This window comes from Meles meles, chromosome 2, assembly GCF_922984935.1.
Source record: "Meles meles chromosome 2, mMelMel3.1 paternal haplotype, whole genome shotgun sequence".
Lineage (NCBI taxonomy): Eukaryota > Metazoa > Chordata > Mammalia > Carnivora > Mustelidae > Meles > Meles meles.
The window spans coordinates 90,602,887-90,822,914 of NC_060067.1; the positions used below are offsets into that span (position 1 = coordinate 90,602,887).

At 38.0% G+C, this 220,028-nt stretch overlaps 1 protein-coding gene and 1 non-coding gene across 2 annotated transcripts; one reads left to right on the top strand and one right to left on the bottom strand.

Moving 5' to 3' along the window:
• The first annotated feature begins 20,235 nt into the window (after positions 1–20,235).
• Positions 20,236–177,308, top strand: TNIP3 (TNFAIP3 interacting protein 3). The gene is made up of 20 exons (XM_045997403.1): positions 20,236–20,286; positions 22,834–22,938; positions 91,470–91,555; positions 108,816–109,011; positions 123,006–123,098; positions 126,937–127,004; positions 127,834–127,954; positions 137,123–137,248; positions 140,791–140,878; positions 142,718–142,842; positions 146,302–146,382; positions 148,295–148,360; positions 149,752–149,883; positions 152,224–152,352; positions 157,265–157,384; positions 160,218–160,343; positions 164,528–164,578; positions 165,467–165,565; positions 168,470–168,530; positions 176,408–177,308. Exons 1-20 carry the CDS (start codon positions 20,236–20,238, stop codon positions 176,437–176,439), a joined length of 1,956 nt encoding a protein of 651 aa, XP_045853359.1. The 3' UTR covers positions 176,440–177,308.
• Positions 177,309–178,907: 1,599 nt separating this feature from the next.
• Positions 178,908–179,014, bottom strand: LOC123937781. The gene has a single exon (XR_006817576.1). It is a non-coding gene; the product is annotated as a U6 spliceosomal RNA (small nuclear RNA).
• Between the last annotated feature and the right edge of the window lie 41,014 nt (positions 179,015–220,028).

The following is a 220,028-nucleotide window of genomic DNA, read 5'->3' on the forward strand; positions in this document are numbered from 1 at the left end:
ATGTCAGTTTTTATGCCAGTACCACACTGTCTTGATTAATGTAACTTTATAATAAATTTTAACATCTGGAAGCATGAGTACTCTTACTGTGTACTTTCTTTTCAAGATTGTTTTGGGTATTCTGGTTCCCTTGCATTTGGATATGAATTTTGAGATTTTTAAAAAGCATTGCAAATTTTGATGGGGATTGCACTGAATCCACACATCAGTTTGGGGAGTATTGCAACCTCAACAATATTAAATCTTCTAGTCCATGAAGATGGGATGTCTTTCTACTTATGTGACTTCCTTAATTTATTTCAACAATGTTTTATAGTTTTTGTGTACAAGTCTTATACTTTTACTAATTTTATTCCCAAGTGTTTTATTATTTTTGATGTAATTACAAATGAAATTTTAAAAAGTTTCCTTTTCTCATTGCTCATTGCTGCTTTGTACAAATACAACAGATTTTTGCATATTGAACACAAACCAAGCAATCTTGTTCAACTAATTTATTCACTCCAATTATTTTTATTGTGAATTCCTAAGTTTTTCTATATATAATATCATGTCTTCTGTAGATAGAAGTAATTTTACTTTTTCCTTTCCAGTGTGGATGCCTTTTTTTTTTCCCCTCATGCCCTGACAAGAGCCTCTAGAATCTAGAATGTTGTATAGAAATAGTGAGAATGGATATCCTGCATTGTTCCTGATTTGGGGGACAGTTATCAGTATTTCTCTATAAAGTATGATATTAGTTGTGGGATTTTCATGAATGCCCTTTATCACGCAGGATAAGTTCTTTTCTATTATCTAATGTCTATTGAGATGTTCATGTGGTTTTTGTCCTCTATTCCGTTAGCATGAGATATTGCATTTATTAATTTTCATAAAACAAATAAATAACAAATAAAAAAACAAATTTAAAAAAAATAAAACAATTTAAAAAATAGAAACATAGAAACATGATTCTTATACGTCACTAAATTTGGTTTGCTAGGAAGATTTTTGCATCTATGTTCACAATGGATATTGGTGTACGATTTTTTTTTCTTGTGATTATTTTATCTGGTTTTGGTATCAGGGTCATACTGGCCTCATATAATACATTGGCAACTTGTTCCCATTTTTTGTTTTGTTTTGTTTTTGGAAGAGTTTGTGAATATATTACTCTCTCTTTAAACATTTAGTAGAACTCACCCATAAAGCCATCTGGGCCTGGGGTTCTTGTGGGATTTTTTTTTTAATCACGATTTAATCTCTTCATTTATTATTGGTTTATTCAGATTTTAAATTTCTTCTTGAATCAGTTTCAGTAGTTTGTGTCTTTCTAGGTTTTTTGTTTTTGTTTTTGTTTTTGAGGGAGAGAGAGAAAGAGCACAAGTAAGGGGTGGAGGGGCATAGAGAGAAGGAAAGAGAGAATCTTAAGTAGGTTCTATGCTCAGTGCAGAGCCCGACATGGGGCTCAATCTTGCAACCCTGAGATCGTGACCTTAGCCAAAATCAAGAGTCAGATTCTTTTTTTTTTTTTAAGATTTTATCTATTTATTTGACAGAGAGAGAGATCACAAGTAGGCAGAGAGGCAGGCAGAGAGAGAGGGGGAAGCAGGCTCCCCGCTGAGCAGAGAGCCTGATGCGGGGCTCGATCCCAGGACCCTGAGATCATGACCCGAGCCGAAGGCAGCGGCTTAATCCACTGAGCCATCCAGGCGCCCCTCAAGAGTCAGATTCTTGGGGCGCCTGGATGGCTCAGTGGGCTATAAGCCTCTGCCTTCCACTCAGTACATGATCCCAGGGTCCTGGGATCAAGTCCCACATCTGGCTCTCTGCTCAGCGGGGAGCCTGCTTCCACTTCTCTCTCTGCCTGCCTCTCTGCCTAGTTGTGATTTCTCTCTGTCAAATAAATAAAATATTAAAAAAAAAAAAAAGAGTCAGATTCTTAACTGACTGAGCCACCAAGGTGCCCCAGGTCTTAGAATTTTTAAGTTTCATCTAAGTTATTGAATTTTTTGGTGTATAATTTCTATAGTATTCTCTGTGATCCTTTCTATTTCCATAAAGTCACAGTAATATCCCACCTTCCATTCTATGACATAGACACATAGAACTAAATACAGTAATATTTTCTTCAGTTTCCCAGAATTAGGCAATAGTTCACTAAAATCAGAAAACATATTGTTCTTGATTTTATTCTAAATTTTCTGAAAATGGGCCATAATTCTTCCTCCAAACTTTAAAATCATTCATATTTTCTATTATTAATATTTTATTGTTCTGTCATCCTGCATCTCTTAAGATTCAATTACCGACAGCAAAACACACATAGACTCTAGCCTCGTGTATTTAAATAAATCAAGACTTTTTTTTTTTTTAGGTTATCCAACATTGACAAGTGGGGAACTGGGAAGCCAGGTCCTGCTGCTGGCTCCAAGACCACACAGTTTCTGCCACTACACATTCCATGAGAATGGACATCCTGTTTAACACTGGAGAATGAGGAACTGAGCCCTGGCACCTCTGCATTCACCGTCACAGAAAAGCCAAACGTTTCTATGACTATCTTTACAGCAGGATCCAGAGTTTTGCCCATACTAGTTTTATCATTTTTCATATTATTATTATTATATATATATTATATATTATATATATCATATTATTTCAAGGTGATACTGTTGGGGACACACATAGGCTTCCTACTGCTTTTATTATAATTTATTTATAACTTAAGCCACTTAGAAATATTAACAAAGCTTAAGAGTAATTTTCTCCCATTAGTTACAATATCCATCTCCAGTAGTATCTTTTTAAATGTGTTCTTTGCTCCTTTCAGATTTTACAATACTTTTAGAAACATCGTATTGTACTTTTCTTCACAAAACTCATGTTTGCATAGCTCCTAGCATTGACATTTTTGTTCTCTGAGTCAAAGTTTCCTCTCTACAGCATCATTACATATTTTTGAGATAAAAAGTACTTACGGGGGCACCTGGGTGGCTCAATGGATTAAGCCTTTGCCTTCAGCTCAGGTCATGATCTCTAGGGTCCTGGGATTGAGCCCAACATCGGGCTCTCTGCTCAGCAGGGAGCCTGCTTCCCCCTCTCTCTGCCTGCCTCTCGGCCTACTTGTGATCTCTCTCTTGGTCAGATCAATAAATAAAACCTTTAAAAAAAAAGTACTTATGTTTTCCAAGTATTTGAAAGAACACATACACTTAAAATGTCTGAAACTATAATGGTATATAGCAACAAATACTTACTTGAAGTCATAAAGAGAAGAAACAAATTACATGATATGAGAGGGTCATAATTAAAACAACAACAACAACAACATAATCTTCACTCAAATCAGTGGGAAAAACAGCTAAGTGAGAATCCTGAATGAAGAGTAATTTGCAATAAATGTTTTCACTTTTGACTTAAATCCATTTGTATTACGGTGCAAAATAGGAGACTCTTGGATATGAAAATCAATACTCCGTATTGAGATTCCCAGAACAGAGCTGTATGCCTTTTTCTTGCTGTCTTCATACTACCAGAATATCTAATCTGCATTCACTAGACATTCTTTCCATATCTTATTTAACTTCATCCACCTATGCCAAGTTTAGTTCAGTGAAATCTCTTTGGCACTTCTCTCTTTCTACTATATATATACATATATATATAGAGAGAGAGAGGACATAAATCATAAGCACTGAGTTCAGAAAACGAAAGTAATTTTAGAATTTTTTTCTACCAACACCAATGTTGGCTTTATTCTAAACTGTGCTCCATGTTTTCTTACTGAGTGACATCTCAGCTTACTCTATTGACAATAATTGTCAGATGGCATATATTTAAATACTTCAGACTTCCAGAGAGAGATCGGTTATCACATTAGAAACTTTGAAAAATAGAAAAAATCTAAAAGTTAATCATTTTTGGAGCCACTGGGTGATTGATCTGGTAACCATTTACACGTGTTATGACTGAATCCTCCTGAGAAAGTGGAGGCCCAAGTGAAGTGAGGGTAATAGAGATAGAGCAGGACCAGATCTAAATCTAAAACCTGCACTTCTTCATGCACCAGGGTGCTCAGCAGTGGCACATAAGACGAATTTTTGGTGGCATTCAGTTGAACATTTTGAAACTTAAATGTCATGTATTTATTTTAATATGCCCTGGAAAAAAATAATGATTATATCAAGCTTATAATTTCTCAAAGAAGAGTTTGGTGAGTCACAGAAAAATCTTTGAGGCCAAAATCCTGTGAGGCTGGTACTGAAGACGGGCTCACTGCCTCCATTCCCACCTGCATGAAGTGGAGATTCTGCACGCTGCAATCTGGGAGATGAGGATTACATTTCCCAGGTGTCTTTAGAGGTCAGGCTCCCCTGGGATCTACCATCAGCCTGGGATCTAGGAGACACACCCATTACATTTATGTATCTACCTTCATAATTGTCACTCCTAATTATTTAAGAGCATAAATCGAACTTAGAAGGCCCCACTTCTACTCCTCATGCTGCCTCTGTGGAAAAAATCCAGCCATGGGAGCAGCTGGCTTTCTGTGACCGCTGCAGCAGGGGCCCCTGAACTCTCCTCTATCACTACCCTATTCCACTCCCATGTGTCATATAGAGTTAGGGTTTGGTTGAAGACTACAGAACACTCTTTACTCAATTTATGTCAAAAATGTTACATAGGAGTTTTGTGGTGACTCCTAGTATTTTTGGAAGGGCTGGGAGAGCAAGCTCTAGACTGAGGTTACAGGAATTACTCTCATAAAGTGTAACTGACTTGACTAAAAGCCTTTTTCTCTGATACAGTCTGGAAGATGAGGAATCAAGAGACAACCCCTGCAGTTGTTAACGTCAAGACCCCATCTTGTTTGTCATGATTCACGCACTGCGTGATTTGTTCATTTCAAATTAACTATTTTTCTCTTTTATTTTTTTATCTCTTTCCTTTTCACTTTTTTTTTTAAGATTTTATTTTATTTATTTGTCAGAGAGAGAGAGAGAGAGCACAAGCAGGGGGAGCAGCGGGCAGAGGTAGAATCAGACTCCCCACTGAGCAAGAAGCCCGATGGGAGTCTCCATCCCAGGACCGTGAGATCATGACCTGAGCCTAAGGCAGACTCTTAACTGACTGAGCCACCCAAGTGTCCCCCCATTTTCACATGTTTAAATAAAACAGTCTGTTGATAACGAAGACATGCAGAGATATCCTTTAAAAGTAAAGATAGCCTAAACTTACCAAGTGCATATCGTAAATACACTGTAAAATGCTATAGTTTACAAAAATTATATTTTTCCATTCTTTGCACCAAATCTGACCTCCGTCTCTGAGGCAACTGTCTTTTTTCCCACATTGTTCTGTAGGTGGCGCCATTGCTACACAGTAGCAGGTCAGCTGCGTAAAAATTGGCCTTCAGGAGGACTCAGAACAGGTTAATTTTAAGGATCATCTGCAACTGCAGCACAATGTTGGGTCAGAGCTAAGTTTTTTCAGGTTTGGTCTGTGGTTAAATGTTGGCAAATTGCCTTTACTGCCTGGAAAACAAAGATAAAAAAGAGTTGGCAGTATTAATTCACAAGTGGGTTTCTCAGCAAGACAGAGGGTGCAAAGCCTGTTGTTTCTTCCCCTTTAGTGGGAAGCCCTTGACAGTCCAGCTCTTCTTGCCTTGTTTTTGCTTCTTTCAGAGCTCACCTAGGCTGTTATGCAAATATGCCATTCTGCTCAAGAGACCGTCTTCACCTGTGGGAAGGTGGTGAAGAGAATGTTTACATGCTCAGGAAAGATTCACCCAACCATGACTCTGCCTCAGCTCTCTTGGGTGTAGTCCACTGTACTCTCCGCAATGTGGTCTGCTGTGTATTTCGCAGAGTATAGCTTGTACTTTACATGTACATTGTTGGGAGGTAGAGATTTTGGTTGGCTGATTTGTTTCTACTTTAAAAAAAGAAAAGAAAAAAACATAGCCTGGAAGAATGATTTCCATATCTTAAAACAAAAATTTCCTGAGCCCCACCCACACAGATTACAATGCAATTAGGTTTGAGGCAAAACTTGAGGATCTCTGTTTCTAAATGCTCTGTGAAACGCTCCAAGAATTTGGTGAGTCTTGGAAGCCTGGCCTGTAAAGAATGAATAAGAAAACTGGTGTTAGAAACCAAAAAAAAAAAAAAAAAAAAAGATGGCTACACTCCCAGAGCTCGTGCTTTGATGTGAAAATCAATACACTTACAAAGCTGGAAATGAATAAAAAGATGGCTGAGGGTGAGAAGTGGAAATTTGGATTTCTGGAATCTAAATCCCTTTACTGCCTTCCGATGACACTTTGATCAAAATTGCTTTTTCTCTCAAGTCCACTTTAATACTTTGTAGGAGTAGAATCATACTCACCTTCCAATGATATCTAATAATGGGATAGAACATATGTGTGGTTAAAAACATTAATAATCTTTGTGCTGGTCTGGTTCTTTATGAGCTGGTCTCTGGTTATTGGGCATGCTGCACACTTACATGTCTTGTTGTTGCAAACTTTCTACTACATAAAGTGACAGGTGAATGGAGATGGTGGGGGAATCTAATATACTCCACTGTGCAATTTAAATTGACTAAGGGGGGGGCATCTGGGTGGCTCAGTCAGTTGAGCATCCAACTCTATTTTGGCTCAGGTCATGATCTCAGGTTGTGATTCAAGCCCAACATCAGGTTCTATGCTCAGTGGGGAGTCTGCTTGTCTCCTTCTCCCTCTTCTTTTGCTCTACCCCCTGCTTGCCCTCTCTCTCTCAAGTAAGTAAATAAATCTTCTTAAAAAATAAAAAATAAATGCATAAATATATAAGTACATAAGTAAATAAACTAATAGAGAAATGTAGCCCCAAGCTTCAGGCATACTGATATGGAGTGGGAAAGAAAACAGGGACTATAATAATGTACATGTTGTTTCTAAGAGCATATTAAAATAACATGAGAAGCCCAAGGTAGAAACTCAGTTCAAATAGTTCAACCTTGTGTTTAAAAAAAAAAAAGTCAGAGTCATATCCTTCTATTCTTTACTGACTATGGATATTATTTCTTTTTGCATTAGTAGATTACATTTTATTATTATGTTTTATTATTAACTATTTTTGTTATACATTTTTGCATCACTATTTTAGAGATTACCTTAGAAATTCAAAATACAATCATGACTACATAAAAGTAGTAGAAGTAGTAGAAGTCCTAGGTACTACAAGGAGATTGTAATAGCTTAACTCCATTTATCCTCTTACCATTATTTTTGCTATTGTCTCATTTTTTTCCTTCTGCATATGTTATAAACTCTTGAATTTCTATTCCTGGGCTTCTGTTTTTTCATCTGGGCCGTTATCTTTGACATGAAAAGCAATCTTTAGTATTTCTTCTATTACAGGTCTACTAACAACAATTCTTTTAGCTTTGGTTATATGAAAAGTCTTTATTTCTTCATTTTTGGAAGGATATTTTCACTCTGTATAGAGTTCTAGGTTAGAGGGTTTTGTTGTTTTTTTCTCATTCAGTTCTTTAACAGTACCTTCTAGCAAATAGTTTTTAAGGATAATGTGTTTTTTTTCCTCTGTTTTAAGGATTTTCTCTTATTAGTTTTAGAGTAAGAGTTGAAGTTTCTTGGTATTTATCTTGCTTAGAATCCATGAACTTCTTGAATCTGTGGGTTATTTTTCACCAGATTTGAGAAGGTTTTGGCCATTACTTCCTCAGATAGTTCTTTTGTCCCAATGCCTCTCCTCTCCTTTTGGGACTCCACCTGTGTGCCTGTTAGGTATCTTAATGATATATCATATCTCTTATACGTTGCATTTGGTTTCTTCCACTCTTGTTGGCTGCCTGTGCCTCCTAAATACTTTCTATTGACCCATTTTGAGTCTACAAACATTGTCTTGTGTGTTCAACCTGTTCTTAAGCGCATCAAAAATTTCTTAATTTCAAATTCCGTACTTTGCATTTCTAGAATGTTTGATTCTTTCTTACAGACTCTAATTCTCTATTCCAATCCACTATCCTTTCATCTGTTTTCTCCATATTTACTTCAACTTTCTTTAACTGATTAATCCTGGATACTTAAAGTCCTAATTCTTTACCACAACTTCTGGATTTTCTCTAAGTTTGTACTTAACTGACTACTTTATCTCATGTTCCCTTTGGAACCACTGTTTTATGTTTTTATAGTCTTTTAGATTCTCGTTTCTTGTATCATTTATTTCTTCTGAGGTCTGTGCATCCACCAGTTCATCTGGGATTTTTAATAGTACTTCTTACTCTATCCTGTTTTTTATAATATTTACCCCTTATGAGGCCTGTATTGAAAGATATCTTTCAATTGTAGAGAATTCAGAGTTCTTTCTATTTGTAAGTTGTTGAAAAGTAACCTCTTGAGAATAGTATTTGGAGAAACTGTTTCGAGAAAATTTCTGTGTTCCAGCCACTGCACAGCATGAAATACTAGAATTTAAAGGTTGTTCATGCTTAATATATTCTGTAAATGCTATCTGCAGCTTGTTAGTCCAGATTAACTTTATTTTTCTATGACCATATTTCTCTCTGTGCTTTATTATTCGTGGCAAGAAGAGCATTTATTTTAATGTTTGCTTTCAAAAAGGGAAAGTGAAGCTTCTGATTTGCCCCGTTATGAAAAGGGTTCTCTCTTTTGGAAATTATGGCTCACATAGAATTCTTTTCCTTTCCCAATTCATCAATTCTACTTCTCATGTCCCAAATATTATTCTTTTATTTAACCGCTTCATAACCATATGAGCTACACAAATATTATTTATGTATAGACTAATGCCAGAATGGTTTATTTAGCTATAAACTGATATTCCTCTAAAAAGTGAACATGTTACATGTGCTTTGTACTCAAAGGAGCCTCAAACATTTGAGACCCATTTAACTGTAGGGAAGGAAGGGAAATTAATCTAGGGGATTCAGTCCCTGAGCCCATTTTAGAACAGCATCATACATTTTAAAGTAAAGTAGGCTCATTTTCTTTGTTTTTCAACATATGTTATTAAACCTTTACTATCAGGAATGATTAATAAAAGAATATGCCGGGGCGCCTGGGTGGCTCAGTGGGTTGGGCCGCTGCCTTCGGCTCGGGTCGTGGTCTCAGGGTCCTGGGATCGAGCCCCGCTTCCGGCTCTCTGCTCGGCAGGGGGCCTGCTTCCCTCTCTCTCTCTCTGCCTGCCTCTCTGCCTACTTATGATCTCTTTCTGTCAAGTAAATAAATAAAATCTTTAAAAAAAAAAAAACAACTTTAAAAGAATATGCCTTCACTATCAGACATCCTTTCTTCTATTAGGGTCACCATGACCTAGAAACATTCTTTTGAACTTCAAGAGAAATGGCCCCAGATTATTTGCCCTTTATAGCCCTTTAGGGTACATATAATAATATAAGTTTGCTTTGATTATGAGTCCATTACTATATATATGTGTGTGTGTATATATATATATATATATATATATATATATATATGTAAAATTTCAGTCAAACAAGATTTATAAACAGATTTTAAATAGATTTGCAGAAATTATTTGTTCATCTCCCTCAGGTAATAATAATTGGTTTTGTTTTGCTTTGCTTTGCTCTTGAGAAAATATGGCATACCTTGTTTAACAATAGATAAAAGAGACAGCGTGTTGAACCACATTTGTTTCTTTAGAAGGAAAAATCAGAGACAGCAGTGTCAAGACAGTACCCATGTAGGGGATTTTTCTGAGGGTTTCCAGTAATATCCACCCACCTCCTTAAACTCTAGCTCTCTGTCTTGACATATAATTCTCACTTAATACTACACACAGTTTTCCTCTGATTAATATTTCAGTCCTTACATTCAGATTCAAGCATTTTAAACTAGCAACCTGTCAGCTATCATCTAATGGTGTGTATGGGGAAAACCTTTACTCCGTCCTACCTATTATCACTCCATTTACCTACCTTCTGATACTACAAATAATTTATAACCTCCACACACAGTAATCTACACTCATGAGAATACTTTCCAGCACTGAAGCAAAGAATCATAAGGATGTATCACTGCAAAATCCATGAACAAATTATTACTACTTTACATTGATAGGTCAGTTGAGACTTCCCACACGTATGATCCCACAATGTCTCTCTAGCATATCAGATGCAGGGTTGCTGTGGATTGAATTAAGTACTGCCCATTAAGTGTTTAGTGTGATGTCCTACATTCAGGAAACTCAAGCAATTTTAGCTATTATTAATATTATTATTAATAGTAAATGGCCGTGCTTTTTCCAGTTCAGTATACACAGCCATATCTCTCCTGACATTGGTGTGTTCCAGAATTCTTGTAAATGTAACATAGGCCATTACCAGAAAGCTGTCTTTTTCCCAAAAGATAGGACTAAGTTGCACAGAATCACTTACTTATATCATAGTTAAGCAAAGTCTGCACTCTCTCAAATATTTGATTTACCCTTGTTGAATCAAAGTTTTAAATTTGTCTTTTCAACTGAATGGCTTACTTTTCTGACAAAGGTGGAACTAGCTCCTAATTTCATCATCATATAGAAGCATGCTATGAGTGGATCATACATGTAGCTCCTTGATGAACATGGTTCAGGAAGAGCTATCTACCAGTCTCTATAAACATCCATAGACAACCTGCTCAGGTTTGTGTGTGAGTGTGTGTAAGGTTTCAAGGGGAGGTGAGAAAGATAGCAAGTCATGCTTGTGTTATATCAGAAAAATTCCTATCTAATCTTCTCATGAACAGATTCAACTGAATGATTTATTATTTTTAACCAATTCTCTACTGTTAGAAGTTTCAGCTTTTTTTTCCCACTACGATTTAGCAAGGCCCATCTCACTAGTTTTCTTTTTATCACAAGTCAAATATGCTTTAGAAATAGGAGTGAATATGTCATTTGTTTAATTCAACATTAATTAAGTGGGTCACTTTAGCAACATGCAGAGATGAGAAGGTAGGATTTTAGCCACACATCGGCAGCACACCTACACAATGCCAAAACTAGGTGGGTTGTATAATTTATTATCTAGATTGGGACACTTCAGAAAATGAGAAGAGGCTCTGTTCATAAAGACAGTAGGAGAACAAACAGGAACTGAGACTATCCCCAGTTAACTAGAATGTATGGTCACTCTGACTGCAACCGTACTCAGATCTTGGAAAAATACTAGAAGATATGAGATGTCTTTTGCCTCCTTGTAAACTATCCCATATATCTTTATGAGGCCTGGGCAAACTGTAGCTTAATAACTGATGAGCGTTAGTTGGACAAGTAGAATCTATTACATAGATAATAAATCTTACAGAGGAAGACAATGAATCTAACTGCAGATTGGGAACAAGGGAATGATGCCTGAGCATGTTCTTCAGGAACTGTATCAGAATGTCTGAGCCTGCCTGGGACTCAGCTTCTGCCAGGTGTCTCCACATCAGGGTCCAGCTCACATTTCCTAGATATTCTGGGGTTGGGGCTCCATTACGGGCCTATCTATGCATCCATCAAGATTAATGTTGGGATTAGGTCTGTTAGGGTCGTGCAGAAAAATTAAGGCTTTGAGAACCGTGGCCTGAATGTGAAATAGAAGGGCTTATAGAAGTTGTGGAAGAGAAATCAGTCCGTGGAAAAGACCTCAGGAGAACTTGGATTTAAAAAATCAACAATGATGAAGGTCCCCCATAATGTTCACTGGGGGAAATGGGAAAAAGTTTTCAAACTGAAGGAGAGATTCTGCCTCAGATTACTATGTATATCCAAGAGACTAGTTTGAGCCTCAGAGGAGCCCAGCTCTAGGGGATGCTTTGGTTTAATGAGACCTGAGAGGCAGGATGAAGCAGAGATGGAAAGTTAAACATCTCGGCTAGATTGAAAGGAACACAGGCAGTCTGAGGTCTAAATCTTCCATTCAAAGCTCCTGTGGCAGAGGTGGCTGTATCAGGAAATGGTTCCTGGTATGTATTAGAGCCTTTATTTCTGGACAGATAAAAAAACCAGAGAGAATAGCATTAAGTAGGCAGTGAAAAAACCATGGGTTTTAGCACTGAATATTTTCATGTGTCTTCAAGTCTCTAGGAAGGCCCTCCTTTCTCTTTTTCAGCCCTGGGGAGCAAACAGCCCCAAGACTGAGGACCACAGAGATCTTGAGAGCACTGTGTTTGTAAGTCTCACCCCAAGAATGAGAGGAAGATGCATTTAGGAAATGTCAAAGAATGACTGTAAAAACATTAACAAAGTATCAGGGACTTTACTCTTCCCGGAAAATTCATAGAACCATGAGATCAGAAAACCAGAAAGGGGCCTGGAGACCAGTGATTCAGATTCCTTCCCCATGACCAATCAGGCTAATGAGACCCCACATTGTTAGGAAGTTGTCCAGAGCTGTCACACAACCAGACAGCGGGAGAACTGGGGTTAAATCTTGGTGCCCCTCACTCTCTGCTCAAGTCAGTGGAGGGAGGGTTAGAAGGGTTTAGGGGGGAAAAGACTCTGAAACCTAAAAGGTGGGAGATAGATGAATTTTTTTTTTTTTTTTGGGAGGGAGACAAACCATAAATGACTCTTAATCTCACAAAACAAACTGGGGGTTGCTGGGGGGAGGTGGGATTGGGAGAGGGGGAACGGGCTATGGACATTGGGGAGGGGAGGCGAACCATAAGAGACTATGGACTCTGAAAAACAACCTGAGGGTTTTGAAGGGTCAGGGGTGGGAGGTTGGGGCAACCTGAGGGTTTTGAAGGGTCAGGGGTGGGAGGTTGGGGGAACAGGTGGTGGGTAATGGGGAGGGCACGTTTTGCATGGAGCACTGGGTGTTGTGCAAAAAGAATGAATACTGTTACACTGAGATAGATGAATTTTAAAAATGGATTTTCAACTACAGAACGTGGAGTTAGAAGAAAGCATAGGAGTGCAAGAAGCAAACATGTAATTAAAAAGTAAGGGAGGCATTGTGGCTAGAAGGGACAGGCATTAGAGAGAATTAGGGGGACAAAATTAAGGAAAATCTCTAAAGGCAACAAACAAAAACACCACTTTGGATCATTCTCGTTATACATCATGGTCACCTGGATTGTTTTTTGGACAATGATATTTTGGAGGAACTGCCCCAACACTCTTTGTTCCCTAACACCAACAAAATTTTCTTTTGTGTTCTCTAAAAATATCTTGTAAATTAGTTGAAATGGTTTGTCATGGCATCCATAAACTGGGGGTTGGGGTTATGGCATGGATTCAGATCTAACCTCTGAACTTTATGTACAAGTTGTTCAGAACCAAAATCTTTGGTTCGTGGACACAGATGGCATTTCATCCAAGCTGGTATATTACTTACATATCTCACCAGTTGGCTATAATGACATATCTACAATGTTCATGATCATTCCTGGAATACTCTTCTCCTTACTTACACTCTTCAAAGCCTGGGATTAGCTTTTGTTAACCTCTGAGGGTCCATTACCTACCATGTGTCTGGAACATAGTGGGTGCTCAGCAGATATTTTTTGAGTCCACAAAGGATAGATGAGTGAATAGTCATCACTAATTACATGATCTAGTAAGGTTGAATTGCCTGGAACATCTCATTCAAAGAGAACTAGCTACTTATTATTGGGATAAAGAAAAGAAGGAAAACACATACTTAATTTTATACATATAACTTTACACATAAAAGAAGCCCTGATAAAATGTGATAACCATGTAATTACTGGAGCATGTCATCCCCCCCCAAATAATTTTCCAAACATGTGACTTTTTTTCATGACTCAACTCTTAAACACTTTGTGATAACCAGATACAGAAGTGAACACCGTGTAGGTCTGTACTGAATCTATTCCTTTGACCTTGTTTCAAATGAAAACTGCCTGAAGGAACTAAATTTTTTTAAATGATTTTATTTATTTATTTATTTATTTGACAGAGATCACAAGTAGGCAGAGAGGCAGGCAGAGAGAGAGAGGACAGAAAGCAGGCTTCCTGCTGAGCAGAGAGCCGGATGTGGGGCTCGATCCCAAGACCCTGGGATCATGACCTGAGCCAAAGGCAGAGACTTTAACCCACTTAGCCACCCAGGTGCCCCAGGAACTAAATTTTAATAAAACAAAATTTTTGAGAAAAATCTAAAAGAGAAGCACGCTGACAATATAACTAAGGGATCAGGGTTTCTGTTTTCATACGTGGAAGTTTAAAGTCACAGCAATCGGGCAGCCCGTATCACTAAGGAGCAACCAACCACAGCCCGGAAGTTCCCCAAGTAACAGAGCTGTGGTTGGCCTGGAACCAGCACAGACCGCCCTAGGCCGGCTCTGCCTTGAGGATCAGCCCCACAAATGAGAGTTGTCATGTCAGTTTCCACCAGAAAAGTAGCTGAAGACTGCTTTTTTTTTTTTTTTTTTTTTTTTTTGTTAAAGACACATGTTGTTTTTCCTTGCATTGTTTTGACTGATGAAAGAGTGGAACTAGGAGATACATCCTTCTCTTCCTGGTACAGCTAGTTCCTTTGCAAACAGGATGCATCTGAGAGGGAAGAAAATTTAGAGCATATGAAATAAATGGTAGTCAATGATGAAGGTCTCCCATAATGTTCACTGGGGGAAATGGGCATATCAGTTAACCACCGAGGACGTTTTTTGCCTATGAAGAGTTAGTCACTTTAAGAGAGCATAGAAACTGCCTTCTGGGTATTTTCAAACAAGTGTAGCAGAGCTGCAGAATAACTCAGGTTTGGTGGGGTTTTTTTGTTGTTTTGGTTTTTTTGTTTGTTTTTAAAGATTTTTAATTATTTATATATTTGAGAGAGAGAGATGAGAGAGAGACAACATGAGAGGGGGGAGGGTCAAAGGGAGAAGCAGACTTCCCCACTGAGCAGGGAGCCTGATGTGGGACTCAATCCTGGGACCCCTCCCCACTGAGCAGGGAGCCTGATGTGGGACTCAATCCTGGGACCCCAGGTTCATGACCTGAGCTGAAGGCAGTCGCTTATCCAACTGAGCCACCTAGGTGCCCTAACTCAGGTGTTCAAGCGGAATATAATTTCTTCCTTTTCAGAATTTGCTTGATCTTTCTCATGAGATGGTACATACCTGAGCTGTGGAGAAAAGCGTTTGGTCCAACTTGGAAAACCATGTTTGATCTAACAATATAAATACTCTCTTGAATAACACTCAGTTTTTCGGTAATTGCCTCCTTCCTCACCCCAGTGCTCTAGACAGGGAGACCCCAACAGATAGACAGATAGATTCCCCAACAGTGTGTGGTGGGGAGCCTGCATAGCCTCATAGCAACAGAGAAGAGGGAATGTCGGGGATCCCCACATCAGTCCCTGCAACCCTCTCACCTTTTCTGTCGCCATCCAGTGTTCCTTCCACCTGATTACTGTACAACCTCTGGCGCAGAAAGCTGAATTTTTTGGCAAATGAACTCAGCTCTCTCAGGGCTCCTCTTTCCTCACTAGGCCCTACTTTGGCCCTGACTGGCTCAATTTCTGTTCCTGAGGTTGGGCTCCAAATCAGCTTGTGGCCTTGGATCCAGGGTCATTTGCCTATGTGGCTGTGACACTCCTTCACCTGTGCTGATTGGCCTGGACTACTGGCTACGGTCCGCGTCCCTCCTGAGAGAACGCAAGACGAGTTTAACACACTCGTGCCACAAAGAGTTTAATGGGGCCTCTAGAACCTTGACTCTGGCCATGTGGCAATCGGTTGGGGATCCCAAGTCTCTGTTGGTGGTAGTGGCAGCAGCAAGAGCAGCAACGGCGTGTGTGTGCGCGGGCGCGCATGTGCTGTGCATTGCCTTAAAATTATTTAGCATGCCTTCTACACTCAGAACTCCTGCTCAAAGATAGGACTTCTGGAAATGGCGTTACTCTACCTGTTTTGGCTCCGATGCCCATTTTCCTCCCACAAGCCAGCAAAACAGTAAGAGGCAGACCCTCCCATTCTTCTTTCTCTCAGGTAAGGAATTTCCTTATGAAAAAACTTAAGGATTAGATCTACCAGGCCAGGTTTTTGATATATGTAATAAATAAGTTATAATAAGTTTGGATTTTTTAAAAATATTTTGATAGACTGTGCATCACTACTCTTGTCTTGCTGTAGCCTAGAGAAGGCTACCTCTAAGAGGCAAGATTAATGGTAGACCTACTCTTGAAGGGCTCTGCCCTCTCCTACAGGGACCTCAGGACATAGCCTAGGGACTTCGAGGGAGCAGGTTTCATAGGAGGAAATGAAACACAGCAGTCTCTTTTCCTCAAAACACTATCCCTGCTTTGGGAGTGGGAGATGGCCGCTGGGTCTGTTCTGTTCCTCCCTTCATTCTCCAGGCTCAGCTGTGCCCTCTAACAGCCCACATACCATCCTCTCTTCTTTCTCTGGCTTTCTCAGGGGTCCTGGCAGCCCCCCTTAATCCTGACCTCAACATTAATGTGAAGAGTGAGGAGAAAAGCATGTCAGTGGGAAATATAAATGATCACGCAGTTTTCCAGAGATAAACCTCAGAATCTTAACTGTGGTTAACAAGGAGAAAAGGTATACACACAGCACTGTTTTTGAGAGCCCTTCTTTCTATAGTAAGGCATATTCATGCTTTTTCTTGCCTATCATGAAAACAGAAAACAGTCTTTCCATACTTCTCTTACCTCTGTCATCAAACCAGGAACATGATATTGTAAACTCATTTCTTATTTATGTTCAGAAGTGCCAGTGTTTTGTTTTGTTTTGTTTTTTTATATTTTATTTATTTGACAGAGAGAAATCACAACTAGGCAGAGAGGCAGGCAGAGAGAGAGGAGGAAGCAGGCTCCCCGCGGTGCAGAGAGCCCGATGTGGAGCTCGATCCCAGGACCCTGAGATCATGACCTGAGCTGAAGGCAGAGGCTTTAACCCACTGAGCCACCCAGGCGCCCCAGAAGTGCCAGTGTTTTTGACAGAGATGTGTGGTATATGACGAATAACAACTATTACACTTCTCCCAAGTGAATGGGTCAGGACATCATGACTCTGGCAGAGGAGATATTATTTGAGGCAAAGTCCTCATTTATATACATTGTGACTAGTTGGAAATTCAGAATTGAGGCAAAAATTACATTTTAATTTCACACTGCTAAAACCCAAATAGTCCCTGCCAGGTCCAGCTCATACCAATAGAGGATTTTATTTTTTGTTTTATAGAATTTTATAGTCTTCTAGTTTGCAGGCTCCTATGATGCATTAAAAACTAAGTGAGAAGCAGTTCCAAAGAATCAGAACCATCTTGCATTTTAAAAGGTGGTTGTGAAAAATAACTTTTAGGATTCCTATGTGGCTCAGATCATGATCTCAGAGTCCTGGGATAGAGTCCCATGTCAGGCTCCTTGCTCAGTGGGGAGCCTGCTTCTCTCCCTCTGCCTGATGTGCCCCCTGCTTATCTGCTCTCTCTAACAAATAAATAAGTAAAATCTTAAAAAAAAAAAAAAAACCTTTAAAGAATGTCTAGCAAGGAGGAGGAAGAGGAGGGGAAGGAGGGGGAGGAGGAAAGTTTTTTCCTTTCTTTCTTTTTTTTAAGTAGGCTCCATGCCGAAATTGGGACTTGAACTCATGACCCCAAGATCGAGAGTTTCATGCTCTACCGACTGAGCTATGCAGGAGCCCCTGCTTTTTTTGTTTTTTGGGTTTTTTTTTTTTTGTTTGTTTGTTTTTTAATATGGACTTGTCCTTTGGTGTATAGAACTTAGGAAAGGGGTGGACAAATTTGCAGAAGAAGCCCAAAAACCTTCTGGGAAGGAAGGAAAGAAACACCTCCCCCAACCTACACTCCTTACAATTTAAGGTTAAGAAAACAGGGAATGGTGGAATGAGGTGGCCCTGACTTGAACCTGAAGGCACGAAAGAACATCTTTAAGTCCTTAAGGAATGATCCAAGCTGATGACCCAAAGCTCTTGACCTGGGGCTGATTCTTGCACAAGGGTTGTTCAAGATAGGAAGACCCTCCACTAGATTATAGTGCTTGAGGACAGTGACTGAGCTTTAGGTCAAATCTTGGAGCCTAGCTGGGCACCATCAAGGCTTGGCTAGGGACCAGGGCCAGCAAGGAAATCTTGCACAAATGCAATCACAGACACCAGTGCATACAGGATCCAAGTAGCCATGCAGCAGGCACTGCCTGGTGTTTGGACATGAAGCTCCTTCTAGAAGGCATAAGTCCTGAGAGCAAAGGAAAGGAGCCTTGATGAACTGTGCACAACCAAGAGGTGTGAACATATTTGTATCCTGAGTTGGTGAATGAGTACACCCAGGTTACAAATTAAATCACAATCAAGATTCAGTGAACTACTATGCTCCTCCTCCTAGTCTAGGTGCTTAGGAGGAGAAAGCAGTTTAGACCACAGTACTTGTCCACAAGGAGTTACTAACGAATGTTAGTAAGAGAGGCAGTTGCAGTCTGAAAATAAGGAGTGTTGAAAGCATTAACCGTGCACAAATAACAATACATACCTCGTATTTACTAGTTACTGGATCCTGCTCTTAGTGCTTCACATCCAGTAACTGGTTTAAACGTTTCAATAACCCCATTATTTCCATTTCACAGGTGAAGACACTAAACACAGAATTTGAATAATTTGCCACAGGTCACACAGCAGGATGTGGAGAAGCCAAGCCTGAAACCCATAGTCCCATTTCAGAGTCCGTGCTCCTAAGTAACTACACCACACAGCCACTGTGCGTAAGTCCCTAGAGTTCAGTGTACACAATAACAAAACTTAGGTAGTGTGGATAAATGCACAAGATTCCTTTTACATTGAGAATCAAAGTGGAAGTTACATTTTACTGGGAAGCAGACAAAATAAAGGAATGCATTGGGGCGCCTGGGTGGCTCAGTGGATTAAAGCCTCTGCCTTCGGCCCAGGTCATGATCACAGGTCCTGGGATCGAGCCACACATCGGGCTCTCTGCTCGGGAGGGAGCCTGCTTCCCCTCCTCTCTCTCTCTCTCTCTCTCTCTCTCTGCCTACTTGAGATCTCTCTCTGTCAAATAAATAAATAAAATCTTAAAAAAAAAAAAAGATTCTCTCATTCCCTCTCCCTATCCTCTCTCTAAAACAAATAAATAAATCCTTTAAAAAAAAATAAAGGAATGCATTAAGTGTATGTGTGTTGGTTAAGAAAGGTAGGTTGATTTCTTTGAACTACCCTTTGTGAGTTGTAAGATAAAGAACTTTTATAGATGCCTTCAAGATATTGAGCACTGTGTTCTTCTTAGAGGATAACCAAAGGACTTTAATTTCATTTTCATATATCTAGCTTCTTATCAATCTTTTCATTTTATCTTCACGTCTATATTCATTTAGCAAATATTTAATGAGCACTGAAGATTTAACAAGGAATAAGATATATTCCTTGCCTTCAAGGAACTTACAGAGAAGTAGGGATGATAAATAATCAAGCAAAATAATCAGAATAGCGTGAGAAGTGCTGTGCTACTAGGAAAAACGCAGACAGCTATGAGCATCAAGATGGGGAATGGCTACCTCTTGGTGTGAGTCGGGAAGGGGAGCATAAGGAGGGGTTATTTGAGCTGATGTGAGGAAGGGTAGTGTGTGGAGGACAAAGGAAGCAGCACATTTAAAGTCCTGGCAAGAGAAAGCATTTTAGAAAATGAAGACCATTCAGTATGTGGAAAAATTAATTTTGTGTGAGAAATGGCTTGGCAGGCATGGTATTTGATGAGACCAGAGACAAATTTGAGTTGGATCATGAGGTCCCTTACAGCAATATAAGACTTACTGATTCTATTGTGAGGACAATGGGAAACTGTGGAAAGGCTTAAAGCAGGGATGTAACAAAATCAAGTCTGTATTGAAGAAAAAAAATCCTATTTTCAGCATAGACAAGGTTTGGGGTTCACTGAGGCTGGGGGTGAGCTGGTCAGTAACCGAGGCAGTAAGTCAGGTGAGAGATAATAATAGTCTGACCCTTTCAAATAGTGGTTAAGACAAAGATACAGACTGATTCAAGAGATGTTAAGGAAGGAAAACCAATTGATAACTGATTGGAAGTAATGGGCAAAGAAGGAAAAAGGAGCCAGGAAGGATTTCCACATTTCTGGTTTGGTCAGCTGGGTGGACAGTAATGTCACCGTATGCCCTAAGGAATAAAATGAACTTGAGCTTTTTGGGAAACCACTATGTACTTATGTCTGGTAGGCCGTGACGCCCTTTCCTTCAGGGCTGGGGGCCAGGGTGGGCAGTGTCTCACTTGCCACGATGAATATGGGTATTGTCAGCCAAGAGATAGCAACCAAGCCAGGGCCAGAGGTAGGAGACAGGAAAGAGGGATGATAAGTCAGAGAGAAAATATTCTGTAGAGGAGAAAAGATGCAGAGTCGGACGGGTGAGGAAAACTGACTTTTAAGCCCTGATCCCCGAGAATGCCTAAGGAGATTTTGGCAATTATGATGAAAGCAGATTCGGTGAAGTGAAGGTAGTGGAAATCGCATCCAGGTGGGTTGAGACGTGAATGGAGACATGAATTGGTGAGGAAGTGGACGCTAAAAGCAAGAAACTGTTGCTGGAAATTTGGGAATTTAGGGGAGACTAAGTTGTTTTGTTCCCCCCCCCCCCATAGGAAAGATTAAAGACTTAAACCCAAAGGAAATTGGGACTTTGTTAAGCAATCCAAACTCTTACTTTGAGGTCTTTCTTGGCTTCTAATTCCACAGCAAAAATTTTGCTGATTTAAGGACAGTGGTGAAAAAAGTACGGAAGCCTTGACTGAGAGGATTACAGTAAGTTAATTCTCTCCCACTCTAATCTCTTCCTTCTTGGACTTGGGATACAGGGAAAATAAGTCTTGTGAAGAAAAGAAGAATTCAGAAGAATTTGATATTTTAATCATTAGTTTCTTACTGATTCAAAAATCTTTCCCCTATCTTGCACAATCCACTTTAGTTTAATGAAATATAATAAGTGATGACTTGGTAAAAAGCAGAAGTCATGATTAATATTGACAAGAAAGAGTTTGAGTAAACATGGATAATTGCATTCATGTGCAGATATGTTATGGACTGTTAAAAGTATAAAAAATATTTTTTTTAGGATTTTATTTATTTGTCAGAGAGAGAGAGCACAAGCAGTCAGAGTGGCAGGCGGAAGCAGAGAGAGAGGAGGAAGCAGACTCCCTACTGAGCAAGGAGTCCAGTGCGGGACAGGATCACAACACCTTGGGATCATGACCTGAGCCAAAGGCAGCTGTTCAACCAACTGAGCCACCCAGGTGTCCCTAAAAAATAATTTTAAATAAAACAAAGTTTTACAAATTTATTTAATCCTAGCTTATAAACACTATGCAATCTTTCAGAGATACTTTTGTTGCGTTATCTACAAAGACATATAATCGATGCCCCTTTTTCTTTTTCTCCAGCAGACTGATTTCTTATTTAAGTAACTACTTCCTCTTTTAAAGGGCTGCACAGAATAGTCTCATAAATCTGGTCTGAGGACTATTTTTTTTCATTTAAGAATTCCTCCTCCTAACAGACCCTCACCACATTTTCTCTGTAAGGAAGCTTCCTTCTCTCCCGCAGCAAATCCACTCATGTCTGGATTAAGCCAGCCTTGAGTAACTGCCCCATATGCTCACAATAAACCAAGCCCCCTGTCCCAGCTGTCTTTGGCTTTGGATATCTTTATTTTATCCTCTCAAAGACAGATGTATAGTAAAAGGCCTTCCTTTCTTTATGAACTTGATTTAATGATCTACAACTTGTTTTTCTTCTTGTGATCAAGAGTTTGCACAACCCATTTAGACTCTTTATACTCGTTTATGCTCTTTTGCTCAATGTATATAATGACAAAATTAAGTAATTAATTCAATAACTATTTTTTAAATGTGTGCCAGGGTCTGTGATAAACCTCAAGAACACAAAGGTGAATAAACGTGGTTTTACCATCATATGGAAGAAGGAAGGCATTTCAAGAAGGAAATTTACTAAATATGTTAAAGGTGCTATCATGAACTTATGTCTATGGTGACGTGGATCCACAAGAAAAAAGCAATCTTTCTGTTGAGGGTCTGGGGGAAATTGAAGAAGATAATCAGTACCAACTGAATTATAGCTCCCAGGTCCTCACTGTCTCTCTAAAACAAAATTATGTATCCACGTCACTTTCCATGAGACATTACAGTTGACCCTTGAACAACGTGGGGGTTAGGGGCACGCCTCCCACCATGTAGTCAAAAATCCATGACAGCTTTTGATGTCCCCAAAGCTTAACCACTCCTAACCTACCGTTGACCAATAACATAAACAATCAGTTAACACATATTTTGTATGTTATATGTACTGTATTCTTATAGTAAAGTAAATTAGAGAAAAGAAAGTGTTATTAAGAAAATCATAAGAAGAGTGTGCCCGGGTGGCTCTGTGGGTTAAGCCTCTGTCTTTGGCTCAGGTCATGATCTCAGGGTCCTGGGATTAAGTCCTGCATTGGGCTCTCTCCTGGACAGGGAGTCTGCTTCCTCCTCTCTCTCTCTCTGCCTGCCTCTCTGCCTACTTGTGATCTCTCTCTGTCCAATAAATAAAATCTTTTAAAAAATATTTCTAAGAAAATCATAAGGAAGAGAAAATACACTTATAATACTGTGCTATAAGAAATCCACACATAAATGGACCCATGGGGTTCAAACTCGTGTTGTTCAAGAGCCAATGGTGCTGTGACTCTGGCTGTTGAATGGGGAGAGTATACTTTTCCACTCCATTGATTTTGTGCTTTGCCACGTACCTTGCACCAAGCAGTGGAATGTTAAAAATCTTTAAACTTATTTTAGTGATTGACTGCTTTTCCGAACCTGTCATTCACCAGGAGAAAAATGGGCCCGGAGTAGTCACAGTTCCCATAATCAGAGACACAAGAAGCAGCTGTACACCTGACCCACAGTCTGACACAGGGCTCTTCTCCAGTTCATCTGTAAGACAGCATGAGATAAATGGTTATGGTTGTGATCCACCAAAATTTGGAGATTATTAATTACCTAGCATAGGGCAACTGAAACTTCAGTAATACCATGATCCCTGATCAAAGCAAGGAAGGCATATGTGTCAGGAGGATGGACTATAAAGGGTCTTCCAAGCAGGAGGAACAGCATGGGAAGGTTCCTCCTGGTCCACAAAAGTCTTGCTATGCACTGCAAGTTGTTCAATAGATGGTAATACAGGGCACAAGTAGGGCATAGAATTAGATTGAGATAATCAGGAACAGAGTGTCAGAGAAGAGTTTGTTATAGTGCTATAAGGATTTAGCCTTTAGCCTATAGATATTAAGAAACCACTAGAGGGGCACCTGGGTGGCTCAGTCAGTTAAGCATCTGCCTTCAGCTCAGGGCATGATTCCAGGGTCCTGGGATCAAGCCCCATATCGGGCTTCCTGCTCTGTGGGGAGTCCGCTTCTCCCTCTCCCTGCTATTCCCCCTGCTTGTACTCTCTCTCTCTGTGTCAAATAAATAAACAAAAATCTTTTAAAAATTAAAAAACAAAAGAAACCGCTGGAATAAGGACACCTGGATGGCTCAGTTGGTTAAACGTCTGCCTTTGGCTTGGGTTATGATCCCAGGGTTCAGGAATCGAGTCACCTCAGGCTCCTTGTTCAGTGGAGAGCCTGCTTCTCCCTCTGCTTGCTGCTCCCTCTGCTTGTGCTCTCCCTCTCTCTCTCTCTCTGACAGAGAAAAAAAGAAAGAAATCACTAAAATCATTTAAGCAAATAAGAGATGTAGTTAGCTCTGCATTTTAAAAAGAATTTAACAGCAATGTGGGAACAGTGTGGAGCCAGGCCAGAGCCAAGGAGATTCAGGATACCAGTGAGCACTACTGAGGACAGAGACGAGAATGCAGGCTCTAGAGAGCTTATGGAATTGAGAGCATCATCATTTTTTCCACAACATCAATTTCTACAATTCTTTTCAAAGTGAGCTCTGGGGAAGTTCTCAAAAAATCAAATCTACTGACAGCCAATAGATAAAAAAAAAAAGCAGTGCTCTAAACAATCAATTCATTGAAAATCAAATAGCCAAAGCACATTCATTTAAAGCCAACTGGCTAAATAATTCTTTCCTCCCTAAATGATAACATAAAGTGAGAACAGGATGGCATGAAGATACAGAAGAGGGAGAGACAAGGCCAGATGTTGGGGCAGACATAGAGGTTGGAGCGGGGGAAAGTGAGCGGCAAAGTCCAAGGCATGGAAAGAGTCAGGGACAGGAGTAGGGAAGGCACAACAAAGAGAAATTCTTGAGGAAAACCATCCTTAATGGTTCAGCAAATGAGCTTTTGGCAACAGGTTTTCATTGATTTTTGGTGACTTGCTATTCATCAGTTGGAGAATCCCTTAGGGGGCAAATAGCACATTCATGGGGTAGAACTGGAAAGACTTCAGTGGGAGAACAACTTAGAGAGGAGTGGGCAGAGTGAAAGCCAGCGAGGTCTGATGAAGCACCAAGGGGCAAGCGGCAGTGAAAATGCTTTCCACCTTGCCCTGCAGAGCCGAGCTGCTGATCATCCTTCCAAGACTGCACTGCCTGTGCTCCCTCCTTAAAGTGTGCTCTATGGGGTTTGATGTGCCTGCAACGGGGTGTGGCAGGGAAGGGGCCCATGTGTGCCCCATATGTGTGTGTGTGTGTGTGTGTGTGTGTGGACACAGGGAAATGAAGGAAGGAGCTTTGGACTGCTACCTCTGCATCAGTTAGGACAGCTCCATTATTATGTTACATATGAGAGTTTCTTACAATAACAACAAAATAAAAAAAAAAAAAGACTTACTGGATATAGACCTTCCATTATGTCCGTACTAGAAAATGGAAAGCAAAAAGAGTCTCTGCTCCAAGTAGCACACAGTGAAGGCAAGGAGAGAAAACATGCATCAAGGTAAATAAGTGTATGAACTAATATATACTGAATGCTAAATGAGGCCAATAGATAATTAAAGCCACAGAATTCAGAAAGGCAGGATTGAAGTTAGGGAGAGTGACTCTCTTTAGTTTACCTTTTAGATTTTGTGAATCATGTGGATGAGAATATTTCCCTCTTTTTATTTCAGAGCAAAATTTGTGATCTATCCTCAGGTGCTACATTGAACCTTATGGCAGACGTTTTATGAATATAAACTTAATCCCTGGTTTCATTTTATAATGTGGTCTTTGTTTTCTCTTGCTCTGGTTTTTCTTACATAAGGTTAGTTTAGTTATTTTCATGTTTTGGAATCAGAAAAGTATGATTCAAGTTCCGATGCTACCATTTATTAATTGAATGACCTCAGATAAATATTCGGATTTTGGTCACTTATAAAAGTTTAACCTAATCCAATTTTGTGAGAATGTATATTCTTAGCACATAGCACCATAGGTGTAGGTTAATCTGAAACCCCTAGTGGTGGTTTTCTCAGTCATGACTTTTGTCTTTGAGATTCAGCTAAAGGCACAGATTGAGGACAGAGGGTAATAATTGTCCCCACATTCAAAGATTAACCACTGGAGGTCTCGATGAAGGCAGTACAACTCCTCACCGGGGAATTTCCAGAAATTTGAGGGGGTAATTTTGTCTGTCAAGGGGGGTAGGACTGCTGCTTCTGCCAGTTAGTGGGAGGAGGTGGGTATGCTTGACATCTCGCAGTGCACAGGGCAGCCCCACACAGTGAAGAATTGTCCCACTCCTCCCACAACCTTCCAGTATTTCACTGGATATTCTCTAAACCCAGAACTTAACTCCATTGCACATGTAAACACTTGGAAATTCTGACACCATTTTAACAAAGCCTGATTTTGCAGGAATGTAACTTCTGAGCAAAGAAAGGGAAGATTGCATGTTGCCTTGTTTGGAAATTAACCAAAAGTCCTTCTGGTTTTTGGAAAGCTACACAGGAAACCCCCAATGAAAATCGCAAATGTGCCCAAAGTGCATTTGGCTCTGCCTGTCTTACAGGGCACTCCTATCCATCAGTTATAGGAACCTCTGGCACTTTGTGCCTTTCCCCTCCCTGTATCTTCTGGCGATGATCTGCAAGAGAAGGAAGCAAGACATGAATGTCGCAGAGTTGGAAAGGCAGTAGGAAGAATAACTCTTCCCTTTTCCTCACTGAAGTTTCCAAGTCACAGGGCAAAACTGACACTGTGAAATTATTGTATTGACTCTAAGAGTCTAAAATTGAACTTCTGCATTGGATTGGACTAGGAAGCTTTAAAGCCTGAAAACAAGTTGTAATTACTAGAAAGAGGCAAAACTGAAAACTCTGGGGCCTGTCTAAGATGATTTCAAGGGCTACGTCCCACAGTGAAGATGCCGAAAGGCTGGGGTGAGAGAAAAAGCGCAGTCAATTCCTGACTGTTCTCCCTTTGAGATAAACCCATTCAATTCATCAGTTGATAAGGGATCTAAACCTTAGCACTACCCCTATCAGGGTGGTGTTCTAAACAGGTGAGCTGGCAGATGCTGTAAGCTAGACTCCTCCAGCAACATTGTGTGAGAGACACTTTAGCCTTCAGGCGCTGGGCCATGCCAGTCTTCTCCTTCCAGTCTCTTTTCCACACCATGCAGGGGAAGTTCTCTAAAATCGAGTCAAAGAAAAATTGAACTTTTATGGACTCTCACATAGATAACCAATAAGGAGATAGAATGGGGGGGGGGTGTTGAGTAAAACTGGACAAAGGCAAATGCTATTCCTTTAGAAATCCCTTTCTCTCCCCAAAACTTCTGCTCCTTCAGATAGCTACACTATGTTGCTAGAAGACCAAGAAGGGCCTGAGATAGGATCAGGGAAATGGAGCCACAGAATGAGTAACCAGGAGCTATCTCCATGCTTACAAGTCATGGAGGCTACGTCATTAGGATTGGCATGAAAATAATGATTTTGGATCTACTCCAGCTGGTAATCAAGCAAGGTTGTTTGTTTAGTGTATACTCTAACCATGTACTTTCCAAGAAGCTGATGTATTTGTAAGCAGCAGAATAAAGATTTGAAAGTTAAGACCCTGCCAAATCCTTTCTTTAGATCATGACAACCAAATAACCCCAGAGCAGCCCATTCTAATAGCTTTGTTCTGTATCCTATGAGAACTTCAAACATTTTCTCCTCAAAAGAAAATTGGTTTCTAGCATTATTCAATTATGATTTTTAATAATTTGGGTGAGTAATTTGACATTTCAACTATGGAACTGAGTTTAAGAAATACTCATAACAGGAGATAAAACAATCTCATTTTCTGCTACCTAGAGAATGCTACATGTTTGCATACTTATTAAGTAGCAAGTTTTTTGTTCTTATACAAATTATAGTAAATATGTTTTGGGGACATTTTAATTCTTATAAATTTTGCTAAGTTTAAGAGAAGCAAAGGTGTTTACATATTAAAATTCTGTGAGTAATTGTTAGATTATTGACAATTAGATTATAAATTATAGTTAGATTATAATTGTTACCTGAAGAACTAATTCCTAAGAAAGATTATTTACACTTGAAAATTCCCTAGCACAAGATCTATGTTGATTTTTAAGGTGTTCAAATGACATTCTACCTGATTTTCCTAAAGCTTCAATACCATTTTTTTTTCCTTTCTATACTCGAGCCTGGGGAGTATCATAGAACAAAACAGGAAGAAAGGAAAAACATTAATTAATCACCCTTAGTCAACCATGGAGCTAAGAGTTTACTTGTTGAGAAATTGTGTATTACATTTTAGAGTCTCTTCCTAATGAGAATCCTGAGGACAACGTTCTCGGCCTTTTTGCTAAGCATTGATCTTTTAGATAACTGATGGAGCTGATCATGCTTCTCTTTCAAGGTTTTTTTTTTTCCCTCCACAACAAAAATTAAAGCCAAAATTGAGTTCTCTGTTTTACAAATAGTAAGAATTTCATGGAGTACATTTGCAGATTAGCCTTATTTCTGGCTTCAATCCATGTTACTGCCTTCTTTTCTCTTTACATCAGTTCTAATTTATGTTATCTTTTTGCTTTGTATATCTCTTGGTAAGATGACTTAAATCCTTATATTCAGGCATTTGTACATGTAAAGCTCATAAATTACTGCCTAGCAATATGTATCATTTACAGCTACTTACTCATCAGTAGTAGGCATTATTCAGGGAGAGAAAGCCCAGAAGGAAAGACAATTATTCTGTTGTCCTGGAATACTTCTAGGGTTCTAAAGCTATGGAGAATGGGTTATAGGTATCCTCGCTTTCCAAATAAAGCTGCAAGACGTATTTCTATGGATCCACTCAGAGGTGGTTAACCGGTCCTTTGTATGTTCACCCTGACATCTAGTTCTTTGGGAGAATTCAAGGAAGAGATTACACAGGGATGGAGAACATACAGATTTTTCTTCCCATCCTTGCCTTAAGCCTATGGGACTTGCCAAAGAAGAATCCTCTAAATTCTCAAAATCTGACAACCATCGCTATTCAGGCAAAGAAGGAGTGCAGTGGAAGAGCTTTTACGAGAAAGTGATGGGTGTTCCATAGGGTTAGGAAATGTGAACATAGAACTTCTTCTATCTCAAGAGCTCTGAAGTCAGGAGGCTGGAGGGAATAGCTTATAATGTCAAGGCAAGGAGACAGGGAAGTAAGGAAGGCAACCCCACTTAGAGAAAATGTTCTGGCAAGAATGTGGAGGAGTTTCCCATTGGCTAAGTAGGTACCATCAAAGATACCATTCAAGCTTCTTGAAACTGTTACTCTCAGTGGTGATCTCCTGCAAAGGCAGGATTACTCCAGGGGTAAACCACTAGAGATGAGAGCTGAGGAGGTGTCATCTGGGTCATTCAGGGAGTTTACTTCCTGACTACAGTTCAGAGGTTGCCAGGGAACCCACACATATGCCTAGGAAATGCCGGTATTTGATTACCTGTATCATTGGAGGACATGAAATCCAGTCTATACAGATCAGCACCAGTAAAATTTAAAAGCCTTGGTCCTTTTTTCCATTTTTTAAATAGAAAAATAAGTGATACACAACATTATTAGTACAGCATAATGATTTGATTTTTGTATATATTGCAAAAGGATCACCACAATAAGTCTAGTTAAACTCCCTTCACGATTTGTATTTATAGAATTTATTTTTTCTTATGATGAGAACTTTTAAGATTTATTCTCTCAGGAACTTTCAAATATGAAATGCAGTATTACTAACTACAGTCTCCATACTGTACATTATCATAACTTATTTAAATTAGAACTGGAAGTTTATACCTTTTGACTCCCCTCATGTATTTTTCCTCCACACAATCCCTGCCTCTGGTAACTATCAATCTGTTCTCTGTATCTATAAAGTTGGTTTTTTTTTCCAAACATTTTATTTATTTATTTGATAGACAGAGATTACAAGTAGACAGAGAGGCAGGCAGAGAGAGAGAAGGAAGCAGGTTCTCCACTGAGCAGAAAGCCCCTTGTGGGGCTCGATCCCAGGACCCTGAGATCATGACCTGAGCCAAAGGCAGAGGCTTTAACCCACTGAGCTACCCAGGCGCCCCTATAAACTTGGTTTTATTCCTTGTGTTTGATTTTAGATTCCCCATACAAGTGAGATCGTACAGTATTTGTCTTACTCTGTCTGACTTACTTCACTTGAGGCATAATGCCCTCAAGTTTCATCCATGTCATCACAAATGGCAATATTTCATTTTTAATGGTTGAATAATATTCCACTGTATGCATGTAATATTTATAATCTTTATCTACTCATCCATTGGCTGTTTCCATATCATGGCAATTGTGAATAATGCTACAATGAACATCAGGGTGCATATATCTTTTCAAGTTAGTATTTTCCTTTTCTTCAGATAAATACTCGGAAGTAGAACTGCTAGGTCATACGGTAATTCTATTTTTATTTTTATTTTTTTAAAGATTTTATTTATTTATTTGACAGACAGAGATCACAGGTAGGCAGAGAGGCAGGCAGAAAGAGAGGAAGGGAAGCAGGTGTCGTGTTGAGCAGAAGGCCTGATGCGGGGCTCAATCCCAGGACCCCGGGATCACAACCTGAACTGAAGGCAGAGGCTTTAACCCACTGAGCCACCCTGTGCCCCTGTAATTCTATTTTTAAATTTTTGAGCAACATCTATACTGTTTTCCTTAATGACTACACCAATTTACATTCACACCAGTAGTGCATAAGTGTTCCCTTTTCTCCACATTGTGGGTGTTGAATCATCCTTGAATCTTTGAAATAAATCTCACTTGATCATGGAGAATGAGGGTTGCTGGAGGGGAGGAGAATGGGAGGGATGGAGTGGCTGAGTGATGGAGATTGGGGAGGGTATGTGCTATGGTGAGTGCTGCGAATTGTGTAAGACTGATGAATCAAAGATCTGTACCCCTGAAACAAATAATACATTATATGTTAATAAAAAATGTATCATTCAATTTGGTTTGCTAATATTTGTTGAGAATTTCTGCATCTTTTTTCATCAGAGATACTGACCTATAGCTTTGTGATATCTTTGTCTTTAATTTTCTGTAATTTGAATATGATATGCCTTTGTATAGTTTGTTTTTGTTTGGTATTTATTCTGTTTGATGTTCTCAGAGCTTCCCGGATCTATGGCTATGTGTCTGTCATTAATTTTGGAAAATTTCTGGCCATTATTGCTTTAAATAATCTCTTCTGCTTTTTTCTGACGGGCATTTATACATATTTTACACCTTTAGAAATTGTTCCACAGTTCTTGAATGGCCTGGTTTTTGTTTTCATTCTTTTTTCTCTGTATTTCAGTTTGGAAGTTTCAACTGACATATCTTAAACCTCACTGATTCTTCCTTTGGCCATGTGCCCATCTGCTGATAAGCCCATCAAATGCATTCTTTATTTCAATTATAGTTTTTTTTTCTCCAGCACTTCTTTAAGTCTTTCTTAGAATTTCCATCTCTCTGCTTACATTAACCATATGTTCTTTGATGTTGTCTATGTTTTCCATTAGAGCTCTTAACATATTAATAATTAATTATTTTAAATCTCCTGTCTTATGTCTGTGTCTGGTTCTAAAGATTGCTTTGTCCCTTGAAACTGTGTTTCTTTTTGCCATTTAGCATACCTTGCCATTTTTTGTTGAAAGCCAGACATAATGTGTAGGGTAATAACTGATCTAAAGAACTTTTTTGTGGGAGCGCCTGGGTGGCTCAGTGGGTTAAGCCTCTGTCTTCGGCTCAGGTCATGATCTCGGGGTCCTGGGATCGAGCCCCGCATCGAGCCCCGCATTGGGCTCTCTGCTCAGCAGAGAGCCTGCTTCTCCCTCTCTTTCTCTGCCTGCCTCTCTGCGTACTTGGGATCTCTCTCTCTCTTTCTGTCAAATAAATTTTTAAAAAGATCTTAAAAAAAAAACCTTTCTTGTGTGGTTTCATGTTAATATGGCTAGAAATTGAATTATGTTTATTGTTTGTTTGGAGCTATGGATATGAGAAACTTTAAATTCTTCTAGCATTCTTGTTTTTGTCCCCCTGTTGTGTCTTTGGGTATTCCTAGAAATTCTTTGTTAAATAGTCTGAGGCTTGAAGCTCTTTTAGCTGTAATCCACTTGTTATTATTCGGAAGTCTTATTGCTTTGATGGTAAGATATTAAAAGGGAAAGCAATCTATAATCTTATGATTAAATCTCAGTCTGTTAGTGGGCCAGTGCCCCAGGCTATGACCTTTACAAGCAGTCCTTAGATTTTTTTTTCTTTTTTTCCCTTTTTTAGGTGAGACAAGATGGCTGGAGGGAACTGAAGTTAGTTACTGCTCTTTGAGCCAGTTGGATGAGGCTTTGGTAAAGCATTTTCACCTGGATAGTAGCTCTTTCTTATGCTCTGAGCATCTTTCTTTTTTTTTTTTTTTTTTTTTTTTTTTTAATATATATTTTTTTTTTTTAATTTTTTTTTATTTATTTGACAGAGAGAGATCACAAGTAGGCAGAGAGGCAGGCAGAGAGAGAGAAGGAAGCAGGCTCCCTGCGGAGCAGAGAGCCCGATGTGGGGCTCGATCCCAGGACCCTGAGATCATGACCTGAGCCGAAGGCAGCGGCTTAATCCACTGAGCCACCCAGGCGCCCCTATATATTTTTTTTTTTAATTTTTTTTTATTGCTCTGAGCATCTTTCAAAAATGGTTACTTTTCCTTTCCCTCTGTCAGATACATAATGAGATCTTTCCTAACTCTTCACTGTGAAGACTTGGTGGGATTTCTGGAAGAAAAACCCACAATAATCGATAATCGAGTGCTTATCTCATCACTTTCACAGGGTCCACCCATACTGAAAGGGAGGGAAACTGAACAAGGGCAAGACTTACTGAGGATAATATTATCCTATCATGGTGACATTTTGGCAAGCTAAATTAATAGCAAGAATTCTACCTTAATTGAAGTGCACAATGAATCGTTCATCTTTCTATCTCTCCACTGTAGTATTAGCCAGAACTCCTTGAGTTATAAGTAAATTGTCTTTCGGAGTATCAATTTTTGCTTCAGTAACATTCTTAACCTAACACAATTGTTGCAAGCATTTGTATCTCTAGTTTTTATTACAGTAACAACTACATATTACTTGCAAATAGTAGTTGTATCTAAATTATCACAGTAGTTTTGAATTTCTCTGTGTCAGGATGACCTCAAACCCTGTCAGCAGGAGAGAAAATTGGGGGTTCTTTAAAGCACAAGGAGTTATGGATGAGTTCACACTGTAAATGGAAAAACCTGTACCTACATATTAACGGTTTCAAAGCAGAATATAATATTGAGGCAATGAAATTGAACTTCACCTTCCTCCTAACAAAACCAATGTCGTCTTTCAGGTCCCAAGTACATTGAATGGGTCAAGGGATCAAAGCTATTATTAGAAAAGAGAAAATTATTTTGGGGCTGATAGAAAGTTATATATAGAAACAGATTATCTGAAAGATATTCAGGAAATGGTAGCAGGAAGTTTTTTAATAAATCATGTAGTTAGTAGTAGGAGTGGGCGAGAGAATCTAGTTTTACAGGCTACTAAAACACATAAAGGTTAAAAACTATAGTATTAGCAACACAATTGGATATAGAGTTACAAATTGATCTAAGCCTTAAAACATAATTTTTTTTTGAAGGGAGTTAAAAGATACATATCTGGAAAAAAAAAAAGATACATGTCTGGAAAAAAGTAACTTGTGAATTGGTATAGTTGACCAGCTATTTGGAAGTAAAAGCTATTATATCCTCTCCTTATGCAATGTACTAATATAAATTCTAACTTTATTTAGCTTATTACTACTATGTGATAACAGAGGCAATAATCATTACCATTCAGGAAACAGTTCTCAAATGTCTGAGAATGTTCCCTCCTTGATTTGTTAATAGCCATCGGTTCATGTTTCTCATATAGATGGTGGTAACCTATCAAAAGCCCTATGTTTTGTTCCTTTCTTCCTTCCTGCAGGCCAGTCTAAGCCTGGACAAGCTCTTCTCCTTTGGAGGCTATTTCTTTCAGTGGTGGTGGAAAGTATATATTCCAAGGTGAGTTTTGCAGAGAGAACAGAAGTGTCATTTGCCTCCCACCCCAAGCCATATCTATCAACAAAGCTTTTTCAGTAGTAAAGCTTTTTCAGGTTTTATTTCATCTGCCTGACTTCTACAATTTTCTTCTAGCTGCTACTAAACTTGGGCTGGGTAAAGCACTATTATTTTACACTTCTCAAAGACCAACAATTGTTTGCTGAAAAAAATTATGTTTGAGTTATTTATATTATTTTATTCATTCCTTTCTATTAACTTTAGTGACCAATGTTAATAGCCCCATTTTATAGAAGAAAATGTTGAAGTTGAAGGGGTTTAAATAATTCTAAAGATCACATAAGTAGTGTAAAAGTAAAGTAGAAACAAAATTAGGTGAACATAGAAACCATTATTATCAAATCTCTGAAGGGACAAAGTTGTCTGAGTTTAAAAGCAGTAGAAATAGGTACACTTTCACCATTCTTCTTCAACATTGTCCTGGATGTTCTAGCAACTACAATTAGGTCAGAGAAAGAAATAAAAAGCATATAATGTGAAAAGGGAAAAAATAAAATTTTCCCTATTTACAGAGACATTATTGCATTATTGCCTACAAACACAATCTCAGGGAATCCACCAAAAAAAAAAAAAAATCCTAGAACTAATATATAAATTCAGCAAGGTCGCAGATTACAAGATCAACACACAAAAATCAATCATAGATCTGTACACAATTACACATGTTGAAGTCAAAATTAGGAATGCAATGCCATTTAAAATCACTCCAAAAAAAAATGAAATGCTTAGGTGTACTCTTTTTTTTTTTTTAAAGATTATTTATTTATTTATTTGACAGAGAGAGATCACAAGTAGGCAGAGAAGCAGGCAGAGGGAGGGAGGGAAGCAGGCTCCCCGCTGAGCAGAGAGCCCGATGTGGGGCTCGATCTCAGGACTCTGAGATCGTGACCTGAGCTGAAGGCAGAGGCTTAACCCACTGAGCCACCCAGGTGCCCCAATGCTTAGGTGTACTCTTAAAAGGACATTTCAGGGGACACCTGGGTGACTCAGTTACTGTCTACTTTCAGCTCAGATCATGATTTTAGGGGTCTTGGGATCGAGTCCTGCATTGGTATCTTTGCTCAATGGGGACTGTTTGTCCCTCTCCCTCTGTGCTCTCTCTCTCTCACTCACTCTTTTCTCTCTCAAGTAAATAAATGAAATCTTTTAAAAAATGTATTAAAAAAGGAAATTTTAAGATCCATATGATGAAAATTATAAATGACTTATGAAAAAAATTAAAAGCAAACCTAGATAAGATTGACCTATTCTGTTCATGGACAGGGAAAGTCAACATAGTAAAGGTATAAATTCCTCCAAGTTGATATATAGGTTCAATACAATTACTATTCAAATCCTAGCAAGCCTTTTTTTTTTTGTAAACATAGACAAGCTTATTCCAAAATTTATATTAATAGGTATAAGCCTTAGAATAGCTAAGACAACCTTGAAAAAAAAAAGAATAAAGTGGGACAGGCTTGTTATTAGTATGTGGCTATAGTAATCAAGGCAATGTGGTATTAGCAGAGGAATAGATACTTAAGTAACAGTGGAGCAGGGTAGGGAACCTAGAAGGAGACTCTTTATAAAAATGCTCAAATAATTTTTGACAGAGATACAAAAATAATCCACTGGAGGAAGGATAACTTTTCAATAAATGCCGGTAGATCAACTGAAAATTCATAAGCAGAAATTTGCACTTCAACTCAAACCTCACATCTTATACCAAAAATAACTCAAAATGACTTGTCGACTTAAATGTAAACATAAAACCATAAAATGTTCATAATATGTATTATGTTTTACAATGTTTATTAAAAATTTTATAAAAAACAGTGAGAATCTTTTTCAAGATCTAGGGCTAGGCAAAGAGTTCTTATGACTGACACCAATGCACAATGCATAAGAGGAAAAAATTGATAAACTGAACTTCATCAAAATTAAAAATTTCTTCTTTGGAAAACACCAAGTGACGGAGATTGGAAAAAAGCTACAGACTGGAGAAAAAATTTGCAAACCATGTATCTGATAAAGGATTAGTATTTAGAAATACAAAGCACTCTCAAAGTTCAACATTAAAAAAATTTCAATTAGAAAATAGACAAAAGACATAAAAAGAAATTTTATCAAAGAGAATATACAGATGGCAAATGAAAAGATGTTCAATAATTAGCCATTGGATAAATTCAAATTAAAAATACAATAAGATCTCATTACCCGTCTGTCACAATTTCTGAAATACAAAAAATAGTGACCACACCAAATGCAGAAGACAATGCAGAGAGCATGAATGAGTCCTACATTGCTGCTAGGAATGTAAATGGCACGGTCACTCTGGAAAACAAGTTGGCAGTTTGAACTAGAACCAAATATGCTTGACTCTTAGGATGGCTACTATTAAAGAAGAAAAAAGCAGAAAACAACAAGTGCTGGTGAGGATATGGAGAAATTGGAACCCATATGGGAATGTGAAATGGTGGCGAACAATACGGTGGTTCCTCAAAAAATTAAACACTGAGTTATCCTATGATCCAGAAATTTCATTTCCGGGTATATACCCAAAAGAATTCAAATCAAGAACTTAAAGAGGTATTTGTATACCCACATTCAGAGCAATGGTATCCACAAGAGTCAAAGTGTGGAGGCAATGCAAACATCCATCTATGGACGAATGGATAAACAAAACAATATGTATGTGTAATGATATACTATTCAGCCTTGAGTGGAATGCTGACACATGTTACAACGTGGATAAACCTTGAAAAGATGCTAAATTAAATACACTAGATACAAAAGAACAAATATTTTATTATTCCACTTATAAGAGGTATCTAGAATGGTCATTTTATAGACAGAAAATGGAATAGTGGTCATACAGTGTGGGCTGGGGAGGAGGGATCATGGGGAGTTATTGGTTAATGGGTAATGAGTTTTAGTTTTGGATGAGAAAAATGCTCTGGAGATTGTTAATGGGACAAAACATGTGAACATACTTAATGCCACTGAACTGTACATTTAAAAATGGTCTAAAATGCAAATTTCATGTTATGTATCTTTCATCACACACATACATACAAACGAAATTAAATGTGCCACTCCCATATGCTTCAATAACTACACTCTTGGATATTTATCTTAAAGAAACAAGAACTTGTATTTAAACAAAATGCCGTATACACATGTTCATAGCCACTTTATTTGTAATAGTCAAAACCTGTAATCTGTCCAGATACCCCTACAGGGTGACTGGCCATGGCGCATACTAACTGTGGCACAAACTAACCATGGACTTCCACTCAGCAATAAAAAGGAATTGACCCCTGAAACAGAACCATTTTGAAGGATCTTTAGGGAAGTATGTTGAGCAAAAGAAAGCCACTTCCAAAAGGTTACATGTTCTATGCTTCAATTTATATAGCATTTTTAAAGAAGATTTTATTTGTTTATTTGAGAGAGAGCACAAGTAGAGGGGAGGGGCAGAAGGAGACAGGTAAGCAGAATCCCCGCTGAGCACGAAGTCACACGCAGAGCTCTATCCCAGGACCCTGGGGTCATGACCTAAGCTGAAGGTACCTAAGCCACCAGGTGCCCCCATTCATATAGTATTTTTGAGAAAATTTTAGAAATGAAAAAGAGATTCGTGGTTTTCAGAGATTAGAAGTAGGGAAAGAGGGGAGGCAGAAAGAAAGAGAAGGAGAGAACAAGCAGGGCGAGGGCAGAGAGAGTGGGGGGAGAGGCAGACTTCCCACTGAGCAGGGAGCCCAATGAGGGACCCTGGGATCATGACCTGAGCCAAAGGCTGAACTATCCAGATGCCCCTACAATATCTCTTCTTTACCAACTACACTTGACCCCTGAGCAAGTGAGAGTTAGGGACTCTGACCCCCAGTGAAGTCCTAAATCTACCTATAACTTTGGACTCCCCCCAAATGTAACTAATAATCGCCTACTACTGAGTGAAAGCTTTACTGGTAACGTAAAGTCGATTAACACATATTTTTTATCATATGTTCATTATATGCTATGTTCTTACAATAAATGAAGCTAGGAAAAAGAAAATAATATAAAGAGCATCACAAAAAAAATAGATTTAGAGTTCTGTACTGTAGAAAATGTGTGTATAAGTAGACCCACACAGTTCAAGCCTGTAATGTTCAAATGTCAACTGTGGTTGGTAAAGAAGGGATACATATTGGTGAGAGACTGGATTTTCTACATATAATTCAACCAAAGCAGCATATTGTGACTGCTGACATACCTAAGCAAGTATGAGAATTCAGTTGTCTTCTAATCAGTCTGACATTAAAAATATTTGTAAAAATGTAAAATAATGCCATTCTTCTCAAAAACTTTTTGTTTTGGAAATTACTATTTTTCATTAAAATGTTATATGTGATAATATGTAATATATTTATTTTTACAGTGAATTAATAAGTACATGATTAAAAACTTCTCAGTTTTAATTTCCAATATGGTGAAATGTCAAAGGATATGACCCACATAAACAAAAACTCTAAGATCCTTAATATTTTTAAGAGGTCAAAGTGTCCTGGAACTAACAAGTTGAGCTTTGTTGTATTATAGGAAATATAACTGTTTAGAATAACGATGGAAAAGTGTTTGATCTCATTTGCAATCAAAGAAATGCAAGCTAAGACAATAATAATTTTTCCTTTAGAAAGAGCAAAGTTTTAAATGCTAATGCTCAAGGTAGATAAATTATGCAAGGTAGAATAGATGTATTCAGAGATCACCGGCCAGAATGTTCAACACTTTTTTGGAGGGCGGGGATAAATTAAAAGCATCAAAAGCCTTCAAAATTTTAACTTGGTGTTTAACTTTTAAAGATTAAAGAAGGTTCCCTATTGTAAGGGGAAAAGAGTACTATGCATGGAGATGCTCGTTGACATTGACTTGTACATTCATAAGGGTCATGAAAATTTTAAAACAATCTAAATATTGAGAAAAAAGACAGTGGCTTAGGAAACAAGAATATTGCCACTAAGTAAAGTTTTATGCAGCTCTTTGAATCATATCTCAACTAATTTGAGCCAATATAGAAATATTTGCGTTACAACCTAAATTTTAAAAATGAGGTATATGAGTTTGAATACAGTAGGATTAAAAATACACATGTAACTATGAGTTTTCAAAGACCAGATACACATACACTGTGATATTTGTTGTTTTTCTATTTCTATCTTCCTGTATTTCCCCTTACATTTTATAATAGCTGTATTTTTGTTTATAATTGATTTAAAGATAAACTTTATGTAAAAATATACGGTGTTTCCCTGCAGCTCCCTGTCAGTCCATCTTTCCGTTATCTCTCCTTCGGTACTCAGCAATCTTCCTTTGGAGATAGTTCAGCGTGGGCAAAAGTCCACAAAAAATGTCCTTTGATTTCCAGGTAGGGTGTCTAGATTCCAATTTGCCCCCAAAGTCCCAGTTTTATATATATATATATACACATTTAAGACAATTATTAGTGGTATCCCCTTTCGCTTTTTGAAAAGGTTTTCTGGTTTTGACAATAAATTATGGTCTTCAATAGGTATCATGCAGATCCAAATCTAATCTCATCATTTTCTTGCTTTGAATCCTCTAAGGTAACTTATCCTAGGTCCTTTTTCAACTGCTCATAGCTCCCTAACGTTGAAGACCATATTTCCTTATGGTTCCCTTGGGTTCTGTTCTTTCAAACTCAGAGTCTCGGGATGATCATCTTTCTTTAGCTTCTCAATCTCTGCACACCTCAAGAGGACAGAGTCTCTGGGCTGTTTTTTGGGACAGTTGGCAGAAGCTTCTAACTAAAGCTCCTGGCAGTCAGAGAACATCTTAAGTTGAGGTTAATTTGAATCCATTCCAGGAACAGCCCATTTGTGTGTGTGTATTTCTTGAACTATCTATTCAGTAACTCGATCTCCTAACTTCTCACTAAACTGGCAGCTAAGGTCATTTTTATAAACTTGTTCTTGTTTGTTAAAAGAAGAGTGGGGAGACAGTCCTAAGTGTTAAATGCAAAATGTTATGTTTCCATCTTTATTAGGGTTCTCCAAAGAAATAGAGCCAATAGGAGAGTGTATATATAGATACACACATGCGCACGCATATATATATATATATATATATATATATATATATATATACTTTTACACTGGCATCTCCTCATAGAAGGCAGATGTGATTTAAAAAAAAGACTTTATGTTCATTGTTTTTATGCAAAGTACAAGATCTGTGAGGCACAGAGCCATTGCGTATCTGCCTCAGGACAGATCTGTAGTATCTAAAATTCTCTATGAAGAGTACCTCTTTATTTTTAATTTGTTTTAATTAAAAAAAAACAAACTTCCCTTCAATGTTTGAAGTGAAAAAGAAGCAAAATGGGTTAGGACATTCCCTTCCCATGTCAACTCTTTGAAAAGCTATTTGATGAGTCCTGTAGGGGGGAAAAAAAAGCCACCTTTCTGATCTGCTCCAATCCTGGAGGAGAATCATTTGCTCTGGGGGCCAGATCTACTGGGACAGAGGAATGGAGCAAGTACTGGAATTACCTAAATATCATTTGGAATATCATATTTTACAGGAATATCATATCATATTTTACAGGAAATAAAAGAGCTATAAAACCCTTTAGGTTTGTCTTTGTCTCTTGATGTCTGAAATGAATTAAAATATGCTTTGGTCTAAAATATGCTTTGGGAGGCATCCAAAATTTCAGTAGGCGTGCTAAATATCATTGAATGGTGATGAAATAAATGTTGCTTCATATCCCTGGCAAAATAATCTTCAAGTAAGGTCATAAGTAATGATCTCAATAATGGACTTGATGCCCCTTTATATATATAAATATATATAAAATATATAAATACACACATATATGATAAGGAGCAAACTGAGACATACTTTCTTATGACCCAAAAATATTAATAATAGGAAATTGTACCTTGTATTGAAACATATCAAACCACATAGAAGCATAAAATTTAAGATAAAGAAGGAATTATTAGCAAATTCATTAGATGCAGATTTGCATATTACATATTCAAAAAATTATTTTGAAGTGACACTGTGAGACTTCCAAGGTAACACTTTTCAGAAAATGGTAATATCTCCGGCCTCTGTCTGCTTCTGGCCCTGGCTCTGGCATTCTTTCCCTCTCTGTTTGGATGCTTGTCCTTGGAACACATCTGTCATTCTGTGAGGAAGCCAAGCTGCCACAGACAGAGGCCATGTGTAGCTGTACCCACCCACCCCATAACTGCCAGATGTGTGGGTAAGCAGGTCTTCAGATGCCTTGAGCCCCCAGCCCAGCTTCAAAGCTGTAATAAGTAGATCAGATACAAGTTGTGCCCACTGAGCCTTGTCCAAATACAAGTGAGCAAATACGTGTTGTTATTGTTTTAAGCCAATGTGTTTTGGGGTTTTTCACCACACAGAAAAAATGAAAAGTGGGGGTAAGATACTACCTAACTCTAAACTCAAGCTAACAGCTTTTTTCTTATTTTTATAATAGAAGGCATATATTTTTTGTTATTTTTTCCTTTTTGTATGTTCTTTGTCTCTGTCACACACACTCTCTTTTCCTCTTACACACACACACAAACACACATACACACACAGGTTCTAATATCTTAATTAATTATAGCCTGAATGTAAACAAAATCCTGAAATCAACCAATAAGAATTACCTGAATATAATCTGTTCTGGTAACGGGTGGTCCAACAGTATGAATGAGTTTCCCAGCACAAGCTATATATTGATGACTTATAGCAAAAGAACCCATCTGGAGATGACACAGATGATTGTGAATGATGGTGGACTTAACAGAAGAGAGAGATGATGTTTCCAGCAAACATTAGCATCCTGTTATGACTCACTGCGTCCTCAAGCATGAGAAAGGCGCAATGTCTGTTCCCTTATCTTTAGAACATTGGAGGCATTTTGTCCCCGCTTTGCAACACTGAAAGAACGGATGACTAAGCAAGAAGAGTTGAAGGTCGTGCTGCCTCTTCTGAATACATTCAGAAAATCTCTGGCGATGATACATAACTATTCAATCATCACTGTTTTTCTTCGATGGTTCTCAATTTAAACACAAGTATTTGTCCTTCTGTGTCAGGCAGTGTGCCAAGCGCTTGGGCTACCATCCTAAACAGGGTGCAATCCCTGACCACAGGACTCTTGCATCTAGAGGAGAAAGACACATTATGGACAATTTCAGAACAGAAAGATAAATACTATAATGGAGTTGAATATAGATGTCTGTGAGTTCCTAGAGAGCAGGCACTAAGCCAGTTAGAAGAGGGCTCCTTTCCATGAGGGCTTTCTGGAGAAAGCTGGATCGAATCCAACCCTGAAGGAAGAATAGAAAGGGAAGGAGAGAAGGTTGTGTGTGTCATGTTGGGTGCAGGGCAGGATTGGGACAGGCTAGAGGCGACATTTTTTATGCAGAGAGTGTATGCAGAGAGTATCTCTACAATCAAAAGCAAGACACTGCAGTACTGTCAGGGAAGGGAAAGCCCTTTTTATTTCTTGTTTGGTTGGTCATCTGTGTTTTTAACAATAATGAGGAGTGCTAAGAGATGAAACTAGATATGAGAGCCACTGTTTAATCATGGTGTATACAGGTGTTTCAACTTGGAGGCCAGTGTAGGAAGCTAAGTCAGGGAGTAATATAATCATATTTGTGCTTTAAAAAACAACAACAATACTGGTTGCACCAGGAGACCAGGATAGGAAGGGCTGGATTCAAATGGAGAGAGTTATTGGAATTACTGGTTACATGCTGAGAAGGAGGAGAGCCACCTCTGGTTATTCCCTTGGTGCAGCTGCTCCTCAGTAAGGATCCCTACTCTTGGAGTAAGGATGATGGTGGCTTATATGTTCAGTGTCCTCCCGCTTCCCCTTTGCCTGTGTCCTGTGATATCATGCCACCCTGGGGTGCTTGTGAAGCCCAGAACTTTTCCAAACACTCCAGCAACTGACATAGCAACTCAACTATTCATTTCTCCCTTCCACCTTTTATTTAAGTCTGCTTTCTGCTATTATGGTATTATTATGATAAGGAATGAAAAATAATTACCACAGTGGTACTAACAACTAATTATGAAATAAAGTTCAGATAATAATATTGTGGTAATATCTGAACATCCCTCAAACTCCTCTATACATACATTGTCTCTTCAGTTAAAAGGTACGACTGTAAATAATATAAAACAGAATAGACACTTTGATGGTAAATAAAGGGCAAGAATGGGATAATTTGTGTAATGTTTGATGTTTTAAAGTTAATGTATATTATTTCTTTTTTTTTTAAGATTTTATTTATTTATTTGACAGAGAGAGAGAGAGATCACAAACAGGAAGAGAGGCCAGCAGAGAGAGAGGAGGAAGCAGGCTCCCCACTGAGCAAAGAGCCCAATGCGGGGCTCGATCCCAGGACCCTGGGACCATGACATGAGCTGAAGGCAGAGGCTTTAACCCACTGAGCCACCCAGGCGCCCCTAATGTATATTATTTCTAAATCCTAATTTTAAAATATCATACACAGAATCATTTTCCTCTGTGATCCTATCTACTTAGTATTTTGCCAAACAAATCCGAGGATGTCAAAAGTGATCATACCATACCTTTGAAGCAAATTTATAATACTTTTATTTAAATAACTCATTAAATTTCAGAAATGGCCACCATTTTCACCTCTGCCTCACATTTGTTGCTTAATTTTGTAGCACCCTACCATTTTGACTTTGGGTTTAACCATGTAACTTGATTTGGCCAGTGGGGGCAAACTGGAGGCAAATAAAGACTTGAAAAGCCACTGGCACAATTGAGCTTCCTCTGTCTTGCACCTCTGCCTTTGCAATGAGAACATACTTAGACAAGTCTGCTGGAGGATGAAAGACCTGTGGAGGGAAGCCTAGTCACTGTGGTTGTCACAGCTGAAGCCAGTGTAGACCAGTAGACAGCCAGCTGGCCCTGAAACATCTGAGGAAACCAAACCATGATCAAGACAGCCATCCAGTCAACCCCCATCTTCTTCCAGTCTCTTGAACAATTATGTTTATTATAGAATGCCACTGAGATTTTGCAGTTGATACATTGCATTATCAAGGTAATAGATAACTGACACAGAAAAAATAAAAAAATTTCCTCTAGCACGGTTCTCAAAATTTGTTGTTTCTTTTAAAATTATTGCTGATTTAAAAAAAGTCTTTTTCAACTTCATACTTCATTATTGATAATGTCATTATTTGTTAGATTGACAACTGACCTTGGTAATATAACTTCTTAAAATTGTTGTCAAGTTTGGGGAAAGTTCTACCAAATTGCATTAATATTTGTCACAGATATAATTGCTGTTTGTATTAATACTGCTATATTGGTTTGTGTCCTAAAAACATAGGAATTCCAGAAAGATCTATTTTGCATGATTTTTATCAAAATCGGGCAAAAAGCATACGGCACAGTGGCATTTGTATTTACTGCATTGCTTAATATATATCTGACAGAGGTACCTTCTATTTTGAATAGTGCACTATGGGATTTGAATTCTCTAATTAGAAGTTTACACAGCTGATTGGAAGAGTTTTATGCAAATTATCTTCTAGCTTTGTACACTTCAGATCTTGATTTCCCCCCTGTTTCCATGTATTTCTGATGTCAGTCTCTGCGGGACATATTCACATTTTCCCATGACCTTTGGCTGGGCTCTGCATTTTGTAACACCTGGTGAGTTGCCACATGGGGCAGTAGGAATATTCCTGACAGCCATTTCTAGGTGAGGATAGCAAGCAAAATTTAATCATATGTGGCAAAATGATTCTGAAATACATACGTATATCTTTCTATACTCAAATTAATTGTATCACCAACTAAATATCCCTGTAGCTGGATCCCAAAAATGTCTATGGCCACTCCAAATACCATACAATAAGGGGAATTACAAGAGAGGAAAACAGACAGGCAAAAATATCTTACATTTGCAAAATTTTTGAGAAGATATGACTAAGGAAACATATTTCTAAAGCTCCTCCTCCCAGAGCTTTGAAAGGAGATCATTCAAGTGAAGAGGTCTAAAGCTTAAGCTTTATTAGCTTTGTGTTAAATCAAATTCTGTAGGTTGAATCTGTTAAGGTATCCCTCCTTTATAATTAAGGGAGATTTAAGAAGTTTAAGTCATTTGTTCCAGGACACAAATGTAGCAAGGGGAAACGGAGACTCAGACCCAAACTACCTAAATTCAGGGTGCAAATATTTTAATCACCCTGTCACTTTGACTCCTGCTATAGGAAAATGTTTAACATGATCTGAGCTATAGTTAATGATAGTGAGGAAAAAAAACAAGAGGTATTTGGAAGAAAGCTTTGACTAAGTTGTTACTAACTGGCTTAATTAGTGTGGAAGACCTGAAGTTCAGCTAGGAGGGTCTACAGGTAGGGATTAACCACCCACTATGGGGGGAGAAGAAATTCAGATATCAGAAGGCCAGTTGGGCCTAGAAGTCAGGTGGGAAGATAATTGACCCTGGAGTGGGAGTCTTGTTAAATAGCTGAGAAGGAAAGACAGAAATGTGAACTGGAGGAAACAGGGCCTGAGGGGTGGGTTGAGTGGATAAAGAGATTTCAGACTTTGGTGATCCAGTAGTAAGGCCCTAAGTACTTCATAGTGGTGAGTTAAATCCGTTCTAAATTTGAAATCAAAGTCTACGGAGTTAAGAAGGAACTGGTTTTGAGGTTGTGAAGAAGAGAGAATCAGGGAGAAGATGAAATGAAAAATTCAAGCAAAATAATGAAGAACTACCCAGAAGATAAGAAAGAAATTGATTGCCTCCTGTTTAAAACTTCCTATCATTTGAAGGTTATTATTAAATCCCTCACAATTCTCCAGTAACCCAAAATAGACCTTCAGGCCTTCATCAAAGGGTCTTTCTAACCTTATAATTACTTTTGACTTCTGAATACTTGGGTTTCTTATTTTCAGTTATAGTATCTCCAAATGAGTCTATTGCACAACCTTCTAATAATGTTCTGGCTAAGGTCAGAATCAGAGAGAACTTCATGTCTACTGGTTAACCACAGCAGTGTGTTTATTTACATCTATATACTGTGGTGTTTCATGGCCCCTCTTGAATCAATGCCATTTCACAATACACAAGAATGTAGGGGTAAGTTGGTTAGGATCTTCAAAATCAATACTGCCATGATTTCCCTTCCAGAGTTCATGGTTGTACGTCATATTTTTGACACGAGTTCTAAACCACATAAACTTGTTCCAAGCAGACAAGGGCCAAACGTACTCTAGCTCTGCTGTGACAAATGGACTGTGGACTTTAATCTTTTGAAATACTTTGCAATGAAGAGCTCTAAACAGATTCCTGTCTTTTCTCCACTCAACTTTCTATTTAGACCACAGTACTGCATCTTCGTCTTCTCCTTGGTCAAAGAGACTCCAAGCTAAAAGGGAATTGAATACCAGAGGCAGTATAAATTACCTGCTCCATCCCTTGGCTCACTTACTGATCTAATGAGTTCCATCTTTTGAAGTCATAGAGAGTGGAGGCCAAAGCTTTCACTTCTGAAATGTCAAGAAATAATTAAAATCATAACACAAGTGACACCAAAGGAAACTCATGATGTTCTTGGTATCCTGAGGGAGAATTTCATTGCATATCTCAGCCTTAAGTGTATAGTTTTGATGAAAACACAGCAGTGAAATTGTCAGTGATTTGGAAAACTCAAATCAAATAGCCTTTTAATAATTTCAATGCAATTTGATTGGTTCCATTATATACAGAAGCCTAATTAATGCTGCTTTGAACCACTGAAAAGAAAAGGTGACCTTGAAGAGACTATTTTCACTATCTAATAAGAATAGAATAAACCAAATGTGATTGTTATTGAACTGCTTTGAAGGCAGAAAAAAAAATTAAAACTTTTCTGTTTTTATACAAAACTTGTTATTACAAAATACCTATTAAAATCACAGTTTACAGTTTGTTCATAAACACAAATTTCTTTTATCAGTACAATAAACCTATTTAACAAGTTGGGTATGATTATCATATTATAGCTACAGTTTATATATGCAGAAACAGGATTTGTGATATCAAGTTCACTTACAGAAACACACACAGCTAATAAGAAGTGAAGTCCACACTTGAACTCAGGTTTCTATCTTTTAAGCCAGTGATCTCCTCATTGGCTTCACCATCACACTCCCTCTACAGTCAGCCTTAACCTTGTCGTGTTTCTGGACATAAGAGAGGAAGCTACTGACAGGATCTTTCAGAGCTCCTTCTAGGTGTGCAGGCCCCAGGAAAATAATTTTTGTGGAAATCCTGTTTATATTAACATTTCAATAAAAAATGAATTATCAGATAAATGGCTACATGGGAGTATAGTATTGTATTTTATTGATGAAGATTTAGAATAACGGGTAGAGACAAAGGACTTACGTATTTGTTTATTGTGTACTCAGTTCAGTAAAGATTCTTTGAAAGGATAACGAAGAGGTGGTATATACATATGTGTGTGTCTGTGTGTGTCTCTACCTATATATATAGTGGAATATTACTCAGCCATCAAAAGAAGGAAATATTATCATTTGCAACAATGTGATGGAACTAGAGGGTATTATGCTAAGCAAAGTAAGACAGTCAGAGAAAGACAAATATCATATGATTTCACTCATTTGTGGAAGTTAAGAAACAAAACAGATGAACATAGGGAAAGGGAAGGAAAAATAAGAGAAAAAGAGAGAGAGAGACAAACCATGAGACTCTAACTACAGGAAAGGAACTGAGAGTTGCTGTACGGGAGGTGGGTAGGAGAATGGGAAAACTAGGTGATGGGCATTAAGGAGGGCACTTGACTGAATGAGAACTTGGGTGTTGCATACAGCTGATGAATCACTAAATTCTACCCCAAAACTAATAATAAACTATATGTTAACTAAATTGAATTAAAATTTTTAAAAAATAAAGATTCTTTGTAGTGTCCAAACACCACCTCTTCCTGTTCAGATCCAGAAATCATCTTCTCATTTCTTTATTGACACATTCAGCTTCTGGGTAATTTCATATCTCTCACCACAAGCAAATGGAAGCAATGCTGTTATAACTCAAAATGCTACGGGTTTAGAATCTGCTCATGTGGAAACAAATATAGCTCTTCTTGTCTCTTCAATTGTCTGATAACATTTATTAAAAGTTGGTTACATCATTATGTTTGACACTGTGTGATCCATCATGCTGCCCACAAAATGCTTGTTTCCAATGACTGCACAGAAAGTCTGTTTGTGCTTAATTGAAGGAGCCCACAAAAGCCAGTTTTCCTCCAGGTATTTAGGAAAATGAGGACAATAATTCATTTTATGGTGACATTAAATTTGCCACCTAGAACTTTATGCCTGAAGTATAGAACAACTCATCTTCTAAGTATATCTTCTCTTGAACTCATTGGTCTATAATCATTGTATTCTTAGAATGTTCTCTCTTTCTATGTCACCAGCACCATTGCCTTCCACATACTGTTGTCAATGAGAAGAATAGGCAAGAGGCCAGTGAATGAAATGAGAAGGGTGGTCCCATTGTTCAAGGACTGTCTACCTTTATCTGGCATGGTCTGGGACACACCTGAGAACATAATCACAGTATCAGAGATGAGAGAGAACATGGAATAAAAAGCCTATTGGTATCATGGTGCATTTGTCTTGAATACTTTCAGCCAGATATGTGTGGCCTGGTGTGGGACACTGACCAATATATGGCAAGGAGCCTGCAGAAGGGGTGGGCTTGGGCACCAGCAAGGGTACACAGGCTAAAGTATATCTTCTGCCATGCCCACCACCTTTGAGTTTTACATAACAGAGGTGACACCCTGGTTGAAAGATGGACAAATAAGTGCCATGCCACAGTCCATACCTGCACTTTGAGACCAAGGGTCAGCAGCAGAACAGAGTCTTGAACTTGTCATGTGTCTGACCTGAATGAGAGTCCCATCAATTCACTGTGTTACCACAAAGCTGATGGCCTATGACATATGATCCCATTAAAAAAATATACTAGGCAGCAGAACAAAACATTTGTCTGTCCACCCTCCTGGAACTAGGGCCTGGTCAGGATGACTAGGGACAACACCACAGCAGAAGTCCCAGAGCTCCAGAGGACATGATACACTCTTATGTGTGGGACAGAGTATCAGACAGTGTTCTGGTGGGGAGAAAAAGAAACCAGGGTCACACAAGTCCTGATATTTTAGAGCACCCTGCCCAGGTAGTTCTGCTGGCTTCAGCTGGTCTCAGGCACCAGAAGGGTCTTAGAAATTGAGGAAGAAGGAAAACATTCCAAAGCTCAGTGGACTGAGTTCAAAACTAAGACCTGAACAGGGCTCTTTCTTGCCCAGGTCTCGGAGTGTACTGGTCCCTCCATTCACTGCTTCTTGGTTAGCAAGATAATCAAAAGATCTAAAATAAACTGTATGAATTATCATCCATTTACCCTACAAAGAATCTATTTCTACCAGTTTTTACAGACCCCTCTGCCCCAGAGGCTGACTGGAAAGGAATACATGTTCAGGGTTCCTGTACCCTCTGACTTCCAGCTAGGTTCGATGAATGGGGAGCCCTTGCCAGAGATGAGCAGAAAGCAGACAAAAGAAGTTAGAGAACTTCTTTCTCAGATCCTTCCTTGTGAGGCCATTTTGGCTGTGTCCATCCACCAGAGGCCACTGCTCCTCTTAGGCAGATATCTCCACACTAGCCTCTCTCCAGGTTCTGATCACTATCTTTCCATGGGACCAATTTGGCTGTTTCTAGACTCAGGATTTCGCACTATCCCTGGGGTGGCTTCAATCCTCCTTATAATTAACCTTTTTAGAATTAGCCTTTACTGTGCACATACAAATGCAAAGCTTCGTTAAAAGATACACAGATTAGAGAGAAAGTTGACAACTGAGAGGCTCTTATTCAGGGGCCCACTGCCAATGTGAACTGCCTGCCAGCCTCATGAATGAGCTAACCTCATTCAGTTGGCTACAGGGGCCCACACTTTAAGTTTCAAATGAATGGAGTCCTCCAGCTATGAGCAAGGAACATGCCACTCTGCCTGTTTGTGAAGGAAGGAGGAGTCATTTCCTGGTCCTCTGCAGACATTGTTATGGTTTGGCGTAGGGTTGCAGCCAGTCATCATGGTTGGTTCCTCCAACTTTAAACTAAAGAAGTCAGACTAGAGCATCTCTGAATCAATCTAACACTAGAGTTTGGAATTTGGAGAATGTTACAGAAGTGGTAGTGCCTCTCCCCAGGTCTACCTCTAAAATTTGCAGGTCTCAGAGCAAGAGCACAAACGTGAGGTCAATTTACTATAACTCTAAATATTTAGAAGTTACAAATAATAGTTACAGCCAAATATAGTGAATTCTATATTTCTACCCTAACAAATATGTCTTCATCACAACAAAATGAAAAATATGCATAAAGGTATTGTTTTTTGACAAAATATCAAAGATATTTGAATTTATGCATAATTGCTCATATATGAGTCTGACTTTGACAATATTGAGTAATAAAATACATATGTTATTTATAAATAATTTTTATTAATTCAAAAATTTTTGCCTTTGTTTCAATAAAGCTACTAATAATGTTATAATTGTCAAAATTTCTCCATAATATGTAGAACACAAATTAATTTTAGATTAAAAAATAAGTATAATTCTACTCAATGTATACATTTTAATGCCATTTATATAAATATAAATTAGAGTAAATGTAAAAAATTTAAACATTAAAATTATTTTTCATAAATGTTTTAATTTTCTTTTAAATATTCATAGCCATGAAAATTAAAATGCAAAGTAAAATTAATGACTATCACATATTCATATCAAAATTATTTAAACCAGGATTAACTTTTTATTTGGTTTATAGATATACTGAAATTATATTGTACTAATAGACCAAATATATATATATATGTAGACCAATTTATATATATTTATATATAAATTTATATGTATAAACTTATATTTATATATAAACCATATATATCTTATATATAATAGACCAAATATTATATATATATAATATAAAATATATTTTATACTAATAAACCAAGTCTTGAAACTACTAAAAGTCATCTAACTTCTACACATAGGAGCACCTTTTAGAATTAAGATGATGCTTAGTGTCTAATATGACATTTAGAGCATCTTTAGAATTAAGATGACTTTCGTTAAGTGCAATGACTATAAGATTGTTAGGATGCTATCTTGCCTTTCCTAGCTGTTTGCTATACCCTCTATTCTTCCAAACATGGAAGGAATGAGCCAGAGGCCCCAAATCCTTCTCTGTTCTCATAAGAGGAATAGTTTTATCTAGCAGAATTCCCTAAAATTCTCCCAAGACATTCCGGCGTGATGACAAAGGAAGGTCCACAGCCAGATAAAGAGAACCGAAACTGATCCCATAGAAGAGAACAGATTATCTGAGGCCTCTCTGCTTCAGGAAAATATTTCTAAACATCCAAACAAATGAAAAAGTCTCTGAAAAATGGTGCAGTAACCAATGTTTGAATAGGAGCAGATCTACTAGTCCCAAACATAGCTTATGGATATTATTCAGCATTTGTGTTGTCAGTGGCCAGGCTCTGAGAGCTCTTGATGTAAAATAAAATGAAGTTGAGTGATGGAGTTAAACTGGCTTTCAGAGTTCTTTAATTTCAAAATTAAAAGTAAAACAGAGATGTAGTGACCTGGCCAATGTCCCAACATTGGATTCTGCCATAGACAAAGATTGCAAAGCCTCAGAGGAAGTATGGTGTGGTGGGAAGATCATGTATCATGTGATTGGGCAAACCTTGGCTCCAAGTCTAGACTGCCACGTCCAAGATTATATTGGAAAATCTCTCTTTTTTTATTAATATTTTATTTAGTTATTAAATAAATAAAATTTATTTATTATTAAGTTTTATTTATTAAATAAATAAATAAAATTTATTTATTTATTACTAAGATTTATTTATTTATTTGATTTTATTATTTATTTATTTTTTAAAGATTTTACTTATTTATTTATTTATAGATCACAAGTAGGCAGAGAGGCAGGCAGAGAGAGAGAAGGAAGCAGGCTCCTCGCTGAGCAGAGAGCCCAATGTAGGGCTCGATCCCAGGACCCTGAGATCATGACCTGAGCCGAAGGCAGAGGCTTTAACCACTGAGCCACCCAGGCGCCCCTATATTGGAAAACCTCTTAACATAATTAAGTCCCGGTTAGCAATTTTCATATCTTTCAGAGTGAAGTATAATACCTGTTTGTGGATTGAGTAAAATAGTGTGTAAAGAGCACATAACACAGACACTTCTCCAATGAAGACATACAAATGGCACACAGACACATGAAAAAATGTTCATCATCATTAGCCATCAGGGAAATTCAAATCAAAACTATATTACACCATTTAGAATGGCAAAAATTAACAAGGCAAGAAACAACAAACGTTGGAGAGGATGTGGAGAAAGCGGAACCCTCTCACACTGTTGGTGGGAATGTAAGTTGGTGCAGACACTTTGGAAAACAGTGTGGAAATTCCTTAAAAAATTAAAAATAGAACTACCTTGTGACCCAGCAATTGAACTACTGGGTACTGGCCATCTGTACCCCCAATGTTCATAGTAGCAATGTCCATAGTAGTCAAACTGTGGAAAGAGCTGAGGTGCTCTTCAAAAGACAAATGGATAAAGAAAATGTAGGGTCCATATATACAATGTATATTACTCAGCTGTCAGAAAGGATGAATACCCAACATTTGCATCAACATGAATGGGACTGGAGGAGATTATGCTGAGTGAAATAGGTCAAGCAGAGAAAGTCAATTATCATATGGTTTCACTTACTTGTGGAACATAGGGAATAGCATGGAAGGCATTAGGACAAGGAAGGAAAAAGCAAAGGGGGATGGAAATCAGAGGGGGAGATGAATCATGAAGGACTGTGGACTCCAAGAAACAAACTGAGAGTTTTAGAGGGGAGAAGGGTGGGGAGATAGGTGAGCTTGGTGGTGGGTATAAAGGAGGGCACTAATTGCAAGGAGCAATGGGTGTTATATGTAAACAATGAATCTTGGAACACTGTATCAAAAACTAATAATGTACTGTATGGTGACTAACATGACATAATAAAAAAAATAGTGCATAGCAGATTATAGCAGATACGGTGAACATACATTTTCTTTTTCTGTCTCCAGTCCAGCATTCTCTTAACTACATACACTTATATAGGATCCCATTAAGGGTAGTGAATAAAGGAGAATGTATAGTGTTAAATATATTCTTTAAATCTCTGACCTAGAAAGTCCTTACTTTCAAAGCAATAGGCAGCAGTGACTCATTACTACAGCACTCAAAAATGAAGGAAGGATGGGGGTGGGGGGTTCCTATCAAAGCAAAACATAGAATACAGATGAATAAAAATACACATATACAAGTTTTATACACACATATTAAAGTATCTGCTTATAGGTGTAACTAGATAAGAGAGTTCAATCATAACTGATTCTACTCTCTTCTGACTCATAAGTAGCATTAAGTAACTTCCTGTACTCTACTGAAATGAGTTCTCTTTCTGCCCACCCCAGCAACCTGCAGCCTGAGAACCTGGCTCTACTTCAGAAGTTGAGTCACTGCCTTTATTTTAAAGGCTGTTTCTGCCAACAGATTCTCCATCCAATTTCAGAAAAGATTCACAAAGTGTGATTGTCTTTTGATACTTTAAGCAGTAGCTTGATTTCCTTGGTGCAGGTATACTGCCATTAGACATTTAAGGTTGATCTCAAAAAGGTAGAAAGGCAAGTTTGAGATGTTATATAATCAAAAAACTAAGTACAATATCCAAACTTAAAGAAAAATGCCAACATTTAAACAACTCTCACAGCTGAATTCAACTGCAATTTCTAATGTGCAGAAGGAAGTGATGATTCATCTCACTTCATAATGGGTCCCCAAAGTGCTAAATTTTTCTTGCTTTACTTAATTAAGAGACGCCAAAGGGACCTGAGCAATGTGGTTTAACAGTGTGGAGACTCAATTTTTTTTTATTTAATCCTATCAGTCAAACTATATGACCCTTTATTAATTTAATGGATTAAAAACTGAAAGGAAAGATCATTTTTAATTAAAAAATTTATAGTTTTATATGGGATTAACTGATAGGTGGATACATTAACAATAAAGCTTTGACTTATCACATGGGGCGCCTGGGTGGCTCAGTAGGTTAAGCCTCTGCCTTCGGCTCAGGTCATGATCTCAGGATCCTGGGATGGAGTCTCACATCCAGCTCTCTGCTCCGCAGGGAGCCTGCTTCCCCCTCTTTTTCTGTCTGCTTGTGATATTTCTCTCTGTGTGTCAAATAAATAAATAAATAAAATCTTTTTAAAAAAAACAAAAACAAAAACTTTGACTTATCACACAAAGAAAAGGTAATTGTGGTGAATGCATTCAGTTTCAATATTTTATAGAACACCAAAAAAGAACTTCTATGTTAAAAATGGGACATGTAACATAGATTTATGGAAAGAAAGAACATAAGAAATACCTTGTGATGTGTATGGTTGTATTGAATGCTCCTTGTCTACTCCTACAGCTGTGAAGACTGTGGTTTGGAGCATGTTTCAACCATGTTCACACAAGTCCAACCTGCCAGTCTTGCTTTGAGCCATGTCATGTGCCTCACAGTGTGACATGGGAAGTCCATGGGAACCCACTTGGCACTCACACATGTATTCTGGAAGTCTGGAGAATTAATACCCAGGGAGCATGCTTGAACAGTGAAGAATGGAGCTGAAAGAAATGCTTTACCTTGACACACAGTTCATAAGGCTCCTCAGAAGTTCCTACCAAGTAGAGCATCAGTTCACCATAATAACACATCTTTATATTAATTTTCTTTCCTTCCCTGATTGAGTTCCTATATTAGTTACCTATTTCTATGTGACAAATTGCCTCAAATCTTAGTGATTTAAAACACCAGTATTTATTCTCACAATTTCCATGGTCAATAAATCAGAAGCAGCTACAATGGGGTGATTATAGCTCAGTATCTCATGAGCATGTAACTCAAATGTCAGGTAGGGTCACATTCATCAGAAGGCTTGATTGGGGCTGGAGGATCCACCTCTGAAATTACTCCTATGGTTGTGAGCAGTAGCACTGAGTTACTCACCATGTGGACTGCTGCTCACCTCATGAGAGCTGGCTTTCCACAGAATGAGTGATCCAAGACAGAAGCCAAGGGAGAGTACATACAGGAAGCTACACATCTTCTGTGACCTAGTTTTGGAAGGGCCATACTACCACTTTTGCTGTGTGCTCTGTGACATAGACTAACTCTAGTGCAGTGTGGGAGGAGACTACACAAGAGTATGAACACCAACAGGTAGGAACAATGGGCTTTTATGGAGATTGGCTATTATACTTCCTCTACCCTTCATTTATAATCCCTGGAATAACTTCCAATAAAGTACTTGAAAAAAACCTTTATTTCAGGCTTTGCTTTGGGGCAGAAGCTAGGCTAAGACAATGAATGACTTCCTCTATTTAATTTTTTTTTCATGAGTAGATCAGTATGTGCATACAGAAAGATTTCTAAAACATTATTAAGTGCAAAAAAGAAAAATGTAGAACACTTCTGGCACATGTCTATGACTGAGAGAATATTTTTAGAAACTAAGTAATAGTTAATAGTGACAGAGAAGTTTGGGGGAAGAAAGGTTTATTAATTTTAATTTTATTATTCTCAAAAATTCATTTGAATTTTTGATAATTTGACTTTTTTTGGTGATGAAATTGTGGCTGATTTTCAATTTCTCTATAATTTTATGTATTAAAATCATAATAGTACTTTCAAAACTAATAACAGTCAGAGAAAATCTTTTCTGTCAGAAACTACAGAAAATGTTTAGGAGAAGTCTCAATTCACACAGTACTTTAAATAGTACTGTATTTAGTCTCTCCAGGCAGTGAGCTACAGTGTTAGCCTAATTATTTCACCCCAAAAGAAAAATGGAGAGGCATTCCACTTCTATTATAAATCCATGCCCAAGGTCATAGCACATTTCTTATTGTGCTAGCTGTACATTATCTTAACATCATATTAAACTGGGAATACATGGAAGAATCATCTAGAACCATGTCCCAGAATTTTGCTCTTGTCCACTATTACTTTTCATATGTTTCAAACTAAAGTCAAACCCACTAACAATACAGTGCCAAGATAATGAGAATTCCAGTATAAAGCAATTGACAATAGGTTTCTATTATTATCTCAAAGAACTGTTCAAAATCATTACCTTGGAAACAACAGGAAACATTGGCTGGTAAAACAAGTGATAAAGGAGAGTGGCTCCCTACATCCTGAGTATCTTCCTAGTCAACCTTCCCCAGTGAGAGCAGGAGAAACAGAGGCCAAGTAACTAGAAGATTCCAGGAATCAGTAGGCCTCTCCTCATTTAACTGTCCTGGTGGCTACCCCAGATGATGCTCAGTTGCAGCTGAGACCAGGATGGATTTGGATTAAGCTTCTACATCTCTCTTGTCAACTAGATACATAGCTCCAGCAGGCAAATTCACAAATTTTGCATAATGTGATCTCACATTTTAATCTTTTTAAAAATTTCACCTAATTATAGCAAGATTTGATATCATAAGCAAAGATACCTTTTATAGGCCAGATGATCTCTTAGTAGCGGTAACTTTTGTTACCAGATAAGAATTTAAATTACTATACTAAAGAATTTGAATCATCTACCTCATTTGACTATAGTTGTAAGGAATGGAGGAGACAGACCAAAACACCTAAACTTACCAAAACCTTTTTTTTTCCTAAAGATGAAAAAAGTGAACTTTAGACAATAAACATTTTTCCTGAAGATAGGCACATTTCTCAGTAATCAGGTTAATCTCCTACAATTTTAATTGTGAATTCAAGTGTCCTTGCCAAGTCTTCCGTGTTGTCAATGAGAAACACAGGTGGTTAAGACATTGTGTCCTTTGGGTGCTCTGGGCCATGACCACAATGCTGTTCCCATTTTGACACATATGGACACTGGCAAGGCTTATCTGCTAATATCTGGAGTGCTAAGTGGCATCACTTTCCACTCCTCTGGTGTGAATCTCATTAATGTGACAAATTTCAAAGTCTGATGCGAATACATAAAAAAAAAGTTGAAAGTTTTTTATTTTTTATATTTTTCATAAACGGCTTAACTTCCCTACAAGTTTTGTCCCCTCAAAAACATCTTGATGGTAGAGGGGAATTGGATGGTGATCAAAAGGAACTTCCGGTTATGAGATAACAGAGTTCTGTATAATATACAGCATGGCGTCTATAGTTAATAGTACTGTACTGTATATTTGTAAGTTGCTAAGAAAGTAGATCTTAAAAGTTCTCATCATAAGAAAAAAAAATTGTAATTATGTGAAGTGATGAATGGTAACTAAATTTATTGTTGCAATCATTTCCGTGTGTGTGTGTGTGTGTGTGTGTGTGTGTGTGTAGATAGATAGATATGTATATATATATTATGTTGTATCCCTTAAATCTCGCAATGTTGTATGTCAACTATGTCTCAATAAAACCAGAAAAAAATGAGTTCACCATGTTCCTCTGAATGACCCTCTAAGAGAAGCTATGTCTATTTAGAGTGCTGTAAATTGCTTGAATTTGCATTTTTGCCTTCGTATGGCAAGCTTGAATATATAGTGATTGGATTTAGGAAAGCATAGAACACAGTGGATGGCATGACGAAGGTTAAGTAAGTGTGGCTAAAAATATCCTTGCCAGAAACAGAAAGATCAGTAACTATGAAGTCTATGCAAGCACAATTTCTTTTACTCATATACTCCTAACTCCTTTTAATCAAATAAGACCAAGAAGTAAATATTAATATAATATGCAAATTTATATAACAAGTTTTCTCAATTTTATAAAGTCTTGAACCACAGAGAGAGGGAATCTTCCTCTTTTGCCGTCCCCTCTCATTCTTTTGGCGGGGAGAAACACTGCAGTTTTCCTGTCAAACTGCATGTATTCTAGTCTTGACTTAGTTAACTATTTTCACGATCACCATAAAATATAACCTTAAAATTTCCTCCATAATTTCAAGCTTCTTGTTCCGGAATTAAAACTGGAAATAAATTGTTGTGTGAATTCTCTACATTTTTCATGATTTAGAGTTCTCTTCAGAAAAGTTTCCAAGACACTCTTGTATCTCCAAGAATGTGGTAACTCACAAACTGTACATACCAGCTTTAATTGAATGTTCTTTTTTGGACATGGAAAGTAACTGAAGTATTTACACCCTGGTTTTATCTAGGGAAATAAAGAAAACCTAATATCTGGAAGCTGACTTGAGAATATCAATATAAATGTAAATAATAAATAAAACATGATTTTCTTTGCCATATTCCAAAAGTTTCACCTTGAAGGAGTTTGAGCTTTGAAGTTAACTAATGCTTTGACAAGCCTATTTGGAGTTTCCAGGGCTGTAGTTTGGTTGGCATCAAGATGGATTGGGAAAGATGGCAGAAAACTCTACTGTTCTTCTTAGAAGAGGAGGAGATCTGACACTTCACAGGGAATGGATGGCTACAGAGAGACCCAAAGGCTGGTAATGGGAAATGGGAAAATTTAATGTTATTCTGAGTAAAATATCATGTGTTGTGTAATGCAAGTTTTCCCTTAGTCTTCTGTACACAATCATTAGTTAATTTATACTGGTCACTCATGCTTTATAGAGAAGAATTCCTAGTAGGGGAAACTGAAGAAGTACTGAATCCAGCTTCAAGGCTGGTATGAGGTGAAAAGAGGTGTCCACTGAAGATATTACATATGAGATGAGAAAAGATTTCAATGATATGATTTTCAAGCTAGAGAATCACTTCCTTTTCTAAGACCGCACATCTCTCATATTTTGTATAGATAGAACAGAATCTTAGATTTTTCTAAGAGAAAATATTTATAATATTATAAAGATAATGGTTATACTTGTGTGTGCCACCACTAGATTGTCAGGGAACAAGGAATTAAAGACAGGAATATATAAGCATGGTGCTTGGAGTGCCTTAAACACCTGGAATTGTAAGTGACATAAACCAGTGATCTTCATTTAGGTTGGTTTGTTTTGGATTTTCATCCCTTACAATGGGAAATCTCTTGCCTTTGATACAGAGAACAATTCTGGTTATCCTCAGAAGGTCAGTGAGGACAAAGAAGGGTCATAGGGATGACAGATGAAGAACAGGTACAGTTAAAAGAAAATAATCTGATAGCTGAAAGTATTTGCCATTCTACTTGCCTTGAACGAATCAATATCTAAGCTCCAGTTTGAACACTAGCGTTGGCCTCAGAGAAAGAAATCCAAGGGCTTCTCAATGAGAGAAGCATTTTATCAAACTTTAGCTGTACCTTGAGTATTGAGGAGTTAGCCGGCTGCCAATGTGGATATGGAAGATGAGTAAGTTCTCTGTGGCCGGGTCAACTTGGATGGGGAGGAAAGAAGAAAGGATTCCACAGAGGGGTACATAATAAACTATAAAAGTTACTCACGGCTAAAGATCTGGCCCTTAGTCCTGAACTAGCATGACCTCTCTTCCTTGGCCATGCTTCAGTAAATTTTTCCCACTTAACTGCACATACTTATTTATGACCCTGGTTAAAGCCTCCTCTTCTATTCTTGATCCTACTAGCTCATTCTTCTTTCATATCTTCCTTGGGATTGCCTGAATCTGTCCCCCATTGGGCTAATTATGCCTCAATCTCTTAGCTGTGTTTGTGGTTATACATCTAGACTCCTGCCACCTGCTCTCTTCTTATATGGTATTTTATCCTTTGAGTTTTATTAGGGCACCAGCTGTGCCCATTTGGGGCTTTTGATCCCATTCACTAAACTGTGAGAGTCATATGGAGGCTTATGTGGCAGTAACTGAATGGTCCAGTCCAGGGCAAAATATAAGGACAGAAAGAAGACACAGCTTGGAAGAGAGTGGGGAAACAGAATGAAAAATTATTAATAATGTTGACTTTCACTTTTTTAACCTTAAAAAAATCTTTGTTGCACTTTATTTTATCTCCCAAAATTAGTGGAAGATTTCCAGTCATGATTCACCAGTAGTTCAAGATGAGCTGCCATGCTGATTTATACACTTCCATCTGGCCCATCAGGAAGTCCCTTCTCATATTTTGGTTTGAATATCATTTTGTCACTGGAACTCTCTCTGACTACAGTAGTCCGTCCCTCTTTTCACAGAAGATAGGTCTCAAGACCCTCAGTGGATTCCTGAAGCTTCAGATAGTACCAAACCTTATACATGTTTTTTCCTATACATACATCTTTATGATAAAGTTTAATTTATTAATTTGGCAAAGTAAGAAATTAATAATAAAAACTAAAATAAAATTTAATAATTATAACAATATAACTGTAATAAAAGTTATGTGAATGTGGTTTCTCTGTCTTGATATTTTATAGCACCATCTTCTTCTAATAATGTGAGATGAAAAAATCCCTGCATGAGATGAAGTGAGGCGAATGACATAGGCATCGTGACATAATGTTAAGCTACTACTGACCATCTGACCATACATCAGAAGGGGGATCATCTGCTTCTGGCCCATGGTTAATCGGAGTTTGGAGGACGTAAATGAAACCTTGGAAGGTGAAACCATGGATAAGGGGGAACTACTGTGCCAAATTCCACATCTCCATCACTTCTAGGCTTTATGTTTCTGCATATCATTTATCACCATCTGACAGTCTATGTCTTACTTGCCTGTTAATGTTTCATCCCTCTCCGGTTAATCTTCCGTCCCACCAGGGCATAACATTAGGTATTCAATAGATATTGGCTGAGTGATTCAATGAATGAATGACAAAAATAAATCAATATTTCTATTATATAACCTTCCCCCTTCTCTCAAAAAGAGAAGTTTCGTTAATAACACTATTCTCTGTAGGCAGTTTCAAAGACAGCCATTCCCCCACTCATTTGTGTGTATCGTGGTTTTATCTTACATGTTTCAAGACATTTAAGTATTAAAAATAAACAAAGCTGATGAAAAAAGAACTGGAGAGGGGCGGCTGGGTGGTGCAGTGAGTTAAACACCCTATTCTTGGCTTGGGCTCAGGATTGAGCCCTGCATCAGGCTCTGCGCTCAGCACAGAGTCTGCTCGAGACTGTCTCTCCCTCTGCCCTTCTCCCCCGCTCAAATTAATAAATAAATCTAAAAAAAACCCAAAACTGATGAGATCTAAGGTTTTCAAAAACTTAAATGTAAGCAAAAAATTTAAAAATATATAATGATTATAAAAGATCTGGGGAAATCACATTTGGGGAATATATTAGTCAAAACAAACAATTTTAAACATGTTATTAAAAACTGAAACTGTATGACAAATTTTCATTACTGTTATTAATCTGCTACAAAATCTTTAGATTATAGATAATATAATTCAAGGCCAAGAGCAGCTTTCTTTTAGCCAAGAAATGCTTTAACATATCCACATAATGCCAATTGGAAAAGTTCTAAGACAATCACAGTGACATTCAGCAGCCTCTGACTGTGCACAAAGTGTGAGATATGTCAGAGATATTCACCATTTTTCTGATAAAATATTAATGATATATAAGCCAAGGCATCGAGCAAAGGGAAAGTTCAGTATTAAAAGGGGACAAATTGGACCACCCTGCCCTAAGCGTGTGGGATGTGGGTCATGTGGGGTGGGTGTCTTCATGATAATCACCTGTGACCAACAAAGAATAACCAGACACTAAAAAGGAAGTAAGCCACTGAAGATGTTATCAATAGAGATGCTTAAAGAATTTAAGTTCCCTGGTTAGCTTTCTATAAAAGATCAACCCTAAAGGCCCTTGCTGGCAACCCTGTCGGGATCCCTCTCACTACTGAGAGCTTTTTTTTTTTTTTCTGTATCCTTGCTTAGTAAACGTATATTGCCTTACTTGCTAAATAAATAAATAAATAAATGGGAAATTTCATTAAAATATCATTTTTTAAAAGATTTATTTATTTATTTTAGAAAGAGAGAGCAAGAGCACATGGGGAGTTCCAGGGGGAGAGGGAGAGAAAATCTTAAGCAGACTTCATGCTAAGCACAGAGCAAAGGGGCTCCATCCCACCAACCTGAGATCATGACCTGAGCCAAAACCATGAGTTAGGTGCTTGACCAACTGCGCAACCCAGGATCCTTCATTAAAGTATCATTTTAATCAATGGACACATGAAACTTTATTTTGTTGTATTAAAATTAGTTTAGGGAATATGTTTTGTCAACAATTTACCTGTGAATGAATAAAATCAATTTGAGATTTTGAAATATGATTTTCTAAAATACATCCAAGAGATTTTTTCTTTCACAAAAGGAATATTTACCATCATCCACAAAAGACTAGTTTTAAACAATTTGAAACTGATACTGAGAATTCCAGAAGTTGAAATGGTAGACTTCAGGTTTAGTTCTGGTAATGATGAGGGGAAGATGTCAGATAAACCAGAGGCAACGTCCACATTATCCTGCTTCCTTTTTACTGCCGAATAGCATTGCATGCTATTCTGGTCTACCTACCTCGGAGGCTTCCAAGAATTCAAAATACCCTGGCAAAATGTGCGGCAGTGCCCTGCTTCCCTCTATTTACTGCCTTTGTCTCAATCTTGCTTTACTCTCCCATCACCTCTCCTTCCTGTCTCACTGGAATCATATACTTCCAAAAGCACTCCATAATTAAATAGACACAAGCCTTTTATGTATACGCAACCCTTCACACATACACACACTTACACATCTTACATTATGCTTATGTATATACATTTTATGTTGTATCTATATATGGTGCTTCTATAAACATCAGTACCAATAAACTAATTTATAGACCCTAATACTAACATTGGCAGAAGCTAAAAAATGAAATCTAAAATCAACACATGTTACCATTTTACTTGCCAACTATACCTTTAAAAAGCTGGAAAAAATAAAACACATATTTCCAAACTGAAAAACAAGTAAAAGATGATAGGTAGGTAGATAGAGATACGAAAGGTAGGTGTAGGATTTTTAAATTATGTACAATTTATCAACTCCAAAGCATTGAAGAAATGTTACTAATATGCTAGGACATAAAAGTATGTGATACATTATAATCTGCTTGAGAATATTATTTTTTGAAAATTTTGCTAGAGGGTTTAAGTTTCCTTTATCTTACTAGTTTGGTTAATGGGATTTTTTTCTTCATTTCCTCTGAATGTTTCCCTGTCTCCTGGAAATTGTAGAAATTGATGTTTTACTCAATCTACTTGTAAGGAGGTTTTAGCATATGGTTTGTGAAAGGGAAAATCACAGAAGGGCAGTTCATATAGAGAGTGTTTGTTTTTCTGAGGCAACATTCAAGGTGAATTTAAGCTCAGCATAGGTTGAACACAATTTCCCATGTCATTGGCACTGTGTGATGAAATTGTACATCGAATAATATCCTCACCCTTCAAAGGGAGTAGATATATTCTCCTATTTAACCATCAGGCTCATTTCTCATGTCAGGTTTTTATACAATTGCCTGCATGTTAATTGCCCAAATTAGAGGGCAAGAAAAGAGCAGTCATAATAAAAGATTTCCCACAAAATCATCATCTAGTCTTAATTTTTTCATACATCAGAATAGGGGCTTGGCAGTTTTGTCCAAGTCTCCAGATTTCTAGAACTGTCAGTGATACATCAGCTAGTTTAAGTATAGCTGAGGTGGTTTGTGTATGTTCATTTCTTGTCATCAAAATGTCTTCTGTTACTTTGAAAATCCTTGTAAACTTTTTTGAGTGTTCTGCACTGTGGCCAATTTTGAAAGACCTTTTCTTTTTAAATGCCTTTATTTAGAGGAAACATAAATAGAATAACCATCAAAACCTGTCTCTGCAAACGGTTGAATTCAGAGTTAGTGAAGTATTTCATCCAGAAAGTGATGCTATGATGTGGATGAAATGAAATGTAATGAAAGCAATCTTTATGCAATGAGAACAATCTAGCCCCAAAGACATGGTATAAATGCTTACTAGTTAAGTCTTTAAACTATGAGTCATGAGCCATGATTAGTGAAGTATTCCTTCTCAGCTTTCAGTAACCATGAAGGTAATTTTTATAAAAGTAGTTTTTCACCCTACCCATAGTGATAGCTAGAAAAGATAAACTCCCACACAAGGCAGTGGTGGGGGCAGCGAGGGAGGAGGTTACGATCTGCGTGGGAAGCTGTAGGTTGTCAGGGACGCTTTATAGTCCAAGACGAGGCTCCTACTCCTCTAGCCTGAGCAGTTAGCAGCCACTTTTTAGTTGTTTAGTTGGCCCTGCTCTCTCTCTTCCAATCTCCCCACCATCAAATCCAACACATATGTTCAAAAAACAGCTTGCAGTTCTTCTTAGAACACTTGAGCTTGTATCAACTTGCACCGGCCAATGGAATCAATTATTAAGATCTTATTAACACATATTTCATCATTCAAGCCATATGTTTCTGTAAATATCTCATTGAGTTGTTCCACTTAAAAGTAAAGATGGTGTATCCCTCAAGATATTGTGTGTGTGTGTGTGTGTCCTTCAATATATTAAATTCAGCATTTCATTCCAAGTTATCCAAAACCTTGGGTCATACAGTTCCTAGTTTTCACCAAAAAAATAATTCCTAATTTCTCTCTTGGCGTTGCTCAGTCTGATACTGTGGCTCAAAATTATCTTAGAAAAGAATACAGTCCCCTGCACGAGAACTTACCAACGAGAAATTTATATTCTGAATTTATTTTTCTCTTAAAACTGAAGTCTTCACAAAACTTTTTATATTAGCTTTTCTTTTTATCACAGACCAATCACAAATGTCCACATTATATATTTTGTGTAAATGTATATGTGTGTCTATGTCTCTATACTCATGTGCGTACACTCATAGAGACAAAGGTATATGTGATGAAAAATAAAACAGAAGTCACAGCAGCACATTTTCACAAGTTGTTTGTCAATTTCATAATCCTACCACCACCTGAAAAGGTGTTCAGTGGTATTCAGATTAGCAATCCTAATCTGAAAATCTACAGATCCACGGAGGCCATGAAGAGCTTGAAATGTTGATGAAGCCAAGCCTCCTTGTCACTTTAGAGGCCCTTGTATGTCTCATTAACAAGGGGCAAGGAAACTTACTTCCCCAGCCTCTATTGCCTGTTGCCACACCCTGAGGAAGCACTTCCTCTTTATCCACAATTTTAACAGGAGCTTTTGTGGTCTATTTTCCAGAAATTAACTCCCCTTCCAGTTATCACTCTGATTATTTCTGAAAGCCCAAGGGAACCATATCCCATATTCTCCAAGGCAAAGGCCTCAGGTTTTCAGATTTCAGTAGACATGCCTATAGTCACTCAGCAGCTGTGGCAGAAATTGACTCTCACAAGTTTGTGGTCTTCTGAGAAGAACAGTCCTCCAGTGGAACTCCTCTGGTGTTCCCTTGATGGCCTTGAGGAGTATCGCTACCCCACCTAATCCCCATACCACAACTAGGACAGGGATGTAATTTTTCTTAAGAATTTCCCAAAGAGTTGAAGGTAATGGATACGTAACTCAGAAAGTACCTTACAACTGTGATTAGAGACCTGAAGATGGCTTCTTATGACTCTGTGTAGCCAGCAGTAAGGGATAATATAACTCCCAACTCATAGGAAGCCTCAGATATCCATACCTCAGGAGTCACTGGGGAGAAATGTTCTTTCTGTCCAAGCTGATTAGCAGAATGTCTGAGATGATCTAGCAACTTTATAGGTAGCCTCTTCAATCCTCACAACAACCCTATCATAAGGATAATTACTACCACCACCATAATAATCCTTTTTACAGATGAGGAAAATAAGATCCAGAGAGGTTAAAAGTCATCTTGCTCAAGATCACAAAGCCAAGATTTGAAAAGTGTCTGACTCCCTCACTTCAGGGATCTAGAGGCAACTAAAACTCTGGTGGTGATCAGAGTGCTAACTTCAAACATTTGACTTAATGAAATTCTGACAGCTTCTTGAGTAAAGAAGACAGGAGGGAACCTTGCCATGAGGAAGAAGTCAGGTAAGAGAAAGCAGCAACCATATTCTGAAGGTTAGGAGGAACAGCTGACTCTGAAATGGCATCTCCTATTGCAGACCTCCAAGTTACAGCAATGTTAAGGTTGATGCTCTCAGAGTCAAGAGGAAAAGACATTCTTCCAGCCACACAACTGCCCAAGCTCCCCCACCTTGAGGCAGGAATCCCAGCAGATCCTAATACTGCACCCCCAGTATCATGTGTGGTGGGAAGGAAGAGAAAGAGACATATTATTTCCACTGTCCTTTAAAAAGCTTCCTTCCAAAAAATTAATTAATTAATTAATTAATTAATTTTTTTTTTTTTAAGTTTCCTTCCAGGTGCCTGGGTGGCTTTGTGGGTAAGTCTCTGCCTTCAGCTCAGGTCATGATCTCAGGGTCCTGAGATCAAGTCCCACATCGGGCTCTTTGCTTGGCAGGGAGCCTGCTTCCTCCTGTCTCTCTCTCTCTGCCTGCCTCTCTGCCTACTTGTGATCTCTCTCTCAAATAAATAAATAAAATCTTAAAAATAAAAAAATAAATAAAAAGCTTCCTTCCCATTCTAAAGAAAGCCCAGTCTTACAGGTAAGCATACCATATTTGTAAGCCATGATTAAGCCATGATTCATCTGATGGCTTCGTGGTTTGGTCTACGAAGGTAAGTACATATATGACCCTTGAATAGTATGGGTTTGAACTGTGCAGGTTCACCTATATGTGGATCTTTCTCAATAAATACAATACAGCACTGTCAATGTATTTACTCTTCCTTACAATTTTCTTAATGTTTTCTTCTCCCTATTTTATTTTATAGTAAGAATACAGTATATAATACACATAACATACAAAATATGTGATAATTGACTGTTATTCGTAAGGCTTCTGGTCAACAGTAGGTTATTAGTAACTAAATTTTGGGCAGGGGTCAAAAGTTGTATGTGGATTTTAAACTGCAGGGGGACTTGGTGCCCCTAACCCACACTGTGCTCAAGGGTCAACATGCATACATATGCATGGGTGTGTGAGTGTGTGTGTGTGCGTGTATGTGTGTGTGTATACACACACACACACAGATACCTACATACATGTGTAAAATTAGAACTTACAGTGCTGTTTAACAGATATAGGGAATGATGTGGACACTATAGAACCAAAAGTCAAAACCTGGGGACACAAAGGCCAAGGCTAACAATATGGTAAACTCCATAAGAGGATGTTCACCACTGGAAAGAACAGAGGTCAGAGGTGAAGGAAAAATAGTGGGTTTATACCTAGTGGAGAGTCAGGAACAAAGCAATAAGGTCAAGGTAAATTACTTGTCATTGAGACAAGCAAGAATGTAAGTCTTACTCTTAAAAATACAGATGGCAATTTGCAGTTGCATTTCTTCTACATAATTAAATTCATGGAAGATGGCACAATACTTTACATTATCATGTAGATTTTACAACTACTCTAAAAAATAACAATTTTAATGGCATATTACTTCATTTTATCTGTTATCCCAAATTATTTGATGCAATTGCTTCAAGCTTCTACAAGCCCAACGACAATTATAGTGACACTTCCTGTAAAATTTATGAAGTATATGCTCAAGTTGAAGTCTAAACTGAGAAAATGGAATGGCTTTAAGAGACTTTATTGCAGAAATCTCTATCCTAGCAATATGACACTCTCTTTAAAGAGATGGATACAGGCCTAAGATAGCACACTTCTTCCGGAGTCAGGGTGTAAACATGATTCTTAAAGATGTATAAATATAGCTAAACCAAGAATCTTAGCTCTGCCCTCTAGGCATAACTAAACTTGACTTCATAATCCTAAATGCTCAGACTGATTGCCAGGGAGCACCTTTTCGATACAAAACTTCCAGACTTGCAGAACCATCACCAGCCAAGCAGCCCTCCTGTCTAAAGAACATAGTCCGTATGATAATAGAATCTTCTCTACCTAAACAACCTCTCCCAGGAAGTTAAACTTTCCTGAACTTTCCATATTCTGACCCAATCCAAGTTAGTGCTTTTGTTCATACATGATCTCGAGTCATCCTTTCATTGTTCAAGCTTATTAACAAACGGCAAATGGACAAAATCATATTTGTTGAGGGATTCTTAATCCATTCCCTGTACCTCTCCTTAAAAATAAATCACTTCCAATAAGTACACAATTATTTCATTGATCCCTTCTAAATATTTTCAAGTCTACTTTATTATAACTACCACAATCATGTTTACCTTGATTCATCTTCTTTTTGGCTATCCTGATTCTGTTGTTTACCTATAACCATCACAGCAAGGTGTCAGAAAGAATTTTTAGCCTAAGCCAAGACCTTCTATCTCCAACATATCTATTCCAAAGCTGTGGTTCTGAGGCCCAAAGAAAGGCCCTGGGAATTTGATGATTATATTCAGAGTTTTTGACTTTTTCCACCTTCTGCTGTCATAACCAACAAGCCCAAGTCTCACCCTACTCCCCCTGCACCAGGATTCTCCTAACAGTGAGTACATACTGTGCAGATTTGTACAACTTTCCATTCACATAGACACAGACCACTTTTAAGAAGAAAAGAATTAAGTAAAATACTTCAGTTTCTCCTCCCAAAGGACTGTGGGTGTAATAGTTTGACTTACTCCTGACCCTCATGGCTGATTCTAAGATTTGATAACTGACTCTGACTCCCCAACTGTGTGAAGATGTTGGCCTGTTTTCTCCCTGGTTCTCATCCTGAATTTCTCTTGTAACCTAACATCCTGACTCACTGTTTTGGCTGAGTTTTCCATGCTAACTGGCAAGTCAGATCCCCTGGCCTCCCACAGAAAACATCTTGATACCCACAGTTTACCCACATAGCTCTCTAGCCATAGCATCAGCTGAAGCTGAACCTAAGCTGACACATTTCTCATTAAGTTTCCAGCAACGACTGGAACACTTGCTTTCTGATTTCTGCTTGCTTGGGAACTGAACTGCTTCCCAACTTGAAGAAGTTGTGTTTATTTTTTCAAAAGTTATCTTCTAATTGCAAATTTGTTTGCATGAAGCCTCATCTCACTCTGTTTTTCCCCATTTAAACTCTTCATCTGGATCCATTCCTCAGGTATGGTGTTGGCGATATGTCCAGAAGAGAGTGTAGACAGCATCCCATGTGAAAGTGTGAGTGAGTTTCACACTCCGAGGCTCCTTTATTTCCACATATCATCCTGAGAAGGATTTGCTTGAGTAACAAGGTGGAGATGCTTTTCTCTGGAAGACTTTTCAGAGGTTTTTCTTGTAAGAAAAGCAATGTGTGTGAGGAAAGAGCCCAACTTTCCGAGGAGCACAGGCCACAGGTGTCCAGTGAGCAAGCAATGAAAAGGGAAGAGGCAGCTGCTAGATGTTCTGGTTCCCAGAGGGGGCAGGGACAGACCATTGGCCTCATTCCCTTAGGGGGCCAGTGAAGCATGGCTTTTTGAGAGATGGAAAATGAGGAGCCTGGGTGGGCAGGGTGTGTGTTAGTATTTAGAGGAATGATTTCAGAATGAGGCAAGAAGTGTTCCAGACCTGCTTGAGGGATTACAGAGCAAATGATAGAGGATTCATTGTGCTGTTTTGTTTGTTTCGCTCAGAAGTGAGACTGTGAGCCTGTGCATTGGATACCCTTTAATGTTTTTCAGAGGACAAAAATAAAGCCAGAACTACATAGAATTACAGAATTACAATGTTTAATAGTAATGTACATTTTTGAGTATGTGACAGGGCAGTCTATCAGTTTTTGCTGTGTAGCAAATGACTCTAAAACTTAGTGATGTTATAAAACGAGCAATTATTTAACTCACAGTTCCATGGATTGTCAGTTTGGGGTGGGCTCAGAGAGGAAGTTTTGGCACAACGGGACTCACATACACATTTATAGTAAGCAGCTGGCCAGGCCAGGCAATCGTGTTGGCTGGCCATTAAAACAGGTGGAAGGAGAGGGAGGGAGCACCAGGGACACATGTCTCTCCTCTTGATGAGAAAAACTGAAAAGTCATATTGTTTCTCCCATCAAGAGAATAAAGTCTATTTCTCTATTCCCTGCCTCTGGGCTGGCCTTATAGCTTATTTTTGCTGGTATAATATACAGGAAGCAAAGTCATTTCTGAGCCTAGGCCTCAAGAGGCAGTTCGTTTCTGTTCCTCCTTTTCAGCACTCTATCAGTTACCAATGAAACATTGATGAAATATAACTGAAATGTGAATTGCTTTCTGGATGGGAATGTGTGGTTCAATTTCTGGATGGGAATGTGTGGGAATGTTTTGGGTACAGCATCAAACTTACAAAATATTGTGCTGCTGCAATAACTTAGCCAAAGTCAATATCACACTTTTTGCCCGACATCCATGAAGATTATATATTTCTTGAGAAATGACAAGTATTTAGGTTGGTATCCTTCTTGCTTTGACTATCACAGGCTTATTGTTCTCCTTTACTAAAACAGTACAGATTCCTTATGGAGGTGGCTATTACTGTGTGACTTGTAATCAAACAGGCTTTGAACTATGGGCATATGGAATTTCTACCCTAACTGAAGAAATTCACGGACAGTACTCCTCTAAGATCCTAAGGAAAAGTTTGAGTCTTATTACCAGGGACACAAGACAGGATGGAAACCTCAGAACCTGGCAAAAATCAAGAGCCAAAGGAGAGATTTCTGGGGTTGTTCGTGACCTCAGAGACAGACAAACAATGGAGAATGTCCAGAATAGATAGTGACTAAGAGAATTCCCATGGCTTTCCATCCCAAATGGAAGGCAACCACACAGATCAATTGGGAGAAGTGGCAGCAAGATGCTTGACAACGGAGAAACAAGTCAGGTCCAAGTGGAATATATTTATAGCCAAGGATGTCTGAACCATTTTGATATAGATGAAGTAGGAAAAGATGAGTCTCCAGAAGTCTACCAGGAGCAAGACAAAGGAGAGAATTCCAATTGTAGAAGATGCAGTGGACTTTGAGAGCTAGCCATAATGAATGCCATAGCTTCTGAAGTCAGACCCAACAAACAAGAACCTAATGGTGGAAATAATCAGGTTCTCCAATTACAATCAGCAAACATCCCACCCACAAATGACTTTCAAACTCTACACTTTCCTGTCCACTGGAACCTCATTTTATAGACTACATTAACTAATTTGGCTTTAGTAGGATGGGATGGGTCACAAACTGGAGAGCTGGTTACCTCTGGCAATTCACAGAACTTCCATGGACAAGCAATTAAAGGGCTACTTCCTTGGTCGTGTCCTGCTTCTTGAAATGGGTGTTGTTTATACAGGTATATAGTTTTTGAAAATTCATCAAGCTATATTTAGATATGTACACTATTTGTATGTATTATGCATCAATTAACAATTTAAAATTTAAAAATAAAAGTAAATAAAAATAAAAGCCTCCTAAATTCTTCTAACATTGACATTTGGGCTTTGCTTTGGCTATGTTGAGAAGAAACATGTAGTCAGAGGTTGTAACCATGAGATGTTTTCCAGAGAAATGAATTCTCCTTTTCACATTACCATTACCTGTAGTCACAACCTTTGGAATGAGAGAAGGAATCACACAGACACTCATGGAGGAGCCTGGTGAGGCCACTGGGTGCAGCGACACTGACCGGAGAAGAAGATATGGGTTCCTGTTAGATTGTGAGTAGGAAGACTGTGGGATCAAAATGTATACGGACTTCCACATTACAGAGGGTGACACAGATTTTACTAGGGTGGGACCAGAAATATTCCACACCATTTATTGTGAGAAGAGCAGTCACAGAGACAGGATCATTACATTTTTGGAAGGTGTATTAGAAACACCCTATTCTGTTGTGCCTCTTTACTTTTATATTATTTCCACACTCTTCACTTCTGGCACATCTGGTCACCAAATGCGTGGAAGTTTTCCCCCACAACAAGTAATTCTCTGTGACACCAGCTGTGTGTCCTACAATTCAACTCATATCCGACACTATCTACCCAGAAATACTGTCAGATCCCAGAGGCTAAGGGCTCAGTCTCACAAGTCCGCCCACCTCCAACTTCCGAGGCCAGTTGAAAATCTAGATTGCCACATGTGCTTTTGACAAATTAGGTATAAATTGGGAGCTCCAAATACTCCCTGCTTGGACTTCAGACACCAGTCACAAGTCCAGGCTTTTACCTGTCTTTCTGACTGACACATTATTGGTGGAAGTTCCCTCCACCTCAACCTTGGTTAATTTGCTAGAGTAGTTCACAGAACTCAGAGACACATTTCACTAGATTCTTGGTTTATTATAAAAGGATATAACTCAGGAACAGCCAGATGGAAGGTATGCATAAGCAAGGTATGGGGAAAGGGTGTGGCGCTCCCATGATCTCTCACAACATGCCACTTTCCCCAAATCACCATGCATTTACTAACACAGAAGTTCTCCAAACCCCATCCTTTTTAATGGAGTTTAATGGAATTTTAAGGGACTTTTAATGGAGGCTTTTTTATAGAGTCATCATTGGCCATTATTGATTGGTTCAACCTCCAGACCCACTCCCCTCCCTAGAGGTCAAGGATAGAAAGAAAAATTCCAACCCTTTAATCTTAGGGTTGGTTAATAGGCAACCTTAGTCCAAAAGGTTACTCATTAACATAACAAAAGGTAACTTTATCACTTATGAAATTCCAAGGGTTTACAGAGCTCTGTGCCAGAAAGGAGGACAAAGTCCAAATATATATTTCTTAAATTAATCGCAGTATCCAGACAGTATCCACACAGTATCCTGTGTGGCTCAGTTGGTTAAGCATCTGCCTTGGGCTCAGGGGCTCAGGTATGATTCCAGGTTCCTGGGACCTAGTCCCCCATATGGCTCCCTGCTCAGCGGGGAGTCTGCTCCTCTCTCCCCCTTTGCCTGCTGCTCCCACTACTTGTGCTCTCTCTCTCACACATAAATAAACAGAATCTTTAAAAAAAAAATCAATCAATCAATCAATCAATCACAATATCGCAAAAGGTCTTTGCAGGTAAATGTCATGTTCTATCCATCCTCAAGAGAACTGGACTTTGCTTCTTTGACTGAGACAGCACACCATTTTGGCTGGCTTGGATATATTCAAGCAGAGTGGTAGGACAGAAGAGATTGAAATGAAGAAATGAATGGGCAGAGGGAAATTGGAAATGATGAAGTCTTTTAAGTTTAGTTTTGATCTACCTCTTAACCCAGCTGACCTTAGAAATTCTTGGTTGATATGTGAAACAATCATAATAATCTGTGTGGGACAGTAAGAAAAGTATGTTCTGAGACACACAAGCCAGGGTCTGAAACCTAGCTATGCTAATTACTGGCTGAGATAAGATAGCTTAGACGTTACTTCAGTTCTTGCTTGTCAGAGCTGATGTTGGATATTTACACCTACTCTTGTTCAGGTCTCCCCTCTCATTGGCTAATGCCTGTATTGACCCAGTTGTCAAATATTTTGAATATCACTTCAGCATCTCTGAGTTTCATTTTCCCCATGGGAGCTAGTGATACCTTGTTTACTAGTCACTATAAAGAATACATGATATAATTCAATGCTTCTCAAACTTCAGTGTTTATTAATGAGATCCCTTCTCACACCTGGAGATCTTATTAAAATGAAGATTTTGATTCAGTAAGTCTGGGGTGGGATCTGAGATTCTGCCTTTCTAACAAGTTTCCTGCGGATCCAAAGACTTCACTTTAAGTAGCCAGGAGACATTGAGGAAGATATGTGTTGTGAGCTCTGGCTGTTGCGTACTTGTACTCTTGAAACAAATAACACATTATATGCCAATTAAAAATAAATCAATTAATTAATAAAAATAAATTGGGGGAAAATAAAGGCACTGTTTGATAAGCAATAAATAAATAAATAATAAGTAGCCAGGAGATAATGTTTGTAAAGCATCTGATATGTAATAGATAATCAGAAATTATTGCTAGTCATTATTCCCAGTGAACATCATCATCAAACTCATACATCTAAATGGCTTCTACTTATAGTTAATTGCCATACAACACAACAATGATAATATAAGTTACTTAAATTTATCCAAGCTAATGTTTATAATGAATTTGGCTCAATTTCAGCAATGGGCTTTGTCCATATGTGTTTATTCTTTATTTTACACGAATCATTTATTCACAGTTTTAGAAACCAGAGAGAATGACCATAAAAACCTCTTGAATTTATGATATTATTTTTTATTTTTCCCCCATTTTAGTAGATAAAGGAGAGACTATAATTTATTAAATGATAAGAAGTGTTCTTAGCATTACACAATCAGAAATACTATTGCCAATAGTAATACTTGTTAGCTTCATTCAGTAACAAAATACTACACCTAATAATGATACCAATTATTATATGGATAGAAAAGAAAAAACAGGAGGGATATGCAGCAAATTACCTGAAAATGGTGTTTTCTTAAGAAATCACAGTCTAATATCAGGAATTATTTCCTCCATTTTTTTCTCTTTCCAAGTGATATAGTTTTATACCCTTAAACTTGCCATAATTCCATGTTTGACATTTGTAATTAAAAAAAATTAAAGGAAAAGCAATTATTATTTTTAGTCCTTGGATATGCTTGACTTTCTGGAGCCCTAACATTTTTTTGTAAAATAGACAAAATTTTCTTGAGAATAAAGTACTTCTTCTCACTGCCAGCCGTTTTAACAGAGCTGTGAAGAACATGATGAGATCAGCTTTTCTTACTCACTTCTTGGGAGTAAATTAGGCATTCGAGTATATACTTTTCAGTTATGCTGAGAGTCCATCTCCTCTAGGTCATTAATACTTGGGTTTAAGAGTTGAATGAGTTAATACACTTCCATGAGTAGAACTTACTCAGAATAGACACACTTGTAGACAATGCAAGGATTGTGTTTTTGATTTTTTTTCTCCTCAAGGGATGTTAATAAAACCATAAAACCAATCAAAATGGAAATGTGCTGTTTGCTATTTGGGATGACACCAAATTATAGACTCTTTAGCCTGGGATAGGATTTTTAGGCATCATCTTGTCCAAATCTCATTTTTAGGTAAAGGAATAGAAGCCTTTGGAGGTTAAATGAATCTGATCTGTAGTAATGCTATTAGAATGAAAGTCACTGGAGAATAATGAATTGGTTTAAACTAAACTTCTGTGAGCAGATCTCAGCATTTTTTTCCTTAGTGTATAAAAAGATTTCCAATACAAATTTTAAAATTATTTTGAGTTTCAAAGTGCTAGAGGTAAATAAAGTTTTACATTTGTTATGTAATCTTCTGAGTCCCGGGATAAAACAGTGAGGACTCTGCCCAAACGTCAGAATAGTAAATGACTTTTCCTTAAAATAACCATAAAACTAATGATTTTAGTAACTGTTTTTACAGTTTTAAAATTCCTGTCTATTCCCGAGTGCACAAACCCCACAATGTGCCAATGTGCAGTTAAGATCTGAAAAGCTTAAGAAGACATTTGGCTGTAAAGAAAGGTTACAGAAGGTAGAAATCACAGCTTAGGATCAAAAGTTATTTCTGCATTTTAGATTTTCAATTAAAAACTGCTAGAATTAGAACCTTCTAGAAGAAAAATTCCATTCAGATCAGATGTGTAGGGCTTCCTGTACCCAAACTCCATGTTCACACAGATAGGGAATGTGGAAATTATTCAATGTTGATCCTGTAGAATTTGATCCAGAATGCCTGACTTCTAAGTTAATGCTCTCTGGGTGGTAATTCCTACAAGATAGAAATGATCAAAAGCAAATTTAATGTTGAAAACAGATATGGTTCCTGAATTTGGATGAGAAAATAGATTCATGTGTATTGAAAACAGCAAGGGATGCTGTTGTGGTGCAGGTAAAAGTCAAAGGAGTTGTGTGTCAGAGTTCTCCTGGGGCGTCTCCACTTGTCAACACCTGGGGTTGTCTTTTAAAGATCACCATGTCTTTGGGCCTGATGTATAGTGATAACCATACATCACTGTTTGGTCCCCAACAGCTGCATTTCTGATTTATCTACATCCGTGATTCTCATCCATCCTTTCATCCTCTTTAGAAAGGAGATTTTTGCCCCTTCTCCCCCCAATTGTTTGCCTGATATATCCTCTGGCAGAATTTTTCAGAGAAAAGTTTGTTCCAGTCCTTAGGAAAATTCAGAGCTATGATAATTTAATGGGTCTAAATCATTTGTTGTTTAGCCCCTTGTTACCCATAACTGGAATTTTTTAAAAGTATACACACACATACACACACAGAGACACACAGTAATGACAGAAAACTCAGGAAAAATGTATAGAGTTACCTAAGTTCTTAAAACAACAGTTCTATTAAAAAAAAACAAAAAGAATGGAGAAAAAAATCAAATTTAACCATTATATCATGAGTATAACTGTTTCCAAAATTTTATGAATAGGTATTCAGTTTTGCAAAATGATGACAAATTGTTCTCTATGTCAGTTTTCATCCAGATGAGATTTCATCAAATAGCAAAGTCAGCTACACTCCTGGTTGTTGTGATAATTTGAATCCGGGCTGGGGCGGGGGGGGGAACACAACTTTTTTTTATGAAATAGAAGGCCCAAATTAAACACTAAGCTTTATTACCAATAAACCAGGATAGGAGACAGTAAAGCCATATTCCCCTTCTAGTTTGATATCCACTCAGCTGAAGCTCTTGGCACAATCATCTCTGTCCTTTAAGTAGTATTACAGGTGATGTCCTTCAGTTATAATAAAAATACACTCTTTGACTCTCTCATGGAAACAGTAAGGACCAAAGTTTGGCAAGAGGCTGTGGCCTCCTCCTTGAAGGACTCTAAACGGCCATCAAATGTCCCTAATCCGAAGAAAGCTCTCACTGAAGAGACAGAAACTAGTTTGAAGAACTCCCAAAGAAACTCTACTTTCGTGAGACTAACATTGTCATTGGCTTTATCATATTTCTTAGAAGCTTTGAAAGTAAGTTCCTCAACTGTAGTATTTGCATTATGGTCTTCATTCAATGACGACACCCACGATGTGGAATCTGAGATGTTGGGAAATGGAGTTGGTGGCAGAGAGGGAGAGGGGGCAGGCCTGGCATGGGGCCAGAAAACAAGGACGTGGAAGCACTTTGCTGGGCTTCCCCGGGACACTTGTGGCTGGCCCACAAGGTGCACCTGAGGTCCAGGCAGCCTTCTTACTAGGAGACACAGTAGGCTCATCCTTCGAAGCAGATTGGATTTGCCCTTTCCCAAGCCCAAAGCTTGGAAGCCTCAATCCATTAGACTCTTATATACACTTGATATTACCTCTGGATAAAAGAAGAAACACTGTGTGTGACTTTTTTTTCCAAACTCAACTCACAAGGACCTTGTCTTACTTCTCTAGTCTCATTTTCTCCTTTCCCCCTTTCCCTCAGACACTTGTACCTGCAAGCCATGTGAAATTAATTTTAGATCAATCACTTTAGACACTAGTCTTCAAGTTTTATTAACATATTTTTTAACTCATTTCCTTGTTTTTCCTTAAAGGTAAAACACTGAACAAAATCCTCTTTTGTGAATAGTAAAAATAGTTTGGTCGGCAAATAGCAACTTTTCCTTCCAGTTGATACTGAGTGGCTTAAATATACACGAGAAGCAATGCAGCGCCTTATGGACCAGCCACATCTTTGTTTCATGGTAGTGTTCTATAGAGTCTGGCTTCCCTTTCACAGTTCGAGTGGTGGGAAGTGGAGGTAACAAGATCTGCCTTTGTGTTTATGGACTCTCTCTTCTCCAGCATTTCATGAGGTAAATGAAAATCATATCTTATTTCATTTTCCATTGACTAGCATTGTCATCCCCACTGTCCACTTCATAGTTTTTAATGGAAATAACCTTCCTGCATAACCTTCGGTAGACTCTGAAACAAACTTCTGTGCTTTCTCTACATTCTTTAATTTACGTGGTTGTCAAATGAAGAGGTGCATGACTTGAGACAAGATTGGACACACTTTGGGAACACTGGAAAACTTTAATGACAGCAATTACACTGTGCATTTGTGTAGCACTCTGTAATTGTAAAAGAAGTTACAGAAATGGAAGAGCTTAATTAGATGTAGAGATTCTAGCCTGTAAGAATGACTTTATCACCTTATTGCTGTTTGCTGATATGTCTTCTTGCTCTTTTGGTATCACATTAAAATGGCATAGTCTTGTGAAACATTAAGTAATTATTTCTCTCAAATGGAAAGAAACTAAGAGGGTAAATGTCATCTTGTGTTATTTAAAAATACTTTTTAAAAGAAATGTTCAAAAGACTTTAGGAGACCTTGCAATAGTGGTATTTTCATATCAAATGTTTAATAACTCAGATTAAGGACAGATTGTTTGCTTCCTAGTTTTGTTTATATTTTTAATTTTTTTTCTTTTTTTAGGTTAAGGGTCTATGCAATCTACATGGCATTATGGAATATTTTTTCTTTTGAAAAAAATTTTTTTAATTTAATTTTCTCTTTTTCAGTGTTCAAGATTCATTGTTTACATATAACATCCAGTGCTCCATGCAATATGTGCCCTCCCTAATACCCACCACCAGTCTCACCCAATCCCCCACCCCCATCCCCTCCAAAACATTCAGTTTGTTTCTCAGAGTACAGAAGGGCATAAAGAAAAATATAATGAACGTTCATGACTTCACCACCCAGGATTAATACTTGCTAACATTTTGTTGTAAAAAAGATAATGCTGAAGTTTCCACTGTAAATCACTGACTTCGCAAAGTCTGTGTGTCAGAAGTGGAATCACAGAGGTGGGATCCTCCTGAACTCACGTTGTGGAGTCTGCTTTCCTGTGGTGCAATGCCTTGTGAGGAGAGCTAGAGTCAGTCACCCAGGCAAACTCTGATCCACTCCCGCCTCTCCAGCGTATTGCTAACCTGCTATTTGCTGTTTACTCAAGCTTGCCATGACTACCTAAAGAATGAATGCTTCGACATAAACAAATGGTGCAAATAACCATTAGTGATTACTACTGGGTACTTCATCAGACATGATTTCATTCCTGGACTGGCACAAATTTCCTTATCATTTTGGAGATGTTTGCCACTGCTGATAATTAAATAGACTTTTTTCTCATATGATGAGAAAAATATACATAATTCCTATTCTGTTGTGCCAGTGAAACAAAGATAGGGACTATAAATATAATTTCCCCTCTAAGTTAAGAAAAAACAAAAAACAAAAAATAAAAAAAATACTCAGCAACTTTTTTTTTTTTTTCTTTAAGGTACTGGGCTTATTTCTTAATTTCTTTGAAGGATGAGTATTTAAATGTTAACCTGGGTGCTAGCTCTCTCAGGGAAAGAAATAGGAAGATGAAACAGAGGAACATTCCTAGAAATGAGTGTGTGACCTACGTGGTCCTTACAGTAAATTATACTAATTCTACATTTATGTTTATGTGTTGTGGTCCTATTAAGCTGAGATAACTTTTCCATTAAGTGGGCAGGTTGATTTCCTGTAGTACCCCCAACTGCTTGAAGAGGTGTACTGTTTTCTTGTGTTTCCATTACAACATGTAGACTAAGAGGGAATCCTCTGTGGTATTTTCACATAGGTTATGAATCTTTTATCTGGCAGTTGTATTTGTATCTGAGGGGTGAATATTAATAGCCTCTTGGCAGCAGAGTGACTTTCTTAAAAAAGGGGTTTCCCTATGTATGGGTGGATTAACCTTTCAAAATATATGTTTCTACTTAAACCACTTAGTTACTGTTTGATTCAAAGAGTCATAAAGACAACCTCGCCACATCTCTGTTAGACCTTGTAGTATGCTTACCTAGATCTGAGAGGGACTTTCAGTAGGAACCATGGTGAGTAACATAACGCGATGTGCCTTTACTTTCATTTCGCTCGCTTACCAGGGTTTGCTGTATCTTCATTTCTTTTTTAAATGCTTAAAGTTTTCATATTAAAATGGCATGTGTGATTGATGATAAGTTTTGCAATGGCAGTTAAGATATGGTTTCTTGTATTCCAGGTGGCAAGTTAGGTGGAACTTCTGAAATGTAATAATGTCGGATGTTCTCCTTTAAAATTTTCATAGCTTTTACCACTTAGCCCCTTTGTCCACATCACAGAACCAAGCTTTTGAAATGACACATGAACTCCATGAATGTTATCCTATTTTCTTTATTATTTCTAGCAATTCTGTAGCGAGTAACTAAATGTAAGTACTTATATGAATAATTTAACTATGCCTTGTCCTTTTTGTCTGCTATAGGGGCTAACAATCTTGACTGAGGAATAATCAGTGTAGGGAGTCAGGCAGCGTGTGTCACTGTAATCTTCGTGGTACGATGTAATCATGTTGATGGGAGGCATAAAAAGATCTCAAAATGTGTACTTCCAAATATGAAGTCACTGGACTGTTTTATTCAAATGGTCAAATATTGCAAAGGAAATAGAAAAATAAACCTCCTTGGGCATACTTTAAGTGTAAGCAATCAAACTGACATCCAAGCGAAGATCATTTTAAAAGTCAGGGGTGGACAAAGGTAGGCTGAATGCCTATGATCATAGGGACAATGTTTCATTAACCTAGCAGCATTAAACTTCTGGCTTGACCACGACATTTCTTGCTGTGAAATGCTAAGGGACTTCATTTTTAGGAATCACAGGTCATGCCCTGTTGCAGAAACTCCAAAAGCCCTCTTTAAAACAGTACAGCGTCCACAAGCCTATCCCTGGTAACATAAGGCTTGCACAGGACCTTAACAATACGTGTGAGAAGCGGGTATTTGTAGGATGGGTTGATGTGAACTCACTATTTTCAGATATGCTCCCCTCACCTTTTTGAGGCAATTTTTTAAAGTCAGAATTGTAATGTATTTTTAAAGACCAGGAAACATATCTTCTCATTTTTCATTTCCTCTTCATTCCCTGTCTGTCTCTCTCTCTCTCTCTCTGTCACCCTCTCCGCTTGCTTCTCTTCTCTCTCTCCACTAAGTCTTCATTTTAATTAGTATATTATCGGCTTCCAGTACAACTTTTCCAATGAAATTCGTGGCCACTGTACCATTTTCCAATTTAAATGAGGTAGATGACGCGTGAATGAGGAAGAAATCATAGTTTTTGAACATGGGAAATTTAATATGAAGCTCAGTTCCTCCTGTTAATGGAATGTGAAGCACATAGGCACTAAAGGAATAATACAGGAATTACATAAGAGAGATAGGCATCCCTATGCCTAGTCAGTCAAGGTCCCTGGCCCCGGACCGTCAGACTCTACTGGGTTTAGGTCTCTTTATTAGGTCAGTGGGGGTCAGGGTGGGGAGGAAAGCAAAGATGCTTACTAAGTTCTCTGTCAGCCGAATACTTCCTGCTGAGGATAAAACCTTAGGCCTCGTTTTAATTAACTTTTAAAAAGTGCTCTTTTATGGTTTATTTTAACGCTTTAAAAACTATCATTTTTAAAACTTAGTATTCTCATTCAGATTAGATAATGAGGATACCTCAGAGGAAAACCTGTGAGTCACAGTTGTTCTTCCATCTATTTGGAGTTGGGACTGTTTGGAACTTTCAAATATTGTTTTCATGAAGGATGAAAGACTTGGAATAAAAGAAACGTACTTTATACACATATGTCCTCAAGTCTTTAAGAAAGATGCAAAAATTAAAAATGTCTTTCTACTGAAATTGCACAGAGCAAGAGTAAAAAACTGCTTTTATTTGAAAACACAGCCAAGATTAAATATCCCCACGGTTTTAAAATTAAAACAGCGTATGGGTGAAAATTATTGTAGTGGCCACAAAGCACAGTTTCAACAAATGGATCCTTGGATTGATCTAAGAAATAGTCACAGTGGGGCAGTTAGTACACAGTTAATAGATCATCATGGTAAGTAATCAAAGTTAATTATTCTATGCTTTTGTATAAATTCTGTAAGAAGAAACATATTAAGCAGCATAATTCATAAAATACATTTGAAGGCAAATTATCCCTTTAACAGTTTTGAATTATATCTTAAATTACAAATATGGTGAAATATTTCCTTTTGATGTGAATGAATATTGTTAAACAGAACATGTTATGTTTTGGTGACTCTAAAATAGATTGGTGACTCTAAAATAGATTGTATGCTTACAGGTTATATCAGTATCTACTTTAATAGATTGCCATATTCACTTTTTCTCCTTCAACTTTAGAGAATACATCATCAATTTTCACAAATTCTTTCCTAGAAGAAGGTATTCAAAAGTCTTCTGGGAAGATAACTTACATTTTTTTTGAATTACAAAAGGCAAAACAGCTGGGGATACTAAATTAAGCCAAAAAAAAAAAAGGTGTTCCACCTAAACAAAAGAAAAATACGTGTGCTTCCCTTTTGAATTTTTCTTGTAGAGAGGAACATAAAATATTGACACAGTATGAGAACTGTTAGATTTGAATTATCATTGAAAAAATGAGCAGGAAGAACTTCAACTTTAAGGTGTTTAATGTAGACAGATTTCATCCTACCTAAATATGTCAAAAAATAAGATGACTTTCTAATTAAAGATTGTCCTGTTGCTCGTCTAAAAACAAGAAAGAGGGCACCTGGGTGGCTCAGTTGGTTGAGCGACTGCCTTCGGCTCAGGTCATGATCCTGGAGTCCCAGGATCAAGTCCCACATAGGGCTCCCTGCTCGGCAGGGAGTCTGCTCCTCCCGCTGACCTCTCTCCTCTCATGCTCTCTCTCATTCTCTCTCTCTCAAATAAATAAATAAATAAAATCTTTTAAAAAAATAAAAAATAAAAACAAGAAGGAAATATCAAAAAACATAAACATTAACAGTAAGATAAGACTAAGGTGAAGACTATATAACTAGTCTGAGAGGATCTTAAATTTCACAGGTAAAAACCTAAGCACAGATTCTGTAGCTGAATTCCAGGGTTCAGGGGTCAAGTCTCATCTCAACTTTTGATTACCAACAGAATTTCTTTATTAAAATTCCAGAGCTGAGCTCAACAATTATTAATTAATTCTTATTATAATTAAAGTCTTTCACTCATTTTTGTTATGGTCATCTTGAGACAATATAGTTATTTAAGTATGCTTGTTAATCTGGAATAATCACCTGTTAAAATTCCAAGGTTATTTCTTTGTGGTCACTGATATTCAGACTTACTGCAATTGTTTGATTTTTTAATATATTTTTAACTGAAGTAAAATTAACAGTGTTATATAGATTCAGATGTACAATATAATGATTCATCGTTTCTATACATACTCAGTGCTCATCACTGTAAGTATACTCTTAATCCCTTTTATCTTACAATTGCTTGCTTTTAATAATAATAACAATATTTTGAAATAGAGTCTCTGATATGGCTTCTATTGTTTAAAAATTTGGTGTCAGTCAGAATACATTCACTTAAAGCATATTTTCTTAAAACAAACAACACATCCTTATTCTCACATTTTCATGATTCTCAGCAGAACAGTCAACATCCACAAATAATAACATACATACTAGCATTCATGTTCCATAAAAAATCACTTTCTCTGTAGGCTTTCAGCGAGTTTTAGACATTAAACAAGACTTAAATTCCACCATTTTTATTTAGGGTATACTAAATAGTGCATCTGATCATTGCTATAGTACCGAATAGGCAACTCTAGGCAAATGTGCTTGTAGTGCCGATGAATTAGAAAGGCTTTCAAATCCAATCTCTTATTTAATCCTTATGTTCTTCCCTTTGAAGATGGGAAGTATTATCCTACTTCACAGATGAGGATATATTGGGGCTCAGAGAGCTTAAATAATTTGCCAGGAGTCCCAAAGCTTGTTTGACACTTAATCCAATCCTCTTTACAATATACATGTTAAGAAAGGTGAATTCATCATTTAGGGAACTTCAGTGAAGTTCTTCAGTAGAAATCCACATTCCAAGAATAGTTCCCAAAGCTAAGTGGGATAGAGACCCAGAGTAAGCATATGCTTATCTTGCTGCAGAATGAGGGACTATTATATGGACAACAAAATCCTCGCTGCAGGGTAAGAATTGGCCTTTGGTTGTATTTTGGTGAATCTCTCAGATACATGCAGCATGAGTGATATTGCAAAGTATATAACCCTAGGATGACCAATTCCATAGCACCTGTGTATTGGAAGGGCTCTTTAGCCATTATAATGTCCAGTCTTGGCTCACTTCAGAAATGGTGATAAACACCTTATTCAGGAACAAGCATGTTTAGTGACAGCCCTAGTGACAGAATCTTGGTCTCCAGACTCCTGGTTCGGGGACTTCTCCAGTGTCAGTTTCCAGATGTCAGTCTTCCATACAGAAGTAGTGCAGGTGGCCTGATAGAATTGAGTAATAGAGAATCTGTGATGGCAAAGAATTTTACTTTATTGCTATAAGACAAAAAGGCTTCTTAGAAGGAAATAGATGATAAAAGTCCCCTGATTTGACACCTTTCTCAGAAACATGAAATGGAAAAAAAAAAAAAAAAAACACAACTGCAGTTCTTTTGGGTATTTCTTTCTTTTGGTTTAGCCAAACGATGTGTAGCCAAAAATCTTTCTTATTCTTAATTTCCCTCAAGCCATTACTGTAAATGAGACTGGTATGTATTTTCGTCTCCTCCAATTTCTTCCACACTGCAATCAAAGGGCCTTAAGATATAAGATATAAGAATCTGACTGTTAGATATAAGAATCTTACTTGCTAGAAGATATAAATGAATGAAAACCTAGAACATAGGCTTATTTTTATGACATTATCATGCTCTTAAAAACCTTAAGTATTTGCCTAATTTTGAATAGAAATTATCTGAAGTATTTTAAATTGAATCTTAGCTTTCTGCTTATAAATTTAGGTTGGTTTTATAATCACCTGAATATTTTATAGTTCCTGTTTCTAGGCTAAGTGAATTCCTTCTTTTTTTTTCCTTTTTAAAATTTTTTGGGGATATGATGACTTTGATAGGGATCTGTGGGACTAAAGTTTCTTGAACATAGAAACTGCTTTAAAGAATAATTTAGACAAAGCTGAGGTATTATTAGGAAACCATATTCAAGATTTTGTGTGAAAAATGTTACAGTTCTTGGGGCTCCTGGTTAGCTCAGTTAACCTGACTCTTGGTTTCGGCTCAGGTCATGATCTCAGGGCTGTGAGATTAAGGCCCAAATCGGGCTCTGTCCTCACTGAGTGTGGAGACGGCTTGGGATTTTTTCTCTCCCTCTCCCCCTCCTCCCTCCTCTCTCTTTCTCTCTCTCTTTCTAAAACAAATAAATCTTTTACAAAAATGTTACAGTTCTATGTACTACTAACTGCTGACATAATTAATTTTCTTCAGTTCATTAACTGAATGTTTGTGGAACATTTAACACATATATTACAGGTAGTGTACTTGGTACTAGAGATTCAGTTGTGAACAGAACAGGCATAAAATCACAGAATTTACAGTCTAGTGGAAAAAAATGGTCTTTAGCAAGTAATCACTCACACATCAAAATAGGGAAATTACGATTATGATAATTGCTACATGAGGAAGGTTCATATAGTTCTAAGAGTACATATTCAAGGAATTTGTATAATATGGGAAGTCAGGAAAGATTTACTTTAAAGAGAAGAACAATCTAAGAAAGAACAACTGTTTCAAAGTTTACAGCAGGAGGGAACATGGCGCGTTAAGAAACTGACAAAATTTTCTTATGGGTGATAGAGAAGAGGCTGAAAAATGCTTCTGGGTCAATGGGGGGGGGGAGGGAGCATTTTTGGTTTTCATAATAATTGGGGGACCATGATGTTAAGCATCTTGCAATACCAGAAGTGTTCTCACACAACCAACAACCATCACCTCCTATATCCAATAATTAACCCATCTAAGACATGCAGAACTCTTTAGCTGTTACAAGGACTTTGGTCATTATCCTGGAAAACCATTAAGGTGCTTTTATTGTGGGCATGGAGAATGGGGAGATGACGAGGTCAGATACATGTTTTCAAAAACAGACAAACAACAAACAAACAAACAACCTGTGCTTACACAGTAAAGAGCAGATTGAAGGGAGCCAAGGGAAGGAGGCCCAGCAATTAGGAGGCTACTCCAGGGATCCAGGTAAGAAGGAACACATTGCCAATGGCTTGCAAGCTTTGGGAAAAAATCTATATGCTTGAAGTTATTTCTTACTAGTCAATATAGTAGAGCATTAAGCATAAAGAAAACTTTCTTTGGCCCTTTTGCTCCCCAGTTCACTGCTTGAAGGAGAGCCACACATGGAGGCAGTAGCACCGTGCTGCGCTTCTGCCCTGAGCATTAATCCGGTAGTGATCATGTTCATGATCCCATGCTGCCAGTAACTCTGTGCCAGTGATAGTCATACAATTTCAGAATTCAAGGAATATCAGAGATAATCCCATCAGGCCTTGATCCTGCAGAAGAGGACTGAAACCTGGAGAGAATAATTATTATCCTTAAGATTTCATATCTAGGTAATTTAGGAACTGGGACCAGAGGAAAAAAGTGTCTAATGTGATGTGCTTTTTTTTTCTCACATTTCTTTCTTACTAAGAATAACAAGGAACCAAAACTTTTAGCATTATTCTCTTCATGTTGGCATCAAATAAGCTCATGCTTTAGAAGGGACAAAAGGTTATGAAAAATACACTCAATAATTGCGGAAAGTAAGGAAGGAATTTTTTTTATAGAGAATCGTGTTTTGTTTGTTCACTTTGTTGTTTTTGAAAAAATGGAATTTTAAAACCTTTAGGCAGGGCATTCATTAACTGGTTCTTCACAGGTCCTGCTGCCAAGCGCCACCAATGTATGTTAGCTTCCTGACCCTGCAGGGTTTTCCCACTCCTGACTGAAACTATTGCTCTTTTTTTATCCTCCACTTAACCAACTCAGTACGGATTAACCATGCTGACCATTCTCTTTGTAAAACATACAGACTGGCACTCAAAGCACACTGAATGCTTACAACTGAGGGCATTCACTTATTTCTGTTTCCAAAGTTGAGTGGGACGTTACACTAAGAGTCAGCCTTTATTGTTCCCCCGAGTATTTATGACAATCTTATTTTTCCTCCAATTACACACTTTAGATAGAATTTATATAAGCTGATGACACATGAGTACAAAAAAGGTAAAAGAATTGCTGTTTCTAAACAAGCTCATTTGAGTACCTTGGAAACATCCAATAACAGTGAGTTGCCAAATTTAAACTGGATGTGGGTGAGGCAAATATAAAAGATTGGGCAAATATTATAAAGATCTAAAAGCATTATTTTAAGATAGTATTGTAAATGTCTTAAAATTCTAGTACCCTTGTAAAAAAACCACAACCAGAACTCACAGAGGATTCATTGTGGGCCAGAAAGCCCGTGCGGATTACCGTCAGTAGACTCAAGAGAGATTGCAATTGATGTGCACCTGGGTATTTTAAAATAGGATAAATTAATATGATACTAATATATTATTCTTCATGATTCCCAGCCTTAAATAGATTTTTGATCAACTCACTATCTATAGGTCTCTTATATGAATAATATGAAAGCTTTTTTATGTATTAGACACTAAAACATCACTTCTAAAAAAAATCAATAAAATTGCATTTAGATGTAAGTATAAATAAGTAGTTTGCCTTTATATGTAAGGCATGTCTTATAACATATGTATTTTTATCATATATATATAGATATAAGAATAGTAATTTTCATGATGTGTTTAGTACTTACCTAGAACATTCCATACGCTCACATTCGATTTTGATTTTAGTACAGGTGGATACTGGAATGAAACAGACTTTCTAGGTGAGAATTATAGGTTCTAAATTTTATGTCCCAGAGGAAAGAGCACTGTATACAGATAAAAACTCCTTGTCGGCTTCAAGGTTTTTCTCTCTTAAGTGGAGCTCTCAGGCCTTTGATTCCACATATGTTTTGATACATTCCAATGCTATAGCATAGGCTCGACCAACACAAAAACTTATACGATGGTGGAAGAATTCTTTGGTAATTTTTAACATGGCATTTTCAAGGTCTATAAAACAGATTCTTGTGGAGTTGACTATGACCTCTAATACTCACATCCTAGTCCTTGAATCTAACTTTAGAAATCCAAGTGTATTAAAAGCTGTCACCACAAATGGCAAAAAGCTCATAAAACTTGGCTTACTTCCCAAAGTAAGTTTATCCTCTAAAGTTGGGTTATTTTGGAACTGTGGATTGTGTAAACTTCTGCTTAAACAATCAAACAGCTTATGATCTTCACTGATTGACTGAAATCCATCCAAGAATCCAGGACATCTTTTGGTTAAGTTAAACAGAAAGCAACAGCTTCTTCTTGAGCAAGGGGAAAAAAAAATCCCTCCTTAAAAAGAGGAGTAAGGGAGGGGGGAGAAGAAGAGGAAAAATAAAGTAACCAAATGACGGAAACAGAAATGTGTTTGCTTTTACCTTAGAGGGTGCTGTCAGCCAGTCTAATATCTATGGTTTTAATTGCAAATCTTTTGGTTAAGATTTAAATCCTAAATCTTAAAATTAAGAGGGGTGAGGTACCTTATCTTTCCTTTATCTTTCTGTTTGGTATTCAAATACAATTTGCCATAATGAAAATCTGCCATGTTCTGTGTTAACTTGGTTGTCCCATTTAGAATCTGTTTCAAATACTTAAAATTGTTAGCAAGATAAAAGCTTTGAATTACATATTTTATAACACATTAATGAACCATAATCCAAGGTAAGTACAATGTACTGCTGGAATTGGCAGTTCTGACTCAATGTCTGCTGGTTTGTTGTAGCGGCTTTGCTCCTACACGTTTTCATGTCTCCACACCAGCCAATAAAAATTTTGGAAATCCATTCCCTCCCTTTTAGACTGATTTTGTGCTTTTGCTCAGTGAAGAACTATTGAAGAGAGAACTTGAGGAGAATTCCTTATGTTACAGTTTCATGTCACCCTGAATTGTAATTAGTAAGATAAAGTTCAGAGGCACATGAATATTTGCTAAGCCTTTTTTTTTTTTAAAGATTTTTTTATTCATTTATTTGACAGAGAGAGAAAGATCACAAGTAGGCAGAGAGGCAGGCAGAGAGAGAGGAGGAAGCAGGCTCCCTGCGGAGCAGAGAGCCCGATGCGGGGCTCGATCCCAGGATCCTGAAATCATGACCTGAGCCGAAGGCAGCGGCTTAATCCACTGAGCCACCCAGGCGCCCCTAAGCCTTTTTTTTTTTAAAAGATTTTATTTATTTATTTGACAGAAAGAGATCACAAGTAGGCAGAGAGGCAGAGAGCGAGAGGGGGAAGCAGGCTCCCTGCTGAGCAGAGAGCCCGATGTAGGGCTCGATCCCAAGACCCTGAGATCATGACCTGAGCCACCCAAGTGCCCCTATTTGCTAAGTCTTAAGAGACTTCTGAAGTTGTTCATTTTCCCTATGATTAAAACAAATGAGGCACTGGTATTAAGAAGGGCCTTGGGTCCTTAGGGTTGGTTTGTTTTATTTGTTTCCACTTGAAAGAAAAGTCTTTTAACTGCTAAGTGTCCTTTACTAATTGTCTTCTTTGTCGCCATTCCGTTGGAAAAATATCTCTATCAATGGAAAAGGATAAACTATTAGAAGTTTTAATATTGGCTTTCGGCTCTTGGCTTTTCTGATTATCACTACTTGATATTTTGACTTCTATATAGAATAATAACAAGTATAAAATCTCAGCATATGAAAAGGCTATTTAGAAAGGAAATACAATGTTCAGTAAAATAATACCTTTGAGATGATACCAGTCTTGTGTGTTTCCACTGCCTCAGAGGTTTTATCTGTGAATCTTAAACTGTAAAATTCTAAGTCTGGAAATTTCCCTCTCCACATGCTGTTTTAGGGTTGTTTACTTGGTTCAATTGACACAATGTCCTTACCTAAGAAATATATTTTTATGAGTTTTGGGAGGCACTTGGCTCAGTCAGTTAAGTGCTCAGCTCTTGATTTCAGCTCAGGTCATGATCTCGGGGTCCTGAGATCAAGCCCTGACTCAGGCTCTGTGATGAGCATGGAGCCTGCTTAAGAGTCTCTCTTTCCTTCTCTCTTTACCTATCCCTCTGCTCAAGCACATGTGCTCTGTCTCTGTCTCTGAAAAAAAAAAAAAGAACAACATATACTTTTATGAGTTTCATTCATGATGTAAAGTTTTTGTATGTTACTTTTAAAATATTTTAGTATTAAAATGATATCTTCCCTTATTTCAAACTTGAAATTTTGTCTGTATCATGTTTGAATATAAAAAAAACAGTAGAAAATCACGGACTATGAGTTCAATTGGCTTGACATCTAATCCTAGATCAGTCATTACTTAGCCAAATCATTTGTCCTCTTCTAGCTTCTGGTTTTTAATCTTGTAATGATGGTGCCAAAACACTCAGAGTATTCTCCGAGGTCTCAATCCCATGATTCTCTGACACTCCAGGACACTCTCTGACACTCCAGGACTCCATGTGTCATTTCAGATCTTTTGTGATATTGTCACTTTTTAAAAAGTAGCTTTAAGGATAATGAAGGCATTGAAGACATTTTTAAAAACTTTTCTACAAATTTATGTGACTGAATTAATTAAATACATTTTTAAAAAAGTCTTTCAGAAATTATAGCATAGGCACTTACTGCAAGTTAGTCTGTCAGGTAGCACCTCATTTGCTGCCTTTTCAAGGCATTTGCAGCACTATGTAATATTTCCAGAGTGCCCTATAAAGAAACTGGGCACTTTTGCAATACTGCATAGTTAAAAGATAACTGTACTAGTCGGTGGTCCAATTCCTACAACAGTCCTGAAAGGCATTTGCTTTCATCTACTAACTGGCTACCATGGTGGTAACAGATGACTTTTAAACAGCTGTCACAAGCTGAAAACAAAACAAAATAAAAAAACCACCCTCCCACACTATGTACAGACAGCTTGTCAATAGCTGAAACAAATCCTTCTAAGATCATTTTAACAAACAACCCCCCCCTTTTTTTGGGTATTGTTACAATTAAATAGAAACTCATAAAACTCAGACAAGCTGGTTTCATGTTTTTTGCAGACCCGAACTGCCTACATTTTCTAATAGGATCACAGCAATTAGTGGTTTCCAGATGCATTTAAAATGTGTTAAGTGCCTGCAGGAATTGGCTTTTAACACACACAAATCTTCAAATGCTTCAGTCTCAAGAATCTACTATAAGCCCCACGAGGTACTATGAAGTCTATATAATGTTTGAACAAAGTTGGGTGCTTACATTGCAATTAATAGAAAAAAACATGGGAAATTTTAAAAATCTTGTGTCTTACATACTGTCTTCTTTTTACTTCCTTTTTCTCTTTTAATGGTCACATCACTAGTTCCCTTATTATCCAAAAATCATAGAAATAATTATCCACTTTCATTGGAGAAAAAGCTAGAATGAATGGTGTTCTGAGAAGAAAGTTCTTGGTGTCCTTGGGTCGAAAGGATTCCTGGAAAAGTCATTCTTGGACTGTGGCTAATTCAACTACAAACATGTCAGTCTGACAGCGTTAACAGTTTATGACTCGTCCGTTGAAATGTCCAGCTTGCTTTTACTTGCTCCTGGACAATTTCTCCCTGTCATGAGACTTTTCTACAACTGAAAGACTGAATCTTTATGTTTATACCTAGTGTTTTACCTTTGGTTGAAACTAGGCAGAAGGCAACTTTGTGGTCTGTTTTCTCATAACTGGCAGTGCTGAAAACAAGACACGAGAATAAAAACATGGTTTTTGATGAAAAATGTATTTAACAGGTGGTTTTCTCCTCCAGTCACCGACATGGTTACCTTCCCTTGAGACCCATCCGAGCCTCACGTCCTTCATATTTTTTTTCTTTTAGATTCCATGTGGACGACGCATAAACAAAAACGAGAAACACGAAGAGAAACTGGTAATGTTGACCAATCAGCTGGAGGATTCTGAAAGGTAATAATGACATTTGATTTAGAGGATATATGCCTGTAATAATAATGTTCTAACTGGAGCACTTCTGCCATCAGACACAGATGATGAGTCCACTAACAGTGGATGAGACCCTAACTGATCAAACCATACAGGGTAGATAAGAAAAAGAGGGGGGATAACAATGTGGATTACGTGAATATATTTTCTTTCATTCCTCTCTCGGGGGCAAGAATCTATGGTAGGTCGTGGAGGTTTTTGTTTATTTTTTTAAGTATTTGGTAAATTTCCCTTGGCAAGTTTGGACCTTAAGATAATTTCTCTTGAATAGCAGAAATTAGCTCCTAGAAAACAACTCCAGTTCATTAATAACGTGAAGTGATCGCGATATCGTCTATTCTGAGGGATAGGGTGAGAAATCTACTACATCAAAAAATTCCATCCTCAGTCACTTTCCATATCCTGTCAACCCTTTATAGATTTTCTCGAGCTTTCTATTCATTGACCCACATAGCTTTTTCTTTGACTTTTTATATGGCACCTTTTAGGTGCAAGCTATTTTGCTTGCTACCTGCAGAAGATGAGTCAGATACAGGCACTATCCTCTAGCTTGCTTGCTGTTCAGAAGTGAAAAACCAGACACATACCTCAGTATATTATACCTTCAGCATTTGCCTCATAAGTAAGGCCTATATACACTTCCTGAGAAATCAGAGGAAGGGGAGAATCCTAGTTGTGGCCATAAAAAGATGCCAGAAGAAGGAGTTGTTTGGCCTGACTTCTAGCAAAAGAAGATGGGAGAAAAGATGAAAAAGAGAAGGAAGGTGTTTCAGGCTCAAGGCAGAATGTGTACAAAAATGTCCTCACAGGAAAATGAGGACTTGTGTAGGGACCGGAAAGCGGTTCAAACTGGCTTCCACATCTGGCATGTAATACAAAACACATCTTGAGTGAGAGACTAAGTAGCCAGCAACTTATTCTGTAGAGCCGTGTTTCTCTGTCTATAAAGACAAAACTTCTTTCAAATAAAAGTTAAAGAAATAATGAAACTCGGGTTCATAAGCCGGTGTTTCTCAAACTAGTGTTCTTATAACCTGTAGGTCTGGAGACACGTGTTCAGGGTTCTTGGTCTGTGAAAAGCTGCTCAAGAAAAGAGGTCCATATGTACTTCCAGCATGGGAATCATGACCCCATATGAGGGGAGGGAATTTTGAACAGGGCATTGACAATAGGGTAACAGTGCTTACGATTGGCAAGGAGGAAGATTAGAAGCTTGAATAAATATAGAAATGTCAATTCCTCCCATTCCTCTCAACCAGAGTCTATAGCAAGCATGTTAGTCTTTAACTGTATAAGTGTAGCATCTTAATTTGTACTACTCTTTGTTATTCTATAACTGTGCTGTGTGTATAAGTCTTATCTCCCTGATAAGATTTAATCTAGCTCAAGAGAGAAAACTCAACATATACCAGTATAACCCACTTTAACAGTAGGTCCACAATAAGCATTGATCTATTTCATATAGAATTTTATCAAACGTAAGTAAAATACAAAATGTATGTCACAGAAGTACTCTGGGGATTAACCAATTATACTGACAACTCTAAGATACTATAAATAATACAGAAGCATAGAATACAACCTACAATGTTGCGTGATTTCTAGGAAAGCTGATACCTTACTCTCCTTTGATAGAAGAGGTCCATGTTTGCCAGATTTTACCAATTTAAAAGAGAAAGAAGAAAAGTGAGGAAAAGAAAGAAAGAAGGAGGGAAAAGAGACAGAAAGAAGGCAGTCAAATCCATTGTTTCTGTGTTTTGAAGATATGTATATCCTTAGCATTTTCTGTATATCCACTCTGAAGAGGTAGGGATTAACCTCCTCCCCCCACACCATTGTCCTCATGTGGAGAATTATAAGGACTCCATGGGTTCCTGGGTCTTACTCTGTTGCCTCCTCCTGCAATGCACAGGCATGTTGAGATTCTCTCCATTTACTAATGATGAAAGTTACGCAGAATTTAGTAGTTTACGTATTTTTTTCTACAGTAGTAAAAAAAAAAAGTGTATTTCTAAGAGTAAGAGGGAGAGAGGGGGTAGGTCTTTTACAGTAATTTGAAATGCTCAAGAGATAGTTTTCAGGTTAACCTTTCAAGGTGTGTATGACTCAGGGTCCAGAAGAAGCGTGAATGGATGAGGCAGATACTGCAGGCTGTGTCTCTGTTTCAGGGGAGGTGAGAAGGAAAAAAGGAAAAAGGGAGATGAGAAGCAACAGGGCAGCAACAGCACTCAACAGTGCGAGTGCTGAGTCATCTTTCCCTCCTGCTTTCCTAACCGGACTCCTTTCTAATTGAGCCATTTTAGGTTCTCCAGGGGTCAAATTTGCCATCTCTTCAAGTACTACTGGTGATACTATGGATGTCATACCAAGCTTCTCTGCAAAGTATAAGTAAAGAGTAGAGATTTTATGGACCCCAGGGAAGGATTATCAAAGTAAATACAATATTTTATAGTTTTTATATCTCCCTTTAATAGGATCTCAAAGCACCTTTGTTTTGGAGTACTCTTATAATGCTAGCTCTTCATCTTAATTTTTCTAAGGTAGATGTTTGTCTGTCTTAAAGTTTATTTTAAGAAATGTGAGTATTTTTAAAATGAATTATGTGTTCAGAAAATTATAACTTAGCAAGGAAAACTACGATGATTCATCATAGCCTCATGTAGAGGTAATCTCAGAAGGATAAAATGAATGTTAAATTCTCCTGAATTGCCTCTCTTACCTGGCATTAAACTTATTCATGATGGCACTCTTTCAGCCTATTATTAAACACGATTGAATACAATCTCAGTCATTCATTGCCTTCCCGGCACAATGTCCTGGTTTTAGATACACTTAAGGAGCTTCTGTGTCTTTCCCCATATTCAGAGAACTCAAATGCCATTATGCAAAACATTGGTGTATTTTAAGAAAATAAAGCAATAATTGCAGGGTTTTTGGTTGTTTCTTTTTTTTTTAATTTTTTTTTTTTTTTACCATATGAATAGTATGCTCCCCTCCAGATGCAGTATTTGGCAGCCAAACAGCTGCTGGCTATTAAATGTCCCTTAAAACTCCATTTTTTGCTCATAAAGGGAAGAGAAGTGCAGGGATGTTTATGGGGTGACAGGCAGATGTTTTTGTTAGAGCAAGACTATGTATTTGGTAAGAGAAAGCTAAAGTGATCTCTTTCATGATATCATCAGCATTTTTACAATTCTTTTGGCTTCTTTGTTTTTAACTTCCTTCTTACCTGACCCTAAATTAAACTATTTTGGAAAGGCAGAACAAAAGACCGCTTGCACGGTTGCTGTCCACATTGCAGAGAGGTTAGTGGTACCATCCACTTTCTCAGAGAGACATAAATTATTTTCTGTCCCCTCAGATTGTTTCATCAGGTAGAAGAGAAATGATTTTGAAGTGTTGAATATTTTTAATGACTCACAGAACATCACAGGTCATCATAATTTTTTTTCTCATAAATTTTGCTAATTCTTAGTCATGCTTTAAGTAGTTTCAATATTAAAGTTCATGAAACAAATTTGTCAGTTTTTCATAAATTATAGATATTCAAACTAGTAAACATCAAAGTCATATTGGATTTCTGGACAGTAGTCTAAGTCTTTTCTCCTTCTGAAAGAAGAACATGCCATCTCAATTATGTGTTTATGTGTAACATTAAATAAAACTAATTTTTTATTAGAGGTATAAATTCACAGAGATTTAAGACAGGGGGCTTTTGGAAAACTTGTGTTTTCAGCCAGACTCTATAAAGCACATTTAGTAAAAGGTTCTTCCATGTAAACAACACCCACCGGATGAAAACGGACTTCTTATTTTCTGAGGCCTCTCTTACACAGAATGCCTAAACAGATATCCATAGTATGTCTTTTGTTCTGTCTGTTTTTGATACCTGCATACACTCTTTGATTCAATGCAACAAGCACTTGAGAAATTCCTACTATGTGCTAAGAAGTGCTGGGGAGATGTTGGTGGAAAGAATACCAAATTAGAATTCCCCAAAGAATCTACTCAGTGAAATAAGTCAAGCAGAGAGAGTCAATTATCACATGGTTTCATTTACTTGTGGAGCATAAGGAGTAACACAGAGAACATTGGGAAATGAACAGGAGAAGGGAGTTGGGGGAAATCGGAGGGGGAGACAAACCATGAGAGACTGTGGATTCTGAGAAACTGAGGGTTTTGGAGGGGAGGGTGTGGGGTGTGGGTGAGCCTGGTGGGTATTAAGAAGGGCACGTATTGCATGGAGCACTGGGTGTGGTGCATAAACAATGAATTTTGGAACACTGAAAAAAAAATTAAATTAGATAAAAAAATAAAAGAATCTACTTATCAGTTATCTGGAAAGGACAGCTTCTGCCTCTCAGCATGAAATTTGTGTATTCAGAGGCTGTCTCTGACAGCTTTTACCTCAACAGAAATGTCTTTGATATTAACTGTGGAGGGACAGAGCTTGCTAGGCAGGTCACAAACAACATGCAGTTAGCTGAATGAGCTGTATATTACTCTTCTTTTTCTGCATGTGCCTTTTTTGCTAAAGGCTTCAGAATTTAAGCTCAAGGCATCTCCTCCAATGTGCTAATTAAATCCACGGATCCTTCTAAGGCGGTACAGTCAGTTTCCACGGATCAAACTTGAAACAGTTTGAGCTGAATAACATGATGGAAGATACTGCATTAGTAAAACTGGTTTTCAGGGCAATTTGGAAATAACAAATTCACGACTCTCTTTGTGCTGTTTGGACAGGAAGTCATGTAAATATACTATGTGATGAAATAATGAAAAAAATAAAGGAATTTGAATCTGGAAAATTCAGTTTATGTTGGTCTACATCTTTCTCTTTTATTCTTTAATATAAATTGAAAACTTAAATACCCTCAGCAAACTGGGTTTTTTCAACCTCTGGTAGGTTTCTACTTCGAAAACGCTCTCTGTCTATTCAAACATAGGCTTACTTTAGAGAGTAGACAAGTTATGTGCAGAATTTGATATAAATTTTTATTCCCCACTTTTAGTCATTTATATCATTTACTAATTTTTATTTTGATACAGTACTCTGGCTGTCGCTTTATATTCGGAATATACTGCTCTGTTAGGATTGTAATTACTTACTTCACACATCACCTCATTGTCCAAGGCAACTAGACTAGGGATTTCACATCCAGAAAATATTTCTAAGATAGGGACATCCGCTTTCCAAAACAATTACTTCCATTGTTTTAACCATGTAAGTTCCATTATTTTCTTTATATTACCAGATCAGAGTTTTCCGTTGTTGTAGAAAATACCAGCACATTAAAAAACAAAATAAAACATATTTTTTAAAGATTTATTTATTTATTTATTTGAGGTGGGGAGGGGCAGAGGGAGAGAGAAAGAGAGAAAGAATCCTCAAACGCACCCCCCTACTGAGTGTGGAGCCCTACTCAGGGCTGGATCCCAGGTCCCTGAGATCTGAGCCAAAATCAAGAGCCGGCTGCTTAACCCACTGAGCCACCCAGGTGCCCCAGAATAAAACTTATTTTAAGATTGAAACCATTTGGCTGCTTTGCCTTTAAAAATTTTTTTTCATTTTACTCTTTACCATATCACCCTTTATATTAGAACACAAGCAAGAAAGGAAATATAAATATTAGCAGCAAAACTTAAGTTTCACAGCCTATACTGTCATTATTAATACTTGAAATACTGGAATACGACACTGTTGGGCTGCTATTATTCATAATCAGACTTAAATTTGTTTACTATTTTACACAGTTTGGAAAGTCTTTTCACGTTTATATCTAAATTTGGAGTAGGTTAAAAAGGTATGTGGAAAAGTAAGCTTTGGTGTGTGATTCTTCATTTCTTCCAGTTGTTTCCATATCTTATCTGCTGAATGGTTAGTTGCTTTGTATAGGAAAAAAGCTGATCACAATGTGTAGCACATGGTAAGTGCCCTGAAAACATTTGCAGAATGAGGAGATACAGTGGAGATTAATTTAGCCTGCAAGGTTGCTCTACCCTTATGCTAACACAACCATTTTCTGGTCATTACAAATTAACCTGCCACCATGCCATCTTCTTATCCTCCTTGTCTTTCTCTTTCTTTTTGAAATCAGGTTTTGTTTTCTAATTGCAATATTAAAACATTAGCTCTAAGTCAGTTCTTTCCGTGTATGGCAATCTCAGAGTTCCTGTATTTATGCAAAACGTCTTCATGTTTAAAATACAGACGGAAAAAGAAAAAAAGAAAAGAAAAATGAGGTTTAAACCCACTATCCCAAATAACTACTGATAGAATTTTACAGATGTCTCTCTGTCTCTCCATTTTTTTTTTCTTTAAAAATAGGACCATAGGGTGTCCGGGTGGTTCAGTGGATTAAGCCTCTGTCTTCGGCCCAGGTCATGATCTCAGGGTCCTGGGATTGAGACCCAGATCAGGCTCTCTGCTCAGCAGGGAGCCTGCTTCCCCTTCTCTCTTTGCCTGATACTCTGCCTACTTGTGATCTCTTTCTCTCTCTCTGCCAAACAAATAAATAAAATTAAAAAAAAAAAATAGGACCATAGCCAAAGGTTGTTTTGAAACTCTTTTTTAGTAGGTGTATTATAAATATTTTCCCCAGTAAATATTTATCTCAATATATCTAGTTATATAACTGTTTCAATATTTATTTATTTATTTATTTATTTATTTATTTATTCCCTGTTTGAGACATTAGGTTGAATTCAATCTTTTACTATCAGGAAAAAATGCTACAACAAGTACAGTTGTATTTAAAATTTTTGTGCACATTCACTTTTGTTTTTTTGAGTAAATTCCTTTTTTTTTTTTTTTTCTTTTTTTTTTGGAGAGAGAGAGAGAGGACAGAGGGAGGGACAGAGGGAGAGAGAATCTCAAGCAGACCTCCTGCTGAGCATGGAGCCCAAACACAGGGCTTGATCTTAAGGACCTTAGGATCATATCTGAGCCAAATATATCGAGAGTCTGACGCTTAATTGACTGAGCCACCCATGCACTCCTTTGGGTAAATTCCTAAAAGTGGATTATTGTCTGAAAATTTAGAAAAACTTAAGGCTTTTGATATGTACTGCACAATTCTCTCAAAAAAAATCACACACACCAGTTTACTTTCTCTGCAGGAACAAAGAGAGTGATTTCTTCTACAGTATTGTTATTGCTCCAAATATTATTCACTGCTGAACCAAGTACCTCACTCTGGTCAAAATTTCTTCCCTAAGAATATTATCCCTTTCTTTAGTTAGAAGTTGCCCTGCTACTTGACTTGGTTGGCTTTCTAGATGTCCTCACTAATAACCTCACAAATAACCTACCTATGATATTTTCTCTACAGTAAATCCCAGAAGACCCTGTTCTTTCTAACACCCTCACTTCTTGAACGCCATTCAGCTCTCCAACCTGGAATTTTCCTTATCACCTCAGAACTTCCAGTCATTGCTTCTTCTATGGCCATTCAGTTTTTCTAGTGAGGATGTTCCCAAATGTGTAGACTTGGGAACACATGACTGGTTAATAGGTATTTAGAGCAGAAGTGAGGGAAATTATCTCAGGCTACTACAGTTGACTTCGTAGATTTCGTGCAACCTCTCACCCCCACCCCTCCGTGTCCTCCTCTGTGCTTTCTGTCCCTGAATCCAGAGGCTTTGGTTTTATCTTCCCAAAAGAATCAGCCTCTGGCCACACAAGGGGTGTTAAAGACAGTTGCCAGACTGCGAACATCCACGTGGGAAGAGATCTCAGGGATTCAAATGCTCCAAAATCAGACACCAAATCAATCCCCTTGTTTTCAGCTTTTTCCTCACTCCTTTCAAGAGCTCAGCCTCTCAAGGACTCTTTGGAGCAAATTGTCCTCACTTCCTGGTGGCTTTCTCTCTTTAAAGAGACGGGTTTTAACTTCCTGTGTCCCAGTAATGCAATTTCAACTTCTGCTTTTCTTCTTCGAGAAACTGATTGAGAATAATCTCAACTACTGGTGTCTCCTCTCCCAATTCTCTTTGTCCTTGGGGGTTAATACAGTTTAAAGAATTAATTTGTTGGGATCTCAGCAGAACTCCAAGAAAAGAGTTTAATTGATATGTATAATCTACCTTTTTTTTTTTAAGATTTTATTTATTTATTTGAGAGAAAGAGAGAGAACATGAATGGGGGAAGGGGCAGAGGGGGAAAGAGACCCCCACTGAGCATGGAGCCCCACTCAGGGCAACATCCCAGGACCCTGAGATCATGATCTGAGCTGAAACCAAGAATCTGCTGCTTAACCAACTGAGCCACCTAGGCACATCTATACTATCTACCTTATTGATATAATGCTTATCTGATTGTTACTGAAATAGAGTATGTTCAAGACCAATTTTAAGAATTAGTTTATAGGGACACCTGGATAGCTGAGTCAGTTAAGCATTTAACACTTGGTTTCAGCTCAGGTCATGACCTCAAGGTTATTATCTCAGGGTCTGGAGTTCGAGCCCTGCATGGGGCTCTAGGTTCAGTGTGGAGTGGACTTCAGAGTCTTTCCTCCTCCCTTTTGTTCCACATCTGCATTTCCCCCTGCTCATATTCTCTCTATAATATATACATATATATGTGTGTGTGTATATATATATATATTTTTTTTTAAGATTTTATTTATTTGACAGAGAGAGATCACAAGTAGGCAGAGAGGCAGGCAGAAAGAGAGGAGGAAGCAGGCTCCCTGCTGAGCAGAGAGCCCGATGCGATGCGGGGCTTGATCCCAGGACCCTGAGATCATGACCCGAGCCAAAGGCAGAGGATTAACCCACTGAGCCACGCAGGCACCCTATATATATGTATATATTTATAAGTGAACCCAGTGTTTAGGTACTATCTGAGGCTTAATGTTTTTTGACATTTTCAAATTAATGGCCAGAGATAGGTGAACTATCAAGTGTACTCACTTCCAATTAATTTCATAGAGTGTTAACTTGTCTCATTTAATGCTTCGAGTCTGAATTTTGCCTCACTGATCTCAAACCCAGCATTCTCCTTGCCTTCATTCTTCTGCTATGTCTTAGCCCAGTCCTTTTCTTCTAGCCTTTCGGAATCACTTGTTTTTGGAGTGTCTGTTCTTCAGCAAAGATTTGTTTTGCTTTTTAAGCCACATTGAAAATCCTGTTCCCTTACTCTAAATCTCTTATTAGACTTGCACATGTCTATTTTCCCTAGGATACTTTATAATTTGGGCTTTATGGGTGAAATTATTTTTATCTTTTTCTTCAACTTCTTCCTTGAATTTTATCATATCTTATTTTTTTTAAGATTTTTTATTTATTTATTTGACAGAGATCACAAGTAGGCAGAGACGCAGACAGAAAGAGAGAGGAGGAGGAGGCAGGCTCCCTGCCTAGCAGAGAGCCCGATGTGGGGCTCGATCCCAGGACCATGACCCGAGCCAAAGGCAGAGGCTTTAATCCACTGAGCCACCTAGGAGCCCCGATCTTATCTCATTTTAAATTGTGCTTTTTGTCCACTTCTGTCCTGAGTTTTCTGAATTTATGATTTAAGGTTGTCTTTTACATCTAAGAATACTCATTTAGAGATGTTTAACTTGTTGAGGCATGTGTTTTATTGCAGTTTTCCTCTGTTTCCTGTTTGTTTTTATTAAAGAATATTTCCATCAGCTAAACTCCTTTAATTCTCATTTTCTGTTTTCTTCTTTCAATTTTTAATGGGCATTGCCCATCATCCTATAATCATTTTCCTGAACTGAGGATAGGAGTTGTTTCTTTGTAGATATCATGAGTGTATATTACTAGGTTCCTTAGTTCAAGAGAACCCTCTTCTGCTGATAAAGATAAATGCTTTTCCTTTGGTAGTTGATGTATTCCTGGTTGATGTATATTCTGATTTTATTTCCATGGGGTTCAATTCCACAGCTTGTTTATATCCTTTCACCACCAAATTCCACAGGGCATTCCTTCTTTCCAAGTCTCATCCTCCCCTCCTCAGTCATGCCTTCCCAAGGTTGCCACTGTTAAAGAGACCTTGGGCTTCCAGACTCCAGAATGGTGAGAAAGACATTTCTCCTGTTTAAGTAACCCAATCTGCAATATTTTGTTATGGAAGCCCAAGCAGCCCAAGATACTTATTTATGCTGCAGGTGCTTGTTATGGATTTTATTTGCTATTTGGCTGATCTGTAAGGATTTGGGAGTGTGTGCGGAGCAGTTTGGATTAGCAGCTGCTAATATATAATAGGTATTTATAAGTCCAGGTAATTTGTATTCCTTAGAGAACCATAATAACTTTTAGTAGCAACCATATGATTACCAAACCTAGCTCAATTCAAGACTATTAGAAATTAGAACATATCTAAGGAATTATTTCATCTCTATATAGTGGTAATCTTTGATTGATTATTATATGGTGTAACTTATTAGGAGATGGTGAAACCCCTTATCATCAATGGCCCAGGGTCATTCACACCTATCTTTTTGTGCAAACCTGAGAGCAGAAGTTCTTATTTACTGACAAGGAAAGGGCATCCACTATTTCAATCTCACCATTTAAAAACTGTATTGTGGTTAAGAATGTGGTTTCTTAAGTCAGACTGCCTGAGTTAGAATCTCACATTTTAAGTAAATTACTTGATCTCTCTAAAATTTTCATTTTCTCATCTTCCCAATGGGGATAATCATAGTTCTGAGGATTAAATAAGATAATACATATAGAGCTTCTGACACATAGTAAGCATTCAATTGCCATTCAGATCCATTTAAAACAACCAATTAGCAACCAAATTAGACTATGGTATAGAAAATTGTTTGCTTAGAAATATTTTCAAATTTCAGTAATTTTCTTAGAAGCAGTCATGTAAGATTAGGTATAGTTATATGTATTACCAGAAAATTTGTTACTGGTTTATCTCTTACAATAACAAATATATTATAAGAAACATCTAAGACAGTTCTTGACCCGTAATAAACTTTAATACATATTTGTTGAGGGAGTAAATAAAAACCACATAACAAAATGATTAATTGTTGTTTATCTCACCCCACTTGGGATCAAAGAATAGAGGATCTTGATTCTTCTGCAGTTATTTTATGGAGATTCAGAGGTAGAAATAAGCATGTGTGAGATTTGTCATAATTTTATTGATCTGAATTTACAAGGCTAATCTGGAGACTTATCTCCTCTGGGCTCACTAATCTTTCTATCATTATAAAGAATTTTGGGTTATTATAAACATTATTTATACCCATTGTGACATCTTTCTTTCCAATAGCAAATGAGTGCTTTTGCACACCAGATTTTCCAAAGCCAACTGGGTATTTGGCAATTCAATTCAATTCTGACACAAGCTCCCTTGAGTTAGCACAGATGCCACAAGTTAATGATTTAGTATTGCAAAACTGACCCCACTTTGAACTCCAGTCACAAGCTCCAGGTGTCACCTCTGCTTCTGACTGACCAGCTATAAATTTGGGGGTTCTATAATTCCCTCCTCAGGTTCAATAATTCATTAGAATGGCTCACAGGACTCAAGCAAATATTTTAATTACATTTACCAGGTTATTATAAAGCATAAAACTCAGGAACAGCCAAAAGGAAGAGACACATAGGTAAGGTATGTGGAGGTATGCCCTCTCTGGGACACCAGACTGAAGCTCTCTAAGAGTCCCACCCTGAGTCACCTCATTAACATAAATTAAGTGTGGCCAGAAGGAGCTCCCATGGATTAATAAGACACTCTCATCACTCAGGAAATTCCAAGGGTGTTAGGGGTTCTGCTAAGAACAAGGGACAAAAACCAAATATATATACATATATATATTTATATATATATAAATATATATATCTTTTTGTTTGTTTGTTTTTGGTATATATAGATATATATATCTATATATATAGATATATATATATCAAGACTTTATTTATTTGAGAAAGAAAGAGAGAGAGAGAGAGAGCAAAGCCGGGGGTCGGGGCATAGGGAGAGGGAAAAACAGACTCCCCACTGAGCAGGGACCCTGATGTGGGGTTCCCTCCCAGAACCCTAGGATCATGACCTGAGCTGTTTATGGAGTTAATGGACTGCTGCTTAACTGACTGAACCACACAGGCACCCCAAGACCAAGTATATTTTTTGTTAAATGACACCCACTTTTTTGCTCCTTTATTCTGGGTGAAACTATGCCCCAAATCTGCATGTTTGGGGCACCTGGGTGGCTCCGTCTCTAAGCTTCTGCCTTCAGTTCAGGTCATGATCCCAGCGTCCTGGGATCAAGCCCCACATCAGGCTCCCTGCTCAGCGGGAAGCCTGCGTCTCCCTCTCCCACTCTCCCTGCTTGTGTTCCCTCTCTCACTGTCTCTCTTTGTCAAATAAATAAATAAAATCTTAAAAAAAGAAAGAAACTACATGTTTGTTATTGTTTTCATTGACTAATATCTTAACTCAGTATTAGAGCAGTTAAATAAAACACTTAAGAATCACCGGACTTATGAAATAGTGTAGAGAGGAAGATTTAAAGGAATATAGCACCTACATAGAATTAGTTGCTTAAGTCATGGACATTTAACTATCATAAATCATGTATTGGTGTATCCTGGTTTCTACCAAACTTCAGTAGATTTGACTTTAATTAAATTTTCTGATTTTTCTGAGACTTATAAATTGCTCTTTGTGATTTTAGAAGTTCTTGCTTTGTAATGATCAGACTCTAATATCTTCTTTATATTCTAGATTAAAATACATCATTGACCATTGTTTTTTATTCATCTTGTGCTTGTTTTTCTTTGTACTTTTGAACACATCTCTGAACATTCAGGGTCATTTTTCAATTGCCAGTAGTTAGCAATGCTAAAAAGAAAAAAAAACAAACAAACAGAAAACCAAAAAAACCCAGACCACATACACAAAGATATTCTCACTAATATTACCCTCCATGACTGTTCTTTTCCAACAAGATTTTCCTCTACCTGACCACCTTGTTTTGTTCTTAGCTCTTTGCCCTTTGGAGTCAATACTTAAATCTATTTCTACTGTGAGTCAAAATGTCAAGAGGCAACCCCAAAAATACAAAATTAAACAGTTCTGTAGCTCAGGGGCTTCGTATAAGATAAAACCTAGAGTAGGTCCAAGCCTCATGTTTCAACACCTTTAAATAAATTTGTATTTAAAAGATCAAAATACTCAGTCATGTGTCTATGATCAAATGCCTCTGACAATAACGCATAATTTGTAGATTATCTTTAGGAAAAAAGTCGATCATGATTACACTTAACTTACCTGCAAATCAGGCAATAACCACAACTTCCTTACTGTGTTAAGGTGAGGATTAAATTTGGTCAAGTCTTATTCATTTGCTTACTCAACATATCTACAGAGATGTCTTTGTAGAGATGTCTAAAAGACATCTGAAATAAGAGGTTCAAAAAAAAAAACAAAACCGTCCTTCTGTAAGTATCCCAAATTTTCTCCTCCCTCAGTCTTCTATCTCTCAATAAAGGGCAACTCCATTTTATTTGGTTGCTTATTCTCTGTCTCTCTTCCACTTCTCCATTCCTGTCCTACTGGTTAAATTCAAATTACACCCAGAATCCAACCTTTTCTCTCCACTTCCCCACTAACACGCTGTCCAAACCATTAGCGCCTCTATCTGGATCACCGCAATTATTTTCTAAATGGGTTTGTGCCTTTTCCCTTACCTCCTTAAACCCAGCAACCAAGGGATCTTTTCAAAATAAATCAAATCATTTCACCCGTTTGCTCAAAAACCTCATCTCCTCAGAATGAAAGCCAAGATTCTTTTCTTTAGTTGAAGTGTAGTTGACGCACAATGTTACATTAGTTTCAGGTGTACAACATAGAGATTCGACATTGTTATGCTCATCAGGAAAAAGCTATGTTTTTTTAATGCTCACCACACAAGCCCTCCTTGAGCTGACTCCCTTTTATTTCTAGTATTATGAGCTACAGCGCCCCCCCCCCCCCCCCCCCCCGCCCAGCTCCTTCTACTCCAGTCATATCTTCCTCCTTGCTATTTGTAGGACGTATCAGGCAAGCTCTAGCCTTAGAATCTTGACACTGGCTACCTTGACAGGAAATGACTGTTCGCCCAGTAAGTTACATGGCTCACTCCTACACTCCTGCAAGGCTTGCCCAAATGTCCTCTTCTCAATGAACCCTGCCTTTGATCACCTATATAAAAGTGCAATTCTTATCTCCTCAAGCTAACACTCAGTCCTAATCCCATTTATCTTGCTTTGTGTTTTTTCTAGAACTCCTATACCTGTAAAAATGCCCACTAACCAAGGAAATACTGCAGATGGAAATGGAGAAACACACATAAGGAAAGTCAGTCAAGAACGAGAAAAAACAATTATAGAATAGAACAAGCAAATAAATAATAACCATATTGAAATATGATCAACATCATTGATAATTAGGAAAATACAAATTAAAATAACACCGAGATATCCATTTTGGCAAAGATATTAATACATGTAGAGCTGACTTCTTGTACGAAAATAAGAAGTCTTACACATAGATGATATAAATGAAAATTACTATAACCAATTTGGAAATAACCTAGAAGCATTATTAAAAGTTTGAACATTCAGGGATTGTCAGGCTTCAGCTCAGGTCATTATCTCGAGGTTCTGGGTTATCCTGTGTCTGGCTCCCTGCTCAGTGAGGAGTCTGCTTCTCTCTCTCCCTCTGATTACATCCCCCTGCTTGTGCTCTCTCTCTTTCAAATAAATAATGAAAATGTTAAAAAAAAAAAGTGTGAATATTCATACTCTTTGACCCAAGAATCTAACTTTGGTAGATCTATATAAATAAAGTATCAGTATATAAGAGTATACCTAGACAAACATTTCTTTTTTAAAAAAATATTTTATTTATTTCTTCAAGAGAAAGCACAAGAAGGTGGTGGGGCAGAGGGTGAGAGAAAAACAGGCTCCCCACTGAACAGGAAGCCTTTGGGGCTTCATCCCAGGATCCCCAGGATTATGACCTGAGCCCAAGACAGAAGCTTAACTGACTGAACCCACCCAGGCACCCCTGGACAAATATTTATATTATAGATTGATTCTAGTGAAATTAAAAAAAAATAATAGAAACAACTCGCTTTTCCATTATAGGGGAATGAATAAATAAATTTGGTCCATTTATAATTTTCAAGTAATATTTGGCCATTAAAAATCATTGGTTAACACTATATGTATGAACCTGAAAAAATTTTCAAAGTGGTACAAAATAACCAAATAATTAGCACAGTGATGTGTAATATGGGTATATTATTATTTTTAAAAAGAAAGAAAGAAAATAAATAAATAAATATCATATATACTTACATTTGTTATGAGCCTAGGGAAAAAACATGGAATACTTGTGTTAATATTAATTATTACAGTAAGGTATAACTCAGGGAAGGATACAAAAATTATTAACTTTTTCTTTTTGTCTTCACTAATGTCTGCTTATTAAAATGCATGCACTTTTATAGTGTAAAAATATCCAATAAAGAAAAAACGTTTATTACTTGAAAATGCGTAGCCCAATACTTTAATCAATATGTAATAAATCTACGTATCATACCACATTCTCAAAAAGAAAAAAGGTGACATTTTTAAATCAACCATGTGCTTTCAACATTGAGTTGATCTAGGATATTTCCTTTGATTTCCATATGAAGAAAATGAGATCCTCGTGCACATAGCAGTTTCTTGGTATCTGGCCATTGAATAAATGAATAGATGCCTTAATTACTAGGCAAAGAAAAAGCTAAGTTCTTGTCCAAATCACAGGTAGGTAGGGGCAGAGGTACCTCTGGAATCCAGACCTTCCAATTCTGGGTCCAGAGCTCTTTCCATGACCACATAGGCTTGGAAGAGCAGCAGGGATAAAGCTGTATTGTCTGAAGCAATGATAGACTTATCCGAAGACTTATAAATATTCTACCTCTAAATTCGCCTAAGGCAAAAATCATAGCAAGGAACCATTAACTATGTTTTCCTCTTAGAAAGCTGGTGATACTTTGTTTTGGGTTTTTGCTTTGGTGTTTTGTTTTCTGAAGCATGCAAAATAGTGCTTGGAAATTAATTTTAAACACATGAGACAGAAAACAATACCTAATAACCAGATGTTCTACTCTGGAGCCTGCTGTCTGTCAGAAGCAAGCCGGTGACCACACGCCATCTTGCATGGTTTCTATTGTGGGTCCTCCTGTGGTCCTTTCCAAGCACTAAATAAAGCATTAATATGGCTACCCCGTCGTTCTCTTTTGTGGAACATTTGATTAGCACCTTTTCTGGACTTTCCTCACACCCCAAAACTTCCTCTCTTGCCCCCTACTCATTCAGGCTCTCTGAAGCATCCACTGACGTAGCTTAGAGTCCATTCATAAATTAACCATAGTTACTGCAGCCACCAAATTTCCCCCTTGACCTTCAACTCCTACTCTTTTCCCCAACACACAGTTCCACTTTTACTAATATTCAGAGTCTGTTACCAAAAAATGACCTTTACTTTCACTCTCACCTAGCAGATCTAAAGAACAGTTTCACTTTGTGACAATCTCCACTGGGTTCGTTCTACCTAAGATACACGATTTTCCAGTACAGTTCTGCTTTCTCTTTTGAGTCTGAGCAGAGGACTTGGAATGGCCAACGAGACTGGAGTTCCAGAAATCCAATGGATGAAAAGAAACAAAAAGCTCTCTGAGGGAATAAAAACAAACAAACAAACACACACTCACACACACAAAATCTGTTTAAGAAAGGCTAGCCAGTGTGCCTGTTTGTTGGCAGTAATTCCCTGGTCATTAAATCAATCATGCCCTGAGCATCAGCCAGAGCTCTTTTTTGAATTAGAGTTCTGTCATAGGCAAAGGAATTTTCGGATGGGCAGTTCACTGGTGGTTACCAAAAGCACTGTGGGAGCTGGAAGCCTGCTGGTCAGGACGTGTGTGCTCAGGGATCCCTTTATGCATCCAGAGACTGCCAGTGGCTCTGCAGCTGCCAACTGTCAAAACTGTGTGTAAAGATGAAAAACGTTGCTCAGAAGCGTGGAAAATCCCCTCAGCCTGACAAGTTCTAACTAGGTACAGTTTTGAGAAATTGGGTCTAAATAAAGCCTGCTGAGGGCCCTACTGTAACGTTTTTGAGAAATCTTGGACTGTAAAGTGTCCTATTCTTAATTTAAGATTATGCAAAGGGAATTTGTAATTTTCATAATGTCGTCGTCGTAAAAATTCTTCTGCAGTCATCCTAGTCACCCTTCGCCAGTGTTTGGTACTCTCAGGTGTGATCGGTGTTACCTGTTGGGTGAGAACTGGCACGAGGAAGTTCTTCCCCTCGTCTGTACCCATGTGGGGCCAGTAAAGGAGCTGAGGCAAAGTGGTCGCAACGCCTCAACATACAAACAGAAGAGATGCCAAATGTCACCCCAGCGTTGCCAGGTAAGGGCTCTGCCTCTGACTGTGGTTTCTGAGAGTGGACACGGTTGCCTGGGCACCACTAGCCCATGGAGTGCCTTCGTGTAATTGAGAAACAGGTGCTCCTCCTTCTGGGAATAGGCAGCCCAGTGCAGAGCTCTTAGAGAGGCAAGTGGAGAACCAGGGAGATCCCAGCCTTCCCTGCCCCCTCAGTCGGGGCTCTGACGCAGCAACCAGAACCATGCACCCTGTCAGTGACCCTGACAAGTTCCCTGCCCCAAAGTCACCTCAGAAGGATTGAGTTCCCTTAGCTTCCTTTCCTACTGAGGCTTTCTTGAAACATTCTTCGCAAGGCGTCTCAACCTGGCACACACCATCCGTTCCAGCCGAGTGTGGGAGAATTGGGGAGATAAAAATCAGTTCAGTTATAAATTTAATCTCACATCTCTCAACTTGTCGTGGGTTGAAACATTTAATCGATGGTTGCCGGTGACATTTTCTAATCCATTTGACGACTAGCCTAGCTCCTGGCCAGGACATGTGGAGTTCTGTGGGTTCCCTGGCCAGCACAGGGGAGCAACATTCTTTCCTCACGGGCTTCCCGCCCACCTTCTTTTACTCTTAAATAAAAACTGCTGTCAATAGCTATCACAAATATTTTACTCAGCTCCTCCTAGCTCTTGCCCTGGCTGTTCCCTGAGGTTGTGCAGGGAGAGGGGAGAGGGGGCCATCCCCATGAGCACTTCCCAGATTTCTTGTCCTCCACAGGGTCTCTAGATTTTCTTTCTTTGTTTTGCTTTTGGCTGGAAATGTCTATCTCCTTGCTCTCGTCCTTGCCATTGCTTTCGCCTGGGGCTGCTGTGGTGTGTCCCAGTGATCTCAGGGTATTTTTTTTTTTTTTTTTTTTTGGAGTGTTTCGCCAAACCACCTCTCAGGTTTTCTACAACTTTGTGTCTCTAGCTGTCATAGAGGATCTGTACCCTTTTCAAAAGAATTTTTGGAAAGTTTTATAGATTAAAGATATTATCTTTCTTAGGAACCTCCCTAATTCTTCATTTTTATTTAAAAAACTTAAATACTTAAGAGTTATGTTTGTATTTTATGACGTAAACTCTAGGGTCTTAGTGCAGGCCTTAGTCGCTTTTGAGAGGGGTTGTTCTCATAGCATATTCCACGATTTTGTTAACATTCTCCTTGAAACTACTTGTGTTTTTCCAACAGGTATACTAAAATTTTAATTATTTGAAAGCAATTAATCTTCTCGATCGGTATTCCTGGTCCTCACTTGATTTTCTGAGCCATGTTTATTAAGCAAATTCACTATAAGTTTGTTTGGAGGTCAGGTAATTATTGTTATTTTTATGAAATTCTGGAATGTAATCTCCACAACAGCAGAGATTTTCTTTTTCTTTTTTTTTTTTTAAAGATTTTTATTTATTTATTTGACAGAGAGAGATCACAAGTAGGCAGAGAGGCAGGCAGAGAGAGTGAGAGGGAAGCAGGCTCCCTGCCGAGCAGAGAGCCCGATGCGGGACTGGATCCCAGGACCCTGAGATCATGACCTGAGCGGAAGGCAGCGGCCTAAACCACTGAGCCACCCAGGCGCCCCACTTTTTCTTTTTTTTTAAGATTATTTATTTATTTGACAGAGAGAGAGAGATCACAAGTAGACAGAGAGGCAGGCAGAGAGGGAGATGGGGAAGCAGGCCCCCTGCTGAGCAGAGAGTCTGATGCAGGACTCCATCCCCGGACCCTGAGCCAAAGGCAGAGGCTTAAACCACTGAGTCACCCAGGTGCCACTTCTTTTTCTTTTTTGTTCCTTGATATAATGTGCCAGCCAGCAAGAAGAGCATCTGGCACATAGTAGGTGTTCAATAATTATTTGCGTAATGGATGAATGATAAAATCTAATCATTCTCTTTTTATTTTGCTTTTTTACCTCTGTAAAGCTGTGAGGATGATTTCATAAGCAAACAATACGTTTTGGGTTATGTTTTCTTTGAATGCAATTCCTTACAATGAAAGTCATATACAACTTTTCATAGCTACCCATAAACTTATTATCTTTCCTGTAGTTTATTGTTTTTCCTTTAGCATTTTGGTTTGAAAAGGTTTTAAAAATGTCATTGTCATTGCTTCCTTTTTCTTTACTATAATTTACAAAAAAATACCAAAAAACAAACAAAAAAATGAAATCTTTCCTAGTACCTAAATCCTTAAGAGAAACCAAATATTTATGCTGAACCAGAAATATATCTATTACCTACACCCTTCAGTTCTTTTCTAGAACCTTTTTTTAAAAACACAACAAAATATTTTTATTGCTACTCAATTTTTAAAATTGCTTTTGCCTACTTGCAGTTTTAGTGAAGTTTTCCCATGTGTGTTTATTCAGTGAAGCAAGATCTGTCCTTAGGGCAAGATTTCTTTCTATGACTTAAATTTATTTTCATACTAGTGGATCTGTATCATGAAATTCTACTCCTTGCAGATAAGGCCTTTGACATTCTAATATGGCTCTTCTTATTAATTAAATTATTACTAGCAATCCTCACGTCTCTTTCTTGATAGCGACCATATTTTGAGGAAGACTCCTAAATTTGCCCTCAAATTCCTTCAGAATCTTTGGGTGAATCCCAATTTTTTTTTTTTTTTTAACATGTAGCTGTGTCACAAGACTTAGAATAGATCCTACATGTGCTTGAGCTTGGACTTCGGTGTTAAGAAACACCCAGAGTCTTTCACAGGAAAGTAAAAAACCAAGTTTCTTAACTCTGAACAGCCACCTGCTTGTTCTTTTATTTTTTTAAGTTTTTATTTTAATTCCAGATAGTTAACATACAGTGTTTTTTTAGTTCCAGATGTACGATATAGTGATTCAACACTCCATACATCAGCTTTTACATTGCCCTGATAATCTCACTCTCTTCCGTTTTTTTTCTTGTCTTTGGGGTTTAAATACACTGTATTTTATTAACGTTTATTAAGCTCCATAATTTAAGCCAAGTTGGCTCATGTTTATTCTTGAATATTTTAAATTGAATTCCTATCCTGCCCATGGATGTCTTTACTCAAGGAAAGGCCTTTAGTACTCTAATGACACATTAATCAGAAAAAGCAAAATATAAAAGTTAATATACCCTTAGCCCCAATTTAAAAAATATGTATGTGTATCTAAAGAAAATAGTTACTCAAATTATCTGCATTAAAGTTGTATTCTTATAATAATTATAGTAAAAATATTTATTACAAAAGATTAAAATACTTGTTATTCCTATTTATTCAGCATATTTGAGACTTGACATTGTTAGATATTCATACTTACATTTAGCATGAATGTATATCTTTAAGCAATTAATTTTTTATCTACAAAACTAAATTTTTTTCTCTGCATATTTATGATTTCATTTTTCTGAAAACAGTCTGACCAATGTCGTGGTTTTCCAAATCTCACTGGAATTCTGAATCTAATTTTTTTGTGTTATGATCTCCCTGACATAGTTAACCACACAAAGCTATTTCCTGTACCAGTTCCTGATTTTTCAGTTCTTCAGGACCTAATCTTGCGTCTGAACCTTTCTTTTCTAAGTGTCTTCTTCTTTCAAATGATACTTGCTATGCGTGGGGGGAGAACAAATTTTAAAAAGATCTACCTTTACCAGTGTCTATGATCTTTCTAATGCTTTACCTTTGGCAGTGAACACATAATCCTTGCTCAGTGGAATGCAAGAGTTAAGAGGGCAAATGATCTCATCTCTGGGAACCCCAGTTTCCTCAACTGTAAGACAGGGGAGGCAGCTCTGACCTCAAGAGGGACTTTGGATTGAATGAGATAAAGCACATACAGTGTTCAGTGCAGTGCTGGGCTCAGTATATGCGGCCATCCCCACGACTAGCCTGGATGGGCAGGCTATGTTTGTCCTACTTCAACAAGTGTCCCTGAGTGAGGGTGAATGTCCTGTCTTTAGTAGAAGGCTACTGTTTCCCATCCATCCTGTCATCACTTGTCAAAACAATGTCACCTTACCCACCTGTTGGTCCGTGTTTTCACTACAGAATGCTACCAGGCCTTTGAAGATGCTCCTTTATCCACTGGATCTCTGAAATACCAGTTATATGGGAGGTTCACTAGGTTGCCATGTATTCTGACCTACCCAATTTTAGTAATTCTTGTTCTAGTCTTGTGTGTGTGTGTGTGTGTGTGTGTGTGTGGTTGCACTTACACAAATACTGCATTGCTTTAATGTCAATCTTATAAAGATGTATTAAGAACAAAAACTAATTTTATACCGAATAATAAAATTATTTTACTTGCTGGTTTCTTTCATAATCATGACCCTTGAAAATTCACTCTCGATTCAGTGATTTGATATTTTGTAAAAACAAAGAGAAGCTAGTGTTTTTTTTCCATTTCACCTACAAATAAATAATCCATTCTCTACACTCAGAAATGACTAGATAAGGTTTGTATAGTTTTAGAGCTTTTGCATCTAAAAATAATATGGTGATAGGGGCGCCTGGGTGGCTCAGTGGGTTAAGCCTCTGCCTTTGGCTCAGGTCATGATTTCAAGGTCCTGGGATCGAGCCCCACAACGGGCTCTCTGCTCAACAGGGAGCCTGCCTCTCCCCCTCTCTCTGCCTGCCTCTCTGCCTACTTGTGATCTCTATCAAATAAATAAAATCTTTAAAAAAATAAAAAATAAAAATAATACAGTGATAAAAACTCATTATAAACATCTGTGATGTTCTCTGATGTCAAAGGTCACATCTTTGTGTAAAAAAAAAAATGTAATTATTGAAAGGAAAAAAAAATCCCCTTTTATGCACATTCCTTTCTTTTTGAAACGCATCCAAAATGATGAGGACAGTCTTGGTTGATTTTGAAGGTTAATGGACCTTACACAAAGAAGTGTTACGGAAATATTTGTGGAATCAAATGAGAAAAAAATGTCTTTCTAAGACTTTTGTTTTTTCTAGTGTGTATAGATTTTAACAGTAACCCACATTTCCAAAAGTAGGCTTCTACAATATGAGTTCAACAGAGCCTGTATATTTATTGTAAATCCACAGGGAAGTGAAATGCCAGCTATTACAGAGCAAAGGTGAACACATTCAAAGTTTGGGGTTTTGTTTGGTATTTTGTGTGTTTTTTTCCTAACTGGGTTTTAAATACTATGGTGAAAATAGCTCATTTGTTTTTCGGGAATGGGTAGAAAAGACCATCAAACTAACATGATTCATACAAATGTTCTTCCTCTGTATTCTTTTACAAAACACTTAATCATTTTTGCTTTGTTTTGGTTTGCACTAATTTCACAAATCTCAAAGAAGATTTATTGGCCTGTGTCTTAGTGTCCGCTGCATAATGAAATGCTAATTTCATTTTATAAAATGATTTCAACATTGAGCATAAGATAATTTATGTGTCAAATCAGATTTTATTTTGTAGGTTTAATATTTAAGTACTTTTTTACTTTGAAATAATTTCAAACTAAAATTTCTAAGTGTACAAAGATCTTTTTACTCCTGTGCCATTCAGAAATAAATTACCCCTGGATGATTTAGTGTGGATTTCCTACAACCAAGGACACTCTTCTGTGTGATCACAAGATAATCCCCTATCCAGGAGGAAAACCTGTACCTCTACCCTCTGAGGTTCAGTATCAGGGGACTGCTAATTTACCTGACAAAGGCTCCTTAACAAAAGAAAAGTAATATACATGTACTAATGTTGTTATTTGCACAGGAGTTCACAGAAACGAGTGAAACTTAAAGAAGCAGTTAGATTCGGGAGCCTGTAGATACTTCTTAACAAAGGAAAGAGGTGTGAGCATCAAGGGAAGATAAATTGTAGGGAAATGAATAGGAAATATATGGGGGGACCGGTGGATGATAAAGATCATTTTGGTCAGGTTTGTTTATGCAGATTAATTTCCATGCTGGCTTTCTATTTCTGTGGATAAAAGTCTCTTCCCATCCTGGTAGAGGAGAGGGGTAGAATTTATGCCACCGTCACAAAGGAAAATGCATGCTTTGCTTTTAGAGAGATCAGGGAGGACCGAGAAGTCTTCTGTATTTATCTACTCGTAATTGCCCTCAGCTTCAAATCATCCTATGTCAAAGTGAAATAAAAAGCTACACATCAAAATCAGAAAGTGAACCAAACTGATACAATACTACCTAACCCTCAAACCCATTCAATTTTTTGCCAATTTTCTAGTTCATACCCTTCATAGGAAAAAAAAAAAAAAAAAAAAAAAAGGATGCAATCCAGGATCACACACTGTATTTATTTATTTTTCATGAGTTTAAGCCTCTTTCAGTCTGAGATAGTTCCCCAGTCTTTGCTTGACATTCATGATGTGACAATTTATAGGCCTGATATTCAGTAGAATGTCTCTCAGTTGGCTTTTGTCCAATGTCCCTCATAGTTAGATTCAGATTATGCATTTGGGGCAAAAATATCACAGATGTGAAGCTGTGTGTTTTTAATGCATCCCATCAGATGGTCACAGTTTGGATTTTTCTCATTACAGGTAATTTTAACCTTTATCATTTGGACTAAGGTGATGCCTATCAAGATTCTCCAATGCAAAGTTCTTTAGTATTTCCTCCAGTATTCACTAAGTATTGGGGTGGGAGATTCCATGAAATTATGTAAATGTTCCATTCATCAAAATTTGAGTCACTACTGTTAGCATCCTTGATATTTCTTAATTTGAATTGTTACTGTGATGGCTGTCAAATATTGATTTTCTAATACCATAGTTTTACATTTATTAGTAGGCATTCCAATGTAAAGAAAATATTTCTTTTGTTCCCATTTGTTTATTTGAGAATTTGTGTATGTATAAATTAGTGAGTTCCTATTTTATTTAATGAGATATAATGCATTCTTATCATTATTTATTTTAATGCTGAATTTGTCCCCTTTTTTTTAAGATTTTATTTATTTATTTATTTATTTATTTATTTGAGACTGAATGAGAGAGAGAGAGAGTGCTGGGGAGAAGCAGAGGGAAATTGATAAGCAGACTCCGCGCTGAGTGCAAGAGCTAGATGCTGGGCTTGATCCGTTGACCCTGAGATCATGACTTGAGCCAAAATCGGTTCAACCAACTGAGCCACTGGGCGTCCCTAAAATTGTCCTTTTTTTTTTTTTTTTAAGATTTTATGTATTTGTCTGAGAATAAGAGCACAAGCAGGGGGAGGGGAAGGCTAAGGGAGAAACAGACTTCCCACCACTGAGCAAGGAGCTTCATGTCGGACTCGATCCCAGGATCTGGGATCATGACCTGATGATTAAGTGCCAAAGACACTTAACCCACTGAGCCACCAGGTGTCTTAAAATTATTTCATTTTAACCAGTCTTCTGAATACTTCCTAATTTTTGGCACAAGAAGAAACTCTAGGTTCATCAATTTCACATTCATATGAACATTGCAAAAAAAAAAAAAAGGTAAATAGGGACTATTGCTCTCTTTAATAAACCAACTTAAAATTATAGGAGAAAATCTATTTGGTGTAAGTCTATGACATGAATGTTAAACAATGATTGCAACATAAAAAACAAAACAAAACTTTACTAAAAATTGAATACAATTTTTATTATAAGACTTTAAAAAGAAAATAAACAGAAGTAAGCTACAATTATCACACATGTGTACACTACACATCTCTCCTCTCTCTCTCCCTCTTTCGTAAAATTCAAAATGAAAATGTAAGCAACCTCAGAAACTAGTTTCTACCTGAACTGAATGCAGAGTGCCCTCTAGAGGCTTTATTCAATCAATACAGTCTTTCCAACAGAGAAGGAACCTACTTAAATTTCTGTACATTTTCAGACACAGTTCTCAGAAAATCAATAGGATTACCTCACACATGATAATAGCTGACCATGTTATAATTCAGCCTATTAGGTACCACCTTAAGAAAATATGCAAGGGAGCTAACAAAAAGTGGGCAGGTACCTGATGAGTTAGACAAAAGAATTGGAAACATGCCGTCAGAAGATACCTGAAGACGTTAAATCCTCATACGTCAGTTTGCGACATTTGGAAAAGCTGTTATGAAATCTCCCCCAAATTTCTGACACAAGGAATGTCTTCATAACTTAGTCCATCATTTCCTCAACGTCCGTAGACAGACCAGTGTGGATTCCGATGAGCAAGCTGCCTCACTTGCCAGTCTTCACTTGGCTCTGCACCTCCATATGCTGTATGCCACTCCAAATCCACAGACAGCTCATAAATTAAAACCAAGAATGGCAACCATGCTTTAATGAAACTCCAAAACGGATGTGGAAAAAAAAATCACATTTAAGCAGATATAGTTTACATAAGTATTATTTAATGATCATTTAGAAAGGTCAACTATTCCAAAATTTTTATAAAGCTCTCGAGTTTAGTGTCTAAATTACTTAATACCTCAGGTATCGACATTAAAAGCATCTCTCGCCATCTTTGATATGTTTTAAAAGAATTTGAATGAAATCATTTTGCTAATAGCTGCTCCTTTAAAATAGAAAGTCCTTTCAAATATTTGTCCCAATGAAATTCAACTTTAGCAATAGTGATTTAAGAGAATAGTTTTAAGGTGATATTGTTTTGTTGTTTGATGGTAACACTTACCTGAATACATGCTCAAGTAACATCATTTGAGGTACAAGTGGAAGTATTATAATTAATTAGATATGACTCAAAATATAGTCTTTCAGTCTTCCTAGTCACAAGTTGATGTTGTGTAGACATTTGAGAGATACTTTTTTAGAAGTTAAAGGAAAACCACAGTCAACACAAGAATGTGGTTACATCGGATGAAAATCCCAGGCCTAACTTACCTCTTTTGTTTTTTGATATGGACTCAATTGCAAAATATACCAAAATATTCCTGTTGAAATTCTTATTATAGGGGAGGCAAATTCTTTCCTCTGCCCATTTTAGGGCTTGGCTGGGGCTCTGTAATGAAAGTTTACAAGAGAAAAACATACAAATGTTTCTGTGATATGGGAGCCCTTCTGTGGAAATGAAGATCCAAAGAAATTGTGAAACCTAAATGTTTTTCTACTAGGTTGAACAAAGAGAAGCTTTCGTGGAAATGTAAAATATATAGCGAAGCTTAAGGAAAATCAGAATTATTTTTTTTTAAGATTTTATTTATTTATTTGACAGACAGAGATCACAAGTAGGCAGAGAGGCAGGCAGAGAGAGTGAGAGAGAAGCAGGCTCCCTGCCAAGCAGAGAGCCCGATGCGGGACTCGATCCCAGGACCCCGAGATCATGACCTGAGCGGAAGGCAGCGGCTTAAACCACTGAGCCACCCAGGCGCCCAAATCAGAATTATTTTAACAAGGTCTGTTTGTGGAGAATTCGCTCAGTCTTCCTGGCCTGGGTAATAGGAATGTTTCTTTTCTCCTAGTAGAGGGAGGGCGTCTTTCAAAACGAGTCTTATCTCAGTTTTCGGGAAGAAAAGGGGAGATCCAGATCCGAATGCTTTCCTTCCATCTGCCGTATTCCAAGTGACTTTAGTTCAAAAACAATCCTCATGCTGGAGTGCCATGTTTTGGAACAGTATATTCTGCCACCGTTCAACATGAACAAAAAAATATGTAATTTTTCTGTGCGTGAATAGCTAGTTTAATTTGTTCTCTTCCAGATGTTCATCAATAAGTCAATATGAGAATATTCATACTCCAGAACAATGGTTCAAAAGCACTGACTAGGTGCTGCAAACGGTAGAGTAAGTGCCAAGGTTTTCTTGACTTGAAAAGCAAGGCTTAACTTGCTTTTCACAATGGTGCTTAGGGACAAAGTTTCCTATCACCTCAGTCTTTAAGATTATTCACTTTTTATAGTCTGCTTCTTGAAGAGAATGAAACTTTAAACAAACAAACAAACCCTAATGATAGTATCCCATATTAAAATAAAAATAACAACAAAAATACCAAGGACTCTGCCTGCCTCCCCTCCACCCGCCATTGATCCACAAACCTGTGAAGCTGTGTTCTTCCTGCAGCCTTATCCGAGAGGGCATTTTGTGTTATTTGTCACTCTGTGATAACTGATAGGCAGAATAGCAATGTTTGTTTGACTTCTTCCTCTTTTTCCTTTTCCACTTCTTGGACCCTTGCTCGCTAGGGAAGAAAAACTCACATCTCAACACAGAGCACTCTTCTGGGCTCATCTTGCTCATGAGATCTAGTGTGGTATCATTGAGTAATCATTTTCTCTTCTACTACCTTCTTAAGCCACAACTGTTGAAGTTCTCAACTACTAAAATAATTAAGACACTGTGACTTATTCATTTAGAACACATATACATATTACAAAGTAATGTATTACATATCACGTATTACATATTATAAAACACATATTACAGAGTAATTTGTTTCTCTCCACATTGGCCAGGACCATACTCAGAGTACTAATATAATAACAAAAAGTAAAACCTAAAAAATTACTCTGTGATTATACTCTTTTAGACAACACTTCTCATTCCCGGGTCACCAAAGATTACAACTCCCAGGCTTTGAACATCTGGAAGCATTTCCATTAGAGAAGACCCACTATCGACTTTTCTTTGTCTTATATTTGCAAATGTGCTTTGTTCTCCAAATTCTTCCCTAAAAGGTCTTGGCCTAGGAGGTAAGATCAAAGCACAAAACGTGACCTTGGCAGCAGGCTGGGAGGAAATGTGGACATTTGAAGTGGGCGAGTATGTGGAGAAAGGAAGAACATTAGTGTCCATAATTCTTGCCCTGGCTTTGCAATCTGTTGTTTAACCCCTGTGTGCCTCATTTGTGTGTGTTCTAATGCAGGAGATGAATTAAAAGAATTTCAGGTTATTTCCAAGGTTGTAGTTATTTGTTTTGTCTATTGAATAAAATAATGTTCTTCAGGAATTTACACTACTGGCCAATACCGATGATGCGACCGTAGCACGTAACCATCAAAACCACGTCTGGTGGATCTGGATTGCACGCTCACCATGAGTCATTATCAACAACTAGAAACTTGATGACTTTGAAGTATAGATATCCAGTGATGTGAACATCAATGCACAAAAGTTAAAAACAGGATCATCATATAGCATAAAATGAACTTCTGCTCATGGTTTTAATTTAACTCATTAATTAATAATACCCCAGAAGATAAGAAGACACATTCAAAGAGCATTTGAGGAGCTGGGTAGTTATAGGCAATTTGATAAAGGAATGTTAGAAAAAGATGCTTAGATATTGGTTAATGCCCTATAAAGCAGGAACCCATAACCTTCGGGATTATCTTTTCTAGCAGAGAGGTTTCTACAAATGAAAAATGTCTAAGCTCTAATCAAATAGTAAAACTTAAATAATGGAATAATCCTTGGATAAGCTTATTAAACCATGGCATTCAAAGACATGCTCTATACTTTAACTGGATAACTTTTTTAAGGCTTCTGTACTGGAGACTTTCAAATGTGTAAAAGAATTCTGAGAACTCCAAATATACCTATTTGGTATATCAATCACCTCTTTCCCTATTTTCTGTGGTGGCTCACTGGATGAATCATTTTTTCCTGGTGGTAGTCTAGGGAAAATAAGCTCACACATCATACATAATTTAGGGAAACTTTATTTTATTTATTTATTTTTTTTTAGATTTTATTTATTTATTTGACAGAGAGAGATCACAAGTAGGCAAAGAGGCAGACAGAGAGAAAGGAGGAAGCAGGCTCTCTGCTGAGCAGAGAGCCAGATGCGGGGCTTGATCCCAGGACGCTGGGATCATGACCTAAACTGAAAGCAGAGGCTTTAACCCACTGAGCCACCTAGTTGCCCCGGGAAGCTTTTTTTTTAAAGCTTCATTGTCATACTGGATTAACTTACTATCCTACTGGTAAAATCTGATTCATATTAATACCATTTCTATTTACTTTCCTATGTTGGTTTATTTTTGCATATGAAAGGTAGGAATGAGGGATAATAATTCAGGAGATTTATATTCATGTGATTTTAAAATAAACTACGAATAAGTCAGGGTCCAATGGGGATTTACTAGACTTCATTGAATTCAGTCATGCTTACCACAGAGAACTCTGAGCTTAACAATATTATCACTGTAATTCTCTGTTCACTTATGATTTAGCAGGGAAGCCAAGTCAAATAAAAATTTTAGTAAGAGTGTTTGAGTCAAAGAGACATTTATGAATTTCTTCATGGTACTTTCTTCATGGTAAAAAAGAAATTAAAGTGTACTCTTAGAGAAAGCCATGCTGAGATTTGATTTCTTACAATGTTCACTCATGACAATAACTTAAGTCGGGTCAGTAACTTTCAGCTTTTTGGGGGAAGTCCAGAACTTGATAAAAACTATAGACCTTTCCTTTAGAGGGAGACAATGAGCATATAATGCATCTATTATTTCATATTCAATTTTATTTGGGATGATTCGTGGACCACCTGCATCTCATCTATGCACCCTGGTCAAGAACTCACAACTTAGAAAAAAGGAGTCACACTGAAGATAGGTCGTAGGTGAGACACCTGGTCCTCATAGCTTGTCTCCTAAAGCTCTTCTAACATCTGACTTTGTAAATCAGCTACATTTCAGTTTAGACCCCAGTAGGTTGTTTTCTTTGAAGCTGAAGCAGACACACTCAGCAAAATGGAAAACCTCAACTCAATTATTTGGGGATAACATAGCACTCTTAAGGTCTTGCTGTGTTGACAATTCACACCATAGAGTGAAATGTCCCAGGCTTCAGAGTGCATCCTTATCCTGCCCTTTATAATGAGAGACCTTAAGAAAGGTTTTTTATTGTTATTGTTTTTAAGATTTTATTTATTTGAAAGGGAGAGAGCGTGCCGGCACATGAATGTGAGGGAGGGGGAGAGGCAGAGAAGCTCAAGCAGAGTCTGCTCTGAGTATAGAACCAGAAGTGGGACTCAATCTCAAGACCCTGAAATCATGACCTGAAATGAAACCAGGAGTCAGACACTCAACTGACTACCACCCAACCACTCCAGTATTTCTTTCCTAAAGCTCAATTTTCCCATCTGAAAAATAATGGTGATTAAGAAGTAGGGACCAGAGTGTAGGTCATTGGAACCATAAACCTCAATCTGATCAGTGGCGTAGAAGTAGAAGCAGGAAACAGATCCGAAAGTGAGGATAATATGTACCCAGTAAAACTCATGCAGGATCATGTAGGCTTTGTTCTATTTGTATATAAAAATTTGGTAGAGTGTTATTCTTTTTAATGCAACTCTGGACCTAGAGTTGAAATGTTATATTAAAGCTATAACTATGGTGCATACAATTATTTAATGATCTAAGGAGAAAAGCAGAGTTTATCAACTTTAATTCAGTCTTCCTCTCAGTCACATGGTTGAGCCTAACAGAAAGAAATAAACCTTGTTAAGTACTGTTTTGTTTTGGTTTTTTTTGTTGTTGTTGTAGAATAAATCTAAGGCCAGTTGAAATTCATGAACTAGAACAAATTTCACTAATAAAAAAATATATAAAATATTTTATCTAACAAATTCTTATATTAAAGAATAATCTAAGAATGTTGTTAAGAAAAGAATGAATGTTGCGAAGAATGTTGTAAAACCCAAATAGCAACATGGCTATCTTTTTTTATCCAAGGTGTGACTAAACTTTTTGCTTATCTTGTGAATCAAATTGGATTTTTGTGTGTGTTTTCTAAATTATTTTTCTTTTCAGCAATATGCTAAATGTATTTTTCTTACTTTCCAAGCTCATTTGTTAGAGTGTTTGGTAGCTGGCCAGGGCCCCCAGAATGAAGAGAGTGCTCTCAATTATAGAGCACCTACAGCAGGCCTGGCCCTGGACTAACCCTTGTACATGTTATCACTAATCCTACCGACAGTCTCACAATGTAACTGTATTTCTCTCTTCTTATAAACCACACCAAGAATGTTCAGAGAAGTTAAGGGACTTACTCTAGGTAACATCATTAGGTTCAACTCTTAAGGCTTATATTCTACTTTCCACTGCATCTAATGCTTCTTTCAGAGGCTTCAACTGTACATTCTGAGGTATACTCATTATAGTGACAACAATGGCCATAACAACGCCAGTGAGAAATCAGCTCAAGTCCTCACAGCAGTAAGATCTCTGGAGCCCCACCCCCTCCTGTGTTCTTTCAGTTCCCAGCTGGGGTCCTGAGCACTCAAGCCCTGTCCCTGCCACAGTGGTCAACACTGAGACCCACCAGTTCCATATATATGACCAGGACCTCCTTGCCTCTGGTCACCACCACGTGGTTCTCTTCCTCTTTGCTATCATTTCTCCTCTTCCTGTAGCACTCAAAGTCACCACACGGAGGCTCATTCTTCACCAAGTCCAGGGACCACCACCCTCGTAAGACCCTCTATCTGTGACTATTATTCTGAGCCCCACACTCAAGAGAGGGAACAGGGTCCTTGCTCAGAAGCAAAACGTTTACTCACTTGTCCAAATGAAAAAGGGAATGGTGGCTGTTGGCATCTAACCATGTTCACCATTAAAGTTGAGACAGTGTGAGAATCAACACCATGTGATTGTTTCTGTGAAAAGTGAGTACCCTGCAATAGTGAATACTCAATGAATTATCGTTGAAGATTGAAGAATGCACATAATGCAAGTATAGAAGAACAAGGCAGGGGCACCTGGGTGGCTTGGTCAGTGAACCATCCAACTCTTGATCTCAGCTTAGGTCTTGATCTCAAGGTTGTGAGTTCAAGTCCTAGCATGGAGCCTATTTAAAAAACAAACAAACAAATGAACAAAATACAAGGCAGCCATGAAGACAGTAATAACTGAGCTCGTGTCCATTAGAAAGCAACTGTCAGTGTTTCCTTGATTCATGATTTATGTCTTAACTTTATCAGTCTTATGAGTTTGAGGTTATTCACATACATTTTAAATAAGCACCATAATTTAGTGGCTAGATTTGAGTTAAGGTTAGGTGTTGTGAGTTAAGTTTTATCACAGAGTCACATTTATTTAATGACAAATATTTATTGAGCTTGTATTATGTGCCAATGAGCAGAGAAGCTGAATAAAATCAAAGGCTCTTCTTTTCTGGGGCATATATGGGAACTCTGTGGGTGTCAGAGGGAACAGCAAACAAATAAGAAGTCAAAATAATGGAAAATTCTAAGAAGAAAATGAAACAGAATTAAGAGATAATAGTGATGGGTATGAAAAAGCTATTTCAGATGCATTAGTCAGAAGAGGTTTTCTTGTTAAAGTGATTTTTGAGGCAGGACCTGAGTGGCGGTGGGGAGCAGGCTTTGTGGAAGTAATAGCAAATACCAACTCCCCAGAGTGGGCATTGCACTTAGCATGTTCTGTACCCTGTGATGGGGTAAGAGTGCATGGAAGACCAAAAAAAAAAAAAAAAAAAAAGGAGGTAGGAGAGGAAGAGAAGATGAGCTCGGAAACATAGCAAGGAAGCTAGATCATCTTGGGGCTGGGAGGTTGTTAACGGGTCATACCAAAGTGGTGATCATGTCTGGGGTTTGAAAGGGCTTAGTAGCATGTTTGCCACAGAGGGATGTTGTGACAGAAAGTATTGTGAGCTGATGATAGGCAAGTCTGGTTCAGATTAGGTCCGAAAACTGCCTCAGGGGCTTAACCTTTGGTTTAGTTCAATCCCAGGGCTGTTTGGGACTCTAATCTGAAGGATTTGAGGAAAGTTTTCAAAGGAATTTTGCAATTCTTCTCAGAGGGTTGTAGGAAACAATTGCAGACTCAATGTCATGCATATGTAACAGTTTGGGCCATGAAGAATTTTACCCTAGACGCTCTAGCTTGTAACATACAGTGACATCATATGTGGGGCATGAGGTACAAGTTCACAGGCTGAAAGAAAGAATACATATAAATATGAAGGTCAGCGTGCCTGGGTAGCTCAGTCATTAAGCGTCTGCCTCCAGCTCAGGTCACTATTCCAGGGTCCTGGGATTGAGCCCCACATCAGGCTCTCTGCTCCTCAGGAAGCCTGCTTCTCCCTCTCCCAATCCCCCTGCTTGTGTTTCCTCCCTTGCCGGGTCTCTCTCTGTCAAATAAATAAAATCTTTTAAAAGAAAAAATAAATACGGAGGTCAAGATATATTATTTAGGGATTTTATATCACAGATAACAGAAACCAAGCAAAGCTAGATTATATATAAAAACAAAAAGACAGAGATAATTCACTATAAGGACATGGAATGGTTCCCAGAATATAAGGGTGGGAAGGCAATTATGCCTTAGAAAGGGATTATTCAGAAATAGAAAATTGTCAAGACTCCACCTCCCGGCCCTGAATTTTCCTACCCATAGCTCTCTCTGCACACAGAGGAGAATCTCTTGGCTGGGATCAGTTGTTTTCTCTTGGTTCAATCAGTTACAACCAAAGAAGTGAGGTAAAGAAGTGAGGTCAAGAAGTCAGCAAGCATGATTGTCAGAGTCTGCTCCTAGGAGTCACTCCCAAAGAAGGTAGCAGGTTGGGCAGGCAATCCAAGTAACCTCTTCCACATAGGTCTACACCTAGGTCATCAACTGATGCATTTATTTTATGTGCAGAGAATTTGGAAAAGTACTCCTAAAAGGTTTCCTACCCCAATCTAAGGGTAATTTTTACTGGTTAAGAAATTATAGGGCAGGCAAAAATAAATAAATAAATAATAATAATAATATATATTTATAAAAGAATCAATGTATGCATTTTTCTTGTGAATTGTGTTTTTAGTGAGAAATTTTATCTATCACATCAACATGGGACAGATGGGACAGAAAAATGGACTTAAGTCAGAAATTTTGGTTTAGGTGCACCTGGGTGGCTCAGTCAGTTAAGCATCTGCCTTCAGCTCAGGTCATGAACCCAGGGTCCTGAGATGAAATCCCACATTGGGCTCCCTTCTCAATGGGGACCCTGCCTCTCTCTCTGCCTGCCACTCCCCCTGCTTGTGCTCTTTCTGTCAAATAAATAAAATTTTTAAAAAAAGAAAATCTAGTTTAAATCTTGGTGTTTAACTAATGGTCATGGGAAGGTGAGCAATTTGTTCTAGTTCTCATAAATGATAACCACTGGACTAGATTCTCCTTAAGGTAATTAATCTTTGACTTTAATATAATATTTCCTTTTGGTAGCAAATAAATGCTTAGGCATTTGTTCTCAGGTTAATTGCAAACATATAGCAAGAATGGTTAAGAAACAGGCTTTACATCATCATTGATAATAACCAAGATATGGAAACTACCTAATTGTCCATCAGTCATGAATAGATAAAGTCGTGGTGGGGAGATACACACACACACTCACACACACACACACACACACACACACATACATATATAATTTATATATATAAATTATATATATATAATTATTTTAAGATTTCATTTATTTGTTTGAGAGAGAGAGAGAGAGGAAAAGAGAGAGCACTAACAAGGGAGAGTGGGAGAGGCAGAGAGACTGGCGTGGGGCTCAATCCCAGGACCCTAAGATCATGAACTGAGCTAAAGGCAGACGCTTAACCAACTGAGCCATTCAGCTGCCCCTACACAAAAGAATATCATTCAGTCAGAAAAGGAAATATAACTATTTGTGACATGGATGGACCTTAAAAGCATTATGCTAGGGGTGCCTGGGTGGCTCAGTGGGTTAAAGCCTTTGCCTTCGGCTCGGGTCATGATCTCAGGGTCCTGGGATCAAGACACATCGGGCTCTCTGCTCAGCGGGGAGCCTACTTCCCTCTCTCTCTCTGCTTGCTCTCTGTCTACTTGTGATCTCTGTCAAATAAATAAAATTTTTAAAAAAGCATTATGCTAAGTGAAAGAAGAAATAAAAAAGAAAGACAAATACTGTATGTACTATGTGATCTCACTTATATGTGGAATCTAACAACAAAACGAAACAAAATAAAACAAACAAACAAAAAAAAATAAGATGAGAAAATCCCCATTGAACTCTCAGAAAAAGAGATCAGATTTGTGGTTACCAGAGCAGGTCGGGGAGTGCCAACTGGAGGAAGGTGGTCAAAGGTACGAATATGCAGTTATAAGATAAATAAGGACTAGAGATGCCATGTACAGTATGATGACTAGAGCTAACACTGCTGTAGGATGTATGGGAAAGTTGTTAAGAGAGTAGATTATAAGAGTTCTCACCACAAGGAGAAAAGTTTCTTTCTTTTCTTTTTATTTTATCTATATGAGAAGATGGATGTTAGCTGACCCTATCGTGGTAATCATTTCACAATATATGTAAATCAAACCATCATACTTTAACTTATGTAGTAATCTATGACAATTATTGCTCAACATAACTGGAAGGAAAACATAAAAAATAAAATAGTAGAAAAGTAAAAAAAATAAAATAAAATAAAACACATGCACAGGCACATGCACACACAGAGGCTATAGAATCCTATAGATTTTTCTCTTGGCCCTGCCAGTGTTTGACTTTGCATAAATTCGTAAATTGGTTAATTTCCTAAATCTAAGTTTGCTTAACTGTAAAATGGGGATGTGGGTGATACTTCAATGGACTCTCGTGCCACTGAGTAAGAAACTGTATGTCACCCGGTTCACTGTGAGTGCTCAGTTCTGGTCATTGTTATCAGACTGTGAAAATTCCTAAACTTGCCTGCATCTTACTTTACCATTTTGTTTAAATGTGCAAGAAGGTGAAAATTAAACTCCCGTGTTCCTTGAAGTGTTCTAATGGCATGGACTAATACAAAATGAGATCGGAGATTGGGAGATTCTAGAAAGGTGCTGTATACCTCCATGCCATTGAAAACTCATTGTACCCTAAAATAATTTTTAATTGGCTTTATAAAATGTGCCTTTCCCATTCCCCCCTGTGCAGATGTGAAAGCATGGAATTAGACAATAAAATCCGAGATCTTATCGAGAGGAATGCTTCTCCCGATCTTAAAGGGGTGACCCTGGGAGCCACACCAAGTCACAGAAATTCATATTCCCTAAAGGTAAGAAACCACCCTTTTTTCCTACGTTTTCTCAAAACACCCTTCAACAGTGTGTTCACCCAGAAGAATTTATGGGGACAGTCCCCAAATCATTTACAGTAATGTACTTCCTTGATGACTGAGAGGATAAAGTCAACCACTATAAAACCTCTCTTACACAGTCACTTCCTGTTACTGAGGAAACCCTTCAGCAGAAACACTTTCCCATTTAAAGTGTGATGCCAGGCAGGCAAGTGTTGCTACAGGGAAGTGAGGACAAGCTCAGGCTATGAAAAAGAATGTCAAATACAGCAACATCTCTTTTTTGGGGAGTAAGTCAACCAATTTGTGTAAACATTCTTACATTGGATTACTAAAATCAGTACAATTCATTGTCTTTTTTTTTATATTTAAAAAAATTTAAAGATTTTATTTATTTGAGGGGTGCCTGGGTGGCTCAGTGGGTTAAAAGCCTCTGCCTTCGGCTCAGGTCATGATCCCAGGGTCCTGGGATTGAGCCCCGCATCAGGCTCTCTGCTCTGCAGGTATCCTGCTTCTCTCTCTCTCTCTCTCTCTCTCTCTGCCTGCCTCTCTGCCTACTTGTGATCTCTATCTGTTAAATAAATAAAAAAAATCTTTTAAAAAAATTTTATTTATTTGAGAGAGAGAGAGCGCACAAGCAGGCAGAGTGAAAGAGGGAGAAGAAGAAGCAGACTCTCCACTGAGCAGGGAGCCCAATGCAGGGCTCCATCCGAGGACCCTGGGATCATAACCTGAGCTGAAGGCAGACGCTTAACTGACTGAGCCACCCAGACACTCTACATTGTCCGTTTTTTAAAAGAAAAAACAGGCTTTCCAGATAAAAGGAGCTGTCCAACTATGAGTTTCATCTTGTTTCAGGATACTTGTCTCTGGTGCTTCATAGAAGCAAATAAAAATCAAGGGTAAGGTCAGGCTAGGAATCTTGAGGATGACTTTCTTGAAATGCATCATAAATGACGGCACGAACTCAAGCTCTATAGCCCTCCTAATTAGAAACCATCTCTAATGATCTTTTCAACTATAAAAATCATACAGAGATTTTTTTTAGCTTGGATCTCATAAACAAATATTTAATTATGCACCTAAGTTGCTTTCATACACTTATATCTTTTTCTCTTAAAGGATACCCTGGAATTAAATAAGGTTTAAACTCGGGACCTCAGTGAAATCTCTTGGCCCACCACTCCCAGAGAACATCTCTTAGCGTTTGGGATCTCTCTGTGTCTCTCTTTTTCACACACACACTCACACACACACACACACACACACAGGCACCCACCCAGCTCGTTGAACCTACCTGTTTTCACTTTAAAAATATGCTGCAGATACCCCTCTACCTCTTTTTTCACTCATTTAATAAACATAGAATTGTGTGTGTTTGGTATCTACATACTTTTTCCTGTCTAGAAACTCATTTGTTCCTGACAAAACAGTATCTATTTTTTTTCAAGATTTACTTATTTATTTTAGAGAGAGAAAGAGAGAGTGCGCAAGTTGGGGGGAGGGGCAGAGGGAAAGAGAAAATCTCAAGCAGACTCCTCACTAAGCACGAAACTCAGCTGTGAGGCTCGATTTCACAATCCTGAGATCATGCCCTGAGCCGAAATCAAGAGCTGGATGCTTAACCCACTGAACCACCGAGGCGCCCCAAGTAGTACCTATTTTTAAAGTAAGAAATGAATGTCTGTGGATGGTTAGAGCCATGGAAGGTTCTATTTCTCCCCTTCTCATCTCAACCCTTCCTCTGAACCCTCATACATACCATCTCTAACTCCCAGTTAGGATTTTCCTCCTTCATGGAAATGTATGCTTTTCTCAAGTAGCTTTCTTGTCTACTTTACGATGAGAGTTTGAATCCCCTCCAGTACCCTGATCCTCATACGTTTTGATGATCAGATCCATTTGCTCATGACCGACTTCCTCCCAACTCTGTTCATTTTGTCCTCTGGATTTCTCCTCATATGGTAAAGACCTCTTCCACATACTCATCGTCATCCTCTTGGTAATTAGTTCCCTCTATTTGGGGGATTTACCCAAAACTTGATATCTTTCTTTAACATACTACTTCTCCCATCACTTCCCTGATGAAATTTGCTCATTTTCCTACACACCACACATCCAGGCAAAGGGCTGCAGATTCCAAGCTGATGGTTTGCTTTGCTGTGTTTTTTTGTTTTTGTTTGTTTTTTTTTCCTTGAGAAGTATGAGATCTGGAGAAAAACATCTAGAGAAAGTGAGAAGGTGAGAGGTGAGATCCAGTATTTAAGGAATTTGCAGAAGGTATGGCATGAACCGTGGGAGATGAAAGAGAGGAATAAAATTGCAATGAGTTGCTGAATAGCTGAGGACAGAGCTGAACTTGAGAGCCACCACTCGGTGATAGGACAAATCCCTCCATGGCATTTGGGCTCTTGTATCTTCAGTAACCCCATCACCTCTCACCAGCTTAAAATATGCTTAGCACTCCTCCACTTTTAAACATGTGTGAGATCTCATATTATTTTATGGATAATGTTCTAACTTATTCTTGCGCATCATATCTAAGCTTATTGATCAGGACATTCAAAGCTTTTCAGCCCCTTATCACATCACTAATAAGCTCTGCCTTGAAAAACCCGATGATCATTTTGCATCTGATTTTTCACTTGTCCTCTCATCCATTTGATGCTATTTACTAATTCAACCTTTTAAAAATGTCTTTCTCCATCAACAGCTATAAAATCAATCTCTCATTATCCCTCCCTCCCCCATACACAGAACTTTTTTTCTCCAATCTTTCCTCTTCGTTCACCTTCACTGGCTTCACTTACATAATGTTACATAGTGTTACCCAGGGATCTATACGTAGTCCTTGGCTCATTAAACTACAAAATATATGCCAGTGACTCCACACAGATGTGGCTTCCTAAACTTGGAGTTCTTTTCTTCATGCACATCAATTTCACTCAGTAGTTGCAAAATGAATTCAACATCTTTCCTGTTAAAACTGCTTGCTTCTTCCTCTCTACATTTCCTGCATTAATGAATGGATCATTTTTTTTATCCAATTATCCAAACTCAGGTACAATCTAGGGCTACTGAGCTGTCCAAACCCAGAAGGCATTCATAGAATAATGCCAGTCTTCACCCTGGACCCTCAAGTTCTTACTCTTTTACCTTGGTAAAATCTTTGGACCTCATTTTTTTCCATCACCCTTCCTACTGTGCCATGGTTTGGATATTCATTATCTCTTTCCTAGACTATCCCCAGGAGATGCCTAGTCGCCCTTCTTAAGTTTTATTCCACATTAATTCATATTTACCAATATGGATCTTGCTAATGTGCAAGTCCTTAGAACTTAAAAGTAGACTATCTTACCTACATCATAAAGTCCAACTGCCTTGGCTTAATACATAAAATCCTCCAGGGTCTAGTCCCTACTTACATTTAGAATAAAACAATAGGGAGAGAATCTAGTATTTGTAGGTCAACTACCATGATAGGTATGGAGGTATTTTATATTATGTTTGAGATCTATAACAACACTTAAATATGGCTTTCTTTATCCTCATTTTCCAGATTCCATTTCTGTGGCTCCATGGTGTGAGGTAGGAGCTTCAGAGTAGGTTCTGGGAGTGGGGAAACTCTTTCTTGTGGCTTTTCCCCTACTTTTATCTTCTCAAACAGTGTTTCAGACCCAGAAGGGAACATACGTCTCCCATTTCATAAAGGGCAAACTGAGGCATTGAGGAACAGACTTTTGGACATGGTTCTTGCTGCTTCCATCTAAGCCATTTCAGGGTCCCAGTGCTCCTGTCACCTTCTTGTCATCCTCTGGCCTAAGACAGGGTCAGAATATGTGAACCTCCCCCAATAAAATATTTGACAAAGAAACAAAAAAACAAACAAACAAAAACAAACAAAAAAAAAACACCTGTGTTTTCATTCTCTCTTTGAGAAAAGTTTCCCAGGAACAACCCCTGGGAGTCTCTCTGCATCCCAGTACACTTCAAACATATCTTCCTCACTTGTCGTATGAAGGTATCTTCAAAAATTTCATTGCTTGAGCAAACACAGTTAAGTTTCCAGTTGGAATCTCAGCTGAATTACTGTTTACCCAATAGCACTCTACAGGAGGGAACCCTACATGCAAAACAAAACAAAAACTTTTGCATTCTCACTGAGATATCTATAGGACTGAAAGAAGTATATGAAAATTTATTTTTGGTATAAGACAAGGGTGAGCCAATGACAGTGAGACTGTGGAGGATGTCTGTCATTTTCCACTGAATGAAGTAACCATAATATCAGTACAGTAGGCTCCCTTTCCAGGAGCAGAAAATAAATTTCTTTATAACTTAAGAGATAGGAAAAAGTGTAGCTGAATGAAAGAAATATGATTTAATGAAAGGTCCTGAGACATATGTCAAGTTCCCTTTTTCGTTCAAGAAAATGAACAGACTGACTCACTGCTGTGAGGAAACAGAGAAACATTATTGATGAACATGAGGAACATAAGTATAAGAGCATTCTAATTTAATATTCGGGAGAGTGGAAATACACAGTTGGCGAGCAAAGAGCATTGAATGTCTTGTAGGCAAAAGAAAAATAATTGCCTAAGTGATGGGTGTCTGAGTGGCTTAGCCTCTTGGTTTCAGCTCAGATCATGATCTCATGGGTCATCATCTCATGGGTCATGATTTCCTGGGTCATGAGATCAAGCCCCAAGTGGGGCTCCGTGCTCAGCAGAGAGTCTGCTTAAGATTCTGTCCCTCTCCCAACTAACATGCATGCATGCACTCTCTCTCTCTCTCTCCCTCTCTCTCAAATAAATAAATAAATAAATAAATCCTTAAAACAAAATGGTCTAAGTGAGAATAATATTCAAATTCCAAAATGAATGTTAAAAATAGAAGTGACACTAAACCAAGACGTGGTCCTAATACTGTAAGAAAATTAATGTATGAACATTCTTTTGTGACCCTGTAATTGTAGGTCTTAAAATAAAACAGAAAGTGAGAGGAGAATTGAAATCCATTTGTCCAAAAAATATAGAAATAAATTCTTGGAATTTATTGTAACTCTTGGAAATAAAGGTGCAATTTGGGAGTAAGAAGAAAAGCTATCCAAATTTTTAAAAGATTCACTAGAATTGAATTTGTTTAAGAAGTTTGTCTTGTCTTTGGATTCTGATTCTTCTTGTTCTTGTTCTTCTTCTTGTTCTTGTTGTTGTTATTGTTCTTCTTCTTCTTCTTTTTCTGATTTTAAATAAGAGGCAGCACCTGAAATTGGCTTTCAGTAACTTTGGCACAAGTTGAGGAAGGATTTCCCAGTAACTAAGAACAAATTCTAGATCTGGACATTTTTCCCAAAATAAAAGGCCCTGGGAAAATTCTTTTGATGATTCAGAGAGTAATATAAACTTATGACTCTTGGAAAGATTATAAAAGAAAAACTTCCTACAAACTACAGTAAGTTGACACACGTTTTCTGTAACCACATTGTTGAAAAAAAAATAGTTTCCCTTTCCTTATTTCCCTTTTTTTAAAGCTAAGCTAGTATTCTTTATCAAAATGTAATTTTGAAGATTAAAATATTGTTTTCTCATTTGTAAAATGGATAGTGATAAAAATATAAAGTAAGTGAAGATGTGAAAGCAGTTTTTAAGTATAAAGGGCTAAATGAGCATAGCATTATTGCCGTCATCACGATCATCATCATCTTCTTCTTCTTTATTATAGTCATGCTAGTAAGATGATCTTGAGCCCTGCCAACCTTTTTTTTATATTTTTCTCATATAATAACTCGCTTCTTCTTTGAATCCCATTATCTAATTTCAGCAGTGATTCTTGTGTAATTTTTTTTAATGTATTATTTATTTGGGGGGGAGAGTCACAGGGAGATGGAGACAGAGAATCTCAAGCAGGCTCCTCACTAAATGTGGCACCTGATGTGGGGCTGGATCTTAGAACCCTGAGATAACAACCTGAACCCAAACCAAGAGTCAGACACTTAATGGACTGAGCTATCCAGGCACCCCTCCAAGCATCATCTTTATATACATATGCTTTTCCAAATTATACATACTTATAATTTTTTATTAAAAATAGTATCACATTTATGCATATGATATTGGTATGTATTGTCTCAGGAAGGAAGTAATCTCTTTTACCTGAAATGGCCAAGCTCATTACTTATTGATTATGAAATGACACAGAAGCATTTCCATCCTCAATGGAGTGGTCCCTCAGATCTTCAGATTTATATTCTAAAACCAGAAAATATGTGAAAGACCTGTCTGTTTTGTTCATCTTTGTATCTATAGTTAGCACAGTACCCAATCCATAACCCATAATCAATAAATAGTTGTTATAAGAATGCGTACATGAATGAAGATGAGGAAGCACATGAACAAAGTATGAGAAAAATAAAGTGATCTGCACTGATATAGCATGATAAGGAATTAATGTTCTTACTGAGAAGAGAAAAAAGTATTTAATTCAAGTAGGATTATAGGATTTGGAAGCTAAATTTCTCTTTGCAGATGACTAGTTATGCATAGTAGAAGTTAATCTCTAGGCAAGTGGTGGTGGAAACTGATAAGATTTTGTTTGGATATAATCTCCAAGGTCAAGCCAATTCATATCTAGCCCTCAAGAAAGCTCAATGACCTTGAAACTTTCCTGAATTCTATTCCTTAATGGCTCAGGCTCATGAATGATGTTTTGTCCAATAATTTTCAGCTGTGTTATTCATATCTTGCCCATATAGATAAAAGGTTCTTCATGGGGAATAAACATGGGGGGTTAAGTGAACTCTCGTAAGGGTTCAGCTACCCACATGTCATACAATGACCATGGCCATGTCACTTAACATCTCTGAATTTCAACTTAATCCTTGTTATCATCAAAGATAACTCTCCCGACAACCTCATAGAGTTGTTATAAAGTTCAAATTAAAGCAAATATAATGTTCCAAACCACAGAACTCATGTATGCAAAATATATATATTTTTGCTTTCTGAACTGAATTTAGTTTCACTCTAGGACCCTATCCTGTCTCTTACAAGATAAAGTAATCTGCTTGGCTACAGGGAATGTCAGCCACTTCATTGTTTTCTCTGGCAATTGACATTGCAGGCCTTCTCTCGTCTCCCTCCTTCTCCCCATAATGGCACATAAGGTCTGTGCAGCCAATTTTGCGAAGTAATCAAGGTGGAGGAGGATTGTCAGAAATAGCAAATAAAAATACAGGATGCCCCAGTTAACTTTGAATTTCAGACAAACAAGAAAATATTGCATGGGGCATACTTATAGAAAAATAAAGTGTATCTGGAATCCGAATTTATCTGGATGTCTTGTATTTTCTGGCAACTTTAGGGTGAAAGCATTTAGGCTACAATAATCCACCATCCTACAATGCCATTGGCACTAATGTAAGCTCCTCCTTATGGTCTTTTCATTGGCCCATATCCTTGGTGGCAGTCATTGAAGCTTCCGTGGCACTCATTTCACCTCTTATCCTCGGGGCCATATATATGGTAAATACTGCAAGCTTCTCAGTTAACCATTTTTTCATTCTTCTCAGAAATGTAGGAAATATCTGGTTCTGCTTCCACAGCACTTTGGTGTTGAGCTGTCTCAGGACCTAGACATGCCACAAGGTCTCAGCTGGGTACCATGGTGGTATGGAGAAATTCTCTTCAGGACTGGCCCCTTCTCCAGGCCCTCATCCCAGGGGATGAGGCTGAAGCTGTCTCTACTCTTTGCTGCCATCTGGGCACTTGGATAGATGATGGATGAGTCCGTAGAAGTAGGGGAGTGGCGCTCGATTCCTTCTGGAGCCCTCACAACCATCCAGATACTCTTATTCCCTGATCTCTTCTCATTTTCCCTCAGGCCATGAAACTTTGAAATCTATTCTTCAGTGAGGGGGTGGGAGTGGAAGAGATAAGGAAAAGCTTATATTGACTTTTCAACTACCATCTTTTCTGTCCGTTCTTAATGGCAAAAGGTTTATGCCTGGATTCTGTCTTTTTCTCAAGCATTTTATTCTGAAAGTTTCAAATATATAGCCAAGTTGAAAGGATTTTATGATATACACTGATATATCCACCACCTAAATGTTGCCACCAATCTTTCACTATACTTATTTACCACACGTCTACCTACCTACTCACCCCTCTTTGTATGCATTAATCTGTGTTGGTTTTTGAGGCATTTCAAAATAAACTGCTCAAGAGGAATTCATCTTTAAAAAGGTTTTAAAGATAATTTTCAGGGAAAAAAAATAGCTTTTGCAATTCAAAGTTTTGGTCTTCAATATGGTCCCTAGAGTTTGGAGAGTCTATTTTGAAAACCAAACGTTAGGTACATCTTGGTGTCTCAGTCAGTTAAGTGTATACCTTTGGCTGAAGCCATGCTCCTGGGGTCTGGGAGCTGAGTCCTGGCATAGAGCTTTTTGCTCAGTGGGGAGCCTGCTTCTCCCTCTGGGTGCTGCTTCCCCTCCTTGTGCTCTCGCGGGCTCTCTCTCTCTCTCTGACAAGTAAATAAATAAAATCTTAAAAAACAACAACAACAAAAGAAAATCAAAGGTGAACAGGGACCATTTTTCTCTTTGCATTCAATGGCAAACTTAATCAGCCCTGGAGGCAGAAGATATCATTAACCAAGCAAAGAAAGGATTAGTTACAGAAAACAAAGAGCAGCGCCTATTTGGAGAGATCATGAGTTAATCAAGATATTAACTTATCTGGTAAGATGCAATAAAGCACTGTGCAAATGTAAGAAATGTTATTGAAGACCACATTTATGCCTTTTAAAAATTCCCACATAGCATGTACAATTATTTATATTGTTTATTTATTAAATAGTAACAAAGATTAAGAGAAAAAAACTTAAATCAGGATTTATATGGAGGCAAATATATAGAGAGATCATATAATCAAAATAAAGAAGGATAAAATATTTACCTGTAAAATGAATAAAAAGAAAATACACAGAAATAGAACAGTTTTTTTAAAAAAATGGTTGATACTCCTACTCGATCTTTTTTGATTTGGAGGCAGAATATATAGCTTTGTGTGACTGTGGTCATTCTCCTCCGGGCTGTATTCTTAGAAGCGGAGGTGTGCTATAATTTCCTACTGAAGACTCATGCATAAACAGATACATTCAATAAAAATGGATGGTTTCACTACTCTGGAGTCTGAAGGTACTATGTTAGTTCCCAACGTTCAAATGATAAATATTGACCCCAACTTCAAGAAGCTTCCAGCCTCTCAGAAGGGAAAGGTACGTAAAAATAATGACTATTTTACTGTAAATGCTGGAGTTGATGCCTCACAATGCACCCTGGCATCACCAAGGAGGAAATAACTAATGGCTGTGAAGAACCAGGGCTGCCTTCACAGGGAGGGTGGATGGTCCAGCTGCCTCAGATTGCTGGCTGCTCTGTGCTGTGCTGAGATGTGGAAGTCGCATAGAACCTGCAGTTGCATAAAGAGTACAGACTAATCAGCAGAAACCACTTTGCCCTAGGATGTATCTAATATGCACCAAACACTAAAAGTATACAGAGAGAACAGACTTCAAGCAGCAGTCTAAACTGCCTGAAAGAACTTGCTTCAGTTAGAAGCTGAAAGGACAAAACCGAACCCCCTCCCCCATGATGTTATGGAATTTGGGACACCTCCCTCACCTGACTCTCCTAATCCAAGCCCAAATTTGGGGTCTGAAGGAGAGGTGATTTCCTAGTTTAGAGGCTAAGAAGTTGAAGGTTTTGATCCTTAGATCTTTTATAATCTCTTCCGAAGATAGCTGATTCAGGAACATTCTTGATTTAAGGAGACTTTATGTGTGTCTGAGCCTTATGTGTCCTTGAGTAGGCACTAAAATAGTTGGCGTGATCTTATATTTGAAAAATATGGAATGAACACAACAGACAAAAATTATTATCATGAAGTTTACATTCTAATGGTGGGAAGCCACAAAGAAGAAAAATCTATATTGTATTATACATAGCGGTATGGAAAAATACAGCAGGGACGGTAGATAGATAGAAAGTGCTGGGAGGGAGGGCAACTTTAAATCAGGAGGTCAAGTAGGAACTCAAGAAACAGGGGACATCTAAGCAATCACCTGTTAAAGGTGAGGGGGTGAACCGTGCGGATATCTAGGGGAAAGGTAGTTCTTGGCAGGGAGAACAAGGAATGTGCCTGCCAGGTTCATGGAGCAGCAGTGAGGACGGGACACAGGGCAGAGTGGGCAGAGGGAAGAGCAGTGAGAAAGAAGTCAGAGAAGTGCAGGTGAGGGCCTTGTGGGCCCCTCTGTGGAGTTCTACTTTCACTCTGCGTGTTCTGTGCAGAGAGGTGTCATGAAATGACATATTTTTAAAGATTCACAATACCTCCTATATTGATGATAGACGGGGGGAGGCGCAAGAGCAGAAGCACAGAGGGTGTTGGGTTATTGCACCTACGGAATGTGTTGGGTTATTGCACCTACGGGATGAGCATGGATTGATCACTTAAAAGAGCTGCTAAGCACCTCGCCCAAGTTCACATAACTAGTAAACGTGGAAGCAGGATATGACACAGAGACAGATTTCAGCCACGACAGGACATTCTCTGAAATTGTGTACATGAATAAAGTCAGGACACAAACACTAAAGTTCCCGTTTTGAAACAGTTATCAAAAGGTACGTTTACTTCACCTTTGCTGCTCTCTCATTCAACTGGGAAGCCTCTAGGCTCTTGGGCCCATGCGGGGCTCTCCTTTCTGGTATACTTTCAAAGTACCTACAGAATGTTCTGATAAATTGGATACAGGTTGGGAGGGAAAGAGGAATCAAATATATCAACTCTAAGATTTGTAACATGGAGCATGAAAGGTGCCACTGAATGTGATGGGGAAGACAAGTTTTATGTGGAAGATCAGGAAATGGGTTTTATACCCAGTGGAGAAAGAGATGCATCCAAATAGAGATGACAAGTGCATGATTAATATCGGAGTGAGACTACTTCATTCTGTGTGCCCTAGACGAAGTGATGGTTAAATTGTTAAATATTTCAAATATTATTTTTCATTATATCTATTAGGTGGTATTGCAGTTGTCAACTTCACTCATGTGGTACGTAATGCGTATATCCAGGTTCCTTTTTATGAAAAAGATACTTTGAAAATGTAAAATTCCTTTTCTCAAGGGTCTTCAGTGGCCCTTATGGCCTATGCAATAAAGTCAAAATTTTGGCTGTGAAATGTAAAGCCTTTAACAATTTTATCCAAATCAACGTTAGATGAGCTCTACTTTGGTTACATTGGGCTTCTTAGAATCCTTCATACTTGGGTCTGTCCACCTCTGTTCTGTTTATGTTGCTCACATTACAGCAGTGTACCTCAGCTTTCACCACCTACCAAAATCCTACCCACCCTTCAAGGCCCAGCAGAAACTGAAGCTCCTTCCATAACAATTAAAGCTGAGAATGAGCTCTCTCTCCTCTGAATTCTCACAGGCAGGTGTGTGCGTGTACACACATATGAGTGTATACATTAATTTCATTAGAAGCAGGGACCTTTGCTTATTTCCTTTTGGCATCCACTCAGAGCCAAGTGAAATCTAAATGATTGATGGCCCTTCTTTTTCTCGTATTATTTGTTGCACAAATAATCTGATCGATATCCCTATCTTTAAGATCATATTATTATTAATCTAAGCTTTTGTATGAATTACCAAAGATAGCAAGGAGGACACAATTGTGCCCCAAGGAGGAGGACACTATTACAATCGTCATTTTACAGATGAGGAAGTTGAGGGATGCCTGGATGGCTCAGTCTATTAAACATTTGCCTTTGGCTCAGGTCATGATCCTGGGGTCCTGAGATCGAGTCCCACATTAGGCTCCTTGCTCAGTGGGGAGCCTAATTGTGCCCTTTGTCTCTTTCTCCCTCTCTGACAAATAAATAAAATCTTTTAAAAAATAAAATAAAATAAAAAACAACAAGTGTGGAAGTTGAATCTCAGAGGCCTTAAGGATCATGCCCAAAGTCATAAGTGGTGAATGGTAAAGCCAAGTTATGAGTCCAAATGAGCTGACTCCAGTCAGACCTTTGTATTCCCCGTTGATGCTCTCAGTCCTTCCTGGATAGCACACTCACTTAAAAATTTGTGCAAACAGGTTCAGGAAGCAAAATAGCGTTTCAACCTTCATTCTAAAAGGATAGTAAAAAAAAGAAAGGAAAAAAGAAAAAAAAACACGTTTATTTTACCTGACAAGGAATGCCTCCAAGCATTTACAGAAATGTGATGAACTCTCTTCGACTAGTTTTGAGAGAATTATCATCAACTCACATGAGAGTTACAAACCAGGGACTGGTAGTTCCTTGGTTCTTGTTCTTCACCATATCCCTCTTTGTTCATTACTTTCCTCTGTGTAGTATTTTAGTCACTTGAGCAGTGAGGACTCTTCAGATTCCACGTGGAAACAGGGAATGACATGTCTTTTCCTCTGAGGGTTATTGCAGCTAGTAAGACTTGTCAGGAAACAAAGCCTGACTACAAGCCAGACTCTGACACGGTGCATGTGAGAAGGCTGGAGGTGAGGTAAGGAGGGCATGTTTAACAGACTATATCTGGCTTATTTCTCAGGCTGGCCTAGTGCAAGTTCCTTTTTTCTCAAACCAAACTGGGGGCTCTCCGGAAGAGCCGTTGTTAATTCATAGGTTACCACACTGTTCTCTGGAGCTAATTGAAAATCCGTTTGCTCTTAAACTGCATAGCAGAAGAGGCAAAGGAATTGTGATGAAAAATGCAAAGGTAGAGGATTTCCACTCCATAGAGCCATCATGACATGCTGTGCTGTAACGAAGAGTGTGCATTGGGAGAACAATACAAAGGAGACCCAAAAGTCACCAAGGCCAAGGACGGTACTTTCTGGCAAGAAATGTCCTTTTCGAGCACCCCTCTAGGTTAATGTTACCATATCCACTGGGTTTATTATTACCAAGTACACAGATAAGGCTGAAGGGAACCTTGAACAATATACGTGTAACTATTGTAGGGGAGGAGGATTGGGAAAAAATATTTTCATATTATAGTTTGTTTTCCTCATTTTTGATGAGCAGGTTTTAGTGTTAATGAAGTGTCAGTCTCCAGGGAATCTCTGCTTATATCCCCTAAAATCAGATCATATGTGAAATTTGAACAATTTGATTCCCACCTGCATTTTTGGATATTGCTTAAGGAAACATCACTCTATTTCATTAGAGTGCACCCCTAGGACAGACCAAAAACCAGGAGAAAACAAAACCATGTACATATACATATAGACAGCAAAAATCTATAAATTTGGCATGTAGATATACATCAATTTTTTCATTCAGCAGAATGCGTTGAACATGTGCTGTGTGTTACGGTGCTGTAGGCACAGAAGCAACCATGCAAACATGCAAATAAACTATTATAAATACTAAGTAAGGGCTCTGCTTGGTTGGTAAAAGGAGGTCAAATAAGGTCATGGGCAAGAGAAGCATTAGCCAGGTTTCCAGGTCAATTAATTGGCGCGGGCCCAGAGGAGGGAATGTTCTGGGCAGAGAAAGCAACGTGTATTAGACATATGGCTTATTTCAGGAAATGAGGGGGATTCAGGATGGCTGGAGCACAGGAAGAGCTGGGAAGTGATGGAAGATATGAAAGAGAAAAAGGACAGTCAAATTTGGGGCACCCACTATTCTCTTTTAAAGAGTCTGAATTTCAGGAGTTTTAGGATTTACCCCACATATAAGAGGCCATCTCATAGGAAAGTGTAAAGGAAAATGTAAATTAAGTGATTGACTATAAATTCTTTCTTTTGCTTCCCATATTCTTGGCTGTTTTTTTGCTCCCTCTCTTGCAAGCCCAGAATGAGGTCTTCTGCTCTACCATGACACATTTGTGTAGCTCCAAGCATCCATCTTTTCACGCTTTTATCTCCACGACCCAGTATTCCATTACCTCAATGTCCAGTAAAAGGATGCGTCAACTAGTTAACACTAAAATATTAGTGATAAAATGACAACAACAACAAAAACAAAACAAAACATTGAACTGCAAATGAATCATGGAGAAAATCTGGACTTGATCTATGGAAAAGACAGTCTTAAACTTGAGAACCGAGGTTAAGCTTTCTGCCAATATAAAAGATTAGCTTTGCAAACAATAGCCAGTTTTTGTTGCAATGGATTTTCTCTTTTAGTTCCATAGGAATTAGTAGCACTTACAGAATTGCAAATGACTCATTAAGTTCAACACAGCTCAGCACACAGTTAGAAGGCATTGCCAGAAAATCTGGCCTTAAGGGAAGAAAGTAACAGAGTTGTCAAAAAGTCAACAGTTACCTAATTCTCTGGGAAATACAATGAAGTTATAGCAGTTTGGCTACTGAGGCAAGACTTGGTTTGCCCAGGCTTTCTGTGGTAACTTCCTCCTCCAGTGGGAGAAACTGCCGGTAAAGGAAGAATGACAATTTACTTACCATAGGCAAGGCTAATAGTCCTGTCTTAGTCACAGCCTGCCTCCTTGAGACATCCTGGGAAATCCCTATCTGGAAGAGAAGAAAAGTTAAAATCACAGATGCTGTGCCGATGACTTTATTCTGTGTAAATCGTATACGGGCTCACTTCTCTTCATTTTTAATGAAAACTATTGCTGTTGTTTTCTGTCATGAGTTAACTGTGTGGTCTTTTTAAAATTGTACATATTTGATCTCACTTCAAAAAACACTGCAGAAAACATTTTCTTTCTCTTTATCTCTCTGTCTTCCAAGACCCCAGGAAAAACAGCTTCCACGGCACATCTTGCACAGGGAACAACTAGAACGAGTGCTGCTGAAGGTTCTATGGAGCATGCAGAGGTAAGAACACATTTCTAGGGGATGAGTTGTCCATCTCTAGCATCAACTGCATTTCTTATGGTTCATTAGCCAATGATGAATAAAAATAGAAATGGCTAGTTTGTTTTCTTTAGGTACTCTCTGCTACATATTTTTAATCAATGTTATTTAACAAAGGAAAAGTATCTGGGTGACCCTAGCATTTCCTTTGGTCCCTCTGAGCTACATTTCTTCTTGTACTGGTTTACCAAGTCCTTTCAGTGGGCTCCTATGAGCTCCATATATCGCCCTTGCGTTAGAGAAATTTGGCTCAATGTAAAATTAAAAAAAAAACAATATTCATGTAGTTGGAAATGAAAGAGTATATATGTACAATTAATACCATAATTTTGTTGGGTTACTGGTTACTGCAACAGAAACTTACTACATGAATGAATGAGTGAAAGTGCTTTCTTAAAGTTCTTTTTAGAACTTTTTTGAACTTTGGTTCTTTTTAGTTCTTTAGAACTTTTTAGAACTAGTTTTTGTTTTGTTTTTGTTTTTTTTTTTTTAATTTATTTGACAAACAGAGAGAGAGAGACCACAAGTAGGCAGAGAGGCAGGCAGAGAGGGGGGGAAGCAGGCTCCCCGCTGAGCAGAAAGCCCGATGCAGGGCTTGATCCAGGACCCTGAGATCATGACCTGAGCTGAAGGCAGAGGCTTAAACCATTGAGACACCCAGGTGCTCCTAGAACTAGTTTTTTAGAAGAACTTTTAGAACTTTAGAACTTTACTACTAGTGTAGAATCAAACCAAGTGATTTAGATATTTAGATACTTAATTTAGCAATGGCAGAATTTGAGTATCTTTGAAGCTGTTTTGGGTATTATAAATGAGAGAGAAATGCCCAGATACTTTAAGCACAGGTTACACTATACAAGGAATAATTGTTCTGTAAGTGGGCCCTTAGTAGAACCAATGACTTAAAAATCTTTGTATTTATTGAAACATCAGATACCTTCATAAGTAACTGGAAAGCAAAGCAAATACAAATGAAAATTTCTCCCCAAATTTTGTGTTTGATTGACTTTGCTTTGTTTTAATACATACCTGAGACATATGAACCATGGTAACATGTTGATTAATCTCCAGAGAAACCCCTGGTGATATATTTATGGCTTGTAAGAAATTCTTATTACTGTGTTTTCTCTCTCTCTCTTACAGATTTAGGATCTAGTTTTTCAGTCACTCTTATTTATAAAATGAAAACTAAAGTCCAAAATGTTTTATAATTTCTTTGCAGAGAAAATTATATATGACAAAAAAAATACACACTATATAATTACTTTTAATCTGGATTCCCAGAAGCCTGGGTCATACAAATGTTTGCTGGTGACAGAGGTTTGTTTTTTTGTCTATATCACAAATAGAAAGGAGACTTTTTGAGGACCCCAAATCTATGCCTCCAGGCATGGTCTGGAACGGGAAAAACTTGAACTTTAGTTTGAGTCACTATAACCTCTGAAATTTATTAAAAATAGAAATGGGATAAATAGGCTGAGCACAGAGGATTTTTAGGGCAGTGAAACTATTCTGTATGATACTGTAACATCATTATACATTTGTTCACATTGATAGAATGTACAACACCAAGAATGAACCCTGATGTAAACTATGAATTTTGGTGATGTGTCAGTAGAGGTTTGTCAATTGTACGAAAAACACTGCTCTGGTGGGAGTTGTTGATAACGTGTACATAGGTATGGGACAGCAGGCATATAGGAAATCTCTGTACCTTCCACTAGATTTTGCTGTGAACCTGAAACTGCTCTAAAAATTAGTTTATTAAGAAGAAAATGGAGGTGCTATACTCCCTTTTCAGAAATTCTGTTTCAGCGTTCATGATGCCCTATGTTTAGCAAGCTTCCAACAGTGACTTTTATGTGTTCTTGGACTAAGAACCACTGGTTTGGAATCTGGTCTCACTGAATTTCTGCTTTGCTGAGTTCAGGATACCCTAAATACAGTTTACTCACAGCACTTTCCAAATCAAATGTACCTAATAGTCTGTTCTGAGTCAGAAAGAATCTAGACTTCTAAAAAAGGGAAAGCCCAGTTATAAGACCAATGCGTTGTCACCTGGATTTTGATGTTCCTTTTGGAACTCGGCCAAATCAGCTTCTTGAGGTCAGATGCAAGTATAATAATTCTAAACTTATTGACCCGCAGAAGAATATCTCTTTTTAAATGTGGCCCTAATTGTTCATGGGTCTGAATAAGAAGAAGCTAAGGAAGCTAAGAACAGGGTCTATAGAGATATAAAGTATCATCTAGCCCTAAAACATCGAGTGAGATACAGGTAAGTAGAGAAAAGATAGAAAAAGAATTTTATAAATCATTTCTAATGAAAAAAATCCTGGAAATCCCATGAAGATTGTAAAAGAACACTTCCTATAAATATTTTTGGCAAAGGCTGAAACATGTTGAAAATATTTAATTGTTCATGAATATCTGTAATCAATTTCCAAAACTACTGAGCCTAAAACTGAATAGCAGACTTCAGACTGTCCTCATCACCAGATTCGTTGTATTGTTTATATGACTTGGAGATGAGATGGTAACAAGACTATTGAGTTAGTATAGAGAAAACAGCACTTAAGTGAACTTTGTTGGTGGTCCATTTAGACAGATGGCCCACAGTTTCCAGAGCTTTTGTTCTTTCTTTAAATAAATACCCCCAGTGCTGGGCGGGTGGGGAAGAGCTGAAAAGAAAGCTGGTTAAATTTTTTGCTGTGCCAATGATTTATTTTCTATCTCAACTTATAACCTATTGGCTTTATTCAAAAGGCTGGTGAAAATTGCACAATATCAGATCATCTATGCCAACCTCTCTATAACATAATTGTATGATGGACACTGAGGTAGCTAATTTATTATAGTCTCAGAATCAGTTTGCTGCCTTTTAGTTATATGTATTGGTCTTTTTTTCTTGATGACTCTATCATTCCTCTGACTTTTGCCAGGGTTACTCTTCAGATACGGACACATCTACAGAAATGACTTTTTAGAAATATTTATAACTTAATATAAAAATCCAGTGCTCACTTCGGCAGCACATATGCTCAATATATATATCCAAAATGTGTCCATGAAACCTACCTGATTTCTATAAGAATTATTATTATTTTTTTTTGGAAAGGGGTTGAAATCAAAACTCATGAAATCCTAAGTTCTTATTTCCCTATTGTATAGATACATTTGCAATTTATTAGAGAATTATTTTGTCAATTATTTCATATAAAGGAATCTGAAGCATAATATAAACAGGTCTAGAGACCTGATGGACTATGGTGTGAGGGTTGGTACCTCTAGAATAAGATATTTTTATGAATCACCACAGGAGAGCTGGGCAAATGCATGGAGTTTGTGAAGGATAACATTTCCCCAACTTATGTTGTAGACTATTTTGTTTCATTCTTTTTTCTTTTTTTTTTTTTTTAGTGTGGTCAATCATCAAGCAGAAAGAACTTGACAAATTCTCTTGAACAAAAGATAAGATGTTTGGAAAAACAGAGAAAAGAGGTAATTTAGGAATATTAGTTGAAGCAACATGTAACATGATTTAATGCTAAGAATAAAAGAGAATGTATATCTAGAGTCTTTTATTTTTGTTATTGGGTCACAGTATTTAGTTCTAGGATATTGAAAAGTGTTATTTTGAGTGCGAGTGCTTTTTTCTTATTCACTTTTATTTCTCTTACTCAGTCTCTCAGTTTTTGTGTAGAAGAGTGAAAAATGACAGTCATAAATCCCATAATTATAATCTTAATTTTCTCAAAACTTAAGATGTTTCATCCACATGGACTATGTGAGCTTATCAACTATGCCATTATGCCTTGCAACCTGACACTCCTTGAGACTCAAACTGTCACAGGCTTTAAGTGTAATTGACTTAAGTTCTATGACTTTATGAGCTGGGCATCCTACCACATAGAGGTTAAGGAGCATTATCATTAAAAAAAATGTTTCTTTCTAAAATGCCATTAGGGATGTAATGGATGTTATTTTGAGTTCTGTTTTTCTCAGTTTAATGAATGTTAGAAACTCTTTATTCTTCTTGACAGATGAAGAAGCGAAAGTATAACAATTTTAGCCCGGTGTATGTTGTCCATTTTTAAATTACTTTTCTAAACAATTATACATGTTATATCCTTCATGTCTTCTCTGTGGTGCCTTCTACTCCTTGTTGATACTACATAAAATATTGAACCCTTCTGGAAAATTACTGAACGATAGCAGAGAATGTTACCATAGCATAGAAATGTTAATCCTTAAAATGCCAACAGATCAGATATCCTTATAGAGTAATATTATATAGCCCATACTAAATACCCATATCTACTTCCAGCATAAGATTTACCTAGTGATTGCCTGTCAGGATTAGGTATTTTGTTTTATAATTAAGAGAATATCCTTCTTTTTAGTCATTGTGACTATTCTCTTGATCTCTGTCCCATATTGACAGTGTTGGATTTCTCTTAATGTAGGAAGTTACAGACTTCCCTTACAAGAAAACTAAAACACAGGTCATAGTGTTTTTTCTTCCTTCTATCTAGCATATAATTTTAAAGCTTCCAAACTGCAGCCTAAATTATTTCTAAATGTTGTCTTAAGGTAAAACTATTATTCCTTGAAAATCTGTACTTTGAAAAAGGTGAGGAGCGCCTGGGTGGCTCAGTGGATTAAAGCCTCTGCTTTGGGCTCAGGTTATGGTCCCAAGGTCCTGGGATCGAGTCCCGCTTGCATCTGGCTCTCTGCTCAGCAGGGAGCCTGCTTCTCCCTCTCTCTCTCTGCCTGCCTCTCTGCCTACTTGTGATCTCTGTCTGTCAAATAAATAAAATCTTTTAAAAAAAAGAAAAGAAAAAGGTGATATTATCCATTCACTGACTATATTTTACAAATCATGTGTTGATTTTAAAAAGCACAATATTGCAAGCACATGGTGATTGGTTAATATAAATTTGAATTTATTAATATAAATTCTGCTTTTAAAAAGCTAGAAGAAATATTTCATTGTAATAATCAATGTAAACACATAGAAAACTATGGAAAGGTTTGAAAAAAGACCCTTCGTATATTAATAAATTTTACAGAAAACCATCAATACTCACATATTTTTCCTGGATTTTGATTGGGCTAAACAAAGATGAAAATTCAAATAACAAAGCAAAGTGGAAAGTTGCTAGTAAGTGGTTCAGCTGACAAGTCAAGATATACAGAAGACTTAATAGTTTTCCATACATGAGCCACTTGTGAAAACAGGAAAAGTGTGCTCATTTAAATCATCGCAGCCCTACCAGTACTTGGTGAAAGGAATACTGTCTTCACCCATGGCTTGCAAGATCTTAGTACCCCCAAAAAAGTGATTTCATTTTGGCCAAATTTCCGAATGGGCAAAAATCCATATTGATTTACCAAATTTTAATAATTTCAGCTCCTGGAAGTCAACCAGCAATGGGATCAGCAATTTAGAAGTATGAAAGAGCTATATGAAAGAAAGGTAAACACCTCCCTGTTTAGTATTTGTTTAAATCAATAAACAGTGGGACCAAATCTGTGAAGATTCTCACTGATTTCAGCTGAAGGAGATTCGTGACTAGCCAACTGTTGAAAAATGATGGGGGTGGGGGGAAGGTGCTGAGTGTATTATTGGCCTCTTGGTACTGAAGATTAATGAAGGATATCAGTGAATTATCTTGAGCATGGCAATACAGAAAACAAAGTACCAAAAATAGCCTCTCGAGGTGTCTCTAGAGTTCTTATGTACACATTTATCATAGCTCACAGAATATCCTAGCAGGAATGAACACACAAGGTTATAGGTGAGGTGACAGATGGTTTAAGGTTCATACTGCTTTTTGCAAGGCCAGGTCTCTACTTCTTTAATTAGACAGCATAAGCTCTTTACACAGATAAAGAAATAAACAAGGTAACAGTGAAAGTGTGAGGGGAAGTGGTGCATTCCCTTTCCCCCCTAAATTGTGTTCTCTGTCAAAGAATCTTTAGTTTTGGTGAGAAATTTTTGGAAGGATCAACTTATCATTTTAAATTATTTCACGTTCAAAAAGAGGGAAAAGGAGAAAGTAAATTCCCCTGAATAATTCAGATTTAAGAAACCGGACCACAATGAGTAACATAACAGTATTGCTCTTCTCCATTTTGATAGTATTAAATTTAGTTAGTGCACGATAATGTTCCACTACACGAGGCCATGGTCAGGTAACCTTGTTATAGTCATTCTGGGACAGCTTTTGTGTCCCCAGATTTTAAAGAGCACGATCCCAGAGAAAATGTCTAAGCTGCTAGGAAGAATGGCTCGCGGGTTTATAAGACGGGGGTTAACAACGGGCATCTTTGATGAAGAACCCTTTCCTAAAGCTTCTCAACCGAACCGGTGTCATTCTGAGGGCTGATTCAGCCTTTCGTAGGGGGTCCAATATTGCACATTACCGATGAGTTAAAAGCCATTGTTTTTCTCTGGTGTAGACATATTCACCTACCCACTATCCCTCGATGCCGCCCTTTTCAAGTCAGGAAAAGGCCCATTTTGAGAGTTAGGAATAGGATGACAGGCCCAGAAGTGTCCCCTCACCCCGTCCAAGGTCCAAATCTTTATTCCCTCGGACGTGGTGTGGTTTGGAGAAAAGAGGGAAGGGGCTGAAGTCTGTTTCAGCGGTTTTTCCCTTCCGTAGAGGAAGCCCTTTTTTAGATGCAGTTGTCCAGACATCTGCGATGGGGGGGTGGGAAGTAGAGCCTCTCCCCTTAGGGGCCCGCCCAGGAGTGGGGCGTGTCTGTCCCCAAGTGCACTCGGTGGGAATAAATCCGGGAGGGGGGAGGAGAGTGTGAGTTTCAGAAGCGGTTTCTGCAACGCTCTGTGAACGACTTCCCCAGGTCGCGGAGCTGAAAACGAAACTGGACGCCGCAGAAAGATTTCTCAGCGCGCAGGAGGAGGAGCGGCAGCAGAGTCAGAGAGAGAGCGACAGGCTGTGCGAGCTGACCCGCGAGCGGCTGCAGCTCCAGGAGGTGGGCGGGGTTCGCGGAGCGGACCTCCCCCGCGCGGCGGCCGGGAGTAGCCGGACCCCACACCTGTATGCGAGGGCGGAGGGCTTGCGCGAGTCCGTAGAGGCGCAGAACGGCGCAGTGCTCGGCAATCCGAACGAGGGACATGCCCCGCTCGCTTCCTCCTTTGTTGACCAAATGGGCTTGCGGTCCTGTGTCGGTAGAGAACTGATCTACCGGCAGAGAGAACGGATCTGAGATTTGGAGCTGTCTTTCTAGTGCATTTCTGCCTAGAAGATGAATTTTGCTCTTTCGATTTTACTCATATATATTATTTTATTATTGGTGTTAATAATAATAGGACAGTACCTTGTATTTGTACAGCTGCTTTTCAGCTTACAGAGTTTTACAAATAAGCATGGCTTTTATCATCATAAAATTAGGACGTTTTAAAAAGGGGCCTCACCTTCATTATCTCATTTAACAAGCTCTTCTCATCCCTGAGGAAAATATTATCTTTGCATTTTAAAGACAAAAAAGCTGAGATGTGAAGAGGATGCATGACTTGCCACCCTTGCCAGCCCAGTACTTGGGAAAATGGAGTTGAACCCCGTCTCCAGATTCTAAGTCTCCATTAATTCCCGCTGGAGCAAGGTGGTGGTCATGAAGGCGAAAGGCCTCTCCTAAAATACCCTTGGTTTTGAGGCTAGTGAATATTGTAGAAAATGGGAGAAAAACCTTAAGTTCTAATGGACTCTCATTTTTTAATGTATGTTAACAAAACACAAGAATTGTAAATATTCTAAGGTGAAGTCTTGTGACTGATTCTGTGAGGCATTGGCTGTATTTTAACAAATGCACCAATCTTAACGCAGTGCCTAAAATCAGTGCAGACAGTCCTCGGTGTAGGTTTCCTATTTTGGGAAGGGTGTCTCTGTCTCAGTGAGAAGAAAACAAGGTTTAGCAACTCCTTCTGGTCCTGGAGCAGGACCTTCCTTTTCCATTTAGACCCTGACCAACCAGGAATCATGGCAATTGTTCCTTCATGCAGTTGGAACCATATTCTAGTGAAGTCCTTTTCTTCCAAATTATGCCAAGTTAGAAAATGATTAGAAAATACATACATTCTCTTTAAAAAAAAAAAAAAAAAAAAAAAAAAAAGGGGCGCCTGGGTGGCTCAGTGGATTAAGCCGCTGCCTTCGGCTCGGGTCATGATCTCAGGGTCCTGGGATCGAGCCCCGCATCGGGTTCTCTGCTCTGCAGGGAGCCTGCTTCTTCCTCTCTCTCTGCCTGCCACTCTGCCTACTTGTGATCTCTCTCTCTGTCAAATAAATAAATAAAATCTTTAAAAAAAAAAAAAAAAAAAAAGAAAATACATACATTCTATGTATACTCATACATAGAATGAGTATATGAGCTCATTCTAATTAAAGCAAATAGAAGGGTTTTCACTAAAAAACAAAAACAAACGGAAAAGAATAACCTAAAGTAGATATCTTAAATCTCATTATTATATTGGGAGATATTAATCACTAAAAGAGCATACTTTAACCTACATATTAGCTATCTTCTCATCTTGATTTACCTAAATTCTGAAATATTTATTTTATTAGGTTAAAATCTGAATGCCATTAAGAATCTAATTCACTCCAGAAAAAGTTTACTATCTAAAATACAAATTAAGAATTAGAAGACAGATGTTGTCTGAATCCAGAGCCCACTAGTGTCAAAGCAACAAGCCTTGCTTCAATTATTTAAACCACAGGACATCTTGAAGGTTATCTGGAACATGGAGGAGTGATGGCAGTTGGACTAATTGATCTCTACCTTTTTTTGTCTTTTTTTTAAAATCTCTACCTTTTAAAAGTAATAATAACAATAATACAGTGCTCTGAATAATTATCTGTGGTAAAGGCTCTTATTTGCCTGAGGTTGTATCCTCTTCTCCTTCTCTTCAGTTCAGAATGATGCAGGCAGGATTGGGTTTTGAGATATTTTGTATTTTTGTTGCAATGATGCTTTTTTTTTCTTTTTAGAAGTTTAATTACTTTCACTAAGTCACTTAACTATCACTTTGTAATAGTACATGGGAACTAGCTTATTCTGTGGACCTATTTGACCCTTGAAAGTGAGGATTGGGCGTTTTAAGCTTTTTTTGGCATCATAAAACTTAGTAGCACTGAGTAATAAAGAAAGATTTTCTCAATCCGAACCCTGTCCTCCACCCAAAGAATATTGCTTAAATGGATCAATTAAATGAAAATCTAGCAGGTCTTGTTTTTGTTGTATTTCAGAAGTATTCCTACAAATTATCTCCTCTGAATTTTATTGATTTGGATTTTGTTTTCTTGCTGTTTACTTCAGAAGGAAAAGGAGAGCCTACACGAAGAATTACATGAATTGAAGAAAGAAAATAAGTTCTTGAAGGAAAAAAATGCTCTTGTGAGCAAGAAGAAGGAACATTATGAGTGTGAAATAAAACGCCTCAATAAGGTATTAGCCGGGACAAGCTGGGGAGATGGAAGGGGAGGTCCCTGTATAAAGAGCACATTCTTACCTGAGAGTCACAACAAAATTCATGCTGCAGTGCTCCTCCCAGTCCTGGGAGCTTGCACAGAACTTCTCTGTAATTTTCTCAGTCACTCCTGTCTGCATCTTTCAGCCATACTTGACTAAGGAGGCTTTAAGGAATTAGTGTCCCTGCAAAGAATCATCATGAAAAAGAGAAACAAGGAGAAATTTTAGAAGACAGAAAGAACTTTTTTTTTTTTTTTAGTTCAAAGAACCATATAAAGCAAATATGTTTTGTGAACAATAGCATACCTCTTGGTCAACCGCAAAAGTTTCCTGAGGAAACAGGCTGCTCTTTAAAATCATCACTATGGAACTGGCTGTGATGCAGACTCTGTGGAATCATGCAAAATGCCAAACCCAAGGCTGAGATGGTGGCCTTCCCGAGAAGAAACCTAAAACTCACTTTTAATTGGGGTGTGGGGTCCCAGTGGGGGACAGGGGGTTGGAGGGGCAAGTCTGTTAGAAAAACACAAGTGGTTAAATGCCTTTGCTTCAACTTAGCTATTCTAAAGGGGCTACCTGTGAATTGCTTACCAAAGGATGACTAGGGAGAGTTTGTGCATTTGTGTGTCTGTGTGTCTTCGGAGAGCTAACAGCTTCATTTTCCTGGGGAAGGAATTGCTGACTTGTTCAAGAAAACAAATCCTTTGCCGTTGATTTTTCAGAGAGCCACATCAGATGTGGACCATAGGAATACTTTAGTACATGTTTGAGTCAAGATATTCATGTCTGAAGTTAGCGATTTCATTTTTTTAAAGATTTTATTTATTTATTTGACAGAGAGAGAGAAAGAGAGCACAAACAGGGAGCGGCAGGCAGAAGGAAAGGAAGACTCAGGCTCCCTGCTGAGCAGAGAGCCCCATGCACCCCGGGATCATTACCTGAGCTAAAAAGGCAGATATTTAACCGACTCAGCCACCCAGGCACCCCTCAAGTTAGAGATTTCTTACCCAAAGTAACAGAAATTATCTTCTAAAACAAGAGTAGGAGATTGGCCTTGAAAATGTACCCAGTACCTGTATTTTGGATTGTGCATCTTGTGGTTAACTAGTGTTGAGAGGATCATTTAAAGATCCCCCAAGTGTTAAGTTTGTGCCTGTACAGTTGACAGGATGTTTTACAAATGTGCTGCTAAACTCCGTCTGCTTGTGAGATAAGTTACTGATCAGAAGATGGGAAAGTAGTGACTAACTTCCTGAACAATCTCTAAGAGAGGAAAACCATGGTCAGAGATACAAATTTAGGGCAAATGAATTTTCCCTTTTATTCTCTGTTGGAAATCCTCCACAGATGAATTAGAGGAACAAACACTGAGATTATATTTGAAATCTTTCCCATTTGTGATATATCGTTTGATAGGTTTTCTTCTGTTCTCTAATTCATTTCTGTGTCGGCACAAGAATATAAATGCTGTAGAAATTAGAACAGCCAAGAACTCTGTTTTTTGCTCATGTCTACATGTACCCTTCATTTTTGTGTATCTGTATCTATAGTCAACAGAAATGTTTTAAAAGTCAGTAAAGAATTTTAACCCTTAGGATTATAATAAAATTGAGAAAGTAAGAACCATTACTTTGAGTAAAATTCAGGCCTTTATACAAATGTCATCTCACTGAGAAGAAGATTTTTCTGGCCATCCTAATTAAAACTACATACCCCACATCTGATATTTCCTATTTTAATGTTTCTTTGTAATTTATTGCTATCTCATGTATGTTCAGTGTCTCCTATTATCAAATTTGTTTCCTGTCTCCTGATCTCAACTGTAATCTCCATGAAGGAGGAGTTTTGCGGAACTGACTTCTCGATCAGGCTAGTAGGCACAGTACTAAGGGCTCATGATACTTGTAGTGGCCTATTAATATGTTTAATTTCCCTGAAAATCAGGAGAAAAAATGGACCTTCAGGTTGAAAAAAGTTTTCATATTAATATTATTATATTCATCTTTATAAGAATGCAGTTATAAAACACAATTTGAATATGTATTATTTGGAGACAAGGACTCACAAATACAACAGTCATAGTATGGCCTAAGTTTTTCTGTTTTTTGTTTTGTTTTGTTTTGTTTTGTTATAGCTGTAGTCTGAATGCCAACAACAGGGCCTTGCTCACAGTGTGTTCTTAGATATATATTGAATGGATGAGTTAATTAAATAATTTAGCTAGTACCTAATATGTTCAATAGCCAAATCTGGCCCTGAGTTTCCTGCTTTAGCAGGCATAATGCATTACTTATGAGTAGTGGAAAAAAAAAAAAAATAAACGTTTTGTCTGCCACATCTATACCTTAAAGTGTCATTTAAAAAACATAGATATACAATGATAAGCTAAATGAGGTTTTTTTCTCATTTAATCATGTATTAGTGTCTAATGAAATGTGTAAGATATTACTATTCATTTTTACACTGTAGATTTGACTTGACTTTTCTTTTCTTCCCTCTCCTTTCCTTTCCTTTTCTTTTCTTTCCTTATCACTGTACTAAATAGAAGTTACTCAAAATGTTGATTTGGGTAGCTGATTGTGCATACCATCCAACACAGCATGGAATTTGGGGCCCAACTTCCTTGCACAAGCAGACTGCCTACTGACCCATTCACTCAGCAGAAATTTGTAGCACGTCAGTTTAGTAATTAACATATGGTTTTCAGAAGTTCACACAACTGTGTGTATTCAATTCAACTTACTTGCTTTGAAGGAAATACCCAAGGGCATTGTTTTCTTTGAGTTCTTAAAGAGAAGCCAGATGTTTAACCAAAGTGAGAGAAATTACCTGAGGCCAGTCAGCCAGTGCCACCCATGGGCAAAATTGATTTGTCCAGCATCTCACCGTCATGAGATGGGTAGATCTGTTTAGTTTGCCTGTGCTGATAGTAAATTACTGTTCTAGAGAAGGTTACAAGTGTTTGTTCAAGGAAGTTGGAAAACCCCAAGATGGAATAAATGTTGATTAAACTCACCTTTCATTTATGACTCATTTGTAAAATTTCTAGAAGCCTGAATAGCATGAAAGGTAGACCAGGAAATTCAAATATAACAAGACCCACAAAAATAATCTCTTCATAGGGGTAGGATATGAAATCAGCATTTTTGATTTAAGTCTTATTTGGCTCACTCCATCCTAGATTCTCACCATTACTACTAACACATTTTTAAAAATTATAATTAATATGATACTTCCTAAAACTCTGTAGCTTAGCAACAAATTCTAACAAAACATAAATTATTAAACAACATTTGTTGTTTTTTTAAGTTCTTCTTAGAGGAAGAAAGAAGTTCTCGTTTCTCTTACGATTTCCTGAAAAATGATACTTACATCCTGAAAAATGATACTTAGAATCAGGCTAGAAGTATCCATAGGGTTAAAAGATATTCTATTAGGAAATTCTTAGGCTGTCTACACATATTTAAGATAGTAACTTTGCTTTGCTTTTCCTATCTTTATAACCATATTGTACAGCAACGCAGGAAAGTAGTTACTAATAGTATCACCAAACGCACATCATTGAAGCTACCAAAGCAGGAATTGAATTTCTGAGGAATTGAATTTAGAGGAATTGAAATCTTGGAACTCTGAAAGTGAAACTTTATTGTTTGTATGAAGGACTCATTTGATAATGAGCAAGTAGTCATATTGTATGTGGACTCCTAGACCACACCAGGATGAGGCATGTTGTGTCTCAGTTTTCACGGCTATTTATTGAACTCGTCATGAACCAAGGTCTTCAGAATAGAGGCGATGTCTTTTATATGATTTGACGAAGTATAGTAAATGTAAGAGATCATGGGCTAGTGAATAATGATGGTAATCTTGTTGGCAACTCTAAGTGTCTCTTGTTGCTTTCACCTCCTCACCAGTGAAACCACTAGGTTGGGCTGAGTGTCAAGAAAGCATGGAGCACTTGGGTGGTTCAGTCTGTTAAGCGTCCAACTCTTGATTTTGGCTCAGGTCATGATCTCAGGGTTATGACATAAAGCCTTGTGTTGGGCTCCACACTGAGCATGGAACCTGTTTGAGAGTCTCTCTTTCTTCTCTCTCTGCCCTCCCTGCCCCATATCTTGCACACTTTTGTGCTCTCTCTTGAAAAAAAAAAAAGGAAGAAGAAGAAAGGAAGGAAGGAAGCAGAGTACTCTCTGTACCCTGTAGTGAGTTAATGAATGTTTTATTAGAGAATAAATATGACTGTGGCTAGGGCCGACAGGGCAGAAGAGCAGCAAAAAAATAGATCTAAGGAATATTGATCTGCATGGGTTCACGCTTCCGTGGGTCTCGCTATCTCCTATCAGGGGCAGGTCTGGATAGCACAATATCATTCATAATGTCATCTGGGACCAGCAGCATCAGATTTTGAGGAATGCAGATTCTCAGACTCTTTCCCCACATCTACTGATTCAAGAACTCTGGGGTCAGTGCCCAGGGATGGGCATGTTTGCTACCTCTCCAGGTGATTCTGATGCTCTCTAAACTTTGAGCATTATTGATAAAGTATGTGTTTGACTGAAACAGAGAATCTGAAGGAAGGTTATAGATGTTTTCTTTTCATGGTTGGCTTGGTGAGGGAGATCCCCAACAACATCAATATCAAAAGCCCTTCTAAATAACAATGGCAGTTGAATAACATAAGCATTGTCATGGAGAAAACACAGAGATTCTGAAAAAAAAAATTGTATGCTAAGAAAGGAGAAAGAAGACAAGTTATTCAGTCAGAAAGGTAGCATCAAAAATGGAGTTCTGTCTTGCAGGGGTCATTTGAGATCATTGTAACAATTACAGAGGAATTCATAAGATGTGGTAACTCTTAGCTCAACCGTGTGCTTATCATATAACATAGGCTCTTCAAGATGCCTTGAAAATTGAGTGTTCTTCATTTCCGGAGGACTGTTTGGGAAAGTCTGAAATGGAGTGCAGGCATGAGGACATGCGAACAGAAATGGAAGTTCTCAAACAGCAGGTGAGAAGTTGAAAGTGGCGCGATCATGTAGAAAACACAGCGCCCATTGTTCATGCTCCTTTGGACATTTTTGGAAATCTTTTATTCAAAACGTGTCCAAAGCCTTTCCCATTTATTTTCATTAGAATTATCTAATTTTAAAGCTTGATAAGAGAATATATATCAGCTAGCCCAACTCACACTTTATAAGAGGGGAATTGAGTTTCAAATGGGTGAAATGGTTTATCCAAGATCATACAGTTAAAAGAAGATATTCCTAATTAACCTTTTGCTGAGATTTTATTAGCACTGGTCTAGAGAGTTTCAAGTGGACACAATTTATTTTGAAAACACTACCACCCCAACTTGAAACACTACCCTTGAATCTTTTCAGAAAATGCTTGCAGCCAGGCTGTTATTCTGAGCTGCTGGCCTCCAGGCCTTTGAACAATGCGGGCAGTGTTAAATACTCTGCACTGATCGTAAGCACTGAAGAGCCAGCTCTGCTCACCGACAGCTGCATGTGGATGGCACCACCTAGCAATTTATTGATACGCAAGGCCCTCCTCCTCCCCACTCACCCAGCCTCAACCCCACGTCACCAAGTGGACAGAAGAGTAAAGGTGTTAGCTTCTCCAGGTATCAGCAACAAAGGGCTGTAGGCACAGAGCACTGCCTGACTGATTTGGATCTAAATTTAGTTCAGCCAGCTGGAGCTGGCTTAGCTGAGGGGCCACCCATGCATATCATATCTCTTTTCCTGTAAGAGGTTAAATAAACTAATGAAGATAAAGTTCATGGAACAGTTCATGGCGATGTCAAAAAATATAGGATACATATAGGAATCCTATCTCTGAAGCACACATTGTCAGTAATATATTAGTGGTGGGGGAGAGGATGTGATAGAACAAAGAGCTGGGAAGTGTGTCCCTGGAACTGATTTGTTGGCTGTTTTGTTCTGAGCAAGGCCAACTCCAAGGATTCTTGATGCAATACGCCAAAGAATGAAGCAACTGCGTTCTTGTTGTTTATCGTTATCACTTCCTAAGAAGTAGCCTATCTGTAAATCTAGAAAATTCTAGATCTTGCACTTGATCGTAAAGTTGCATTTTCTCCTCTTTTAAACCATTTGAATATTCGGCTCCATTACATTCAGGATCAAATACATGGTTTAAAAATAAACCTAGAAAGAGAATAAGGATAGTATTCGGAGTGTTAAAGCTCTGCCAAATTCTCAACCCCTAAAGTACCATTGTCACTAGCCAGGATTCCTCTGAAAAAACCTACTTCTTATGTTCAGACACTTGAATCATCTTTGATGCTCTCATATAATGTATCCCACATGCGAGAGAGTCACTTACACATGCATAGAATTTGCAGCAATGGTTTAGCTCATATTGGATGCAGACAATGACAGGTATCCTTTTTTTTCATTATCCCCAAGAGGTCCAGAATCCATCTCCTTAGTTTTCGAGTGGCTCTTTTGCTAACTTTATGCATATACATTTTAACTGTGCACAGTTTTAATTGGACACCCACAATCACTATATCGCCAGGTGTCATGTGATACACTAAAGGATTTCAATTCACAAAGAAACTGAGCTAGAATCTTGGCCACCTGGCTGCTGTGATGACATCGCTATCAGTGTTGTGTTTGATAAAGAGTGTTCAGTTCTGATTAGACGAGCTTCTCCCATTTCAAATGCCTCTGGTAATTGTTTACAGAACATTAGTTTGACTCTGTCTGGAACTGAGCCTCAGATCTTAACCCAAACCCAAACCAAAACAAAATGTCTGCTTAGCTGGGTGTAGTTCCCTTGCAGTGCTTCTGGTGGATGAAACCTTAAAAATTAAATGTGTATATCTGAATCTAGATCTGTATAACATGTTTAATTTTTTTCCTTTCTTGCGTATTACATGTTGTTCTATTGTTAGCAACTTTAATAAGCCTCTAGTTAAAACGTGGTGCATTATTCGTGGTGAAGGTGCAGAGTGCATTGGTATTAATAGACAAAAATCTAGCTACTAGGTTCCCTTGGAAGTTGTAATTTAACTCATTGTCTTAAAGAAATTCCTTTGCCTTATTCCCTAAGCTTCATTTATTTTTATAGTTCCACATACTAGTCTTCAAACCATCAGTTAACACTATGCCAGTTAAAAACAGTAATGATCAAATCTGTTTTTCTTTTGGTTTGATTTTCTGGAATATGTGGAATATTTCTTGCAAAGCATTCCACTAAAATATTACTACTTTTTAAAAAATGACATATCCCCAAAATTACTGGGGCCAATTGTGAATACCTTTTAACAATCATACTTGGCTCTTTCACATACATGAGCCTTTAATTTCTATTGCATATTCAATTTACTATTTATATTTGGAAACTGGCATGCCAATATTTAGTGGCTTCACTTAACAGCTATTGCCAGTAAACTGTCTTTTAGAACTTCAAACACTATTCCTACATCAAAGCCTTGTGTTGGGGATGGATGGCTTGCTCCAAAGTAGAGATACTTAACACTAGGCAAGGGGAATGCTTATCACAATAAGGAAATATGCAGCGAATGATAGGTAAGGGGAATATTTTTTTCAAAATATCCATGTTGTTACTTTACTTCTGAATTCCTGGCACATACTCAAGGAGGAAAAAGTTGAGAACTGCCATTCTAAATAAAGCGAGAGATAAAATTATGGCCAGATCCATTAGGATGGAGTCTCACCATAAAGAAATAGTGATGAAAAGAGGATAGGGATTACTCATATTGGACAAGCCCAGATAGCACCTCTTCTGAAATCATTTTAATAGTTTAGAGAAAAGGATGCCAACAGTAACAACGAGCCAATATTTCCTAGGTGCAAATATATGAAGAAGACTTCAAAAAGGAGCGATCAGACCGAGAAAGACTTAATCAAGAGAAAGAGGAGCTACAGCAAATTAATCGAACTACTCAATCCCAGTTGAACAGACTGAATTCTCAGGTATAAGTCAAAACAAAATAATCTTTGCCAGCACATGTGTGTGTTTTTTTTTAATTAAAAAAATTCAAGACTTTGGCTTTTGTTAATTGACATTGATTTTCTTTGAGAGGTAAGCACCTGGGATGAAATCATTCTTAAACAATCCTGTAAAGAGATGAAAATGACTGGCGATTTCTTTTAACTTAAATCTATTAAGGAGTTACCTAAGAAATTGGATTCCAAAGTCTTTTATAAAATTCAATTCTTTTGATCTTTTTCTCATAATATTTATCTTGGTAGAAAGAGAGTTGAACTACTTAATACTCAAAATTCAAATCCAAAGCACTCCAGCATCGTGAATTTGTTTCTACACTCTTGTCATTTTCTTTGATGGGCCATATTGGAATGTTCCTGTCTTCCAGAAACATACATATTTCTAAATGTTATTTATATATATAAAATACAGTGAAACCGAGAATTTTATTCAGTGGGTTCCCCGATTAAATGTAACTGGATCACTCTCAAGGAAGCCACATAACGCTAGTTTATTGGAATAGAATACATTAAATGTAAACATATTATAATTAAATGTAATAGGATATATTAGAAGTAGACTCGGGAAGTGGCATGATGAGTAAATATTGATGTTAATGAGGAAAATGTAGCTAACACAACTTTGGCTTAAGAAAATGAACCACAGAATTTTTGATTTGCAGAATCATCCAGTGCTTTTCAGTAAATAGGAAATTGTTGCGGGACATACTGTGATAGCTTCAGAGCTGCAGGATTCTTAGTCTCAAAAGAAATGTTTAACTATTTGTCATCCTCTTCTTCCGAATACAAAGTGTACTGTGAGTTAAGCTCAATTTCTTCTGTGACATATTTTCAAGGATTCACTTGGAATTCTTAATTTTACATGCAAAAATTATTTGGCCATACCATTTTCTGAGAAATTAAAAAGAATAAAATAGTCGTTAAAGTATAATAAAATGCTTTTCTGAAAATGATTCATGCACCTTACTTTATACAAACGAAGAGCGAGGAAATGTTCCGATGACTCTCGGTGAGGAAATCACTCTTGATTTGTATGTCTTATGTGCAGAGCTCCCTTAATTTTTTCTAAGTTGTCACTGCACTAATTATTTTACTTCCAGGCAGATTTTAATTTGCTCATTCTACTATATTAAATTCAGATTGATAATAAATCTGTGTCTAAGATTGGCAATGTCTTTGCCATTGTAGACGTTCTAGTGCCTCCAGGAACACATAACAATCTAAACAGAGACTATAATCCACAAGTAATTTTTATTTCTCTGTCATCTGTAAACTAACTTTTAATTGATATCAACAAAATAATGCATCGTGTACATAGAGTATGGTGTAATTGTATTGATAAACTAAGGGATAATCTTTATGATACCTTAAAATCACCAAAATTTGTCTTTAAATGATGATAGTCCAAGCATTTATTTTTCATTTTTTTTAAGATTTATTTATTTAGGGCCCTTGGTGGTTCATTCGGTTAAGCTACTGCCTTCAGCTTGGGTCGTGATCCCATGGTCCTGGGATTAAGACCCACATCAGTCTCCCTGTTCAGTGGGGGTCCTGCTTCTCCCTCACCCTCTGCTGCTCCCCCTGTCTGTGTTCTCCTGCTCACTCTCTGTCAAATAAATAAATAAAATCATTTAAAAAATAAATAAGGATATATTTCAGAGGGAGAGAGAGCTCTCGTGCATGCATGAGTTGGGGGAGGGGCAGAGGTAGAGGAAGAGGCAGAGAATCTCAAGCAGACTATCTGCTGGGCACGAGCCTGACACAGGGCTCCATCCCATGACCCTGAGATCATGACCTAAGCCGAAATCAAGGGTCAGCCACTTAACCAATGAAGCCACTCAGGCACCCCAACCATTTATTTTTCAAAAGTCTCATTCACTGTAGTCAGAGATACAGTAGATGGTTTAACAAACTGTGTTTAATGTATTAACAGCAGATTGAATGCCATGATATAATAGAATTGGCATGATGTTATTTGAATAGCATATTATCTGTGGTCCAAAAAAGAAATTCTTAGGTCAGATTATTCTGGCACTAGTTTCCTGTGTACCAGAGTTTATTCATTCTATCGCTAACGATGTTTTAAGCCAATGACTAGTAAAATAGGAGTGTGGTAAAGAGCAAGATACTTAGGAGTAGGATTAGGGTTAGAAGCTTCATGTCTGCCCCTGCTTTGACAATCAGGGATGACACTGAGCAAGTTCTCCAACTTTTCTGTGCTTCCTTTTCTTCATCTGTAAAATGACATAGTTGAATCAGATGGTGTCTAAAATATTTCTTATAATTCTAAAACCTCTGTCTCTAAAAGTAAGTTTCTAAATCTCTTAGTATACTCACCTGTGAAATATGGATGATGGTTTCCACCTCCTGACTTCACAAAGTTGTTCTCAAGGTGAAAAAAAAAAAAAATCTATACAAAAACATCTAGTTCAGGTCATGCCTCACAGGTTTTTCACAAAATGATTTTAGTCTGTTGGCAGGGGGAGTTTTTAAACAGAGTCAGTTAGCTACATAATTGACGTGCCACATTTAGTCCCTTATAATTTAATTTTGATGCTTTCTTTCTCCAAGGCATTTGTTATATATCGTGAGGAACTAAAAGAATGATCCTTGCTATTAAAGACTCACAGTATAATGAGGGGGACATATATAGTCTATCCGTATGGATTCCTTATAGTCTATCCTTGTGGATTCCTGATAGTCCTTAAGGACTCCATATTGGTATGTCTGCCTGCTCACTGAAATGTATCTGTCACCCCAAAAATCAATACTGGTGCCACCTAAGTCCATTTGTGAATATGTACAGAGCAGAAAAAAACTTGAGTCACCTTGCACACTTGTTCCCAGTTGAGGTCCAACAAGGCCTAGCCTCCTTGTTTCGGCTCTCAGACTGTAACAATTGTCTTTTCTGTGGTTGATTTAGTCCCACATGTTCTCATTTTTGCCCTTTTTGTTGGTAATTGCTTTGCTTAAAATGCCCCCCACAGAGTGCTGAGGTGCTACCTCATTTCCTTTAGCACACAAAGACCATGCTGTGCCTACAGAGAAAAGACGCGTTAGACAAGCTTCGTTCAGGGAATAACATGGTGCTATAGGCCAAGAATTCAAGAATGGACCAATAATCTATATTTAATAAGATGCCTTTAACAGAAACACACATAAAACAAGATTCTGTACCAATCAGTCAACAAAAATGGTCTGACCAGAAGCTCATAGGAAACTAACCCTGCATTTCCCGAGGAGCAGTGGTTGCATTCGCCACTTCATGTTCATGCTGACTTTACAGAACATAACTCCTGTGGGTTATGAAAACTGTACACAGTACACATTGGACTATAAAAAGTCACATGGAAAATGTATAATGCTAAATGGGAGGACAAAGGAAGGAGAGAGGCGGGACTTGGAACAGTATCAGTCAGTGGGGATATATGCCGTACATGGATGAGGAACAGGGTGTGTGGGGATGACAATAGCATGACTAACGAGTCAAACAAAAACGGCTTTCTCTAGTTGTGTCAGATGTTGAAAAACTCCCGGCGGGTAACTCTGCGGGGCCTTAAATAGGGAGAAGCCATAAAGTACAGCAGTGCGACATTGGACAAGTTCCTCAGTATCTCAGAGCTCCGTGTCCTCATCTGTAGAACAGGGATAATAACACTGAGTATCACATAGACCCTTTGGGAGGAATCAGTGAGTCATTACATGTAAAGCCATAGATCAGTGTCCGGCACAGAGGAAGTGTGTGGACAACTTCTAGCATTGACGGTGGTAGCTCTTGAGTGTACAGCGGACCGATTCCAACTCTGCAATAAGCCGTGGAAGCTGTTTCTGTGTCTCTATCTCTTCCTAGGTCTCTACATTTATATCTGTATAGCAGAATATCAACCCAAAACTGAGAACTACAGTTGTTTCAACAAATGGAAATAACAATTTAAAATGATTCCACTTTCGAGACTTTACTCGGGTGTTTCAAGATAGAATCAACGTGGGTCTGGAAAATCCAAAACGTGACTGTTTTCAATGGCATGACTGCTGTATCAGTGCTTCACTCCTGGGGCTTCTGAGCAGATCGTGACAGCAGGGTCAAGAGTAACTTTAGAATGAGCCATGTGGACTCTTTCGATAAACAAATGCCTTTGTTTTGTCTGTAGATAAAGGCTTGTCAGATGGAGAAAGAAAAACTGGAAAAGCAATTAAAACAGGTACGTCGCTCCTTAACCTGAATTCACTAATTTTCTGGTTGTAGTTGAAATGGCAACATTAAGTTCTGCCCCCACATTTATTCCTGGGCATAGCAGTTCCTCATGGTTGCATTAAAGATGTATTCAGGCTCTGCTACAGATGTTCCAGAACAACCCAGGCTTTTCATTAGGGACTAAAATGCCTGTGGATAGATAATGCTTACATACCACCAAAGCCTCTCGGCCCTAACGCTCATGAAAAACACATGCTTTTGAGAACATGTTACCAGTAGCACATGCCTTAGCGCATGGAAATCTATGGAGACTTTTTCATAGACCCATGAACACCTGGGAAGTATATTTCCTAGGTGTTTCTTGCAGTTGCGTACACAATGTACAGTGGAAAATTACATCAAAGGTTTGTGCCTCTTCGAAAAAATACAGTATCTTCTTGGCATGGAAGTGTTCTGTCCCATTGATTCTCTAGTAGGCTTCAGGAATGAATATTATTTCTCTTAATTCTTAATTTCCTCTCTGGACTTCCATTATGCTGTAGGAGTCTTGTTAAAACTTCTTTTATGACTTCAATGGCTGCTGCTTCTTAAGTGAGGACCCTCTGTGAAGATAACTCAGACACATAAAGTTCACTCTATACCATTTAAGTGTTTCTGATGTCTTCAACATGAGAAGCTAATTAGAGGTTCACCTAAAGTGACATCTTCCCTGGGAGCCTCATTGCTGTCAGCCCAGAGCTCACATCCATGTGCCCACTATGTTGAGTTGGGATTATGTGAGAGTTAGATGGAACCTTAAGATTTCAGCCAAACCTGGGGTTGTATAAAGCAAGTGTCAGGGTGACTCCCCAGTTTCACCCACTTCCAGTGAACCAACGACATTATCCTCCCCCAGATGTTGTTCCCGATGTGTAACCGCGGCTTGAATTCCCACGGGCAGGATCCATGCACACCAGCAGGCCCTGGAGCTGCACGGGATCGACAGAAGCCCCGAGTAAGTAAGAGCTTGCATCTCAACACATGAGTGCTTATATTATCTAGTAGGTGCCAGTATTTTTTCTTTCTTTTTGGTGGAAATGCTGTCTGTCTCTGTAATTTGGGCACACACTCTTGTCCACAGAAAGAGCCTCTTTTTATCTTGGCCTCTAAGTTAGAGAGTTACAGTGGTCACTGTACACTGTACACTTTCTGGGACACAGAATCCACAGGACACACATGGATATGAATAAATTCACTGAATGGCATCAAATTGAGCTGTAATTCCTTGAACGAACACACAACATTTGATAAAGGCCATTTTAAATGACATACCTGACTCTTCCAAAAGAGCGTTTCTGTGCATAAAGAGAACCAAAATGAATATAGCAAGTCTGAGAGATGCCTTTTTCAGTTGTAAACTTACATTGAACTACTGTGGATACACATCTGTGCAATATAGTCTTTGACATTTTCCAATTAAAAGGATATTCTTAAAGGATCCCGGAAAAAGTGACCCACTTAAGTTCCTCTCTGTGGCTGTGTCTAGCCAGGCAAAATGAAATAAACTGTGGAGCAATTATTTGTGAGTTGAATTGATTTGGACAGTCAACCTGAATAAGCCAGACCCAAAGCATCCTTCCTTCCCTTCTCCATAGCACTATTCCCCCTACCCTCCCCCACCATCTGGATGCTGGTCTCTACTCTGTGTTTTGGCTACATAGACAGTGTCTTTATGCCGGGGGGGAAAAAAATGCATTTTCTGCATTTTGGAAATGCTCAGACAACTCCTCTCCCCCTTACTTTGTGTTAACTGTGTTTTTAATTATGCAAAGAATCTTGAGATTTTAACTGGGATTTTCCTGGCAGAGCACTTACGAAGAGCATGATTCTCTTGGTTGTCATACTTTTGTATTTGAGTGTGACTCAAAGCCCTTTTCCCTAGGGAGGAGGTAATGACTCTTTGGGTGGCAGAGGCATGTCAGAATTTAATGAGCATCCTTCTTTGACCCTGGTGTGACACACAGCACACTGCTGAGAATTGGGTTCTTTTTGTGTTGTTGCCCATTGTCACTTCTGTCTGCTCACCCTGTCCGGTTTCCTTTTTTCTTTACCTGTCTGCTTACTTTTCAAGCTTTACCAGAAATACTTCTGGGAATCCCCAAACACAGCTATCATTCCTTAAATTTTTGTCTTTCAGAATGTAAGAAGTAAATTAATATTGTGGGAAACATAAAGAGATAGGAGTTCACTTTGGAGTGAGCTCCTACAGGTTCGGGAGTTGGAGAAATATTCTTGTGAAAGGTTAACAATAAAACCAATGAGTCATGAAAGTTTATCTAGAAGTAAAAATGACTATTTTCTTCAAATACTCATTTATGAAAAGATGGCAGAAATTCACCTATTATAAAATCTCATCAGACTTGCCCAATCAATTATAAGGGGCAAGGTAGTCCAGACCATGTAAAATTATCACCAAATAAAGTCTTGTATTTGAAAAAGATTCCAAGCCATGTATAATGGCCTACATTTTCAAGCAGCGTTCAGTCAAACAGAATCTTGGTATAACAGTAGAATTTCACTCCCGGAGTTCATTTTAAAAGAACAGTTCATGTTTTATGCTTATTTCTAAGCCTGAATTAAAGGACAAGCAGTAGTGTTTGTAAAATTACAGTATATTTGCCTTCTTTTGGCAACTCTCCTGGAATCTAAAACTGAGGCTCACGTCACTTATCCTATGTGTTCTTTGAGACATCTAAAAATAAACGAGGAGATAAAAAACAGAGGTGATCTCATTTCCTCTTTTAGCTTTTTCATGAACCAAAAGGAGCCAAGAGCCTAGGTGTCTGAGTGGGGGTAAAGTGGGGTCAGACTGTACTAAACGCAGCGTTTCTTAGTGTCTTGTCAGATAATTGAGCTTTAAGGCTACTTTCAGTGGTCTGGCAGCCCTGCAAATTCTGCCTGTTGGCTTATCGGTAGAGACGTTTTCAGGAGTTATTTTCAGGAAGTAACTGATTAATAGAACAAAAGACCTGTTCTCTGTGTCTTGGGAGGTGGGGAGTAGGAGGCAGGGGTGAGCACTGGGAGCGGGAAGACAGACCATCCTCACGGGCAGGTGAGGCTGGGTTGCTCTGTTCCGAGTGATTAACTACAGAGGTACTCTATCTTGGATTTCTCTATCTCTGGCTTGGAACTCTATCTTGACTTTCGGGTCAGTAGTTTATGATTTACTCAAAGCAGTTTGTTTGACATGTTCCCCGATGTCCAATATCTAGGTGTTCTTAACTGGTGAAGCCTAGAAGAAAATCCCACAAGAAAAATCCAAGTCTACCCTCACCTCTTACCCCCTCTCTTGTCTAAACTCTCTGAACGATCTAGAGAGTACTTTCCATGGAGGAACAGTACGAAGAGAAAGATCAGCCTTGCTTCATTGTCCTGAGCCTCTGTAAGCGCTCTCCTCACTGAATGGCTTAGATTTCTTTCTTGTACCCCAAAACACTAAACTTGTCATTGTTCTCTTGGTCTCTCTGTTGTCTCCTGTGTGAGTGCTTTAAATGCAGTATTTATTTATGGTAAACTGCTTTGTTTTATTTATGGGCTGTAGTAAGTTTTACAGAAGTATTTATACTTCTGCAGATATCCCAAACACATCTGCTTTAAAAAAAAAAAAAAATGCCACAACCCCAAAGTAGAAGGAACTCTGGCCAACACAGACTGGATTTGGGGGGGGGTGGGGTTGGGAGATGGGGATAGTGATGAAGGAGGTAAGAGAAATGAGCAAGATTGGCAACAGGTTTGGATAGAAAGGACTTTTGTGCTGCCTACGTAATAAAAGCCACATAGTATAATTATATTTTTAATACGCCACTATGTTTTGTTTGAAGTCCATATTGCTATAATAATGTTATATTGTTCCACACAGACAGACTATCAGTGGTATGCTCCTGACCAGTTTCCGCCAGATGTGCAGCACAAGGCAAATGGTAAGACCACAGCTGTATTGAGCCTTCTTTCATGTTTACATTTTAATGGGATCTTTTTGGGATGTTTACTCAGCATACATTCGTTCGTACTCGAGGAGGGCCTTCTATAAAGTCGTGTTGAATACACAACTCTAATTTGATGCACCTGGGGTTAGCTTGAACTCCTTCAGAAACAGAAAATGTTCAAATGCAGAAATGTAGGAATCTCAGTTCTGGCTTCTGCTCCTATTCCAGGCTCAGAGTCAGTATTCCATCTGGAGCTAGAAATGAAAACTTCAAGTGGAGCTATACTGTAACAACAACAACAAAGCTCTGGGATTCCACTACAAAGGGCAGATGCACGTCCACTATTCCAGGTTGAGTTTGCTAGACAGATGTTTTAAATGTCACTGGCAGACAGACAGAGGAAACCAAAGGCTCAGAACTGTGTTCCCTAATGACTAAATGTCAGACTCCAAGTTTAGGCCAAGGTAGCCCACAACACCCACCTCTAAGTGTGCTAGGGGAAAACAAAAAACACTAAAAAGTCACCTATCTAGTACTCACAATGGAGAACTCTTTTATCTTATTTTTCTTTGGTTGACCGTTTTCCTCTTCTTTCCAGAATCTGCCACACTTTCTCCTGCTTGTTTCTGTGCTCTCATGAGGCCACTCAGGAACGGGCTGTATATACTGGGCTATAACCATAATCCCACCTCTATTCTCATCACAAGTCAGCCATGCCTGCTACGTGGTTAAAAAATCTCAAATGACACACACCTGTGACCCTACATTCTTAATTACCAGAGATTTTAATCTATCTAGAAAAGCTGAATATGAGCTATATTCCAATTTCAGGCCATACTTGAAGCTTGATCTCATTTAGTTCATATTTGAGATCGTAGAATTCTAGATTTTACTACAAGGAGCCCATTATGGAGTAGAAATAGAATGCCAGGGATAACACATGTGGTTTTGTAGATTGTGTACTTCACAAGTCCAAGTTCTGTAAATGGAGCTTCCTAGAGTTGCACAATACACAGCCTGGACAGGTGTACGCAGCAGCACTAGGAGTGGCAAGGACTATAGCTTATAGCAGCATTATAGAGAAGAAAGTTAAAAAGTGAGAACTCTATAAACGAATGTCTAGGTGTTTATCAGAAAACTGTAGGACTCTTTTTTTCTTTTCTTTCTACTATGAATACAATCATTGGTTTTAATGAAGTTCTTGGGTTCCAGCCATAATAGAGAGCTTTTATTAGAAAGGCATACTATTAACCATAATGGTTGTTGCATAATGTCTGTGTTCTTGAAATCCATTGTTGTATAATAGCTGAGCTGCCACCCAATTATAATTTTCCACTTCATATTATATTGGTCTGAAATGAATATTAAAGATATTTTCTCCCTGAATTGGAGTTTAACCACTAGAAAATACAATTATGCAGTAGAGAATTCAGTAATATCATAAAGCCACTTATTTATCACTAATAGATTCTTCTTGGACCAGTGTAATAGAAGCTAATAATTATATAAGGTAGAAGTGAATTGTGATGACCTTCAGAAACTAAATTAAATATGCAAAAATAGAATCTTATAAGCAATATATAAGACCTAATGATTTTTGTCTGTTGGGAAGAAACATAATGAAGTTTGTGTTATGTAAACATGCTGTGTAAGAGTCTACAGATGTAAAATTACAGTAAAATATAAACCTTTATTACGTAGCAACCTGAGTATTTTTAAGGACATTGTTTTAATCTTCACAGCGATGCTATAAAATAGGTTTACCATTTTACAGATGGGGAAACTGAGGCTTGGAGAATTAAAGTAACATGCTTAAATCACACAGTTGGTGAAATTTAGTCCTGGATTAGATTCCAGACATATAGGACTTCAAAAAACCTGTGCTTTGAATCATATCCTATAGTGCCCTCAAAAACCTACCTCTCTCACTATATTAGAGTTTTCTACAATGACAGATACAAAATGAGAATGGGGATTTAACTTGCATAATTATAGAACTTAAATCTAACCCTCAATAATCTTTTCTTCCTATGAAGCCATAACATGTGTTATTTGTACTACTCATTTGGTATTTTGAATATCACAGGTAAAAGACAAGGTATTATGTAAGATTAAGTAGGTAATAAATATGTTATAAACCAATTCATGCTTGATCAGTCCTGGTTGAAACTGATAGGATATGTTGCCATTTGAACCCTTTCCTTCTCCATACCAACCCAGCTCTGCAGCCGACTGTGGCTTGTCTGCAGCAGGGAAGAGGGCTGATCAGGGATAGGGAACCACTGGAGAAATAAATTCCTTACTCAGGAATCTACCTGTTTTTGATTTCTATTTCTCCTCTTCTAGCTTTCAAAGCTGATGCTATCTCAAGGTTCAAGCCAGTTCAAAAAATTGGTAAAAACTCTGAAATCACCCTTGTCAAAAAAAATCCCTCGCGTGCCATTATTTTAACTTCAGGGGTGGTTCTTATTATTTTTTATGTCATTTAATTGGAAAACTCCTTTTGATTCGTAGATCGAACTCAATTGCTCAGAATTCTTAAAAGTAACTTTGTGGTATCGTTAAATAGGAGTTTGGAAAAGTTTTTGTTAAGCAGACATTTTTGTTATGCTATTACTCATTGTCTTATTACTTGGCTAATATGTTTATCTTTCACTATTCACAAATACACTGCTAGTCAGCACACCCTGTGTTTTGGGCTATAAATACCCAAACTCAAACAATGGAAGAAAAAAATGAGTGGAAAAATTAGGCTCTGTTTCTGGTAAATTATAAACAGAAAGTATTTTTAAAACTCTTCTAAATTTTATTCATTTAATAAGTACGGAAGTATTCTACTTTTATTTCAGTGAAAATAACCCTTTCAGAAATATGGATATTCAAATGAATATCAATCTGTGTGCGTGCTTTATACATTGTCCTAGTTCTCAGTTTTTATTAATTTCCTATGACTCCCAACAAATTATACTTTTCTGACCCTAATAGATATAGCACATTATACAAAGTATAATGTGCTATATATATCTATCCTTATAATTCCTTATAATAGATAATATAAGTATCTATCCTTATAATAGATAATATAAGTATCTATCCTTATAATTCCTCTTACGGGAATCTAACCTGAAATAGTGGCTCTGACATCTACATGTGAAGTGTTTGCAGAACAGTAGCCTTTTGGGTAATGAATGATTAAATTGCTATGATCACTAGATCCTTCTTTAACATTCCCTGAGGCATGAATACATGGAGAGCTTCGTACTTCAGGCTCAATATTTAAAAGTCATGAATCAAGCATAGAAACTATTATCATCTATCCTCCTATTGACAAATGTAGCTGGAAGGGTAGAGTGAAATTTAAAATGCTCACATTCCAACAAGGACTCAGTGGCCCAGGAGGACCTGAGCTGTGGCCCATCCTCTTTTCTTCCCACCTTTCCACTGGGAAGGATCTTGAGTGTGAACTTGAGTACAGCCCAGTTGCCATATCCATATGTCCCTCATTACGCTACAAACAGCACCTCTGGACTTCCGGCCTGGGAGAGAGGACCACATGAGGCTGAGAAGCAGAAGCAGGGTCACTTAAGCAGGAATTTTGAGGTTCCTCATGTGGGTACCAAGAGCTTGTTTTAGAAGGAGGCAGATTTACAATGGGGAGGAAGGTGGCTGGAGGAGGGCCAGAGCAGGGTCTTCTAAAAGTGGGAACCTAATGAAGGGCTTCCTGGCCAAAGATGAAAGTCAATAGGTACTGAGCACTATCATACAGTCTTTGGGTCACCGTATTTCCAGCTTTGCTCTCAGTTACATTCTCTGTTTATTTATTTATTTTTTTAACGATTTTATTTATTTATTTGACAGAGACAGCGAGAGAGAGAACACAAGAAAGGGAGTGGGAGAGGGAGAGGCAGGCTTCCTGTTGAGCAGGGAGCCTGATGTGGGACTCGATCCCAAGAGCCTGGGATCGTGACCTGAACCGAGGCAGATGTTAAACGACTGAGCCACCCAGGCACCCCATTTTCTGGTCATTTTAGAATACTTTGCAGACACATTGGAAATTAACTCTTCTTTCAAAAACTCAAGATTTAAATAAAGGTTTTTAAGGCGTTTAAGACTTACTTGGCTTTCTCTCTGCACATTACTAAATAATTGCATTTTTATATATCGAAGTCTATAGATGTTAAGGGGTTACTGTTTCTGTTAAGAAACATATGATTTTATGCAAAACATTTTAATCTCATTTCATCTGTTATCAGAATGGGATGCAAAATGACTTCCATGTTTCTAGAACAATTATGGCATTTTAGAGTTAGTATAACCTTGAAAACATGTTTTTTGTTTCTTTCTTTGTGAAATGTCGAAAGACTGTGTTTTCTAACTACATCACACGCCAGTCTCTTCTGTACCTTCCAAATTTTTCATATGGTGCAGAGTTGAACTTTGTCTAATGAGCTAGAACTCAATTCTTACATGTTTGGAAAGACATGAAGTGTAGGCATGTGAGATTGTGTTGTGAGCAAACATAATTATTTCTCTATGATATAAAAGATCAAAGCCAAACTATTATAATTGGCCTTTACTAATGTATAGTAATAACTAACTAACCGAATACTGACTGAATTCCTTTCCTAGGGCTACCATAACAAAGAACCAAATACTAGATGGCTTAAAACAGCAGAAATTTTATCCTCTCATACTCTGGAGGCTAGAAGTCTGAGATCCAGGTGTTGGCAGGGTCATGCTCCCTCCAGAACCCCTAGGGAAGATTCCTTCCTTGCCTCTTCCTGCTTCTCGTAGCTCTAGAAGTTCCTTGGCTTTGGCAGCATAACTCCAATCTCAGCCTCACTCTTCACATGACCCTCTTGTCTGAGTCTGTGTCCAAATTTTCATCTACTTATAAAGACTCCAGTCATATTGGATGAGGCTAATCCAGTATAATCTCATATTAACCTGATTATGTGTACAAAGTCCTATTTCCAAATAAGGTCACATGCACAGTTACCAGGGGTTAAGACATACACATTTTGGGGGGGGGTGGGGGGTATTAAATTAAACCCATAACATTGACCACGTGCCAGAAACTATTTCAGGTACTGTATATATATTTATATATTATTTCATCAAAACTTTAGAGCAACCCTATGAAATGAGTACTACTGTTGTTCCTATTTTAAAATTGTGGAAACCAAGAAACAGATAATGTCACTCGTCCAAGACCACGTAGCTGGTTATTGGCTAGGACATAAACAAGCCGGGAAGTCTGCCTCCAAAGCCCACACTGTAACCACCAAGCAATATGAACAACTCCATGCTACACATTAAAATATAATAGTGTCATCATTTAGATCTATTCTATTTAAATAAATTCTAATGGATCTATCCTGAAAGCCAGAATCTGCATTTCTCAGTTTGTGTCTTTTTATAACTGTCTTTATAACTGAAAATTACAGATAATTTTACATCAGCAAAATGGCTGGATTAGTTGGATTTTTTCCAGTGGTATGAAGAGATATAGAAATCAGCATAAATAGTAGAAGGTACTTAAGAGATGTAAGAAAGAGCAGAAACTTAGACACCATACTTGTGTGATTTTCAATACAGATGGATAAAATATTAAGAATATTTTTCTTTTATAAAATATACTCAATTATCTTACCTGCAGTTAATAAAAATAATCAAAATTTAGAGACAAATAGTTTTATGTCTATTTCTGGATTTTTAGAAAGAATTTCAGGAGAAATGCATCCTCACCTTATAATGCCATAAAGGTTGGCTTAATGGTAAACTAAGTGGTTTTGCGAAGAGATATTAAATAAAGTGTAAATGTATAATTATATGTACAGAAACATATTAAAACACAGGTGGTAAATATATTCCTATGCAGACATTGATTTAAATAATTTTTTTAAAGATTTTATTTATTTATTTATTTGACAGAGAGAAATCACAACTAGGCAGAGAGGCAGGCAGAGAGAGAGGAGGAAGCAGGCTCCCCGCGGAGCAGAGAGCCTGATGCGGGGCTCGATCCCAGGACCCTGAGATCATTACCTGAGCCGAAGGCAGCGGCTTAATCCACTGAGCCACCCAAGCGCCCCCAGACATTGATTTATAAGCAAAGACTAAACATTCTGATTAACATCTTATATAGATAGGCATAGGTAGGTAGATAGAACCTAGATGAGAAAAATGTCCACAATAAGCTTAGACTAGTCACAATTCCACTAGGTGAATAAAATTGCAATATTTGTCTTAAATGGAAGATTAAAATCTGTAGAGAAATGAGGTTTCTATTACATGTCGCATCCCAGCTGCAAAGAATGTTTACTTACCCACGTTTCCGTACTGTTGATGTGTGAGCACGCACGTTCTGAGGTGAGTGGGCATGTAGAGAGCAGAGTCCCCCTTTAACCTCTCTGCTGCCCCGGGGGACCTCCCCTCGTAAGGGACTTTAGATTCAGCCGATCCTTGATGTAGAGTCAGACATGGCCTCTGCCACCAAGATCTCTGGGTCCTGTTCAGATCACTTCAGCATCATGGGAATTAACCTGCACTCTTGTGAACATAAAAGCATAGAGTGTAACAATACCATTAATAAATAATAAGGCACACAATCAGTTACTGGAACTCTTTATCAACCAGTAAGTCAAAGTGGACTGTGTCTGCACTATGAGAACCCATGTTTCCCTGGTGGCGTTTCTCTTGCCCTGCCATTCGAACCGTGGAGCCAAGTCTGATGACAGAAGTCTCTTCTCACATTCACTGCATAGGGATATTTTGTCTTCCATTCAAGAAACTGAAGACCTGTTTTTTTTCTTTTGTTCACATTTCCATTCTGCCATGGATCCTCTCGGGGGTCACAACCTCTCTCTGTCTAAAACGTGGGAATAATGATCTTCACCTCTGTATCTATTTCACAGGAGTGCTATAAAAACTATAGAGAAATTAATTTTTCTTAATGTCTTAAGATATCTAGGGGTAGGTATCATAAATGGATTAAATCTAAACTTTATACTGGTCAGACCAGTGGATTATACTTCTGGGTCCAAATTCATGCTCTCACCATATTAGAAACCTTTTTAGTAAAATGGGCACCATTCTTAGAGGAGTATTTTATTTAAGCCTGGGAAGGAAACAGTTGGTTAGTTTAAAAGTTTGTTTATTTGAAATACCAAATACAGGGCAACAAGTGTAGAACATTTAACATGTTCTCAGTTGTTATCATGAATAAGATATTTCTTGAAATATCTTATTTCTTGAAATTAAATACCTTATTTCTTGAAATTTATATGTATTTTTTTGTCACTATGAGTAGATCTCTTTGATTTTGTCTTCCCTATAGTGCTCATTTGTGGTATTCTATCCTAGTCTTACTGAAATATACCACGTTTTTCATATTGGTCTTCATGGTACATTAACACATCTTAAGTACAGTGATCTTTTCTATCGCTCTGACAATAATGTACCCTTCACCATACTTAATGTAGTTTATGTGGTAGTTATCTTCCCTGGGCTAAGTACTAAACCTAATAGTAACAAATATGACTTACTTTCCTAAGCAAATGTTTGAGCTACCAAAATGCCAACATAGATGAGAAGTAGTACAGAATATTCCTCTTCAGGCATGAGTAGAACTAGGCCACAGCTGATTTCACAAAGTGGTAAGCATATGTCAATGCTTAAAATAATAACCCTCCATTTCCCGCCTCTTGATTTTTCAGTGTAAACTTGTGGGAGCTCATGAATAAAATATTTCTCTCTCTCTCTCTCTTTTTTTTTTTTTTGCCAGCCTCAAAGTTTATATTAGCCCTGAGACAGAAGAAGAGAAGTGAATTTTTAATTTTTAATCTGAAATATTTCTCTGCTCTTTTTCATAGGTTTCTCCTCAGAAAAGAAAGTCAATCAGTAGAAGCACACACAAGTAGAGGAACATTCGGGCCAGAGCGAGAGCTTGGCTGAGGACCCTCATTTTTCTTTTTACTGGTGGCTTATGTCGACACAACTGCACATCATCTACTCCATGATTCGTGCGTGGTAGTGTTTCCCTTTGGCACGGAGAGAGGAAAAGACTTGGGACAGCTAAGATCCTGATCAAGTCTGAGAAGCCAGCATTACACGACCAAATGCAATGTCCAGTTTCCTCGAAATGAGATTTGGCAGATGGATTATGTGCCATTCGTTCAAACTCTCTTCAGCATATTGCTGTTGGACTTACAGAGGCTGATTTCGTGATTTCAGCAACTCCACTTTTGGTACAGTGATGTTCTATCTTGATTGAAATATATATTCCCTGGGGGAAGAGTTACTGCAGTTATAAATTTGTAACATTGCTCCCATGATTTCTGTCGGGGCTTAGTTCTTAGCCAGTGTGACTAGGTACTGTGCTTGTCATTGTTGGTCTTGGTGAACCTATGAATAGGACTGAAGATATGTATAGACCTCCTTAAACTAAATTAATGGGTCAGTCTGAATAAAATGATAACCTTGAAACTATGCTTTGAATAGTTCATTCCTATAAGGCAGATAGAGAAATTGTGAGCCTCCTTCATTCTTTGGTGGGATAGGTTATGAAAGAAAAAAACCCACTGTGATGTTGCTGGCTTTGCTATGTTCATATGTACTACATGGATTTAGGGTGGAATCTGTTTTTATTTCCCATGGATTTGAGTAATTATTGATGAACAACACGTCTGACTTCTCAAACCTATAGAATTGAAAAATGAATGTATCCAGATTCTATTGCAATTAAATTTTACCGTGGCATGACAGATGTCTGAAGACTAAGCAGATTTAAAAGTATTACACGTTCATCCATTTAATAAGGTTTCTGCTAGGACCAACTGGAGGTCCTCTTTGTGAGGAGATGTAGAACAGAAGTGTGAGACCCACGGATATCTGTAATCCTAGAAGCACCTAAAGAATACTAGGAGCATCTGCTGAAGCCGCAGTCAAATGAAACCATCCGACATACTGCTGAAACTCTCTGGCTCTCGCTTCCAGAAGTTAAACTACTTAATTCCAGCTCAGACTCTTTTCTTTTTTTCAACTTCTGAATATACTTGCAGCTTTGTGTAATGGGAAGGTGAACCAGCCTTAGAAAGTTAAATACTTTCAGCCAGAGTCTGGCTACTAGGAAGATAATTCCTGAGAAAGAATTATCCTTCTCTTACATTAATTCTCCTAAGCTTTGTTTTTGCTGCTACTTATTAAAGAGACAAATCATCCTTGAGCAATTCTTCAGCATAAGTGAATCAGAAAAACAATGGGTTTACAAGTCAGTTTCATCAAAGCTTTTTTTTTTTTTTTAATTTCCATTTCCTCAGATTTGTGGAATAGTCATTTCAATAACAACTTTTAGTGGTGGATTAAGTTTGCCAACTGAGATGTGCCTATAGGAATAAAAACTGAACATACACGCAAAACGTACCCTTTGATAGCCTCATTCTAGGTTAATCCAACAGCAATAAAACATGATTTAACCATCCTGTTGCTATTACTGAAGTCATCCTATTATTAATTAGCAAGTTGGCAAACATTGGCAAGATTATGCAAATGTTAATGTAATGGGGAAAACTCCAATTTAAGTGAGACCTAATTTAATTTGAATTCCCAGTGGGTGACTGCAAATGTGGGAAGAGGACCCCTTGCCCAGAGTGCAACAAAAGAGAATTTCTACAAGAAGACAGATATCTACAGCCCCGGCCCAAGAGCCAGTCAGTCCCTCCTGTGTCCCTCTTTCCAAATCATTTGTTTGGGGACTTTTGTCTCAGCCCATGCTTCATCCTCAGCTGTGGCCCTTGCTTCATTATCACACACAATTTCTGGAAATTAGGTGAGGAATAGCTGTGTCCCTTTGTAGGAGAGGAAGTCATACCACACAGTCTCTTTTATCGAGGAAATGGAAGACAAGGGCACATTTTAAGGTTTTTGACGATCATGGAGAATTTAACCTTGAAGGTATCACGTGAAGAAAAAGGTGTATTTACCTTGTCCTGGTTGTGACATGAAGTAAAAAAAAAAAACAAAACCTTCCTTCAGGCCTTCGGGTCTGGTTAGGTCTAAGAGTTAGGCCAGCCTCTGTTGCTACTAGCATAGTTTTTTTTTTTTTTACTCCATTTTTCTGACAGGATATTTTGGACTAAATTGCTAATATGAAGCATGAACATACTTCCAGGTGATTTTCTTTGCTTTATTTACTGAGCTCTATCCCTTAATGTTCAAGTGCATTACATGGTAGAAGTATGGGTCTGAATGGTCACTTTCATGTATTAATACTTTTAATGTAGCTCGGTCATAAGTGAAATCATATCTAAAAGACATAGCACCTCCCAACTCAATAATTCAATTTTACAAAAAATTTTTTAAATTAAAAAAAAAACAACCATGAAGTGCTTCACCAATTCATGTGTCAACTTTGCTCAGGGGCCATGCCAGTCTTCTCTGTATCATTCTAATTTTAGTATATGTACTGCCTGAGTCAGCACAACAATTATTAGATGAATACCCACTTGTTTTCCAAAATGTCTAGGCAACACCAAACATCAGCCCATTCCTTTCTTGGTTTCCAAATATCTATTCCTTCCCCTCCCCACCCCAGAATAGCACCTGGGTATGCTTTAGGAAAGTTACCCTTTCCTCATTGGACCCAGTTTGATCTAAAGTGCCCTGGCCTGTTCTAGGCAACAGGCAACCATGTGATCCAAACCAGCCTAACTGGACACCCCACTGCTGAAATTTGAACTTCAAGCCCGCATAGTCCTGGGGAGGCCATGGTGCTTACATTTGATCATGTTCTGCAAGTTCCATATATTTGATGTGAGTAAACCCAGTGTCTCTCCAATCAATTCTTGAAGTCAGAGTTTCTCTAGTTTGAAACAAAAGAACCTTAAATTACACATATGAGAGTTAAAGCTCAGAGACTGTCAAGGATATTGTGAGGAACACATACGTGTGTTACACACACACATTTTTAATGATATATTTTAAAGTGGAAAATAAGCCTTGTGATAATATAATCAGATAAGTTAATTCAAATGTTATGCTTGCCAGTCTTACAAAATATGACCTTGGATCATTGTGCAGTATATTTAAATATCTTTAAAGTGGAAAACACCATAATAAAAAAATACAATTCTGCACTTGAATTTTCTCCTATATCCGAAAAGCCCCTTAGGAAAATATTTTAACTAGGCAAACTTGGGAAAAGTTCCAATGAAATAAAACCACCAAAGCCCATGTCTAACTTCCTTATTTCTTTTTCTGAAGTACTAACTTGCATGTAACTGATAATTTACATTTTCATAGGTTGTTAATAAATAAATTATAGGAAATAGGATTCTTTTGTGTAAGAACAATATCAGATGAATTCTCCTTTAACATCTCAGTGGGATGATGGTTTTTTTCTCAGCAAACTTAAACTCACATTATAAACTTCCCATTATTCTGTAGCAGAATGTTAATTCAAATGCAGAGTAGTTCCTTAATGAGAAGTTAAGATAAAATTCCTGACTGCTTCAAAATCGGCAGTACAGTTTTATTTATATTTGATCAATTCTGCACATATCCTAATTCCCATCTTGATCAAATATCTATTTTGGGTGCTATCATTTGTCAATGTCATTTTCTAGAAATTAGTTTTGTTTTTATAAAAATGTGTGTGCAGTGATGGGACTTGCAAAAGCAACAGAGACACTTTCTCTTCTTTCTATTGTCTAAAGAAAATTATTCTAGCAGCTGTAGGGGGAGGCTCTGAAGCCAGGGAGAGTGAAGCTCTTTTTAATTTCCAACATATTTTTTGGCCTTTCAGTGTCTTCAGAAGTATCATATTTTTACCTAAAGCAAAGAAGAGAGTCAGAATTTGGCAATTTATACTGAGCAAGATATTAACATATTCAAGTGCTCTAGCAAAATTTTATAAGTTTTCCTTTTTACAAAAATGTATTCTTTCAATAATCAGAATCTAGAATCATTTCCTCTGAAAGGACAAATAGCCTTTAATTTACTTTTATATCATTTCTAGTTCGATAAGGTTCTAGCAGTTTGACAAAAATCCGTCTTTCTCATAAGTCATTAAAGGTTAGTCTCAGGGGCACCTGGGTGGGTAAGTGGTAAAGCCTCTGTCTTCCGCTCAGGTCATGATCCCAGGGTCCTGGGATTGAGCCCCGCATTGTGCTCTCTCTCTGCTTGGGAAGGTGACTGCTTCCCTTCCTGTCTCTCTGCCTGCTTGTGATCTCTGCTTGTCAAATAAATAAATAAAATCTTTAAAAAAAAAAAAAGGTTAGTCTCAGAATATAGATTCATTATTAAGAAAATTTACAAAATTAAAATATATTTTTTTTTAAATACAGGAAGTGGAGAGCCAATGTTCTGACTTAAATTAATTTCCTTTTTTCCCAGTTTCATCATGTTTTCCTAAAGAAAATTATCATTAACACTGTTGGGTCCCCAGTGTTGGGTCCTCAATAATGGGTCCATGGTCAAAGGAGCGAGACTGATTCAAAGCAACAAAGCGAAGGTCAAGCAAAGCTTTATTTCATGCCAAGCATCAAGAATCAAACCCACCCGCCCGGGCCACGCCTCTTACAGAGAGCGCGACCTCTCCCTGCCTCACAGACTAACTTTTATAGAGCAAAGGCCATGTGGATGGGCCTGGCCACACACAGATGGTGAATGAGATTGTAACACACAGAGAAAGCTGCACAGTCACGCTAGGTCACACACAGGTGGCCAATTGAATTACAATTCACCCCATAGTAGCTATTTGAACCAGCTTACCACCTTAGAATTGGCGCCCGAAAGGCGGGGCCCACACTCCTTGGTAGCTAGGGAGACAGTATGCGCACTTTACTGATTGGATGTCTCCTCCTGACCCGACTCATCCCTGCATTCCGCGGTTATCTCCACCTGACCTGACCCACCCTTGTATTTGGCCTTTGTTACCTGGGGCTGGTGTCCCGGACTTGCTTTTAAGTAAGTTCCCTTGGGCAGGGCGGGCGGGGGATAGGGTCAGTTTATGATTTACAGCATAAACAACAAAATGGCTGTTCAACCGAGGTGGGGCCACTCTGGCTAAATAGGCCCTTACAAACATTATTCTGCAAACTTTTAACTTTCCTTTGGACATTCTTTCTTGCTTCAGCACCAGATAATTTAACATCTATCTCCTTCATCTCCTCCACCAACTGGGGAGACAGGATGTGTGAAATTGCTTTCCAGTCAAATGAAAAAAAAAAAATCAGGTAAAAATAAGTTTTTGTGGATTTTTTATTTGTTTTTGTTGTTGTTGTTTTCCAACAGAAGGAGTCAAAGTAGCTTAAGGCCTTTTATCCTAAATCCTTCAAGAGATCCACTTTTATCAGAAAGAATGTAATGAGTGGGTAGAGCAACATTTTGTAGAAAGAGTGTGGTATTTGGAGTCAGGCACAGATTCTGCACCTGGTTGTACCAGCTGTGAACATGAACAAGGGTGCCTAAACTAGTGAACCTCGTTTCCATAACTGAAAAAGGACAACAAGAAAACAGTCTCAGAAGATTTTTGTAAAAACCAATTCATATCACACACGTCACGTTTCTCCCTAGGTGGTGGTTTGGATTTGTTAGCTTCCTTCTGCTTATTGTGATAGTGGAAGAAATTTCTCTCAGGTAACATTTCCCAAAGTGTGCTCGGTAGGCGGGAAAGTGATTTTAACGCAGCGGTGCAGGAGAGGATTCCCCATCCCCATGAATGTAAGATGTGTTTTGTCCAGCTCAGCTTTTACTGTGGGACACTTCTCTTACCTCTTCATGTCACATTACAAATTGCAAAACGTATATCATGGATTGTTCTCACGGTGTTAAGATGTTATGTTGATAAAGAGAACATACATAGAATTAACACAAAAATCCGATGCCTTTCAAGATTAATCTCTGCAAGACAGAGGCATAAAATTCCAAATTCTCTAATAATCTATATATATTTGGCTTATTAAAAGTTAGACCAAAGACGGAAAAGGTATGATGTCACATATCATTAAGATTAGCTTCTTGTGGGGTGGGACGGTGTAGAAGGACGAAAAAAGGAGGTAAATAAAAAAAGAGGTATATACCTTGATGGGATGGACAAGTGAAGATGATGGGAGGAAGCCCAGCCCTATGAATGGGTGTGATATGCCAAATAAAAGGTGACCCATACAAGGGAAGATCAATCTGGATGGAAGCCCCAGGAAAATCCAACAAGGAGTAACAATGGTGTTCACAGTGAACATGACTGAAAATGGATCAAAGCATACAGATTGAAGGGCTTATCCTGATCCAGAAAGAGTGAAACAAAATAGAATATCTGGACACATTCTGAAAAAGTTGTACTATAAAGATAAGGTAATAATCATAAATTTAAAAATAATCCTCATACAAGTTTCCAAGCTAAAAAAAATCAATAATCCTCATACAAGTTTCCAAGCTAAAAAAAATCTATGAAGGAACAATAGAGGGACACCAGCCAGTCCTGGACAATGCAACATACAGGAAGATAATGGAGTAGCACTTGTCTTTTTTTCTTACATTATACTCTTATTTTTCATTTACCTTTTCACTCATCTTTCAGGTATCAAAGTAAATAACATACTGAATGTATATAAATAATACACTGAAATTATATTAAATTTTATATAAGTTGCTCTACAGTGCCCTAGCAACTTATCATAAGGCAATTATAAATGCCTCATTTCTGGGTCTTCTGGGTGGCTCAGTCAGTTGAGCATTGGACTCTCGATTTCAGCTCATCATGATCACGGAGTTGTGAGATCCCAGCCCCATGTCAGGCTCTTTGCTTGGCTGGGGTCTGCTTGAGATTCTCTCTCCCTCCCCCTCTGCCCCTCCCTGCCTGCACTCTCTCTGTCAAATAAATAAATCTTTAAAAAATTAAAAAATAAATACATTATTTCTTAGTAATAAATATCTTCACTTTTAAAAATATATTTAAGTTTTACCATATCTATGGCTAGTTAGAATGCAGCAATGATACTGCAAGGAACCTCTCTCTCCTAGAGTTTATCTTCCAGTTTTGCAAATGTGAATGGTTCATTACTTTTATAATATACAGGTCACAGTTCAAAGCCAAAGACTAACTGAGTAAGAAGTGTTTATCTTTTAAAACTGAGAACGTTTTACATTTTGGCCATTGCACAAAATCCTTTTTCTAATTTTTATTCTATCTTACAATTCAGAAGAACTTCAGGTAAAACTCAGATTTCATGTTTATCTCCCTTAAAAAAACAAATCATATCATAGAAGGAGAAACTAAATCACACTGTGGATATAGAGTTACCAACCTAGCAGAATTACAGCTTTTTATATAATTTTCTAGTTTGTAGGGTCCTGATGAAGCCAAACTTACATATGCCACTTTATGTAGGGGAATTGGACATTTTAGTCAATATTCCAGAGTCAACCATCTTCAAGCACATTCTTGAGGTTTATGTCTGCAAGGCCTCTCCAGTTTCCAAAAGAAAATTAAATTGTTGATTTGTTTCATCAAGTTCCTAATTAGGTTATTTCAAAAGTAGAAGTATGGGGTGCCTGGGTGTCTCAGTCGTTAAACTTCTGCCTTTGGCACAGGTCATGATCCCAGGGTCCTGGGATTGAGCCTTGCATCAGGCTCCCTGCTCAGTGGGAACCATGCTTCTACCTCTCCCACTCCCCCTCTTGTGTTCCTCTCTTGCTGTCTCTCTCTGTGTCAAATAAATAAATAAAATCTTTTTTAAAAAATTCAAAGTATAAATATTCCATATATACACCTGAAGCTATTAAAGTAATAGGAAATTAGTGGTAAAAAGCATAAAATCTAAATGTTTTTCCTTTATAATCAATCTGTGAAGACAGCATATATGTATTAAGTATTACATATGATTCTTAAGTAGAGCACTAAATATATGATGAAAATATTCTAACAAATGTAAAAATGAAAGAAGAACTGAGCTTTAGATAAAACTATTTTTTTCTTCTGGTAAATTTCTGAAAGTCCTTTTGTACCAATAAACGTGCCCCTGGATCTTTCAGATTCTTTTTTATTTTTTTAAGATTTATTTATTTTAGGGAGAGAGAGAGAGAGAGAGCGAGCAGGGGGAGGAGCAGAGGTAAAGAGAAAGGGAGAGAATCTCAAGCAGACTCCTAGCTGTGCAAGGCTCTATCCCAGGACCCTGAATTCATGACCTGAGTGGAAATCAATAGTCAACAGTCTAACCAAATGAGCCACCCAGGAATCCCATTTCAGATTCTTTAAAAGAGATATCCAAATTGATTGCTAAGGATGTTAAATGTAGCTTGTAAAAGTTAGAAATAATCATGCCAGTGTGGCTTTTGCATGTTCTTGGACAGAGGATTGCTAGAATCAGAAGAACTCATGTAGGGAGCTTAAAAAAAATTCTTGCATTCTCATCTAAACTCCCCTTCACAGTCTTCTGATTTCACTGGGCTCTAGGAGTAAGGGGAAAGGAGCTGGCAGACCAAGAGAAGATGAAGGGTTAATAGGTGAGTTTGAGGAAGGGTGACATCAACGAACACCCATCATCTGACACATCCATGACCAAAACCGATCAGCTTCACTTAGTTGAGAACCCCAGGAACATTACAGCGAGAAGCCAACTTAAGTGCCAATGTCTTTGAAACCTTGAGGTCCTCTGATAAATTAGCACCTAGGACCAGCTACATGGTAACCATCAACAAGGCCAGCCACAGATAGCAAAATGCTATCTGAATGGCTCATGGAATGAGTCATCATGTTCTTAGCACAGAGTTCACAGCCTAAGAAGTTTCTCTGTTCTTTACTAGCATAAGGTCAGCTTCGAGAACTCATAAGAAAAAAAATGGCTAACTTTGTTCTGCTATACTGGCATTCACCAAAATCATTGGATTTTCTTCTTTTACTCTTTACAAGCTTTCTTAAGAAAAATAGTTGCCTTTTTTCTTCACTTTTTCATCTACTAACAGTTACTGTCTTTGATTTTTTGAAGATGATACTTGACTGAGGACCTTCTCATATTGACCCAGCACCAGCCATGCTGAGCCATGTGGCCCTTTGCTCAGAGGGTCAGGACTATATTCCTAAGCTAAGATGGCTAAGAGCACCTCTCTGAGCCAGACCAGCTGTCAAAAGTCAGAGAGGATCCTTATAAAATATTGAAAAGAAAATTGTGACCCTATGTATACTTGCCAAAATCTTGTACCATGAGCTCCCATATACAGGAGCTCAGAAAATATATCACCCATGTGAAAGTCTGAAAAAAATGTTTTAAAGATACTTTGCAGCTAAAGAATGTATTCTAGATGGATTAAATAGTAAAAAGAAAAATATGAAACCCTAAAAGCGATATTTACCAAAATGGAAGAAACAACTAAAACCAATTTATTCAATCTATAAAATGCAACTATAAATATGTAAATATACATGAGGAAACATGTATGTAAACATAAACCATAAAAATCATAAATACCATATGTGGTATTTACATATAACATATAGGTGACTATTTTAAAAATAATATAAATATATAAACATTTACAAGAAATACATATGTATATCAAATATGATGGACAATTATCTGAAATGTCTAATGTATAAATAGTTTTAATAAATCTTTAAAAACACATTTATTTAATAAATATTTGTTAAGCAATTACATTCTATGCTATCTAAAATGAGCCTGGAATTTTCATATATTACTTGTGAGAATGTAAATTAGTTCAGCTTTTCTGGAAAGCAGTTGATGCCATGTATCATGTCTTTTAATAACCCTCCAGTCTTTGATCCCGTAAAGTCCTCTTCTAAGACTCTAAAGAGTCGGTAATGTAATCAAAGGTCTACATGAGAGTTGTTGAATAAATTAAGAAACATGTAACAATTTGTCATTAATAAAATTATTTACAAAACTTTAACATATTTGAATGTTTATTTAGCTCTAAATAAAGAAAAATCACCATTTTAAAAAATGTACTTAGGTTCACAATTCATTATCTGCAATTCTGAAATTTAGAAACTCCAAGTAGTAAAAATTATTTTGTAACTCATTTAATAGCAAAATATGACCTGAATTCATATAAGGTTATTTATAGTCCTTATTTATCTTATTTATTGTAAACTTCAAAATTTAATATTAATGTATTTGATTGAAGCATCCTACCCTAGCCCACACTGGAGATATTATATAATATATAGTTTATACCATATTATCTTTTCATAGCTAATCAATTCTCAATTCCTAAGCATATTTTGGTTCCAAAATTTCAAGTAAGGGATTGAAGACCTATATACAGTCTCAGCTAAATATATCTATATATCTATGTAGATATATAGATATCCATCTGTGTATTTATTTTTCATTCTATCTAGATGGATAGATGGAAGGAAGGGAGGAAGGGAGAGAGGGAGGAAGGAAAGAAAGAAAGAAGGAAGGAAAGGAGGGAGGAAGTAAGGAAGGAGGGAAGGGTGAGGAAGAGTGCAGGTATGAAAAAGAAGGATTTTTCTAAAATAGTAGTTATCTATGAACAGTGGGACTATGGGTGATTTTATTTTCTTTTTAATATTCTGAATTTTATAAAATAAGCAAGATTTTAGAACAAAGGAAAATTTTAAAAATACAGAAAATTATTTTGGGAGTATTTTATATTATAAGCTCTTCATGGAAAACACAAAGATTTTTTTTTAACCAATTTGTGTTTGAATTATCACAAATTTAAAAATTGTGAGGGATATAGTAATAGATACTCAGTATAAAAATATACGTATCTATATATAGTTAATATTTTATTTTAATTTAGGTTGTGTTTCTGTAGTCATGTAAATATATTATACACACACATGCATACATTGTATATGTACAGTTTTCTCTCATGAGATCTACCTTGTCCATTTAAAAAGGCAAAAGGCAACATCTCTCATGCTCTAGATTTTCTCTCATGCTCTCTTTCTCCCCAATTGCACTTACTACCTTCTATCATAGTATATTTATTAAATTATCATGTTTATCACTCCTGCTAGAACATTAACTCACAAGGGCTTGGATCTTTCCTCTGTTTTGTTCACAAATGTATCTCCAGCACCCAGAACAGTGCTGGAACATATTAGGCATTCAGTGCATATTTGCTGAATTAATTAAGATACATATAATTCCAAAATACCCAGTAACAATGAGAACAACACACATTTTAGTAATTCATAGAATGTCAGACTTCTCAGAATCATATTATCTGAAAGGAGCTTGAGTGCTCTTCTGTATAGGTAAATATGGCTTAGCTGAATATGGTTTTAGGACATTACTCACTTTCTAAAGGTTTTCCACTGAAGAACCTCTAATGGCAAAGCAAAAATGAAAATGTTTGCAACACAGACACTTTCTGGAAGATTTCCATCATAGGTAAGAAAAATTTAGGACAATGTTGCCGTTGTGATATCTATTTGTTTTCATATATAAATATTGACTAAGATTGAGATGTCAGAAGGATGTGCCATGCATATTCTGTGACTCCACTCTATTTATATTCCAGACATACCATATTTCTTAAGGAATATGCATTCTGTAGTTTTAAGACTTGAGAAAATAGTTTCTTCGACTATTTTAAAATCTTAAGAACCTATTTCTAATGATGTTAGACTGCAATATCATACATTGTCAATAGGTGCCACCACTTCACAGAATTTACCAGAATGAGCAAATTCTTTAGTTCAATGTCCATAAGTTAATTAGTATATTTAAAAAGGAGTATCATAACTGTAGAAGATGCATTGAATAGCTTTATTTAAAATAAGGATATTTTCCAATGGGAATCTAAGAGAAGTAAAGTTGCATAGATAAATACGACCAAAAAAAGCTTTGTGAAATTTCATAAACTCCTTGGAGGATAATGGATGCATCTTAGAAAAGCACCCATTATTTTCCTGGAGTTTAGGATACTAAATTTGCTATTACGACAGGTTATGCCACATTCAAACTTGAATTTTTTTTAAATAAAAAGATATGATTGTTTCCAAACATATTAAAATCACTCTTTTTCATTTCAAAATTTTATTTAAATTCTAGTTAGTTGTCATGTATGGTAAAATTGGTTTCAGGTATAGAATTTAGTGATCCATCACTTACATATAACACTCAGCGCTCATCTAACAAGTGCCCACCTTAATACCCATCACCCATCTAGCAACCCCCTACCCACCTCCCTCCATCAACCCTCAGTTTGTTCTCTATAGTTAAAAGTCTCTTATGGCTTGCTTTCCGCTCTTTTTTTTTCCCTTCCCTTGTGTTCACCTGTTTTGTTTTTTAAATTCCACATATGAGTGAAATCATGATATTTGTCTTTCTCTGACTTATTTTGCTTAGCATAATACATCTTAGTTCCATCCATGTCATTGCAAATGGCAGGATTTCATTCTTTTGATGGCTGAGTAGTATTCCATTGTGTGAGTATATATACTTTATATATATATATATATATATATATATATGTATATATGTATATAAACAGCTACATATATATGCATTTCCATCATTTGGCTATTGTTGATAATGCTGTTATAAACATTGGGATGCTTGTGCCCTTCCGAATCAGTATTTTTGTATCCTTTGGTTAAATACCTAGTAGTGTAATTACTGGGTCATAGGGTGGTTCTACTTTTAACTCTTTGAGGAATCTCCATACTGTTTGCAGAGTGGCTAACACATACATGGAAAGATGCTCACCATCACTCATCATCTGGGAAATATAAATCAAAACCATGATGAGATACTACCTTGCACCTGTCAGAGTGGCTAAAATTAACAACACAGAAAACTAACAGATGTTGGCAAGGATTGGAGAAAGGTGAACCCCCTTACATTGTGGAAATCATTTTCTCTTTTTAAAGAAAAATTAATAATGGCAAAATGTTGTGGCGGAAAACACAAGGGATTTGGAGTTAGAAAGACGTCGTTTCGATCCCAGCCCTTCCACTTACTACTTGGACAATCTTAAACAATTAACTTGGCCTTTTCTTTTTTTTTTTTTTTAACTCAGGTTCGTATATCTTAATCGCAAGGCTTACACATCTGACAGAGTTTTTGGAAGATTAATAATGCATATAAATCACCTGATACATAGGAGGCATTCAAAAGTTAGCAGTTATTAGCTGCAGTCATGTTTCAGCAAAGCCTCAGAAAATACATTATTACCATGGCATAAATATGGAGGTGTTGAATGTTATTACTAATAGTTGTAATATTAAGTTATAATATTGATTTTAATTGGTTCTAATCCACTATGAATCTAACATTTAAGAGGTAAATATATTTCCATATCAGATCAACTTCCATTTAGCTTTTCTATTCTCTCATTGGAAACTGCATATGTACTTAGATTTAACTAATCTGGTGACCAAACGAGGTAGGAAAAAAGACTCATTCTAAACATCGGACGCAAAGGCACTTAAAGCAATGGACTTCCACGGCCCTGTGCATGTATTTCTGCTCCTGCTCTCAGGACACCCCAAGTTAGGCCATACCATCATTGTAGGTCAAAGTTCAAGGGTTGAAGGAATGAAGTAAAAGAACATCTCCTTCCCCAATCCCACCCTTGTCATGATAAACCACTTCAGCCTAGAGTCCCTTATGGAATTTTTCCCAGGCCCAGAGAACCAGAAAACAAAAGACTGCAGAGGTGACATCCTCACATAAAACGACCTCAGAACTTCTAGGCAGTCTTGGACCTGACCAAGGAGAATAGGAAGGACCCTCTGCTACTGAGGGTATCATTCCCGACATGCTCTACGCCACCGCCGCCACCTGCAGAGCACATCCTGACAAGTGGCTGATCATGGACTGTATACAGCGTGAGCATGGGTGAAGCACTGCCCAACAGTGATGTCTGCATGAGTTTGCCAGGGCTGTTGCAAAGTGCCACACACTGGGTGGCTTCAGTGACAGAAGCTTCTCGTTCCACAGGTCTGGAGGCTGGTGATCTGAGATCAAGGTGCCAGCAAGGATGTCTGTTCTGAGGAATAGAATAGAATAGTCTATGCCTATCCCCTAGTTCATAGTGGTTAATTGACCATTTTGGGGTGTTCTTTGGCTTGTAGAAACATCAGTTCATTTTTGTCTTTATCTTCACATGGTCTTCTCCCTGTGTGCATCTTTGTGTTCAAATTCCTCTTTTTTTATAAGGACGTTAGTCATACTGGATCAGTGGTTCACCCAACTCCAGTGTGAGTTCATCCTAAGTTTAATTATATCTGCAATGATCCCATTTCTGAATAAAATTGTATCGTGGGGTACTAGGGTTAAGACTTTAACATATAAATTTTGAGAGGGCACAATTCAACGCATAACAGTGTCCCTTTAGAAATGGCTCCAAGATACCCTGACTCTATGGTTTGAATGTTTGTGTCCCTCTCCAAATTCCTATGTTGAAAACCTGAAGTCAAAAGTGATGGTATTAGGGCCTTTGGGAGGCCTAAAGTCATGAGAGCAGAGTCCTCATGAATGGGATTTGTGCCTTCACAAGAGGCTCCAGAGAGCTAGCTAGCCTTTCTATCATGTGAGAACCCAGAGAGAAACCGGTAGAAGTTATACAACTCAGAAGAAGGGTCTCACCAGAACACAACTCTGCTGGCGCACAAATCCTGGATTTCAGCCTCCAAACTATGAAAAATAAATTCCATGTGCACTGACTTAAGATAAGGAGGAAATCTACCTTAAAGATGCCAAAGTTAAGGCTAGAACTCTTATTTGGCAAGTTGGAGAGCTAGCATTGAGTAATGCCAATAGATATTCTGAAAGAGTCAGCCATCTTGCTTTAATGAAAGAAACAACTTCTGTAGGGAATCCTTTCACAGCAACAAAAACGAAGCCAGAAAAATGGCAGTCACCATCGCTGTGTCATTTCTGGCCTCCAGGAGCCTCATCTTGCAGTTTTTTTCTTCAGGTTCTCTCGCATTTGTTTCACAGTACTTTTTAACACATTATTTGGTTGAAAAGAGAAAAACAAATTCATGCATGATATCCTCAGGCTTTCCTAATGAAACCGGTCTTGCAATAATGACCATCCGGTGTTGAATCAGGTCTTTTTCTTGGACTTACTTAAGATGAACACATTTTCTGAAAGAGAAGCGGAGGGAATGGCTGTAGGGACCAGGTCTTCCTCCATGGTGGAGAAGCCCGAATACTCACAAAAGCAGAGAGCATAAGGGTGCTGAGCACATGGTGAGTGCTTAAAAGAACACCAGCTGCTTGACTGAAGTGGGCTCGGAATAGGTCTTTCCGGATCAGTCCATCTGGGATTTGTGCTTACCTGGCTCTAGCCCACATGCAGAGTGAAGAATGGCGACCATGCAAATACTTCCATCGTGGGAAGAGGGCTAATGGAGGTGCCTTTGTGTGTACAGTGAAATAGCACTCTACATTGGTCTTAGTGTTTTGCATTTATATGGGCACATTCAAGACATCACTCCACACTAGCCTAGCATGTAACTAGAAGGGGAACAAACACATTTTTTCCAGTATGACAGAGCCATAACTAAAGGGTGCCATGGAGGCTATGTCACATTGATCTCAGCTAGTCTTTATTTTACCATCTGGCTCCTTTTCTAGGGCTCCCTCAAAAGGGATACCCCTAACTAGCCCATCAGGGCCTTCTCTCCCATACATCAGTCCATGTAGAAACAACAAAGGAAGTCAATTGTGCTGATTTTCTGTGTAAGGCCCCATACCAGGCTTGTTAGCAGAAGCCTCCTCCTTCACCCAGCCTGACTGGCCTCCCCTGCGCAGTCAGGAGTCTTCATTTAAAGTCCCTTTTAATGAGAGGAGCGGCTGGAACTCAATAGGCCCAACCTTCCTCTTAAAGGGACTGAGCCCCACCCTCCCACCACAGCTACTTCCAACAGCATTCCTAATAAGACTCTGTAATGTTTCCTATGATACTTATTCAGCGCCTCCACAGCTTTATTTTCGGAACCAACAGTGCTATTTTTCAGAATAAGTGTTACGTTAAACTTGTCTATTTGAAATAGGACCCTATCACCTACCGCTTTCCCAAATTAGCTTATAGAATGAAGGCCACACATTAATAGGCCAGTTTCTATATGCAATATATGGTAGTGAAGGCTTGGTAGCTCACGGATGAATATTGGAAACCCCTTCACCAGTTCGAGCTTATTCCATAGGAGATCTAATCTACTTATCATTTTGTTGGGTTAAACCTGTTCACTGAGGAGATGTGTTCAGCACTCAAACAAAGAAGAATAGTGTCTAACAGCTACTTCGGTTTCCAATTATTTCGGTGATTTATTTGGAGCCGAAGAAGCCACTTAATCTAAGAATGCTTAAGTAATGCACGGGTAAGCTGTAGCTTGCTGAATCTCAGTGGTAGTTCTTTTGATTTAGGATCTGTGCGGGTTCCCAGACCTGCTTGTGGACATCACCAGGAAGTCTATTCTGTGCTGATCTCTTTGTGCTTGTCTCCAGCCGACAGTGTTCTTCAAACACAGGGGTGTGTTCAAACATATATATAGCGCAGAGTGTGCTCTGATTGGTGACTGGAGCAAATACATGCCTCAGATTGACCTGTAAGAAGTCTTTTAAATCATCTAATAGAAAATTCAAAACAAACGTTTGTATTTTTCACGTCCTCCATTTACTTGGCATTACCCAATCAGCCTTGCCTAAAATGATAATCAACTCTCTCCCACGGAGGTGAAATTTATCAAACACTCCCATATTGCACATGTCGTCTTGTGTGTGAAATCTTTGGGAAGCAGGCTGGGCAGAATTGGCTCGATCTCTTCACGGCAGCATGAGAGGGGCTCCCATTTCCTCAAGTGTTGTCTTAACCCAGTGGCTTGACCACAATACTTCAGGAGCCCTCCAAGAGCTGTGACTTTTGCCATTTACACACTGATTTCCTCGTTGTAAGAAATGACATTATTGATGTTTACAAACAGTGGTTCTCAAAGTGTGGTCCCCAGACCAGCTGCATCAGCATCTGCTGGGCACTTGTTTGTTAGAAACACAAATTCTTGGGTCATACCCCAGAGGTTGAATCAGAAATTCCAGGAGTGGGAGTCTACCAATTTGTCTGAACAATCCCTCCAGGGTTCTGATGCATGCTGAGCTCTCACGGGTGAGATACTTAGCAGATGGCAGATTTTACCTGCACATGAAGTAGATAACATAAGGAGTCTCTTGATGCTGAAAGTCTTAATAAAGCAATGCATAGAAGATGTTATATCAGTTTTTCTCAGCCTTTTGCCTTTATTCCAGAAATGGTGACATTTCAATATTTCGTTTTTACCCAAATCCATTTTTAGCTCATGAATCATATTCTCTGACACCATAAGCCCTGTTGAAAAGATGGGGGTGAAAAATTCTAGGCCATGGGAACACCAGAGATAGTGACAGCAGGCCTGGTTCCCCCAAAAGGACCCGCAGGCTATGGGCCTCTTTTAATATTTTAAAATTACAAATCTCCATGTGCAGGATTTTCTCTCTCTTCATTCCTGAAGCTAAATCTCTCATTCAGAATGGGTTTTGCCCAAGGACTTTGGTCTCCTAATAGGCTTTCCTCCCTAAGCAAAGTTTCTTTAATCCTCTCAGGTCATCTCTAAATACAGCCACTCTAATCATCTTTTCTGTTGTTGTTTATGGACTTGAAATGCCAGTCATTCCCTTTGATCTTTTCACAGGAGTCCCCAAGTTCAGGTCTGGAGCCTGCATGTCCTGCAGTCATCTTCAGGCAATTTGGTCCTGTGTGGTCTTCTCTGTTCATTGACTATCTTCACCTAAGCTATTATTTTATAAGTGTCCTTCGACTGGTCCTTTGGGTTCCTTATCTTTGCCTTTTTCTGGCATCTATTTAATATCTGGCAGCATCGCCTGTAAGTAGGTAAGCTAAAGAGCTGTCCACAATGACAGGGTGGATCCAAGACAGGGTGAGATGAGGACAGTCCCCTTGTGGATCAGGCATTTTAACACAGCATCTGTGTGTGAAAGAAGATTGCGGTTGCTGAGGAGAACAGACCATTGGTAGACGTCGGCTTGGCCAAGATGGTGCCAGGCTTCACCATTGTTCCTGTGTTCTGAGTGTTCCGACTCCAATTCCAATTCCACCTCCAATTCCACCTCCAATTCCACCTCCCACTCCCTGCTTTGCACATCACTTCCACCCTTGGCACACCCCATGCCTCTGTGCAAGCTACAAAAGAAAGTGATCCCTTTGAGCAGACCAATGACGAAAAGATACACAGGACAGACATTCTGCAAAGGGGCCCTACCAAATGGACAAAATAGACAGATGACTCTTCCTTCAGGTGAAGGTAGTCCTCAGGACTCAGGAAGTGAAGTAGGGGCTGGATTTCAAGCCCCCTCACCACCACCACCTGTACTCAAACTTTGTTTCATGCTAACACTGCACAACCCAACCCATGGTGCTCTTGTCTTTTTCCCCATTACTTTGTCTAAAGCCGTGGTTCCCAAAGTATAATTCTTGGGCCAGGGCACTATCACCTAGAAATAGGTTAGAAACACTAATTCTCGAACTGAGTTATAGACCTTCTGCCTCAGCAAACAGCAATCTGTGTTTCCATAAGCTCTCCAGATGATTCTGATGCACTCCTGACTTTGGACACACTAGAAGATGCCTGGTATTTTCTATCACTGCTGCATGACAGGTACTCAGTAAATGTTTATTGTGTTTATCGGTTTAGTGAATAAATGAATTTTCCATCAAAATTAAACTCAAGCACCCCCCAACACACACACCGCCCTTGAGAATAGCCTCCTTCAGCCTCCATCTTATCTGGCCGTGCCCCTTCACAGGGTTCTGTATCACTGTGTGATGAGATGTAAAGCACTGTAGAAAATCACTGGCTTACTTGGCTCTTTCCATGGCTTCAAATGGCACTACTTGAGGTAGGAACTGTGTTTCTGGACTTCATTTCTGTACCCTCAGCCCAGTGCTTGCTCCACAATAGTAACTCAATTCTCATGAGAAGAAGCAAAGGAGGAAGACACAAAGAAACAACCAGGCAGAGAGTAAAGTAGTCACCAGCCCGGAATTGGTGCCTCCCCAAAGGGTCCTGGGCTAGCTGTTTTCTTTGTAAAAAATTCCAATTACTTAAAACACTCATGCTTGAAAAGGTCTTTTCTTATTGTGCCTGAAATAATGTGCCTTTTCCCTCTTGTTCAGTGGTTTTGCTTACTCTTAGTTAAATAATAAAATTTGTTTATTAAAATATTCAAGCCCCCTGTGATTTGTCAAGGGCAGCATTTGCTTCCGTTTCTAGATCTACTTGGGAACAGGATAAAGGAATGAAGATGGCTGAACGTTTGAGATGCTAATCCAGTCAGCAGCAGGAGTCTAAGGATACTGGGAAGTTGGCCTTACATGGGTGAAACTCCAGAGCAAGAATGTGTGACACTTGCAGAAAATGGTCCCAGCACTCTCCTGTCCAGACAACTGCCTCTCAAGTCACCCAGAGGCCATTTTTATTAGAGGTATGGCCCTTCGTTTCCCCTTCCGTGGCCCTCTTCAGCACAGCATGTGAAGGATTAGCTCCTACATCTCTAATAGTATTCGACCATAGACCAACAATACCCCAAGAAACTAGGTTTTTTTACTTGTTTTAGTCCACTAGGGCCATCATAGCAAAACACATCAGAAATGCATTTTCTCAGAGTTCTGAAGATGAATGTGTCCATATGTTTGATTTCTTCTTGGTTTGCAGATGGCCACCTTCTCCTTGTGGCCTCACATTGTCCTTCCTCTGGTATGTGAGCATCCCTGGTATCTCTTTGTGTGTCCAAATTTTCTCTGCTTATAAGGATACCAGATTGGATTAGGGTCCACTATAGTGACCTCAATTTAAATTAATCACCTCTTTAAAAATCTTATCTCCACATACATTCATATTCTGAGGTACTTACTGGAGGTCAGGGTTTCACCTTATGAATTCAGGGGGAAGGGGAACATAATTCAGCCCATAACGCAGCCAAAAGCAATATACCATGTCTCCTGTTCCTGGATTGAGTTGGAAGCAGGTTCAGCTATTAATTAGGATCTTAACAGGCAAATCAATGCACTTTCTTAGGTAGGTTGATGCCCTATTTGTCTACTCTTTTCCCTTTGATTATCTGCACTCAGACTTGGCTGAATCCTTGGATCCTGGCTCAGTCCCCCAAATTTTCAAGCTCTGTCCTCTGACTTTTCTGGATATGTTACAAGTGCATAGTTTGCTCTAGTCCACTGCTCCTAATTTTATTTGAAATCTTTGACCTTTCCTCAAAACTCTTTCATCCTCAATAAAGTCTTTTTTGTTGTTTGTTTGTTTGTTCTTTTCTTTTCTTTTCTTTTCTTTTCTTTTTTTCCCTAGAGAGAGAGTGGGCAAACAGGGGTGGAGGATGCAGTGGAGCTAAGGGAGAGGGAGAGAGAGAATCTTAAGCAGGCTCCACACTCAGCATGGCACCCTACACAGGGCTGCATCTCACAACCATAAGATCATGACCTGAGACAAAATCAAGCTTAACCAACAGAGCCACCCAGGTGCTCTTCTCTCTCATCTTAACTATAGTAAAATACACATAACATAAAATTTACCATTTTAACATTTTTAAGTATTCAGTGTCATTAAGGACATCCACAATGCTGTATAACCATCACTACTATCTATTTCCAGAATTGTTTCTATTAACCCAAACTGTACCATTAAACAATAATTTCCTCTGTCTCCCCATTCCCCAGGCTCTGGTAACCTCGATTCTGCTTTCAGTATTTGTGAATCTGCCTATTCTAGGTTCCTCAATAAGTAGAATCATATAGTATTTGTCCTTTTGTATCTGGCTTAATTCACATCATGTTTTCAAAGTCCATACCTATTGTAGCATAAGCCAGAACTTCAGTCCTTTAAAAAAAAAAAAAAGAAAGAAAGAAAGAAAGAAAATACTTCACTCGTTTTAAAGACTAAATAACATTCCATTGTATGTACATTCGACATTTGTTTATCCATTCATCTGCTGATGGACACTTAGATCGGTTCCACCTTTTGGCTATTGTGAATAATGCTGCTGTGAATAGTAAAACTTTTTCTGAATAGAGTACTGCAGTGGTTTCAACCGCTTTCCATGAAATTCCATTAGTTTTATGTATCAGCATTTCTAATCGTTTCATTGGTAAAGCAGAGCAAACTAAGGATTTGGAGTGAGACAGGAAATGCCATTCTGCCTCCTATTTTCTGTGTGAACTTGGGAGAGTAATGTAATTCCTATAGACCTCAAGGTTTTTTATCTGTTAAATGGATCAATGTAATAATTTCTGTTGCCCAGAGTGTCGTGAGAATGAAGAAGACAACATATTGGAGTACCTACTAGAATGTTTGGTGCCAAGTAAGATAAGAATGACTGGTAGTCATTGGGTTTCTTTCCAAATGGCCCCATACTCCAGTCCTTACATTTCTACACTAACCTAGCTGCTTCCTTTATCCCATTGCCACAGGTTGGAGCTTTGTTCCCACTTTTTCCTCTCAACATTCTTAAGAGTTTGATTTCAGTCTCTTGCATAGATCACAATAACACTCCTTAATTTTCTAACCTGTTTACTATTTCATTAAAAAGTCTAGCCAGCACATTTACCTTCAAGTCTAGTTTATAAATTCTACTATAGAGAAAGATCATTAGAAAATACATTATAGAGATTCAAGACCATTCATGTCTGTCTGAGTTATTTTGAAGCTCATATACTGAAAAGTACTTCTGTGGTATCAAAGACAGTTGGTAAGTCTCCTTCCATCCTGGTGAAAGGGCAACGATAGTTAACTTCTGAGACCCAGAGGGAAGGCTTCCAAGAATCAAATCCCTGAACCACTGTTCTACAATTGCAAAGTGGCGTTTTGTCACCACACAAATATATGGGAATCCCAGAAGGGCTACAAGCTCACATGCTTAAATTGAGAAAAACATCAGAAGGCCCTGGGATTGGTTCCAATGTGAATAAAAGAGGTACAGAAACGCTACTTAACCTAAGACTACCTTAGTGCTCAGTTTGTCTACTCTGGATTGAGCCAGTCATAGTCAAGTCATAGAAGGGATAAAAGGGAGCCAGAAATGCCCTGCCTTAATGCAAAGAGACTTGCACCTGAAAATACAATCTGCACATTTTAAAAGATTTACTCAGACCTTAATCATTTTAATTTTTAAACCAAGCTAAAAGTAAATAATGATTCAATCAACAGTTTTGGTCTTTTGAAATGAAATTCATGATAGGTCTATTCACAGCCATTCCCAGAAGAGTCAGGTTTTAAGTTCAGCAGGAAAACAATGACAAGAACTGTGACTTCAGGCTCACTTTATTCCAAGTGCTTCAAAGTTTACTCTGTAGGCCTTCAGTCAGCTTTTGGAGATCATGGAACTAACTAGAAGTGACACTGCCAGATCAATTAAAAAAAAAAAAAAACGATATTAATACTTAGGAATACGTCCAGATGATTAATATTCGAATGAATCATCTACATGGATTGGATATTTTGCTATTGTGTTGCAAATTAAGGCATTCTCAGAGGTCAAGTTTTTATATGCCCAGTGGTTTGTAGTGCCAGTGATATTGGTAGGTAGACTCTCTCATGCCCTAGGACTAAAGCAGGGGTCTGTATCCCAGGTGCTAGAAAGGGACCAGCACCTACCTGAAGCAGAAGCCAATAAATGCTGTTGCTGAAATGAATAAATTAATGGATGATCTCCATTGTTTTACGTTTGAAAGCTCTCATACCAAACTCATCTCAGTCACTCCAGCGCTATTGAGCTCAGTCCTCTTCATTGTTTAAATGAGCCCAGTCTTTGCTGGATTTCTCTTGTGTTCTTAAACACAGGAGAGTGTTTTCTTTACAAGTAGACATTTTTGTTTTCCAATGTAATATTTGGTTTCTAGTTCATTGTTTGTGGATTTAAGGTTTGAAAACAAAGTATCTCTGCAATTATTCCAGTTACTTTCTTCTAATGCTGATCTTGTTGAAAGGGAAAACAAAAACAAAACCGAACATTTGGAATCAAAGGTTTGTTGCTAAGCAAAATGTCCACTAGATGGAACTATTGTTTCAAAAGAATGAGAGCAATGCCTAGAATAGAGTCCATTTCTAAAAACTTTCTCACTGAAAGTTACATCATAAAAACTGATAATGCCCGTTCTTTTAGGTTTTTTTAAACTATTTTTTAATAAAAATGACATTAGCACACTTAAAATGAATGCCGTTTGACTGCTTAGCTCTGAAACCTTTGCATCTGTAAGACTTTTTTAGTTAAGTTGTCTCAATACTGAGTTCTATTTTTTAAAAAAATTTTTCCTATATATTTCACAGGTTTAATGAAAATATCTTGGTTGTAAAATCTGTCTTAAAATAAGAAGCCTGGGAAGTTGCTTAATGAGTCAGAAATAATTCACAGAGCTTAAATAAAAACCCTAAAGCTAGAGGGCTTGCAAAAAATATATATATATCTATATAAAAACCCCTCAAGTGTGGGAACACACACACACACACACACACACATACACACAGATTAAATGCGAGTGTCTATTAGGTATTTCTGTCAAGTGCTCAAAAACACAGTATTGTTGTGCATTCACATACTCTTGTCCAGATCACACAACTATATTTAAAGGGCCTATTTTACTATTTGCTAATGCAAATGTCATAGTAAAGTTGCAAATTATTTTCCACTCCTGTTTGCAGTTGCTGACATGAATATAAAAATTCTCTTTATTAACTGAAATTTGTCATGATTTGCCCTTAGTTTAGCATACTTAGGGCAGCTTCCAAAGCATTTTTGTTGTTTTACTATAATTTTTATGACTAATATTTTTAAAGCATTTGCTTAATGTCTTATGGCATATTATGTATTATAATTAAACATAGCTTTTTGGGTTAATTATTAACTTCTCTTTAAGAAGCGTAATTCGGAGGAAGCCAAGTTATGATGCCATAGGAAAGCATTTTAGTTTGAGGCTTCAAACCTCCAACTTAATGACGAGCTTCCTCTACATATCACCCCATAAGTGTAATACTTTCAACAAGTGATAAAGAGAAATCAATCAGTCCCTCCACAAACTCTTTATAATCAGAAATATCAAAGACTGGTTATTTCATACAGCAAGTCTGAGTTACCATGATGTCATTGAAAATACTTTGGTTCTTTTTTTCTCTAGGAAGGCAGAAGGAAGTTTTTTAAAAAATTAAACTCAAATAGTTATAATACTTTCTTAAAGGGTTTTTCAAGATCCTCACCACTGAAAAATATTTTTAACGTTTTAAGAGTAAATATTCTTCCTTGGATAATTTACTTGACTGTAAAATTTAGCAAAGAAATGAAGGTTCTCAAAAACTAATATAGTAATTTTATACTCTTCATTTAAATCATTCATCAAAATGAAGTTTCAAATATTGGGTTTTGATTATTATATGCACAAATACAAAAGCAGTTCACACTTTGTTAAATTTACTTTTGAAACATCTAGAAGCTTATTTTTCAGCCCTAAGACTAGCCAACTAAATTCACTTATGAGGGGATTGTGGGCTGGTTTGTTATAGAAATGACTGCACGCGGTTGATGTTTGGTTTAAATAGTAGACATAGAGCTGAAGGCAGCCTCTTCACATGATTTTTAGTAGTAAATTCAAAACAACACACCCTTAATTCCAGTGTTCGAATAACTGCATCCCCTTACCTGTTCAACCTCGCAATCACCCCTTCATCTGTTAATCAATATTTCTCAAATTCCTAATATACCTCCTTTAGCATTCAATGTTTTGCATGTCTTTATTTTTAGTATGCTGTCATACCTTTCCAATATGATTTCCAAATATTCTACTTTTTAAACACTAAAATAAATATATCTTTTGTAACTTCCCACCGCTCACTGAAAACAAGTCCAACTTGGGTCTGACATGAGTGGCTTTCTTCAACAGAGCTCCCGCTTATATTTCGAGCTTTATCACCTACTATGCGATATATCTTACATTTCATTCAAATATTATCGACTCATTGTTCTCTAAACACTACCTTCACCTTATTGACATTTCCCTTTCTTTAAACTCTTCTCTTGCTAGGTAAGTGTCTACACCTCCAAGTTTCTTGCATACTTCCAGACGTATCTTAGATTTTACTTCCTCCATGAGGTTCTACTCCATCCCAAATCAGAAGCAACTTTTTCAGTCTCTGAGCTACCATTCATTGCCTTAAGTCATTCATGTCATGTATCACTTTCTCCTTAATAACAGGTTTATTTGCGAATGTTTTATCTCCCTCCTCTACCCTGAGAGAGGACTGAGATCCTGGCAAATTCATTTTTGTGTCTTGAAAGCTCTTACTACACTATCCTTTGTTAATCAACCACCTGGACTATCGGACTATCGTCATTCCTTTCTCCTGCTATGTGCCTCTTTGTGGTAGAGGCTAATGCTTCCACCACCATCTCATACCCTCCCTCCCACTTTTTAGGGATCTCCTGCCACTGGCTATTCTCTTCTTCGCTGGCTTCTTTGCAATGGCATATAATTGTGCTTAAATCTTTCCTAAGGTTTCTTTTCAACCTCATGCACACTTTCAACTAGCACTCGATCTCTCTTCTCTCCCTAAAAGTCAAACTTCTTGAGAGGCTTTTCTACACATGCTGTCCCCATGACTACAGCCCCCACTCAGTTCTGAACCCTATGTGATCTGGCTTCCATCCCCATCACTCAGGTGAAAGTGTTCCCACAGGAGAAACTGGTGACCTTCTGGTTCCTAAATCCAACAGATACTTCCCAAACCCTTCTTCATTTGGCCACTCTAGATCACCTAACACTATTGGCCGTTCTTTTCTCTTTCAAGTGCCCTCTTACCTTGAATTTCTGTGACATTTTATGTCTCTGGATTTCCTCTTGTGATTTCCTTAACCCAGCTCTTAAAATGTGGACTTCAGTCAGTGTGCTGTCCTTGGCCTTCTGTTCTAACCCTACACACTTTTCCTGAATGGTCATCTAATCCACAGCTTCAGAGGCTAGATTGGTAATTTGTGTATCTTTGTCTGACCTCCATCTTAGTCTTTTCTTCTGTGCTTTATATTCTCATAAAGTCTGCTGGATTTTTCTGTTTGAATGGTCCATATGCACCCAAAATACATGTTCTAAGACAAACTCATCAAATTTTCTCCTTCACCCAAATCTATTACTTATTTTTTGTTCCTCATCTCATTGAAAGGCAGTACCAGTTATCAAGCTTCCCAAGCCAGAAACCAGAGTATCTTCCCTGCATTCTTCCTCTCTGTTAGTCCAAAAACTCTATCAAACACTAAGCCATACTAATTCTACCAACTATAAAACTTTTGAATATGGCCCCTCTTCTCCAATCTCTCTCCCATTACCCTGGTTAAGACAACCATAATTTCTCACGTGGATTTTTACCATGTCTTCTAACTCACTCTGCCTCTAATCTTAGTTTCTGACAATGCATTTTCCACACTGAAGTTTCAGTCAACCTGACAAATACAAATCTGATTATCTCCCCTGGTTAAGCCCATCACTCACTCTAATGACTCCTAGAACAAAATCCAACTTCCTCAAAGTCATTTACAATAGTGTCCATAACCTGAGCACTGCTCACTTCTCTGGCCTCATCTGTCGTCATACCCCTTCAAACCCAACACTCCAACTCTTCTAAGGTCTCCGAGTTTCCTCAACATAACCATGCTCTCTTACCTTGGGCCCTTTACACATTCTGTTCCTTATGTCTAGATCAACCTTATTCTTACCTCTTAACCTCTTCAAAAGGCTAATTCCTTCCCATCTACCAATACTTTCACCTTCTACATCTCTTACCCCAGAACATCTCCATTTACCTACTGCACCTTGGTCACACCTCCAACAGCATCTAACACTTTATAGATTATACCCGATTGTTCTTGCCTATTTACAAACACTGGTATGCTCAGAAATTGGTATGTAGGGACAGTGTCTATTTTTTGTACTGTCCTAACCACAGAGCCTGATATGGTACCTGGAATAGGCAGTGAATAATACAAATTGAAGTGATTGTAGTTGCTCAATAATGTATACATGAACGAATTCTGAAAAGTAATCAAACCTACCACGCTGGGGAGAAAAAGGGCATCCATGGTTGGTTAATAGTTTGTGTGTGTGTGTGTGTTGCGTTATTTGTTATTGTTGCTGTTGTTGTTGTTTGCCATATGACTATCACTATGTAAACAATGGTGATTTCATCTAAGTCAACTACACGGTCATACACATAAGCTCTATCATGGAATAGTAGGGCAATTCTATCAACCTATACTTTGACAAGTACATAGATGGACAGCTCCTACACAGGTTGCCACATCATAACATGTGGGTCATCCTATCATAATCAACAATGACCTCTAAGAGGATCAAAAGAAATGAATTGGCTACGAGACAGTCTATACATCCCATAAATTCAAACCTCACCTGTGTATGCATTTATATATTGTAAGATTCGTATTAAAGAAGCAATTTGTACAGGTTATACTGAATTACTGGAGAAATCACCTTACTTTGTGCTGGACAATTCTAACCATTCACAAATAAAAAGTGAATTCTTCAGCACATAGATTCACATGAAATCTAACATTTTTAACTATCTAAAATAGCTAACTGTATAAAAGAAAGAAATAAGTAACAGTGTGTTTTAATCCTAGAAAGTATTCAATACTCAATTTGCAATAGCTGGACAAGAAAGGGTCCTCTTTCTCAATTCTTTCACAGTATAGATGAGGAGAAAGGAGTCCCAAGAGGTCAGATTTCATCGTCCAGGTCACATCACCACATAGGAGCAAATCCCCATCCTATTAGTAGGATCATAGTGGAAACCACTGTCACACCTTCCTACACGGGGCTCTTTCCATCACACTGTGCAATTGCTGACCTCCCTCATTTCCCTTCATTTGCACCGCGTGTGAATGCCCTCGTCCTGGCTCAGAATTTCTAAGTTTTGCAACACTGAGATATGTGTTGCAATGATATATGTTGTCTAGCTGGGTTTGTAAAGAAATACTATTGCTACTAACAATAAAATCTTATCTGGACCAACAATAAAAAAAAAAACACAGATAAGATGAATGGATAAGTTTTCCATTTAAATCTTCACACTGTGCAATTTAAATCTTCATTGTGGAATCCCTGAAGCTTTTCAAAAGTCTGACATATCTAGGGAGCAGAGTTGGAAAACTACTCTGGCCTGAGGGAAGTGGATATTTGGCAACAGGGGTTCTGGATTCTGCCATTCTCCTTGAGCTTGAAGAGAGCCCGCTAACATAACAATTTGGCATTCTTATGTGCCTTAATAGTGTTGAGGGTTGTTGTGTTTTGTTTTGTTTTTATCACAAGCAAGCACTAAATAATTATCACAATAAAATATTAATACAACTCAGAGCTCATCCGAGACAAAATAATAGAAATTTGGGGGAGAGGGGCTCTCATGCTTTCTTTTTCTTTCTTTCTTTGTAACCTTACGTGCAGTCATTCAACACTTTTAAAATTATCTGTTTGTTTGTTTGTTTGGTAGTCTTTTCCCCTGAGGGGGTTTGGTTCCCAGCATCTCAGCTATTACTCCTGCCACTTAGAGATCTGACCTTGGTGAACCAACAGACAAATTTTTCTTTTTATTAACATAGTTTATGTTTCAGGCACTGGCCAGCCATAAGAACATTCACACAGGTCATCTGTAATGCGTCACTTTCCTCCTATTTATGACTCCAAGTCCACTCCATATTTCAATTTCTCAGTCATTCTTCAACGCTTATTTTGCATCCCAGCTCTCTCATGAAGCCATGCCCAACACTCCCAAAGGAGGCTGAGATCTCTTCATCCTTTTTACCCCATGGCATTTTGCTCAGACTCCTTTGATCATATTTGGGTTCATCACACAGCTTTCACAGTACTTGTCTTCTCTCTGCTCTGCCATCCACTCCTCTCCACAATGCTCACTTCTATTTTTTTAAGATTTCTTTATTTATTTGATAGAGAGAGAGCATGAAGAGGGGAGGGGAGGGGCAAAGGGAGAGAGAGAAGCAGACTCCCCGCTGAGCAGCGAGCCCAATGCTGGACTGGATACCGTGACCCAGGGATCTGAGGCGAGTGGAAGGCAGACGCTCAAACCAACTGAGCCACCCAGGCACCCTGCACACTTCTATTTCTAAGACAGTTGTGGTGTCACTTACATATGCATCCACCAGAGCAAATAACCCAGTCCTTTGAAAACAGAATGGGCTTTAGGAAAGACAAAATCCTAGCCTAAAGACAAATCCTAGCCTTATATATATTTTTTAACCTCATCTGTTGGTGATAGAACTTTTCTGTATTTCAATTTCCCCAACTACAAAATGGGGAGAAGAGCTATTTATAATACTTTGGCTAAGAGAGCAAATAATACATTAAGTTCCTCAGCCCTGAACTAGTAAAGGAGGCATATCGTTATTTACTACATTATTGGTTTAATTCACATAGTATGGTGCTTTGGTCTGCTTTCTGGCCTGTAGGTTACTGTGGTTGCAGTAACAGTCTTCCCTCCAGGCATCGATGCATACGTGGCCCAGAGATTGGCCCATAAACTCTGGTTTATAAAGTTTTTTTTCTATCCAATCTGTTTTTTTAATCCTTTGCACACCTAAGTCAGTGCAATATGATGGAAAGAACAATTTAGAGCAAGAAACCCTTGCTTTTAACCTAAGCTTTAACTGACTGCATTATGCTGAGGAAGTCAGACATTTGCATTAGATAAGATGAGGAGAATCCTGCCATATTTACTTCACAGACTTTTGCAAGGAGCAGAGAGAATTAAGGAAGGTGGAGCCATTTGAAAACTGTAGAGAGCAATACAAATATGAATTAAAGATTTTTTTAATAGGTAATGTAAACCTTGCATAAAAATACAAATTCACTGTGACAGGCAAGTCCTCTCCCAGTTTTGTTTCCAGCCACTAGGATCTCTCATTCAGAACAAGAGATGCCTTCAGTTTTTAATTTATACTCCCACAGATATTATATTTATATGAAATTTATTATGTACCTTTTAATAAACTCTTCAACTGCCCCCCACACCTTCCTCCAACCTAAGGTTCCACTTAACACCTTTAAAGCCAGCAACACCCAGGACTGACACCTACAATTGGCCTACTTGCTCTGTTAAATGTATTTACTATGAAGAGTCACTCAGTCACTGAGAAAAATTCTGTCACAAGTCTGAAATGACCATCAATTCTTGGCACACAATCCCCACAGGGAACACAGGGCCCAGTGAAGCCCAAAGTTGCTACCTCTTCTGTTCAGAACAGTAACAACTTAAATGGTCCCTATTCTCACACATTCCAACTGAAGCTGCAATCCACTAGAAATCAATTGTTTTACTTCTCTTCTACATGCCCTTGCTTAACTTAGATGTATCTGAAGTGATTTATTTACATTATCCCCTCTATTCGCTTGAAACAAGTATACCTGAAACCATCCCAGTCTTCCGCTGACACGTATGTGATATTTACCTCCTACCATATTCACAAGATTATTGTGCTGATGAGCTGATTTAAGCGTCCCTATTACAGAGCGCTTCCAAACCTTGACGTGAGAGGTCGGTATTACGTTATGTAGTTTTCATATCAGAGGGTCTTCCTAATCTTAACCCATTCCAAATATGGTAAACCCTGAAACTTCTTCAAGATTGTATTCTTTAAAGCCTTCTGGGAGGTACATCCCGAACTGCAAAGATCATGCCTCAGATGATCAAGATTACCGTTATATTGTTATTTTATCATCTATGTTACCCTTCAGTCATTACCCTTCAGTCACATTACTGACAAAATTTCTTCAATAAGAATGGAGTCAATATAAAAATTTGAATTTCTTTTCAACCAAGTAATAATAATATGTGTCAGTCAAGGTCCATCAGAAAACAGAAATCAGATCTGAGAGAATTTAATATAGCCGAGTATGAAAGAATTGGAAAGGGCACACTAAGGGCAAAAAAAAGGGGGGAGTGGGGGACACCTAGGACTCACAGAGGTAGCAAAAGAGAAAGCAGTGGGCTCCTATGGGCACAAAAGGAAGAGGTGGAATTCTCAAAGTCAAGAGCCTGGAGTTGAAGTGGGGAGGCACGCCAAGCTACGGAAATGCCCACTCCGAGGGCAAGGCCCAATCAGGCTCACGCTGCCGTCATTGACAGATGGGAGAGAACCCCCCTGGCCTGCGAACCCGGACTGAACCCGGACCCCCAGTTCCTGAGGATCCGCGGTGCTGGTGTCCCTGAGGGGGTGTCACAAGGCTGCCTCTATGGGCTAGGAACACCGCTACCTAGGACCAAGTGTTGCTACTGCAAAATCTGGCCACTGCCAAGGCGGGGCGGGCGGGGTTGCGCAGGCAGGAAGTGGTCTGGGTGAGGCAGGGAGGCATAGGAAGGAAAGCAGCAGGGGAGTAAAACCGGAAGCATTGAGGAAGGAATGTGCTCCTTCTCTCCCCTTCAGCCTTGCATGATCCACCCATCACCAAGCGGCTGGCAAAGCGAAAGTGGGTTATGCAGGGTCCCAGCCTCAACACCACAAAACAGGGGAGGGAGAGGGAGGGGGGTACAAAATGGAGTGAAAAGAATTTAATACCAGACACAAAATGATATATATGCAACATACACACAGATATTTGAAAGGGAGCCTCATATATGTTTAGACTTCAGGAAAAGCCTCATTTCCAAGCCCTAGCAATAAGTTTAAAAAATGAAAGTTCTCTCATTGTTTTATGAAGATTTGTGAACTTTCTGCTGCTGCTTAAATATTGATCAATGGAATGTGTAAATTCCTCTCTTCTCCACTTTTGAGGTAACAGTAATATTCTAGAGGTGTTCAATAAAACACTACAATATTACTCTTAGTTAAGAATTAAGTGGAATGTAAATCCTTTCTCCATCTCCACTCCGAAGTGGAACTATTGGTCTACCTTAAATGAACGTTTGTTTCTTTAAATGCTTGAAGTAGGTGTTTCACCCACAGAAAGATGTCATATAAAAACAAGCCATTTTGTTTTTCCTTTAGATTAAAATAAATTAAGTTAGCCTTTAATTTGGTTCTTCCCATTCATATTAGAAAAATGATTTTCTAATTCGGGGAACAAAGATAGTGTAAGAAACCTGCAATACACCTAGAGGGGTGCATGTTTACGTGAGTGTGTGTATTTATGTCAAACAGGATTTATGAGACTTGGCGTCCCAAAATAAGAGCAAGAATCAGAATAAAACTATCCATCCATAAAAACAAAAACAAAAACAAACAAACAAAAAAGCTGTCCATCCATTCCTCTCCTACCTGACCTAACTCTGTAAAAGTCAGCCCCAAACATATCCCCAAAAACATGAAAATGAATTTCCAGATTCGTATCACCTCTTTTGAATTATGTTGATAACTCTTTTTTGAGCCTGTGATTCTCTGAGTCGAGATGGATTAGAAATGGCCACAAATTCTTTACAGTTCATCCCATCAAGGAATGGAGTCTACTTCCTCATTTCTTGACTCTGTGCTGGCTTTGTGAGGTGCTTTTATCAACAGAAGGAAGCAGAAGTGACAGTGTGAGGGAGACCTCCATTCCGGATGTCAAGGGGCCTTTTCCTCACTTCTGCCCTTTTCTTCCAGCCTTGGGGTTCAATGCCTTTTGTTTTCCTATATTTCCTGTCTCCTTAGGATCTTTCAGGAACTTCCTAAAACTGTCGATTAGACAAGATTTCTCCTGCTTTCTTCTCAGCCTAGGACGATCTCATTTCACGTGCATGCAAAGCAGCAATGGCATGAGATATTACTTTAGACTGGCTCCATGGCAAATATTTTATTTATTTAATGTGTATGAGAAAAGAAGAACATAACCAGTATATGAAACAGATATTACTGTTTAGGTTGCTAATTTCCCTTTTAAATAAGCTATTTAGTAAAAAAAAGAAGGTCTGCAGTTTAAACAAATCAAGTAATAGTAGAAGTTATGTTTAAATACAGAAAACTTTGGGGAAATTCTGCTTTAAGGCATATTGGCTGAAATCCCACTTGTTGCAAATCTACAATCTAAATTACTTTCTCTCCTTTTCTAAGAGGACTCCTCTACCTTCAAGATCCTCCCTGCTTCAGCTTTCGATCCCTTTCCCTTTCACTCAGATGAAAATCAAGCTCTTCTTTGAAGCTTTCCTAACTGGTAAGGAGATGGAAATTCTTGAAATATGGTACCCTGCCCACACCCACCACCAGTAAATGTCATTGTCCCTACTTCATTTTGTTTTCCATTGCATAAATATTGGCACTACGATGTCACTCTAGATTTGGTTCTCAGTTATTCTAGATTTGGTGCTATCACAGCTCTTCTTCTTGGATTTCTCCACTCCTCTGATACTTTCACTCTTTATTTTCTTGCCTTCTTTACCTGTTAAATCTTCTGCCTCTGAGCCTTCTACTACTGTCCTTAACCTTAACCATTTTGCTACCTGACTTTACTTTTTCCTGACTCTCTATTTTAAACTCTTAACCACTACCTCTTCTTCTCCTCCCTCCCCTCTATCCCTATTTCCCCACTGCCTTCCTTCTCCTTTCTTCTCCTACATGTGTCTTGCTGGACTTGCCTCAAAATGTAGAGGAAGAGCAAGTAGGAGGCTCATAAATGTGTTTGTTCATGCAAAGATAGAGTCAGACATTTTAGCACTTTTGAAGGTCTTTCTGCACTTGGATCCTGCTGGATTTATATCACTTATTCCCTTAAGAACTTTCTCAGTCAAATTACAAACATTCCAGTCTAGAACTGATTGGATAAAAGATTATCTTTAGTTTTTGAATGAGACTCAGTGTTTAACACAAATTACATATTCCTCATAGGTCAGTGTGCAATTTCCCACATAGATAAGGTCATTGAGAAGTTCTTTCAAAATCAGAATGATATTTCTATGTTTTGACAGATGCACAAATGAGTTTTTTGGAGTTTAGTATTTCAAGTGACCTCTGAATTTCCAGCCTATTTGAATGTTCATGCTGTTATTTTCTTCTAATTGCAGAAAAATGCTCAACCCCTCAGCTGCAGTTTCTTCACAATGGGAATTCCCTCCGATTTTGACTGAGCACTGTCAGGTTTAGAAACTGAAACGGATACAGCACCACTATGATTATCACGTTAAGAGAGATATATGTACTTAGAATACAGACAGCTACTGACAAAAAGCTAGGAAGACAAAAGAGAAAAATTCAAGGTTCTGTGTTGTTTATATTCTATGGAGGAAGATGTCATATAAGGATTAATCTGAAGAATGAAGATGATTTAGGTTAAATTACCTAAGCTTACATAAGCAAAAATCAGAATTTTCCTTTATAACACCAGGAGTTTTCAGAGTCACATAGGGAGTCCATTGGAATGAAAGCTGTTTTCCCAAAATAATTCCAGTGATTCAATTACAATTTATTATCCAGAAAAAATGGCTTAACTCCTTTTACATGACCCGAAATAATGCAATCTTTTTCTTCAATAGAGCATAATGAGTGTTGAGAAGTTATGCTCAGAAAATGAGAACCGCCTCTGTTTCTCATTACCTTGAACATACAGATTTTCAATTTTACAGAGTAGTGATTCATATTTGATCTAGTTTTACAACAGAATCTGATTTGGCACACTGAAGGAAATATTAATACATTTCTTTCCTAGATGTGGTGTTTAAAACGAGAAATTGTGACAAAATCCAGCCTTAACTGCTCTAATCCAATAAGGAATTTAGTGTATCTGAGTCTGATAAAACACATAAAGAAGTTTAATGGAATTTTTAAATAATGCTATCCTATTCAAGAAAAGTTTTATTTTCTCAAAGGGAACATATTTATAAGAAGCTTAAAATGGATGCGGGTATAACTGGAGTTGACTTATTCTTTAATTATTTAGTTCATTCCCCACATTCGGGAGGCACCACCTCGAATCTATTCCAAAAAGGGAGAGGACAGTGTCATAGAAAAAAGTACTGACTGGATTCCAATTTCTTCTTGGCAAGAAATACAACAAATTCTGACAGCCTCAGTAGCCACATCTCTAAAATGGGCATCACGATAATACCTCTGAAAGATGGCTCTTGGGAGACTAGTGAGCAGTAACAGTAGAGGCATGTAGACACCACCAGTTAATACAAGGTTTAGACAGTCAAAGAGTTAATGAGGAAAGACCTTTTCTTTTTTTCTTTTTAAGTATTTGAGCTCTAGGGTTAACAAATCACTAGTAATGAAAACTGGTTGAATCAAAGGTATGTAAATCATATGTCTATTTTTTTTTATGAGCTGCACATGTTAAAATTTTTTGAATTTTATTAGGCCTCCTGTCCATCCCATTTTTCATAGACAAGCTCATTTGCTAGGTACCCTTAGGGAAGATCCTACACTGTGTCGGTTGGATGAAGTTTAAATGGTTGTCTAGTGAAAGGCTCAGGCGGCTAACTCAGTCTGGACTGCTCCACCTCCATCTGGTTTAATCTTCTAGACTTGGGACCTGAGGAGTTTGTGACCCGAACTGATAAACTGGGAAACTTTTGTGAAAAGAGTATGTGTGGTTACATTTGCTCTTATGGAGTGCCAACAAGGAGCCACCAGATCAAATGCTGTGGTGAGACCCTCTTCTAAAAACTGCCCATTAACCTGACAGCACCAAAAGGAGAAAAATGAATCTGAAAATAGTTGCTACAAAAGGCTCCAAATAATATACCAGCCTGGAGAGTTGGTTAAATGCAGAAGCTTTGGACCAGACCCCAGTCTGGCCACTTGTGCCTCTAACTCTTCTTTCTCAGCTGAGAAATATGGAAAATTATGTTCTTTTCACTGGCTATTTTAAGGAATAGACTAGAAAAAAATTATAAAGGGAAGAGTACTAGGTAGAGTACATTTTGTCAAACACGAATCACTTATTTTGGTCATCCTATGAGCAGGTTCTGAATGTTCCATTCATGTTATTTTTTTCACTTAAAAAATGGCCTTCTGATTAGGTAGGGGCAAATGATTTATGTAAATTGAATTTAAATATAAGGCGAATTGAATCCAGGGAGTAAGAACTGCCAATTATTTAGTATGTATTCTTGTATCAGGTACTTTACAAATTTAAAACAGTCTAATTCTGACAACAACCCTATCAGAGAAATTTTATTATCCCCATTTTACAGATAAGAAAACAGAGCTTCAGAGGGATTAAATAATTTTCCAAGTTCACACAGTGACAGAGTTATTAAGAGGCAATGTAGGAAATCACACCCAAGACCTCTGACTCAGAAGCCTCTGTTTTTTCCACTCTATCTCATGCCATTCAGCTTCACAACATTTAAAAAATAACCAGGCTTTGTGTCTGTGTGGCCTTTAAGGCAGTATGATATCACTGGCATGGAACTATATGGTTCTTGGGTCAAACTGCCCGCACGAAAGAGTCTTCTTTTTAGCTGTCCCTAAACAAGCCATGAGATATAGAAAATAAAACAATTTTTAAACAATCCCACATTATAGGAACATATTAATCACATACCGCTGACTCCCTGTTATAGCTAAGACATTCAATAAATATTTATCTGCCAGATCCTGAGGATATGTTATTAAAAGGACAGAAGTTACCCATTTCTTTCAGCCCTTTTCAGACTCCAGATTTTCTCATCTATTTTTGTGTGCATATACCTTTAGTATCCTTACAATGTTGCTGCGAGCTGAGGCTTGAGCTGTTGGTCACTGCTATACAATTGATCTGGTGCAGGGTGCTGAGAACAGCAATCCGTGCTGATTTGGTCAAACAGCCTGGACCAAAGAACAGTGATAGGATACCACAAGCTGAGACTCAATGTCTTCAGTAGATTCCTTCTTCTAGAACATAGGAGGTTCTCAAGAAATCTTTTCTGGATTAACATTGAAAAAATATTTTAGCTTTTCCAGCACATAACTAGTAAAGTGTAATATATCAGAGATGTTGCTTTTACTAATTGATACATTAAAATATATACTGAAATGCAAGGGTATATTGAAATGCAATGAATGAACAGATATATACTTTGAAGTGAGACAAATAGGGGATTTTTTGTAAGAGGAATTCATTTACTATGATCAAAAGAATGTGTCTTTTACAAACCAGGAGTGTTGTAGCAAACGGTGCTTGCTTTAATGTTTTATTTATTTAAGTCTTCCTCATTGCCAAGAGGATCAAGTCCAAACCTCTTCTAACATGGCCACTCCAATCTCTCCAACCTATGTGTCTAATTTTTCTGTATTAATTCTATTAGCCAAATCCATGCTAGCCAAACTGTATTCTTCCCTGCCTCTTAGTGCCTCTTGATATTTCCTTCCTCTGATCCTTTGCTGATGACATTCTGTAGCTTCAGTGCTCTCACCCTCTTCTCCATCAATCCAAACCTTTCCCAAGGTGAGTAAGTTCTATTTTATGATGTTTATTACTCCCTTGGCAATTATCCCTTGGTGTCTGATGTTGTGACCAAAATTTGAAAACTAACTTTTATTTGGCATTATTGTGCTATAAGCTCTCTAAGGGCAGGGCTAACTTCTGTCTTTTTAATAACATATCCTCAGGATCTGGCAGACAAATATTTATTGAATGTCTAAAGAAAGGAAAGAAAAAAAGTCTGAACTCTTCTTGCAGAGTTGTCCTGGGCAAATATTATTCTTTTTTTTTTTTTTTTTTTTTTAGTATCTCTTTCAGTGGTGACCACAGTGCCTTGAACAAAGTAAGAATAAATTTCCTTTTCCATGTACTAAATTAATCTTTGAAAATCCATGCAAAACTATGTTTGAGGTTTTTAATAAGATTTCAAATTTTTTTTAGTCCATTGATGCTTTTATAAGATAATGGTGATTCTGATTTAAGTTAATGTATTTAAATGTATTATAGCAATTTTTAAATATACCATTTTACTTCTCAAGCAAACTAAAACTCAAGGAAATTATGTTGATCATATCTATACCTTTATAATTAAAGTGATTTAATTAAGGCAATTTTCTATAGTAATGGCTTCTTTGTAACATTCCCTATATATGTCACTTCCTAAGGTAACTTAAGTCCCCAATAGGTAACATTCCCTCGATACATTCTTTGTTCTTTCTTCCTTCGAAACTTCATTGACTCCACAGCCCAGTTCTGTAGCCCAAAATGACTGATCCAACTTTTGGGTCTCTACTTAGATGTTACTTTCTTCGAGAATATTTCCCTGAGGTCCCATTCCCACCTTCCTCATGGGTATGCACAGAATACCGTCCCCGCTCCCCTTATTATATCACATGGTAATTACCTAATTCTCCACTAGACTACGGCTTCTGGAGAACAAGGGCCCTGTCTATTCTTTTATTCCAGCAGCTAGCACAATCAATGGCATACAGTAGGTGCTTTACAAATATTTATTACATGAATGAATGCCCTCAGGAAGAATGAAAGGTGACTTGGGCTTGACGTTTCAACTTTACATTGGTTCAGTGTGTAAGAGTCATGAAATTAGAAGTAATCATTGATTTCCAAGGAACTTTAGAGAACCACTTCAAGAATTGTGTAAAAACCTTTGCCATGGAGAGGGCAGGTTGGGGGTGGGAAAGAGATTGAAACTGAGCCAACAGACAAAAGAATGCCCAGTACTGATTCAGTGGTATGGGCAGGACTACGATACTGTTCTGTCCAAGCTCCAGGATCTGCACGATGGCTCCACCAGTTCTTTTGTCCCAGTCCCCAGAATGGAGATGTTAACCACAACACTCTGCAAAGTTACATATATGTATAGAAACTGTCTGTGTATGTGTAAAATAAGAAATATGTTGTACAGATACAATTAAGCGGTGGCCAATAGGTAGACAGAATACTCTAATAGTACCGATGACTTTCAGTCTATTTGATCTTTCCAACAGTCATCTTTCAGTCTATTGATAATGTTTCAAAATCTATTTTCATGATCGAGCCTATTCCACATGACAGGGGTTCTCAGGAACACTTTACAGTCTTAAAATTATTGAGGATCCCAAGGAGCTTTGGTTTATGTGGGTTAATGCTATCAGTATTCATTATGTTAGAAATTAAAACATAAATTTTAAAAATATTCATAGATTTATTTTAAAATTACTGTGGTCTATCTGCTACATGTTAACATAACATTTCTTTCTGAAAATAACTATATATTCCAAAGAAAATAATTTAGTGAGAAAAGTGGCATTGTTTTACATTTTTGCAAGTCTCTTTAATGTCTGGCTTAGTAGAAGACAGCTGGATTCTCATATCACTTCTATATTCAATCTGTATTGCAATATGTTGTTTTATTTGAAGTAGATGAAGAATATCCCATTTTACACAGACATGTAGTTGGAAAATGAAGTAGCATTTTAATAACACTTTTAATAATTCTGGATAGTCTTCTTTGATGCTACACCAAAATTCTACAAGCGGTAGTTTCGTAAATCTTCTAATTGCAGTGTGGAATACGAAACTGTGTCACTTAATTTTTCAGACTCCATTATATTAAAATTCTTCGACCCATCTTGTACTTTGAATGGTTCTTTAACTTCATGAATGACTTTATAACATCATCCGTCATTGGTCATTTGGAAAATACTTGTTCACTGAGTCTTGTAGAGCTTCCAAATGTCAATATAATTCATTGTACAATATCAAAAACACATTAATTAAAATGATCACAATCTTAGTACAAAAGGCTTTGAATATAAGAAAGCTACCAAGCTCATGGTGGCAGAGACAAGTTTTCTAAATTCTCGATTTTTTACTTGAAAGCCCACATTTTTCATTGAAAATAAATACTTCCAGTTGTTAAGCTTGAAGTGACAGGCTCACTTAATTTGTTTTGAAAAAAAAAATTGCAAAACATCCAAGTGTAAATAACCATAGCTTGTCTGTCAGTTGTTCTTTCAAGTAAAAATATGTCTCATGGAACAAAGCAGCTAGTTTAGCTCACAACCCAGTTAACCAAGGGTTTTAATTCACAACTAACACTGTGCTTTAGGATGCCACAGAAGAATTTTATGTGTGCCTCCCATTTTGCCACACAGAATATTAAAAGGACAGAGTGAAGGGTTGAAATTTAATAAAATGAATAAGCTTTACTGCTTCATGAAAGACATTCTTAAGTGACAGTGACATGTGTAGCAGTGGAGACTACAACTACTAGGAAGTTTGGTTTCCCTGTCCTGATCCATGCTAAGGATTTACCCATCACTGCTTTTGTACTATTAGTGCAAATGTCAACAAAGTAAAAAAAAAAATTAACATCTTAGAACTAATATAATAATAGCTTTGGCCTTGCAGAACTCCCTGAAAGGTTTCAGGAACCCCCAAGGGATCTATGGACCATACTTTGAGGACTGCTGCTTTAAGACACAGGCTTGTACAAGGAGTTCTCTTACACAGACTTTAATTATATTCTTAGTTTTATAACCATTTTGGGCTTTCCCCTCCAATTAAATAAAAATAAATGTCATAATCTTAAAGTAATCTCATAAATAAATAAATCTCTGCCAGACACCTGAATGTGGCATACAACCTCATCCTCACAAAACATCTGTAAGTCAGCTATAATTTGTTCCATTTTTATACTTGAAAAACAAAACAAAACACTGGAGCTCAGTGAGGCTAATCTATTTACCCCATAGCAAATAATTACCTGAGTCTAGAATTAAATACAAGTCTGTCTGACTAAATAATGCCTTCTAATATGACATAACACTCAAATCTGAGGATATTTAATACATATATATTTTTTTAGAAGACAGGTATATTGATTTATGCAAATCCTGATGTTCAAAACAGAAATATTTTTAGGGACTTTCATAAAAACAACCTTCACAGAGTTCTTCTAGAACTTGTCACATAGATTTGGTCTGTCATGAATTGTCTGTGTTAATGATAAGTCACTTTCACACCTTTTAGACTCCGTTTCTTTTAATGGCAATTTTAAAGCACTATCTCAATCTCTGGTTTATTCAAACTCCCCACTAATTCTGTGAAATTCACGGGCCAGGTAGGGTGCCCTGTCCATACTAAGGAGGGAACTGACCCTCAAAGAACTTCATAGACTTCTCAGCTTTTCCCTTTCCACCTGTTTTTCCCTCAGTATCATCCAATTAAGACCAAGTGTCTCACATAAGAAAGCAAACAAAAGTACAGCTTCTACACAAGTGCTTTTCTTATAATTTTTCTCCTTTCCCTCAAGGCCAAACTGTTAGGTAAAGGAGCTGGTGTTCTCTTTCCCCATGATCCCCCCTTCTCTACCTGCTATGATCTGGATTCTTCATACACATAAATTATAAACTACAGTTGCTTAGATGAAGATCACTGAGACATTTGTAAGGAGTAGCAGTTGCTTCTCAGGCTGGCTGTCTTGACCATTCTGCCACATTCTAAACTGGTCAACAGTCCCTTCCTCTCTTGGCTTCATCAGCCTTGCTCTCTCCTAGTTTCCTCTTCTTTCTCTGGTCTTCAACTCTTTCTTTTGCAGGTTCCTCTTCTTCCATCTCTCCCTACGTGAATGGAACATTGGTGCTCTGTCATGTTCCATCCTGTCTCTTCCTGGCTGTGTTCATCTTCTCCCTGGCTCTAAGAAATACCTGAAGGCTGATGATTCCTGATGGATCATCCATTTTGGATTTCTCTCTCCGTAACACCCCTTTCAACAGCTTACACAGTGCTGAGCTCAGATATCCCACATTTGCACCCAACTCAAGAAGTTTCAAACTTCTTTCCTTTATATTCCTACCAAAACTGTTCCTTTCTATATGTCTTTTCCCTTGGCAAATAGCATCATCTCCTCCCTTCTTGCCCCAACCAGAAATCTCCATGTCAGTCTAGACTACTCCTATTCCCCATTATCCTCAATATAAACCATTACGTCCTGTCTGTTCTATTTCCTAAATATCTCTAGAGCTGTCCCAACCTCCAGTTGGCACTTCCATTGTCTTAGTTGAGCCCTAAATTTTTCTCTAGAAATAACCTCCTCACTGCCTTCTCACTCCTATTTGTCTTCCACAACAATAGCAGCCATAACTTTTTAAAACTCTTATTGAATGACAGAAACCTTAAAAGCTGTCCTTGCATAAAGCCCTTAGTAGTTTCCCAGCCATGCACCACCTTCAGGAGAGTTTTGACTCTTTGGGCCTGTAGAGCCTGGTGTGTCCTGGCCATGCTTACTTCGAGCCTCAATCCACCACACCTACCTTCTCCGGGCTCCCAGGACACACCTAACCTCTTCATTTGCTTTTCTCCGTGCAATGCCCTTCCCTCCCCCATCCTTATCAGCCTGGCATTCTCTTCTTTGTCCTTCAGAAAACTCTACACTAAAATCTCTATCAAGAGTACCTTCCAAAGAATAATTAGCTGTTCCCTTTCCAATGCTCCTACACAGTAATGTACCCAACAGGTACATTTATTATAGTGATAATTCCACTTCCATGTATGTCTCTGCCTTCCCACCAGGCTGTGAGCTCCTTAAAATCAGCAGGCACTGTGTTTTACCTTGAAATCACAGCACAAAGATATACATAGTACACAGTAGACACTTAATAAATGTTTGCTAATGAATGCCCAATGACCAGCTCTGGGTCATTAAATGCTGTAGTCATTTCTCCTGATCTGAGCAGAGACCAAGAGATCCCCTTTTCCCATCTCATTGTCTCATATCCTAAATAAATAAATAAACAAGTTTGCACAGTGATATCAACATCCCTTTTAGCTTAAATATTCTATGGGTTTTACAAAACTACTTTGTGGAATATAAACAGTTTCATAAGTCCATCTACAGCAGTATTCTGACCTGGGAGCCACAAAACTTCAGGAGCCTCATTGCACCGCCCTCTGTGACCAGGTATTTAACAAAAAGACCATAGTTGTTCATAGGACCACCGTAGGGCTGATTTTCATCTTCTTTATCTTCATTTCTCTGCGGTAATCACAAGAGGGCAAGTATTTTTCATGCTTTCAATACTGACACTCGGAGAACTTAAAATTCGAGAGTATAAAAACCAGGTTTGTTGGAAACTAGGTTCGCATTTGGGAAAATGAGATCACTAAATCACTCAGTACTTCCTCCCGCTTCCCCCGCCTTTTTTCGATGCCCTGGCCAGGTTGCTAATTAGGTAACTTCTTATCATAATTACCTAGTCAGCCTTAATGGCTTCACACACTCTGCTCCGTCTCTCACTGGTCCTGTAGGGCCGCTTTTCAATTGTTAAAACAGCTGCTGAGTTTCAAGCCGGAGGAGGCTCGGTGTGCGCCGAGGGGGAAGCGCTCCTTGAGTGAAGGCTGTGGTAGGCAGGCGGTCGGGTGAAAAGTGGGACATGAATGCACAGTTTGCACACTCTGCTTTCCGCCTCCAACCTTCTGGATTTAGCTCGTCTCTCCACTCCCCCCCTCCCCATCAACCCCAGAGTTCCCCCTTATTGTGCACCCGGGTCTCCCTGATAGTGCGATGGCCCCGCGTACGCCTCCCCCTAGGTTTTGTGGCTTGGAGGG

Coding starts and splice junctions, on each gene's coding strand:
- TNIP3 (XM_045997403.1), top strand. CDS start 20,236: ATGAATATGGGTATTGTCAGCCAAGAGATAGCAACCAAGCCAGGGCCA. Junction 152,353..157,264: donor AAATAAAACGCCTCAATAAG/GTATTAGCCGGG, acceptor CATATAACATAG/GCTCTTCAAGATGCCTTGAA. Junction 160,344..164,527: donor TGAACAGACTGAATTCTCAG/GTATAAGTCAAA, acceptor TTTTGTCTGTAG/ATAAAGGCTTGTCAGATGGA.